The 288,358-nt window shown below is 38.6% G+C and overlaps 1 protein-coding gene across 5 annotated transcripts; it reads right to left on the minus strand.

The window, feature by feature from the left end:
- Positions 1-70,084: 70,084 nt before the first annotated feature.
- AKAP7 (A-kinase anchoring protein 7) lies at positions 70,085-221,222 on the minus strand. 5 transcript variants are annotated; one of them, XM_039467894.2, is made up of 9 exons: positions 220,920-221,000; positions 211,037-211,168; positions 196,367-196,506; positions 187,723-187,859; positions 183,708-183,868; positions 151,967-152,079; positions 132,889-133,036; positions 76,863-76,900; positions 75,927-76,047 (listed from the first exon to the last, which is right to left on the minus strand). In XM_039467894.2, exons 1-9 carry the CDS (start codon positions 220,936-220,938, stop codon positions 76,018-76,020), a joined length of 918 nt encoding a protein of 305 aa, XP_039323828.2. In that variant the 5' UTR covers positions 220,939-221,000; the 3' UTR covers positions 75,927-76,017. The 5 variants fall into 5 exon arrangements, with proteins under 5 accessions (XP_039323826.2, XP_039323828.2, XP_039323827.2 ...); XM_039467892.2 differs by lacking the exon at positions 76,863-76,900 and having other exon boundaries at positions 70,085-76,047; positions 220,920-221,222; XM_039467893.2 differs by having other exon boundaries at positions 75,954-76,900.
- Between the last annotated feature and the right edge of the window lie 67,136 nt (positions 221,223-288,358).

Here is a 288,358-nt window from a genome sequence, read left to right on the forward strand (position 1 = left end):
ATTTTTTTTAGTAGAGACCGGGTTTTGCCATGTTGGCCAGGCTGGTCTCGAACTACTGACTTCAGGTGATCCACCAGTCTTGGCCTCCCAAAGTGCTGAGATTACAGGCATGAGCAACAGCACCCAGCCAGGAGCCTACATTTTAAACATTTATTGCACCTAGCTCTCTGAGAGCTAAGGAAGTCCTCCTGAATAGCTCTCTCAGTGATTCCCAAAACTTTTTCTTGCCATGACACACATTAAAAATGATAGACTTTGCTGGCATACTGGAATAAACAGATGAGATCGTTTCTAAGGGTTAACTGAAGTTTTTGAAGAAGGCCTTGATTATCAAGGTAGTTATACTGATCATTAACTGAATTCTACAGAGAATGAAGCAAACATGGACTTTGCCAGAGGCCAGGAATTTACCCCCTTCTCTACCTACTCCCTCACAGGCTTCTACACCCACAATCACCCACTAGCCAAGCACCCTTGAACTGCTCGCTGAACCTGGACTAGGGCTAAGGCTGGGCCAAGAAAGGGATGGGACTAGGCCCCCTAGAGGAAGACAGTGGACCAACTTATTTTTTTTGATGAAATGGGATCTGGTTCTCTCACCCAGGCTGGAGTGCAATGGCACAATCATGGCTCACTACAGCCTCAACCTCCTGGGCCCAAGTGACCCTGCCAGCTCAGCTTTCTGAGTATCTGGGATGACAGGCATACACCACTACACCCAACTCAGTTTTTCATTTTGATTTTTGTAGACATGGGGTCTTGTTTTGTTGCCCAGGCTAGTCTCAAACTCTTTGGCCCAAGCAATCCGAGACCTCCCACCTCAACCTCCCGAAGTGCTTGCGCCACCGAGCCAGGCCTCAACTTTTATTTTCAAGGCAGACTTTTGATCACCAAGTTGTCGTACAGTTACAGAGTAGTTAGCAATTTCCGAAAGGGAAATTTTATTATTGCTTAAAATAAATCACTCTTACATAAATAATACCTGGTACTTAACTGGGATATATTGTATGTAGACCAAGAGCAGGCAGATGTCAGTACACACCACTGATACTCAACTGGGAGTGATTCTGCCCTCCCGCTGCCCCACAATGGGGGGACATCTGGCACTGTCTGGAACCATTTCATTGGTTGCTACTGGCATCCAGTGAGTAAAGTTCCAGGATGCTACAAACATCCTGCCGTGCAGACGAGCTCCCCACTGCAAAGAATTATCTAGCCCAAAATGGTCACGGCGCTGAGGTTAAGAAACTCTGCCCTACGTGAACATGTGAGAGGAGAGATTGTGTCCCAAAGGAGAGTTTTTCATTTCTGTGAATGACACTGTCTGGCTGAAGAGATCACATTTTGTTAAGGTGAAGTCTGGAAAGAAATGCAGGTTTAAATATTATCTGTAAGTCAATGTTTACATCGTGTTTCAAGTTCAGTGCTGCTGGTCATTGTTTGGACCTCTGAATTAGTGACTGTGTCAGCCTAACTGCAGATCATTCCCGTGGGGACCTGGGTATAATGGCTCTTAGAACAAAATGCAGAGCCACGTGAGCAAGTGGTAGTACTGCCACTACTTTATTTTTATTTTTATTTTTTAAGAAACAGCGGCATTTCATAGGAAATAAGCATTAAAACTGGTTGGAAAGAACCTGTTTTCTTTGCACTGTTTTATACCTTCATATTTATCCCACACTAGTTAATGCTTTGGAAAGACATGATGGAATTCTTTGCTTTTAGAGTGAGGAGATAATGGCTGCAAATAAATTTGCCACAGAAACTCCTAGCTGCTACATTTATTAACAAAATCAGCAATGCGTATTCATGGAGAAAGTCAAAAGCCCTCAATCACTTACAATTTCCAAATCGAAACCTTGGACTCTGACCCCTGCACTTCTTCCAGGTCCTTCTGTCCACCTGGAGCACAGTTACTGAAACACTAGCATATTCCCAGACAGGTCTCACCCTGCCATGGGCAACCCAGGGGTCTCAGGAAGATAAACTGAGTCCTTCTCTCTGCCTGATCGCACTGTGCACCAAGGTTTTTTGATGTGGCTATTCAGCACAGGGCTGGACCAGCCTGCAGGAGAGATTTCCTTCAGAGCTTGAGCATAAATAGAAGCAGAAGGCCTTCTGTTGCTGGGCTCGCCCACATCCCTTCCTCTTGAATATATGCCAGAGCAGGTAGAAGGAGAAAACTCAACTCTGCTCCTTTTCTTTGCTACCATTTCCATTTTCCAGTTTTCACTTCTCAAGCCAGAAGGAGCAGGCTGTGCTTTCCTTTCCCTTTTCTTTTTTTTTTTTTTTTCCCCTTGGAGACTGAGTCTTGCTCTGTCCCCCATACTGAAGTGCAGTGGCACGATCTCGGCTCACTGCAACCTCCACCTCCCAGAATCAAGTGATCCTCCTGCCTCAGCCTCCCGAGTAACTGGGATTACAGGCACCTGCCACCATGCCCGGCTAATTCTTGTATTTTTAGTAGAGACAGAGTTCCTTTCCCTTTTCTATCCAGATGAACTTACTCCACTAGGCTTATGCTAGGAGGATGGGCACAGGGCCTTCCTTCTTCCTCACTTGAGCCTCAAGGCTAAACTTATGGACATACACAGTGCAGGAGCAAGAACTCAGAAGAATAGCTAAGGAGAAAGATAATTTTTAATGCTCTACTCAGATATGATCATCACCTTTTTACAGCTAGAAAACCAAAGTAAAAAAGGCTTAAATTACATAGTAGGAGGCAGGATTAAAATTCAGTTCTCTCTCACTTCTGAGCATGGTTTTGTTTTTTGGGGTTTTTTTTAGAAGTCTTGCTCTGTGGCCCAGGCTGGAGGGCAGTGACATGATCTCAACTCATTGCCACCTCCACCTCCTGGGTTCCAACGATTCTCCTGCCTCAATCTCCCAAGTAGCTGGGACTATAGGAATGTGCCACCACACATGGCTAATTTTTGTGCTTTTAGTAGGGATGAGGTTTCACCGTGTTGGCCAGGCTGGTCTCAAAACTCCTGACCTCAGATGATGCACCTGCCTTGGCCTACTAAAGTGCTGGGATTACAAGTGTGAGCCACCGTGCCCCGGCTGAGCATGTGTTCTTCTGTGGAAAAACACTAGTGGGAGAATTAGGGTTGTCCTCTCATTAAATGTGAGACCTGTCTTTGCCTCGGTGTTCTTATCTATATAATGTAGATGACTATAATGATCCTCGCTTTCTGGGAATGTTCTAAAGATCAACTGAATTAGTACATGACAGCATAAAATCATGACACAAATGTCAGGAGGAATTCTTGTTGTGTTAAATTTGGTACCCACCACATTGGTGGTAAGAGAACTGACTCTCAAATTCAGGTGCTACTGGTTTTTGTGTGTTTCTTTTTCTTCTTTGTTTTCAGAAATTATGCTGCCTAATAAAAGTCTCCATTAGCTATGTATGAATGACTAGCCTCTGTAGTCATTATCTAAAGAGATATTGCTATAACAACTTTGACTTTTAGACTCCACACTAAGTCTTTGTTCAAAAAAGAATTTCATTCCTAATAGCTGTGTGTTGGACTGGTCTAGTCACTGCAATTACCACTAAAAGCAAATGTCATAAAAAATTAGTCTCAGTAAGTAGGGCGCAAATTTTCTTAAAAGGAGATTGACTTTGCAATTAGGCTTTGTTTAGTCTGTTATTAACAGGATTTCATATTCACCGAGTATGTGTCATCACCCACCTTCTCTGGAAACTCTGATTGCAGTCCATTATTATTCCTTTCTTTTTTTTTACATTTATCATCTATATTGCACAGTTAATACTGATGTCACTGGCACGACCTCATATAGTGGACACCTAATAAGACCCCCTTTCTTCTTCAACACTTCTTCTGTTAATAAGACACTTACTTATCAAGGGGAATCATTTTCATGTGTTTAAGAAGGAAGTGAGTCTCCAAAGAGCCAGATCCCCTTCCAACAGTGACTCGTTCAGGAACAGGCATATAGCACAACCTGGGGAATAAGGATCTTCCCAGAGACTTTTCTGCAAGAGCTTTCTAGGGAAATATCTCCAGTGGATTCCTAAGTGGGACAGCATGAGCCTTTGATTTGTGGCAGCCATCTGGCCAAGTGCCTGGGGAACACCTGCCCAAAGAATGAAGCTAAGCAGAAACAAAGTGCTATGGTTTGAATGTGTCCCCCCGACCCTGCCAAGTTTATGTCCTGGAAACTTAATCCCCAGTGCCATCATCTTGAGAGGTGGGACCTTTAAGAAGTGATTAGTCTGTGAGGGCACAGAGCCCTCATGAATAGATGAATGTCACTGTTGCAAGAGTGGGCTCATTATCATAAGAGTGGATTTGTTATAAAAGTTTGGCCCTCTCTTTTCTCTTCTCCTCTCTTTTCTCTTCTCTTCTCTTCTCTTCTCTTCTCTTCTCTTCTCTTCTTGCCTCGCCTCGCCTCGCCTCACCTCGCCTCTCTTCTCTCCTCTCCTCCCCTCCCCTCCCCTTCCCTCTTCTCCTCTCCTCTCCTCTCCTCTTTTTCACACGTGTATGTGTGCGCATGCTCTCTTACTCTTCCACCTTCCACCATCAGATCACACAGCAAGAATGCCCTTGCCAGATGCAAGCCCCTTGACCTTGGACTTATCAGGCTCTGGAATTGCAAAAAATAATTTTTTTCAAATAAATCATGCAGTTTGTGATATGCTGTTACAGCAACATGAAAGAGACTAAGACATGAAGTGAGATTTAAAAATGGAATCAGATCTCTGAAAGCTATCAAAGCTCTTTGAACTCACCATTGTTAAAGCTAGCTGGCCTGCTTCTTCCCAGTTATGTGTCAATACATTTCGCACCTACTTTTGTTTATTTTGTTATGATCTGGGTTGGGTTTCCGTCACTCGCAACTGAAAGTAACCTAATTCACAGCCCAATTGAAAATTTGATTCTAATCTCTGTAAAAGTGATGTAATGTGTAAATCTTGCACCTAATGTCACAGATGTAACTGCAGTAAGTGGGATACTGTCAATGAGGATGGTCTCAGTGGTTGAGGGGCTCCACAGGCTCTTTACCTGCTGAAGAAGAGGCATGATCCCTGGGATTATTAACCAGCCCCCACATTCCTTCTTTCTCTCTTTCATGGAGGCTAGCCTTGGTTTCCTCTTAGAGTTTGTAAGCTATTCTGCATATTGACAGCCCATTGGAACTAGGAGACCTGAGTCTGTACTCCTAATTCTTTGTGTGATATTGGAAAAAGTCACTTATTCTCTCTTGGCTACATGATTTTCAACTATCAAATAAAAATAATAGACTAATCTCAGAAAATTACATGTAATCTTACAAAATCACTGATTCTTATGTTGTAATTTGTCCTTGCAGTTGTCTCATCTTCTTTCCACATAATTTATTTTTTTATTTTTTATTTTTTGAGATGGAGTCTTGCTTTGTCGCCTAGGCTGTGGTGTAGTGGAACAATTTCAGCTCACTGCAACCTCTGCCTCCGGGTTCAAGTGATTCTCCTTCTTCAGCCTCCTGAGTAGCTGGGACTACAGGCATGCACCACCATGCCCAGCTAATTTTCATATTTTTAGTAGAGACGGGGTTTCACCATGTTGGCCAGGATGGTCTTGACCTCCTGACCTCATGATTCACCTGCCCTGGCCTCCCAAAGTGCTGAGATTATAGGCTTGAGCCACTGTGCCCAGCCCCACATAAATCTTAAGCTCTTCATATGCAGAATAACACTTTAGAATTCTTTTTGTGCCCTCAGCACATTTGCTTTTATGTCACTCAGAATATTTTAGTTGACCAGATTTAAATGTTTTTGAAATAAAATTATATTTTGTTACTAAAATGATTGACAGTACAATAATAAGAAAGTAGCACAATCCTTCATTACTCCCAGAGAAAAGAGAATTGAGAAATTCAGAAATCTACAGTTATTAGAGTAAAATTTATCAAACTGGCTCTAATAGTTGGATCAGAGATCTCATAAAAAATACAAAAGCATAAACCACAGAAGAATAATCAAGGATCATAATTTCTTAGTAAATTACTTACTATATTCATTTTTAAAAATGAATTCATCTTTCCTGATCATAGAATTAGTAACATTCGCTTCTTTAGGGTTTGAGAAAGACAAAAAAAGAAAAGAAAAATCTTTTGTAATAATTTCACACAGAAAAAAATTATAATTAGATCTATTCTTTTCAGTCTTTTGAGAGATAACTGCTATTTTTCAGGGGTCTTAAAATTGGGAGCAAATAGTATGCCCCACAATTGTTTTCATTTAATATTGTGAACACTTTTTTATATCATTAAATAGTCTTTGAAATCATGATTATTGATAGCTGCAAAATATTCCACCATGTGGACAAACCATAATTTATTAATGAAGTTGGCACTGGGGTCATTTTTAATTTTTCCTTGTTATAAATAACACTCCATTGGACTTCATGGAATTATAGGCACACTACCATGCCCAGCTAGTTTTTGTATTTTTAGTAGAACAGGGTTTCACCATGTTGGCCCGGATGGTCTCAATCTTCCGACCTCATGATCCACCTCCTGGTGTATAAAATCTTTGTGTACATCCTCTCTTATTTCCTTAGTTGGAACTAATTGTAAATACATCACTCATGAAAAGAAAATAAGATATTTAATGACCAAATTTTTTGAAAAGAATTTCCTAGTGAATGCAGAAACCATATCTATACTGTTTGTTACAAGGACCCTAACTGAAAGCCAACTGTGGAACATCAATGTGCAACTTAGTTAAGGCAAGAGAGGCATCAACGATGTATTCTTTGTCATGTACCTGAAAAATCTGGCAGAAATATCTTAAGGATTAAATGTCAGACTGCAATGGATGGTCACAGGTATGCTGTCTGCTCAATGTTCATCCCTACATAAGTTTCACCATGTGATTTTATTACCAAAAGACAGTAACAAGTATTTCACCTCTATATCTTGCTGTATAATTTGCCAGGCACTTTCATATATGCTATATGATCCTACAACAAATGTTGTAGGAGGGATATTTTAGCTCATTCCTAAATGAAGTAACTGAGGATCACCATTACCTTTCAGAAAAATAAATCTGATTATGTCAAGCATCATCCCATCTTTTTGAAAGTTTTCTGAAAGTTTCTGTGATGGAATATTGCATGGCATGTATTTTCACCTTCATCGTAAAATCTTCCTTTGGAAAAGCACTCTCCAGCAAACAGCCTAGGAACCTTCCAGAACTGGCTCCAAGCCCCATCTCTTCCCTCTCTTCCCACCTTGTCAACTTCCTCCTGCCTTCTGACCCAGCCATGCTCTGCATACCAACCCATGCACGCTTCCTGGTGCCTTGAAGATTTCTCCCCACCTTGCTTGATAAACTACTACTCATGTTTGTAGATTGTTTCAAACAATAATTCTGCAAAGAACTCTTTTGAACTCATGAAGTCATGGTTTTTTTAAATTTAGAGTCTAGAGCCCTGTGTTCATATTATTCCACTATTACAGGACTAACTATATTACCGTTGTAATGTATCTGATTCCCTGTGCTGTTCTTTAACAAAACGAAGCCCCTCTGGAGCAAAAATCATCTCCTAATTGTCTGTAATCCCAGTACTTTGCATGCTACCTGGCACACAGTACATGCTTAATAAATATTTGTTGAATGAATGAGTTCAGGGACAGGCCTCCTCCTTAAGGTCAGCTGATGTACTCTACAGATACAATAGAAGCCCCAAACTATGGCAAGAATGAAAACATCTGAAAAAAAAGCACTCATACACAAATTTGAACATCTGAGTTATTCTGTTTATATTCTCCTTCCCTACTTAAAAAGTTTTATATTTTGTTTTTGTTTTCTTTTGTTTTTTTTAGATGGAGTCTTGTTCTGTCACCCAGGCTGGAGTGCTGTGGTGCAATCTCAGCTCACTGCAACCTCCTGAGTTCAAGTGATTCCCCTGCCTCAGCCTCCTGGGTAGCTGGAAGTATAGGACACGCCACCATGCCCGGCTAATTTGTTTGTATTTTTTAGTAGAGGTCGGGTTTCACCATGTTGGCCAGGCTGGTCTGGAACTCCTGGCGTCAAGTGACGCAACTGCCTCAGCTTCCCAAAGTGCTCGGATTACAGGTGTGAGCCATTGCACCTGGCCCAAAAGTTTTATAATTGAAAGCAAAATTGCATTTTTACAAAGCTAAGTCTTAAAGGAATTCTCTAAAAGGATAAAAGTAAAGAATAATTTCACCTTGGCATATGGTTGAAAAAGCCCTGGACTGGAGGCTGTGACATTTGGTTTTCATCTTGGTTCAGCCATTGGTTAGCAGTTAATTAATTAATTGTCAAGCACAGCCCCTCTCTAGGCTCAGAACAAGTAGCTCAGATTAAGTGACTCTAAAACAGCTTCCAGTTCTATTAACTGACTATGAAAACACTCTGATCTGTTCCATATAAAACTGATTAATTTATATTATTTCATGATTTGGGTTTTCTCATAATTTTTTGTCACTACAAACTTTCATTTAAATTACCTAATTCATATTTGTTATGGGTTTTTCTGTATCTAAATGGCAAAAATAAAGTATTGCTTCTTGGAGTCTCCTTCTGAATGTCTCCCTCTCTCTAAATTTCTGTCTCCAAAGCATTTCCCGCTGCTCAGGCCAGGAGTGTGGGGCTTTCAGCTTAGGTGTGTGTGAAATGGATCAAGCACAGCTTGGAAGTGCCCTAAGGGACAAAGAATTCCTCGGGAAATTGTCACCTTCTCTATGCTTTAGCCAGATTTGCCAACCTCATATATTGTCATAGAGCCAGTTCTAGACCAAGTTGGCTCCAGAGCTGCCTAGGGCACTCATCTACAAATGCTATTAAATCATAAATAGATTCATAACTTAAATTTAGTAAATGGAAATATGCATTGCCCAGCATCTCAAAGCTCCAGACATTCTTCCCTACATACCTGAAGACATCAAAATGGGCTCTACCGTAACTTAAGTGGTCAGAGCATTTATATGAGAAAAAAATAAATTGTCCAACAAGTATTTTTGCAATGAGTACACCAGGCTGCACTGCAGGCCTCCCCACCTGCGGGCCTCGCCATCACTGTAAGTCAGGCAGTAGACAGCTACCCATAGTCAGCAGAGCCATACAGTTGAACTTCTGAAGATTATTCTGAACCGTTTACAAGAATGAATCACTTATGAATGTCTCAATTTGGACAGTTGTAATATCCCAATTGTGGATAGTTGCCTAGTTTGGAAAACTTGCATATAATAAATTTATCTTGAACATTTAAAAAGCATACAACCTCGGTAAATGTAAAATAAATTTCTCTATATGTGACCGTTCATTCTATCTATCGACTTGATGAGGCTATGTTCCCCAGCTGTTCCGTCAAACCCTGATCTAGGTGTTGCCGTAAAGGCATCTTAGCATCTTTCCAATGTGATTAATATTTAAATGGATGGACTGGAAGTGAAACAGATTATTCTCCATAATACGAATGGGTGTCATCCATAAGCTGAAGGCCAAGGAGCCAAAACTGAGGCTACCCTAAGAAGAAGGACTTTGGTCTTAAGACTCCAGCATAGAAATCCTGCCTGAGTTTACATCTGTTTCCTCACTTAATTCTCACCATTGTTCCATGGGGGCAGGGGAAGCATATTATTCCCTTTTTTCAAATGAAAAATCAAAACTCAAAGAGAGTTAGTAATTTGCCCTATGACGAATATGTTGGAAGTAGCAAATCCCAGGTTCAAAACCGGGTCCCTCTGACCTGAGAATTCATGCATTTTCCAACCACTACATGGCTACCCTCCTACAAACAAAATATGCAGAAGAGCACATTCACAACTTCCTACCTGTATTTAGTGTTTCAGAAGTTTGACTAGGGTGTGTCATGGTATTGATTTCTTTGGGTTTACCCTGCTTGGAGTTTTCTCAGCTTCTGGAATCTGTAGGTTTATGTCTTTTGCCAAATCTTGGAAGTTTTCAGCCATTATTTTTTGCCTTTTTTTTCAGTTTCACCCTCTCCTCTCCTTTCATACCTCCAACGGAAAAAAACAATTGTATTTTTTATTGTAGTCTCCCAGGTTTCTGAGGCTCTGTTCAATTTCTTTCCCCATCTATTTCTGTTATTAAGACTGGGTAATTTCTATTGTCCTTACTTTAGTTCACTCATTCTTTTCTCTGTCTCCCACATTGTGCTGTTAAACCTATTTACCGAGCTTTAAATTTCAGTTATTTTATTTTTCAGTTCTAAAATTTCCATTTGGTTCTTTATTATACTTGCATTGCTCTGCTCAGACTTTTATTTCTTTGCCAAGACTTGCAATTTTTTCATTTGTTTCAAGTTTGCTCATAATTGTGTTTATAATCATTTTTATGATGGCAGCAGTATAATTTTTGTCAGATAATTCTAAAATTTTTGTCATCTGTTGTAGGCTGAATTGTGTCCCCCACTTCAAAATTTTTATATGGAATTCTCAACCTCCAGTACCTCAAAATGTCATCATACATGGAGATAGAATCTTTAAAGAACTATTAAGATTAAATGAAGTCATATGAGTGGGCCCTAATCCACATGACTGTGTATTTGGAGATAGGACCTTCAAAGAGGTAATTACATTAAAATTAGGCCAATAGGGCAGGACCCTAATCCAATATAACTGGTGTCCTTATAAGAAAAGATACATGCGGATGCACACTCACAGAGAAAGGCTATGTGATGGCACAGCTAGAGACAGCCACTTGCAAGCCAAGGAGAGAGACCTCAGTAGAAACAAAATCTGCCAACACCTTGATCTTGGACTTTCCTGCATCTAGAACACTAAGGAATGTGTTTAAGCCACTCAATCTGTTATGGTAACTCTAGCAAACTAATACGGCATCTATTTATAGTCTTTCTTCATTGGATTTGAGATCTTCCTCATTTTTGGTATAATGAGTGATTATCAATTGAAATCTGGACTTTTCTGGTTTTATGTTATGAGACTCCAGATCTCAGTTAAGTTCTGTATTTTAGCTTGCTTTCATCAACACACTTCTAGCAAGGCAAAGGAAGGCTCTTCCCCATTACTGCCAGGTAAGGGAGGAAGTTTAAGTTGCCCACTTGGCCTCTGTGATGGTTGATTATGGATGTCCATTTGACTGGATTTAGGAATACTCATATAGCTGGTAAAGCATACATTATTCTTGATGCTTCGGTAGGCATTGAACTCATCTCTTTCTGCTGAAATGGAAACCCAAATGGTGTGGTATTTCATTAGAATGACTGGGCTGCCCCAGCTGGTCTGTCAGGGTATTTCTGGAGTAGATTTGCAGTTGAGTCAGTAGATGAATGGAGATGTACCCTCATTGTGGGTGGCCACCATCCAATCAGCTGGTGGCTCAAGTGAAACAAAGGTGAATTCTGGCTCTCTTTTCCAAAGCTGAGATGCCCTATTTCTCCTGCTTTTGGATGTCAGAACTTTAGGTTCTCTGGCCTTTGAACTCTGGGACTTGCATCAGTGCCCCTCTACCCCAGGATCTTGGCCTTCGACCTCCCAGTCAGGTTACACCATCAGCTTCTCTGGTTCTGAGACCTCCAGACTTGGACTGAACCACACTATCAGCTTCCCTGGTTCTCGGGCTTGCAGTTGGCCTACTGTGGGACTTCCCAGCCCCTATAACCGACTGAGCCATTCCCTAATAAATCCCTTCTAATCTCTTTCTCTAGGATATACATCTTAGAAGACACATGATACATATAGAGAGACAGAACATATACCTATATACATCTTATCTTTATATATTTATATATAATTATCTTTATATATATTCTATATTTATATATAATATAGATATCTTTATATATATTCTATATTTATATATTCTATCTATAAATAATATATAAGCATATATACTATGTATAGGATATATACTATACATTATATAGGATATATGCTATATATTATATATAAAATATATACTGTATATATGTATGTATTAATATGCATACATTATATATTTTATATTTACACAGCATATACAGGATATATATACAGTATGTGTGCATATATATTGTATATATACCTATACATATAATATATAAGTATATATACAGTATATGTACACATATACATCCTATATATAGACATATAGATACTTAAATATGTCCTATATTTATATAAATATAAATATAGGATATACATATATGACATATAGAGAGACTGAACCTATACAAGTTCTATTGGTTCTGAATCCTCTTTCTCTCTCTCTATATATATATATATAGAGAGAAGTCCTATTGGTTCTGTCTCTCTGGAGGACCCTGACTAAAACTGCCTCCATTGACATCCAAGGGGTGTCAATGTTTTTTGTTTTTTTTTTTTTTTGCAAGGTAGGTAAGGTTACCTCCATTTAATAGATAAGGAAACAAGTTCAGAGTAGGTAAGAATTTCTCCAAGATCTTCGTTACTGCTGGCTGAGGTGGGAGATCCAGCTCCCCACTATGCCTGCACAGATCCTTCTATAACTGGTCGACTGGTGTGCCTCATTACTTCTTACCATACAGCTTCCACTGACACCACAAGGAAGTGAGTGGCCTCCTTTCTGCTGGGCAGTGAAGTCCTATCTCTCCAGCAGGCTGCCTCCGATTCCACCCCAGCAGGAGACAGGTGCAGCACCTCTTCACTGCCCGGCTGTGGGGAAGTCTAAGCTTTCCGCGTCACCTTCAGGGATACTGCAGTGTGAGGGGGTCTCAGTACCACACAGTGGGAATGAAAGCCTCGTTCCCTACTCAGCATTCTCGGACACTGCCTTGGTGAAGGGTTTAGGGTTTAAAAGCCTGACAAGAGTAGAAGTCGAGATGCCCCTTAGCCCTTTGCTGCTGTAAGTGGGGGTGTGGCCACAGTTTTTCCTGTGGTGTTTGGCTGGAGTAGAGTAGACGTTATGTAAACCTTTTCTGTTTTGCAAGGCTGCCCTTTCCTGGTTCTTTGGCTAGAGAGAGTAGGCTTTTATCAGGGCTGTTTCATGTGTCCTTGTAGGTGTTTCTAAAGTGCCAGCTTCCTCACCTGGCCTGGAATTTAGGAAGCGAAAAGAAAACCTGAGGAACTCACCACAGTATCATTTCTTGTGTGCAGAGGTCCCGATGCAGTATGCCACCTTCTCCCCACCTTTCAGAGTCATCTTATGTTTGTTTTATATATTAATAGAATGTCCAAGGCTTTTAGTTGTGCTTAACAAGAGGAAGAGGGAAAAATATGTCTACTCCATCTTCCTGGAAGCAAAAGGGTTGATCCATTTTTTGAGGACCTGAAAAGCCAATTTATCAAACAATTTTATAAATAACTTTAAGTGGAAGAATAATCACCACAAATCTTCAAAATGTTTTTCAACCCATATCTTCGAGCATTTTGAGTTAACCTAATCCCAGTCCACGACCATCTTTCTGGATTTCTCTCTTTTCCATTTCTGTTCACTGGTCTTTCTCCTTCCTGTTTAGAGAAAATTCAACAAATTATCTTTCCACGCTTTCTTGAAATCTTAGTGAAGTTTATCAAGTGTCCACCATATGCCTAGCTCGGAAGACTGTGTCCTGCTAAAATTTTCCCTCGCCCCTGAGCAGGGGAAAGCTGCTGAGAAGATATGGAAACACAGGAAGAGGAAAGCAGAAAGCACCCAGGGAGTCTCTGAGTTTGTGTGTGCGCAAGGGTGAGGTCGCTAAAGGGTCAGCAAACCCACCTCCTGCAGCTCAGATCACTTATCAATCAGAGATAAGTGTTATTAACAACTTTTTATCCTAAAAAACATGGATGTGACTTTTTTAAGCAAAAAGAGGCTCATGTGACTCTTTATTTTAAGAACGGACAATTGTTAAGGGAAAAAAACATTATTTGCTGACTGCAGTGACTCTTCCATGTGATCCTTTCCTCAATATTAAAATCCTCATTACTAATGTAAATATGATTTGCATTTTTATTATGTACTTACCTAAAAACTGTTTTTCAGGGTCAGGTACAGGGTCTCATGTCTGTAATCACAACACTTTGGGAGGCCGAGGAATACTTGAGGCCAGGAGTTTGAGACCAGCCCGGACAACATAATGAGGTCCCCTCTCTACAAACAGTTTTTAAAACTGCCAGGAGCCGTGACTCATGCCTGAATTCCAGCACTTTAGGTGGCCGAAGCAGGAGGATCACTTAGCCCAGAAGCTTAAGGCCAGCCTGGGCAACATAGCAAGACTCAATCTCAACAAAACATTGTAATAAATTAGCCTGGCATAGTGGCACATGCCCATAGTCCCAACTGCACAGAAGGCTGAGGAAGCAGGATCAGTTGAGCCCAGGAGTTCAAGGTGACAGTGAGCCATGATCGCATCACTGCACTCCAGTCTAGGTGACAGACAAAGACCCTGTCTCTAAAAATATTTTTGAAGACCCCGTTTTCCCCATCCAGTTTTCAATATTTGGAAATCCTGGCACTGAGGGTCAGGCCTTGAAAACTTCTCTGGGCCCCCCACCAGTTTTATTTACAACTCCAAGCAGTTCCCACACCGCTACAGATGGGTCCTGAGGCCTTAGACTATCACAGATTTCTTTCTGGAATGCATGAGGAGTGACCCAGATTTTTCAAATGTCTACAATCTCCTCTGAAATAGCAGCTTCTTCAAAGGGAAGACCTATTACAGAGAATACAAACAAAATATTTCAGCTGGGTTCTACTTGGAGATTTTATAATTTGCCACTTACTAGGATTTTTTTGCATTGGCAAACAGAAGGCATTCTGTCACCGTGAACCATTTCAATTGATTAGAGTTCAGCATCACATAGCTAAAAGGCAAAAATAATCTTACCATTCATCTAGCTAAGTAGATCAGCCAGAACGCTTTATAAATACAGCTCAAGAGAGCTAAGCAAGCTGTGATAGAAGATAAGACCTCTGTAACCAATTGCAAACACTGCTAATTTTTCTAAGCCCTTGGTCAAATCATTTTTTTCTAGGTACTTGCCTTAGAGAAAAAGACGTTTCTAAATTTATTCTGGAAGTGTGATTTAAAAAAAAAAATCCATCTTATTGAAAATGTCTTGCCATGGTAAGCTGTTCCTGAGACACCCCCTGACTTCTAACAGAAGAATATACCCTTAAGACAGATTAGTTTTATAAACTATGACTTTTTAATCTTTATCTACACAACTGTACTGGGAATAGTCCCTTGAATTCATTATGTTTTTCACATTAAATTTAAATAGATGAATTTCTCATGCATGCTGCACAAAACCATCTACTCCATAATACTTGTTTGTTAAATATTTGCACTGTGCTTGCTGGATATCACAAATGGCAAGGTTGTTGTTTTTGACTGGTACCAAAAGATTTTTTAAATGAAAAATTAAGATTTAAAGAGACCAGTAGGAAAAAAATAATAATTCCCATCTGGAACTCAAGTCTGCTGTTTGTACGTAAACTATATTAAAATCAAAATACAAACCATCTTTAGCATAAGCACCTTCAAATTCTGTTTAGTATTTTATATAAATGTTAATACTTCTAACAGCTTCATTAGGGGAGAAAAAACTACTTCCAATTATCTGGCAGTGGTAGGTAAAAAAAGCATGTAAAATTTGCATTTGAAGCATTATTTATTTGGGTACTTGTTAACTTTGCCTGGGCACTCAGCTTCATGAACACAGAGCCAGCATTTAACTTCTGCCTGGCAATGTCACAACCTGGTTCTCCTTCCCGGTTCCCTGCTTAACTTGGCATCACTCCATCTGCTCTGCTGGCTTGGCTTAGCCTTAGCCCAGTGGGCTCTCTGGCCCTCTTCAGGACAGGATGTTTAGGAAACCGCCCCACCCCACCTCACCTTGACCTTAACCTCAATCCCTGGATGAATTCCCTTTTTTTCCAGGGTTCCAACCTCCACTCCCCTCTCTCTGAGCCACCATCCTCACACAATGGATTGACCACTGAGAAGCAGGTACAACTCTGGAAAATGAACAAACAAGCACTTTAGATCAGAGAAACGGAAAGGATCAGCAATCCTGGTGTACATTTTTTTTTGTCTCGGATGACAGGTGCAGAGTGCTGAATTCTTCACACTCCATTCACGACACATTATCATCAAGGATCTCTACAAGGTTCCCCTTTTGTGTTGTTAAAAAATTAAATCAATTACTTGCTATTTATCTTCTTATTCCCATAGCCAACTGCCTTTCCTCCACTCCCTTATGAAAAACCATTCTGACATGTGTACGTGAATTTTTTTTGTTAAACGCATTGCTACAAAATTCTCATTGGTGTGTGTGGGGATGGGTGGGTGTGTGTGAGAGAGAGAGAGAAAGAGAGAATGTGTGTTATAGATCTCATTCTGTTTCTTTTCTCACTTGGGATTATTTTTAAGCTTCATTATGTAGCTATGTATAACTCAATCTGTTACTTTTAACTACTGCACAATACTCCACGTGCATGTTTCCACATGGATTCTACTCACTCTCCTAGTGATGGTCATCCAGCCTGCCTAGAATGCCTGCCATACAGATAATGTTGCAAACATCCTCACATCTCCCAAATGAAATGTTGTGATCATTTCTTTTGTTTTTATTTTTAGCTGGAGTCGGTCTGTCACCCAGGCTGGAGAGCAGTGGTGCAATCTCGTCTCACTGCATTCTCCGCCTCCCAGGTTCAAGCAATTTTCTAGCCTCAGCCTCCCAAGTAGTTGGAATTACAGGTATACACCACCATGCCCAGCTAATTTTTGTACTTTTAGTAGAGATGAGGTTTCACCATGTTGGCCAGGCTGGTCTCAAACTCCTGACCTTGTGATCTACCCATTTTGGCCTCCCAAAGTACTGGGATTACAGGTGTGAACCACAGCACCTGGCCAAAATGTCATGATCATTTCCTTAGGTCTATACTTGAATGGATTTCCTGGGCCATCGTGGGCGATAGACTTTATCAGTGCCTACCCACCTCTCCTCATCTTATTGTGGGCCAGGCCTCCTTAACTGCCAGTCGTGAGCACCTGCATTCTCATTCTCAGCAGCCCTGAGCCAATGCATGAGGAGCATTGTATATAAATACCCCAGCTCTTTCACCCTTTGGATGGGAAAATTGGGAGGCTCTTGTTCTACACTGGCTCCTGGAAGTCCCCAGTTAAGCTCCAGTGACTCACAGCAGAACTTGCCTGAAAACACACCCTCATGAGGGCCTTCCCTTCCTACCAGAATATCCTGGCATCATCTCCTAAATATGCCACTTCCACTTAAATCCTTATCTCAGGAGCTATTTCTGGGAGAACCCAAACCAAGACAGGGAGGGTATGTATCTTTACCTTGACTCAGTAGAATCAGGTTGCTCAACAGAATGACTGCGCAGATCACACTCCCAACTGCAGTGAGGCGGTTGCTGCCCAAGTCCCTCATCCTCTCCAACACCAGCACCGCCTAGCTTTCCCATTTGTGCCCATCTAACTGGCTTACAATGATATCTCGCCGTTATTTTCATTTCCACTTCTCCGATTGCAAATCCTTTTGAGTTTTTCTTCATTTGGTGTGCCTCTATCTTCACCTTTCTATGAAACCCTGCTGCAATGGAGACGACAGTCGGGCTAACACTTAGATTGTCCTTGCAACACTCACACCACGTTCTTTGACTCACTTAATCACGACAGCAACCCCAGGTACTATTCTTATTGTCATCTGCATTTTGAAGATAAGCCAAAGCATAGAGCTGTTAAGTGACTTGCCCAAAGCCACGTGGCTAGCAGGCAAAAGAGCCAGAGTTGAAGCCCAGACACAGGCTGAGAGTCTGTGCTTTCGGCCTTCTCACTCTGCTGCCTTTTCCTAATCAATATTTCAAAAGGTTGTGCCTCTTGCCTCCTTCAGAGTGCCCTATTCCCCTTCCTGGTAAATAAAGAATGCAGGGGCTGGGTGCGGTGACTCAAGCCTGTAATCCCAGCACTTTGGGAGGCCGAGGCGGGTGGATCACCAGGTCAAGAGATCGAGACCATCCTGGTCAACATGGTGAAACCCCGTCTCTACTAAAAATACAAAAAATTAGCTGGGCATGGTGGCGCATGCCTATAATCCCAGCTACTCAGGAGGCTGAGGCAGGAGAATTGCCTGAACTCAGGAGGCGGAGGTTGCGGTGAGCTGAGATCGTGCCATTGCACTCGAGCCTGGGTAACAAGAGCGAAACTCCGTCTCAAAAAAAAAAAAAAAAAAAAAAGAATGCAGGGAGTGAGTCCCAGAATTGGGCACAGAACCGCTAAAACAATGCAAAATATTCCTGGTCAGCACAGTCATTACAGAAAGAAATATTCTGCTTAACTATATACTCTGGCTAATGGAAGATTACATGACTATCATGCTGGAATCTAAAAAATAAGACCCTAAAGAGATACAGTCTGTATTCATTTTCTATTTCTGCTATAAAAATTACCAGAAATTTAGTGGCTTAAAACAATACAAATGGATTATCCTGCCATTCTTTAGACCACATGAGCTCAATAAATTCCTCTGCCCTGGGTCCCAGAAAGTTGACATCAAAGTATCAGCTGGCCCAGGCTCTCATCTGAAGGCTCTGAGGAAGGATTTGCCTCCAGACTGATTCAGGTTGCTGGCAGAATGATGTTCTGAATTCTCGTTTCCCCGCTGGCTGAGTTCTGGTCTCCTCACTGTCTGGGAGACACGGCCTCTCTCAGCAACGCAAGGCCACCTGCGCTACACATCATGCGGCAAGCTCTCTTCTCAAACCAGACCGATGCCTCCCGTCCATCTCACACCTCTAATCTCTGTGACCTCCCCTTCTGCTGCATCTCTCCTGACTTCAGTCACAGAACATTCTCTGAGTTTAAGAGCTGGTGTGATTCGGTTGGGTCCACCTAAAAAATCCAAGATAAACGCCCGATTTTATGGTAGGTGACCTTAATCACATCTGCCAAATCCCTTTGGCATGTCCTATAATATAACCGTAGGTTCCAAGGATTAGGACATGGGCATCTCTGGAGGACCACCTGGCCACCACAAGGTTCTAGCAGGAATCTGGGGTCACCGTTCCAAATTTCAGTGGGGGTAATAATAATACCTACTCAGAGGACAATTATGAGAATTAAATAAGTTAATACTTGTAAAGTGCTTAGAACAATGTCTGGAAACTATATAAGTGTTTGTTGAATGGGCACATGGATGGATGAATGAATGAATGAAATGCTTGAATAAATGAAGTTCTGAATGTACTTTAAAGACTAGAAGTATAGGTGGGTAAGCTGAATCTTTTGTCATCTAATGGCAAAAATGGGAGATATTAAGTAGCTTACAGAATTTATTAACTTTAAGGCCCAGTTAGTCGATAGATCTCTGCTCTGGCATGGGCTTTGGGGTAGACAATCTCACATGTCATATCATACACTGTGGGTTGTTCTAGAGCGTTTACAGCCCTTGCCTTAGTCTCCCTAGAAAAACAGATTTCCTCAAAGTTGAGAAGTAGATACAGGCTTTTGTCTACATTTGATGGCAACTCTTTATTTCCATATTCCCATAACTTCTCACAGTCTCTTTGCTGTACTGAGGACAGAGATAATGAACAGAGAGACCATAAACACCAGGCTATTTTCTAGTTTCAGACTGCTTTCACCTCCTGAAGAGGCAGCATGATCAAGTGTATTTGAATCCTGCCCTTGCTATTTACTGGCTATTTGCTTTTAGGAAACTTCCACATCCTAGAAGCAAAATGGAGTTAGTCATAACTGCCTTCAGCTGCTGTTAGAACTATAAGCAAGGTTACCTAGCTACCTGGTGGGGCCTGGCACGTGAAACAGGCACTCAGAAAATGGCTACTATTATCATACATTATTTCTAGGGATGCCAGATAAAATACAGGACATCGGTTAAATTTGAATTCCAAAGAAACAGTAAATACTCTTTTGTATGTCCCAAATATTGGGTGGAACATAATTTACACTGCTTTTATTTGCTAAATCTTGCAGCTCTAATTATTTCATTTGACCCATATGACACCATGCAAATACATATTGTTCCCGCTAGACAAGAGAGGAAACTGGAGCTCAGCAAAAGTGTGTGACAAAGTGACCGCAAATATATTAAGTGATAAAACCTGTTTTGTTTTTGTTTTTGTTTTTTTTGTTGTTTTGTTTTGTTTGTTTGTTTGTTTGTTTGTTTTCAGATGGAGTTTCGCTCTTGTTGCCCAGGCTGGAGTGCAATGGCACGATCTCGGCTCATTGCAACCTCCGCCTCCTGGGTTCAGGCAATTCTCCTGCCTCAGCCTCCTGAGTAGCTGGGATTACAGGCACACGCCACCATGCCCAGCTAATTTTTTAGTATTTTTAGTAGAGACGGGGTTTCACCATGTTGACCAGGATGGTCTCGATCTCTTGACCTCATGATCCACCTGCCTAGGCCTCCCAAAGTGCTGGGATTACAGGCTTGAGCCACCACGCCCGGCCCCTTGTTTTTGCTTTTAACCAAGATCTTGCCCTCCCCTCTAAGTTTCTCTTCAAAGAATCAATATGTCAGTATGTTCAACTCTTATTCTCTTTAAAGAATCAGTATGTCAGTATGTTGAACTCTCTTATTATTTAATTCTCTATTTTAAAGTTTAACTTCCTTGTAATTCCAGTAAACAACCTTCACAGGTTCTAATCAGTAGTTCACATCTGTTCCCGCGGCCCTCGGCTTCATCCTGACTCATCCCGGTCACCTGCTCCAGTCACCTTCTTTGACCTGGGTCGCCCCTGGCTACCTGCTCTGACCCACCTGTAACTGTCCTTCCTGCCAAAACACTCACCCTGCCACTCCAGCTCAGATCCCCCCTCTCTTTAAAATAGCCAATCGGGATTAGTCTAGCTTGTGTGGTCTAACTCTAGCCAATAGGGGAACAACACAGCAGTAGGGATGACCCCCCATCAGGCATAAGTACCCTTTCCCGCCTTGTCCAAGCGTGTGGCCGCCATTGCTCCATCCATCGGCAGCACCCTTCTATAGAAGTAAACTGCCTTGCTGAGAAGATTTATCTTCGAGTGCTATTTCTTTTGCAGCATTGAAATTTTACTTATAACAAAAGGAGACTCTGTTGCTTTTCTCTCTTTATCTTCATCCCACCTACAAGGTGCTTAACACAGCCACCTAAACATAGGTGCTCCATACACAGACTATTGACATGAACAGACCAAGAAGGAGTAGCATGGAATTGCTGTGCTGCCACAGCACCTCCCTCACTCCAAACAGGGGTGCTGCAGCCTCTCCAAGCAGGAGAACTGACTTTCAACAAATAGACTGAGATGAGGTGAATGTAAAAGAAAGATGAACGCTCATTCTACTCTTAGTTTATACTGATAGAGTGTCATCTTTGAGGCAATATTAAGAGTCTACCCAGAAATGAGCTTGTTCCCTGTAGGTGTGAAGTGGGTAGACAAGGAGATATCTCGGGTAGATCATTAAGATCCTCAACGTCAGGAGCCAGGACATCTTCTCATGCTTTGCATTATGGCCACATATCCCCAGATCCCACCTGCATTATTTTAACTGTATCTTGTTCCTTGTGGCTTATCAGCATCCTCATCAAAGAGTGCATAGAAGAGCTAAAGCTTTAACTAAGTATTGACTGCTAACAAGTCGTTCCAGTTGAGATTTAGGTTGTCTGTAAGATTTCACTAAGCCAGGTCGGAGTTATAATAGCCATCAAAGATTTGGCCTTATGAATAATGATATCAAGAAGGAGGTGGAAGAACTTTAAACTCAGCTTTGAATTACTCTCTTTTGGAGACAAGACAATTTAAAAGAATTCATCATAAACCTAGAGTTCAGGGATCCATCTCTGAGATCCTGTGGTAGGAAAACTCCAGGAGAAGTGTGATTTCCACAAAGTATCCTGACTCAGGTCCTTTTTCAGTCTCTTTGAAAGAACTCAGATTTCTCATTTCTGCAATCACACAAAAAAACTGTTTTCTACTGTTAAGTACATACTCAGAAAGAGGAACTCTCGTGGCTATGACAAGAATCCTTCTGTAAAGAGAAAGGAGGCCTTCAGATTAGCACTGCACCCAGAAGCCTGTCCCTTCTTTTTCTACCGTGCATTTTGCTGACTTTTTCACAACTATTTCCACAGCCTCTTTTTTTTCCCAACCATTGCAGCGGTGCCCCTTTCTGCCTATTTTAGCTTTATGTTCATCGATTGACTTGGTTTTGTGGAGAGGCTGAATTTGGAGGATTATTTTTAATCCTTATGAAAGAAAGTCCCCATTCCCCCTTTCTATATTTGTAACGGTCTGATCTGGCATCTCCTGGAGAAGGAAATCTCTGCACGGTGTGAAAGTGCTTACAGCAGCCCAAAGAGAGCCAGGCCAACTGGGCCAAAGAAACTCTGCTTATTGACAACACTTGTATCTCAGCTCATTTCTGCACACATAGGCTGGAAATGTCTACCATGAAATTTCAATTGTACTCTTTTTTTTTTTTTTTTTTTTTTTTTGAGACAGAGTCTGGCTCTATCACCAAAGCTAGAGTGAAGTGGGCATAATCATAGCTCACCATAGCCTCAAACTGCCGAGCTCAAGCAATTCTCCTGCCTCAGCATCCCAAGTAACTGGGACTGCAGGCATGCACCACCATGTGCAACCTCAATTGTTTACTGTTAGTAAGTCAGCAAATCATTTAGCTCAGGAACCAGTTCTTCTTTAAAGCAGTTTCTCAAAGTGTGAGCCATGGACTACCTACATCAGATTTACCTGGGTTCTTAACATAAAAGACAGGCTTCTGGACTTCACTCCAGACCTACTACCAAGTTAGACTTTTAAATTATAAACAATGAGTTTTTAAAACCTCGCCTTAGAGAAGGTAATCCAAATGTGATTCTAATTGAAATTTATGACTTATTTCCTTAATTGTCCAGCTAGTATTATCTAGGTAATAACCACCTCCGACAACATCACTTAATTACATTCTTTGGGCCCATGTACCTAGATCAAGAATAGATCTGTGGTCAAATCTGAGAGGACCCCTGGGTAGTGTCACAGACCCACCCAGACTGGGTGGGGTCCGGCGTCTGTAGTAGCACCAAACCACATGATCTTGTGATTTCTCTATAATGCTTTCAGTACCTACCTACAGAACTCTCTAGACTGAGACAGCCTTCGTTCAATCTACTTTTGATGAGGGATGATAAGAACGTGCAATGCCACACAAAGGAAATACGAATTATAGAAAGCAACTTACGTAATTTTAGCAAGAATGTATATGCTAATATATTGAAACTACAAACTGAATCTCCTGTGGTTTTTCTATTAACTTTCAATCCCCGACTCACCAGAGATTAGTGAAATCATTAGCCAGATATAGTTAAAGGAATTATCTTTGTTCCTGGTCTGGTCTGGATTTTCTTTCTTTGTCTAGCATCTGCATTGTGTCCTGCTTCTCTTCTATTTAGACTGGTCTTTGTCGGGATGGCCATTTCCTCGTTATTCGACAATACCAGCATTCAAACACTTCCCAGGCTCCCTCGAACGTTCGAAGTCTAGATCATACATGCTGAGATGGCATGAATTAGATTTCTGCGCTTTGTCTCACTCTCTAATCAAAGTACTTCCCCCAGAGTTCCAATCTCTCTGGAAAAAATGTTTTTTCCTGGAGAAAACTGTGCAGTTCTGAGTTTGTCCTTCGGCTCCATACCTCCTAGAGGTTGCCTGTCACTGTCCCAAGAAGACTGCAAATCTCGTCATTTTACTAGGTGAGTAAACCTTCTAGGTTAAGACCCCTCCACTCTGAAAAAATTCCCAGCTACACAATAACCCTTGCATTTTATCATATTACCTGTTTTCAAATAGTCTGAAAGTCACCTGAGGTCTTTCTCCCTCTGTCAGGTAGGTTATACACCCGTGACCTGCATGCCCCTCCCAACCTGTCTGCAGCTAGGAGAATGAACTCTCCCTTCCCAAGGGTCACAGTACACAGATACCAGTCTATGACATTCCTGCTTTTAGGAAAAGCAGAAGTTGGTGGGAAGCTTCTTTGTCTAGTGGATGTTCTGCTGTCACAGAGCAGCCCCCGAGGTGAGGCACAGGTTCACCCATGTGGTTCATGTTACATGCAAAGATGTTCATAGGTTATGTGCAGAGATGACACTGCTCCTGTTTGCTGTGTATGATATCACAAACTCGCAATCCAGGAATGTTCATAACAGGAGCTTTGGATGCGTGAGAGAGAGGCAGGAAAGTTGAAGGAGGCTCTTCCAGTCTCCTCCCTTGAGAATAAGTTTAGTTAGTGCCCATCTGGTTCAAATAAAGATAATAATCATGTAAGTACTAATATTTTTATTAAAATTTGAGCTATTGTTGAAATCAGATGGTAATAATAATAGGTAGAAAGAGAATTTTACTTCATGCTTTATAGGCATTGATGGACTTAAAATGAAGTCCTCTAAAGTAGAAGTTGAATTTTAAACTGTCCTTGGATTTTGTTCAAATTCAATTTTCAAAAGAATGAGGTGCCACAATTTTTCAAATCACCCCAGATGAGTCTTTCTCAAAAATTGACTGTTCCTTAAGGGAAACATTCTATAATGAAAGGCAATAAAGAGCTATAATTACGTGAAATGAGAATTTTCTAGTCAATTGGGCAGGGAACTGAATCAAGTTGAAAAACTTAGGCTGCAAATTTTTGATCCTCTGACTAAATAAAGCACCAATAGAGCCATTTATATTTGCTGTTGTTTTTTAACCATAATTATTTTGACAATAGAAATTACATAGGGCTGAATTATCAAAATAGAAACTTGATGTACTGGAACAACCTTCCTTGGGAAAGAACAGAAAGTATTATTCTTGATTTTTAAAATGGAATTAGCTGTAGAAATATCAGTCTCCCCCTATGCAGGAAACAGAGACACATGTAAGTGTGACAGTGGATCCAAGACACTCATTTATTCATTCAACAGATAATTCATTTGTTCCAAGAACTGACCCAGCCAACACATGTAATGGTCATTTCTTTTCTTTAATCTTTTGGATCAAATAATAATAATAAATGCTAGCAGAAACATTTCAAAAGACAAAGATGTTTATAAAGTAAAACTGTTCAGTTGGGCACAGTGGCTCATGCCTATAATCCCAGCACTTTGGGAGACTGAGGCAGGTGGATCACCTGAGGTCAGGAGTTCGAGCCCAGCCTGACCAACATGGCAAAACCCCATCTCTACTAAAAATACAAAAATTAGCCGGGCATTGTGGTGGGCACCAGTAATCCCAACTACTCAGGAGGCCGAGGCCTGAGAATCACTTCAACCCGGAGGGAGGAGGTTGCAGTGAGCTGAGCTCGTGCCACTCCATTCCAGCCTGGAGGATAGAGTGAGACGTCATCTCAAAAAACAAAAATTGTTTCCCCTCACATTTCACCCCAAATGGATGTTAACAAAGCTCTGTTAATCCCACTGAAAATTTCAAATGAATTCATCAGTGCTTCTTCCTTTACTTAAATAATCATATGAACAAATATTTTTCATTTCCCATATATTACATACGTTGCAAACACAGGCATGTACATATATATAATTCTATAACTTATTCCACTTTATTATATGTTGATATATGTAAGAATAAGACAACATGTAAGGATATACCTCATTATTTTACTTAACTACATGGCGTTCTAAAGTCTAAATCTCTATAATTTAAAAAATGAAATTATTACCTTATTGACAGATCTTCTATTTTTTCTTGTTATAAAAAATTGCCACAATAAACATTCTTTAATATATAAATTTATATGCAAATAATTTTTCTGCCAATATATGCTCAAATATATACATAGTACATCCATTTTTAATTTTCATAAAAATGTCAAATTACCTTCACATGTAATATTTATATATTATATTATATTTTATGTTATATAATATATAGATATAATGTATTATATCTATATATTATAATTATTATATATTATATGTAATATAATATATTATAATTATATATTATAATAATATATTGGCAAGCCAAGATCATGCCACTGCACTCTAGCCTGTGCAACAGAGTAAGATTTCATCTTTAAAAAAAAGTACAATACTATTATTTATATTATATATGTATATATAATCAATATTTTAATTTTTGAATCTAATAGTTAAAAATGGTAGCTTGTTTTTATTTTAATTTGCATTTTCCAGATGACCAGTAAGGTTCATCTAATTATTGAACCTGTCGGGGCTCAGAACACCATACCCCAGAGTATGGTGCATTGGCATGCCGAGTATTTTGACTGAAGAAGATTGGAGGCTGCAGAAGCATGTAGGTCCCTCACCTTCTCCTGCCCTCCTTTCTCCCACCAACCTTGCTCCCCTACAGCAGGTCATGGAAACTAAAATTCTTACCCAACAAAGTAAGCTGCAGAACTTACAAAGGTCACTCTGACTTTCTCCCTTCACCCCTGAAGATCCTCATGTGACAAGTGTCCTGCCCCAAAGGGATGGAGGATATCATAGAGACACAGGAAAAAATGTGAATAAACAGACCTAGCTAAGTTCTCCACTCCACTCCCTCCCCAATTTATTACTATTTAAATCAGACCTCTTTTTGTCCAATCATGTTTCTCCACATCTCCACAACTATCTATTTCTTTCATCAGACTAAGCACAGACATGCACAGTTTTTCCTGGGTCCTTGGGTCTTTATTTCTAAGGCTCCAGTGTCACATAAAACTTTGGTTAAATAAAGGTGTTATCTCTTGTTAATCTGTCTTGCATTATAGGGATGTCAACTGTGAACCTTGCAAAAGGCAAAAAAGATATTAGTTTTTCTCCCCTACAGACATTTTCTCTTTTCTGTGGACTGCCTGCTGATTTCCTTAGCTCATTTTTCTACTAAATTGGTTATAATTTGCTTGCACATTTGCTAGAAGCTCTTTGCAATATAATCCTTTGCTTTGTGCATTGCGAATGTTTTCTCTCAATCTATTTGATTGTCTTCTGACTTTTTGTGTTGTCTTTTGCTGTGCTCAAGCTTTCAATTTCCATGTAAAAAAATCTGTCAATTTCTATTATTGATGGCTTTTTTTCTGTTTTGGTTAAGAAGTTTATCCCCGCCACACAATCTCTATCCCAAGGAAATATAAAAATGCTCTGTGCTTTGTAGCCATTACAACTGTAGGTTCCAGTATCTTTCAGAGCCAGCCTTTGCCTGCGTTTTGTTTTTCTAGAACCCTTTTTTGTATTCTTCTGTATAATCTCTTCCTATGCTCCATCCTCTAAACTGCCCTGGATTTAGTAAAAGAGGTTTGTTTGTTTTTATTTGTTTTATGGTTTTTGTTTTGTTTTGTGTCTTGTTTTCACAGACTTGATCGGTTCTGTCAAAGAATAAAATTTACCAAGGGCAGCTTCATTTTCAAAAAGCCTAGAGAGAAGAAAAGACATGATATGAGTGCATCATTCGACACTGCCACATATCTCTATGCCCACAAAGTAGCCTATTACAGCACCCCCATGCAACATGGCATGGCTTCAAATTCTTCTCGATAAAACACCCTTATCAGACTGTTTTTCTCGAAGATGTCCACAACTGTATTTCCTACCTCAAAGCTTTCTAGAACCTTGCTATTCTCTCCTTGAGAAATGGAGTCGAATTCCTCTCCTCTTGAGTCTGGGCAGATTTGAGGCTCACCTGTAACCATCTGGGGGTTGCAGAAGCAACTCTGCGGACCTCACAAGATTAGGTTATGAAAAATAATGCAGCTTTTTCCTTATTACCCGAAATGCTCCCTCATGAGAGTAAAATACACGCCTTTGAAGTCTTTAGCTGCCAAGTAAACAGTTCAGTTACCCTGAGGCCACTATGCTGTAAGGAAGGCTAGCCCTACAAAAATAATACACGTGTGTGTGTATAGATAGGTCTTTATACCTATAAATACATAGAGAGATGTCAGGTCCCCAGCTGCTCCAGACCCCACTACACCAAACCACTGTCTGACTGAACTATGTAAAAGACCTTGATCCAGAATTGCCCAATTAAGCCCTTTCTGAAATCGTGACCTACAGAAACCAAGATTGACAATGAAATCTCTACATTATTTTAAGCCATGAAGTTTTGAGATGTTTTGTTAGACAGCAATAAACAATTAGAATGCTGTACTAGATAGAAACAATCAATAGAATGAAGTTTGGAGTTGCCCATGAGTTCAAACCTATTTACATTACTGGTCTAACTATAAATGAAACTTCAGGCATCTATAAGCAAGATATTTTTCAACAGAGGGCTTTCATAGGTTCTCAAATATCTCAATGATTTTTTTTTCCTACTCTTGGGTATAATTCTGGTTTTGCTACCTTTCAAGAAAATTATTCCCTACACTCTGCTAAAAAAAAAAAAAAAAGAAGAAGACGACAACTGTAGAGAACTGAGGACTAGGGCAGTATCGAACAGCTGTCTACCACCTTCTGGTTCATTTCTGCCCCTCACTTGACATGCCTAGGTAAAACTTCTTTCAGCAAGTCCCAAGGGATGGTCTGTGCTAAGATGCTCAAAACTCTGAAGAGAAGTTAATTTCTTAATATAACTTTTGATAATCTTACAACCATTCATAAATGTGATCAAATCGATGTTTCATCTTATTGTTTCCTGATTCCCACTTGCCCTCTCCCACCTCAATTCCCCACATACACACTATCTCCAAGGCAACCCATGTCAGCAATTATATCATCCTTCCATATAATCCTAAACAGCCAGATGTGCATGTATATGATTGCACAAAAAAGCTAAGCCTTTAAGCTTGTCAGTAACACAGACTGTGTTCACTGCTATGTGGCTGATAGCAAACCATGCCTCCCCTGCCTTTTTCTTGGCCTCCCACTTACACCGTTATGAAGTTTCTACTCCCTAATCTTCCTTCTCAAAGGGATTACTTTAATTTAGATCATCTGAAGCCCTAACATTGCTGCTTATGCTTTCATCTCTCCATCCCTCTTTCTCTCCTACCATGATGTTCTTTTTAGCCATGTTTATTGCTGTTCTTCTGACCTCTTATCAGGGAATTCAGGCACTAAAACAGATGAAAGGCTGGACATGGACATTATTCTCGAGAAGGATGGTTGACAAAGGCCCTAGTCCTTCTTGATTTGGAGAACAGACAATGCCCCGCCAGATGGGTTCACTGACCTCTCCCTTTACTGATCGCTTTGCTGTTGCTTCCACATCAGTTACACGTTCCAGGAAGCAAGTTAGAAAAGCACTATTAGCTTTTCCAGCTATCACTCTCCTATTGTCACCATAGCGACAGATGTTATATGAAATCAACTGCTTTATTGTGAAAACAATGTCAGTTGAAAACTGGCCTAGAGGAAGTTGTGAAGATGAGGTTCAATTTTTATATACTCCCCTTGGGTTTTCTTTTCTATATTACTTTTTAAAAAATATACTTTATTACAGTGTAATAATATAAAGTAAAGTGAAAAGGCAAAGGGTCATCTTTTGAATTTCTTCAATGGTTCCTTGATTTAATAGTATGAGGAAAGGTCTTGGTGGAGGACTTGAAAACAAAATCAAATATGTACAAATTCACAGAACATCAGTGCAGCAAAAGAAATCGCAATGGTGAATGTGTTGTGTATTGAACACTGGCTGAAGCTATTTTATTCTTCTGAATGTAAACATGAAATTCTATGTCTGGACCAAAATCAGGATTAAAACCCATACATTTCGAATCGGATACCTTCCCATTAACTAATTGGAACCTGATTCACTGAAAATGAGACCATTCAGAATCCAGATGTTTGCAGACAAGTCAAATTAAATAATGGCACAACTAATGATTTAATCATACATAAGATATATAGAAATCCAGGATGGAATAATAAAATGAAGTGAAAAGAAAGGAGTAAGAAGTTCGTATTATCATCACCAGTTTGCACTGACAATAAATTCAGGAAACATGTTACCTGAGGAGTATGTTTCTACAAATGGTTGGGGAGCATCATTCATTGACTAAGCCATCAAGATTCAAGAGTTTTTGAACTAGATTTGATTTCAAAGACATATTTTAAAAATGCCTGACCCTTGGCATAAAATTACCCAGGAAGAAGTCAGGCATATGGCAAAGAAAGTGATTCCATCTGCAAGTATCAGAAATTAGAATAAGATAATTAGATGGTGGATAGACACAAGTGTAGTTTCAGTGTCTAATCATGTCTTCGTAAATTAGAATTTAGGTATATTGCAAAGACAAATTTATGAGCTTCTTTAAAACACTGCAGATATACAGTACCATGTATTAACCTATTTCCTTGAGGCTAAACATCATACTATATGGTAATTCGTATAGACAGAATTTTCAATTAGGAAATCTGCAAGTTTTTAAAACCTAAAAATAAAACAAAGTGGGTCTCAAGGAAAGGTATGTCTATGTTTGTGTGTTTACTATGCTAAATCCGGCTAATAAGAATTCTGGGAATATAAGGCATTGGTATCAGAAACCTGGGTCCAAACCTTGGATCTAACTCTTTTTAGCTATGTGATTTCGATGAATTCCTTTACCTCTAAACCTCAGTCTTCTTATTTGTAGCAGCCACCTGGCAATGTGTTGTAAGGATTCAGTGAGTAAATGCAAAAAGCTTATTTCAACTCTTAGGATATAGAACTATTATTATTGTTATTATTGTTGCAATCCACCAATTTTAACACCTATTTTTCAAACATTAGGTGTTTGAGTTAATAATATACATTTTTAAAGCTAATTTTATTAGTGTCCTTATTGAACTGGTAAAAAAATATATATATCGATTGCTCTTCATATTCACTTGATTGATGCCAAACAAGGCATCAAATCTACATATTTCATCATCTGATATTTCTGACCAGGATTAGAAATTATCATAGGACATACTTACATCTGCAAAGAGTTTCTTTGGAGAGTAGGCAATAATCTGAGAGCTGTCCAAATAAAATAGCCCAAGAAGTAACGAGAAGAAAGGAAACTGGAAATAAAATACTTAAAATAAATTACTTAAAATAAAATACTTAAATAAAAAATACTTAAAATACTTAAAATAAAATAAAATACTTAAAATAAATACTTAAAATACTTAAAGAAATAAAATAAATAAATAAAAAATAAACTTAAATAAAAAATACTTAAATAAAAAATACTTAAAATAAAATAAAATACTTAAAATAAATACTTAAAATACTTAAAATACTTAATAAATAAAATACTTAAAATACTTAAAATAAAATAAAATGTGCTTAAAATAGTTACTCCCGTGATAAATATTAGCCTTACATTTGCAGTATCACATTAAAAGATTATAAATGTCCATTTATCTGTAAACTAAGTTGCCTAGGATTTAGATCAACAAATTAATGTCATGAGTAAATGGGCTCCTTTGGCAATCTGAGGCATAAGAAGAAAACTAATTGGGAAACAGGGAAGGATTATACAATTATATTACATTTGTTATATCTAGTGAATTTGACAGATAACCATTTGCCTCTGAAATTGGCTTCTGAGAAATGAGAAGAACACAGGGAACATGTAGAAAAATCAAATTAGGTTTGGATATGAGCTTCTGAAAAAGCAGTGTACTTCTATTCAGAAAGCTACACCTATCTTGTGCCTTGTTATTTCAGAACCGCAAGTTGCAATATCTGAAGTAACATGATTTGCAAGCAATGGGTCTCAGATATTTTTAATATTACAGTTTTTTAAAGAGCTCCCTAAATGTCCTCTGCATCAAATCTCCTAACCAAAAGAAACCATTTTGGAGCTTCCAACATAGCTTGCGCCTTTAATTCCAGCACTTCAGGAGGCCGAGGCAAGAGAATGATTTGAGGCCAGGAGTTCAAGATCAGCCTAGGCAACATAGATAGACTCCCCCATCTTTACAAAAATAAAATAAAATAAAACTTAGTCAGGTGTTGCAGCACATGCCTGTAGTCTCAGATACTCATGAGACTGAGGCAAGAGAATTGCTCAAGCCCAGGAGATTGAGGCTGCAGTGAAACATATTCTCACACCTGCACTCCAGCCGGGTGACAGAGTGAGACTCTGACTCAAAAAACATATATATGTGATTTTTCTTTAAAAAAAAAAAGAAGAAGAAGAAATCATCTTTGGCATTTTCTTCAGTTGTCATATCAGGTCTTAAAAGCAAGAAGAGAAGACTTTCGGGGAAGGAGCTGGAGACCATGGTGTGTCTCCAGCTCACGGTGATTACCCAAGATCCCTTACGGCCTCCGCACATGGTGCCCTGGGGCCACTCCTTTCCCTGGCTAGCACTGACCAGAGACACTTTTCTGGATTCTTGACCTCAACCTCTAGCCATAGTTCTCTTCTCCACTACTCCCATCTGAAAGATACCATTTAGCTTCCGGTTTCCTTCTGTCACAGTTGTTTCCTATGCCTGGGAAGGCAGTATAGTGTAAGGCAACCATGAAATTAAGTAATCGACCAACTGTCTAGAATTAAAGTTAAATCTAATGACTGGCCTAGCTGCACACAAACTGAGAAACACGTTGTGAGTAAGACATGTGATCTCAACTTTTGTCATCTCTCTCCTGGCCTAACTAACCCTAGGACAAATAACTATACTGCAAAACCCCCAGGGAACAGACTTGTATTTACAGTCAACCTCCGTATCCATGGGTTCCATATCCGTGGATTTAACTAACCACAGACCAAAATTATTTGGGTAGGGAGAGGTTGCATCAGTACTGAATAGGTACAGATTTTTTTTTTTTTCTCATCATTATTCTCTAAACAATACAGTGCAACAACTATTTACATAGGAAATCAAAAAATTTTGAAAACTAAAGAATGAGATTTAGTTGATCTCAAGGAATGGTATGACTATATTTATATGTTTATTATGCTAAATCTGGCTAAGGAGACTTTCTGGGAACCTTGTACTGTGACGATGTAGGCAAGGTGTGAAGCCAGTAGAAGGTATGACTTCCAAAAGCCCAATGCATGTTCGCTCACTGACCTAATCTGTTCATTCATCATTTTAAAGCTATACTCATATGTCCTAAAACTCTGTTTTACACTAGGGAAAAAGCTCATTCCCTAAACTCTCTTTGCCATTGACGCCTTGTTCTAAACTCAATTTTAATTTCTGACTAGACTTGTCTCTTTGTCTCAAAATGCTTCAATTAGAAATAAATCTTTAATATCTTAGACCTGAGGTCTGATGCTTCTGCCAAAGAGGGTATTTCAAGTTAATTTCCAAGATGGCATCTTTAAGGATATCCACAACCTATGCTGAAGCAGTCTGGCTCATTAAAGTAAACGTCTGGAAAAATCCCACATCAGGATATTTGAGTACCGAGGTTAATGATTTTGGTAACTCTTTTGCTGTTGTTCACCTTAATGGCTATGAAAACCTAGATCATGTTTAAGGAACAGAAAAAAACTAAGTGCTTTTGTGTTAGGTATTCTAAGTAATCTGGAGCTGATTTAAAGTCTAAAGAAAAAAGAAGGAATGTGTATAGGTCATAGGCAAATACCACATCATTTTTTAAACCAAGCACTTGAGCATAGGTGTTGGTATCTATGAGGAATCCTCATAGGATCCTTAAGCAGCTTTTGGTATCTATGAGGAATCCTCCCAATCAGAGACAGCCTCCAGGAGCCTGAGTTGGCCCAGTGTCTCCCCAGTCTCTCTTCTTCTGACTGACCTACAGTGGTGCTTCAGGCAGCCCTTGAGTTGCAACACCCAGCAGACCCCAAACTGTAAGTTCCAGAATTTCTCTGGGTTTCCCAGGCCTGCCTCGCCCACCTGAGACTACATATCCCAGAGGTGGGCTGGAACACGGGGCTAGGCTGTAGGAGTGGAGAACCAAAGCACATTTAGCAGATTCCTGTGAACAATTAACTTTAAAAAAAGGGGATTTCCTGAAGGAAATCAGATGGAGAGGCTTGGGGCATTATGCTGTGCCCCCTTTCTTCAGTTAACACGTTTTTCTTAGGAATTTAGGTATGCAGGGTATTTGGCAATTAGAGCTGCTGTGGAAGGATGACTTCTTCTTCCTCTTCCTCTTCCTCTTCCTCTTCCTCTTCCTCTTCCTCTTCCTCTTCTTCTTCTTCTTCTTCCTCTTCTTCCTCTTCTTCCTCTTCTTCTTCTTCTTTCAAGTCAAAGCAAGTTTATTGGGAAAGTAAAGAAAGAAAGAATGGCTACTCCATAGGCAGAGCAGCAGCGTGGGCTGCCAGACTAATTACACTTATAGTTATTTCTATTTCTACAAGGGGTAGATTATTCATGAGTTTTCTGGGAAATGGGTGGGTAATTCCCAGAATAGAGGGTTCCTCCTGTTCTTAGACCATATAGGGTAACTTCCTGATGGGGTGTCCCAAAGATGCTCACTGTTCCCCAGTTGAATGTGTTTTCCTGGGTCCTTGGGCCTCACTCACCCAAGAATGGGGAGACAGCCCTGGTGACACAGTGAACTCATTCAAGTAAATATTGGACCCAAAGAGCTTTGCAGAAAAGCAATTTATTAGTCAGAGAGAGAGAGAGAGAGAGTTCCCATGTTGTCATGGGAGGGGATCCAGAGATGGAGTCTGCAGAGGGAGGGAGGGAGAGAGAGAGAGAGAGAGAGAGAGAGAGAGAGAGAAAGAGAGAGAGAAAGATTCCCATGCTGCTGTGGGAGGGGATCCCAGAGAGGGAAATCCATATAGGTAAGGGAGTAGGCGGAATTTAACCCCATGTTACTCCTGCCCAATTTAAGTTCTCATCCAGTAAGAGGAGCTTTCCCAAGCTTCCTCTGGAGTGATTGATCTTTGACTCTGATATAGGATTGGTTGCCTGGCCCACAATCAAAGCCTCCTCCCTTGGTGCTTGTGGTTGGCTTTCTAAACAAAGGAAGCTCACCTGGGCCCCAGTGGGAAAGTTAGACGAAGAACTCTAGACTCCTGGATGGGGAGGTGGATGGAGGCATGGCGCTGGAAAGTTCTTGCCTTTGAAACTATGCCCCTTGTGGACCTGGGAAGAGAAGTTAACATAGTCCCTCATGATCAACTGTTGGCACCAAACTGACATGGGATTGCTAGATGATTCCAGTATATGCCCAGAATTAGAATATTGATCCACATTTTTATATTACCCATCCCTCTTGTTTCTTCTGGGCAGCAGCCAGAGATCACTGGTTGATTCACAAGAATAAGCAGACTAGTCTAAATTGTAGAAAAAAACCTCAAAAACAACTGGTAAGTCTAGAATTAATAATAGAAGTCCCACAGTTCTCGAAATATAATTTTTCTGTATCCAGTCTCCCATTTTTATTAAAGACAAATCATAATAGGACAAATTTGTTTGCAAAAATAAGCCTTAGTCTCATACTTGGCCTGATTATTTGTATAAAGTGCAGCAAGAATAACTATTTTTCACAAAGGCTTTTTAAATTGGCTTTGATGGATCTTTGTTCCAAAAAGGAATCCCAGATAAGACTTTTTTAAAGCCAAGCCCAGCCATGGTTTGATGACATCCAATACTTATAAGTTGGGTAAATTACTTTCCTCTTGAGATCTCAAGATAACCTGGGGCTCCTGGGCCTGTGAGAAAGTGACATTCTTTACTTATAGTAGGTCAGAAACCCTGTACTGTGACTTTGTAGGCAAGGTGTGAACCCAGTAGAAGGTATGACTTCCAAAAGCCCAGTGCATGTTCACCCACTGACCTAATCTGTTCATTAATCACTTTATACGTATCCTAAAACTCTGTTTTACACTAGGAAGAAATCCCATCCCCTAAACTCTCTTTGCCATTTAAGCCTTGTTCTAAACTCAATTTTAGTTTCTGACTAGACTTAAAATGCTTCAATTAGAAATAAATCTTTATATCTCAGACCTGAGGCCTGGCACTTTTGCCAAAGAGGGTATTTAAAGCTAATTTCCAAGAAGGCCTTTTTAAGGACCTCTACAACGTATGCTGAAACAATCTGGCTCATTAAAGTAAATGTCTGCTAAATACCCCACATCAGGAAATTTGAGTACTAAGGTTAACGATTTTGGTAACCCTTTTGTTATTGTTCACCTTAATGGTTATGAAAACCTGGAACATGTTTAAGGAATAGAAAAAAACTAAGTGCTTTTAGCGGAAATTAAGTAAACACAAGATAATAACTCGTAATTCCTGGAATAGCATGACGAGGGTGCTTTTTTTGGTTGTTGTTGTTTTTTTTTTCTCCAAACACAGATCTGATATCAGGCTTCAGATGTGGTGAGATGGGAGCATGCTCCCTGGAATCTTCAGTGACCTCCGGCCTACCCTGTTCCTCCTCTCTGCCTGCTTCTTACCTTCTTTGGGAATCCCAGACACTGGGGCCAATGCTGCCTAATTTACCATCAAAATCTTATTTTTCATTTCTCTGAGTGGGTTTGCTTATATTCAAGCTTAAGTATATTAATGAGTTTACACCAGCTAATATATATATTTTTTTCCTCCCAACTTGAGACCACTCTGAAACTAAATGGAGAGCTGAGAGGTGTTCAAGACAAGTATTCAGTATTTTCACTTTCTTCCATAGCAAGGAAAAAAACACATTTAACTTGTTTCTGGAAGTGGAGGAACCTCCTCCCTGCATCTGCCTCTCACCCTCCCTGACCTACCCCTCCTCTTAGTTCTTTGAGCCTTAAATAGATTTCGAGTAACCCACGCTTGTCTAGACTTACTGACATCCCTCATTAAATATTAAAACAAATATATATAAAGTACTTAAAGTTTGTAAAACTAGTAGATATCAGGAATGTTATGGGCATTGTTTTCAGTTAACTTTAAGAAATCACAAGTTTAAGGAATTTACATTTTAATGCCTTGAAAATAGAATTAAGTTGTATACGGATAAAATAAAGGAAATTACCATGTTGTATGTTTTTCAAAACATGTATTTGCTAAAATCTTTTTCAATTCACTCAGCGTTTTTTTTCCTTTGTAACTTTAGAAAATAGTTTTAACTTTTATTAGAAAAATTTATTTATATCAAGAAAGTTATATTAGTTAAAGTTAGATGTTCTCCGGGTTATTTGTGCAAGACAATAGTTAGGTGAATATTTTCCACACTGAAATTAATGTTGTCATTCTTTATGACATAAAAATTTGCAGCTTTAATTACTCAAAACAAAAATTCTCCAAAACATAATTTGGAATTCCCCAAAACAAATTACTCCTTCTGGGAAAGAAGGAATTAAGGTAGGGAGAAAGGAAATGTTGACCTCTCTGAAATAATCCATTGCCCCATCTTTACACAAAGCAGAATTAAACAGTTGTCCAAGCACATTAGTTAGATTTCCTAACAGATTAAATATTGTCAGCCCTACTCAGTTAATTCTCAAATCATATAATCTCCCCTTCATGTGTAATGCAACAAATCATCTCCAAGTGTAAGTTATCTTTTCTCAAAATTTTAGTTATACTTTTTCATCAATTCCTCCTTTTTTGTTACCTGTGAGTCACTCCTAATGGGAATAATCAGGAAATAAAAGAAATCTGATGAATTAAAGTGGACATCCTCATATTCAGCTGAAGTATAAACTGGTACAAACTTTCTGGAATATATCTGAGCAAGGTCAACCTAAAATTTTTTAAATATGAATTGTTTTTACCCAGAAATTCCACTTGTAGTGTTATAATTAAATACAAATGTTTAGCCACAAAACATTGAATATATCATATTTTCTTAAAAACAGAAATGTTGGAAGCAAACTCAATATCTCATAATGGAGAACTAACTTAATTGTTTGTAGTTCATAAAGTAGAATAATATTCAACCATTAAAAGGTTATCATGTAATATACCTAGTGTTAGAATATGCTTTTTTAAAGGTTAAAAAACAGAAAATGTGTCAAAGGTTTTAATTCATTAATTAAAGAAAGAACAATAGGTTCAAAGGGCATTTGGGAAGGTAGGCATTTATAGGCAATTTAATAAATAAATGTTAGGATAAGATTACTGGGATCAAAGCAAAATTGGTTAATGTCAAGTCAGCAATGAACTACAACCTTTAAGATTATCACCACACGATTCACACACACACACACACGCACATAAACCTACCTGTCCCACTGACCCAGTAGAAATCATCTACCTCTTGACACAAATCTATGTTAACCTCTGCATCTATGCAGTAGTAAAATAGTCCAGGCAATAGAAATTCAAAGTTGCAACCTCAGCAATGTCCTGAAAAGAAGTCCAGTTTTGTTTTGTTTTTTTACTATTTCTATATTTCAGATAATTTGTTCACACCACCTAGCATTGTATGAGAATTGCATGTGTCAGCACATGCAAAGCACATACAAAGGTGCCTGGCACAGGGTGATTATTACCCATCATCACCAACATATAGCTGTACTTTAGGATTTTTGTTTGTTTATTAAAAATCATTTACTTATAGAAGGAAAAGAGACAACGTGGGTGACAGAGTAGAAGCTGAAGTTTTCTAGTGAAACTATGCATAATATACTGGTAGTTGAGAAGAAAAACTATCATAGGCCTGAGTCTTTTCTAAGAGACAGTATTGAAACATTCTTAAGAAGTGCCATTTCACTCTATTTGTTTCTAGAACATTGTGGGCTTGGGAAGTTGAAACTGACAACTTCCAGTGTCAAAATTTAAAAGGTCTTGACCATTTGAACCAAGAATGAGACAAGCTAGGCAGTGGAAGGCAGGAAGTGGGAGAGCTTTTTAGAATGCAAAATATCGGCAGCAAAGAAAAATGAATTTGAAAGGAGCTCAGTGGGAGATGATGAATATGTTTCTCTGGAGTTAGAAATAATAAATGGAAAATAATGCTATAAGGTCCTTAATTTATAAGATAGATTTATAAGATGTCACTTTCACTTGCTTTATTTAATGTGTTGTCCTGGTTATAAGGTTTTATAAGTTAACGACTTGTAATAGCCTTCACAGCTTCACTTCAGTTTCACTTGCTTTATTTAATGTGTTGTCCCGGTTATTGTTTTATAAGTTAACGACTTGTAATAGCCTTCACAGCTTCACTTGCATCCTCAATTCTGCATCCTCCCAACTCTGCTTTCCCATAAGGTCTTATGTTCTCAATCATTAGTTTTTTTTCTGCAATGATTTCAAGAATGGTTTGACATTTTTATTTCAGGGTCTTTGCAAGAAATTACAGCTTTAAAATCTCTATTTCCCAATTTCTGTTATAAACATTTGTTGCAAGAAATGGTCCTCATGGAATGTTGGCTAACGGTTAGGCAGCCTATTTACTCTATTTACTTCAATTATTCATTCTAGCAAAATAGACTGCTAAGAATCTGATTCGTGTTTTGGAACTCCTCCCTCAAAAAAATTGTACATGTGCTCAGGCATAAAACATTTTGCATATAATTTCAGGAGGGTTATTGGGCCACTGAAACCCCTCTGTGGGTTGTTGAGCCTGTATTAAGATCTGCTGTTTTGGTCTTGTTTGTTTGTTTAATCTTTTACTACAGAAAATTTCGAACACACACAGGAGTAGACAAAATAATACAATAAAGCCTCATGTGCACATCACCAAAACCCCACAGCCACTGATCCCATGCCAATTCTGTGCTCCTTCCATTTTTAATCTGTCCATAAATCAAGCTGGACCATTAGTCCCCTAGACAGCTCTCACCAAATTATATTTAAGCATGATTATAAGTTTGAAATGCTTTGATAAATTCTTGAAGTGATCCCTAGAAAAAATTGCCTTTGTACTTCTTATATATTCATGTTGAGGGCTGGACGCGGTGGCTCACATCTGAAATTCCAGCACTTTGGGAGGCTGAGGCAGGTAGATCACCTGAGGTCAGGAGTTTGAGATCAGCCTGGCCAACCTGGTGAAACCTCATCTCTACTAAAAAGTAGAAAAATTATCTGGGCATGGTGGTGCATATCTGTAATCACAGCTACTCGAGAGGGTGAAGCAGGAGAATCACCTGAACCCAGGAGGCGGAGGTTGCAATGAGCTGAGATCTCACCACTGCACTCCAGCCTAGGCAACAGAGTGAGACTCTGTCTCAAAAAAGAAAAAATCATGTTAAGGATGTTATTCACTTTGTACCATCCCATCCCTCCTAGGGCTCATTGCTGGAACAATCTGCATTTCTCCTAAACTACTTCTTTGGGGGTATCTTATGAATACTCTGAATCTCATGATTGATCATTTATTACTTAAGATTTTTGGTGGACAACTTAAATATTAATAATTATTGCAATTGTGAGTGCTATTTGTTTCTTTTACATTTAAACTCAATCCTGGCAAATCATTTCATTTTTTTGGTGTGATTATCATGTACTCTGCCATTTCATTGACCTTTAAAATTAATTCCTAGAATTTTTCTGTGGAGTCTTCTGAGTTATCTATGATAATGTATCATAAGTGTGTGATAATGTCATCTAAAAATAATAATGTTGAGACTTCTTTTCTAATATGTATTTCTATTGATTCAATTTCATGTCTTATAGCATTGATCAGAAATTCTGGAGTGTCATTAAATAATAATACTGGTAAAGGATATGTCTAATATATTTCTGATTTTAAGGGAAATATTTTTAGTTTCACCATTCAATAGGCTCTATGTTGTTGATTTCAAATAGGCATGCTTTGTCACATTAAGGGCTATCTCTTCCATTTTTACTTTACAAAGACATATATTTATCTTATTTTAAACAAAAAATGAGGAGACTCTCTCAGATACTCATATGACCTACTTTGAAATAAACATAGACCATTCCTAATTTACTTAGTTTTTTTTTTTTTGGTGAATTTCAAAATATTAGATTTAACGTCATCATATTCCCAGAATAATTCCCATTGCACAGGGCAGGTCATTATTTTACATGCTACTAAATTCTATTCCATCTTTTGTTTATAATTTTTCATATACACATATAAGTGAGACTGTTCCATGGCATCTTGTCTGTGTCTATTTGATATTGGAGTTATATTTATTTCATAAAATAAAGTCAGCAGCATATAATCTTTTTCTCTATCCCAGACTCCTTTCTATAAAATTGAATTAACTGATTCTTGAAAGAAGAATGTGATATGAGTTTAATATCTTTGGAGAAATATTGATAGCTTTCTCAATTTGTTCCATATTTGTGTTTGTGCAATTAAAAATACATTTTTAGGCCGGGCGCGGTGGCTCACGCCTGTAATCCCAGCACTTTGGGAGGCCGAGGCGGGTGGATCACGAGGTCAAGAGATCGAGACCATCATGGTCAACATGGTGAAACCCCGTCTCTACTAAAAATACAAAAAATTAGCTGGGCATGGTGGCGCGTGCCTGTAATCCTAGCTACTCAGGAGGCTGAGGCAGGAGAATTGCCTGAACCCAGGAGGCGGAGGTTGCGGTGAGCCGAGATCACACCATTGCACTCCAGCCTGGGTAACAAGAGCAAAACTCTGTTCCCCCCCCAAAAAAAAAAAATTAAAAAAAAACTTCAAATTTTATTTTCTTTATTTATGTATTTATTCATTCATTCATTCATTTTGAGATAGGGTCTCATTCTGTCACCCAGGCTGGAGTAGAGTGGTGTAATATCGGCTCACTGCAACTTCCACCTCCGGGGTTCAAGTGATTTTCCCACCTCAGCCTCCCAAGTAGCTGGGACTAAAGGTGCATGCCACCATACCCAGCTGATTTTTGTTTGTTTGTTTGCTTGCTTGTTTGTTTTTGCTAAAGACAGGATTTCACCATGTTGGCCAAGCTGATCATGAACTCCTGACTTCAAGTGCTCCATCCATCTCAGCCTCCCGAAGTGTTAGGATTAGGAGTGTGAGCCACCATGCTCGGCCAACTTTTATTTTAGATTCAGGAGTATATGTGCAGGTCTGTTACATGGGCATATTGTGCAATGCTGAGAGTTGGGTATGAATGATCTCATCACCCAGGTAGTGGTCATAGCACCCAATGATTAGTTTTCAATCCTTGCACCTCTCTCTCCTCCCTTCTAGTAGTCCCGATTGTCTAATGTTGCCATCTTTGTGTCCACGTGTATCCAATGGTTAGCTCCCACTTACAAGTGAGAACATATAGTATTTGGTTTTCTGTTCCTGCATTAATTTGATTAGGATAATGGCCTCCAGCTGCATCTATGTTGCTGCAAAGGACTGGTATCATTTCTTTTTTTTAAATCCAGTCCACTGTTGACAGACACCTAGGTCGATTCCATGTCTTTGCTGTTGTGAATAGTGCTACAGTGAACATATGAATGCATGTGTCTTAATGCACTTAACGCAAAAAAAAATCTTGGCCAGGCATGGTGGCTTACGCATCTAATCCCAGCACTTTAGGAGGCCGAGGTGGGTGGATCACCCGAGTTCAGGAGTTCGAGACCAGCCTGACCAACATGGAGAAACTCCGTCTCTACTAAAAATACAAAATTAGCCTGGCATGGTGACACATGCCTATAATCCTCGCCACTCTGGAGGCTGAGACAGGAGAATCACTTGAACCCAGGAGGCAGAGGTTGTGGTGAGCCAAGATCATGCCATTGTACTCCAGCCTGGGCAACCAGAGTGAAACTCCATCTCAAAAAAAAAATTAATAAGTGTTTTTACCTTCTAACATTTTTATTTTTTGTTAAAATATACAGACAAACTATTCCCTTAAAATTGGTTAATTTTAGAATATATAAATCGTACCTGAATTTTGAAAGTAAATTTGGACTTAGGGAGAAGGCATGGAAGGAAACATCAGAATTCACTTGGATTTCCTAATTCTTAAAAATATTTTAAACCTTTACATTTAAATGTAGTTTGTTGGTGCTTACGGATAGTTCATTTATCTTCTATGACTACAAGAAAAATAACTGGGAACACTGTTGTTGAAAGTCGTTATAATAATGTTTCTATGAAAAGCCACTGTTGTCCTGTGCTATGGTAATGAAAGCAGCATGATGACTGGGATATAGAGGCGCCAGACTTTCACTGTCACTCTATAATTACTGGAGCATGGAAGAAATTTTAAATTTGGTGCCACGTCCTAGTACTAATCCTTTGGGTTCTATGCTAAGGTATATGTTAAAATATATGATACATGGTATGTATTCAGTGATTGTGAATTCTTTTCATTTAGTCACATAATTTTGGTGTCCTGTTGAGGAAGTTGTTGTCACAATACTGAGAAGGTTGTCAACAGAAATGGAAAACATACTATGAATCACTCAGAGAGAAAGGACATCTGAATTGTACTTTCCGTCATTAATGCCAGATCATGAAAGAGAGAATTGATAACCAGACCATACAGAGAGCAGAATTCTAGATAAAAGAAATTATATTAACTGTGTGCCTGGTGCAAAATTTCATTTGAGTCCCTGCTCACTCTAATAGAATCCAAGCCTCAACCATGATTTAGGGAGCCAGAGAGCAGCATTAAGAAAACATTTCAAAGATCTTTGAAGGCTTCTGGGGACTGGTCGGAGATGAACTTCAGCATCACACAGCCAGAGGAACTCTTACTGCCAACGTAGTCAGGGTAACAGAATCATTATGGAATACATACTCCATAACAGATGTAGATGTTTCCTAATCTTTGTGACATCTTTTGAAAGGCTCTCTATTAATTTTAAAAAATTCTACTTTGGTAACATTTTATAACTATGGCAACAGCCAACAAGAGTACTCAATTTGCTGAAGGGTCTCTTACACCTTAGCACAAACTTGGCTGCATATGATATTAAGATCAATTGAAACCACACTTATTTGCTCAAGGATATGGGCAAACAGGGCCCACCAGAGACTCATATCCAAATGTAGCAGGAAAGAACACCTCTGGGAAAAGGAAAATGAGGGTGGTTGGTTAAAAAGATAGCATTGGGTAGAACTGGGGAAAATGGTAGAGGGATGATCTTTGAAACTCAGATCTTCGATGCCTTCTTCAAATCATCACAGGACACTGACCTACAATCACTGGCATCAACGCTCCTGTTACAAATTACCTGAGTTTTCACAGTCATGTTGGTTTCAGCCTAATCAATAACTACGTTTTTACCATAGTTACTCCAAGCTCTCTGCCCACAGTGTATTAGTCTCCAGACCAATGGAGACTAATAATGAATAAAACATAATATGTTCTGTAGAAGACAAACTATGTTGACAAATATTCAGGCTCCTCAGAGCATCTCACGGATATTTGCCAACTTTCCTTGCAGTACTGCAGACTCAGAGGGTGTCTGGCATCATCTCACAGTTCTTGGTTGGTTTGTGACTCACACAGGATGTTCATACAGTCCATCCCTTTGACATCTAGGAACTCGTTTCTTCAGAGGATCATTAGGAAAACCTCAGAATACCACTAACTTCTCTGTCCCTGCATAATACAGCCAGGGTTTACAGTAGAAGAATGTGCCCCTTCACCTAAGGCCAATTTACCTACTTATGCTCCATATCCCATGTGTCAACTATCAAGAATTCTATCCCATCTCTCTCCTATATCTTGAACCTCTCTATTTTATCTTTTCCCATTAGAAAAGGAAAAAGAAAATCAAACAATTTCATTTCTGTCTTAGCTCTGGCTGCTATAACAAAATAGCATAAATTTATGGCTGAAACAACAAACATTGATTTCTCAGTTTTGGAAATTGAAAGATAAGGATGCCAGCAAGGTCAAGTTCATAGTGAGGACCCTCTTCTTGGTTTATTAACAGCAGTCTGATTGCTATGTCTGCTTGTGGAAAGGAGAATGAGAGAGCTCACTGGGATCCTTTTATAAGGGCACTAATCCCACTCATGAGGGCCCCACCCTCATGACCTAATCACCTCCCAAAGGCTCCACCTCCTAATACCATCACATTGGGGAGTAGGATATCAGCAACTAAATTTTGGAGGGACTCAAACACTCAATCCTAAACACTCCCCATCCATTTTCTCCTCTCTTTTCTTCTTTTCATAACCAAATTTCTCAAGATTGTGCTCATTCAACCTAGAAACCATCATTCTCAGCAAACTGACACCAGAGCAGAAAATCAAACACCGCATGTTCTCACTCATAGGCGGGTGTTGAATAATGAGAACACATGGACACAGGGAGGGGAGCACTACACACTGGGGTCAGTTGGGGGGAAATGGGGGAGGGACGGTGGGTTGGGGAGGTGGGAAGAGATAGCATGGGGAGAAATGACAGATACAGGTGAGGGGAAGGAAGGCAGCAAACCACACTGCCATGTGTGTACCTATGCAACAGTCTTGCATATTCTTCACAGGTACCCCAAAACCTAAAATGCAATTGAAAAAAAAAAAGATTGTCCTCATTCTCACCACATCTGTGGCTTATCTTCTGGACAATTCTCTACCCACTCTGCTGTGCCTGTCACTGCCACTGCTTCTTGAAAGGGACCTCACTTGAGCTCAAGAATGTTGCTAAATCCAAAGGACACTTTGAGACTGCATGTTACTTGTCCTCTCAGCTGTGACCAGGCCCCCGAGCCAAATCCTACACAATCCAGCTTCTCAGTCTCTGCACTCTAGTCACACTGACTTCTTTGTTTCGCCAGTTTTAGATTTTATACTTGCTGTCCTTCCTTGAAATACGCCTTCTACTAAGAGTGCTTATCATTAACTTACGATAATTTTCCAAACACAACTGTTTTGTTCAGCTTGTACCCCCAGGGCTTAGCATACGCAAAGCATTCAATATATGTTGCTTGAACGAATATTTTCAGTTTGAGCACTTTTAGCAACAGTCATTATTCTAGCAGTAATTTCTTTGAGCACTCCCTTTGCTCATAACTCTTCAATCTCTGCAAACCCACCATCATAATTTTACATGAAATCTGAGAAAAATGGCCTTTGTGCAGTTGAGAAGAGAAGGGTGATTATGCATGGTAGAATGACATAAAAAAACCCTGAAGCTAAGAAATCCCAAGAAGCCATCTAATCAACTCACATCCCATACAAACATTATTGGTCACCGATGGAGAATACTGAAGTCTGCAAATGTTACCTGAATTATGCACAGTCTAATCGACATTGTGTGGCTGAACTGAAGCTAGAGCCCAGCTGCCCACCCAGGTTCCAGCATGCACATAACTAACAATGACATGTGGGTGATGGACCACTGGGACTGGACCCTGGCACAGACATTATATTGGCAGTCACTGCTTGTTTCCTCTTGGCTGCTTTGATTCAAAACTTGATCCAACTTCAATTCTGTATGAAAATGGGATTTCAAGTATGAAATAAGCCAGGTGTCATCCACAACACAAGAGCCAGACAAGAAGTCTAAATTTGGCTTTTCAGTACCATTTGTTGAAAATTCTTATCTCAAGATGTTGCTGGTAAGCTGAGTAGCATTGATTTGTCTCCAGGTCTGCAGCCAAGAGCCTTAATTCTAATTTTGCTTCACTCTGCTCTCTATGTGTGATTTTAGACCTATTACCACAGTTTCATTCACCCACTCCCTCTTCAATCATTTGTTCACTTAGTCCTCTTTTGAACACTGTATTTGCAGGACATTGTGTTGGGTGCTATGGAGGACACAATGTGTGGGGTGTTGTTTAGTTTTCAATAAACTTGTGAAACGATCGAGAGAAAAAAACAATTTGGATACTTCAGGATGTAAATGAAGATGTGATCCAGAGATCTGCAGGAAAAGAGTGAGGCACAGAAGAGAGGAAATCCTAAGAAAGAAGGAAAAACTACTCGCTGAAATTTATTCATTCGGGATGAGTAGTTATTCCAAAGAAGTGGGTCATGTTGGTGATGTGACGTGAGAGTAGTCCTTTAACTGTGTTGAAATAGAAAAAGCATGAGGAAACTAATATTGAGTATCAGGGTTTCTGCACACTAATATTGTATCCTTTAGGCCAATCCCCTAACTTCTTTCAGCCTCAGCTTCTTCTGTAAAACATGGTTAATAATAAACTATTTTACAAAACTGCTGTAATATATGTGAAGCAATCTTAAAATTCAAATAAGCACATACATGTATTATTTCACACCATACTCTACTTTCCCATAGGATATTGTTAGGGCAAACTTCCAAAAAGTCTGTTAACTGGCCAGGCGCAGTGGCTCAAGCCTGTAATCCCAGCACTTTGGGAGGCCGAGGCGGGTGGATCACGAGGTCAAGAGATCGAGACCATCCTGATCAACATGGTGAAACCCCGTCTCTACTAAAAATACAAAAATTAGCTGGGCATGGTGGCGCATGCCTGTAATCCCAGCTACTCAGGAGGCTGAGGCAGAATTGCCCGAACCTAGGAGGCGGAGGTTGCGGTGAGCCAAGATCGCGACATTGCACTCCAGCCTGGGTAACAAGAGTGAAACTCCATCTCAAATTAAAAAAAAAAAAAAAAGTCTGTTAACTACATTCTATGATTGCTCTAACAATATGACATATACAGGCTGAGTTTTAGGAAGAGTGTGCACTGGTGTTTTATTATTCAGGAGGCCTTGAATAAGGCACTACTCTATGAGCCTCTGTTTCTTCATCTGTAAGGTAAGAGCGAGAATATTTACACTCTCAATATTATTGGGTTGACATGAGAATCAAGAAAACATATTACAAATTTGGAATTCTTTAAGAGTATATAACTGCTCTTTATTAAGGAATAGAAAGAGATTTATAGATTGGGCATGGTGGCTCATGCCTGTAATCCCCGCACTTTGGGAGGTGGATGCAAGTGGATTACTTGAGCTCAGGAGTTCAAGACCAGCCAAGCCAACATGACAAAAACCCATCTCTACCAAAAATACAAAAATTTGCTGGGCATTGTGGTGCATGCCTGTAGTACCAGCTCCTCAGGAGGTTGAGGCATGAGGATTGCTTGAACCTATGGGGGCAGAGGTTTTAGCGAGCTCAGATGGCACCACTGCACTCCAGCCTAGGTGACAGACCAAGAATCCTTCTCAAAAAAAAAAAAAAAAGAGAGAGAGAGAGATTTATAAATCTGTCTACTTCTAAATGAGAAATAGTTTGCTTCCAGCTCTGCTCATTTTCCCCCTAGAATCCCAACACCATGATTTAGCGCCATTTACATTTCGATGGCCATACTTTCATGAGTCTCATTATGCTATAAAGCCCTTCACACATTTCCTCCACACACACATTTATTATTCCACATTAACAGATATTAACAATATGTGAGATTTCTTAAACCATGGTCACCTTCTCTTCAGAAGTGATCCTTCCCCAAGTAATCTTTCAATAGTCAAATGGCCCATACTACCCAAAGCAACCTACAGTTTTAATGATATTCCTATTGACCAACATCATTTTTCACAAAACTAGAAAAAACTATTCTAAAAATCATATGGAACCAAAAAGGAACCCAAATAGTCAAAGCAACCATAAGCAAAAAGAACAAGGCCAGAGGCATCACATCAACCAATTTGAAATTATACTGTAAAGCTACAGTAACCAAAACAGTGTGGTTCTGGTACAAAAACAGATATATAGACCAATGGAACAGAATAGAGAACTCAGAAATGAAGCTGCAAACCAGCAATCTGATCTTCAACAAAGTCAGCAAAAATACACGATAGGAAAAGGACTTCTTCCTTTTTTTTTTTTTTTTTTGAGATGGAGTCTGGCTCTGTTGCCCAGCTGCAGTAGCACAGTCTCGGCTCACTGCAACCTCTGCCTCCCAAGTTTAAGTGATTCTGTTGCATCAACCTCCTGGTAACTGGGATTATAGGCATGTGCCACCATGCCCGGCTAATTTTTGTATTTTTAGTCGACATGGGCTTTCACCATGTTGGTCAGGCTGGTCTCAAATCCCTGACCTCATGATCCGCCCACTGCAGTCTCCCAAAGTGCTGGGATTACAGGCATGAGTCACCACACCTGGCCAGAAAGGACTTCTTAGTCAATAAATTGTGCAGAAGAATGAAACTGGACCCTTACCTCTCACCATATACAAAAATTAACTCAAGATAGATTAAAGATTTAAATGTAAGACCTCAAAATATAAGCATCCAAGAAGAAAACTGAAGAAACACTATTCTGGACATCAGCCTTGAGAAATAATTTATGACTAAGTCCTCTAAAGCAATTGCAACATATCTAAATATTGACAAGTGGAACTTAATTAAACTAAAGAGTTTCTGCACAGCAAAAATAACTATCAACAAGTAGTTTGTGAATTTTTTCTTCCATTCTGTAGGCTGGCTGTAAGCACTTTCTCCCACTCTGTAGTTGTCTGTTTACAGAATGGGAGAAATAATTCACAAACTACTACTGTCCCTCAACAAAAGTTGAACATCCAGAATCCACAAGGAACCTAAACAATTGAAAGAGATCCAAGATGGCTGATCACTAGCAGCTCAGGATTGTAGCTCCCAGTGAAAGCGCAGAGAACGAGAGGATGCCACACTTTCAGACTAATTTTTGTTACTCACGGACCAGGATATTCCCAGTGGAAGAGCCCCACAGGTCACCAGCATGACTCTTGTGGCCAGGGCAGCAGTTCTTGGTGCAGAGTAAAGGGACTGGGTCCCCTTTTGGCCGACGTTTGGAGCTCCAGGAAGGCAGAGTTGTCTATTCAGCTGATCAAAGGACGGACTCAAGAAGGAAGCCAGTCCAGAGATTCCCAGGCAGAAAAGCACCATCAATCTTAACGCCACTGTTTTAGCCGGCATGGTGGGTTGCTCTCCGGCGCTGGGAATCAACAAGTTGGACATCCACTCAGAAACCTAATTAGAAAGTCAGTAATCACAAAGAGGACAGATGGATAAATTTATAACGAAGAGAAGAAACCAGACTAAAAAGGCTGAGAATACCTAAAATCAGAACGCCTCTTCCTCTACAGGGGATCGCAGTTCCTCATCAGCAACGGAACAAGGCCTAATGGAGAACGAGTGTGTTCCATTAACAAAAGTAGGCTTCAGACAGCGGATGATAAGAAACTCCTGTGAGTTAAAAAAACTTGTTCTAACCCAATGCAAAGAAACTAAGAACTTTGAAAAAAGGTTTGATGAAATGCTTATGAGAATAGACAATTTAGAGAGGAATATAAGTGAATTAATGGAGCTGAAAAACACAACACGAAAACTTCGTGAAGTATGCACAAGTTTTAACAGCCAAATTGATCAAGCAGAAGAAAGGATATCAGAGGTCGAATACCAACTTAATGAAATAAAACAAGAAGACAAGAATAGAGAAAAAAAGGATAAAAAGAAATGAGCAAAGTCTCCAAGAAATACGGGACTATGTGAAAAGACCTAATCTACATTTGATAGGTGTACTTGAGTGTGACAAAGAGAATGAATTCAAGCTGGAAAATACTCTTCAGGATATTATTCAGGAAAACTTTCCCAATCTAGCAAGGCAGGACAATATTCAACTCCAGGTAATACAGAGAACACCACAAAGATATTCCTCAAAAAGACCAACCCCAAGGCACATAATAGTCAGATTCACCAGGGTTGAAATGAAGGAGAAAATACTAAGGGCAGCCAGAGAGAAAGGTCAGGTTACTCACAATGCGAAGCCTATCAGACGTACAGCAGATCTCTCAGCAGAAACCCTACAAGCCAGAAGAGAGTGGGGGTCAATATTCAACATCCTTAAAGAAAAGAATTTTCAACCCAGAATTTCATATCCAGCCAAATTAAGCTTCACAAGGGAAGGAAAAATAAAATCTTTTGTGAACAAGCAAGTACTCAGAGATTTCATCACCACCAGGCCTGCTTTACAAGAGCTTCTGAAAGAACCACGACACATAGAAAGGAACAACCAGCATCAGCCTTTCCAAAAATATACCAAAAAGTAGAGAGCATCAACATAATGAATTTACATCAACTAATGGGCAAAACAGCCAGCTAGCATCAAATGGCAGTATTAAACTCACATATATTATTATTAGTCTTAAATTTAGATCGACTAAATCCCCCAATCAAAAGACACAGCCAAAACCCATCCATATGCTGCATCCAGACCCATCTCACATGCAAGGATACACAAAGACTCAAAACAAAGGGACGGAGAAAAATTTACCAACCAAATGGAGAGCAAAAATAAATAAATAAATAAATAGCAGGAGTTGCAACTCTCACCTCTGATAAAATAGACTTTAAAGCAACAAAGATCAAAAGAGGCAAAGAAGGACATTACATAATGGTAAAAGGATCAATGCAACAAGAAGAGCTAACGATCTTAAATATATATGCACCCAATACAGGAGCACGCAGATACATAAGATTTATAAAGAGACCTAGACTCCCACACAATAATAGTGGGACACTTTAACATCAATATTAGACAGATCGATGAGACAGAAAATGAACAAGGATATCCAGGACTTGAACTCAGATCCAGAACAACTAAACTTAATAAACATTTATAGAACTCTCCACTTCAAACAGACAAAATATACACTCTTATCAGTACCACATCACACCTTCTCTAAAAGTGAAGTAAATTATTCCTCAATAATTGCATAGCATTTCACAGGTTTAAATGAAATATTGGTTGGCTGCTTGTTTATTTTCTTTCTTCATTTTTTCCTGTCTCCATTATTAAGCATAATTACTGGCATAAAAGCGGTTTTCAATACCCATTTTTAGACTGCATTCTAGCCTGGGCAATAAAGCAATACTCCTGTTCTCGCTCCCTCTTCCTCTTCCTCCTTATTCCTCTCATTCATTCCTTTTCTTTCTTTTTCTTTCTTTTTTTTTTTTTTTAAAAAAAAAAGAAGTGCCGCCTTCTTCACCCATTGTCCCCAGATATTTTGACTTGACTTTGCCTCTCTATTCTCTGGGAAAGGCACATTTTAGGAGGATAATCCAGGATGAAATAGCTCTGCTGCCTGTATCTGAGGCTTACTAGATAGGATATGTGACTTTGTGGATACAGGATGTAGCCTCTGACTAAGGGGTTAGAATAAAAGTGAAAAAAGAGTATGAAAGGGGGCTTTTGTGGAACTTTGAGAGAGGCTAATCTTGCAGTAATAATTTGAAGATGGAGCAAAACCCTGAGAGGGAGGGAGGAAGTTCCCAAGATGCTGGGAAAACCTGTGTGTTCATGAGGCAGGAGTGGAGTGGAGATTGGAGGGGATCATTGCAAATTGAGCTGTTGATTCTCATGCCTCATTGAAAATCTCAAATACAGGGTTACTGCTGAGTGGGGAGGGACAGGTGCCTCCCCCAGCCATTAGGACTGGTTAAATGGCTGGAGAATTTCTCCCCCACTGAAGCTTTTGGTATGTGCCTAGCCTTCCTGCTCCCTATATCCGTCGGTTTTGATGCTAGTGGACAGAGTAGAAACAGGAGTAGTAACTTGGTAGTTTCTTTTTATTACATTCCTCATTGGGTACTTTTGGTGACAAACTGAGAACTCAAAGTTCAATTAATAATGGATGTAATAACGGAAGAGAAAAATTAATGAACAAAAAGGTAGATCTGAAAACATTGCCCAGAAAGTAGCAGAGAGAAACAAATGGAAAATGAGAGAGAAATTAAAGGATATTAAGGATAAAATAAGGTTATACACACACACATTTAAAAATTGTTTAAAAAGAAGAATTGGGAGGGGAAAAGAGAATGAGAGGAAATAGTGTTTAGAGAGATAATAACTGAGAGTTTTCCTGACTTGAAGACAAATACTTGAATATATAAAAAAAAAACAATTGAACACGCAAAAAACAAATGATCTTATCAAAAAAATGGGCAAAAGGCACGAACAGACAAGAAGACATACAAGTGACCAACAAACGTATAAAACAATGCTCCACATCACTAATCACCGGAAAAATGAAAATCAAAACCACAATGAGATAACATTTCACACCAGTCAGAATGGCTATTATTAAACAGTAAAAAATAACAGCTGCTGGCGAGGATATGGAGAAAAGGGAATGCTTATACACTGTTGGTGGGAATGTAAATTAGTTCAGCCACTATGGAAAGCAGTCTGGAGATTTCTCAAAGAACTTTGAACTATCATTAGACCCAGCAGTCCCATTACTAGGTTATATATCCAAAAGAAAACAAATCATTCTACCAAAAAGACACATGCATTCACATGTTAATTGTAGCACTATTCACAATAGCAAAGACATGGAATCAACCCAGATGTCTATCAATGGTAGACTGGATAAAGAAAATGTGATACATACACACTATGGAATACTATGTAGCCATAAAAAGGAACAAAAGCTAAGCAAATTAATGCAGTAATAGAAAACTAAATACTATATATTCTCACAAAAGTAGGAGCTAAACATCAAGTACTCAGGGACATAAAAACTACTAGAAGGGGGAGGGAGGAAAGGGCACACAGGCTGAAAAACTAATTATTGGGTACTGTGCTCAGTACTTGGGTGATGAAATGGATCATTTATATCCTAAATCTTAGCATCACACAATATACCCATGTAACAAACCTGCACATGTACCTGATAAATCTAAAATAAAAGTTGAGAAAAAAAGGTATCTATACATAGTAAAATCAAAATGTAAGGCTTGTGAAACATCAGTAATATGTTAATTGAGACTAATTCTTTATGATTATTTTTCTTGTCAGAGGAAAAAGTGAATAAAACTTTTGGTGATTTTTACATGATAAGTTTAAGCAGAAAAGTTGTCCCAGTGAGATTATAATACTATTGGTGACATCTCTGTCAATTCACTCTTGCTCCAGAAAAAAAAAAAATCTGCCAGTGTGGATTGGCTGCGAGTGGTTTTAAAGAAGAATAAATGTGCTGCCCTTCTAAAATTTTAATATACATAGGAATCACCAGTGAATCAGGTTTAAATACAGATGCTAATTGAATTGATGAGGAGGATGGAGATGAAGGTTCTGTATTTCTAACAGGTGTCCCGGGTTTGTCTATTTTTCTAACCTATTTTCTACCCTTTGAGAAATAAGGTAACAAAGAATAAGAAAAGATACCGTAATTGCTGTCAACTTTATTTCCAATGGCAATATCTCAAGTGCCAGATCACCATGAACTCAATTCGACCACTGCCCATTGACACTCCAGTTATTGGACCTGCTTTGTGAAAAGGAATAACAAAGGTGTATTTTGGCAATTAGTGTAACAGCAACCCCAGATGAACTTGAAATTGCTGTGCTCAAATACTTATTACTAGTTCACACACCCGTTTCATTTCTGGAGTGGTTTCTACGGAAAACTAATTTGAAACCAGAAAATCTTACAAAAGTTAATTTTGAAATATCATCACCTTTGCTACCAAAGAAAACATTCCATCCAAACAAGCATGTTTCCAGGATATATTTGATGGAAGAACAAGTACAAAAAATATCATCTTCTTCATGCTGTATAAACTCCAGGAAAATTGACATTCCAACTCAGCAGAATATAGGGATAAACCATCTCAAAGGGAACTCTCCCCCTGCCTAAACTGAGAGCAAACTTTACCCAAAAGGATGCATCGAACCCATAGATAAATTTGGGGACAACTGACATCTGAACAATATTGAATCTTCTAATTCATACACACAAATCTCTCCATTTATTCAGGACTTCTTTAATTTCTCAGTGATGTTTTCATAGTGTTCACTCTTCCAATCTTACACATTTTTTCCTGTTTTTCCTGGTTTTAGACACTATTGTAAATGATTTAAAATTTTAATGTTCAATCGTCATTGCAAATACATTAAAGATATAATTAAATTTGGTATGCTGACCTGGTATCCTATGACCTTGCTAAGCATTTATTATTAATTTCTTTCTCTTTTCTCAGCTTCTTCTTACAGTAGAAGCTTAGATTGTTGATTTGAAACCTTTCCTTTTTCTACCATAGCATTTAAAGCCATAAGTTTCCCTCCATTCAGTACTTGATCTGTGTCCCAAATTTCAATATACTCCATTTTTATTTTCACTCATTTCCAAATAATTTATAATTGTCCTTGTTGATATATGAATTACTTGCAAATTTGTCTTTAGTTTCCAAACATTTAGGCATTTTCCCGATAACTCTTATTTATTTCTAACTTCTTTTCTCTATGGTTAGAAAAAAAACTCTAATATTTCAATCCTTTTAAATTTATTGACTTAGAGATTATGGTCTTATAAAAAATAAGATACGATTTGTTTTGGGAATGCTTCATATGCATTTGAAGAGAATGTTTATTGTGTTGTTCTTGGGTGAAATGTTCTATAAATATTAATTAGGTCAAGTTGGTTGACAGTGTTATTCAGTTCTGTCAGTTTTTGTTTCACGTGTTTTGAAGCTATGTTATTGGGTTTCTGCATAGCGAATCAGGTTAAATATACTAGGTGTATTTAATCGGTGAATTTCTCCCCTTAACATTATGAAATTATCCATCCTATGCATGACAACCTTCCTTCTGGAGTCTACCTTGTGTCACAAGGCAGCCACGCTAGCTTTCTTAAATGTAGTGTCCCTATGGTATGTATTTCCCATCCTTTTACTTTGTATGTATGTATTTATAATTAAAGTAGGCTCCTCATAGATAGCACATAATTGAACCTTACTTTTTAAATCCAATTTAATAATATTTACCTTTTAACTGGAAAAAAAAATAACTTGTATGTTGACCCAGGCATTGGCCATCTTACGTGTTCTTTACTCCCTTGTGTCGGTCGGAGTTTGTATCATTTTCCTTTCACCTGAAGAATTCTATTTAAAATTTCTTTAATGCAGGTCAGCAGGCAGCTAATTTTCTCTGTTTTGCTTCCGACAAGGGTTTTTTGGTTTTGCCTTAATTTCTGAGGAATATTTTTGTTGGTTATAGAATTTTGTATTGATCTATTTTTCTCAGCATTTTAAAGATGCTTGTATAACTTGACCAGAAGCCTGCTGTCACTCTTACTTTATAAATGGTTTTCAGACATCTGGGTATGCCTTGGTGTGGGCCTGGTTGTGTGAAGGTTTATGTAGATGTTTAATCTTGTTGAAATTTGTTGAGCTTCTTAGATTTCTAAGATGTAACATTTTTATCGAGTTTGGAAAATCTTCAGGAACTGTTTCTCCAATTATATTTTCTGTCCCTCACCCAGCCACAGTATCTTTCTTGGACTCCAATTATAAGTATGTCAGACTCTTTGACACAGTCTCGTAAGTCATTAGGGCTCTGTTCATTTTGTCTGCAAGTGTTTTTCTTTCTGTTTCATTTTGGATAGATTCTACTTCTATGTTTTCAATTTCACTAATCCTTTCTTCTGTGGTGACTAATCTGCTGTAAATCCTATACAGTGAAAATTTCATTTCAGATATTAGATTTTTCATTTTTAGAAATTCTGCTTCATCTTCCTGTCTTTTCTCATTATTTTTCTTTTCTTTTAAATACTTTACATACTTATAATTCCTGCTCTAACCATTTTATCTACTAATATCATCATATCTGACACTTTGGGTCCATCTCTCTCGGCAATTTTTCTCCTGGTCATGGGACACATTTCCTATTTTTTTTAAGCTTAATAATTTTTTTCTTAAATGATGAACTTTGTCATTGTTGGGGTGTCGAGTATCTGGAGTTTGTTACCTTTTTTTTTTTTTAAGAGCATCAGTCTTTATTTTGAAAGACAGTAGGTCAGTTTGATGCCTTTGAGTTCTGTTTTTAAGCTTTGCTAGAATGATTCTAGCACAGCCTTTATTCAAGAGATAGTTCAGGCACAGTGGCTCATGCTTGTCATCCCAGCATCTTGTGGGGCTGAGGTGGGTAGATCACTTGAAGCCAGAAGTTCAAGATCAGCCTGGCCAACATGGTGAAACCCCATTTCCACTAAACATAAAAAAAAAAAAAATATCCAGGCATTCAGGAGGCTGACACATGGGAATCTGGGAGGCAGGAGGTTGCAGTGAGCCGAGATCATGGCACGGCACTTCTCCAGCCTAAGCAACAGAGCGAGACTCTGTTCCCAAAAATAAGACGGTTAGTTTATATCTATTATTAAGGCAACATCACTCTGAAATCTCTGCTGGATACCTAAGAGATCTCTCAGGAACCTTCATGTTGCCTGGACATAATTCAGACATCATCCTGTCCTGTATAAGCTCCAGGAATTGTTCTGCTTATGACACCCCAGGCTTTGTTTGTGTTGTGGAGTTTCACTCTGCACATGTGTGCCCTAGAACTTAACAAAGACTCAATACAGCTGTTCTACATATTTCTGGAACTCTTTTTATCCTTAGCATCCCCTTTTCCAGAACCGTATCCCACAGCTTCTAGTCATCTCAACCCCCCTGAATTTTGATCTCCATCTTCAACTCAGTGATACCCTGAGAGATTTGGGAGCTCCCCTACCAGTCTGGAATTTGCCTTTGGGCTGAAAGCTGAGACACTTAGGGCTTTTTCTCTTCTCCCAAGGATCACATCCTTATGCTGCCTGCTGCCCAATGCCTGAAAACATTTATTTGTGTCATTTATTTTGTCAAGTTGTTTTTGTTGTGTCATTTATTTTGTCAAGTTGTTTATGGAACAGAGTTGAGGCAATGATACCTGTTCATTGCTTTTCTTATCATGGCCAAAAGTGGAAGTTTGTAGTAGTTTTTAATGAATGGCATTCCAAGATGAAGCAATGTGTTCAGAGGTCCAGATGATAAAATATGCCACAATACTGAGGTGAGGGGAATGCTTTCCATGTCTGTGAGGAACAATCATGGCCCTACCTAGTGAGAACTGAAGGGATGGCAGTACCATTCTGTCACCTCGATGGTTTTCTATTTTGGGGAGGGAGCAAGTAATACTACCTGGCTCAGGGCAGCATTCTTCCAAAGGGGGCATGCGTGGCAGAGCAAAGAGAGTGAGTATTTGACTCTCAGAAGCTGATATCTGGGCAGCTAGGCCATGAGATGCTGGATGAGGTCTCAGAAATTCTTGCCTGTGGAACAGGGAAGAATGATCTAGAAATGACTGGCTTATTTTTACAGAATACCAGGTCTCCAAACCTTCACTTCCAGTGCTATAATATATTATCTTTTAGGTCTAGCAAAACTGTGATTCTCAATTCATAAACATTTTTTCAAAAACATTGATTGAGGCCGGGCACAGTGGCTCACACTTTGTAATCCCAACACTTTCAGTGAAAAAGTCCATGTCGTTGACGTCTTCCAAGACACTGAGGGAAGGGCCGCTGCATTAAATTAATGATGTTGACTATGGTGAAGGTGTAATGAGAGCACACCCAAAGAAGCAGCATTCACTGCTGTTTGGATGGCAGCCAGACAGATACAATTCAAAACAGATCTTTCATTGTACCTTCCCTGACTGCAAAAGAGGGTTCCCCAGCCAAGAGAAATATAGTAAATTTCATTTGTCCAATGAGGTATAGACAATTAATGGTCTACTATTTTTTAGTCTTTAGTACAGTATTTTAGTCTCTCTCCAGTATGAAACACTAACTACTGGAGAGTTTCCCTTTTTTTTTAGATGGAGTCTTGCTGTGTTGCCCAGGCTGGAGTTCAGTGGCACAGTCTTGGCTCACTACAACCTCCAACCTCCACCTCCAGGGTCCAAGAAAGTCTTCTGCCTTAGCTTCCCAAGTAGCTGGGATTACAAGCACATGCCACCATACTTGGCTAATTTTTGTATTTTTAGTAGAGATGGGGTTTTACCATGTTGACCAGGCTGGTCCCGAACTCCTGACTTCAAATTATTCACCAGCCTCAGCTTCCCAAAGTGCTGGGCTTACAGGTGTTAGCCTCCACACCTGGCCTCAGTACAAGAGTTTTCTGGTATGCTCAGCGTAACAATGATGATGTAAATATGTTTCAATGCTTTGCTTAGTTATTGGACTAGTCCGCTTTAATAATAAACATTTCATCATTTCAAACATGAAGTTTTTAATAAGCAAATAAAGAACATAGTCCACCTCAAAGGAAATGCAATAGAAAATGAAAACTGAAAACAAATCCATTTGGAATTGTAACACATTAGAAAGAAAACCCTAGGAAGTACAGAATTGAGCCCAATGGCAAACTGGATCAATTCAAATAGCTTGATATTAACCACTTAAACAGATCAAGCAAGTTCTCACTAAGGTATTATCTAGGTCCAGTGGTACATTTTATACATCCCACAACACATTTGCATACCATTAAAAACGCAACAGCAAACCAATTTGCAGACGGCTATCCTATCTAAAATTGAAAGCCACTTCTCCCCAGCCCCCACACAACACATATGAGTGTGAATGTGTATGTGTGTGTGTGTAGGAGAGCCAGAAAGGGGAGTCGCTGCTTTTATTTACTCAACAAGTATTAAACTCTCTATCTGCTAAATGCATTCACTTCAGTTAAAATTCCAAAGCATAATATTAATTCCCTCCCTAAATAATGGTTTCCAGCACGTGAAATAGCAGCACTCTGCAGAAAAGATAATATATTACTTATAATGGAAGTGGATGCACATTGTTGGAAGCTGGAAGTGTCCCTCCGACAGTAGAATACAAGCTAGGCCTCTTCTCACCTCTTATAGATCCAACTCAATTTTGTGGGATATACAGGTATGCTGTGCAGAAAAACCTGTGCTGAATAAACCTGTGACTGTTTGGAAGGTCAGCAGTTTTCCAGCAAACCAGGAAATGTGCTGCTAAGGATTATCTCACTAGCAAGAGAAAAAGCTCAGTGCCAACTAACAAAAAAATTTAATTAAATATGAAGAATTGCATTTCTACAGGCAAAGACTCAGGAAAGTCTGTAGGGAGGTGAGTTTTCCTCCATCATGCCTCTGGAGGACATATATTTGAACATGCTCAAAATAGAAAAGGCAAATCAGAATACATATGCTTTAAATAGATGAAGCTCTTGTTACATGAACAAAAACAGTGTTTCAGCCATGCCTCATATATTTCTCCATTTCTTTTAGAATGTCAAGATGGTATCTGTGTAAGTTCTGCAGTCACTGAGTCTTTCCTGCCCTCTTCCCTTATTTTGTATTCAGCACAGGTAAGTATTACTTTAAAAATTAAAACAGTATATATTATGCTAAGCAAAATAACCCAGCCTAGAATATGCACATACTGTATGAATGTACTCATGTGACATTTTGGAAAAGGCAAATATATAGGAACAGATGACACATTAAGAGGTAGCCAGAGGTTGGGGTTGGGGGGAAAGGGTCTGAATACACCAGGGCAGGTTGAAAGTATTCTTCAGGATGCTAAAATTGTTCTTTATCTTGTATCTTTATCTTATGGTGGTGGTTACAAGAATCTATTTATGGATAAAAACTCATAGAATTGTACACTCCCCAAAATTGCATGCTAATTGTACAGAAAATGTAAAAATTGATTTGATTTAAAACTTAACTAGAATGCCTATTTTGTAGCAATCAAACAATAGAATTTTCCTTGCTAGAGTGATGCTGATTTTCAGCATGTCACCTGCAGTGCTAATCCTCATCATTACAGCATTATTACTCAGCATCGCTGGAGCATTCTTACTGCACTACTTTTCCAGCATTATTACAACGTTGTTACTTTAGTGTCACCTAGGCTTCCTAAGCTTCTTAACCAAGTAATACAACTCAAACTACAGTAATTAATGTGTAGCGTGAAGCCTCCACCTTTCCAATTTTCTTGACTTCTTTCATTTCTCTAGTTTTTGGGCCACTATTTTAAAATACACAATTAGCAAGGCATGTAAATAACAAGATATATTTGTTCTCCTATCCCAAAAGGCTGTGCTTCACACCACAAATTCCCTTAATTTTTCCTTGATTCTTTCTTCTTTAAAAGAATAACCAGAAGCTGTAAGAAAATTTTACCATTTGCTCATTCTGGAGAAGTGGTTTGTCTTGTAACTGGGTATCAATGATGATAGAGTTTAAAGACTTTCATACACTATTCCTTCCCCCATTCTCTTTGGCTTCCTTCCCTTTGGCTGTTTTCAAGTTCTTAATGCAACCTACAATGGTATTTTATTTTTGAACACACACTATTGCCATGTAGAATTTTGTCTTCAAACTCAGAGGCTACATTAGAGAGTAAAGACTTCCCGTTTTAGCTTATTGTAGATCCAGATGATCAGAACATTCTAATGCCTCCAGCTGAAAACCCTTACGGGAGTGAACATTTTCTATTCTGCTGCATTTCTGGAAATGGAAGTATACAACACCATGTCGTCCTTAAGTCCTATAAATTCCGTACTAATAGCAAATGCCTAACACAAACCTTACAGGGATGTAGCAGTCCATTCTTGCATAGTTCTTGCTATAAAGAACTACCTGAATGCTGGGTAATTTGTAAAGAAAAGAGGTTTAATTGACTCACAGTTCTGCAGGTTGTACAGGAAGCATGGCTGGGGAGGCCTCAGGAAATGCAAAATCATGGTGGAAGGCAATGGGGAAGCAGGCAGGTCCTACATGGCTGGAACAGGGGAAAGAAACTGAAAGAGGAGGGGCTACATACTTTTAAACAACAAGATCTCATGAGAACTCACTCAGTATCCTGAGAACAGTAAAGGGGAAATCCACCCTCAGGACGCAATCACCTCCCATCGGGCCCCTCCTCCAACACTGGGGATTGCAATTCCACATGAGATTTGGGCATGGACAGAAATCCAAATCCTATCAGGGGAGAAACCGTCTTCTCATTGCGTGCCTTGGGATCTCTTATTAAGGATCTCTAAACATTTGTCACAGCTGGCTCTCAGTGCTTCATACTGCATGTCTATCATTGAGAACAGGGTATTCCTACCTCTTCCTACTTGTCCTTCCTCCCTTGTCCTTGTCCATCATGGTGACTCTGTTTGTCCTCTACGTCAGAGACTGAACTTTTCTTGAAGGCTTCCCTGTTCTGACCTCTGTTTTCCAGTTCCCTTGGCCCGGACATTGGCTGAGTCCCATGATCTGAGACTCCTCCCTGGAGACTTTGCTTACATTTCCCAGCATGTGCTAATGAAAAGTGAATTGATTTTTCTTCCAGATTCTGTTATGTCCTCCAAAGAAAGCATCAATGATTTCTTGGGTACCCTTCCAAAACTTTCCCTGTGTATACATACTCTATACACTATACCTATGTGAAACACCCATATGAATAGAAGCACTTCATTCCTATGGTCTTGTGCTTTGCATTTTGCTTTATATGCTTCTTGATCTTTGTATTTCAAAATAGCTATATCCACTTCATTCTTTTTAACAGCAGCATAATTGGTATGTACCATAATTTGTTAATCAAACCTTTATTGGTTGAGTATAAGTTATTTTCTTCTTTCATTGTTGTTGCCATCATAAACTATGGAGCAATGAAAATCCTTGCATTATGTTTCTGCAAACACATGCAAATATAACCGTTGAAAATTTTTTTGAAATATAATTAATTGCTGGTCAACACCTTTGTTATAGACTTCACCAAATTCTTTCCCCAAAATATGGTATAAATTTCTATCTCTACCTGTATTAGTCACGGTTCTCTAGAGAGACAGAACTAATAGGATATATAAACGTATAGAGGGGAGTTTAGGCCCTGCACAGTGGCTCACACCTGTAATCCTAGCACTCTGGGAGGCCAAGGTGGGCAGATCACCTGAAGTCAGGAGTTTGAGACCAGCCTGGCCAAAGTGGTGAAACCCCATCTCTACTAAAAATATAAAAAATCAGCTGGGCATAGCAGCATGCCCCTGTAATCCCAGCTACTTGGGAGGTTGCAGCAGGAGAATCACTTCAACCCAGGAGGTGGAGGTTGCAGTGAGCCAAGATCGCGCCATTGTACTCCAGCCTGAGCAACAGTGAGACTCGTCTAAAGAAAAAAACTGGGGTGGGGGGAGCTTATTAAGTATTAAATTACACGATTAAGTTCCCACAATAGGCTGTCTGCAAACTTGAGCAAGGAGAGCCAATTCGATTCTCAAAACTGAAGAACTTGGAATCTGGTATTTGAGGGCAGGAAGCATCCAGGACGAGAGAAAGATGTAGGCTGGGAGGCTGGGCCACTCTCTCCTTTTCTTATTTTTCTGCCTGCTTTATATTCGCTGGCAGCTGACTAAGTTGTGCTGACCGAATTAAGGGTGGGTCTGACTTCCCCAGCCCACTGACTCAAGTGTTAATCTCCTGTGTCAACACTGTCAGGAACAATTCTTTGCATCCTTAAGTCCAATCAAGTTGACACTCACTCAGTATTAACCATCACACTACCAAAATGATGTGACGGCTCCTGCTTCCCACACCTGCACTGAGTTCATGTATTATCAAACTTTTAAATCTTTTCTTCTCTAATAGGTTTTTGAAAAGCTACCTCATTATTGCTTTAACTTGCTTTATTTATTAGTGAAGTCTGTATATCTTTTTGTTTTGTTTTGAGACAGAGTTTTGCTTGGTCATCCAGGCTGGGGTGCCATGGCATGATCTCAGCTCATTGCAACCTCTACCTCCCGGGTTCAAGCGATTCTCCTGTCTTGGCCTCCCGAGTAGCTGGGATTACAGGCGGCAGCCACTAACACCTGGCCAATTTTTGTATTTTTGGTAGTGACAGGGTTTCACCATGTTAATCAGGCTGGTCTTGAACTCTTAACCTCAGGTCATCTGTCTGCCATGGCCTCCCAAAGTGCTGGGATTACAGGCGTGAGCCACGGAGCCTGGCCTGAGGTCTATATCTTTATATGTGGTTTGGGTCCATTTTTTTTCTCTTTCTGGTAACTATGTTTTTGCCTATTCTGTGATTGATAAGATCATCTCTCATGGCACTCTGGGTCCTCAGAAATCTCAGCAGGCAGTAGGGCACCGATGTCTTCAGCCTTCTCAAGCCCCAAGAAGCCCTACCACCCTTCCTGCTCTTACAGCCGACCTCCAGGATAGCAGCAAGGGTGACTTCTATCCCAGGCTGGCCAGCTCTCTGGCACTTCTATTGTAGGACTCTTTCCTTAGTTCAGCTGAAGATGGGGGTCCTTATCACACAACCACAAAAAATTAGGCTCGCAGACAATGTAAAGGGTGAGAACGGCAGGGTTTACTGGGTGAAAAGGAAATGAGGGAAACAGGGACTCTCCGCAAGGCCAAAGTCCTGCTAGTGCACTTCCCACCTCGCAGATGGAATTCCAGGTACCACATCCCAGAACACGAGAGATTGGCCAGGCTCTTCCCCACTGCAAAGGTGTGAACTTCCCAGGGCTGAACACCAGAGCGCATTCCTCACGGTGCACAGGCCATCAGAGGTTCTGCCAGGGAGCCCCTCACATGTGGCAGTCTCACTTCCACCAGAAACAAGGCAAAAGAGCTATCCATTCTTTTCCCAAACTTAAAGGACGGTGGAGAGTCCTACTTCCGCTTCCAGCCAACTCCCCAGAGCAAGTCAGAGGAGGCTTGGGAGACGTAGCCCTTCCCCCAAGCCTAACTCACCTCGCCACGCTCCACCTCCTCCACGCCCTCCTAGGTCTGAGGTTCTTATCCAGCCTGGGCAGAGGCCCTGGGAGTCTAATTCAGTCAGTCATCTTGCTGTGACCAGTTTGTTGAACAAACGGGACTCGTGACATCATCCAAATACAGCTTTGTTTTTGTCTCCCCATGTCTTTAAACTTTCTCCTGTGAGGATAATCTTCACCAGGACAAGAATTCCTGCAGTTCCTTGGATTTCTGGCTTTCTTGGTTGTGTATATATATATATATATATAGAGAGAGAGAGAGAGAGAGAGAGAGAGAGTCACAAACGCCATCTGATTTTGGTCATCAGAATGTCCAGTCCTGGTGAGGGTCAAACCCCAGTGAGGAATCCCTTCACTGTAAGGCAGGGAGGAGATGTGAGGGGTCCCTGGCTGGGTAGCTTCAGGCGCTCAGGCATGACACTTCTTGAGAAAACAAGCAGTTCAAGTGTCCTTTCTTTGCGGATGCTCCCACAGGTCCGCTGAGCCTTGTGGGCTTGCCCTTGTAAACCAAAAAGTATCTGAGATAGCTCTGAATCCATTTAGAAGTTTCTTTTGCCTAGCTTAAGGCCATGACCTGAGGTCAGGTCTGTGCATTTCTCCAATGACGATTTTGAGGGCTTCAATATTTAAAGGAGAGAAGCAGGATGGGAGAAAGAGGGGAGGTATGGTCATGTGACTGAATCCACGTGCTGCAAAGGAAAAGAGTCAATTATGTATTTATCAGCCCGGTGTGGTGGTTCAGCCTGTGATCCCAGCACTTTGGGAGGCCGAGGCAGGCAAATCACCTGAGGTCAGGAGTTCCAGATCTGCCTGGGCAAAATGGCAAAACCAATCTCTACTAAAAATACAAAAATTAGCTGGGTATGGTGGTATGCGCCTATAATCCCAGCTACTTGGGAGGCTGAGACAGGAGAGTTGCTTGAACCCAGAGGCAGAGGTTGCAGTGAGCCAAGATCGCACCACTGCACTCCAGCCTGGGTGACAGAGCAAGGCTCTGTTTTAAAAAGAAAAAAAAAAAATATGCATTGGTCTCATGCTCAGTAAATCAGCACTTTACATAAGATAAGGTGAACCTAGAGTAGCTACCTATGGAGCTGGTTAACCTTTTATCTGTAGCTGTCAGCTTAGAAACAAAAAGAAAGGCAGCTGCTTGCATGACTCAGCTTTCAGCTTAACTTTTTTTCCTTTTGACAGAGTGAATTGGGATCCCAAGGTTTTATTTTTCTTTCACACCCTCAACACCAGAGGATACATCTCTGCTACTAGGGGCCAGCATCGTACCTCCTTAGGCCTCCCATCTCTTCTGGGTGAGGCCTTCTCAGGCCTCTGCCACGCCCCTGCAAGCCAGCCTCCCCTGTCCCCCACAAGGCAGAGTTGTCCACTCTGGGCTGTGGGCAGGGCCCCATGCAGTAGCACCCATGCAGGCCCGAGACCACGTTTTCACTCCCTCTTGACTCCCAGGTGGGAGCATGGCCACTACCATTCCCCTTGGCTGCGTCCAGGTCTCAGGCATCAGCCCTCTGCATCCTCTACCACAGGAAATACAGTCCAGGTTCTCCACGTGGTCCTTAAAGCCTCCATCGATGAAGCTTGAGGCGAGGAGGAAGTGTCAGAGATAAACAAGGCTTGGCATTGGAGAAAGTGGGAAAAACGGGTGATGGGCTATGTAGTGCTTTGACATTTGAGAAAACGGCAGTCAAGGGGACTTTTTGACCTTCTCTCATGCTTCTCCCCTAAAGGAGGCATAAAAGAATTCTTCTCAACTTCCTCTGAAGTCGGTCATAAGACCCTTGTTGGAGACATATCCTCCCTAACCTAGAAGAAAAAGTCCTTGTCTCTGAAGACACAGGGACACAAGGAAACAAGCAGACCTTGCTAACTTTCCCCCAGCTCATCGCCATTCCCGCGTGTCTTTTTTGCCCAATCGTATTTCTCCTCAGTGTTCCACTTCTCTATCAAATCTAACACAAAAATACACAGGTTTCCCTGTTTCTTTTTTTTTTTTTTTTTTTTTTGAGACGGAGTTTCGCTCTTGTTACCCAGGCTGGAGTGCAATGGCGCGATCTCGGCTCACCGCAACCTCCGCCTCCTGGGTTCAGGCAATTCTCCTGTCTCAGCCTCCTGAGTAGCTGGGATTACAGGCACGCGCCACCATGCCCAGCTAATTTTTTGTATTTTTAGTAGAGACGGGGTTTCACCATGTTGACCAGGATGGTCTCGATCTCTCGACCTCGTGATCCACCCGCCTCGGCCTCCCAAAGTGCTGGGATTACAGGCTTGAGCCACCGCGCCCGGCCCAGGTTTCCCTGTTTCTTTGGGTCTTCATTTCTGAAGGCTCTCCTGTCATGTGAAACTGACATTAAATACATTTGTATGCTTTTCTCTTGTTAGTCCGTCTTTTGTTACAGCTACCTAAGTCTTGAGTCTAGTGATGGGAAGAAAAGATGTTTCTTTTCCCCTCCACAGGCTTTATTCAAGAAAGAGCTGAGCTCTGCTTCATTTTGCACAGAAGTGCCTGGGCATTTTAAATAGAGAATGAGGAATTAGGGAAGGGAACAGGCAGGGGCTCCAGTGGAGTTAGGACAGTGAAAAATACAAAAAGCCAGGAAGAGAGTTAATTCAAAATCAATGTGTTATTTTGAATTAAGGTCATTTGTGTCTGCTAACTGGCATTTATGGAAGTGGGGCTTCTGACCTCCCAAAAAGACAGGAAAACATAAATCCTATCCTTTCTGATGACTACATTTCAAAGGAATGACTTTCAGGTCCTTGACAAAGGCACTCCTCTGTTGTAGCAGATTGATATACTTCTCAAAGGGACGGAGGAAGGCTTTATAGTTCTAAGCTCTTTAAAAGTAAGTGTGCTCCGAAAGGCAGGTTGAGGGTCCATGGTCCGGTGTTGGCCAGAACAAATGGTAACTTCTTTTGACAGCTTTGACCTTTTCCATATGGAAACTCAAGGTAGGGGAGGGAAGGAGTTATCTTAGGGACAGCCTTAGGCTGCCAGAAGTTATGGCAGAGTTTGAACAAGTCCCCTAGAGCAGATCTGGGTGGATTCCTTCCTGCTGAGAATTCCACAGTTCTCAGCTTGACTCCCCACCACGGAGAAGGGAAGGTAGAGCTTGCTCCAAACACAGCCTCCTCACAAAATTCTCTTTGCCCCTTTCTAGTGTTCTTGATACCTCACTGAGGCATCTGGGTGTCACTCCCTGTTTTGTATAATCATGGCAAAAGATCCATCTCACACACACATCAGTATTCTGTGTCTAGCTTGTGGATGCTTCAGTGGAAACAGAGCCCCGTCTCAACATCTTGTTACATTGCAAACTGATGATGGTACGTTGATTGGGAGCTCAAGAGCCAAAATATATGAAAATCAGTCTCTTTGGTTTCTCTAGTTTGGTTAGTCTCTCGTAAAAGCAAGGTCTTATTTGAAATTAGAGAAGTGATGAGTCAAAACAGATTACAGAGAAAATAATAAATACATCTATATCAATATGCCATGTATCATTCTGACAGATGGGTTTTTTGCATACTAAGCACCCAGCCCAGTATCGGACCCATGGAAAATAATAAATGCCTGCATGTATGAATGAGTGGACTCTGTTTTTGAGCAATTCGGTCTTTGTGCAGTGTTTATGTATGGCTTAAATGCAATGAATTGTCTATATCTGACTATATTCATTTTATTTTAAAATGGCATTTGCAATATGATTTATAACAAGATTATGTGACATTTTGAAACTCCTAAAGTGCAAAAATTAGGAAGCAAACTCACCTGTAATCCTACCGCTCAGAAATCATCACTGTTAACATCTTATATGCTTATAAGCATATATGTTACTTAAAAACAAAAATACTAAGCTAAATTATATAAGACTAAATTTATATGACCAAAAAATGATATGTACTCCATGGATGCCATGGCCTTTTTAGAAAAAATATAACTTTGCTCACATTTGCTGTCATGTTTCAGTTTAACTTCTAGGTCCTGCCCTTCTGAGTTTTGCCACAATAATGCTACATAACAACCAACCATCATTTCCCTCTCACACACGTCTTCAGGGGCAGGTCTGCTAGTGACAAGGCATGTGGCAGGGCCTGGCTCCTGGCTGCAGGTCTGATTCAGATCTGTTTCACATGTCTCCATATTTCAGGTCTTTACTTGCTTAATGTCTACTAATATCCCATTAGCCAAAGCCAGTCACATGGCCAAGCCCAACATCAACAGGGCAAAGAAATATACAGTTATCCCTCAGTCTACACGGGATTCGTTCCTGGACCATCTGAGCATACCCAAATCTGTGCATACTCAAGTCCCACCATTGGCCTCAATGAACCCAGACATAGGACAAGTCAGCCCTAGCATACTCAAATTTCACATCCCAAGAAGTGAAATCTGCATTTGGTCGAAAAAATTTGTGTATAAGTGAACATGCTTAGTTAAAGCCTGTGTTGTTCAAGTGTTAACTGTGTTTTGCCTTTGGTGAGATTAACTGTAAATTACGTGGAAAAGGCAGTCACATGGAAAAGGATACACAGAGAGAAAAAGAACTGGGAACAATAATCCAATCTACCTCAGGCATAAACACCCCTGTTTACCATTGGTCCTCGGAATTCAAGGGTTCCACTTGAATGAATTCAACCAGCCAACGATCAAATATTTGGGGGAAATAAACAACAAAAAAAAGCTAATACAAATACAAGACCAATACAATAACCATGTATAGCCTTTACATTGTATTAGGTATTACAAGTAAGCTAGAGATTATTTAAAATCTATTAGGAGGATGAACATAGGTTTTATGCTAATACTACACCATTTTATGTCAAGGATATGAACATCCACAGATTTTGGTATCCTGGAGGGGTCCTGAAACTAATCCCCCCAAAATATTAAGCAAAAACTGTACATTGTTTTATTACAGTTAGGTCTAGAGGATTCACTGATTTTCATTATGCTTGATGACAAACTGTAAGATTTATTTAGGATGGGCATAAAAGATTATGAATGCAGTAAAGTCTGGTGATTTCTGTGCAAAAATAAAGTTTGAATCCTCTAAATCTGTACTTAATATGATGTGCTCTCTTTCATCTGCTTATTTCATTCCTTTGATTTGAATGTTCCCTTGAACTTCTCTGTGTATTTCCAGGTGTGTCAATCAGAAGCCACTTTCTCCAGGTGTTAGTAGAGTCTGAAATGAATAGTTCTTTCCCATTTCTATCTAAAACATTTCTACCATGATTCTCAGGGAAAATTAATACTTTTCTTATATTAAAATACTCATATTTCTAACATATAACTAATATTCCTTATGTTAAAACATAGCAGTCCCCCCTTACCTGTGGTTTCAGTTACCTGATGTCAACCTGTCGTTGAGCAAATGGGGCTCTCTGCTTGATGTGCTGGAAGTCAATACTATGACATCAAGTTTTTGGAAAACAAAAGATTTATATTGAAAATCAACTCTCCAGAAGATGGGAGTCAAGTTCAAATCTGTCTCCTGGTGCTGGCCTTAAGGTCATAATTACATTAGAGGAGGTTTAAGGGGTGGATACTGGGTTTAACAGGTGGTTGGTGGAAGGAAAGGGGCGGTCTGGATCGTCCTTAGGCATGCGCAGTTCATACTACTTCATGGGTCCCGTGTGTAAATTCAGGCGATGTTAGTATGAAACCTGCAGTGGGAATTCAGGCTGCGACTTCAGCACACTCATTCTGCATAAACTCCGGTGGGCCATCTTAGTTCAAACCAACCTCAGCAGTTCTTTTATCTCATTAGCAGAGCATGTTTCAGCATTTCAGCAAGTTGTTTCTTCTCTGCCATGGTGAAAACTCAAGAATTTCTGAGTCATTGATTTTTTTTTTTTTTTTTTTTTTTTTTTTTTTTTTTTTTTTTTTTTTTGAGATGGGAGTTTCACACTGTAACCCAGGCTGGAGTGCAGTGGCACGATCTTGGCTCACTGCAGCCTCTGCCTCCTGGGTTCCAGCGGTTCTCCTGCCTCAGCCTCCCAAGTAGCTGGGATTACAGGTGAGTGCCACTACAGTTGGCTAATTTTTGAATTTTTAGTGTATTTAGTGTACATTTAGTGTATTTAATAGTGTACTCCTCAACTGGGGATTGTGTGACCCCATTCTGAAGGGAATCGGGAAATATGTGGGGCACATTTAGTTGTCACAATAACAAGAATCTGCTACTGGAATTTGGTGTCTGGGACTCTGGAATGGTAACTTACTATGCACAGAACCGTCCCACACTACAAAGAAGTCTTCAATCCAAAATGCCAGTTGTGCCCTGTATTGAAATACTGATTTAGTGAGTAGAGCCTTTATTAGTCAAGATTTTTAGCTGCAAATAACAGAACAAACTTTGGCTAGTGTAAGTAGAAAGGGAACTAATAAAGGATATTCAGTAGTTCACAGAATCTTTAGAAGGTCCACAAAATTAGGCTGAGTGGCTAAGCAGTAGGAACAATGCCTTGTTACACTGCGGCTGCTCTGGGAGAATCCAGCTGCTGCTTTTTACCAGCTTGTACTTCCTACACAGAATAGGGATATGTGGGATATGGGACAACCCAGCCAGCCAGAGCCTTTCTGCTGCTGCTTCTGATGCGTATCTCTCCACCATCCCTGCCAGAATGAACTGATTCCATGCAGGGTTCCCCTGCTGCTTGGTGGAGTCCAGGTCACATATCTGAACCCCAGTGAAATGGAAGGCTGAGAGAGTGAGTTCTTGGCCTCCACCTTAGGGCCTGTGTCCTGGAGAAGCAAGGCTCACAAGGTAAAAAGCTACAGGAACATAGGAAAGGGTTCAAATGACACTGAGCAGTCACCAAGTGTGACAAATGTCCACCCAATCATCAAAAGCCCTTGTTATAGACCTCTCCCTAAAGACACTTCTTGAGCACAGACCTGGTAAAAACAGCTTCTAAATTTGTCTTCCAGAATCTTGAAAAGATATGCTTAGTCTCTCCCCACTGTTGCATATTCATTCTATTTTCTCTGCTTCAATTAGCATATCAGATATTCTTTGGATTCATGCATAAGTATCATTTTTGTTTCTTTCCTCAACACTGTAATTCCTGTCCAGCTGTAAGACTTATTTCTTTGTCCTCTCACCTCCTACAACTTCATATATCCCACAGTAGTGGTTTCAAAAAAAAAGATTTTTTGAAATTGTGGGTAAGATAACATATGTAGCTAAAAACAAATCAGTGAAGTCAATGTCTTTTGTTCAAAGACATTATTATGGCAATATTGTGCCAAGTGGTTTTGGGCAGGAAATATCGGGAATAATTTAAAGCATTGTACCAGGCCGGGTACGGGTGGCTCATGCCTGTAATCTCAGCACTTTGGGAGGCCAAGGTAGGACGATCACTTGAGGCCAGGAGTTCAAGGCAAAGTTGGGCAACAGTGAGACCCTGTCTCTACAAAAAAATTTACAATTCACTGGGCATGGTAGTGTGCCTCTAGTTCCAGCTACTCAAGAGGCTGAAGCAGGAGGATCCCTTGAGCTCAGGATTTGGAGGCTGTAGTGAGCTATAATCTGGTTGCACTGTTGCAATCCAGCCTTGGTGACAGAGCAAGACCCTGTCTCAATAAATAAATAAATAAATAAATAAATAAATAAATAAATAAATAAAGTGTTCTACCAATTTGCTGTGTTTACCTAGGAACAAGAGCTACATATATCATAAGTTGGTGGGACTGTGTCACTTTTCCCAGATCAAAGAATGTAACATATAAATACATAAGGCAGTGTCATTTAATAGTAGCTTTCCAGAAATAATGTGAACCGTTACAGGGAAAACAACATAGCTTTACTGAAAACAATGAATTAATTTCTTAGTTTAACTGTTTCGTTGATGCTATAATAGAATTTCTTGGTCTTCCAATAAATCATCAAAGGATGGGATATGTAGAAGAAGAAATACTGCATGCAGTTTACATTTTAAAATCATCCCAAATCATCTAATTTTATCAGTTACACTTAATGGATTCAAATAAGTAGTTTTGAGCATATTACCTTGGAGATGATAATAGCACCTTCCTCTTTAGAAGCTCTCAAATTACCTTATAAATAAGGCTTTATACCCAAAACTGTGATGCAGAAATGAAGTACTATAGTTAACATCACAATTTTAAATTCACGGACTCCAAGTGAACTGCTTTAATATTCATTTTTAGTGTGAATGAAATAATCTAGGGACTTGTCTCATTAGCATGTGTGCTGCTATCAAATTCATACAGATCTCTAGAAACTGTTTTTTAAAGTACATCAAGTTTATTTATTTTTACATGAAGTCTATCTACCTGGGAAAACAGGAATTCAGGATTGTAGCTACAGTTCGTTCACAGATAAAGTGATTGTAGGTGAGATTTGAAAAGGCTGAAAACAAGGGTTGATGACAGGTTATCCATTCATCAATTTATTTGTGGAGATACATAGGTTTTTATAGTATAAAATCTATAGTTTGATTATATAATGAAATAAATCATTATTTTGATTGTATAATGAAATAAATTCCTAATTTGTTACACGATGTGATAGTTTCTGCATCTGTGATTGAGTGCAGAGAAGCAAACACATCTGTGTGGTCATATGCCTGAAATGATGTATAGAACATGAAGTCAAACTGCTTTAATTACCTCCTTATGGGAATATCTTCCTGCTGGGATGACCGGAAGGTTAGCATATTTGGGGTTTGAAATGAATAATTTGAATCTTAAAATTAAGATTTTTGTCTCTAAATTTTAATTAAAATTAATCTTAAAAATTAAAATTCACTGAACATAAATCTAGTATATCTTAAAGGCCTATAAAAATAAATACTTCTATACTTAGAAGTAGATTAATACAATAATAATAATCTAAGATTTTGTAAATGGGACCAAGTTCAAAGCTGACAGAATTTTGTCTTGCTGTTGAAAATATTACTTTTTGACATTTGTAATTCATAAAGGACATATTATTTTTCCAGTGACTGATCCCCAAAAATGTTGGAATCTGGGGCTTCCCTACCCGAAGCTGACAACCAACACAAGTCAAACAGAGTGGAAAGTCTTCTAGAACTCTAAGCTCTTCCTGCCAACAGATGAAGTCGGGAGGCTGCATCAAGGCCTCACACAGCAGTAGCTGAGACGGTGGCATCACCATGAGTAGCATCATGCTGTGGTCACAAAGAGCACTGTTCTAGGATCCTTGAAAATCACATGGCCAAACTCTTTCCAATTCCAGATTGGGTGGTGAGGCTCAGAAAAGTGAACTGGTTTGGTCAAGATCACGTGTCAGTGGTGGACCCAAGTCTGGAAGACACAGTCTAGGAGGCCCAAGCCAACACTCTGTTGCGAACCATGCAGCCTCCCTGTCACAAGACAAGGCTATGTAACATACAGTACCAACTCAGGACAACTTACTCTGTCTCTGTGGCCCAAAGAGCAGTTATTCTGTGACGAATGGGAATAAAGTCACTTGGAACATTTCAGACTTAGAGTTGTGCAAATTAAAGTCTTATTAGCTTTTAAAAATGGAAAATGAAGATAATTTGTTTTATTTTATACCTTCCGTTTATAAACCTTCTTCAATGGAGATTTCATTGATGAGGTTTAGACTCCTTAATCCCTACATTAAGCATCTATCTAGCTGATTTGCTTTTCAGTTCCATCACATCAGCTTATCGCTCTCATATATGTTCAGAGAAATTCAGGGCTGCAAGGAAGCTAGTTTAGTCAAAAGAAGGTGACTTTCCTTTTCTTAAACTTCTTTAATTTGTCAAATATATCATACTTCACGGAGAGAAGAAGCGCTGCATTGTGGGAAAAGTGTTGGCTTTGACTGAGAACAGATCCGAGTTTAAATTTGACCTTACCTTTATGAGCTTTATAAACTTGGGCTATTTAACCACACAGGGCCCCTGTTTCCTAATCTGTAAAAGTACTAATTACTTCCTAATAGGGTCACTGAAGGCAAGAAATTTAATCATGAGCCTAATCACATGGCACACAACCTGGGACTTTGTATTTAACAAAAATCATGATTTTAAACTAAAGTAACAATAAGACATGTAACCTCAGATTGCAAAAAGGATACTATTTTTGCCTTTCAAATTATCTAGCTGGATTAAGAATTGCTCCCAGAGGATAACTTGTAGATACATGCTGAAAAGTGTTCTCTCTGCAGAAATATCATTAACTTAGATTATAGGGTGGTGAGGATAACACCAGGGCATTGACAGAGTCCTGGGTGACAGTTCAGGTCCAGTTCTCCAGCAGCAGTGAGGCCTTGGACAAGGTATGCCACCTCTTGGAGTCTGTTCCCTTATTTGAAACACAAGGCAAGGCCAAAACTATCTTTGCTTTCTACCTTAAGGATTTACTTAAAGAACCCATCGACAAACAGTCAAGCCCTCTACCACTGAAAGGGGTTTCACAGCAAACAGCTCCAGGATGCTGCACTGGAATCGATCTCCACTTTTCATCTTTGCTAGGATGTCACATCACTGGCACATTCTTAGCTGTTTATAAGATGCTATTTAGATTTTCTTTGAATTTAAGGTTCTGCTGTTAATTCTCGGTGAAGCTGACTGATTTGATACGATTTTAAAGTGTGAAGTTGAAGGTGCTTTGACCACTGTGCTACCTTAGCATGAAGGACAGGAACATAGAGGTGAAGTAACACTGAAGCTATCTGAGCTCCTGTTGATAACTTCATTACGCCAACATAGATCCAACTACTCCCAACAGTGAAGAAATGAGGAAAGGCAAGGGAAAACAATATGTTTATTAAGAGCCATGAAAATGCATAAACTCATTTGTAAATAAATGTAGTATAATTTACTCAGTGAAAAAATAGCTAAAATCCATGAGTAAACTGGATTTTATATTTGAAATGATTTTACATATTTGATCTCCAGTGATTTCCCCTCCATCATGATCTATTGGTAGCAGCCATTTTGCAATGACTATAGAAAAAGCTGTTACCAACAATCATCATACCAGGGAAAGTTTTTCCAGAATGCTCTTTAAAACCGAACCAGTGCAAACACATTCAGATTACAAGGGATATGATAAGACCTGGAGCTTACCTTCAGAAATGTAAAAAATAAAAATCTCAAACATGAATTCCTTAAGAAATGAAAAAACAAACTACATTTTGATCAGTGAAAAATATTATAAGGATATATAAAACATTCTCAACCAGTGATCGCAATAATTACATTGATAAATGTTCGTTCAAGTACTATTGTTCAATAAACATTCAAATTCTCATTAAAAGTAACACTAGATATAGACACACCTGGACAATGTCTCTTTTGATTTAGCAACAATCATGTCAACAGGAGGCAAGTGACCCTTCAAATACTGTCGTTGGCTCTGTTTTGTTCTATTTGTCTGTGAATGATTTCTTCACAGTCTGTATTTTTTTCTGCAAGGACCCAAGAAATATATCTCACAACAGCTAATTAAGAAATCATTTTTATAAAACAACTCTCAATATCACAGAAACAGACATTCTAAAACACAAGTTTAGCTCAAAAAATAACAGGGCAGAATCAGTTTTCTTTGGCAAGAAATTGCTAATTCCTCACCAAATGTTGGTTTGCTGTTGTGCAGACACTATCAGAAACTTCTTTGGTGTTTACCAAAGAGCTACTTAGTAAGCTGGAAAGATTTCAGAGGCTATGTTGCCACAATTGCAATGTAGAGCTTATGTCAAAGTTGTGCCGAAAATAACATCATTTGCTGGATTACTGTTATTAATAAGTCTTCCTTCAAAAAGCTCCCTCCTAATTTTGGCCTGAGTCTCAGGCTTTAATAAAAGTTCCTTTATCTGTTTCACTTTGGACTTCAGGCCCATCATTTCTCGATGCAAAGCTTCATTAATTAATTCTTGAATTCCAATAGGTTTCTTGCCTAAGAAAAAAAAATTATATAATACATTTCATTAAATATGGCATACTGACTTATCAAAATAGGATTTTAAAAAAACTTTAAAATGTCCACATTTTATAGAAAAGGTTGCATTTCACCAAAAATATATCATTTACATGAAACATAATTTACTATAAATAAAGATCACTGCATAGCAACAGCACACTTAGGACAGACATGAAACATTATGGACTAATTGTACAGATGACAATTTCAACAGTGATTATTTTAAACTTAGCACTTGATAGCTGTGTGTGAGAGTTCTGGCCTCAGATAAAGTAGTCAAATGCCCTGCTAAGCAATATAAATGGCAGTATTCCATTGATGGCAAGGCCTCTTTCGCGGCCTGTAATTATTGTCCAGGAGGCAAAACCCAAAGTTCTCTCTCCCTTGTGCATGGCTGAGGGCGAGTGACACTTGGGCCATTCTTCTTTCATAAATTAATTTCCTTTGCCAGTCCCAGCACTCCGTTTTTCTTGTTGTGTTTCAGAAACGCCAACACATTGATCATGAAAGTATTAGGCAATCTCCATAGACTGAACCAGAGAAACTTAAACAGCACGCTGCAAGTCAGGCCCTAGACTCAGCAGAGGGGAGCAGGGATGCTTTGCACAGACTTGAGGGCCTGTGTTCCGGCCTCATTTCCTGTTGTTCTCATTGTCATTGCCATTCCGATCAGCTGCTTCAGTTTTCACAGAGCTGCCCTCCCCCGGCTTGTTTTTATTCTGTGTCTCCTCCAGATACTGCTGGACAGCCTTGAGCACCGCGTTCTCCACCAGCCTCTTACTGAGACTTACCAGTTCAGCGTCATCAGGCTCCCCTCCGTTCTTTTCACCTACATTCCACAATAGAGAAGAGAGGTCACTGAGATCACATTGCCACAGAAACTTGGCGTGCAGGGGCCGGCTAGTTCCATTAGTTAAAAAGAGCAAGTGTAAATTGGATCTATAAATTCAAGAACAGTGGGTTGGCTTTTCATTTGGTATTTGTGGAAGCAGGAGCCTGTCTATTCCTGACGCCTTCAGTTTGAAAAGTAGTTCATTAGCCCCAATCTAGACAAGCTCTACCTAGCAGCACCGGCTGTTTCCCACTTATATATGAATTTCTGTTCTTCTCTCATCCAAGGCTAATTACTACTACTAATGTCCATGTCCCCACCACGTTGAGTCTCAGACATGTGAATTCACTAAGTAGATCTATGACGTCTGCTTCCCATTCTCCAATGTCAAATATCAGATCATCAAGATTTCCCTACTATCTCATTACTTAAGATAACTAATCTAAAAATGCTTGGCCTATAGGTTGGTGGTTAATAAATGCTCAGCACTGCCATGAAGAGAAAGACAGTTACTACCACTAGGAACTGGTTTAAAATAAGCTTTTAAGACTAGCATTTTTTTAATCTCAGTGCTATCACTGCTATTTAAGAAATAGGAAATTCTTCAAAGAAAAATTAGGATTATGATGGTAAATTACTAGATGTAAATGTTTTATGGTCATTTTACTTTGCTGATCGTGATGATCCAAGTCTAATTATTCTTTCATTTTACTCTAAAAGAGCTGGTACCCAACTATTCTCATGCTATACATTTCCAAGTCACTCTCTTCCTTGCCCCCCTTAACTGGGGAAAGGAACTAAGGGGCTCCTTCCCCATGTCCATTCAGTGTTCAACCTCCTCCCATCGAGCTGGGGACCCAGGAAAGAACAAGGCTGGAGGCAAAGAAGTCATAGGACTTTCACACATTAAGATCAGCTCAGTTTTGGAAGATCACCTATAAATTCCGTAAGGCAAAGCCAGTGTTGCACTTGCATCTCTGGATCTGGGACAGGCAAATACAAATGGTGTGAGCTGGAAGATCGACACTGTTTGCTGTACTCAGGTATAATAGGGATTGAAGAACAGAAGCAGGTATGCCAAGGGTGAGAACTGGCTCCCAACCTTGTTTCAGAGCACTCAACGTACATGTAACACCCGTCAAGACCAATTCTGCTTACAAGCATTCCCATCGTTCCCAGCAACATCCTGAGCAGGAGAGAGTGGGGTAAGACCCATCTAGAAACACTAACAGTGGGAACCCTGGCAACTGCCTTCTCCTCAGAGGTGGCAATATGGCACCCCAGACCCATGATCAGAAGTCCAAGACAGAACATTTGCAGCGCAACATATGTTTAGAATTAAATAAATGGCAATTCAGTAATAACTAAATTGAACTTACTAAATAAAAAGCTGTCAGGATACTATGAAAGAAATTCACTGGTAATGTCACCTTGGGTGGCAAGTTAAGATTTTTTGTTTATCAGTAAGAGTGAATGAATATATTGCCTAATATTTCGTGATTTTTATCTCAATCTTACACACAGTGTTTATACTCTGTAGACAACATCTCCAAATGCATTACCTGGAAGTGTTTGTGTAATGATTCTTCCCATTTAAAAGGGAAAAATCCAACTGCAAATGAAGGAACACTTTCTAAGTACCCTTCAAAACATTGTAAATGACTGTCTACATCTGCCATCCTGCTTATGCTCTGTATCAAGGCCAGACAATGCGTGTTGGGGGCTGTTCCTGAATCTAGTCAGCTTTCTCATCAGCAAGATGACAGGGCTGTATTTGAGTCTAATGAATGGCTCAACCTTCAAATCCCTTTCAGGTCCAATGTTTCATGCTTCTGCGATTTCTACTAGTCCACAGTGAAGTGTCCCTATTAATCTTAAACATTAAGAGATTTAATGTTTAAATCTCTACAAAAATCTAATTTTCCCTTCTGATGTCCTATTTTTGTTTATGCTTTTACTACTATTCAAGTCAGTCAAGCTCAAAACAAGATTGTAGCCATCTTTGATGGCTTCCTTTCCCTCATTAAGCCCCTTAAAGTACAAGTGTTGTCAATTGTGCTTCATGATCTCTCCCGTTCTCAATGTGCCTGGTATAAAACCTCTAGATTATTATTTCTAAAACATCTCTTTCACTCCTCCCTCTACAGGGAAACATGCCTGTCTGCCAAGGCTTTCCAGCATCTGCCTTTCCAGCCTGACAGCCCACCACTGCACACCTCCACTGTCAGCTTCCAACATCTCCTCAGAGGCTTCCATGCCATTCCCAATTTTTAGACGGCCCTCCCTCTCTTTCAGCAATTAGAATCCCATCTACTCCATGAAGCCTTTCCTGATTAGCTAATATGGTTTGGATTTCGGTCCCCACCCAAATCTCCTGCAGAATTGTAATCCCCAATGTTGGAGGAAGAACCTGGTGGGAGGTAATTGGATCATGGGGGTGTGTTTCCCCCTTGCTGTTCTCAAGACAGTGAGTGAGTTCTCATGAGATCTGGTTGTTTGAAAGTATATAGCACCTCCCCGCTTTTCTCCCTTCCTCCTGCTATAGCCATATAGGACATGCCTGCTTCCCCTTCACCTTCTGCCATGATTGTGCTTCCTGAGGCCTCCCCAGCCATGCTTCCTATACAGCCTGTGGAACCATGAGATAAGTAAACTACTTATATTTATAAATTACCCAATTTCAGGTATTTCTTTATAGCAATGCAAGAACGAACTAATACACTATCCTAGCTGGAACTGAAGAGCCTCCACTGGATTCTAATAACTCTCACTGCATGTATAGCACATGGCCATCTGGTCATTCATTCAACGATTGTGTACTGAGAATATATTAGATATGCCTGGAACTCTAACAGCCTACAAGGATACAATGAAGTGAGCACAACAACATCCCACTGGGCTTTTTTCTTAATTTCTTTACAAATTATGAGAATTATTTATTAATATATTTATTCAACATTACTGATTATCTGCTCTGCTAAAGACACAGTCTTGAGTATAGAAATTATAGCCTCAGCTTCTCAGTTATCTATCCCTCTGCTAATATAGGACACCAATTATTCATCACAATAAGAGCTCAATACACATTTGTTAGTCAAGTGAATTGATGACTGAAGTACTTGAAGGCAAAAGCAACATTTAAAAATGTTTCTACCTTCCTATAAGGACAGCACACCATGACCAGAAATGTAAATTTAATACTAAATTTAAAACAAGAGCAGATAATTCTGGAATCATTTAAATATCCATGTGAAAAATTTACCTCTACTTTGCTTGATGAACCTGGTCAGTAAAACCAAATATCTAATCTATGGGACAAATATTAGTTACCTATAATAATTAATTAACTAACCAACCAATCAAAACAATAAATTTACAAGACAATCTTCCAGATCTGTCCTGGACTCCGGCCTCCCTTTATGATTTCCACAAAGTACCCTCAGACTATGACCATTAGCCCAGGGATGAGTCTACAGGAAAGCTTATCACAGAGCCCTGCAATAATGCAGCAATTCAAAAAATAGACATTTTCATCCTGAGATCTCGTTTGTGTTCCCACTCCTAGCAGACTGAATTCAACTTAATTAAAAAGAGGGATCTTAAGATGAGAGTATCCAAACCATATTAGATACCTCTCAGGTAGTCAGCAGAGGAAAAATGCAGCATTTGTCTGACTGCTTAAATGGCTACACTCGTTTTAACTGCAGCTCCTTCGACAAAGGCAGTTCAACATGCTGCTGCAACATATACAAACTATCTTTTGGTATTCCAACAGAAGTATAAATAAAAAGTATTGCCAACATAAGCAACACACTCTTGATAGGAATATTCTTTTTTGGGCTACAGGGCTACTTAACATCCTACCAAATAAAATAGCAGATTAACCTTTGTCTTTGACATTGTTATTTTACAAATCCCCCAGAATATCTTTGATCAATTTCTTAGGAGAATAGCAAAAATATAAAAGAAAGGTCATGAAAACATTTTTAAGCACACCAAACACAGCACTGGCCCTAAAGATACAGACTTAAGAAACTTTTCAATCAACTTCAAGTAAGCAATTCTACTCTCCATAGGAGTTATGGCATCATTCATCCAGGGTTCCTACCTATGATTCCGTTTTTGTTTATATTAACCTGAGATCTCTGATACCAAATCAGTACAAGGGTAAAATTTATATTTGTGGTCACTGAAAAGAAAATAAACAACTCCTTTGTGGTAGCAAAAATATTTTACACCTACTGGGAAAACTGAAGGTCAACATTAATGTGCTTCAGCTGGTCTTACGTGTGAGTTGACCCAAGAACAGCTTAACTGATGTCACATGAAGGGCTCCAGAAACCATTACAACAACACCCTACCCACTGCCAATGTTCAGGTGCCTCTTTGTCCTGAAAAGAACAAATCAGGCTAAGTTTTTGGAAAAGGGAACAAAGAAAGTCTTCATTACAATTTAAGATAGAGTACAACCATGATAAAATAATAACATTCAAACAGTAAACATGAAAACATTAAAAGTTCTCACTTGCTCACATCCTAACTATCAAAAACCTCATTCGATATCTGAACGTAAGCTTCCTAAGCATCCTCCCTTCACTGGAACTTCCTGTTCCCGATTCATAAGGGTGTCCTCCTTCGAAGTGGAATTTTTTTTTCTAACTGAGCTTACCTTTTCTTTTATCCATCTAACTAAAAAAGAAGCACTAAATATAGATCTGTAGGCTATTCAGAAAGTTATGGCACACATAGCTGCCTTGCACACTACCTGCAACTGATCTGAAAGGAAGGACAGGTCAGGAATCATCCTCAAGTGCACATTTAAACTGGCACTGCCCTGGGACCCTTATCTGTCAAAAGTATTAGCTGCAGTACCCCAGGAAACAGTTCCTGCAAATACAGCTCCCCTCCTCTTGCCAAAAACCAAAACTCATCCCCAACACACACACACCAGAAAGTTTTATAATTAAAACACTAAAACCATATTTTAAAACATTTTGTAGAGTGTAAATTTCAAAAGGGAAGGAACCATGCCTTTGTAAGGTTTATTCTGGATTCAGCAGCACAGAATAAACAGAAAAATGATATTGCTATATGTACAAAAGGAAATCCCCAGAGGGGTTTTGGAGACTACTACCAATATGTCCCTCTACCCAACCTCACCCTCATCATTTTTACACTGGAGATGGTAGGGGTGGAATGCAGCTAAACTGAAAATCAAGAGTAGCCTTGAGAGAAGTAACAAAGGGGAGCTTAAAGTCTCAGCAGGCATTTGGCCTACAGTCTGAGTGGGCAGGGGTGGTGATTCCAGCCTCAGCCAAAGTGTCAATAATGACAAAGCATTATGAACCCTTCAGGCCTTTTGTAAACACAGCAAGTGCTGGCACATACAGAGTCTTCATTCTTCATTTCTTTCCACTATTCCCCAAGATGCTGTCTGAAGCCAGCCCCCTGATCCACGCATCCTTGTAGGAATCCTCAAACCACATGGTTCAGGATGATCCCTATGGCCTGGGCCCCCCACATGGCTCCTCACAATGGTCACATCAAAGATGGCGGCAGGCATGCATTGAATGTTTGTAGACCACGCAGCCTACCTATGAACCCTCCTGCTTCCCCTTTCCTGATATCCCAGAACAGCCCCTTAGAGACTTTCCTCTGTCAGTCTGTGACATCAATTCTCCGAGTCTATGATTCTCATTGCTACCTATAAATTTCTGTAGATAGCTGTCATTTCCTATTGGAAGTCTGAGAATATACTGATGGTGATATGACAGAACTCTTAATGTGTGTACAAGGAGAGAAAAACATAATATACATTCAAGTTTGAAATCAAATTTTGGCATTTTCCATCTGCACAACTTTGTCTGCGACCTCTCTAAACCAAAGTTGGGGTATCATGGGGATGACAATATATACCTTGAATTGATGGTATAAGGATTAAAGATAATGTATGGGAAGTGCCTAAAATGGTGCCTGAAACATAGCAGGCTAGGCTCTCAAATGTAGGTTATGATTTAATCTGAATTCAACGTATTTTAAGAAGAATATGCCCAATACCTGCTAAATGCCAATTATTTGTTTACTCAATGAACACTTTAGTAAGTACCTACTATGTACCAGTACTAAGCATGTAAAAATGATAAGATATAGTCTCTGACCACACACAAGTCAGCCTAGGAGGATGACCTAGATAATTGCAATGATGATGGCAAAACAGTAGGTTAAGTGCTGTAACAGAATACACTCAAGGTCTGGTGAACTTGGGATGGGATTACAAGGTAAGTTTTTAAATGAAAGGTATTCCAGCTCAATGAATAGGAGTTTCCAGGCATGGAGGCAGGAATGATGGAGGGGCAAGGAGGTTTCCAGACATAAGAAAGACATGAGCATGTGCACAGAAGCAAGAGAAAGCATGATGCATTGGAGTACTGGAAGTATTCCATATTGCCAGTATGGGTGGGGTGGGGATGGCTTAGGAGAAAGAAAGTTGGAAAATAGGTGGGGATAAGGGGACCTATGTACCATGCAATGGACTGAAGAGGGGCAAATATAGAGGCAGAGAGCTGGGTGCAGTGGCATGCACCTGTAGTCCCAGCGACTCAGGAGGCTGAGGCAGGAGGATTGCTTGAGACCAAGAGTACAAGTCCAGTCTAAGCAACATAGTAACACCACATCTCTAAAAACAATAAAGGCAGGTTTTGCAACAGACAAAAAGAGAAACAATGAGGATCTGAATCATGGTAGATGCAGTAGCAAAGTGAGGTACACATTACAACAAGAAATAAATAGAAATACTAAACCAGGGTACCAAGTTAATTAGGTACGAAAGTTAAGGAAAGAGAGGGGAGCACAGAAAAGGAATGCAGAAATAATGGCCAAAAATGTTTGAAATTCCACAAAAACTACATACTCTCAAATCAAGAAGCTCAAAGAATCCCAGGAAATGTGATTCCTGGGAAGAAATGTGAAGTACAAGAAACGTGAAGAAAATCACACGAAGGAACATCATGATCAAATTTCTGAAAACCAGTATTTAAAGAGAATCTTAAAACAGCGAAAGAAAAAAGATGCATTATATACAGAGAAAACAAAGACAAGAATGACAGCAGACTTACTCATCAGAAACAGTGCAGAAGAAAAGACAACAGTGCATCATTTTAAAGTACTAAAAGACAAAGAAAAGGCAACATAGAATTTTTTACCCCAAGATACTATCTTTCAAAAATGAGGGAGAAGGATGCCTTTTTCAGGCATACAAATGCTAAGCGACTTCATCATCAGCAGACCAACACTGGAAGAAATGTCAGAGAAAAAACTTGAGGCCAAAGGAAAATACTACTAGATAGAAATTTAGATATACTCAGAGACAAAAAGAGAACCAAAAACCGTACCTACGTAAGTAAAAATAAAAGACCTTTTCTTATTCTCAATTTCTTTAAAAGAGAAAAAGCTGTTCTCAGTGGGCATTATAAAATATGTAGAAATAAAATTTATGGCAACAATAGCACACAAAGATTGGGAGGAGGAAAATGCAAATAGCTATAAGGTTCTTATATCAAACATAAAGTGGCATAATATTATTTGAAAGCAGATGTATATTTTAAAACACTACAGTAACCACTAAAGTAAAAACAAAAGAGGCACGGCAAATAAGCCAATGATGGAAATATAAATGTAACAAAACTCATTAATACAAAATAAGGCAGTAAAAGAGGAGAAAAAAGCAGCAAAGAACAGATGACACAAGTAGAAACAACTAGCAAGGTGGGAGATTCAAACGCACCCATATCGGTAATTGTATAAAACATAAAATGGTCTAAACACTCCAAAGAACAGTCAAAGATTGTTGATTTGTATTAAAAAATCAGAATCAACTATGATGTCTACCAAAAAAAATCCACTTCAAATTTGAAGAGACAGGAAGGTTAAAGGTAATAATACAGAAAAAGATTACCACACTAATGCTAAGGGAAAGAAAGCTAAAGAATCAATATCAGGCAAAGCAGATTTCATAAAAAGTATTACCTGGAAGAGATATTATATAATCATGAGGGAATCAATTCTTCAAGGATGTAAAAACCCTAAATGCACATGTGCCTCATAAACAGAGTGTCAAAGTACCTGAAGCAAAATCTGATAGAACTAAAGAGTTAACAGATGCTCTACAATTACAATTTCAGATTTCAAGACCATTCTTAAGAGTTGATAAACCAGAAATCCTGTAAAAATACAGAAGACATGAACTACAGTACTAACCAAATCTACCTAACTGAAAATTAGAGAACACTCCACCCAACAACAGCAGAATACACTTTCTTTTTAGTGTATAGGAAACCTTTACCAAGAAAGACCACATTTTGAGCCATAAAACAAGTCTCAATAGTTAAAAGTACTGAATTTATCCAATGCATGTTTTTGAACCACAATGGATTCCAATAAGAAATCAGTAACAGATATCCTGAGAATCCTTTATTTATTTATATTTAAACATGTTTCTAAATAATCCATGAATCAAGGATGAAATCAAAAGAGGAATTAGAAAACATATTTAACTGAATGCAAATTAAAACAAAACATAGCAAATGTGTGGAACGCAGCCAAGGCTGTATTTTATACCATTAAGTGCTTATATTAGAAAATAAGAAAAGGTCTCAAATCAGTTATCAAGCCTACCACACTGAGAACACAGGAAGAGAGGATCAAATTAACACCAAAGTAAGCAGAAAGAAGGAAAGAATAAAAAATAGTAGCTGAATGAAATAGAAAACAGATAATACAGAACATCAATGAAACCAAAGGCTAATCCTCTAAAAAAAAAATCTATACAATTGATAAAGCTGTATCCAGAAGAAAAAAATGCAAGATGCATATTGCCAATATCAGGAGGGGGGAAGGAAACATCACTATTGATTATACAAATAGAAACAACTTTATGTGAAGAGATGTAACACACTAGATGAAATGGGCAAATTCCTTAAAAGACACAAATTATCCAATTGCATTCAAGAACAAATAGGTAACTTGAATAACTCCAAGCGTATTTTAAAAATTGAAGTTACAGTTAAAAATCTTTTAACAAAGTAGCCCAGATGGCTTCATTATTGATAAATTCTATCAAACATTTTGGAAGAAATTTTACCAATTCATACTCTTCCAGAAAATAGAAGAGGAAACACTTCCCAATTACCTAAACCAGACAGTGAAAACAGGAAATTACAGACCAATAGTCTTCACAGAGGCACACAAATCCTTAAGAAAGTCTTACCAAATCAATATAGCAATATATAAAAAGGATAAGATATAAACTAAGAGGGGTTTATTCTAGAAATGCAAGAATGAATTAACATTTGAAAATAAGTCCATGTAATGTCTATACCAACAACTAAATGAGCAAATATAATCAATTAAATACATTTAGAAAAGGAATTTAACAAAATTCAAAGAAATTTAACAAAATTCTTATTCATTCATGATAAACACTCTTAGCAAACTAGAAACACAAAGAAATATCCTTAGGCCAAAATGGCCCCTATAAAAACCTACAGCTAACTGCATACTTAATGGTCAGCTAACTCCAAACTTACTGGTAAAACTCTGAATGATTTTCCCCTAAAACCAGGAACAAGATAAAAATGTCTGCTGTCACCACTACCATTGAGCATTATACTCAAAGTCCTAGCCAATAAATTAGCCAAGGAGAAGAATAAAACCCTCTTGATCAAAAAAAATGTAGTGAAATTGTCAAGCAGATTACAACTTCATCTGTCTGGAAATCTAAGGATTCTACAAAAACGTGTTTAGCAAGGCCACAGGATACAACCACTGTACTTAAAAAACCGTATTTCTCTATACTGGCCACAAATAACTGAAAATTAAAATTTTAAAAATGATTTTAATAGCATAAAAGATTAAATACTTAGAATAATTCGATAAAATGTATGCAAGACCTATACATTGACAACTATAAAACTTCCTGAGAGAAATTAAGACCTAAATAGAGAAATAAACTATAGTCATGGATCAACTGATATCAGGTTAAGATATCAGTTCTCCCCCAGTTGCTCTATAGATCCAAATCAGTATCTATTAAACCCAACAAGGCTTTTTTAAAAATAAATTTGATAAGATGACTTTAAACTTACATGAGGCTGGGTGCAGTGGCTCACAATGGTAATCCCAGCACTTTGGAAGGCCAAGGTGGGAAAATCACTTGAGGCCAAGAGTTCCAGATCAGCCTGGGAAACATAGCAAGACCCCATCTCTACAAAAAATTTAAAAATCTGCCAGGCATGGTGGCAGGTACCTGTAGTCCCTGTTACTTGGAAGGCTGAGGCAGGAGGATCGCTTGAGCCAAAATATTTCTGAACTTAGCCAAAATATTTCTGAGCTAAAAGATGGGGAATTGTTGAATAAATTCTTTGTGTGGATTCTGAATGTCAGTGATGAAGCTATAGTGTTTGTTCTGAGGGAACCTGTGGCAGAATGAATGGGATTTTTGATACCACATTCCAAAGTCACTGAACAAAGCCTTATGGAAGGTAGGGAAGGTAACCAGTCCTTGGGCTTTGCTCTTACAGTGATAGGCAACCAAGTGTCTCACAGATTCCTGCCTAAAAGCAATGGTTGCACTGTGGACCACTGGAACTCTATATAATTTAACTTAGGACACATCTAGACACACTACCAGTGCTTATCTACTTTTTGGTAGAGGTATATTTCAAAGTAATTAGCATTTTTTTTACAGAGCAATATACCTATTCATGGCCTTGTCTAACTTTAAAAAAGAACTTTTTTATTCTAAGCCAACTCCCTACAAATGGTTACCCTGTCATTTAACTCATGTGTCTCTACTTTTCCCATTTGTAATTTGTAAAATGTTCTCTTATGATCACCATGTATCTTATACATAATGAATAGTATTTACTTAAAAAAAAATCAAGGCTGCAGTAAACTACGATGGTGCCACTGCTCTTCCAGCCTGGGCAACAGAGCAAGGCTCCGTCTCTTCAAAAAAATTAAATTTTATGAAATTATAAAGGAACTTGAAAAGCCAAAACGATTTTTAACAAGAAGAACACTTTCTGATTTCAAGACATACATCGAAGCTATAGAAACAGACTGTGGTATTGGCATAAATATAGATATATAGATCAATAAAACAAAAAATCTAAATCTACACTCACACTTTTATGGCCAATTAATTTTCAACAAAGGAGCCAAGGCAATTAAAAGAGAATCATCTTTTCAAGGAATGGTACTATAATAATTATATATCCATATGCAAAATAAAGAACCTCAACCCTTATCTCACACTAATATAAAAATTAAATGACTTACAGACCTAATACCAGAGCTTCATAAGTATAAACTGTCTAGAAGAAAACACAGAAGAACTTCTTAGTGACCATGAATTTGGCAAAGATTTATTAAACAGGACAACAAAAGCACAAACTTTAAAAAAAAAAAAAAAAGGTGAACTGAACTTCATCAAAATATAAAACATTTGCTCTTTTCAAGAAAACAAAAGATAACCTGTTAAGAAAACAAAAGACAACCCATAGAATGAAAGAACGTATTTGCAAAATATATCTATTAAATAACTTGTAGCCAAAAAACAAAAAGAATTCTTACTACTTAATAGGAAGACAAGCAACCGAATACAAAAATGGCCAAAATAACTGAAAAGTTATTTCACAAAATAAGATATACAGATGGTGGATAAACATGTAAAAAGAGACTCAACATTATTAGTCATCAGGGAAATACAAATTAAAATCACAATAATTTACTACTACTCAACCAATAGAATGACTATCAAATAAAAGGATGCATAATACTAAGGGTTGGTGAGGATGTGAAGCAACTGGAAGTCCTATGCTGATGGGAATGCAAAAATGGTAATAGCCACTTGGTAAAAAGAGTTTAGAAATTTCTTATACAAAACTGACCATATTCTTACAGTGCAACCCACCAATCTACTTCTAGCTAGATTTGAAATCAAATCAAATAAAAGCATATATTCACATAAACACCTATACATGAATGTTTGTAGTGGCTTTATTCATAATTATCCCAGACTAGAAACAACCCAAAAACTCTTCAACTGGGGAATGAATCAATAAACTGTGGTAAATCCATGCAATAGATTAGTGTTCAGTACAAAGTAATGAAATACTGATACATGCAACAATACAGATGAATCTAAAATACCTTGTGCGAAATAAACCAGATTCAAAGGGTTACATATTATATGATTTCATTTATATGACATTCTGGAAAAGGCAAAACTAGACTGCAGACAAACCAGCGCTTTCTAGGGATAGATGTAACAGGAAGGGATGACTATAAAAGGGCATGAGAGAATTCTGGAGTGATGGAACTGTTCCCAGTCTTGATTGTGATGCTCTGACTCTATGCTGATTACAACTCACAGACTTATATGCAGTGAATTTTAATGAATGTAAATTATAACTCGATGGAATAAAACAGTATTGGGAACAATTTCTTCCCTATGATGAGGGACAAGTTCAGCCTCTATTGGGGTCACCCTGTGAACGTGATGAATGGACTAGTGCTCTGTCACTCTGCAATTAGCATGTGGCTGGTAATGATGATGGCTTTCTCAGCCCTTCTCTGCTTCAGACACATCTCAACTATAATATCTGCAGTCTCTCACAGCTGCAGGCCTCAGATTCTCTGTTGCTTTCCTTCTGAACCATATTTTTCTGTGTGCTTCATACCAAAATAGGAAAAATAATTTCCTCTGAAATAGACTGGAGTGGTTTCTGAGCATAAATATGACTCAAATAAATTGTTTTAATCCTCCCCTTTAGTGTTTCAGATATGTAGCATCCGCTCCAATTTGCTCAGAGAGTACAAACTAAGTTGGTACTCAAAATTCTGATTGACATGTGATCACCCTCACTCTGTTGTTTAAATCTATTTCAGAGGGGCACTGTGCTCATGGCAGTTTGTTCTGCTGACTGGTTTTGCCTCATCTTGTTTGTAGGTTCCCATTTGCTGTTCCATATCATAAATTGTTCTCTACTATATAGTAACCATGGTGGTTTCCTCCCTGAATTTTGGTTCCTATATTTGCTCAGGTTGGAACGTGGAGATGCCTCAAGATCCCTGACTGGTTGCTCAAGACTACGTGAAGTCATTTTGTGTAAAACTGATTCAGAGGTGCAATTCTGAGTAATGATAAAAGAAGTATGCATTCCAGGCCAGGCACAGTGACTCATGCCTCTAATCTCAGTGTTTGGGGAGGCCGAGGTGGGCAGATCACCTGAGGTCAGGAGTTGGAGACCAGCCTGGCCAACATGGTGAAACCCTGACTCCACTGGAAATAAAAAAATTAGCTAGGCATGGTGGCACATGCCTACAATCCCAGCTACTAGGGAGGCTGATGCAGGAAAATCGCTTGAACCTGGGAGGCGAAGGTTGCAGTGAGCCAAGATCAGGCCACTGCACACCAGCCTGGGCGAAAGAGTGAATAAGACTCTGTTTCAAAAAAAAAAAAAAATGTAATATGTATTCCAAACACAATTCCTGGTCCACAGGAAACAGAAGTATGGTTATCATTGAAAAATTATTTTTATGACAAAGAAGAAATATAGTTTCAAACATGTCACAAGCAAATATTTTCAAATAATCATGGTTTCATCTGGTAGAAAAACAAGGAAATCAGAAAATGAAGGACTCCTTAGAATCTAAACATTATCACATTCATGTAATTTCTTATCATCTATTTTAAGAGAACATTACATAAAACTTAAAAGCATGACTGGAATTAATTTTCACCTATTTGGCTAAAATACCTGCTCACGATAATATAGACTTTTCTTTCTAGGCTGATATCCTAGGCTAGGAATTGATTTAAGCAGAAATAATGCTACTTTCCTGTTCTGAAGGCAGTATTCACCAACGTATGTCAGCAGAATAAATGTTGCCATTAATGTAATCTAGTAAAATAAATCATAAGGTGCAGGTATTACTTTACCTCTTATAAGCAGTAAGGACACACCAAAATCAGAAAGTTTCGCAGGCTGAGAAAATTTCCATAATGCCAACTTACTAACAGTAGGAACAAGAACACTTTTTTCTACTTGTTCAGGTAACACTTCATACTTTCCAAAGTGTTTTCAGAAACATGATTTCATATGCTTATCACAGAAACCTTATGAGGTAGATTAAGTGTCATTCTTCCCATGTCACAGGTAGGGACAATGAGGCTTGTATAAATTGCCTACAATCACATAGCAGTAGTAATGGAAAGTGAATTTCCTCACTAGGAATTAGGAAGTTTAGTCCATCCAAGACACCCACCCCCAGGCAGGTAGGTATACTTCACAGTACTCTCATTCTGGGAAAATGAAGGTATACATGACAGAAATATTATATGAGAAATAGCACATAATTTAATGATTAGTCAATTAGAAAACAGAAAATTTAGAAGATTTGATTCTCACCTTGAAATGACCAATACTAAATAATGGTACTGATTAATGCAATGCACTTACAATTACTTCCTTCCTCCCTCCCTTCCTCCTTCTCTCCCTTCCTTTTAAGGCAATACAAGCCCTCCTTCCCTTTCTCCCTTCTTCCCTTCCTTCCTTTCCATGCTTTCATCTTTCTTTCCACCTGTATTCATTGAGCATCCTCTTTTGTGATAAGCTTCATGCTATAAATACAGAAATGAATCCAATATGGGCCCTGCCTTCAGGAAATCTGCAATTCAGTAGAGGTAGAAACACATTAAATAAATAAGAGATCATGAATGCTCTCAAGGAAAGATGTAGATATAGAAGGGTGCACGAAGTAGACAGTGGTGAATTCTGTCTGGGGGAAACATTTCAAAAAGTGTCATGCAGGAGGTGATGTTTGAGCTAAATTGCATAGAGTGAATACATATTTCTCAGGTGGTGCAGGGAAGAAATGTCATGAGAGAGAGTTAAGACCAGCGTGGCTTGTTTTATAGCAGCAGAACCTACTCTGGTAATAGGTAATAACTGATGAGGTGGGCAGGAGAGGAGCGATGAGGCTGAAAGCATATGCAAGGGAGAGATTTTGAAGGCTACAGGAGGATACACTGAGGAGTTTGCATATCAACTATTTCTCAAGCACCTACTATGATCAAATTGCACTTCCAGATTCTGAGACATACACAGATTATTAAGGCTTGCCTTAAGGGTTGCTTATTTCAATCTGTGAAGTATAGTATTAAAGAAAATTCAACTTTCAGAAAACAGTTAATGTTACAAAATATAAGCTTCAGTCTCAGAACATTCTGATTATTTTATAGGAAAACATAAGATATGCCACTGACCAGTGTTTCTGCTTCATTTTAACTTTGATGCCAATATCCAGTCATTATGCTCGGTGAGAGGGCCTACAATGTCAGCAAAACTACAGAGTGACCAAGAGCATTAAAACACTTTAGATATCACAGGGTGAAACATTATATTAAAATACTTCAAATATCACAGGGTAAAACATTATATTGAAATGTTTTTTCATCATATTTTCAAAAATTATTCAAAACTAGCTCTGCAATCTTTTAACTCGGCTGACTAATCCTAAACCAAACGCTTTCTGGATGAGTGTGTAGCATATGGTTTACTCTGTGAATTTTTCTAATTATTTAGCTAGCAAATATATAAAATAGGTTTAACTGCCACTGTTTTTCTTTGAAGTCTGAACATGAAAATCCAGGTACACAGAAATATTTGGTCAGTACATCTTGCTTGTGAATACTAATCAATCTGTCAACCAAGTTTGCCCAGAATTATAAAAGTCATGATAACGGATCGGATACAGAGAGTGTGATACAAAAGAGAACGTGAAGATAAATCGATTAATCCTTAAAACAAACTCAAGAGAATGGGTCACCTTTGGCCAACCTTTCTAGGAATATCATAAAAATGAATAGAGACCCAGCATACTGTTAAAAAAAACAACCTGAAGCTTGGTGACCTCATAAATTTATTGCTTTAGCTTCACAAAGAATGACTGAAGAAAGTAATTTAGGATATTTCTTTCCTCAGTGGCCTAAGATTAGCAAATCATGAGAGGCTCCAAAAAGTATTCAGACAAAAACTAAATTGTTTTAAAGTTCTCTTTGGTGATGTCTACTGTTCATTAAAGTTCTTCGACTATGTAAATTCTTATCGCAGGAAATTAAACTAGCATTTAAACTCATTGAGTAATAATATACTGATGACACGTAAATATAAATTAATTTGGCCCATCAGTTGACATTTGCTTCTCAAGCTCTTGATCTCCATGTGTACAAGAACTGCTCTCAGGCAAAGGTATTTTAGCTCTCTGTAGGGAAGAAGTGCGTGTGTACCAGGGTAGACTAAGAACAGTCACTAGCATGCTGGGCTTCCTCTACAGGCACCCTAAAGGCAAGATTAATTGCTATGGAGAAAGCAGGGAACCAACGAGATGATTAAAAGAAGGAAGTCAATGTCCCAGTCTTGTCCTCAACAGCGTCCCACTGTTCCTCCCTGAAGAGTAAGCCAGAGTTGGTCCCACTGTGGCTGCTGAGGGTTTCTTCCCAGGATCTCTGGAGGTGAGGGGTCATGTTCTTTCACCATCAGCTGCTTCCAAGACCCAGTGTCCTGCTTGCTGAGCCTCAAAACTCTGCACATTTATATTTTCCAACACATATTACTTCTTTACTTAGTTGTAACAATGATATATATGGATCCTTTTAGTAATAATGAACCTACATCATACTAAGCACCTATTATGTGCCTGGATTTTTTCCTCACACATTGAAGTCAAAAAGCTTTCTCTTATCACTCCTTTACAAACAAGAGTCAGAAAAGCCATGAGACTTGCCTAAGTCTACACAACTAAAAACTGACAAAGTGAAATGTAGACCCACGTGGCTCTAAAACATCACACTTTTGCCATTATACCATAATGCTGTTCCACATCTGACAAATGGAACTGTATTTCTATGATAGCTTCGGTAACATGTTTTTTGCTCTAAAATGAGACTGCTAACCAGAAACTATTTATAGTGCTTTCTCTTTAGTTACAGGGTCAGAATTACCTGGGCTGGAATCCTAGCTCCCCAACTCCCTACTTGGTATCCCTGTGAAAGCTGCTCAGCCCCTCTATGGCCAACTTTATTTGTAAGCCAGGGAAAACAGTAAGAAAATAATATAAAGCCGCCTGCAATCCCAGCACTTTGGGGAGCAGAGGCAGGCAGATCACTTGAGGCCAGAAGTTTGAGACCAGCCAGGGCAACATGGCAAAACACCATCTCTACTAAAAATACAAAAACTAGCTGGGTATGGTGGTGTGCGCCTGTAATCCCAACTACTCAGGAGGTTGAGGCATGAGAATCACTTGAACCTGGGAGGCGGAGGTTGCAGTGAGCCAAAATTGCCCCACTGTACTCCAACCTGGGCAACAGAGCAAGACTCTGTCTCAAAAAAAAAAAGGGGGGGGGGAGGGAGGAGAAAATAATACAAAGCACTTAGCATCATGCTTGGCCTATAGTAAACAACCACTAAAATCAGCTATTAATATGGTTTAGATGTTTCTCCCCTCCAAATCTCATGTTGGAATATAATCCCCAGTGTTGAAGGTGGGGCCTGGTGGGAGGTGTTTGGGTCACAGGGCAGATCCCTCATAAATGGCCTGGTGCCGTCCTCATGATAATGAGTGAGTTCTCACCTGAAGTTCATGTGAGATCTGTTTAAGAATGTGGCGCTTCTCCCCAGTCTCTCTCTTGCTCCTGCTCTTGCCATACGACGTGCCCGCTCCCATTTCAGCTTCTGCCATGCGTAAAAGCTTCCTGAGGCCCTCACCAGAAGCAGACGCTAGCACCATGCTTCCTGTCCAGCATGCAGAACTGTGAGCCAATGAAACATCTTTTCTTTATAAATTACCCAGTCTCAGGTATTCCACAAAAATAGCCTAACACAGCTACCATTATCACCATTTTGATTTAAATGAGACACTGTGACCCTCTTTCAAGTTAGAAGGATTCAAGGCTATCTTCCTGATAAACATCTCTGTAAGCAAACATAACATGGGAAACCTACCCACTTTATACAATATATTTCTTGAAACAATGTTGAAATAACTGTGAACAATTTTATGCACTATTCTATATAGCTAACATTTACATTCTTTTGCAACCAAATGATATTCCATGATAGGTAAAGAAAAGGAACTATTGCTAGTTATGCTTGCAAAAGGCTTCCAGCAGACATATAAGCAGACCACAGCAGAAACAGTGTGATACAGATGGTTTTAAGTTTCTAGATGCACCAAACTGAATCAAGTTCAGTTTCCACACAACTTTCCAAGTACATCTACCTGAGAACGTGTGTTAAGCATATGTGGTAAATGTCACAATCATCCAAGGTCTCAGCTTCGCTCTCACCTTCCTGGTACAATCAATACATGTTTTCAGTCACAGGGGCTGCTTTCCATCCAGTCATTCCTCTTGAGTTAAATCCCCAAAACACTGGATAGAATTGATGGCATGAAAAATACAGCCAAAGATACACTATAAGTAAAAATCAAGACCCAAAGGAAACATAAATTATAATAGCAATTAAAGAACAGGGGTAAATACAGATTATGGAGGTGCAAATTGCCATAGCCAAGTTTTGGGTTCCGAGATTCCCAAAATTCAGAGTGAAAAGGGATGCACGCTAGTTCTCGTTGCCAAAAGCCCAAAGCCCACACCACGGTACCTTAGGATCAGAGTGACTATTTGATGGCCGCCCCACCCCAGGGCTCCAGGCCACATCCACTTTGCAGTGGTCTGCCCCAAATCCCTTCCTCACCTACCCTCCACCCTTCTCTAGTTTGAGTATCCAATGCACCTGTCCCCTTGGAACTGCTCCTCTCACGTTCTCTCTGGCTCCAATAGGGCTGATGATCCAGAGCTACCGCAAGTCCATATGATGCTCTGCGTTGGTCTTTTAAGAAGTGACACTTCCTTAAGATACTTCATTTCCATCTTATGGGAAATCTGCATACCATGCTGCTTTCCTTCATACAGAAAAGCAATTTACACCATAACACATAAATTACAATGTCTTCGATGTGTATTCTGCCTCAAGGTTGTGCAGTTTACAACCTGTACCTTTCCTCGGATTCCATATATGGGAACAAGACGAGGGAAACTCATTCCCTTTGAATGTCAAGCAGTAAGAGTGTTCTCCAGAAATGCTGGAAGTCATATCCCCATCACTGAGTGAAGCTAGAGACAGTGAGGACACAGACGCTTCTGGAAGCCAGAGCCCTACCAGCAAGGGAACCTGAGAAAGAAGCTGAAAGAAGAGATGGAGAGGTGGTGTAGTAAGCTGGTCTCAAGGCTGATCTCTACCCCTTCTCTGTTGTTTGCATAGGTGAGCCATTAAATTTTCCCTTCTAATAAAAACTCGAGCAGATTTGCCTTGATGTATGCCACTTCCTGGCATCTATCCTCTCATTGTCTTGACTCTACTGCCCTTTTCTGCTTCTGCTGACTAGTTCCCAGATCCTTCTAAGAATTCCTCAGACTTTACAACATTCCAGCCGCTGCTTTGGCATCCTGACGTCTGAGACTTTGGCCCTTTTTAAGGCTGAAGCCATCAGAAAGATTAGTTTTTAAATGATTTGTTCTTTTTAAGTTTGTTAAATTGATCTAGGTGAGAGTTTTCCTTGGAAACATCTTATTAACAACTAATGAATTATTGCAATGTAGCTATTTCTTTAAAAAAAAACCCTATTTCTTTTGAAGTGGTCTTATCTTTACACGCTTTGTAAAAAATTATGAAACTTTATTGTGAAAGATACATCATTTTAAAATACAGTTACTGTTTTTAGCCCAAAAGAAATAAGAACACTGGCATAAACAAAATGCTTACTTTGGAACAATAGGGAAAATACATTGCTAAAATGTAGCCAACGATGATGTGCTGATTATTAAACCACTGCCTCTCCAATCCCACCCTTTACTCAGGTTGATGATAAAGGAGTGGGACTCAGCACACTTAGATTCTGCCAAGAGGGGGAGCCAGAGAGAAACTGGGCAGCTTTGCAAAGGGAACAAGATCTTACCCTTTGCCATTTGTTCATTATTCCCATCAGTGTTCCAATTGGTTCCAATAGCAGTTGGCTCGAGTTTTCATCTTTTCTCTCACTTACGGTATTGGCCTCACTGCATTTCCTCAGAGACAATAGCAAAGTTGGCCAGTGTCCCCTCCTCAAAAGCCAGAAGCCCAGCTTTGAGGGTCCCTATTCTGTACTCCTGGGGCATCTCCTTAGAGACCTCTCCTCAATGGTCTGAGTCTCGGCTACAAGGGGATCCTTCCCACAAGTTAGCCCAGCCTAAAAGTTACTATCTTTCCCCTCAGTGTTGCTTTCCACCCTTTATTCCTCTAAAAGTTACTTAACTCCCTGCCTTAAATTCTCTCTATTAAAACAACTGGTGTATTTTCTACTTTTTTGGCTGGATTCTAAATGATACATACTATTTCTGTACTTGCCCTCACAATACTGTATTTACAGCAGACCAAGACATCAACAACGGAAGCAAAGAGTACAAAGGAACAGCTATGAGCTTTATGTTTTTAGAAAAACTGTATTTCATGAACTTGATTCTCCATAAAACAATATATGTCTTTTAATTTAATATTCAAATTTAGTTGTACTATATATTTTTAGGCTCTATAAAATCTGAAAATCTCATTTTACATTGAAGGCTGAGTAGGTTAAATACAGACAGTATTGGGTATATAATAACATCTCAATGCATTTTTATGTTAAATTTGCCAAACTCATTTTAGAGAAAATTAACTTAAAATAAATCTAAATTTGGACTAGTTTCATAAAAATTATATTTATAAAGACAATAATACAATATTTATATAATTTTTAATACATAAAAATTTATTTTTGTACATATAATTTTTATATATAATACAATATTTATTTAAAATTATATTTATAAAGACAATAATATACCTTAGCTTATTACTCTCTAGGACTCATTGGTACCAACTGCCAGCTGTTACCACCATTAGTTCAATAGTTGGTATTTTATGTGGTACCTCAGTGTGACAACAATGTATTTGACCCCAAACTTGTAAGTTATATTTCTATCTCAAAGCATATTTGTTGGTCTTAAAGGCATTAATTTAACATATTCATTTAATAGTGACTATAAATTAAGGAAAATAAAAAGGTAGACATTTTTTTCATTAAAATTTTGGTGTTCCAAGCAAAAAACAAGTGGGATCTAATTAAACTAAAAACCTTCTGCGCAGCAAAAGAAACTATCATCATAGTGAACAGACAACCTAAAGAATGGGAGAAAATTTTTTGCAATCTATCCATCTGACAAAGGTCTAATATCCAGAATCTACAAAGAACTTGAGCAAATTTACAAGAAAAAAACAACCCCATTAAAAAGTGGGCAAAAGACACAAACAGCCACTTCTCAGAGAAGACATTTGTGCAGCCAACAAACCTATGAAAAAAAGCTCAACATCATTGATCATTAGAAAAATGCAAATCAAAACCACAATGAGATACCGTCTCACACCAGTCAGAATGCCAATTATCAAAAAGTCAAGAAACAGCAGACACTGGTGAGATCATGGAGAAATAGGAACATCTTTACACTGTTGGTGGGAATGTAAATTTGTTCAACCATTGTGGAAGACAGTAGAACCAGACCAGAACCAGAACCAGAAATACCATTGGACTCAGCAATCCCATTACTGGGTATATACCCAAAGAAATATATATCATTCTATTATAAAGATACATGCACATGGATATTCACTGCAGCAATATTCACAATAGCAATGACATGGAATCAATCCAAATGCCCATCATTGATAGACTGAATAAAGAAAATATGGTACATATACACCATGGAATACTGTGCAGCCATAAAAAGGAATGAGATCATGTCCTTTGCAGGGACATGGATGAATCTGGAAGTCACTATCCTCAACAAAGTAACACAGGAACAGAAAACACCAAACACTGCATGTTCTCACTTATAAGTGGGAGCTGAACAAGAAAAGCACAAGGACACAGGGAGGAGAACAGCACACACCAGGACCTGCTGTGGGGATGACCGGCAAGAGAGCATCTGAATAAATAGCTAATGTATGCAGGGCTTAATACCTGAGTGACAGGCTGATAGGTGGAGCAAACCACCATGGCACACGTTTACCTATGTAACGAACCTGAACACCCTGCACACGTATCCCGGAACTCAAAATAAAATTTAAGAAAAATTTGGTCTTCTATTTAAATTGTTTGGTGACTTAAAATAGTTTGAAAATTCTGCCTTAAAAATTTTCTCTCAGGCAACTTATTATGAATTATTAATGCAAAATTTGACTATGATAACATCTCTATTTTATTATCCCATTTTAGTATTTTCATTCTTTAAAACAAGATTTATTGCAAACCTAATTAGAATACTACTGAGTTTCATGTATCTTTACCACTGGCTTCTAAGACCACCAAAAGAAAATGTGTTAAACTAACACCCACTGTCTTAATTCTGTTCCCCTAGAGCCACACAAAACAACTTCTTCTTTTGCTTCCACATTAAAGAGCCCTCTAAAGGTTTTAAGATGACAAATTCTCTGCCTTCTCTCCTCCCAGCTAAGCAGGCTGAGTCCTTCAGTCTTCCTCTTGTGACGTGGTTTCCAGGCCCCGCACCATCCTGGCCTCCCTCAGGACACACGCTCCAGCTGGCCAGTACTCTAAACAAGGTCTGACTACAACAGCCCTAGATAGCAAGTCTGAGATTAACAAGTCATCTGCTTGCCAGTTTATCAGCTATCAATCAAACCCTGAAAAGGCTGCATTTTACAGCTAACTTTAGCTGAACATTTAAAATGCTTAGAAAGTGTGAATTTTATTTTTGCTTAAACAGTCAGATATGAGACATCAAACTGAAACCTCATATAATTCACATGACAAATGCCAACAACAACTATCTGACCGCAGAGTCAGAAAAGAGGCGGGGAGGGGCTCTGAGCCAGGGCATTAAGAGTGAATCACCCTTTTCACGGGATTCCTTCTTCCCTCTCCCATCAGCATTACAAACTAGGTAACTGGGTGAGCTCTGTCTCTCTTGGGAATGCGAAATCCTCTGAATCCAAAGCCAAGAATATTGTTTGTACACCATTTCTCTCTGGCACTATATATATATATATATATATATATATATATATATATATATATGTAACAGGTTCATTAATGTTCTTGACTAAATCCGTAAGTTTTGGGAAAAAGTGTCTAAATGCAGAAAATTATAAGCCTCAAGTATCTGTGACTTGGCCTTTAATAAAATTAACAGCATTTATGTTCTAGTTAGCATATAATTTAAATTAAAGATATACTTATTCTTTATACTTTCATCATACAGTTCCACTTTTGTCTGTGACTATTTGCTAAGGTCAAAGAACTTGACTATGCAACTGACAGATTTAACGGTTTCAAGGTCTGTTAACTTGTAACTCTGACATTATAAATGTTAGTCACGGAAGATTTTATTTGCTAAGATGTTTGCTATAGGAACTGTTTGCTCGTGTCAAGTTGTAAATCCTGCCTGTGATAGGAGCTTAAGGTAATTTTCAATTTTGGTAGCAATTAACTCTCACTTTCAGTGACTTAGCTATGGAACTTCCAGGCGTGTAAGAGGCGTGGCTTTGCTTGTTAGACTGAAAGCATCAATCAAGATCCTTTATCTTGGCTTTTTATGTTCAAGGCATAATCAACTTTTGAGATCTCACATATTTCTTTTTACAAGGCCATGTAACTCTTTAAAGAAAGAAGCCAATAGTAGGAACCATGTGTTACTCATCATTATACCCACCAGAACACCTGGCTCAGAGGGTGCTGAATGATGGGCTCAACAATTTTAATTGAAGTGAACCTTAAGTAACAGCAGCTATGACTTAAGGCTAATTTCACTGCAACTAAAATGGAACATGAAGATAAGTCAGAGAGCTCTCACTTCTTCACTAGGTTTGGTAATATTTGTTTCAAAATATACACTGGGACTGGGCATCTAATAAACTCAGTAAATGTAATTTCCCTGCAACAAAAACGTATATTAATTGTGTAACCACAGTCACCTTAGAAATCAGTTTGGCATAACTATGGTTTTATTTCTACCTATATACACACTGAGTGTCCCCTAAATCAAGCAAGTATAAGCAAAGGAGAGGATTCACTGCTTCATGTAGTGGAGGTCTTAGGCATGGCTGAACTCAGAGGCTCAAACACTCATCAGGACTGTCTCTCCTTCCCTAGGCTTACTTTCCTCTGTGCTGGCTCCATTCTCAAAAAGGCTCTTCCTCATTGCACTTGCTCTATAGTACCAAGTACTGTAATCTTAGGATGGTAGCCTTTCTGCTCACAACCCAAAAAGAAGACAGACTATCAAATCTCAAGGCAGATCACAGTTGACTTTGCTGGGACCACATGTCTCTCCTGGGGCAGGAAGTAAGGCCTCATGATGGACAGGACCCCAAGAAGACGGGGAGTTTCCCATAGAAAATGAGACTGTGCAGATCAATGCTGCAAGTCGACTCAACAATTCAAGGTCTGACATTCTGAGTGCCTTTTTACCCCCTACTGCATAAGGTAGAAATAAAAGCATAGTTCTGCCAAGCTTTTTTTGAGACAAGGTCTCAGTCTGTCACCCAGGCTAGAGTGCAGTGGTACAATCATGCCTCACTGCAGCCTTGAACTCCTGGGCTCAAGCAATCCTCCCATCTCAGCCTCCCAAATAGTTAGGACTACAGGTGCATATCATCACACCCAGCTAATTTTTTGTAGAGACAGTGTTTCTCCATGTTGTTCAAGTTCAAGCTGACTTCCAAGCTGACTGAGGCTATGCAATTAACATACTATTTGCTGCAGAGAAATTTATATGCCAAGCACAGTGTCAGAAATTTTATAGGCATTAGCTTATTTAATTTTCACAATAGGTAGATACTATTTAAGACAAAGATACAGAAAAAAGCTTAGAGAAGTTAAATGGTAAATGTCAGAACCAAAAGCACAAACAACCATTTAGTCTCCAAAGCCTCCATTTTTCTACCATATAGACACTGAGAATTTTGAAGCTCTTTTGAGTTTCTTTACTATCGGTATCAGAAGTTTGTGGATCAAAGTACAAGGACCTACATGTTAAGTGTGGCCAAAATTAAACAAAAGACAATTATCTACAGAAAGTGATTTATCAGATGTCCTGAAAGAGTTTTACTAGCCTTAACTTAATGCCTGAAACTCTGCCACTAGAGATTATTTTGGACTAAGTCATCACCACTGCTTATCTTTTATGTTTTATTTTATTATAAATATTTCCCAAGAGCCCTTGAGATAATTTGGTCTTATTACAATGCAAATCCATGGCTGGGTGCAGTGGCTCACACCTATAATCCCAATACTTAGGGAGGCTGAGGCAAGAGGATTGCTTGAGGCCAGGAGTTTGAGACCTGCCTGGCCATCTCTTAAAAAAAAAAAAATACTTCAGGAAGGAGTAACACATAGGAAGCTTTCTGTATATCGGAGTCCCACTTCTTCTTTCATGGCCTTCCCTGAATATGACACAGGACAGACCACGTCACACTGCTGAAGGACAGGGCTTCTGGATACAGCTCATGGTAGTCAATGGCTCTACTGAGGGCTGGGGACAATTCTACAACCTTGCTATTCCTCATGAAAATTATTCAGCACTTGATGCTAGAATCCTACAAACTCTAAAAATGTCAGAATACCAACAAGAAGGCATACAGTTACCACATAGCCTATGAATTAACAGAAGGAATCAGGAAGGTAAGATTAGTAACGACTAGCATTTGCTCTAATGTTCCTTTACTTGATTTTAGAAACATAAGCCTCCTCAGTATACATTATTTAATAAAGGGAAAATCTAATATTTTGTGACTATGGTTAACTGCTTGTTTTACCTTGTATACCATTTCTGCTGCCACCACAGTATTACCCACAGAAATCTTATGCAAGATGTAGTCTCAAGTTACACACAACACCTCTGACTTCACTGCTTCAGAAAGTGGGCAGCAGATACCGAGCTGCCTGGGATCCCAGGCTTCTACCAGCTCTCGGCCCCATGGCACCCCGGAGGGCTATAACTGAATACCCAACACTTCTGGCTTTCAGCAACTTACCCTCTGAAATGAGACAGAGGAGCATCTATTTTCTTCTAATAGTTGCATTTAATAAACAGTCTTGAACATAATCCTAACACAGTACTTGGCACACAATAAGCACTAAATTAAGAAGAGGAGAAAGAGAAAGAAGGGAAGAAAAAGAGGAAGATTTGGAGGAGAAGGAAGAAAAAGAATTATATCACATCTGTATCATTCATTCTTTTAACTCCTTAGACTCTTAGCTCTAAGGGGCAATTGGGAAAAAAATAAATAAACTTTCAAAACAAGAGTAGTTCAATCCCCCACTTCTTAAATCTGAGGAACCGAAGCGCTGAGATATTAGCATCTTGCTCAGAGTCCAACAGGATGTAATAGCAGAGCTGGGTTTCTCACCCAGTTCTCTCTCCTCCCAGGCCTGTGCTCTGTCCACAGTAAGAACTGCATGCCACACAATGGGCCATATGTTTTCAATAGGCAGTAGCAGAACTGGAATTATGCTGTGTTCCCTGTGACCAAACACATTTTTACTGGCAAAGAAGAAAGAGTGTCACTGTCCCCTGATGGGGGGTTCCCTATCCACATTCCCTAGGGCCCAGGACGTAAAAACTAAGTGTGAGCCTGTTAAAATGTTTCTCTGATATGTTCAGTAACCAAAGCTCTTCCGGGTTCCAACATTAATCAGAGTTATTCCATATTCTATCTTTTGATAGGCTGATTGACACTGGAGCTCTCTCACATTCGCAATAAGAAATATGTATCATTCCCTTCATTGACAAGCATTTAGAACGTTCCTCCTCTGGGTAAGATACTGGTGCTACTAAGAGAGATATATGACACATATGCTGAATATGGAGTGTTTGAAATCCATGTGATAAGATAGAGCAGACATATGAAATGTAACCATGAAGTCAGCATACCTTAGGCACAAATGAGAAGAGCAAACTATAAGGCTATAGAATTTCTAGGAAGCCTTCTAGACAATTGGAAAATCTAAATATAGATTTCCTTGAGTAAAATTTGATCACCTTTATGGTAATTACAGTTATATGTATTCACCAGATATTATTCACTGACAACCTCAACTTATGAATTAATACAATACCATCAGAAATTTATCTCAACATCTGACTCATATTTATAAAACAACTACTATAAATGGTCCCAGTAATTCCTCCCACACAAAAAGACTATAATGACACATATTTCATGTATAAAATTAAAATGTGTCTTGTTAAAACACAAACTTATTCTAATATTTTATTTTTAGCCATCACAGAATATCAGGGCTAGAAAGAAACTGAGTTGCCAATGTATTCATTCATTATCAAGTCCATTCTCCCTTTACAACACCCCTATAAGGTGATGTCCTTATGACATCCCCATCCTATCCTTGAATACTTCCAGTGACAACAAACTGACAAACTGATGAGGTAGGTCAATTCATCTTTAGCCATTCATCTACTTAATTCTATATAAAAGCAATGTACTTCAAAATGGGAAAATCTGCAACAGGAAAAGAGAAAATAGAACATTTTCTAATTAGTTACAGAAGTTAATGTAGTTATTAAGTTTTCTTTTGAGTTTTGCTTAATGAGATGGTAAGCCAATATGCAGAGGCATATTAACCACTGTGGGTTACCTGCAATGACATTTCTGTTCATGGTGGACATTCCTTTCAGGCAGCTCAATATGAGAAATTAGGTAATTCAAAGAAATCAAGTTGTATATAAGTAGTCAGCAAAAATTACACTGGAAATTATCTATAGTATTTGTTAATCTTATTAATATATATAGTAATTTTTAATGTTAAGAATATTCCTATATAGCAACAGAAAGAGCCTAATCTTCCAAGAAACACGAATTTATTGACAGTGTATTCTACTTACTGTGGTGACAAAAAAGTGTACAGTTTGGAAAAATATTTAACTTCCAAGATTTAAACAAAAAGCTGTTTTGTGCTGCACTAATTAATAAATAAACCATGACAAGCTCTGCTGTTTTTGACTATTCAGCCTATTGGCAAAATTTCTAGCAATCCCACTACTGAGTAGCTATCCATAAAAAAGGAAATCAGTGTATTGAAGGGATACCTGCACCCTGACATTCACTGCAGCATTATTCACAAGGCCCGATATGGAATCAACCTAAGTGTCCATCAACAGATGAATGGATAATGAAAATGTGGTATATTATGGAATACAATTCAGCCATAAAAGAGAATAAAATCTGTCATTTTCAGCAACATGGATGGAAATGTAGGTCATTAGAGGAAGTAAAATAAGACAGGCAGAGAAAGACAAATATTGTATGTTCTTACTATGTTGGAGCTTAAAAAAATGTGGATCTCATGGAGATAGAGTATGGTTACCAGAGGCTGGAAAGTTGTCAGGGAGGGAGATGATGATAAGTTAATATGCACAAACATAGATAGAAGCACTAACGTTTGACAGCACAGCAAGGTGACTATAGTTAAAAACAATTTATTGTACATTCCAAAATAGCTAGAAGAGTAGAAATATTCCCGCCATGGGGAAATGATAAATGTTTGAGGTGATGGATATCTTGATTACCCTGATTTGATCCTTACACATTGTAGGAATGTATCAAAATATCATGTGCCCCAAAAATATGTACATTTGCTATATATCAATCAAAATTGCATTAAAAATATTTCTGGCTATGCATATAGTCAACTTTCTATGTTGATTTTTAAAAAAATCATTGTTTACTATCAATAGACTAAAATAATAGCACTAATAAATCAATTAAATTAGAATTATTTCTATCTACCACCAGCACCAAAGGGCAAAAGCAGGATAAAACAGCAGCAGGAGAGGGAAGGGGTCACTTGACTCTTACCACTTGGCCAACTGGGTATATCCTTGCTGTATCTCTGTAGGACTGCAGAGGACGAGCTTTCCAACTCACCTGTGTTGTGAGAATAACACCCACACATTTAAACCTTCACCAAAAACTCATCAAATTCTGCATAATCTGGGCTACCTTCAAGGAGGAACATTCTAGAGCCACTGCCTGTTACAGAATTAGAAGGAGTGGGCATTCACATTTCTGTGCTCTGGTTTTAGTAGATGCATTTATTTCAAAGCATTCCCAGATGCTCTGCTTTTAGTAGTATTTAGCAGATAGTACATCCCTCAGTGTAGGCTAACAAGGCGGTTAGGTGATGACACAAAAAATATATAAGACCCAGGAGGTAAGTGTACAATCCAGCAGCAAAATCAGAAAAATACTGGACCCTCCCAAATGTCTATTATGGATTATTTCACATTATCAGTACAACTTACAGACTGGATACCCACAGTCTGTGCTAATGTAAATATTCTTTGAGGCATGCTGAGCAATAAATTCTCTGCCACTTTTTAAATGTCCCCTTTATAAGTACTGTTAGGCATATATTACCAGAAGGACAGCAGTGCCTGGCACAGAAGTCTCTCTTTAGACCATCCTATAGCAGAGAAATTAAACACTGCATCAGGAAACAGCTCTACAATGTGCATATGTGTGTGCATGGGGTGTGTAAATAGAGTATGAAGAAGATTAGGAGGAGAAAAAACAGTGAAGTAACCACAAAATCAGACAGAAGAAAGAATAATGGTGAGAAAATGGAGAAGACCAGAGGGCCATCAGGAGTGAATGGGGGCGGGGGTGCAAATGCATTTCTTTTAACCAGAATTTGCATGTCCAGACTCAGGCTTCACTTCAGATATGGTGTTCTACCTTCATTTTTTTCTTAAAGTTTGGAATTTGAGACAATAAATCCAAAAAGCAGTACATATTACTTCCTGTCCATCAACATTAGGAAGCACTGATGTAAAACAGAAGACTGTTCTCCAAGTCTCTGATAAGAATGACAGAAAAGAACAAATTCCTTCTGGAGCTGAAATTTGAGTTCTTCAGATGGAGCCAAAAGATGCTTACAGACAGGGGAAGAAGAGAAATAAAACAGGAGAGCAGGCAGTCCAAGGGAAAACCCTGAGCAGTGAAATAGAAAGTGAAGAGGGTGGGGAAAGAATTCACTGTCCCTGCATCTTGCCGAGGATTTCCAGAGAGAAGCATTCCCCAAGAAAAAGATCAACCAACCAACATCTTCAGGAACTACAAATAAATCATTCTGACAAATAACCTGAAAAGTCTTGGGCTGTCAAATGAATGCCAGTGCTCTTTGTTAGAAAGTGAATGATTTTGTTGTAAGGTCATCTCAAGTTGTAAGAGCGGGATTGTCACATACTGGATGGTATCATTTCACAAGTAAAATTTAGAGCACAGTTTATTAGCTCCTTGTTAACAATCAAATGTTCTACACTTTCCCATGTTAAGAGACTTCAGCATTTATTCCAAAGCATTCCCAAAAGAGTTACTATAAAAACTGTCTTATTTCCCAAGTGAACAGGTATAGCATATGTATTATTTTTTTAAACAGTCCCTGTCTAGTTTCTGAAGAACAAGCAACAGGAAATAGAAACCAGATGTGGATCTCTGAGTATCTGAACCAGATATTATGAAATTCCATGGACCTATTTAAATTAGAATCAAGCACTGATGTGACAGCAATGTGGCTGCAAATTTAGCAAGTATGACTGGAAACATTATATTGAAAAGGAAGTAAAAATTCCCTATTTCGGGGCAACTAGGGTAAGGCAAACTCTATTCAGCATACTGATTAAAATGCCAGTAATCCATTTAACGAAGCTAAAATGTAAGTGAATACACATAAGCCAGTGACTAACAAAATTCAATGCAAATGGCACCACTTTAAGTTCTCTTTTCTGGGAATAAGCAGCTGTGGAATTCAACATTCATTTAGGCAGATTCCATGAGGTTTCTGCTAGAAGCAAAGCGGCATCACTTGTTTAGAGTGGTCTCATAGGCACACTTGAATTCCTTCCAGGAAGAACAAAGCAAGGGACATATGAAAATATCTGTAAGTGTCTAATATGTGTCTTTTTAGAATCAGCTTTACCTCTCTATCTGTTACTGTTGAGCATTGCTGGGAAAATATGCCAGTTTCAGATCAGAAAAATGAAGTCTGGCTTGTACACTGTATCAAATTGAATGCAGTGATTTAAAGAAACTCAAACCTAAACTGACTCTAATGTAGTGTGATAAAAATGAGCTGGGAGAGTACCAACAGAGGAGAATCACAAGTGACATTTCAATATTTAGTATTTTTAATACAGCTCACCTACTGAGTGACTGTACTTTTATAGTTAATTTGTAACTACACTCCTACCAGTGCCTTTAATAATTGCATATTAAAAATCACAGCTGATTAGTCTGCTATCTTTCGTACTAAAAAAAGCAAAACTACCCCTAGAAGACAACCACACAAAATAGTCAAGCACTTAGGATTCTGCACAGTACAAATCCCACTTACTGATTTTTCCTTCATCTCGTGAGAAAGGAAAGCAGCAAAGCTGGCCCATGGCACTGGTCCTGTCTGTCTTTCCTGGTGTTCTTCTCTGTGAGCACCCCAAATAGAAACTGCAGTTTGTAGCACAGTCTGCGAGCACACCCTGCCTTTTTCACTCCACAGAGCAGCACAGGAAGCTTGAAGAGCCAATGCACGCGCCGCCGGGAGAGAGAAAAGAGAAGGGAACTTGCTGCCGTGAGCAAAAAAGGCTCCACCTCCAGTCCTCCAGCCTAATGCAACTGCTCTGGGACTGGCATTCAGTGACGGAAGAGGCAATACGCTCCCTAAGTCTCACAAAACTGAGTCCCCCGCAGTAGGTCAGTGCCATGTGCGCTGTCTGGCTATCTGCATATGTCTTTAAGAAAGGTAACTGAGAAAAACCACAATGAGTCCTTTCTCCTACAGACAACTGCAGTAATTACACATGAAAATTCAAACCCGGAAAAAAAAAAAACAAAAAAAAAAAACCTGTATTTTCTGCCTGCTACTTAAAGAGGAAAAGCCTTCTTTTATCCTCCCAGAGATTGTTGTTTATGAATAGAAAACTCAAAAGAGCAGAACTGGAACCACAACTTGTATGAAGTACCGTTAACTACCTAGCAAACTACACGAACAACAGAAATGACAGGCTAAGGGTGGGGAAAGAGGCTATCGACTGCTATCTGTAGGGTACAGCATACCTTTAAATTCCTGCTTTCTGATACTGTCTTATCTCTCAATGAAAGCAGTGATCAATACTATGAATTTTGAAATTATAGCATCAAATATGTCAACAGCCTAGAAAATCACCCAAATATAGATGCATCACTGACAAAAAGATAAAAGATTAGAGCATCTTTCTAAATGAAGCCACAAAGTGATTGAGCAAATTCAGGGGCAGCAAAACAACTAATTTTCAGACAGGCTGTATTTTCAACTTCATTACATGAAATAACAGGTTTCACGTAATTTTTCAAAATCTTGTTATCTTACAGAGGGAATAGCCTTAGTTTATGACACCCTAGGAATGAAAAATTGTTCATAGTGCCAGAAATTCCACTCCACTTCTTTCTTACTCCTCTTTTACTAGCTAGGCACACCTATTTCCCATGGATTAGAAGGAGAGGAACACCCCGAGTAGTTCCGAACATAGTCCGCCTTCTTTCATACTCATCCAAACAAAAAAAGCACACAGCAGGAAGGAACGAAAATCGTCAACTTTACAAATTCTATTTGTCGCATTAAAAAAAAAAAAAAAAAAAAAGCCCAGTGAAGATGCCGACAAACTCTAGTAGCTGTTTTCAATGCCTTTTTTCAGAAAGAAAGAATTTTGATAATTTTGATGCAAATATCAAAGAGTATTTGGGAGTGTACTGAGAAACACAGTTGTTTCTATATGTCACAGGCACATTAATATGCACTTTGATTTCCAAATTAGAAATAACGTGAAGATCTATGGAATAAAAAGCAAAGATCTGACTGATTAAATTAAACTGGAAGGTCTATCCACAGAATTAAAATTAATGTTTAGAGAATTACAGGTCCTTAAATTGCTTTCACTTTTTTCAGAACATTTAAAATGTAAATATGCTTACTTTACCCTGACTTAAAGAGGACACTCCATTCTATCACATAATGAACATTACAATTTTCAGTAAAATTTCACTTTCATAACCAGTTGTGTTTCTTCACAGCTTAACGACTTGTGAATAAACAGCGACTTTAAACTCTTCCATTATTCTCCCCAATTCACCAACACCAGTGAATAAAGGTGTATGTTTTAAAATATAAAATGATTTTGTATATAAATGTAAAACAGTCCAAAAAGCTATAATAATAATATAAACCTTATTAAGACTAGAAAGGAAATAAATGGCCTGGAACCCTAAAAGTGATAACATCAGAATGCAGAGCAGATTTTGAACATTGCAGACATGATACCGAATGAGGTTCTTCCCAACCTTAATACTGCCACGAGCCAACTAGGAAACACCAGACAAGCCCTTGGTTCTCCCTGGGCCTCAGCTGCTTCATCCAAAAATAAGGCAGTAGGAATATAAGGATCCTTTACAGTGCTAGCATTATATGATTTTGTGATCAAAATAAAGGAAATAGCCCAACAACCAGTGAACAATTATCCTGAACATTACTTTCTGTGTCCAAGGATGATATATTTGCAGGGAGTGTTCCTCATTAAGAAAACCTAGTAACTCCTGGCATTTCCCAAGCACCAGCATCAGTATAGTGATAAAACCTTTGGGGTCAGGAAACCATGGGTTTGAATCCCAGATGTCAGGTATTAACAGTTATGAAACTTGTACCTCCTTGTCAGAGTTTTGATATCTTTATCTGTAAATCAGGTAAGTTCATTATAAAGCTTTTAATTTGTGTTGCCAAATATTGAGGGGAGGAGAAGAAGAGAACAGACTGTTTGATGGCTGTATTATATCTGCCTCAGTCTTTCTAGCACCAGGTGGCAATCTTGCCTCCTCTTCTTTCAACTTTGTGCCCTACCAGCTGCCATCTTGAGTTAATGCTTATATATCTGGCCTCCAAACAAAAAGGCCCTCCACTCAAACTCAGAGCCCAGAAGGATAATGTTTGTGCAATAAATCCTACCAATTTACCTTCATTATTAATGATTCCCTGTTAGCACTGCTTCTGAAAATGTGCAGTTGAGAACAGGGACAGGTGCCATGGCTCACGCCTATAATGCCAGCACTTTGGAGGCCAAGGTGAGAGGATCACTTGAGGCCAGGAGCGTGAGAGCAGCCTGGGTAACACAGTGAGATCCCATCTCTACAGAAAATTTTTAAAGATTAGCCAGTCATAATGGCACATACCTTAGTCCTAGCTACTCAGGAGGCTGAGGCAAGAGGACTGCTTGAGCCCAGGAGCTTAAGGTTAGAGTGAGCTATGATCACACATACCACTGTACTCCAGCCTGAGTACAGGAGTGACCGAGCGAGACCTTGTCTTTATAAAAGAAATAAAATATATAACATATCGTTAACGAACAGTATTTATCAAGATATTCTGCATGAATGAAGGGGAGCTAGAGAATGTTACCAGCTTTTTCATAAGCATTAAGTGAATTAACCATAATAAAAGATAGAAAACAATGGAGAAATTCAACACGAGAATTTTAAAACCTAACATTTACTGGACACATAACACCAGGCACTTGCTAAGTGTTTTTACAGGTTACTCTTTCATTTAATCCCTAAGACAGTTCTATGAGGATAGTGGTATTACTATCCCCATTTTACAGGTGAAAAACATAAGCTCAGAAAAGTAACTTGGGTGAAATCTTTTGAAGACTATATGGCAATAAGGGGATTTGAACTCAATCTGTCTGGCTCAACAAACCCTAAGCATCTGATTCAGACTTCTGTATTATTATTATTTTAGTTTATTTTTTCTGAGATGGAGTCTTGCTCTGTCACCCAGGATAGAGTGCAATGGCTGGAGTGCAGTGGTGTGATCTTGGCTCACTGTAACCTCTGTCTCCCAGGTTCAAGCAATTCTCCTGTCTCAGCCTCCCAAGTAGCTGGGATTACAGGTGCTGGCCACCACGCCCAGCTAATATTGTGTTTTTAGTAGAGATGGAGTTTCACTATATTGGCCAGGCTGGTCTTGAACTCCTGACCTTGTGATCCGCCTGCCTTGGCATCTCAAAGTTCTGGGATTACAGGCATGAGCCACCACTCCTGGCCCAGAGTTTTGTATTATTAAACAAAATTTGTGTGTAGACTCAGCTATATACGTTACGAAACAGCATACCACAATTTCAAAATATTGTGCAGAAAAATATTATTTAACCATGCTCTATGGTAACATGTTCAAAATCTTGCCTTGGTTACTCATGTTTTGCCAGCAAATCCCTTTATTAATGGTGCTAGAGTAATATAATCCTATTTTAAAACAAAGGACCTAAAGACAAACCCTTTGCAGGGCTGGAGCCTGCCATATTTTGGAAAAATGACTCAACTGAGAGCACAGAAATAGTAGAATGGTCCCTGAACACATTCATCTTCCAGGAAAAACAGCAACTTGGACCATGCACACATATAATCCCTGACAATATTCATGACTTTTTATTAGGGAGTTAACACACACTTCTCAGTAGTATGTGGAGGTCTACTATAAAATTTAAAAAAGATTAACCTTGAAGAGGAAAAATATCTGATATGGTATTATATTCATAAACTTAAAACCTTTTCACGCTTTCTTTTCTCCCAGGCCTGGCTACCGACAAATCAGAGTTAGGACAGATGCCTATATCTGCTATCATATTTTAGGTTTTTTTATTATATTTGTTTAAAATGGCAGGAATGAAACTAAAAAGTACGAGGTGAGTGGCAGCTGCCTCTTGTCCATGTACTTTGAACTGTCAGCTCTGATTACTGCCTCTAATGGAAAAAGGTAATTCTTAATTATGACCAAAAGCTATTCTCTGTTGGTTAGTATCTTTTTCTACCTATAACTGAACATATACATATATATTGAATTTCTGAGAAACCTCATGGAAAAGTCTGAGTCAAAATAAAAAGCAATCCTCACTGTAAGAGTCTGACTCTACAAAACTGTACAAATTACCAATTCTTCTGAGGCTTCCAACTCATTAATTAAAGGAAATTGGAGTCTGACAATTTGTAAAGACACATGAAAAAGAAAAAAAAAAAACAGTGAATGTCTTTTATTCAAAAGAGAAGAGAGAAAAGAGGACATTAAAACATGAAGTGTAAAGAAAGAGAAAAACCACTTTATCCTTCCAAATTTTGGAACCAAGCGTTAGGAGACAAGACATACCTTTATGTACAAAAGAGACAATTCAGGAAGATTTCATTATACAGCAAGTAGACCACTTACGGAAACTGTTATGCCAAGAAATGTCACAGTGACCATGAAAATGCATATAAGTTCAAGTGCATGACAATTTGTAGAAACATAACTCACAGAAATTGGAATGTTTTGGAATATATTCCAATTTTTATGTTGCCACGGGTACCAAAAAGACAAACAATTATTCTGAGCCTGAAGGAGACTGGATGGACACACTCAATATTATATTTTGTTTCTCTGTGTTCTTGTAGTGAAACCCTGTCTCTGCTAGAAATACAAAAAAATTAGCCGGGTGTGATGGCAGGCAGCTGTAATTCCAGCCACTCAGGAGGCTGAGGCAGGAGAACTGCTTGAATCTGGAAGGCAGAGGCTCCAGTGAGCTGAGATCACACCACTGGACTCCAGCCCTAGCAACAGTGCAAGACTCCATCTCAAAAAAAAAAAAAAAAAAAAAGAAGAATGCAACTCTCAATAATCAATCCACAATAGGCATACATCTATCGCCCAGACCCAAAAGATGCTCCTTTATCATTTAGCCACTGCTGTATCTTTGTAGTTACTTTGTAACCAAACAGAAAGATTCTGAAACAACATCATTGAACCACAACTGAAAAAAACTTTAGATATTATCTATAAATCTCACTGGTTAAGTCCTGTTCTTAATTACCTGCAAAAAGAATTCGTCTAACTGTGAAATTTGGAAGCCAAGAATCTTTTTTTAAAACCATAATTCCTACTTTGGTCATATTTTCAACAGACTTTTTACTTCTCTTTGCGGTGCTTTTGTTTTTCTCTAAAACTGAAAGTTATAGGTATTTGTATTTGAAACTGCCATATGTTATACAATTTTATATGTATAGCAATTAGAAAGAGAATTTTTTCTATAAAACAAAAGAGAGAAAAGCATAACGTACCATATACAGCATATGTGCATTTAGAAAACAGAAAGAAACAAGTAGATACCTAGAGCTACAAAAGAAGTCCTTATTCTTTACCAATCTACAAGTCATTCCAAAATCTCTGCTGATGCATTTCTGCTCAGTGCCAATTTTCAAATGCCTACTCCATGGTTACTATTCAGTCAGTTATTTTCTATGTGTGTGGCCCAACATTTAACGGCATGTATAGTCAAAGCCTTTTCCTTAATTGAAAAGTAAGTTAGTGAGGAAACTTTATCTCCCTGCTTGGAGGACAGACAGCAGTACAACACTAGAGACAGGAGGCTGAAAGAAAGGCTGACAAGTCCCAGCACCTATCTGGACACCTCACATTTACGGCATACTCTGTTAACAGTTTGATTCCAGCCACTGTTTATTGAACTCATGCTATGAGCTAACATGACCATCACATACGCTCTTGTGGTAAAGTTAACTCTGTGTCAAGGAGTGCAGCCAGAGTAGGTGAGACAACCAGAGCCCAAGGAGGGTATGAGCCCCCCATTTGAAGTCATGGCCCTAGGGGAGCTGGAAGGAGCCCAGCATTCCCATTGTGGCAAATCACACTGGACCGTTTTATTAACCCAAAGCAATAACAAGAGAACAAAGGCCAGTAACAGTCATTTATTCTAAACACTGTTCAGCTCTGCTCTTTACAGTCTGACCTTGTTTCAAGCATTAATGAAATCCCAAAAACTGATATGAGTTACTTCCTCAAAAATAAGTTAAATGTTTGGATGTTAAAACCTTATTTGAAAAAATCAAAAGGAAAAGCAAAGAATAGAATGCACTGACCAGTATTTGTATTATCAGACATGGCTGCTTTCTTATTCAGGTGCTTCTGATCTTTTAATGCCCTAGACCTTTCAGAGGAGAAACCAACATCCTTGACAAGAAGAAAAGAAACATATTTCAGAAACACCAACAGGACCCAATGAGAAGATTTTACTTGTCATTTAACAATGTAAACAACAGAAAATTTGGCTCTACAATTTCTAAGTCATTGGAGGTTTTTCAGAGGTCCTAATTATTCTTTATGTGGAAAGCTCTCAATCTATATATAGCTCTGAAAGTGGTCCACTGTTTAACCTTGGGCAAGACAACAGTCAGTCACATTTCCTGGTAAGTCAAGCTTCAAATAAAAGGTACTTTAATAACTCAACATATTATTATTAAAGCTTTTTTTCCTCTAATAATACTTAAAAAGAGAAGGAGAAATGAAAGTGAATCCTGAAAATTAAAAAAAATTATCTATACCAGATAAAATGCCATTAAATCAAAGCTGCTCTTGGCAGGTCTCAAAATCTGTCATGGTCCACCACGGCCCTGGCTGACATGCCTCCGATACACTATGTCGGTATTCATTCTGATTAGTCTGTTTATGGATGCTTCTAAAAACATGTGGTAACTGTCAGAAATGTCGTTTAAATATCCCACTGAATCTATTTTCTGTTCATATATTTCTTAATCCACAACTGAAATTTGTATCTGTTAGGATGCACTCAGCTGCAAACACCAAAAATTCTTGATTCATTTGGTTTAAAAATAAAGAAAAGTCATTATTTTCTATAATCCTATAAGCTATGGTAGTATCACTCTAGGGGTGGTTAACTCAGTGGCTTGACAAGATCATCACGACTCACCTTCCTAGTGTCCCACGCTCAGCATGTGTACTTACAGCCGCCCAGTGTCCCCCATGGCTAAGATGGCAGCAAAGGCCACCACATGTACACCCAACAATTGCCAACTAAAAAATGGTATTCTCTTTCCTCTAAATTTCTTTTTATCAACTCAGTGGTCCTACTGGTATTTCTGAAAAATGTTTCTTTTCTTCTTGTGAAGGATGTTGGTTTCTCCTCTGAAAGGTCTAGAGCATTAACAGATTAAAGGCACCTGGCATTAGCAGCCATCTCCCATAATACAAATACTAGTCAGTAGATTAAGTACAAGAAAACTGCTGATGTTCCAGCAGACTTCTCGCATATGTTGAAATTAGGTCACATGCCACTTTCTACACTAATCACGAGGAAGAAGAATGGAGCCAACCACCTTTGGGGCAAAAGTCAGGACCACTTGACCTGAAACCCATGGTATCCCAGTGAAGGCCAAGAAAATGGACTCAGAACAGGCAAGCCACTAATGTCTGCTCGTGTTCCATGTTTACCTTTTAATAAAAATGTGTATCTGCTTTTTGGTTAATTAATATTAAGAACATGATTAAAAGGGTATTACTTATGTAATTTTATATAGAGAAAAAGGGAGGGAAAGCCTTAAAAAGCAAATCACTGAAAAAGAGTGTCATGCTAATTAAAAAACTATCACATATGGATTAATGTATGCCACACTAATAAACAAAATTGTAATTGCTAAAATACACAGCTGGAGAACAAGAAGCAAAACTGTGAGCTGTCATTCTCAAAACTTTATTATACTAAGACTGACTGCTTAAGTAAAAGCTTCCACTTATCATAATCCAAGTTGTTGGCAATGAACATATATTTGCCAGCTATGGTTCTTTGGTACCAAATATACAACTGTGATGGTCAAGTACGGCTTCCTTTACTCATAGCCAGAATCAAGACAAAATATTTGCCTGAATCATTAGTCAATAGAAGATCATATAGAACCACAATTCATGAATTCACAAACTGATGTTTTCTTGGTTGCTCACACTTACTTAAGCATTATATATAAAACATATTCAAGTCAGATACAATATCAAAGAATCTATTTACTTAAGCATTATATATAAAACATATTCAAGTCAGATACAATATCAAAGAATCTATGTGGGTTAATGGGGAAAAAAAAACATAATTTAAACTTCATAAAGGGAAACAAAATATACTCCGTGTTTCTTTAGCTTTCATTATCCTCATTTCTACCAAAACAAGTTTCTCTGTAGAAAATGCAATCTTGAATCATAGAGAGACATTTTTAGGCTACTGCTGTTCCACAGACCAACAAGAAACAAGTAACAAATTTGTCATACTTATGGAAATAATTTCCACAACCTTTTATCTCTGTCATAGCCTCTTGTTTAAGGTCTCCGTCCTTTCTGTACAATACATATCTCGGTACCTAGCTGCAAAGCAAATCTGAAGTTCTAGGTTTCCCAGGTACTCTTCTACTCTCATTCATACCCATTGCTTGAACTACTAACCCAGGCGTCCCCAAACTACAGCCCGCGGGCCGCATGCAGCCCCCTGAGGCCATTTATCCGGCCCCCGCCACACTTCAGGAAGGGGCACCTCTTTCATTGGTGGTCAGTGAGAGGAGGACAGTATGTGGCGGCCCTCCAACGGTCTGAGGGACGGTGAACTGGCCCCCTGTGTAAAAAGTATGGGGACGCCTGTACTAACCTAATGCCACTGAATCCTTTGTCTCTCGCGAGTGTGTGTGTGTGTACACACAATCTATGTCCTGGACCTCTCTCCTCAACAAGCCCCTTGATTGAAAGCCCCTTGGTTGGGCCACAGCTGGTTTCATGTGCCCAAAACTGAACTCATCATCTTGTCACCAAAATCTGTTTTATTTTTTATCCTGTACATTGGTGTAGGGCACTACTGTCTACCTAGTTGTCTAAACCCCAAATCTGGGAGCCAACCTAGGGTTCTCTTCTTTTTTTCAAAATCTACCCAAAACCTTAAAATACTGATTCTCCTGCCTACCGAGATCTGCAATGCACCCCACCTTCTCCATCACCATCCACTGCAAATACCAAGTGCAGGCAATTATCATGACCGCTCTAGACTGCCACTCCTGTCTACTCACTGGTCTTGCTGATTCGGCCATTGCATCATGCTTATACCGTGCCAGTAGTGTCTTTTCTTAAGCACAAATCTGATCATGTCATTTCCAGCTCCAAAAATGTTGATGGCTCCCATTCCCTACAAAATGAGATCTGAACTGCTTAAAGATAAGTTATTCGTGTGCAGAGTGAATTACTTACACGTCCCTGCACAGACACTTATGCATCTTCCTTGGCTTGGAAAATCTCTCTCTCATTTGCCTCCCTCCACACTGAACATTCTCATTTTCAGCTCAAAACTTTCCTCTTCTGTGCAACCTGTCCTGACAATCCCTGGCAGCATTAAAAGCACACTCACTTTGTTCCCACTAGCTTCATTACAGTCATTACCACTTTAAATTGTAGTTGTTTGTTTGCATGACTTCCCACTAGAAAGTAAACTCTGAGACCACGGCTGTGTTTGTCCATCTTTGATCTTTAATACACGGCATAATGCTTGGCACTTGGTAGCCTCAATAAATAGCTGTTCAGTGAATTGCACAAATAAATTATAGTAACCAAAATTGGACTGAGGAAGTTTTAAAGTAAAGGGGAGCCTTTATGTGCACAGTAGTTAATAAACGCTTCACGTACCAAGAGAGAGCTCTGAATGAACTGGTAACTCAGGCAATACCAACAAATCCTAAATTCAGTCCGCCAGTGTGACGACCAAGACCCATTTACTCACTCATCATACTTCACCACCCCCATTCATATTTTAAGAGTAACTATATAACAAAAAAAGGATAAAACTGAATTGGATTTTAAAACATAGCTGGAGATTGAGAATTGTATTACCTCCCTTCCAATTAATGTAAGATGCAATAGTAAGCAAGGTCTTGCTGGGACAAAAACTAAAATAAAATTTAATGCAAAATAGGGGTTTCATGAATTCTAATAACAAAAGAAATTTCATGAGGTGATTTAGGCCTCCAGATTAGGTAACTTCATAAATGATACTCTCTTTCATCTTAAAAGATAGTCAAGATATTTTACAAATCCCTTAGCACCTTGTTCCAGTGTCTTAACAATCCTTTAGAGTTTAAGGTTTTTCCTAATGCCTAGAATATTGTATTAAGATTAAGAAGAAATAGACATTTTATTTATTTTAGACTAATCCTACCATAAGTCACTCTTGAGCCTTGTTTGTCCTGGGTTTAAGAATTCTGTATACAATTTGTAGCGATTCTACAATAATAATAATAGGCACCAGTTAGTGAACACTGAGGATGTGCCAGGCATGATGCTAAGAGATTTTCATGCATTATCTCATTCAGTCCTCATGAAGTAACAACTATGATTATCTCTATTTTATAGATGTGGTAACTGGGTTTCAAGTCATTAAAAATGTGCAAACAGTTGGGCAGCTGGAAAGTGGGAAGTGGCAGTGACCATTAGAACAAGTTCTGTCTGGAACTTCTGGTCACTATGTTTTCCTCTGTAGTTTGAGCTCTTTCTCTCTCTGTCTCTTTCTACTATCTACATTCTCTCCAACTCCTCCATGTTTCACTGAAATGGAGAAGAATTTAATGAGTTGTGTAAGTCTGCCTATTATAATTTCACCACATTAGCAAGTTTTTTAAAAATAACACTATGTTATATAGATTTGCCAACTTTGTTTTTCTAGTCAAAAAATTAAACCAAATTTTTAATATTCACCTATGTATTTATATTTATATATAAATTATACGTACACAATATAAAATATCATATAAATATATAAATTATATATACACACACATATAAGCATCTTTACTTTTGACATGCAGTGGTGTTGATCCCATGCCAATTTAAGGAAAGCATTAGGAACAATGCAAATCTTTAATAACTAGAAAACTGATGTTCTGATGTTAAGAAAGAATACCACTGCAATAAGTATTCTATATTACTGGCACTGCTATTGATATGAATAAGTAACATTTTCTTTTTTCGAAACAGAGTCTCGTGTTGTCCCCCAAACTGAAGTGTAGCGGGGAGATCTCGGCTCATGCAACCTTTGCCTCCCATGTTCAAGCAATTTTCCTGCCTCAGCCATCCAAGGAGGTGTGACTACCTGGCTGATATTTTTTCACATTTTTAGTAAAGACAGGGTTTCGCCATGTTGGCCAGGCTGGGTTTTAACTCCTGACCTCGGCCTCCCAAGGTTCTGGGATTGCAGGCGTGAGCCACTGCCCAGTAACGTTTTCATAACACTGTATGTCAAGCACTGTGCTAGACACTTTTAAAACAATAATAAACATTGATTAATGTGGTGAAAAATGTGTTCAGAGGCAATGAGGCAATGTCATGGACTAGTTATACATAACTTTTGGCTACTAATAATTCGTAATTATGTTAATGGCTTTGTCTGATCAGACTCTGCCCTCTAAGAATTTCATTCACATGGTTTTATTTTTCCGGTTTATTTGGAATTCAGCATTTACCTTCAAATTTTTAAGAATAAACTTCAAACTGAAGGCTCCACAAATAACTCACGAAATAACTTACTACTGCATCATTTTAGTAGTGATGCCTAATTTTTCAGAGGGTTAAATTTACCACTTAGCACTGCCCCTTCAATATGCAGGGTTCTTAAGATGTCTAACATAAATCATAAGGTTTGAAACCAGGCCAACAGATGGTTAGATTTTCAAAATAGCCTGAGCCACAGCTGCCACTTTGTGTTAGCATCCAAATTAATAGCTGATATACCAGTTAAAATACAGTGAGCCATCACTAAGATTAATTTTCTCAGTTACTTATCCCAAAGCTTCGTCTAACTTAGGCAGATGTAAATAAATAAGCTAAGAGTTTCAATTATTTGTTGCTTTTCATTTTTATTAGGGGCATATAACAAATTTTAAACATTTTCTTTTTAGAAGGCATGTTCCATCAAAGAAACATATAAAGAGGACATTTAGGATACAAAAAGAAACCAGACTGGCAATTAAAATACAGGATTTAGCATGTCAAAGGTTCCACTTTTTCAAACACGTTATACTTTTTTAGGTTGGGTGACCTAAGTCCCAGTTAAGCCAGGATAGTCTTGATTTTCTTCTTTTATACCAGCCAAGTAACTAACAGATCCGCTTTTACACTTACAAGTGTATCATTTAGATGGTAAGTCATATGGTCACCCAATTTGTACGTCATAAAATAAATAAGGAAATATCTGTAGTCAGCACTTGTTAAATAAATTACTCCATAATTCTTACAGAGAAAACTTCTAACTGCTAAGTTATCAAATGAAAAAAAAAGGTATACAGTTCTCTCAGATAATAAACTATTTTTTCAAATGTTTCCTCTTAAAAATGCTTGAAATAAATTCATCTTAATCGGTCTAAGTAGAGATGAAATTTTCTTAATCATACCCCTCTCAGCCTGTGAAAAAAATAAAAAAAGAAAAAAAAGAAAAATCTTTTGGTCCTGCCTATCATAAAAGAGACATTCCTATATTACATAATATCTATTTCACATAATAATGATTTTTAAATGAGTCATTTCACATAGATACACTCCTGTCTGTCTGGGGTATTTTTATACTTGTTACATTTTTACCCCATAATGCTCAAATGGAAATTAAAGAAGGAGGGAGAAAAAAATTAGAGAGTTATCAAACCAGTTCATATTTGACATCAAGATAGCTTTATAGCCATCAAAATTAATTTGTTGAAAATACTGATCAAAATTAAATTAACTGTCTGCATATTACATTTTTTCATAGTTTCCTTGGACCCATGACCTAAAGCAGAGGGTTTTTTTCCAAATATTTTTAACCTCAGGATCCTTTTATACTCTTCAAAATGACTGGCTACACCCCTACCGACCCACCTAGAACTTTAGTTTATGTGGGTTATATTCATAAACATTTAATAAATTAAAATAATTGTGGCTATTCTTTGATACTATACCAAAACTCGACAATTTACAGTTTCTTCCATTTTAGTTGCAATGTAGAATCTTAAAACATACCAAAGAAAAAAAAATTTTTTTTTTGAGACCGAGTCTCACTCTTGTCAGGCTGCAGTGCAGTGGCTCAATCTCGGCTCACTGTAACCTCCGCCTCCCAGGTTCAAGCGATTCTCCTGCCTCAGCTTCCTGAGTAGCTGGGACTACAGGCATGCACCACCATGCCCAGCTAATTTTTGTATTTTTAGTAGAGACAGGGTTTCACCATGTTGGCCAGGATGGTCTCTCAATCCCTTGACCTCATGATCCACCCACCTCAGCCTCCCAAAGTGCTAGGATTAGGGGTATGAGCCACAGCACCTGGCCGGAACCTTTTATACTCTACATTCAGATCTTTTGATCTATCTTGAACTTTTAATGGATCTTTCCTCCATGCATGACTTTGTAATAACGTGTATACTGTAAAAATCCTAGAAGAAAACCTAGGAAATATCATTTTCAACATGACCTTGACAAAGAATTTTCGCTAAGTCCCCAAATGCAACTGTAACAAAAACAAAATTGACAAGTGGGACCTTAAAGAGCTTCGGCATAGCAAAAGAGACTATCAACAGAGTAAACAGGCAACCTACAAAATGAGAGGAAATATTTGCAAACTATGCATCCAACAAAGGTCTGATTTCCAGAATCTGTAAGAAACTTAAATCAACATGTTAAAAAAAAAAAAAAACCACTAAAAATGGGTAAAGGACAGGAACAGATAGTTCTCAAAAGCAGACACACAATTGACCAACAAACATATGAAAAATGCTCCACATCAGTAATCATCAGAGAAATGCAAATCAAAACTGCAATGAGATATCATCTCACACCAGTCAGAATACCTTTTAATAAAAAGTCAAAAAATAAGAGATGCTGCTAAGGCTGCAGAGAAAAGGGAACACTTACATACTTTTAGTGAGAATGTAATTAGTTTTGCCACTGTGAAAAACAGTTTGGAGATTTCTCAAAGAATTTAAAACAGAGTTACCATTCAACCTAGAAATCCCGTTACTGGGTATATACCCAAAGGAAAATAAATTGTTCTACCTAAAAGACACATGCACTCAGACATGGAATCAACTTAGGTACACATCAATAGTGAACTGGATTAAGAAAATGGGGTACATATATACCACGGAATACTACACAGTCATAAAAAAGAAATCATGTCCTTTGCAGCAACATTAAAAACGCATTAATTAATATCACCCCATCTCCTTAAAAACATCTTTAAGCATTGATTGGCAAGGGACATAAGGAAACTTTGGGGGTAATGGAAAGTTCAGCATCTTGAAGGCAATAATGCTTTCAAAGCCATATAGATATAGGTAAAAACTCATCTGGTTGTATACTTTAAAGTATGTGCAGGTTTTGCATACAAGTTACACCTCACAGAGAAGGAACGTAATAGATAAAAACAAACTGGGAGGCTAGGCCCCGTGGCTCACGCCTCTAATCCCAGCACTTTCGGAAGCCAAGGCAGGTGGATGACTTGAAGTCAGGAATTTAAGAACAGCCTAGCCAATATGGTGAAATCCTGTCTCTACTAAAAATACAAAACTTAGCTGGGTGTTGTGGTGGGCACCTATAATCCCAGCTACTCTGGAGACTGAGGCAGCAGAACCCAGAAGGCAGAGGTTGCAGTGAGCCAAGATTGTGCCACTACACTCCAGCCTGGGCAAAGGAACAAGACTCCATCTAAAAAAAAAAAAAACGAACCCTGGGAAAATGAAGTTCATTATCCTACTGTGTGCTCTGTCAAGCAACTGCTAATATATGTGAGTTTTCCAAATGTTCTATTTTTGCTTGAAAGCTTGAATTTTATGATTAGTAGTAAATAATGTCAGTTGCATTCTATGTGGCAAGTTTACTTGTTTATATGCAAGAAAATGTTTGTCCACACCCAAGTATGAAAATGACAGTTTGTCTTTCAATCATTCTTCAAGAAAAAATGGTGTTCCATGGAAGAAAGTGACTACTTTAGCTCACAGCTTAAACAGTCATGCAAATGCTTTTCTTTGGTTGACTTACTTTAATAGGCAGCAAAAGTGTCTCATGCATACCTCCCATTTTTGTTACACAGAATATTAAAAAGATATATACTCAGAAGTTGAGATTAAATACAATTAATAATTTTTACTATTCAGCATGAACATTCTTATGTGGAACTGCCTTAAAAATTTTTTTTTTAGTTGTAACTGCCTTGATTTATACTGGCCATACAGTGTCACTCACCATCGCTTTTGCATGTAAATGTTAACCCAGTGGAAAAGGCAAATAATGTCTTATTATTATTATAAAAATAGTTTTGTCCTCGCTGACCCCCTAAAAGTATCTTAAGGACCACCAGGAATCCACGGACCAAATTCTAAGAACTGGTGAATCTAAAGTATATTTTAAAAGAATTTAAAACCCAGGCTGAGTATAGTGGCTCACATCTGTAATCCCAGCACTTTGGGAGGCTGAGGCAAGAGGATCAGTAGAGTTCAGGAGTTTAAGACCAGCCTGGACATAAGGAAATCCTATCTCTACAAAAAATAAAAATAAAAGACAAAGTAAAACCCAACAAAAGTATAGTTTTGTAAATGACTAGAATACTAAATGATATATAGAATAAGCACAATGAGACACATTTTCCTTCTGCAAAAAGTAAATTTTAAAAAAAGGAAGACATTCATGCCCGTATCTATCACCAATACTCCTCTCCACTAAGTGAGCATGTAGCATTTAAGCAATACACATATTTTCAAATTAAACATCTTCAAATTTTATTACTTATCAGACAAAGGTCCAGGTTTAAGGATTCTAGAAAGCTCAAAAACTTTCTTTCCCAGCTATGCCTTTCACTCAATGAAAAAATTAATTTCCTTCTCCTCCTATGCCTTCCTGCAGCATCCAACAGTGGTTACCATCCTCCATAAAGGAGATCCCCATGCCTACATACTAAAACTGGGCAACATCCAAACATACTCATCTCTGCCTTGGCCCCTAAGGGTAAAGGAGCACTGAAGATAAAGACATCAGAGTCAGAGATGAGGGTCTACTCAGTCAAAAGAGACTCCAACCTCAGAAGCAATGCATAAAGTCTTTTCTTTTTGACTGAACTACCACCCTCATGTGACTACTAGAAATCCTTGGGTGAACCATGGCAAGCCTTTTAAGACTAGCAAGCCTTTTAAAACTGATGGAGGCTGTCTGAGTGTCTTAAGGGTGATTCTCAAAAAGCAAGGACATCTGAATGGAATAAATTCATTGACTACTCACTCAGAATTAACCGTAGTGTTTCAGCCCATAAAGTCTGAGCATAGTATCTTGTTGTTCTGGTCTATTTAGCATTGGATACAATCTGAGTAAACTATAGCTATATGGCACTAACTTATCTAGAACTCTTTCTTGGTCGATCACCATGTCTGTGGAGATCTCGTGCCTCTTCTATTTAGTTTATACTTGGCCCAGCCCTATTCTCCTCCTGGCCTCTTGTGCTACAGTCTGAAATTAATGAAAGGTCGTATCTAGGATTCAGTCCTGTGTTGTTATGTTGTGTATTAAACATCATCCTTTTTTCAGTATATGTACTACTGAAGTGAGCATAATAACATCTTTTTCTTTTTATCTCACATATATCTACTCTGTCTCTTTATTACACCGCCTCAGCGTATGTAACGATGTCCATCCCCTCACCAACTCCTCATACCCAAACTTAGCAACCTCTCACTCTGCAGCTTCCTCAGCTAACTCAACTGTAGGTTCCATTGAAGCATTGTCTATCACTATGAATGCCTCCACCCTGCCTCCCAACGCGTTGCTTCTCTTTCATTGTATCGGGTTGGTACAATGTGGTCTTTACCATAAAGCAATGAAGTCAATTGCTCCAAAAAGTCTCTTTTTCTCTACTAACCGTGTCTCTGCTCTTTAATCTTATCCCATTCAGCTGAATTCTGCCACTCCCCTATCCCCCTACTCCCCTAAAAGGTAAAATTATAAGCTTCCACTGTGTCCTATCAAATCCCATTATTGTTATAGACAGCCCCTATTCATCTATTACATTTCTCAGACATGGTCTTTGCTGTCCAGTGATTCTGTATCACTCTTAAGGACTATGTCTTACACTTCTCTGTATCACATGATACCCAAGAAACAAGTAGGCATATCACACATGTTCAATAACATTCATTAATGTTGAATAGTAATTATTAAACAAAGAAACAGAGCTCCTAGAAAATAATTCTGTTTCTACCTCTGCTTGCAGAAGCTATAAAGAAATACACTGGCCTGCAAACAAGCAAACAAAAAAAAAAAAACTTCTAGACTTTTCCAAATTCCCTAATGCCTCCTGTGAGATAATGTATGACAGCTGAAAGTAAACTAGCCCTAGCACTAAATTGCTTATCAATCTTACAAAAGGTGTCATTTAGTCAATTAGATTCCCAAGGGAAATATAAATGGAACATAGCTGCCTGAGAAAAATTAATTCACCCAACTCGAGTAAGTAGCTCACAGAGAACAGCTTTCATAATCCTAAAATATCTGAACCATATTTCATTCCTGGTTTTCACCAAAAAGAAGTAGGGTTTTCACTTTTTCTTATTTATTTGAATTTTAGCTGGTTAGTACAGTGTGGTTTGCACAGTTACAGCCCAATGACAAGCAGGCATAATGTTACCCAAAGCTTTGAGCGTAGAACAACTAAAATGTAGCTTTTCTTATATCTGCAAATATGAATGTTGCCACCATACCCTCCTACCAAATTCTCCTAATACTCCACATAAAGGTATACAATGGCAGGAAATTAAGAGGAAAATGTTCACCACAGAAATATAAAGCAGGCAACAGCTGGAGGAGGTACAAACTCAGATGCCCTGAGGAGCCAAGCAGGCAGGGTAAAGGTAAACAGATTGGTACAAGAACACAGGGTAAGTGGGATGATAAAAGATAGCTACACTCAAGGTCAAAACGCCTACTACTCCATCCAGGAAATTGCAGGGCCATGTAAGAATGTGAGACCAATGTGGCAACGTGGGCACCTCTTCTGATTGTCCAGAAGAAGGCAGAAATCCAGATTTTATAATAAAATCATTCTAATATTGTCAAGTAATTCAAATTATTAAAAAAAAAAAAAAACCCTGTTCCAATCCAGTACATGTAGGGCTGCTAATTTGTTATCTCTGATACACAAAGTAAAAGATAGATAGGGTATAAAAAAAAAAATCCTAGAAAAAAATTCCTAAAACTAAATCCCTAGTTCATGTGCACTAAAAGTGAATAAATTAATGGTTGAAATTTAAAATGCATAAAAATAGAACTGGATTTCTGGGTTTCTTCTGTGTGTATGACAACTAAGATTAATGATTATATCAGGTAAATTAAAAGCCTAAATGCAAAAACAAACAAACAAAAAAACTAGAAGAAAATATGAATGAATATACATCAAATCTTTGGTTTGGAGATAATGCTAATCATAATGGTTATGAAAAAATCACAGGAGAAAGTTTTTTCTATAATTTGATAAAACTTAACACTTAATATAAAAAATTTATTGTCCAAAATTAAAAGCAACATAATACTTGGAAAATATTTGAAGCCAATATGGCAAACAAAAGGCTAATGTCTTTTACCAACTCACAAATTGGTAACAGAATCCAGAAGAAGGAATCCCAACTTTTTACGGATAAGGATGATTTGTGGTTGCCAGTTACTAACTCAGTTCAAAGCAACGTACCCTGTGGGACCAGGGTTGTGACAACCATAAAACCCACATGGGCTTCTAAGGGGGAAACACACACACAATAAGACGAGTGCCAAAAAAAAAAACTTAAAAAGCACTAGAGGAAATTGAGAGCCACATAAAACCAAATACAAGAATTCAATCCGAAGAAATCACAGGGTTGGTTTTTTTTTTTTAAATATAAAAAGAACTTTAAAAAAGAACTATATTGAAATCCTCAAAGACATGAAAGAAGAAATAATATCCATGAAGCAAAGAACAGAACAGGAAAATAGGAAAGTGTATCAACTAACTGGAGGCCAGGCACAGTGGTTCATGCCTGTAATCCCAGCACTTTGGGAAGCCGAGGTGGGTGGATCACCTAGGACAGCAGTCGACCAGCCTAGCCAACATGCTGAAACTCTGTCTCTACTAAAAATATAAAAAAAATTAGCTGGGGGTGGTGGTGCACACCCAGCTACTCAGGAGGCTGAGGCAGGAGAATCACTTGAACCTGAGAGGCAAAGGTTGCAGTAAGCCAAAATTGAGCCACTGCACTCCAACCTGGGTGACAGAGCGATACTCTGTCTCAAAAAAACAAAAAGAAAAGAAAAGAAAAAAAAAAAAGAAAGTGAATCAACTGGAAACCTTGCAAATATAGCATATGTAGTCATTGGTTGTTTTTTTTTTAAGATGTCTTAAGTGGTATAACAGAGATGGTTGAAGAGAAAATCAGTGACTTGTAGTCTAGCACTCTCCAAGAATGCATCATTAACAAACAAAGGTAGGAAATATGCAAATCTAATGAAATCTAAATTATCTCTCCAGAAAAATTCACACATGTACCTATACACAGTTTTATACATCCCTGAGGCCCAGCTTCTACCCCAGAACTCTGAATACAAAACATCTTAAGATCTGAAATCTGTCTCACTGTATTAATACATACAATAAAATGTTGGCTCAAGGCTCAAGAAACTGACATTAAATTTGATTTAGGATCAAATCAAAGAGAAGCCAAACCAAGGTAAGCCAATTAAATCTGAATAAGAAATAAAACAAAGTGTCCCAAATCCTAATAAATATTCTGTTATAAAATATAGGTGAGATTCTGAAAATTAATAATTATCTATAAGCAAATAAAAGAACTCTTGTGTACATTAAACTTCATTAATTATACCAATAAATTATCACTTTAGATGCAGATATGATTTTAAAGTTCATATTACCATCACCAAATGTGACCCACAAAAGCATTTGTAACAGGCACAAATAATTTTTCAAAAGAATGTGAAATGACTGGCATGGGGATTCAAGATTGGCAGCGTTTGAAAAAGGCAAAATTGTTCTGAATTAGAACAGCAATAAAGAAGCTTGATGGAAAGATCTGGAGAAACTACCTCAAATAAGGGGAAATTTAAAGACTGTAAGTTAAAAGACCAATGAAAGCAAAATCTCAGTAGCTTGAACATAGTGATGGGGGTGGTAGGCTGAACAGAACTGTCCAGTGGCAATTTAGGTAATCTATGAATATAAGCTTTATAACGCCAGCCCTGCAATATTTTCACTAATATCAACGTATTCCTAATTTTTTAAAATAGGAGTGAGAGAGGTAATGAGGCATGGCATCTCTTACAAGTTGGCCATAAACTGCAGAGAAGATAGGGGAAGCTGGCCAAAATCTGTCCTACACAAGAAGTATCTATATTATTCATTTACAATGAACCTAAACAGAAATGTTTGGTCCTCATCAAAATTTGGATGGAAGACAGCTCTCTTACAGATTCTGAAAACACAAAAATTCTCCTTAAAATAGACTTGAGATGTTTCAGAATATAAAATTCATACGACATACTGAATATCTTCTGTTTAAAATAGCTGAAGCATTTGAAAGGTAAAATGAGGACCTCTGAAAATCTCTAATGAAAATTTGGAAGTAAAATTGTGTCTCTTGAACATTTTTAAATGCTTTAATAAATGTCAGTATTAAAATTCTTTCAGGATGTATACATTCATAGGTGTTCTTCAAGCCGATGTGGAGATAAAGTACCTTGGTTAAAGACCTTGCAATATTTAGCTACATATACAGCCATACCTCAGAGCTGTTACAGGTTAGTTCCAGACGACTGCAATAAAGCAAACACTGCAATAATGCAAGTCACATGAATCATGTAGTTTCCTAGTACCTATAAAATTATGTTTCATTATACTGTAGTCTATTAAGTGTGCAATATTATATCTAAAAAATGTACACATTTTAATTTAAATACACCTTATTGCCAAAAATGCTAACAATCATCTGAGAATTAAGCAAGTCATAATCTTCTTGCTGGTGGAGGGTCTTGTCTGCTGATGTTGATGGCTGCTGACTGATCAGGGTAGTACTTGCTGGAGGTTGAATGGCTATGACCATTTCTTAAAATAAGACAATAATGAAGTTTGCTGCATCAATCGACTGTTCTTTTCATGAAAGATTTCTCTGTAGCATGGGATGCTCTTTGGTAACATTTTACCCACAGTAAAACTTCTTCAAAATTGGAGTTGATTCTCTCAAACCCTTTAAAGCCACTGTTTTAGCAACTAAGTTAATGTAATATTCTAAATTCTTTGTTGTCCTTTCAACAGTGTTCAAGGACCTTTACCAAGAGTAGATTCCATCTCAAGAAACCATTTGTTTTGTTCATTTATAAGAAGCAACTCATCATCCACTAAAATTTTATCATGAGATTACAACAATTCAATTACATCTTCAGGCCTCAGTCCTTATTCTAGCTCTCTTGCTGTTTCTATCACATCTGCAGTTACTTCCTCCAATGAAGTCTTGAACCTCCCAAAGTCATCCATGAGGGCTGGAATCAACTTCTTCCAAACTCCTGTTAATGTTGCTACTTTAACTTCCTCCTAGGAACTGTAAGTGTTCTAAATGACATTTAGAATGGTGAAACCTTTCCAGAAGTTTTTTAATTTGCTTTGCTCAGATCTATCAGAAGAATCACTATTCATGGCAGCTATAGCCTTACAAAAATATTTCTTAAATAATAAGGCTTGAAAGTCTAAATTACTCCTTGATCCATGGGCTGCAGAATGGTCGTTGTGTTAGCAGGCATGAAATTAACACTAAGCTCCTTGTATATTTCCATCAGAATTCTTGGGGAGACCAGGTGCACTGTCATTGAGCAGTAATCATTTGAAAGGAATCTTTTTTTTTTTCTGAGCAGTAGTTAAAATATTCAGTAAACCATGCTATAAACAGATGTGCTGTCATCCAGGCTTTGCCGTTCCATTTATAAAGCACAGGCAGAGTGAATTTAGCATAATTCTAAAGGTGCCTAGGATTTTTTAAATGGACAGTGAGCACTGGCTTCAACTTAAAAGTCACTAGCTGCATTAGCCCCTCACAAGAGAGTCAGCCTGTTCTTTGATACTTTGAAATCAGGCACTGACTTCTCTTCTGTAGCTATGAAAGTCCTAGAAGGCATCTTCCAATAAAGGGTGTTTTGTCTACATTGAAAATTTGTTGTTTTGAGGAGCCACCTTCAAAAATGATATTAGCTAGATCTTCCGGATAACTGGCTGCAATTTCTACAACAGCACTTGCTCCATCACCATGCACTTTTATGTTATGGAGACAGTTTATTACCTTAAATCTCATGAACCAGCCTCTGCTGGTTTCCAGCTTTTCTTCTACACCTTGCTTATCTTTCTCACCTTTCACAGAATTAAAGAGAATTCGGGCCCTGCACTGGATTAGGCTCTGGCTTAAGGGAATGTTGTGGTTGGTTTGATCTTCTAACTAGACCACTAAAACTTTTCCCCTATCAGCAATAAGGTTATTGCACTTTCTTAAGACTTGTGTGTTCTCTGGAGTAGCATTTTTAATTTCCGTTAAGAGCTTTTCCTTGGCATTCATGATGTGGCTAACTGGTACAAGAAGTCTAGCTTTCGAACTATCTTAGCTTTCGAAATGCCTTCCTCACTAAACTTAATCATTTCTAGCTTTTTTTTTTTTTTCTTCCATGCCCTTCCAATGTATCATATCTACCTTTGATTTAAGGTAAGAGATGTACGACTCTTCACAGGGGAATGGCTGTTCGGTGGAGCAGTCGGAACACACACATTTATCTATTTGGTTTGATATCTTATATGAATACAATTCATATGGCGGTCCCCCAAAACAATAACAATGATAATATCAAAGATCACTGATCGCTGTAACAGATAAAATAATAAGGAAGTCTAAAATGTTATGAGAATTACCAAAATGTAATTGACACAAAAAGAGAATATCCTGTTGGAAAAACAACCCGGAAAGACAATTGATACATGGTTGCTATAAACCTTCAATCTGTTAAAAATAAATAAATAAACTGTGTTTTTTAAGGCAATCACCTGTGAAGCGCAATAAAGCAAAACACAATAAAACAAGGTATGCCTGTATTTGTCTTCGAGTATTTTCATGTTATTTTAAAAGTATACAAATCAGGTTGTTTTGAAGATTCACAATTTTAAAAGAATAGTGTCTGGTTTGAAATAATAAATCTGAATCACAACAGATCTGGGCTCCTTTGAAACTCAGTCGCATTGCAAAAAGTAGTGAATGGTTCTATTCCGGATGAAAGATCTCCGTCAGTGTACACACTTTCCACCTGGAAACAGGTTTATATGAGGCCGTCTCACCTCATGCCATCGGACAGATGCATTTATGTATGAATCTTTGCTTCCCCTCAAAACATCTTTATTAGGGAAGAAACTGAAGTCTTCCATTTCTGCAGACCACTTACATTTTCTCTTCTCAAGGTGAAACTTTCTGGCCAAGGCCCTTTTTTCCTGATTACAAGCAGCAAATACAAAAATGTCTGGTGTGGAAGGTCATGGAGACCTTCCCGGGAGAAAATGTTCCTTCATGTTCATGAAATAAAATTAAATTGAAATGATTTCTAAATCAACATTTCCAGGCTTCATTATAATTATATTTAAAGCCAGAGTATAAAAGTAATAGGTAGTAAAATCTTAACTGATCAATATAAATACTACAAAGGCTCTAGAAAATTTCCAATGTATCACTGTCAATACATAGTATTTAGGAAAGTATACTGTTGAGAAAAACATATACAACTAAGTTTAAGTATTTGCCAAGATAAAAGTGATGCCAAGGAAATTAAAATTAAATATAATAAATAATTTTCTAAATGACACTCACCAATCACAATGGAAGATTCACAGTGATAATAACCATTGCTTTGTTTTTTCTTCTCCATGGAGCAAAGATCTATGCGATATAATATTTCTTCTCCAAATCTGTGACTGATAAACTTTTCATATAAATCAGGATCTATTTTTTTCACTCCCTTGAAATGAAAAAACAAATCAATCAATCAGTCATTTCACCCAGGCAGCCAATTCATAGTTACATCATTTTCTTAGAACCTGATTATTACATTTTGGTATAAAGTACACCACTGCCTACAGGCGCTTGAAAATGAATATACAACAACAAAATTGTTGTAAAGTTGTTTTTCAAGTCTCCCTGCCTTTAGAATGAGTTGTATTTTAAAACCATCAATAAAAAAATGTTAGGTTTAAATTTGGCAGTTTTTCTGAACTTAATACATTTTAAGCTTCGAAAAAAATAAGTATACTGAGTTAAAACTTGAGATACCAAGGAAAGACTAACCATCCCCAACAATAAGGGAGAAATGGATGAATTTTTTCAAAGTAAGGTAGAAAAAAATAAAATAAATCTTTAAAAAGTAAGATAGATCTTAACATTCTATAGTCAGAAAATGTTCTAATAAGACAGATGCAATTTTTAAATTCCTTATGTTAGAATTATCTGAAAGACAATTAAAGATTACTTGAATTGGAGTAGGGAGGTGAGTGGGTCTTCCAAGTTCTTTCTATCTACTCCTCTTTATTTTCAGTGTATCTTCTTAGCAGAAACGCTGGTTGTTGAAAAATTACAGTGGGGTGTCCTTGGTACCTCTGTAGTTTCCCAAATACGGGAAAGAATATCTCTGCCTCTCCTATACTATACAATGGCCCTGCAACTTGGCCTCAGAGTCTCAAACTACAGTCCATAAGATGAAGGTAACTTTTTTCTCTTTTCATTGACAAAAACTTATTTAGAAAATTAGATAATGGAAAAAACTGATAAAAACAAAAAAATTAAATCACTACAAACTGCTATAGCCATAGTTTTATGTGTTTAGTTTTTCCTATGCAAAAACAAAGCATATTTTTTTCTCTTCTATAGAACGTGGTTGCTCCCTGAGTACTATTTGATAACCAGCTTTGTATTTTCAGTAAATATGCTGTGTCAGTAAATAATATACAGATGTGCCAATTATTTCTCTCCATAGAACTTCATTGCATGGAAGTCTCATAATTTATTCATTCAATTATTTCCTATTGGACATTTAGGTTGCTCTTAATTTTTAATACTATATTAAACAAGTTTTTGTTCATATGTTTTTGTTCAATGTCTAAAACTGGGCTCCTAATCTCTCCCACTTACCTCCAAGTGTTATGTGACTAAGTTAATTTATAAAAGTACTTAAAACAATGAAATATAATAAATTATATATATATATAAACACACATCCATATAGTCATTATTATCATTAGTGAACTTCATGTAATAACTTCAGTCAAGATAAGACTTCAAATATAAAAACATTCTGAGTAAATGGAAAATAACCAACCATTCTTGTCTTTTAAATGCTTGTATGTGTGTGTGTAGGTGTGTGGGGGTTGAAGATAGTCATTCCTTTAGACTAGAGATAAGACTGGTGATAACATAGCAGATAAATAAGAACCTTCAATTTTCAAGAAACCAGTGCCAGCACTGACTAGCCACTATCACTATAATCTTCACATCAGTTTTGCAAAATGTCATTTTTTTTTTTAAAAGATGGGGTTTCACCATGATGGCCAGGCTGGTCTTGAACTCCTGACCTCAATGTCATTTTTTTAAAGTAAGAAATAAAACATGAGATTGATTCTAATCTTCTAGGTTTACTAATTTAATTTCCACAAAAGGTAAACACCGATTGTTTTGCAAGAATATTTCACAGATGACTTCCAACATGAGTCTTCAGGAGTCAACTTCTACTAGCAAGTGAAACAGAATTAATTCCTTAACTCGTATTTTCTAGAGAGAGCTATGGTTCAAAAAGGCATGATGGTTCAAAAAGGCCTGGGTGATGGCATTATTTTCAGGTTGTGGACATCCCCAAATTATTTGCTGCTTCCCTTTATCATAGGCCAGACCCTTCATCATAGCCAGACCCTTCATCATAGCCAGACCCAAGGCACCATCACTTAGACATCAATGGAGGTATACAATGTTAGGAGGGTTCAAAGGCTAGCATGAAAATTGTTAAATTTGACCTATAAAGGCTAAGAGTTGTGATTATTTCAATGCAGAAGAATAATATGTAAGGTATCTTTAACAAATCACGCTACTGGTGTTGCAACCCTGGAATTCTGAATATGATTGGTGATGGTCTAGTACTTTGAAGGTTATTTTTGCCTTGAACGTAAGAGGGACAAGGTATATTTTTAATTTATAATTGTACCCAATATAAGCGACAATGGCAATTGTGTAACATAATATTAGAAGAGAAAACAGGAGGTTAAGTATGGAATATCAGACTTTGAAACAATAAATCAGTGGTAAGAAACGTCAAACAGAAAAAAGTTTTCAAGGCTATCTTAATCAATCATTAGAAATGACTGAAGTTTTAACTTATCTTTAGCCTAGTTTCAATCACAGTTTAGAAAAAATTATCAGTGATGTTCAAAAACACTTGATAAGCTTTGATACAATGTACTGTGAACCAGGAATTTCACTCTCAGTTGTAACTTGGCATTCGAACAGTACAATGCAGAGAAAATGCCACTGAAAGCATGATGAGTATTTTTAGAATCATTTGATGGCTCAATCTGATATGTAGTGGAAATTATTTACTCAGGAAGCACTCACCATATCATTTACATTTAGCTAAATGATGTGCATAATTTAATATGTGCCAAAAAAGGCTCACTCAGACTTATATTACTATGCTTCTGACCCTATTTTTAATACAGGAAGTAGATGGACAGTTACAAAATATGTAAGTTCAAATTCTCAAAGTGAAAATCATTTAATCTGAGGTGGGTGGATCATGAGGTCAGCAGATCGAGACCATCCTGGCCAACATGGTAAAACCCCGTCTCTATTATAAAAAAGATAAATTTATTCATCTTTAATTTTTATGACAAACTTTTTGTCTAAATAATAGAAATTAATATTAAGAGGTTTGAAACTTTTTTGTAATAGAAGATAACTTATTATTATTACTTGTTATAACAATCACAACTTCCATGAGGAAAATATGAATGGATTTCATACAAGATTTATTTGAACAGGCTTCATGTAAGAAATTATTTGTCCTATTGATAGTAAGCTTGGCATTCCTGGATCTCTGCTATGTTTTCCAATAGTTTACTGCTGACATACAAGTAGGTATAAAAGAAATACATATTTCCTGGCCAGACGTGGTGGCTCACACCTGTAATCCCAGCACTTCGGGAGGCCAAGGTGGGCAGATCACAAGCTCAGGAGTTCGAGACCAGCCTGATCAATATGGTGAAACGCTGTGCCTACTAAAAATACAAAAATTAGCTGGGGGTGGGGGCGGTTCCTGTAGTCCCAGCTACTCAGCAGGCTGGGGCAGGAGAATTGCTTGAACTAGGAGGTGGAGGTTTCAGTGAGCCGAGGTCGCACCACTGCACTCCAACTTGGGTGACAGAGCAAGATTCTATCTCAAAAAAAAAAAGAAAAGAAAGAAAAAAAGAAATATATATTTCCTATGATACTGACTTGACACCGAAATTAAGAATGGGATTTAGGACCCAAACTTGCTTTTCATTTGGGGCATCAGCTGGTTAAAGAATAGTAATCTTTTACACTTATTTTTTAAGTGTCAAAAGGTTACATTTGTTTAATGTTACATTGGTCAAGAAATTGAAATCACTTTTAGTAACCATTGCCCCAATGAAAATGTACATATTGGCAATTCAAAGTTATGAAAACATTATATATTGGCATGGGGCTTATCCACAGCAAATCTTAAAGTTCTTCATGACTCCTTCACCTCTTTGCCTAACTCCATTTTTGCTGTTATTTATAAGTTATTTCCACCATCCTCCTGATACAGAACACTTGGTTACCTCCTCACCAGCTGCGGCCTTCCCTCAACTCCTCTGAGTCAGGAAGAGACTCAGTTCCACCCCAGCCTGTTCTTGACAGGGAGGGAAAGAGATGAGGAGCTTTACCACACCAGCCAACTGGCTCCGGAAGAGCACAGTGATTTTAGATCATGTCCAGCACCAGGGTCTTCTCTGGCTGTTCTGGGTCAGTCTAGGTGGCTGGGCTCTGCTTTGGTCCCCTGGTCAAATACACCTGTTTCCTGCCTTGTTGAGGCCCTCGCACCCTGCCTACTGCTTGTCAGTTAGTTTAGAGAAGGAAAAGTAAGAAGTGATGAAAAATAGAAAAGTAAACAGTGCTTTATTATTGTGGCCCAATGTGAAAAAAAATGATGCCTTCTATCATCTATACTACAGTAATATAAAATAAAAAGCATTTACTATGTAAGCCACTGTTCTAAGAACTTTTCTGAACTCATTTAATAATCACAATAACACGATTATCTGCAGATAAGAAAACTAAATCACAGAGAAAGTAGGTCACTTACCAAAAGACACAGCTAGTAAGAGGTAGAGCTTGGATACAGATTCAGAATAAGCAGAGAACACAATATATTGAAAAGAAGAGCACAATAATAATTTTCAACCCTCCATTATTTACTTTAAAATACTAAAATTCTAAGAATATTAATCATTCTTAAGATATAATCATATATATGATCATATTTCCAAAACCAATGTCAAAATTACTTTGGGAACCTCTAGCATTCTAAAATATCTGCTCTTAATATATTGTATGAATATTAATAAATCAAGTGATATGTCATAGTAAATTAATTTCAGAGAGGGACATAAGAAAAAATTCATAGATGCTACTTATACATAGAAAAAAATTATCCAAATAATCCAGCCTATAAAAAGAATGCTAATATTCCAAATAATTGGGTAAAATACTAGTATGGATGGTCTAAGTTTTCTAGACCAGCTATTTATTTCCATAAATAATATTTCCCAATTCTTAATTTTATTTTGTGCTAAAGCATCACCATGCTTATCATGACATTGTTTTAGGCAAGCCATCTCCCTAACTCCTGTATTATAAATTTGCTTTTAGCATTCCAGCCTGGTTTAATGCTCAGGCTTTATGGAAAGAAAAAAACAAAAACTCTACCCTAGTATTTTAACTAACATTTACAAAATTACACCTTTCAGCAAGTAGTAAGTAGAAACACAGTTGCTAGAGCTGTAGGTCTTAAATCTACTGTTGACACCTCCTTTTACCTAACCTAACACTTTAAGAGGTGCTGGACACTCCTTGCTGGCATCAAGTGGCTAGGAAAGCAGTCACAGAGGGAGGATTACATGACTCCTAATAACACAAGCCACGTCATAAAAGCCACCAAGAGAAAATGCTGTGTTGCTTCCTGGTCCTAACGTGTCATTCCAGGAGGTGCTGGCATCAAACAAACCAGAGGAAGAAACATGGCTTTGGTCCACAAACATTTGGTTCATTTACACTGACTAAGGTCATGTTAACCAGAGAGAGAATAACAGGTCACTGGCACCCAAGAAGTTCTCAAGGTTGCAGGCTCAATACAGTAAACACAGTGCTGGAACACTGCGATGCCTTTATTTACAACACAGTCCGTTCCCATGTAAGCTCATTCTTTGTCTACTTAGCCAACCTCTTTCTTCTCAAGTCCTCCTCCTCATTTCCAGCAGGAGAGACCATATGCTGTTTGGCCACATAACTGTTTGTTATACTTGCATGTGGCTTTTCTCAGTATAATGAAACAAAGAAGGGGCTCAAAAAATAAGGCATCCAAGAACGATTCCTATATGCTTAGTCTCAGCTGAGCAGTCAACTCCCTTTCATCAAACTCCAGCTGTGTTCTTGGCTCAGAACAGTCTTGTGGTCACTCGAATGTAAGCAAGCTACAGCCTCCTCCTCCTTCCTATCATCTGTTTTCCTAATGTTTTGCTCTTTGGTACATGTTCTCCTGAATTTACCAACTTCCGTTTATTTCACACATCACACCAAAAATAAAACAAAATCTCCCACATACACTTAATTTAATATGTTTCCCTCTTGCAACGCAATAGCTTTTTCCTTCTAATCAATACTTTCTAACATTAAGTAATTAATGCCAGTGAGCCACTGGTATAAAAAATTCTCAGGATCCAGGCAGGGTGCAGTGGCTTATGCCCATAATTCTAGCACTTTGAGAGGCTGAGGCGGGCAGATCACGAGGTCAAGAGATCGAGACCATCCGGGCCAACACGGTAAAACCCCATCTCTACTAAAAATACAAAAATGAGCTGGGCATGGTGGCCTGTACCTATAGTCCCAGCTACCCGGGAGGCTGAGGCAGGAGAATCGCTTCAACCCAGGAGGTGGAGGTTGCAGTAAGCCAAGAACATGCCACTGCACTCCAGCCTGGCAAGAGTGAGACTCTGTCTCCAAAAAAAAAAAAAAAAAAAAAATTCTCAGGGCCTTAACAATAAATCAGTAGAGTGGGTGCATAGAAAATCATTCAGAAAAAAGTTCTTAGAAAAATGCTAACTTTATTTCGCCCCATCACACTGGCCTATGTATTTCAACATACTTATATCATGGTAGAATGTGTTGTGCTTTTATACAAAAATATGGAACCATTCACCTCAGTTAATTATTTATAGACAGAATTTCAGACATACATTCAAATAAGAGTTAAATACGGTCCCTAGACAGTGTAGAAGAGACTGTACACTCTCAAAATATTTTAAATGCGTCCACAGCCTTGTAACTTTAAAGAAGAAAGACCTAAAACATTTTCCCAGCTCCTCCTGCTCCTATGTGCCTGTACTTTCTACTTCTTTCACTTTCTTATGAACTAATCGATTTCCCTGGCTCTTTTCCCATCAACATTCTTCCTTCTCCCTTTTCTCCCCTCATTCTAACCCCCAATGTCATTCTCAATAGGACACCTTACTTAACCTAACTCAGCCTCTTACTCTGCCTAACTACCCAGGAGTATTCCCTGCACCCTACATTTGAAAGATGCTGCTGTCTAACAGAGGAAGGGCTCCATCAACTAGATGTTACAAGAACTGGGTGAAGAAATTGGAAAGAAATACTGGCATTGTGATTACACTGACATTCCTATAGATTAGGAAATGGAATAAGGAAGAAAGAAATGGGAAATAGTGGCACTGAGATTTACACTGACACTCCTATATGAAATGGAACAAGGAAGAAAGGTGCTCAATGACAAAAGCCTTTTACCTTATTTGGTTTGGAACTGTTCCCTCGACATCATAACAGATATAAGGGAGTTTGATAGGAAAAAACAATAGCTGAATATGGAACAGTCATTAAACATGGGATCCCCAAAAATCACGTGTAGCTCTAAACCAATTTTAAAATGTATGTTTCTCTCTGGATAGAGCAAGAAATGTAAACAAAGACTTTCTAAATATGACACATGTGGCTATGTAAAATCATTTTATATATAACATGCAATTGGAACCCTGTCCACTTTTTAAGCTTAAACATTTAATTGTGAAATTTCCCCTTGTTTCCTTTAAAATACAGATCAACCCTGACTTAGGATGATTCCACATACGATATTTCAGCTTTACAAAGTGTGAAAGCAACATGCATTCAGTATCAACTGTACTTCGAATACTAATACAACCATTGTTTTTTCACTTTCAGTGCAATATTCAATAAATCAATGAGATATGCAACATTTTACCATAAAATGGGCTTGTGTTAGATGATTTTGCCCAACTGTAGGTTAATATAAGTGATCTAAGAACATTTAAGTAGGCTAGGCTAGGCTATTTTAACTTACGATATTTTCAACTTATGATGAGTTTATCAGGATGTAACCCTATTATAAACTGAGGAACATCTGTATAGAACTACAGGGATTGCATAGTTTTTCTAATGCACTCAGACTCAGCCAGTATCTATAAATATTAGATTCATTTTTTAAAAGTACAGTTAAAAAAAGGCATCAGACCAGTCAGTAATTTCCACACAACCTTTTCTTTTAGAGATTTCAAAAATTAACAAAGAATCTTTTCCAAATTTTGAGAAGCACTTGAAGACTAATAAAATAAGCAGTGAGTGTGGTAGGAAAAGAAAAAATTGACAGAAGACAAGGAATTGCTATCTTAAGATAACAAAATGCAAAAATTACATACACTGGCATATTCCCCTTTCACTATACCCACTGGGTGCTATCATTGTGCACACAGACCCCAGAAAGCTAGGCAAGCCAAAGAACACCATCCTTTCCATGTTCATCACACACTCACTTTGTACATCTTAGGTACCTGCCAATAGGGATATATGTGTGATGGAAAAGTTACCACCTGTTGAGAAGTACGTTTGATGTGATTTCCCTATCTATTCAGCTTATTCCCCAGTGACCACACCCTGCTGAATTAAATTCTAAAGATATTTGGGCTGGAAGTCCAAGAGCACAAAATTTAACATTTTCTGATTGTCAGGGTAGGTCAGGGAGGGTGAAGAGCAAGGTGGGATCCAAGGGGACCAAGTCATGAGACATGGAATGGGTAAGACCAGGGAGGCGCTGTTGCTAAAGGTGCAAGATCACTACAGGGAGTCCCACGGAACAGTCTCCCAGGTAATGAACGGCTGATGAGGATCCCACAGCAGTGCTGGAGACCAAACTGGAAATTACGAGTGAAAGAAATGTTCTGCTCTAAACAAAGTTATGCAACAAATTATTATAACCAAATCCAGCTGTGGAGAAGGCAACAGCCAAGAAAGGAAGAGCAATCGTTCCAGACTCTGGTCTTCAGCTTAGGGACAGTATAAAGATACAGTTGTACTAAAAGGCCTTAAAGATAAATCTCCAAAATGGTGTCACAAACCTGGCCAACAGTTAAATATATTGCTATCAGTAGAGTACAAAGACAGAACACCTCGTGTAGGAACCACACTGGAATTTCTGTAGCCAAGGATCGCTAGTCCCTAAGATGATATAAGTTTTGTTAGGTGTTCAACTACAGATAACACGAGGCTTGGCCCTGGCAAAGAGGCCAACAACCTTTTTGTGTTTCAATTTGCTAGAGTAACTAATTGAAAGATAACTGAGCTAGTTTAGTAATTTGAAGAACTAGTATTCTTCTTTTTTTGTGTGTGACGGAGTCTCACTCTGTTGCCCAGGCTGGAGTGCAGTGGTGTGATCTTGGCTCACTGCAACCTCTGCTTACCAGGTTCAAGCGATTCTCCTGCCTCAGACTCCCAAGTAGCTGGGATTACAGGTGCCCATCACTATATCCAGCTAATTTTTCGTATTTTTAGTAGAGCCGGGGTTTCGCCATGGTGGCCAGGCTGGTCTTAAACTCTCGACCTGGTGATTCGCCTGCCTCAGGCTCCCAAAGTGCTGGGATAAGGTATCTTTCCTTGAGAGAGTAAGATTCTGATGGTCAAAATAAACCAGCTCATATGTAGAAATTGAAATATTATTCCGATATAAACTAGTTATGTTTTTGGATTGCAATCTTAGTTCTCTCTCATATCTGAGTATCTCCAGAAAAATACACCTTTACCTTCTTTCACTATGCAGTTAATTATTTTAGTAAGAGCTCGTTGGCCAGTCTTTCCAGTGACAGAGAAAATCTTCCTGCCTTCCAAATAATTCCAGCTTGTTTGCTTTTATGTGACCATTTGAGTGGGTCAAAAATTCACTACTGTCACTTACTAAACAAGTTAAATAGTTCTGCCTCAACACAATTTTGGAATAAAATCTTAGGTTTCTTGACCATATATTCATTTTGTCTTTACCCATAATCAATCCACCATGGAGCCTGCCAGTTTCCTATATTATCACAATGTTCCATTCTGTCCTTGACTAAGAAAATGAAATTAATTACCAGCTGATAGAAATTTCAAAATGTCTAAAAATGACTCTCTGAGAAAAACATTTTTCCCAAAACTAATGGTAATTGTTGAGATAGAATTTTTACATTTAATATTATTAAGGCAAACACATGCAATTTTAATTAGCTTGAATACCTCAATATTGCATCTTTTAATATGTCCTAAAACTCTGATTCTTCAATTTCACTTAAATCAGAAGTTTGTCTATAGATGCAACTGCCAGAGAATAAATAAAAATGTCCACAGAATCTAGATCTTTAACAAAAAAAAAAAAAAATCATTTAAGCTGGAATTATCAAATCAGTATTTCCTAAACCATGTTCTACCAAATGCTAGAGCTACAAAACAGTCAGTGATACAAGGAATTGCTGGTCAAACGCATTTGGTTGGGAAACAATGCTGAGTACACTGTTCAAAATATTTACTGCCCCTCCTGTGGTGTCCCTTCCTGCAAGCAAATTATATATCCTACTCTGTTACACTCAGAAGGGAGGGACCATGTGACTTGCTTTGGCCAATAAAATACGATCAGAAATGATGTGTGTCACTTCTTTTTTTTTTTTTTTTTTTAAATGTGTGTCACTTCTTAGCAAAAGCTGTAAGAATCAGCATGGTCACCAAACTCTCTTTTCTTTCTGCCAGAAGAGCAGAGAAGTCCTAGATGGAGGCCGCCCAGCCACAGTCCCAAGTAAAGACAATGTGGAGCAGAGCCAGAGTACCCATGAACATGGGCAAAAAAAAAAAAAAAAAAAAAAAAGAATCTCTGTTGTTGTAAACTCTTTTGAGATTCACAATAAGCATCTGCATTTCAGAGATCCTAAGAAGTTCTGACACAAAGAATTAGATGAACTTTACTTAACCCACCATTGCATCACAGACCCCTGCCTCATATAAAACCCTGAGAGATGTTCAGAAGGAAAAATCTCAGAGAATTCTATTGAAGATACTTTCTTCACATCTCCATTCCACTTTGAAGATTTAACATTAGGTTCACCAGTCATTTCTTTCAAGGTTTGCAAAGTTGTCAAAATCTCTAACAGAATCAAGACCAACCAGGAATCATTTGTAATCCTAACTTTAGTCAATTTCTAGAATTTCCCATAAAATAATCTGGCATTCTGTTTATTGTGTCTCAATTTTTAAAGACATATAAAGTACTGAAAGATTCCAAATGAAAGTTAAGCAGGTTTACCTTTGTAAATATTATTGCCAATTGTTAAACAATTGTAAATTTGTTTTTTAATATACAGAAATAGACAATACAACAGCATAAATCTGAAAAATACATTAGAAACATAAGTGAAGGCACCTGTTATAAATAGTGCTCTTTAACACACAGTAGACGACAGTGTTGAGTAATGCAATCTAGAGTATCTCAGAAGAAATTACAATTCTATCGCACATGAGAATTCACTGAATTTTTAGTGTTAAAAAGCCATTAAAACAAAGAGATTTGCTGTTTAATGTACTTGGAAATAAGAAAAGTGACTCTAAAACAACTAAAAACTGTGAGTAATTAAGCCATTTGATACCGGGAGATTCAAAAATAGGTTACAGAAACAATCTGTTTTATCTTGCACCAAAGATATTTTTAATGTTTTGTCTGGAATAATCAAGGTTCACTGAATACCAAGGGCATCTACAAATGCCCTCTTTGAGGAATGAAGGAAGGAAGTGGCAGGGTAGGGCTTCTCTGCTCTTCTCCTTTGTTAGAATGAAGCTGTATTCTTTAAAATCTAGAGCCCTGTGAAAGCTTGCCTATTCTGCCTCCCAGGTCAGGAGGGGCTCTACGACCAGCCCTTCCACATAATTTGGTATTGACAGGATTTCTCTACCTCCCAGTTTCACTAAAGATGTAGCATGTGGCTGGGTGCAATGGTTTATATTTGTAATCCCAACACTTTGGGAGGCCACAGTGTAAGGATCATTTGAGGGCAGCAGTTCAAGATCAGCCTGGACAACGTAGCAAGGCCTTGTTTCTACAAAACAAAAAAAATTTTTTTTTTTTTTTTTTTTGAGATGGAGTTTCGCTTGTTACCCAGGCTGGAGTGCAATGGCGCGATCTCGGCTCAACGCAACCTCCGCCTCCTGGGTTCAGGCAATTCTCCTGCCTCAGCCTCCTGAGTAGCTGGGATTACAGGCATGTGCCACCACGCCCAGCTAATCAAAAAAACATTTTTTTAAGTAGCAAGGCAGGGTGTACACAGTTGTAGTCCCAGTGATTCAGGAGGCTGAGGCAGGAGAATCATTTGAGCCCAGGAGTGGGAGGCTGCGATGAGCTATGTTCATGCCATGTACTCTAGGCCTGGGCAACCAAGTGAGATCCTAGTACTTAAAAGATATGCATAGAATATTTTTCCCATTGTCCTTGTTGCTCCGTGTGGCTTCTAGGAGGACAGGTGGAAAGACTCATACCTAAATTGCCACTATCTTCCTATCAGTTCTTGAAGACCTTTCTTCCTTCTGTCATGTTCCTTCCACGCAGACTATGAAGTTAAAAAAAATCTCTGCGTTAATCCAAATTAAGCAATTTGGTCAAGTATTTATCTTGTAGACATTTCAGAATAGCATAGGAGTTAAGATTTCTCCTTTCACAATAAGTCAACAGAGATCAAGAGAGGTGATGTGATTTGTTCAGGACTAAACAACAAGGCTAAAACAGGAAAGCTCATGCTCCTTTAAATTGACCACAGGGATTCCTTTAAGAAGGAATAGGCTTGGTGCTCCTGAGTTTTAAACTGGTTTATAAATGTTCACTGTCATGCAGACCCCCAAAAGTGAGTAGCAGTCAAATATGTAGATAGATAGATAGACAGACAGGCAGACAGGCAGGCAGGCAGGCAGATACATACATACATACATACATACGAGTAAATAATGGTAGTGAATGAGGAAAAGGGCTGGCAGTTAAGGAAGGATGCAGAGTAAGGCTGAATTCAACCAACCTAGTAGAAAAACTGTTCATTACCATTTTGGTTCATATACTCAATCACCAAACAATTCATGAACTGGAATTTCCTCTTAATGGTAGCATCAGAACAAAGTCTTCCTCCATATACTGTCCTTCTCCATTCCTACCAATGACTGTCCTGTATCCTCTTCTCCATTCCCCTCCACGTCGTCATCATACGGTCCAATGATCACCCTTCAGCCCTTGCTTTCTGCATATTGAATTCTGCACTCAAACCAGTCTAAGCGAAAGTAGCTAACAGTTTTCAAGGATCATTTTTTTTTCATTCTAAAGTACTCTCATTTTCTAACTCTGTAAAACAGTGCCATGTTGACAAAACATCTTTGTGAATTTAAGTGCTACAGTAGTAATTTTAGAGTCATAAATCAGGGAAGATATCTAAGAAGCCCAGAAAATAATTTATGCTTAAAAACAACTGATCTATACAGTAGGAGATCACATTTATTTTTTGAGGATGCTAGATCTGCATTAAGATGTTTGACTTGAAACTTGTCCTCTTCTGCCACCAAGTGTTAGCACGTATTTCTAACCAACTAAGGTTTGCAACATTTAAATCACTGAAACCCAAGGTCATTCAATAAGAAAACCAAGTCCAAAAAGATAGACTAAAAAAAGCATGGAGCTGAACAAGTTCGCAGACTAGCTATGTCAACTAAATTCTGAAAAACTACAAATAACCTGAACTTTAGTTACAATTTCAGAGACAGTAATTTAGTACAATTTTCTGAAGCTTCATTCATTTGATGAAAAAATTACGAAGTACAATGATAATGACTCCTTTTGATATTTTATTACACAATATACCCACTAGAATTTCATGAAACTAAGAATACGCAAAGCTGACACACTGACTAAATGTCTCCTAGTGTTAGAAAGATATATAATCGCCAAGAAAAGCCTTATGTTTTGCAGAATCTGTCCTTAGCCTCAACTTGGCTCTCTAACTTGGGAACCAGAATACCATGCTGTCACAGAAGAAGTTTTACATCAGGACATTCGAGAGAAGTTTCTGTATTTTCAAAATTTTGAATACAATATATAGAATGTTTAGTTCCCCACTGGGCTTTTGCTTACTGCTACTACATGCAATTACCTGCTAACAGGTGCCCATAAGAGAACAGGACCCTGGAAGCCCAGGAATTTCTGCACCAAACATTGAACGCCACTGGGAAATCCTCACATTAGATCTGTACAACCCCCCAAGGAGTGAACACTCATCCCCTGCACCAGCCACCTGTCCACATCTTTAATGTCAATGAGATGTTTTACCTTCATAAACAGACTGATTATAGCTCTGACTTTGAATCTAATTTTTTAAGGTGACATGGATAACAGCTTTTCAGGTTATTTTTTAAAATGACAATGACTAGATGATGAAAAAAATCTCAATTGGGTTATCACTACAGAATATCTCATTACAACTCCTATTGACAATAATGAATGAACCAGCTATCTTACTATCACAGAATTTATTTTATTTTATTTTATTTTTATTTGATTTATTTTATTTTATTTTATTTTATTTTATTTTATTTTATTTTATTTTAGACACAGCTCTGTCATCAGGCTGAAGTGCAGTGGTGCAATCTCGGTTCACCGCAACTTCCACCTCCCAGGTTCAAGTAATTCCCCTACCTCAGCCTCCTGAGTAGCTGGGACTACGGGTGTGTGCCACCACGCCTGGCTAATTTTTTGTATTTCAGTAGAGACTGGGTTTCACCACGTTGGCCAGGATGGTCTCAAACTCCTCGTGATCTGCCCACCTTGGCTTTCCAAAGTGCTAGGATTACAAGTGTGAGCCACTACACTCAGCCAGAAATTTTATAATAATCTAGAGCATTCCTCTACACAGCACACCACTTTTTACCAAAAATCATCATGTCTACCCTGACAACAGTAGCACCAGTACTTTAGGAGTGCATCCATATCATACACAAAGTCATTTCCAGACTATCTTCTAGCGGTCAAATCAAAATATAAGGAGGATACCACTTGGCATCAGTCTTTAAAACACAGCATTTTTTTTTTTATTTGAGACAGAATCTGACACTGTTGCCCAGGCTGGAGTACAAGGGCATGACCTCGGCTCACTGCAACTTCCACCACCCATGTTCAAGCAATTCTCTTGCCTCAGCCTCCTGAGTAGCTGTGATTACAGGTGCCTGCCACCACACCTGACTAATTTTTGTATTTTTAGTAGAAACGGGGTTTCACCATATTGGCCAGGCTGGTCTCAAACTCTCGATCTTGTGATCTGCTTATCTTGGCCTCCCAAAGTGCTGGGATTACAGGTGTAAGCTCCTGCACCTGGCATCTTAACAGGAGGTATCATTTAGCTCTCTTCCAGACAGTCTCACTTTACACCACCCCTCCATACCTGAAACTGAAGGAACAATCCCATGACAATGGAAAGCCTTCAGGTTTTCTGAATCCCATGGCTTCCCCTCACTCCTGCATTTCCATGGGGACCTAACTAGCTCCTCACCACTTCTTATTACATTCCACTCACCAAAGTCCTACCATTTGGGATTTACTATATGCTGAGTGACATTAAGGTCAGCTCTATTCACTGATCTACCAAAAAACCATGGGCTAAGAGAACAACTGTGGGAAGCCACTTTTTACCTCTAAAATGTATTGAAATCATTAAGGTATGGGCAAGGCAAACCCAAGGAAACCATTTTTATACAATTTTAATTATAGTATAGATTTTATATACTATATATTGTAGAGTGTTTTATTTACCTTTTATGCTGTTATAGAATCCTTATACCTACTTTACTAGCTGCTTACAACATTTATATAATTTACCAAATTGACTTAAATATTTCCTTTTTGTTGTGGGAGTTATTTCTATTATTTCCCTATTATTAATAACACCAGTAAACATCTTTATGCATAAAGAACTTCTTTTTAAATTAGTAAACATCTTTATGCATAAAGAACTTCTCTTTTTAAATTCTTTAGAATAATATCAGCAGCTAGGACATCGTAAAGAAAATGAGATTTTTTTTTTTTTTTACATTTTTTAATGTCAGTTGCATAATTCATGCTCAAAGGGCCATATCTATTTTATATGACCTCTGATAGTCTTTCTACTGCAAGTTTATCCTAACAAATGTTCTTCTCATATACCATGGTCAGGAGTGTAAGTTGGCACTATTGCTTGACAAGGCAATTTGAGATGTTTCTGAAAGTTTATAATGTCCAATACCCTTTGCCCTTAGAATTCCAATTCAAAAATTGCTTCTTTGAAATACTGGCAAACCCACCCAAAGAAAAGCGAACAAGGAAGTTCATAACAGCATTATTTGTGGTAGCAAAGAAACAGAAATCAATCTAATTATTCATCAAGAAAAGAATGTTTCAATTATGATAAATCAAAATAATATCAAGAGTTTTATTTCTGTTTTAAAGAAACTATATGTGTGTATGTGTATGTGTGTCCATATATATTTGCTGTGCATAGGAAAAGGTCTGGAAGAATCTACTGGCAGTGTTTACCTAGAGAGAGAGACATTATACTGGGAAAAAGAAGGTTGCAGGATGGTAATGAGGGAGAAACTGTAACTTTCACTCTGTAGATCTGTATGTATTTGAATTGTTTACAGTAAGCATATATTCAGATAATACTTCTATAATTAAAATAACTTTTTAAATAAAAAATAAAATATGTGAAATGAGTCCAATCTCCTAACACGTAAGTGGAGAAAAAAAAAAAAAAACTACCTCGCCACCCACTTCTTTTATTTCACTATCAATCTAACATGGAAGGCCAGCAATACATTCCATGACCATCTGTATTTAATAATCACCTGCTTGTGACCATTAGATCAATGGATGGATTTAAAACAAAAATCTAGAAGAAAATTAGCATCAAGAGAGAGGAAAATAGATAGCTGAAAATGTAAAAACATTAAGAATGAGACTAAGGAACCATGTATTTTTAAACAATCTACATGCCAAATCATGAATTATAATAAAGTAAATAAATTAAATCCTCTTGTATGTATGGCACCTTTTCATAGGTTTTAACCTTTACAGTAGATTTGCTGTACAAGAAACTGTTGGGTATTTATTTAAGCCTACAGGTCTCAAGTATACTCCTCTGCAGATCATCTGGATCAGAATCATAGATGGCATTTACTGAACATCAAAAGCTTAGGTCCTTGGTCCAGCTTTAATCTAAGGGTAGAGGGTGGAAATCTGAAGTTTCAACAGGTACCCCAGCTGACTTGTGAATCCCCAAATCTAAGATCTACTTCCTCAAACTTTCAGGCAAACTGACCATCATAGTAGTGACGGGAATAGACTCATTCCATAAATTAAAAGAAAAAATTCTTATTTGGCTTTCTGAAAAATAAGATCATAATTTATTATCTAAATATCAAGCATTCTAATCTAATGCGATCTGATTTAGATCTTGTGTACCATTCAAGCAGTGACTATGTTCATCACCACTCTGTGCCCAGCACCCAGTGTCTGGCACACAGTAGTCATTCAATACATATTTACTTAATTAAGATCATTTGGAACAGGAGCTCCTTACATATAGAAATGACTCTGGGCGAACAAGAGCTGGCCAGTGGGAGGGAAGAATGTGAGAGAGAATGAGATAGGATGGGTTCTCCAGTACAGAGACAGAGCTCTGTAACTAATAAAACTGTGATCTTAGTGACATCACAACCATTCCAAGTCTCATGTCACTTTTCTATAGGGTAAGATTGTTTCTGTGAAATTAACTGGCAATAAATAATTTAAATGCAGCTTGAAATGTTGACACATGTAGTTTAAGCAGTTTTTAAATAAAATTCCTTGGGTGCTCTCATTTCAAAGTTAATACTGTAAAGACAAAGAAACATTTTGGAATGGAGATATTACCTTCACCACTGACTGTCATTCTGTGATTAAGTTTGAAACCACTTGGAAGAGGACAATCCATTTGAAAGCACAACAAGAAAGATAACCAGTAAGAATTCAAACTGTCAGTCTACAGGTTTTATAAATTTTTATCATGCCAGATTCCAAAATCTATCATTTATGCCAATTACTTTACCTAACATATTCTGGAATGATACCTTATATGATACTACTAAATTTGTGGCATTGTAATCCAAAAAATCATGCAAGATATCTTTTTGAGATTTTCAGCAGTAGTTTATAGAAAACTCAACTACAAGATGGTGAGTCACCCAAACCCATGATTCAAAAGACCCAAAAGACTTTTCTGAGGACAGAGACATTAAATACAAAATGTGCCAAATTTAGACAAAAAAATCTACTTACTACTATACATGGCCTTCATTTCTAGAGCTGCAAATCAGTCTTAACTGCAGCAAAGGGTCATGGAGAGCAGAGAGCGGCTATTAATCTGCATGCCCATCTCTAAAACTCTGGTATATCAGAGCAGGCCATCAGATGTCTGAATCTGCATGAGGAAACCCCTAGGCTGAAATAGGAAACACAATGAAGGGTGGCCTTAGGATTTTAGGAGAAATGCTCATGAACCTAAAAGAAAGTCAAAAGTTGCTCTGACCTCTGAGGGAAGAAGGGGTGGCCTACAAAGGCAGGAAATCACCCTGAGACAGGGGAAGTCAAAAGACCTGTCGCTTGGATTGTGCCACTGCTGACCACCCTTAGGGATAAGTATTTTTAAATACCTCCAGGAAAGGGGGTCCCTTAGTTACCCTCATGCCCAGTCCCTGGTACACCTGGTTCCAACGCCTCAATGGCGGCAACTACTGAAAGATGGTCTTTTGGAAACCTTAAAGAGTGACAGGAAGAGGGGTAAAAAAGCTTTGCCCACCTTGAAGAACCCAGTTGGCAGTGAGCAGCACCAGCGTACACAGGCCAGCGGAGAAAGCTTTGAGAGAAACAGGATGCAATAACGACAAGCAAGGATAGCAGCAAAACTGAACTCTGGCACCACCTCGAGGCTCTTCAGGGGATGAAGCCAATGCAGCAACAGTGGTAGAAATAAATGATGGCCAGAGTGTGCGAGAACAGCCACAGTGGCAAAGGAAGGCAAAGCTCAAATAGCCTCCATGGAAGGCCAGGAGTATCCTCAGCGTCCCTGGAAATTGGAACCAACCTGACTTGAAATCCCAGAAGGAAGAGTGGTGTCAGAGACCACAGCAATGTCACTCACTCATGCTACTGACCATGCTCATGGCTGGCGTGGCCTGGTAAAACAGGGTTGCAATAAGAACATGCACTCACATTCTTGCGGAGCCACGGTGCTTTTGACAACTTCATGAAGGTCAAATGAGGCTTAAAACTTCTGCTCTCTCCTGCCCGGATGCCTTTTTCTTGAAATGTCCTATTTGCAGTCTCTGAAGAAAATAATGAGAAACAAAGAAGTGCTACTACAATATTTTCATAGTTCTTTAATTGCAAAAAAAAAAAAAAAAACCAGCTCAAACAATAACTAATTATTTTACAGTGAAAATTATTTTATAGACCTGTTTAAGATACTTTCTTTAAAAGAGAGAAAAAGTCCATAATGTGTATAACAAATGCTATATGACAGTTAAATGTCCGGTGATTTCACACCTACGGTAAAGCTCACAAAAACAATAATTTGAAAGGCTATCTAATAAACAGAATCACTGTTGGGCTGACATGATGCTGATTTTCACTGAACATCCCAGTGGTTTCCATAAGTATAAAAAAGGACTAGCTCATCTGAAACCCTTCATATCTAAAACTTCTGCTTCCAAGATAAAGTAGCAGAAACCTTCCCTGAACAAGGATAAACAAACAAGGTAAGCCCTTTGACTGTTCCAGCTTCTATCCTTGAGTATCCAAGGCTTTGTGTAAGGAGGTGAAACAGATAAGAGACCAGCCATTCCCTGGGTTGAGGGAAAAGAGTTGAAAGGGACAGAGTACTTGAGACATGAGACCTGAACCAAGAAAATTTCAGAGCTCTTCAAAGGGTTTCCCCAGAATACTCTACTGAGTCCTCCTTATCAGCGCATGTGTGCAAGGAAACTATCTGGGGCTGGGGAAAAACACATTCAAAAGGATTAGCAGGAAGAGTGTCCAGTACTCTCTGATTGTCCCAGCTTATACCTTTGAGTGTCCAAGGCCTTGTGTAAGGAGGAGAAACCCAGATGGAGGCCAGGAATACTGTCTGTCCCATTAGCCAGACTGGAAAACTTCAAGATTCATGAGACATCAGGTAAAAAGAATAGTCTTGCCTCAGTAGTAAAGAATAATTAAGTCTAGACTGGTACTCTTCTAGTACCACCCAAAAAGTCTTAGAAGCAAGACCCAAAACAAACAAACAAACAAAAAACTATTTCCAAGTAACTTAATTGTGTACCAGAACAATGCCCAAGGATATTTATAAAAATACAAAACAATCCAGCACCCAACAAGGTAAACTTTACAATGCCTGGCATCTAATCAAAAACTACTAGGCATGCAAACTAGCTGGTCAATATGGCCCTCATTTTTGAAAAGATAAATCGATTAATCAAAAGTGACTCAGAACTGACATAGAGATTAAAATTAGTAGATAGGGCATCAAAATAGTTATTGCAACTGTATGTCCTAGGTTCAAAATGTCAAGTAGAGACATGGAAACTATTAAAATCCAAATTCAAATCAAATTTATAGAGAGATGGAAACAGCAATTTCTGAGAAAAATTAACTGGATGGAAGTAACAGGTAAGACACAGCAGAGCAAAATATTGATAAATTTGAAAACAATGCAATAGAACCTAAAATAAAACACACCTAAAAAAAAGAAAATGTAAAGAAAAAAGAATAGAGAACAGAATTATCAGTGAGCCGTGGGACAACGTCAAGTTGTCTAATGTGTCTGTAACTGAAGTCCCTGAACAAGGGCAAAGGAGACCGAGTTAGAGAAAATACATGAAGAAATGATGGTGTTGCAGAATGAGAACTGCCACAACCACGATGGAAAGTAATCTGGGTAGGAACTATTAAAATTTAAGCTACACAAGCATTTTGAGCTAGCAATTCCAATTTTAGGAAAATACAAAAGAAATAAAAACATCGGTATACAAAATTCTATGAAAAGCTATTTATAAAAGCATTATCTGAATTCACATAAACTGGAGATAACTTTCATCAATAAAGAAATGGTTGATAAATTACCATATGGCCATCATGAAGAAAATAAAAGGAATTAATTAGAACTACACACACAGACACGAGAAGATGGCCATGATCCATTAAGCAAAAAGAGAGAACTTACATGGTTATTACATCTATAACATGGTTCTCTGGAATATAAGAGAGAGAAATAAAGAAAACAGCCTGTCTATGTTTTTACTAGCATGGAAAAATAGTATAGAATACCTTGGGATGTGGGTTGAGACTGAATAGAGGTAGAAGAGACCAGAGTCATACATACATACATACATAAATACATACACACATACATACATACATACATGGTTTGAATTGTTATAATGAACATACATTACTTTTGAATTAAAAAATTAAAAAATTAAATAGGCATAATAACAAATGCACTATATGTTAACAATATGTGCTATAATTTCACAAGCATCGAACTAGAATGCACAAAGAGGAGGACAGAATCATTTCGCATATACATAAAAAAAATCATGCTTTGCAAAGATCAAGGGTAAATAAATTTTCACGTGGGCTTTTTATCCAAAGGTAGCGCTAATACTATTAAGTCAATTCTAAAGACAAGAAAACTGGCACATAGGAATTATTCAGAATTTTATCATATAAATTTAATGAAGATATTGAAATAAAAAGAATCAAGCAGAAATTCTGCAGTTGAAAAATGCAACTGACATGCTGAAGAATGTATTAGAATCTCTTAATAGCAGGGCTGAACAGACAGAAGAAAGAATTAGTGAGCTTGAAGACAGGCTATTTGAAAATAGTCAGAGAAGACAAAAGAAAAAAGAACATAAAACAATGAAGCCCACCTACAAGACCTAGAAAATTGTCTCAAAAGGACAAATCTAAGAGTTATTGGCCTTAAGAAGAGATAGAGAAAGAGAAAGGGGTAGAAAGTTTATTCAAAAGGATAATACTAGAGAACTTCCCAAATCTGAAGAAAGACATCAATATTCAAGTATAAGAAGGTTATAGAACACCATGCAGATTTAATTCAAAGAAGACTACCTAAAGGCATTTAATAAGCAAACACTCAAAGGTCAAGAATAAAGAAAGGATCCTAAAAGCAGCAAGAAAAATCAAGCAAATAACATACAGTGTGGAGCTCCAACATGTCTGGCAGCAGACTTTTCAGTGGAAACTTCACAGGCCAGGAGAGAATATGATGACATAGTTAAGATGCTAAAAGGAAAAATCTTTTACTCTAGTATAGCATATCTGACAAAAATATCATTCAAACATGAAGGAGAAATAAAGGCTTTCCCAGAGAAACAAAAGCAGAGGGATTTCACCAACACCAGACCTGTTTTATAAGACATGCTAAAGATAGTTCTTCAATCTGAAAGAAAATGACATTAATGAGCAATAATAAATCATCTGAAGGTACAAAACTCACTAGAAATAATAAGCACAAAGAAAAACATGGACTATTATAACACTGTAATGGGGGTAATATAGATTAGTTCTGTCTTAGAAGAAATATTAAACAATGAACCAATCAAAATAATAAATACAACAACTCTTCAAGACATATCTCTACAAGACATAAGAGAAACAACAAAAAGTTAAGTGGGAGAACAAAGTTAAGGTGTAAAGTTTTTATTAGTTTTCTTTTTGCTTGTTTATTCAATCAGGGTTAAGCTGACATCACTTTAAAATAATGAGTTATAAGATAATATTTGCAAGCCTCAGGGTAACCTCAAAGCAAAACATATACAACTGATACACAAAAGAATAAAAAGCAGGAAGTTAAGTCATACCACAAGAGAATATCACCCTAACTAAAAACAGGCAAGAAGAAAAGAGGAAGAGAAGACCACAAAAGCAAAAACAAATGACAAATGGCAATAGTAAGTCCTTACTTAATGCTAATAACATTGAATGTAAATAGCCTAAACTCTCCAATAAAAAGACACAGAGTGGCTGAATGGATTTTAAAAAACAAGATTCAATAATCTGTTGCCTGCAAGAAACACACTTCACCTACAAAGATACACACAGACTGGGGAAAAAAGGAAAGAAAAAGAAATCCCATGCCTTCACTGCTGAATTCCACCAAACATTTAAAGAAGAGTTAATACCAATCCTACTCAATGGGAACCAAAAAGGAGCAGGAGTGTATATGCTTCTATCAGAAAAAATACATTTCAAGACAAAAACTGTAAGAAGAGACAATGAAGGTCATTATATAATGATTAAGGGGTTAATTCAGCAAGAGATATAACAATTGTAAACATATTTGCACCCAACACTGGATCACCCAGATATGCAAAAGAAACATTACTAGAGCTAAAAAGAGAGACTCCAATACAATAATAGCTGGATACTTCAGCACCCTACTTTCAGCACTGGACATATCTTCCAGACAGAAAATCAAAAAAGAAACTTCACACTTAATCTGCACTATACAGACCAAATGGACCTAATAGACATTTATGGAATGTTTCATCCAATGGCTGCAGAATACACATTCTTTTACTCAGTAAATGAATCATTCTCAAGGACAGACCATATGTTAGGTCACAAAACAAGTCTTAAAACATTCAAAAAACTGAAATGATATCAAGCAACTTCTCTGGCCACAATGGAAGAAAACTACAAGTCAATAATAAGAGAAATTTGGGGAAATATACAAAGACATGGTAATTAAACAATATACTCCTGAATGACCAATGGGCCATGAAGAAATTAAGAAGAAAACTGAAAAAAATTCTTGAAACAAATGATAAGGAAAATACAACATACCAACAAAACCTATGGGATACAGCAAAAGCTGTACTAAGAGAGAATTCTGTAGTCATAAGTGCCTATATCAAAAAGAAGCAAAACTTTAAACAGATAACCTAATAATTCATCCTAAAGAACTAGAAAAGCAAGAGCAAACCCAATCCAAAATTAGTGGGAGATATTAAATATCAAAGCAGAAATAAATGAAACAAAAAAAATACAAAAAAATAAGAAAATGAAAAGTTGTTTTTTTGAAAAGATAAGCAAAATTGACAAAATTTAGCCAGACTAAGAACAAAGATAGAATACCCAAATATATAAAATAAGAGCTGATAAAATAAGACAGTACAACTGAAACCACAGAAATTCAAAGGATCATTAGTGGCTGCTATGAGCAACTATACGCCAATAAATTGTAAAATCTAGAGGACACAAATAAATTTCTAGACATATGCAATCTATGAAGATTCAACCATGAAGAAATCCAAAACCTGGACGGGTCAATAACAAATGAGATAAATGCCACAGTAAAACACCTCCCAGCAATGAAAACCTTGCGACCTGATGCCTTCACTGCTCAATTCCACCAAACATTTAAAGAAGAGCTAATACCAATCCTACTCAAACTATTCCAAAAAAAAGAGGAGGAGGGAATACTCTTCCAAACTGATTCTACAAGGCCAGTATTACCCTGACATCAAAACCAAAAAAAGGCATATCAAATAAAGAAAACTACACACCAATATCTCTGATAAACATTGATGCAAAAATCTTCAATCTAAAATATTTGCAAACTGAATTCAATACACTAAAAAGATCATTCATTATGACCAAATGAATTTATTCCAGGGATGCAAGGATGGTTCAATCCAAATAGATCAATGTGATAAATCATATCAACAGAATGAAGGATAAAAACCATATGATCATTTCAATTGATTCTGATAAAGTATCTGATAAAATTAAATATCCCTTCATGACTTAAAAAAACTCAAATAACTGTGTATAGAAGGAACATACTTCAACATAATAAAAGCTATATACAGTAGATCCACATCTAGTATCGTACTGAATGAGGAAAAACCAGCAGTCTTTCCTCTAACCTCTGGAACACAAGGATGCCCACTTTCACCACTGTTATTAAACATAATATATGAAGTCCTAGCTACAGCAATCAGACAACAGAAAGAAATAAAGGGCATCCAAATTGGAAAAGAAGTCAAATTTTACTTGTTTGCAGATGATATGATCTTACATTTTTTAAAAAAACCAAGACTCCACAAAAAACTGTTAGAACTGATAAAAAAAATTCAGTAAAGGTGCAGGATACAAAATCAATATACAAAAATCAGTAGCATTACTATATGACAATAGTTAACAATCTGAAAAAGAAATCCAAAACGTAATCCCATTTACAATAGTCACAAATAAAATTAAACACCTAGGAATTAACCAAAGCAGCAAAAAATTTCTACATGAAAACTATAAAACACTAATTAAATAAATTAAAGATAGCACCCAAAAAAATGGAAAGATAGTCCATGTTCATGAATTGGAAACATCAATGTTGTTAAAATATCCATACTACCCAAAGCAATCTAAGATTCCATGCAATCTCTATCAAAATTGCAATGACATTATTCACAGAAATAGAAAAAAAAATCCTAAAATTCACATGGAACCACAAAAGAGCTAGAACAGTCAAAATTATCTTGAGAAAAGAGAACAAATCTGAAGGAATCATATTACTTAACTTCAAGTTATACTATGAAGCTATAAGAACAAAAACAGCATGGTACTAGCATAAAAACCGACATATAGCTCAATGGATCAGAATAGAGAACCTAGAAACAAACTCATACATCTACAGTGAATTCATTTTCAACAAAGATGCCAAGAGCATATAATGGGGAAAAGACAGTTTCTTCATTAAATGGTGCTGGGAAAACTGGATATCCATATGGAGAAAAATGAAACTAGACCCCTGTCTCTCACCATATATAAAAATCAAATCAAATGGATTAAAGACTTAAATCTAGACCTCAAACTATGAAACTACTACAAGAAAACAATGAAAAAACTCTCCAGAACATTGCTCTGGGCAAACATTTCTTGAGTAATACCTCACAAGCACAGGCAACCAAAGCAAAAATAAATAAATGAGACTACATCAATCATAAAAGCTCTGGCTGGGCATTGTGGCTCACATCTGTAATCCCAGAGCTTTGGGAGGCCAAGGTGTGTGAACTTCTGGAGTTCAGAAGTTAAAACCAGCCTGCGCAACATGGCTAGACCTCATCTCTACAAAAAGATATGAAAATTAGCCAGGTGTGGTGGTGCACACCTGCAGTCCCAGCTACTTGGGAGGCTAAGGTGGGAGGATCACTTAAGCCTGGAAGGCGGAGGTTGTAGTGAGCTGAAATTGCACCACTGCACTCCAGCCTGGGCAACAGAGTGAGACCGTTTCAAAAAAAAAAAACAAAGAAAAAAAGAAAGACAAAAAGCTTCCTTCTGCATAGCAAAAAAAACAATCAACAGAGAAATAACCTACAGAAGAGAAAATATGTGCAAATTAACCATCTGACAAGGGATTAATAACCAGAATTATGACGAGCTCAAACAACTCTATAGGAAAAATTTTAATAATTCAATTTTAAAATTAGCAAAGATCTGAATGTCATTTCTCAAAAGAAGACACACAAATGGCAAACAGGTTTATAAAAAGGTGTTCAACATCACTGATCATAAGAGAAATACAAATCAAAACTACAATGAAATATCATCTCACCTCAGTTAAAATGGCTTTTAACCAAAAGACAGGCAATAACAAATGCCAGCAAGGAAGTGGAGAAAAAGGAACCCTCATATACTGTTGGTGGAAATGTAAATTAGTACATCCACTATGGAGAGCAGTTTGAATTTTCCCCAAAACACTAAAAATACAGCTACTATACAACCCAGCAATCCCACTGCTGAGTATATACTCAAAAGAAAGGAAATCAGTATATTGAAGAGATACCTGCACTCCCATGTTTGTTGCAGCACTATTCACAATAGCCAAGATTTAGAAGCAACCTAAGTGTCTGTCCATCAACAGATGAATGGAGAAAGAAAATGTGGTACATAAGTATATTGGAGTGCTATTCAGCCATAAAAAAGAATGAGACCCTGTCATTTGCAACAACACAGGTGATACTGGACGTCATTCTATTCAAGTCAAATAAGCCAGGCAAGGAAAGACAAGCTTCACATGTTCTAACTTTATTTGTGGAAGCTAAAAATTAAGACAATTTATCTCATGGAGATAGAGCACAGGAAGATGGTTACCAGAATCTGAGAAAGGTAGCAGGGGATAGGAAAGAAGTAGGGATGTTAATGGGCATAAAAAAAAAATAGAGAGAGATTGAAGACCTATTTGATAGCATAATAAAGTGACTATAGACAGTAAGAATTTAATTGTACATTTTTAAATAACTGTAAGAGTGTAATGGGACTGGTTTTATTTAATTTTTATTTCACTAGTTTTGGGGGAACAGGTGGTGCTGGTTGCATGGAAAAGTTCTTTAGTGGTGATTTCCTGGAATCTGGTACACCCACCACCTGAGCAATGTACACTGTACTTAATAGGTAGTCTTTTACCCCGACCCCCTAGCAAACTTCCCCCAAGTCCATTATATCATTCTTATGTCTTTGCGTTCTCATAGCTTAGCTCCCACTTATAAGTGAGAACATAAAATGTTTGGTTTTCCATTCCTGAGTTACTTCAATTAAAATAATGGTCTCAACTCCATCCAGGTTGTTGTGAACGCCATTATTTTGTCCCTTTTTATGGCTGAGTAGTATTTCACGGTAGCTGTAAACCATATTTTCTTTATCCATTCACTGGTTGATGGGCATTTAGCCTGGTTCTATATTTTTGCAATTGTAAATTGTGCTGCTATAAACAGGCATGTGCAAGTATCTTTTTCATATGACTATTTTCCTTTGGGTCCATACCCAGCAGTGGAATTGCTGAATCAAACGGTAGTTCTATTTTTAGTTATTTAAGGAATATCCATACTGTTTTCCATAGTGGATATATTGGTTTACATTATGGGATTATTTTTAACACAAAAGATAAATGCTTGAGGGAATAGATACTCCATTTACCATGATGTGATTATTATGCACTGTGTACCTGGATCAAAGTATTTCACGTACCCCATAAACATATATATCTACTATGTACCCACAGAAATTGAAAAAAAAAAAGAAGCTAAAATCTTCTTTCTTCCTTCTAAGAAACGTTTTCAAACAAATGCTAAAAGTAGCTAGGTCACTTTAAGAACTGTACAGCATACATGAAATCCAGTCAACAAACTCAAGTTTGATCGTTCATTCATTCAGCAAATGTTTATTGTGTGCCTAATATATACCAGGTACCGTTTTAGGTGCTGAATACACAGCAGTGAGCAAGACAAATTTCCTGCCCTGTGCACCTTCCATATTTGTTGGGTGCCACAAACTAATACACAAATGAAGGTCAGTTAAGTGAAATAAAGAAAACTAAAGCAGGTAAGACGATATAGAGTGATGTGGAAGAAACAAGGTTCCTATTTCAGATAAGGTGGTCTGGGAATCCAGCTCTGAATATGTGACATTTGAGCAGACACCTGAGTGAAGTGGAGAAAAGAATAATGTGCGTATCTAGGGAAAGAGTACTTGCAGCAGAAGGAACAACTTCTAAGGTGAAAGAATATTGAGTAGGTCTGAAACACAACACACAGGTCAGGGTACTAGGGTAGAGTGGGGATTTGGGGAAGAGGCAGGAAATACATTTAGAGAGGCAGGGGCCTGCTAAAATCTTTGGATTTTATTCTAAGTATGATTGGCAATTTTACTTAGGTAATGAAACTTTCCTGTGAAAGTAACTTTAGTCATCTATAGTTAGTTAGTTAGTTTGTTTGTTTGTTTGTTAAGACGGGGTCTCACAATGTTGCCCATTCTGGTCTCGAACTCCTGGGCTCAAGTGATCCTCTGCCTCAACCTCCAAGTGGCTGGGAGTACATGCATACATCACCACACCTGGCTACTCATCTGTATTTCAACTAGAATATCTATTTCTTCCTGGTGGGAAAAATTAGACATTTTGAAAATTCTTAATGTTGTCTGGGACTGTATCTTTGTTGAAGAAGGTAGCTAATGGAGTATCACAGTGTTTTTGATTGGAGGAGAGAGGTGGGCCACATTTGGATCACTATTTGGCATCTCCTAAGACATGTACCAGGCTTGATTTCGGCAGCTGGATTCTCCCTCATTCCCATATATATGGATTCTCTGAAACTCTGGTGCCCTCCCAGATACACAAGATTTCATCCTATAGCTTACCATACCACACCAGAGCAAGTGGGAACTCAGTGGGGCTCGTGAGGCTCTTTACTGCCTTCCTGCTCCTCTTAAGCACACAGAAACAGCCAAGTGTCAGAGATCAAGGTGGAGAGGGCTCAAACAGGTCTGAAGACCATGAGGCCACCTGGCACATGAAACCGTCTTCTCTTCTGTCACCTTCAGTGGACCTGGCACATGAAACCATCCTCTCTTCTGTCACCTTCAGTGGCACTCTGGGAGCACAGGGAATTCTGGCTTTGCTGAATCTGTGCAGACTTCTCAGGGATGGAGCACAGGTCACTCCTGCTCTGAGACTGATCTGGATTTCTGTTGTTTCACTCACGGGATGGCAGAGGGGCAAGAACACACACTCTTGCTTGGCCTCTAACTCTTCTTCACGCAACCTAGAGTATCTTTTCTAGTATCGGGGACAGGTAAAAACATACCATTATGCTAAGTTGCTGAAACCCTAAAGCCTCTTCTCTACTTTTGCTGCTGTATTCCTCCTCTTCTGAAACATGAGTGTCACTCACTGCCCAGAAGGGGGCAGACAAAGAACAAGGGATATAAGAAATATAAGGAGAGAAACTCAGTGAATAACTCAAAGCAGTTTCTCACCACATCTTTGAAATCTTACTGTTATTTTATTTTTACTGTGTTATTTTAATTATTATTCTACTTTATACTAAACACTAATTCATGTGCTAACTGTGACATTTCAATCATGGTGTCTAAATTTGGGGCATATTCTAAAAGCTCTGTGCTGGTAGTCACTGCTCCCAAATAGCTTTGTCTCTCTTCTATGGAAATAAAGAAGGTTAAGCAATAGGCTGTTAAAACGCCAAGAAAACAGTGGTTCTCAGTTGCAAACAACAAATGGCAACTTCGGCTGAGTTGAGGAGGAAAAGAATTCACACAGGAACACTGGGAGGGCCAGGTGTGATGGCTCAATCCTATAAACCCAGCACTTTGGGAAGCCAAGGTGGGTAAACTGCCTGAGCTCAGGAGTTCAAGACGGGCCTGGACAACACAGTGAAACCCTGTCTCTACCAAAAATACAAAAAAAAATAGCCAGGCATGGTGGAGTGTGACAGTAGTCCCAGCTATTTTGGAGGTTGAGCTGGGTGACGGAGTGAGACCCAGTCTCAAAAAAAAAAAAAAAATGGCTGGGAGCAGTGGCTCACGCCTGTAATCCCAGCACTTTGGGAGGCCAAGGCGGGTGGATCACAAGGTCAAGAGATCGAGACTATCCTGGTCAACATGGTGAAACCCCGTCTCTACTAAAAATACAAAAAATTAGCTGGGCATGGTGGCACGTGCCTGTAATCCCAGCTACTCAGGAGGCTGAGGCAGGAGAATTGCCTGAACCCAGGAGGCGGAGGTTGCAGAGAGCCAAGACGGCGCCATTGCACTCCAGCCTGGGTAACAAGAGCGAAACTCCGTCTCAAACAAAAAATAAAATAAATAAAAATTACATAAAGAAAGAAAGAACACCACAAAGACTGGAGGACCAGGCTGAAAGGCCATGAGGCCAAGGAGACAGGAGATATCCAAAGTTCTCACGGAGCCCAGGGCCAGTACCAACACCCTCTTTTCCACTGAGCATCAGGTGTCAAAGCACAAACAGCAGACAAAGGGCCAAAACCGCTCCCACTGGCCTTGGACTGGTGGTAGCTGTCAATGATGACACACCTATCCCAAGGATGAATTCTGCATGATCCTTTTCTTCTTTAAGTTGCTAGCTTCTGCTTCAAAGTCGGCATCAGACCAAGATCATATTTTTCTTCACTAGCAGTAAAGAGAGTCTGTGAAAGAATGTATCTGACACAATAGAGTGGTGTAAAAAGATTAGATGCTGGGTAGCCAAAGAAGAAAGACAAATCCAGCATAAGCATGGTAAGAAAGAGTGAGAGTGTATTTCTAACAATTATTACTGTAACTTACCAACTTACAGTTCATATAAATTACAAAAACATATCTTTTCTCAACTACCCTGTCGTAACCCAACTTTGATCCTCTCTATCTTGGCATGTCCTTAACTGTTTTAAAAGAACCTCATGTTGAAATATCAGGCTGAATCATACAAAACTGTCACCTTTATGGGTCAAAAACCAGTCAAATATTAACAATGTCTTACAGTTTTACATATGTCATGATGGACTAACTTACCACGTTCCTAAGATTTGACTGATTAGAGCGTAATTTCTAAGACTTCACATATTTGAAGAATTATCCCATATAAGAGCTTCCGACAGCAATTTAGCAACATGTTTCTATCACCCCTGAAAACAAATAGTATAAAGGTGTAGAAGCACAGATTCATTTATTCAGTTACTGCGCACTCCCTATATGTGCCAAGCACAGTATCTGCTGAAGGCTGCACGCATGAGACTATTAAGTTATTTTTGTCTCCTGGGAGGTTACAGTCTCACAGGACAGATTTCAGTACAATAAAAAGGACTTCCCAATCAACATCGAAAAATCAAATTTGAATTTCTGAGTTCATCAAAAAATTCGATAAATATAAGAAACGGACTTTTGTTAACAGAAAATTAAAATAGTGAGCATTTGTACTGTTCTTTACTACCTACATTAATGTTTATTTATTATCTTATTTGATATAACAATCAAATCAATTGAGTCTCAAGAAAACATTATTTTTTTTGAGACAGAATCTCACTCCATCACCCAAGCTGTATTGTAGCAGTGATACAATCTCAGCTCACCACAACCTCTGCCTCCTCCCTGATTCAAGCGATTCTCGTGTCTCAGATAGCTGAGTAGCTGGGATTACAGGCACGAGCTATCACACATGGCTAATTTTTGTATTTTTAGTAGAGATGAGGTTTTGACATGTTGGCCAATTTGAGCTCAAACTCCGGGCCTCAAGCAATCTGCCTGCCTCAGCTTCCCAACCAAAGTTCTGGGATTACAGTCATGAGCCACTGTGCCCGGCCAACATTTTTCAGTTTACTGATTTCAGTTATATCAGATTTTGACACAACAGCTCTCATTATTCACTGGGTCTGAAGTCTTTTATGATATTTATTACTGTTTTAAATAACATTTGTCACAAAGAACTTTTAACTTTTACGAATGTGCTTTTGCAATATAGTCTATAGGTACATAGAAGTGGGGGAAAAGAAAATGCCTTCTTTTTGAAAAGTACTTCTTAATATTGATTTTATATTCCTAACAGTAATATAATCTACTGCTTAGAGCATTAGGTAATGGTTAGAGCAATATCGTATTTGGGATGAGAAAAGCTTTTACTATATGTCATTTTTCATCTGTGTTAACAACTTACACAGAAGTTGGAAGTCCTGAAAGAGCTTATGAATAATTGAGATTGTTTAATTCCTCCTAGTACCACAGACATTCCTTCAAGTACTAACAGAAAATCACACAACACATATATCAGATATCCTTCAAAAAGTCAGGTAAGGGTACTTCCTAAATAATATAACTTATCTCATAACTGAAGATGAAAATTGTCTGAAGAACAATGGCTTAAAAATATATTTATATACTAGGATACTTTATTATATAAAAGAACACTGAAATAAATAATTTAATGGAGAAACAATACATTTGTAACCTTAACAAATACAGCTTTATCTATTTTTTTGGCTTCACATATTTTTTATATAGGAGATTTTCTTTAGGTGAACTCTTTTAAATATATAGCAGCAATAATTTTACATAATAATCTTAAAATGCAAAGAAGTTGTTAAAAATTGTCTCAAAGTACAATGTAACAAATCAACTTTTAACAAAATCATATGTTTCTAATAATATCCACTTTTTGCAAGATAAGTATTTGCCTCGTCTTTCCTAGCTTTTGCTGTTTTCTCTCTTTTTCTAATATTGTTAGGGATGTTTATATGATTACATGATCTCTAATTTGAGAATAATCACAAAGAGATTTATTAATAAAAAGTCTAGAATGCTAAAAGGAATGAAGTTCAATATATTACTGAACTCATACAGATAATCCCCAAACTACAGTGGTTCAACCTACGATACTTTGATTTTGCAATAGTGTGAAAGCAACATGTGTTCAGTAGAAACTGTACTTGGAAATTCTGAATTTTAGTCTTTTTCCAGGATAGCAATATGCAGTTTGAAATTCTCTTTCACTGACGGAAAGCAGCAGCGAGCTGCAGCTCCCATTCAGTCAACTCAATCACAGGGGTAACAACCAACACTCTACAGTGTGTTGTGTTGCCAGATGATTTGCCCAGCTATAGGTTAATGTAAGTGTTGTGGGCACATTTAAGGTAGGGTAGGCTAAGCTATATTTTCAGGTAGGTTAAATGTATTCAATGCATTTTCAAGTTATAATAGGTTTATTAGGATGTAATTGCACTGTAAGTCAAAGAGTATCTCTATATTATTTCACTATGTGGATGTAACAAAAATGGTATGCTCAAGTTTTGATTTGTAGCCAGGCAAGGTGGCTCATACCTATAATTCCAGTACTGCGGGAGGCCAAGGAGGGAAAACTACCTGACCCCAGGAATTTGAGACCAGCCAGGGTAACATGGTGAAATTCCATCTCTTAAAAAAAAAAAAGAAAAAAAAAGAGCCAGGTGTGACGGCACATGCCTCTAGTCCCAGCTACTCAGGAGGCTGAGGTAGGAGAATCAGCTAAGCCCAGGGACATCAAGGCTGCAGTGAGCTCTGATGGCACCACAGCACTCCAGCCTTGGTGACAGAATAAGACACTGTCTTAAAAAACAAATGGGGACGGGCGCGGTGGCTTAAGCCTGTAATCCCAGCACTTTGGGAGGCCGAGGCGGGTGGATCACGAGGTCAAGAGATCGAGACCATCCTGGTCAACATGGTGAAACCCCGTCTCTACTAAAAATACAAAAAATTAACTGGGCATGGTGGCACGTGCCTGTAATCCCAGCTACTCAGGAGGCTGAGGCAGGAGAATTGCCTGAACCCAGGAGGCGGAGGTTGCGGTGAGCCGAGATCGCGCCATTGCACTCCAGCCTGGGTAACAAGAGTGAAACTCCGCCTCAAAAAAAAAAAAAAAAAATGTAAGTTATGCTAAAATTGTGTCACATATAATATGAAAAATCTCAATAAAATTTTAGAATCACTTTCCGTCACCTAAAACTTTAAAGAAATAAAAGCCATAAAGCTGTTTTTATTGTTCCTATGGTATTACTATTAACATTTTTAAAAGCGTTCCTGTATCTACATGCTACTTAAACAGTTTCATTTTAGACGGTCTTAACAAGTCATTTGCACTATATGTTTCAATATAAAGGCTGACATAATGTTGACACCAACTTCAATTTAACAATGTTATAGCCCTCATCTTAAATAGGTATTTCCAGTTGATTACTGTGTAAAACTGTCAAGTAGAATTTTTAAGTGTCATTTTTAAAAGCATGTCTTTAAATACATCTTGATGCCAGAGGAGTTTTATTCATTCTACTGCAGTTGAGAAAGAGAACCAGAATGAACCTTCTAACTCCGACCCAGTTCTTTCGTTATTTAGCTTGAGTTCCCCGACACATCACTTAACCCTGACAGTAAAAGTGATGAGGCCACAATAAACTGTCTCTCAGGTCCCTTCTTATCCTAACAACTCGCAAGTCCAAATGAACTGCCAGAGAAAGTTCTGGTACATCATCCTTAGGGGATTCTAGAACACCAGGACTGGGTTTAATTCTCATGCAAAGATTTAGTCATGAATGTAAATGAGGGAAGGGAGACTACCTAAGGTTAAATGTTCTTTCAATTAGACTTTTATGTTTACATCACACTTTTTTGCCACTGCTTCATCCATTAAAATATATTTATTGAATCTCTACTATGTGGCAGGATTTGAGGATACAAAGATGAAAGGTTCCCTCAAAGAGCTTTCAATTCTGGTTGGGAAAGATAGATTTCTAAACAATTAAATACACTAAGTTGTTTTAGTTTCTATAGTAGATATCGAGGGGATAAGAGGATTAGAGGATAAAATGATCATTTCCACTTTGGAGAATCAGAAAAGGCCTTTATCTTAAAAGTGACATTAGAAATAAGTCTCTATGAAACATCAGTTATACAATATGAAAAGGAAATTAAGAAAGCAACTGCATTAACATTATAAATAAAATTATAAACTACTTAGAAATACAAAAATTATAAAATACTTAGGAACAAACTTAACCAAGGAGGTAAAAGATGCATATTCTGAAAACTACAAAACATTGCTAAAAGAAATTAAAGAAAATGCAGATAAATGGAAAGACATCCTGCCTGCTTTAAATAACTGAAGAACTACATATTGTTAAAATGCCAACACTGTTCAAAGCAATCTAATGATTTAATGTAGCCCTATCAAAATCTCAATTGTATTTTCTGCAGAAATTTTAAAAATCCATCCTAAAATTTATATTGAACCTCAAGGATCTCTGAATGGCAAAACAATCTTGATAAAGATCAAAGCTGGAAATTTTACACTTCTGATCTCAAAAGTTATTACAAATCTACAGTAATCAAGACAGTGTGATACATGCATAAAGACAAACACAGAGACTAATGAAATAGAATAAAATGCTCAAAAATAAACCCTCATATGTACAGTTGCTATGGTCTGAATGTTTGTATCCCTCCAAAATTCTTATGTTAAGACCTAATCCCCAAGGTAATGGTATTAAGAGGTGGGGCCTTTGGGAGCTGATAAGGTCACAAGAGGTCTGCTTTCATGAACTAGGTTACTGCCCTTAAAAGAGATTTAGGGTTCCTAAATCCCTTTTGTCTTTTGTCTTTGTCTCTTTTGCCTTTTGACCCTCTACCATGTGAAGATACAGCATTCTCCCCTTCCACTAGGTGAGGACGCAGCAACAAGGTGTCATCTGTGAAGCAGAGAGCCCTCTCCGGACACTTAAATCTGCTGGTGCCCTGATCTTGAACTTCCAGCTTCTAGAACTGTGATGAATAAATTTCTGTTGTTTATGAATTACCCAGTCCAGGCATTTTGCTTTAAGGGCAGGAAAGGGCTGCAACAATGGTCAAGGGTGCCAAGACCATTCAATGGGAAAGGACAGTTGTATTAAGCCAAATTTGCATTGCTATAAATAAATACCTGAGACTGGGTAATTTATAAGAAAAGAGACTTAATTGGCTCACAGTTCTGCAGGCTGTACAGAAAGTGTAATGCTAGCATCTCCTTCTGGGGAGGCCTCAGGAAACTTACAATCATGGCAGAAGGCAAAGGGGGAGCAGGCATCTCATACTGTGGGATCAAGAATAACAGAGAGGGGAAGGTGCCACATATTTTTAAATGACCAGATCTCTCAAGAACTCACTCACTAGCATGAGGACAGTACCAAGAGGAAAATGATCCAATCACCTCCCACCAGCCCCACCTCCAACATTGAAGATTACATTTCAACATGAAATTTGGGAAGGGATAACATTCGAACTACATCAGCAGTCTTTCAACAAATGGTGCTAGGAAAACTGGTTATCCACATGCGAAAGAATGAAGTTAGTCCCATACCTTACACCATTTCAAAAACTTGAAATGGATCAAAGATCTAAACATAAGAGCTAAAACTATAAAATTCTTAAAAGTAAACAGAGGGAAAGGTTCAAGACATCAGATTTAGCAATGATTTCTTGAGTATTACACCAAAGCACAGGCAACAAAGTAAAAATAGATAAATTGGACTAGATAGTAATTTAAAACATTTGTGCATCACAGGATATAACAGAATGAAAAGGGCATATATGGAATGAGAGAAGTATTTGCCAATCATATATGTGATAAGAGGTTAATACTCAGAATATAAAGAACTCCTACAAATCAACAACAAAAAGACAAACAACTTGGTTTAAAAATGGGCAAAAGACTTGAATAGGGTTTCTCCACAGAAGAAACACAAATGACAAAAAGCACAAAAAAGCTGTTCAGCATCACTAATCATTCAAGAATTGCAAATCAAAACCACAGTGAAATACCACCGCACACCCATTAGAATGGCCATTATCAAAAACGTAGAAAATAACAAGTGCTGGAGCCCTTGTACACTGCTGCTGGGAATGTAAAATAGCACCACTGCTATAGAAAACATTATGGCAGTCCCTCAAAAAATTAAAAATAAAACAACCATATGATATAGCAATTCTACTACTGGTTACATACCCAAAAGATCTGAATTCAAGGTCTTGAAGAGATATTTATACACCCATGTTCATAGCTGCATTATTCACAATAGCCAAGAGTCCATCAACAAACCCACGAGTCCAAGAGTTTTTTTTTTTAAGGAAGAAAATTTTTATTTACTATATAAAATATTTTATTTACAAGTATGATTAAGTGTTCTTGTTTACTCTGGTAGGTTAAAATATCAAGTATTAGTTCCCACGGAAGAACTGTTAACATCTAATCCTCTTCGAAAGGGAAAAGGGGGAAAAACTCATTAAATGCTGAACACTGCCACTTCAAGTACCATTTTCATCTTCGGGTGAATGTTCCTAAGACTAAACCATGACCCAACAATAGCTTCCATTTGGTTTCACTAGTACCACTCAAAGAACTTAACACAGACATGTGTGTCAAGTTAATTAGATAATTAGATAAGGAACAAAATGTGGTGTGTACATATACCACGGAATATGTGTCAAGTTAATTAGATAATTAGATAAGGAACAAAATGTGGTGTGTACATATACCACGGAATATTTTAAAGTATTAAAAAGGAAGAAAGTTCTGACACATGATAGAACATGGATGAACCTTAAGGACATCATGTTCAGTGAAATCAGCCAGTCACAAAAAAGATAAATACTACATGATTTCACTTCTGTGAGGCAGCTACAGTAGTCAAATTCATAGAGACAGAAAGTAGAATGGTGGTTGCCAGGAGCCAGGGGAAGGAGGGAGCAAGGATTTGTTTTTCATGGGTATGGAATTTCCATTTTGCAAGATTAAAAAGTTTCTGTAGATTAGCTGCACAATAATGTGAATATACTTAACAGTACTGAACTACATGTTTTTTAAAAGTTCAGATGGTAAATTTCATATTATGTGTATTTTACTATAGTTAAAAATAATTTTTTTTTCTTTAGATGGAGTCTTGCTCCATCACCCAGGCTGGAGTGCAGTGGTGCAATCTCAGCTCACTGCAACCGCCGCCTCTTGGGTTCAAGTGATTCCTCTGCCTCAGCCTCCTCAGTAAGTAAGATTACAGACACTCACCACCATGCCTGTCTAATTTTTTTTGTATTTTTTAATAAAGACAAGGTTTCACCATGTTGGTCAGGCTGGTTTTGAACTCCTGACCTCAAATGATTCACCCAACTCAGGCTCCCAAAGTACTAGGATTACGGTTGTGAGCCATCATGTCCGGCCAAAAATATTAAAAAAAAAAAAAAAAAGATCAGTGGTTGTTGTCTGATCATGTGAAGAATGTGAAGGCATTCCATTGGATGACAGCAACATCGGCTAAGGCATGAAAACAGGACATGGCCCAGTGCCTCAGGGGATCTGTAAGGAGTTCAGCATGTCTTAAACAATGGGTGCAGTGTGGACAACACAAGAAATAAAGCTAAAGACACAGGCAAGAATCAAGGAGCTGAGAATCTTAAATGACACAGCAAGAAGAATGAATTTTATCCTATAACCAACAGTAAGTCAGTAAATGCTTTTAAGCAGGGAGCATAAAAATAATTAGCTGTGTGCTTTATAAAAAGAGCCTGAAAGCAAACGGCCAGACTGTAGACCAGGAGACTTACTGCAGTAGCAATAAGATGAACAGAGCAGGAACTGAGGCACAGCAATAGGAACAGAAAGTAGGGAACAAATGGAAGTGATATTTAAGAGAGAAAATTTATAGCATTTCATGATATGAATATCTAAAATGACTGATACTGGGATCTAGGATGACACCTGGATTTCTTGATATTCCTGGTAGAACAGGGAGATTGACCACGATGGTAAACACAAAAAGAGAAACATGCACAGTGGTTCACACCTGTGATCCCAGCACTTTGGGAGGCCGAGGCGGGCGGACTGCCTGAGGTCAGGAGTTCGAGACCAGCTTGGTCAAAATGATGAAACCCCATCTCTACTAAAAATATAAAAATTAGCCAGACATGGTAGCAGCCAACTGTAATTCCAGCTACTTGGGAGGCTAAGGCAGGAGAATTATGTGAACCAGGAGGTGGAGGTTGTAGTGAGCTAAGATAATGCCATTGCACTCCAGCCTAGGTGACAGAGTGAGACTCTATCTCAAAAAAAAAAAAAAGAGAAACATGACTAAGCAGAGTCAAGTTTAGAAATCTAAAAATACAAACACTACAGGAAAAAAAGAGATAAGCTAATAAAGAAAATTGAGAAGACACACTGAGAGAAGTATTAAAAATATACACAAAACAAAACAAAAAGAAAAAACAAGCAACTGGTGTCTCAGAAGCCAAAAGGAGAATTTAAAGATGGGAGTTCTTGGTTGTGTGACTAAATCTAGAGCATCCGTTAGATTCAGCAATTACAAAGCTATCAGGGGCCCATGATGTGGCATGTAGTGAAGGAGGCCATAGCCTACTGACTGCAGGAGGTTCGAGAAAGGACAGTAATGAACTAGAGATGGAGAATACAGGCAACTCTTTTAAAGATTCTGGGTAGGAAAGGAAGGAAAGGTACAATGCAGAAGCTAGCAAGAGATTCAAGATCAAGAGAGTATTCTGATTTTTCTGTAGTTAATTCTAAGGGTTTTTAACTTTTTCATTTGTTTGTTTAGTGATAGGAAAGGTGTTATTGAGCTAGCAAAGTTGGGGAGAGGAGGTGATAAAGAGAAAGGGTTGAAAATGCAGAGACACAGTGAGGGAGGAAGTAACTGGTACAGCAAGATCCTGATTGAGACCAGCAGACCAAGAAGACAGCTGAAGAAGTTAGTCTTAACTAGATAAAGGACACCTCTTTTCCTAAAACTGTATGAGAATTTAAAAGCCAAATACAGTAGCAGATAGGTTTACTAAGCACAGGGACTTGAAGTGAGCAGACCCCAGCCTCAGTGCTGTCTGCTGAGAGAGGGGTAGGAGGTTGTAGTTGCTCCAGACAGGAGGCTACAGCAGCAACAGCAGACAGGAGAAAAAACGAGCAGGAGCAGTGGACCTGCTGAGCCAAGGCTCTGAGTGTGGAAGACACACATTTGCAGGAGAACCAACCTACATCACTGTGTGATTTCTTCATGTTCTCATTCTTTTGATACATATTGATTAACAGCTTTCTCTTTTTTTTGAGACAAGGTCTTTCTCTGTCACCCAGGCTGGAGTATAGTGGCGTATTCACAACTCACTGCAGCCTCAACCTCCCAGACTCAAGCAATCCTTCCACCTGAGTCACCTGAGCAGCTGGAATTGAGGCACGCACCACCATGCCCAGGTAATTTTTTCTATCTCTTATAGAGACAAGGTCTCACTACATTGCCTAGGCTGCTCTTGAACTGCTCGGCTCAAGCAATTCTCCTCCTCAGCCTCCCAAAGTGCTGAGATTATGTGAGGCTTAACACTTTTTAAATGTCACACAGTATAGAAGGTACTGGGTATACAATCGTGATCAAAACAGTCATGGTTCTGGCCCTCGTGGAGCCTAATCTAGCCGCAAAGACAGTCAATTAAATAGACAATGACAGACCAGGCGCAGTGGCTCATGCCTGTAATCCCAGCACTTCGGGAGGCCAAGGCAGCCAGATCACTTGATGTCAGAAGTTTGAGACCAGCCTGGCCAACAAGGCGAAACTCTGTCTCTAACAAAAATATAAAACTTAGCTGGGTATAGTGGCAGGCGCCTGTAATCTCAGCTACTCGAGAGGCTGAGGCAGGCGAATCACCTGAACCTGGGAGGCAGAGGTTGCGGTGAGCCAAGCTCATGCCATTGCACTCCAGCCTGGGCGATAAGAGCAAGACTCCATCTCAAAACAAATAAACCAACAAGAAACTGAATAGACAAAAACGTAATCACAACCTGTGATGAGACCTATGAGGGCATCCCACTGGGTACAGTGATAGAGAACTTACTTGTAAAAATACTCTACTCACAGTGGACAGGGACTCTCTGAAGTGGTGACATTTGAGATCCTAAGAATGAAAAGGTCTAAGCAGAAGGAATGCTTAGGAGTTTTCGGAAGATCCACGGCAGAAAAGACTTTGTTGAGTCCAGTACCTGTAAGAAGCATGTGTAACTAGAGCACAGTGGGCAAGGAGAGAGAGCCGTGATAAGGCAGGAGATGGAGGCAGCAGCCCAGAACATGGAGGATACTGTGGGCCACAGCAAGGAAGGTGGATTTTATTTTGCCCAGGTGTTAGGGCAAAAAAACAAATGACTGAATTGGATCTGCCATTGGCGTTTCCCAGCCAGCCAGGTCAAACAGAAGGAGACAGGACAACTGAAAGAGCCACCAAGACAGTGGCATACCCTGAGGCCTTGTCTAGTTTAAGAATGAATATATCCACGCTGTCCTGGAAGAGGCCAGGCCTGGGTGAGGTTCCAGAGCATTAGTAGTAGTGGAAAGGAGGTAACTAGAATGGGAAATTGTAGCAATAGCTATATCTAAGTTTAAGGTCTCAGAAATAAGCTTATGCACGACAGAGTGTTGTATGGGTGTAGCCTGCTAATGTCAAAGAAGTCAAGGGATTTTAAGAAAAGCAACAGCTGTGATGGTAGTAGTGGGAATGGATTATTTATCATTAATAACGATAATAGCTACCATCTATTTCACATTGTCTATGTGCCCAATACTGTGCTAAGCACTTCGTATAGATTATCTCACTTTATTTTCAGAACAGGTATTATTAAGCCCATTGTACAAATAAAGAAACTGAAAGATTTGGGAAGTGAAAGAAATTGCTTTCTTTCACTCAGGTGATAACAGGCTGCACAAGAATACAAATAGTTCTGACCGACTCCAAAACTCACTTTGTGCCAGGATGGCTGGACAGGTTGTGCTCATGCTACTGAAGGAAGCAATCATTGCAATGTGAGCTATGAAGCAAAATCCTCAAAATAGGAGAGGAAATATTCAGATGACAGCAAAAAAAGAGGCAGAAGGTAACAAAACCAGATAATATGAACTACAATAAGGAAAGACCTTTGTCATTTTGGGAGGCTGAGGCAGGAGGATCACCTGATGTCAGGTGTTCGAAACCAGCCTGGTCAACAAGGTGAAACCCCATCTCTACTAAAAATACAAAAATTAGCTAGGTATGGTGGTGGATACCTATAACCTCAGCTCCTTGGGAGGCTGAGACAGGAGAATCGCTTGAATCCGGGAGACAGAGGTTGCAGTGAGCCGAGACAGTGCCATTGCACTCCAGCCTGGACAACAAAAGTAAAACTCCATTTCAAAAAAAAAAAAAGCAAAGTCCTTTGTGTGAGGATAGAACAGAGACAAAGCAACAAAGAATTAAGAGAATGTGGATGACAGCTCTGGGTCCTGTAGAATGCGGGACTGAGTGAAATGAGCAGCCCTCACCTAGAGGAAGCTGTGATCTCAGATAAGAGCCAAATTTCAGCTAAAGCAAGAATAGGCATCCCTGGAAAATGTTTAGGGAGTCCAGTTGCTAATTCACAATATAACAGACTAGTATAGTGATTCAGAGCACAGAATCTGGAATCAGATTGCTTGGGTTTGAGTCCTGGTTCCACCATGTATGAACAAATTACTTATTTGTGCCTCAGTTTTCTTGCTAAACGGGAGTGATGACAACGGTCCTCCTATGGTTTGGATGTGGTTTGTCCCCATCAAAACTCATGCTGAAAATGATGCCTAATGTGGTAGTGCTGGAGATGGGAGCCTTGTGGGAGGTGTTTGGCTCACAACGGTGGATCCCTCATAAATATATGAATGCCTTACATCAGAAGCATGTTCTCACTTTAATGGGACTGGATTAGTTACTGAAGAGTTCACTCTTATAAACGTGTATTAGGCTTCCTGAATTCTCTCTTGCTTCCTCTATCGCCACGTGATCTCTTTGCACTCACTTTTCCACTTCCCAGCATGTGGTTCTCACCAGAAGCCAGCAAGTGCCACGCTATGCTCTTGAACTTCCCAGACTGCAAATTGTGAGCTCAGTAAACGTCTTTCCTTCATAAATTAGCCAGCCTCAGCTATTCTGTTATAGCGACACAAAATGAACTAAGGCAGCCCCTACCTCACAGGTTTTTTTAGGACTAAATTAATATTTAGTAAGATAATTAGAATAATGCCTGGTACAAAAATCAGTCCATTTAGAATGTGTTTGATTGAAAATCAAGCAAATAAAAGAGGTGAAAATAAAAAGGATTAACAGAAAGGTGAGAAAGGAAAGGAAGGATGGAAGAAATGCTTGGAGGCATATGCAAACAGAGGCAGGGTAGGAAACTGTGCCTCTAATGGTCTCAATGGTGCAGGACTGTGAATGTAGCCATCTTAGTTGAGAGGATAAGCTGCTCTTTGATAAGTTCTAAGTGAAGTGTGGCTAAGTTATTTTGATGTTTCTGAAGGGAACCTAGCCCAAGCCATTATGGAAAAGGTCAGCAGGTTGCTGGGACACCCAACAGCTTGTGGTGGTTAGAAATCCAAGACTTCATGTAGTAACAGAGTACCCCAGAAGGGCCTAAAGATACCAGAAACTGAACAGATTCTTCACAAGGAGCAAAAAACACAGTGTATTCTCTCCACCTTTTGGGGAAAATGACAGTCAAAATAAAAGAAAGCATAATGTTCAAATGAACATTCTAAACATTTATTTTTTTCTTGTATGAGATAAATGTATTTAGAATCTCTTATGCTAACTAAGGGCACTTTTCTATTAAAAAAAAGATTTGCAAGAACTACTATAATTCTAGTGGGCTAAATTTTTAGCAATCTCTCAATCTAACAATCTTCTTAACAAAATTACATATGGCCGGAAAAAAAATGAATGAAATCACATATCCATTTCTATGCAAAAAGCTTTTCAGTGCAATTTCATTATTCATTATAAAATGTGGGAACATGCCATATAAGTGCCAAATGTTCAATATCTTCTTACTTCTATGAGCCACTGGGTAATTCCAGGAAAGGAGAAGGTGCTGTTTTACTGTGAAAAAAACAAGATCACTCAAGGTCAAGGTAGGAAGCTGAGACACAGCCTCTGATGCCAAACACCTTACCTACTTCCCTCAAGGGGCTACCACCATAAGCCCAGATGTACATGGATACGAAGAACGGCTTCGTCTCTTTAGCCCACCAGCAGGTATCAAAAATAACTGTTAGTAACAGCATAATTTTGATGGTGTAGGAAAAAACAAATATATTTTTCTCACCCATCCTATATTCATGGCTGATAACTATAAGACAGATTAACAAGAGACAAGCATACAAATTTATTTAATAGAAGCTTTATGTGACATGGGATCTTTCATAAGAAAATAATGACCCAAATAAACATGTACACCTGTGTATTTTAATGCTATGTTTGATGAAGAAGTGGATAGCTGTGAAGTACAACTGAATTATAAAGTATGATCTAATGGAAATAAACTGGGGGGAACCTAGCAAGGCTTGTAGACTTGACCCAGTGTCTTCAGAAAGGAGGATGTTCCATTGCTTCAGGCACAGAAACAGCATATCTCAAATGTGGGTCTTATGACCTGCTCCAGGGAAGGGCAAGAGGGCAGAGTGTGACTTTCCTGCTTCTGCTATTTTCTCAAATTCCTTTAGCTTAAAATATTACAGAGTATCGTGTCCTTTTACCTCATTAATGGTAAAAGCTCATCAATTTAGACTCTACTAGTTCAAAATGTACAATAATTTTCTTCAATTTTACACATTAAAAATTCTAAGTGACTCTTTATCTTGCCGATTTTCAATAATGAGTACAAAGAGTAGTGTCTGAGATTCATTCCTTTTTTCATAAGAACTATGTAACACTTTAAGAATTTATTTTTTTTTTAACTTGTAAATCTAAAAACTCTCCCAATGAAAATTAGGTAAATCAGACTACAGCTGAACCTTTGACCAACACAGGTTTGAACTAAGCAGGTCCACTTATAGTGGATCTTTTTCAATAGAAGTTACACTGAGTGTGCCTGCCTCTCCTGCCTCCCCACTTCCACTTCCACCTCTGTGCCTCTGCCACCCAAGCATGACTCACTCCTCCTTCTCCTCAGTCCACTCAATGTGAAAATGATGAGGGTGAAAACCTTTATGATAATCCACTTCTACTTAATGAACAGCAAACATATATTCTCTTTCTTATGATTTTCTTAATAGCATTTTCTTTTCTCTAAAGTATTTATCATAAGAATAGAGCATATATTAATAATTCATGTAACATATAAAATATGTGTTAATCAGTTGTTTATGTTATCAATAAGGATTCCAGTCAAAAGTAGACTACTAGCAGTAAACTTCTGGGGGAGTCGAAAGTTATACGGGGAATTTTGACTACCCAGCGTTCTGGGCACCAATCCCCATGTTGTTCAAAGGTCAACTGTAATTACTTTCTTTACAAATTTTCCTGTTTTACAGTTAAGTCAGACTAGCTCTGTCTCCATTATTTTGAATGAACAAAATTTTAATATTCCTGTATAGGCATATACCTATAATTTATTATAAAGTTTTACAAAATTTGGTCAATGGAATATATTCTTCTGAAAGTTGGAATATATCATTTGCAAAATAGCTTATAATATGATACAAAAACAAATATTATATTATTTTAGTGATACTGTTGGACTAAAGTGGTACTAATTCTAAGGCATTCTTTTTTTTGAGATGAGGTTTCACTCTGTTGCCCAGGCTAGAGTGTAATGGCAAAATCATAGCTCATTATAATCTCCAGACCCTGAGCTCGTGAGATCCTTCTACCTTAGACTGCTGAGTGGCTGGGATTACAAGTGCAAGCCACTAGCCAGGCACAGTGGCTCGCGCCTGTAATCCCAACACTTTGGGAGACCGAGGTGCGTGGATTACAAGGTCAGGAGTTCAAGAAGAGCCTGGCCAGGATGGTGAAACACCGTCTCTACTAAAAATACAGAAATTAGCCGGCTATGGTGGTGAATGCCTGTAATCCCGGCTACTTGGGAGGCTGAGGCAGGAGAATCACTTGAACCCAGGTGGCAGAGATTGCAGTGAGCCAAGATTGTGCCACTGCACTCCGGCCTGGGCAACAGAGTGAGACTGTCTCAAAAGAAAAAGTGCAAGCCACTGTGCCCAGTTTGAGGCATTCTTTTAAAAATATATCTAGAGAAGTAAGATATTGACAAAAATTCCATGTATTGAACATTCTGAATATCTGAATACTATGTAAACAGAGGCTCATCTGAACTTTAATGCCTGATACAGTAAGTCCCCAGTAATTAATAAATACATGTTGCTTCAGTAAGTGAATAAAATTTTCCAAGTATATTCAAATATTTAGGTTTCTTATAAAGGTGCATAAAAATTATAATCAAAAACAATAGTTCAATATACACATAAAAGATGAAAAGCAAGTATAACAGTAATTATATGAGGGGGAAAGAATGTTGCTCTCCCCCCAGTTTCTATTTATTATAATATTTTGTTGAAACTTTTGAAAAAACATAAATTTTTTTAATCTACAGTACCTAATACCTCTGGAATCAAGAAAGGAATTACAGGAGCAGTAATAAAAAACCAACATCCTTGGGCTTATATTCATATTAAAGCTGGTGAGACTTCACATTCCTCAGCACACAATGGATCTTTCATCAATACTGGAAAATGCCTTTGTGAGAATATTTGCAAAGAATGGATGGAATTCTCAATGTTGCAAGTACCCAATGAATTATTTAAAAGAACAATGAATGAATGACTAATTAGAAATGTTTCTTGAGTGCAGAGATATTTATATTACCAAAGAAAAGCTCTAAGTCTAGCATTTTTTACAGAGCAGTCAGGAAGAAAAGACTAACTGTGGGCATCAGTCCCAAATGATTTGCCCAGGAAGAAAAGATTAACTATGGGCCTTGGTCCCAAATGATTTGCCCTCAAAATGATTAGAGCTGCCTTCTCTTTAGCCAACTAATGATTTTAAGTACTCCTTGACTTGTAAATATTGCTCATTTGTCTGCATGCCTGTTTATACTTTATGCTTCACCCTATCCCTAAAAATAGGATTTAAGGTAACTCCAAAGAAATGCACACTATAATAAGTAAATTTAATATAAAGAAAATGAGAAAACGGGAAACTAAAACTGGAAAGATGACATGAAGCCAGGTATACGGTAAGTGCACAAAAAGAACAACATTATGTCCTATATTCTAAATTGAAGTATGCCATAAACTAGGTTCTAAGTTTTCAAGAAATCAGTTTTAACCCAAAGACACAAGTTAAATGTTCAACATTCATTAAGTAAAAAACAATGTGTTCAAGAAAAATAGTCCTAATATTGAAATTAGAAAGAATTTTTTCAAATCAACTCATGTTTTTTAACAAGATATAATCAACATTTGCAATACTTAAACAGATAATTTCCATAAGCCTGTTTCTTATAAAATCATCAAATAATGCCACAAGAATTATAGTAAAAGCAATTCTGTAATATCAGTTCTACAAAGTTTTACATGATTTTTGTCTAAGTACCTATGCAATTTTTTTGATATCTGGCTTAGTCTAGAAATGCATTTCTCAGTGACAGGAATAGATGCTCTTGCAACAAACAGAAAAAGAAAGGAGGGGCTGGCTGCTGTAGCTCATGCCTGTGATCTCAGCACTTTATGAGGCTGAGATGGGACAACCGCTTGAGGCCGAGAGTTCAAGACCAGTTTGGGAAATATAGTGAAACCACCAACTCTAAAAAAAAAAAAAATTTCAAAAAAATTAGCTGGTCATGGTGGCGCACACCTGTAGTCTCAACTACCCAGGAAGCTGAGGCAGGAGGATTGCTTGAGCCTCAAGGCTACAGTGAGTCACAATTGTACCACCACACTCCAGCCTGGGTGACAGAGCAAGACTCTGTCTTAAAAAGAGGAAAGGAGAAAAGTGTTATGATAAACATACCTAGTAAAGATGTAACAGCCAAAATATTCCCTCAGAAGGAAGGAAATGAAGTCTTGCATATCCTTCAGTTGATTTATTCCTACATGTTTCTACTGTTCTTGTTATTAAAAATTGTATCTCTTAAAAATACTTTAATTATTTAGTTTCTTGTATACTGATCATGTACCTAGGGACCTCACTGAAATCTCTAAGTTTCTCCTATAAAACCTAATAATTTGTCTTTCTCGTGTTTTCAAAACTTCTACCTACCAATTTTTTCTTTGTGACATCAATGAGACAAGAGTCTTCATACTCTCTATTAACCAGAAATCTCCTCCATTCATAAAATCCAATATACTGGTCTCTCATCACAACCTTCTAATCCTCCTTTCTCACTCTCAAACTTCTATTAACTCTAATCTTCAGTCCTATTACTCTATTCTCCTTCCAACTATTAGTCCCATCCAGACTTTACTGCCTTCTCTAATCTACATCCAATAATGATCACATCAAACATTCTACCACTCTCTTGCCAGAATTGTTCCTTTGTCTTTTTACCACATCTACCATATAAGGGCTCAAGTATGGATTAATTCAGTTTCCCCTCTCTATTCCCACATCTAGATCCTGGAAGAGTACTTGAGAAAAATCACAAATTAGTACCATTACACATTTTTGCAGTCTCATCCCAAATGAATCTTTTGCACTGCTCTGCAACCCCCATTCCATGCTGCTTATTAAACTTTCCCCTTTGGTTTCCCTTGGTCATTCTAAACATTCACCACTTTCCTCAGGCTCTTATTTTACCTTCACTGCTCCCTTTAGCATATGAATCTCATTTGGATGATACCTCTAGATGTGCAATTTGTACTGCAGTAACACTAATCTACTTGTAGGTCAATAAATATGATTTGATTTATTTTCATATGCTGTTCCCTCTACCCAGAATACACTCCTCCAATTTGTCCAACCGGAAAACATGTATTTACTTTTCAAATGTTAACTCAAATGCTATTATCTCCTTTGAAATCTTCCTCAATCCAGATCCCTTCTTCTGTGTGTGCCCACTATACTGTGCCTCTGCCTCTATTTACAGAAATTATTGTATTATTATATTGCACTGCAATTGCTTGCCTGTTTGCTTCTGCACAAGGTTATAAGCTCCTTAGAGGAAAAGGATCTTTTTTTTTTTGAGTTTTCTATCCCAAGCACCTAGTTGGCACCAGCTAACTGCACGCTGAAGGAATGAATTCTTCCTACTAAAGTGTAATTCCTTGAGCTCAACATTATGTAGAAGAAATGAAATTTAGAGGTAATAAATTTATAAAAACCTTAGCTAAAATGAATGTGACATGTCACTAATAACAGCAATCATGAATTATACGTTTGCAACCCAACTGAAAATGCTGTTATGTAAAATGTACTTCAAGAACAATAACAGAAATCTACTAAAACGATAACTAAACAGCTCTACTTATGAAACATCTGAATGGATAATGAATTCAGCGAACTTAAACCTTGTACCAGACAGCACAACTGACACTATGCTAAATGTCGTTCTAACAATTAATGTGAATGATAATCCAGCCCTATATAAACACTGACATTCACAAAATAATTTATCACAAATATCTTAAGAACACAAAAGAAAAATCAACAATGAAACCTAATCCTCACTCCCTGCCAAACATACGCTTTTAAATGGACAATTATTAAACTGCAAAGAGGCAATGTAATATTAACCAAAAAGGATGTCCCAATAGATCACATACAACATGATGCCCTTTTTATTACGTTAAAACCAACTAAAATGAAAATGCATATTCTTTGAGAAAATAAAAGGAAGTAAACACTGATGTCAGAATGATAGTTAACTTAACTGGAGGAAGGCCAAAGAATGCATTACTGAAGAGGAAAACATGGTTAGATTACTACCGAAGCCCTAGCTTCTGTTTTGGGTGGTAGATTCCCAGGTTATTATCACATTATTTTTTAAGATGGAAAGAGAAAGGTAGATACACACAGAGAAGGAGGGAATGGAGGCAAGAAGAGAGGGAAGAGGGGGCAGAGAAAGAAGAGAGAAGAATGAATAAAAGCAGATTCAAAGAAAAAAAAAACAAACAGATAAAAGCGGATCAAGCATGGACCAATGATGCAAGTATGGTATGAACCAAGGATTACTGAACCTGCAACAAGATAACATGAAATGACATGAAATGAAGTGAAAATAAAAACTTCTCACAGCATGTAGGCTAATACCCAAGCTATTATCTCTGGATCAAACTCAAGTCACTCATCCAGGTTATGACTTTTTTGCTTCCAATTCCCTGACACTTTTAATTGCACTGCACAAAGCAACATGTTCTCCAGTAAATGTGAGGTCTTCTACTAACAACAATGGGCCTTCCCCTCAGAGATTACTCCCTCCAGGGGAGTGGGCGGAGGGGAGCAGCATAAATGGAAATCTTGCTGATTCACCAACTGGCTCTCTGAAATAGAGATGATAACTCCCACAAGCCTGTGAATAGGCAACCAATGACTCTTATTCATTGATTCAGTACTTACCAAGTGCCAACTATATGTCACATGTTATGATTAAGCCCTGAAATCGTTCAGACTTATGACTGGGACAGTCCTAAAAAATACTTGAGTCTAGTCCATCATCTTTTAAAAATTAAAAAATGTCAAGTCTCTATTACAAAACTGAAATTGCTTCTCCGACAGACAAGATTTCTTATGAGTGGGTTGCTATCTGTTTTACCTGCTATCTCCGAAAGTGAGTTTACATGATCGCCTTCCGCCAGCTTCACAAATCCAACCTGATTTCCAAAAGTGCCAATTCCTTGAAAGGGCAAAGTCAAATGTTTTCCTTGGAGGAGTTCTTCTATGAATGGTTTCAATTCCAAAAGAGCATCAATACCACTGGTAAGAAATAATATATTTTTCAGTTACACATTAAGTAATAAAATACACAAATCTAAATAAAGAACAAAGTACCAGTTTTAGAAAGACAAATTAATTTTGATATTTGTACTAATTATTTTAAGGCTCAAAATGTCCTCTAAATCTAAACTATATAATTGAAACTGATAGACAGTTTTAAACAAAAACTATGGAAGAAGTGAAAAAATCTTTACCTAATTAAAATTGCCATTAAAGACATAAAAGTAGATACTATTGTAGTTTACCAAAAAAAATTATAACCGTATGAAATATTATATAGACAACACAAAAAATTACTGAAAATATATCCAAAAAAACTGAATACCTACAAGTGCTTACGTTAGATTATGTGTAAAATTCTAGATTCTTAATGAAAGTACTAATACTTTTACAGTACTTACTATTTGTAAGACACTCTAATAAAACTTCTCTTAAAATATATTTCTATAATTCGATAATTTGCTATACTTAGACTCAAATAAAATACAAGTTTGATTATATTCCCCAATTGTAACTATGTAAGTTTGCTATATGTACATTAGCTATTTAGCCTATGCAATTACACAGCTGCTCTGTGTTGGAAGTGCTATATTTTTCTTTCTTTCTTTCAAGTGCCCCTCTTCTCTCTCTCTCTCTCTCTCTCTCTCTCTCTCTCTCTCTCTCTCTCTCTCTCTCTGTCACCCAGGCTGGAGTGCACTGGTGTGATCACAGCTAATTGAAGCCTTAACCTCCTGGGCTCAGGTGATCCTCCTGTCTCAGCCTCCTGAGTAGCTGGACTACACAGGTGCATGCCACCATGCCTAATTTTCTTTAAAATTATTTATAGAGAAGTCCCCCTATGCTGCAAAGGCTGGTCTGAAACTCCTGGGTTCAAGTAATGCTCCCACCTCAGCCTCCAAATTGCTGGGATTAAGGTGTGAGCCACTGCATCCAGCCACATTTTTCTTAATAAAAACAAATGTTTACTATATTATTGAATTAGATATTATGAGATTTTTGATATTGGAAAATTAGAATTACCTCTAAAGAAAATTTTGGTATAGGTACTTCATTTTGAGAAAAAAATGAATTCTCACTAGAGGGCAGCAATTACTTAAAAAAGAACTAAATACATTCATACAGAACTTTAAAACATCCTTCTAGTGGAGTGCCTTCATTTAAATTATTTGATCAGTGATTTGTTCAGTCAAGCGTTTGAAAAAATTAGTTTTCTTGATCTTTCATATTTCTAAATTAGTCTTCAAAGTTTTTAACTGATTTTTATCTATGGCTTCTATACCAATCTCATTTCTCTGAGAAATTACCTAGCTATACTAAAGTATTATACATCTGTTATTTCCAAAATTGTAAAGAACTGTACATCTGTCATTTCATTTTGAAAATGACAAATGTACTTTAGTATAGCTACATAAATGTCAACATTTCTCATTGTACCTCCAAATCCAGTTTAAATTCACTATTACCTAACTGTAGTTATGTTCGTCCAAACATACACAGTGTACATACTTTTAAGTCAGTACTTTCCTCCACTGTATGCTATGAATTAAAGCATGTGATAAGAGAACAGCTACTCCTGTCTCATTTATAAGTTGGGGGAATTCAAGGTATTTGTTTTAAGTGAAACTATATGCTAAACCAGACCATGAGAAAGGTTAAGACTTCAGAGACAGTGAATTCTATGTCATTATTCTTTAAAGAAATACAGATGATCTAAATTCAGTTCATTTTTCCAGTTCTCCAGTAGTATAAATTAATAAATTTGTCCTAATATGATGCCACTGATTCACAGAGTGCGAAAGAATATCAACTAACTTTCTACTGGGAATATCATTAACTTTCAAATTATTTTAACATATTCAAATAGAGTTTGTTTTCAAGAAGAGTTTATGAAAAGGCTTCTTTAAGGTAAAGTAAGTAAAAAGCACATGCATATAAGAAACTGAATTCTCAAACTGGAGTTCAGACCCAAAGGCTGTATTTCGAACGAAGACAGGACATCTATCTTTTCAAATCAGCATCTGGGCTTGGCCTAATATTCCATTCCTTTCTTCTACACTGTGAGGACACAAAGGACTTTAGGTGACATCTGCATCAAGAAATTAATGATTTTTTAAAAGTCTCTGCACATTCCATATCCAATCCATTGATCAGTACATTAATCAACACCTAAAACTTGATACTAGACTTTGAAAAATAAGAATCAATATAGGACAAGACATGAGGATAATCTAGATGTCTAACATACAGTTTAGGATAAAAAATTAAATATTAGAGACTTCTAATAAATCGTTCACATAAACAATGTCTTCCCAGAAACCCCATCAATTCCATTCTAGCTGCCCCAAAGTGAGGTCACACATTGAACCTCATCACCACTTAAAAGTTGACACCTCTGCCTCTCCAGAATAGGGGTGGACCCAATCCAATCAGCTAAAGGCCTTAATAGAAAAGACTGGAGTCCCCTGAGAAAGAAGGAATTCTGTCCCCAGACTGATTGAGGACTTGAGAGTACAACATCAACTCTTCTCTTCCAGGCTGCCCTGCAGATCCTTCAATCACAGGAGAGAATTCTTTAAAATAAATCTATCTACATAAAGATATACATGTCTACACAGACAGATATAGATAGATACCTACATAGATACGCTGCTACTGGTGCTGTTTTTCTGGAGAATCCTGACCATTGTAACACACACAAAGCACTACTCCCTTCTCTCAACTTTCATCTTGCATAGCATCTTCTTTGGATTCTCTTCTTTCAAGAATGTCAGAGCACTGCTTTTTTCTTCTGATTGGCCAAGTGATCAAAGTTAGTCAAATTAAATCTCCCCTCCTTTCTGTCCTTGCAGGATGCTTAAGCCTGCTTTGGGTGCATTGGCTTGGGACAGATTATAATAAGACTGACCTCTAAAGACATGAGGTTCTACTGTTTAAAAGACATAACTATAACAATCATAATGGGGTTGAATACTTTGAGTTATTAATTTATTTCATCTTACCCCTTTTATTTTACCTTTTCCTCACCCCCTTCCTAATTCAAGCCTACTATCATTCCCTTAGGAGATATAGCTATCAAAGAAGAAAATAAAAGCAACCTGCAATTCATCCTGGCTTTGGTTTTCCAAAAATCTTAGGCTTGAGCTTAATACAGTGAGCTATATATGACATAACAGAGGAAGAGAAAATCTAAGTACAGATAGAGTGTCCCGGAGAACTGGGGGAAGAACAAGGTTTCTTCCAGATTGGAAAATAGTAATCAATGACTTATCTTCAACCTTTATGGCATAACCCTGGCATGGCAGCACTGGGGGTGGGTAGAGTACAGTAACTCTAAGAATGACTTAGGTGAAACTCAGATTGTCCAGTGGCCTAATAAAATGCCAGCTCTAATAGCTAATAATAGAGTGCCTACTATGTGCTAGGCCCTAGACAAAGAGCTCTTGCACATATTGATACTATTATTTTCTCCATTTACTTAGAAAGTACATGATTTGCCCAAAGTGAGGCAGATAGTAAGAGGTGGTTGTGCCATGATTACAAAACACGTATCTAGAATTTTAAGCTAAACGGTCAGGTCCAGAGTGCTTATATTATGAGCATGGGCAAAACAATTACATAACCAAGGGCTACCACTTGATAATCATAACAGAGTTTAAAAGTCTAGATTTAAAATAATATTATGCAATACATGCCATATATTAACTATTTATTGGAATAAATTATATGGAGACTAGTTCTTTAAATTTAGAATGTCTCTTTGGGTTCTGCTGTGCTTATACATTTTAAAGTAATACAATTTGGAAAATTATATTTAAGAAAGATACATTACTCACATGTTTACTTCATCTTCATTTAATAATTGCATCACCAGCAGGGTAATATGAAAGGAACCATCTCTGACCATTGTTTGGGCCAGTCGCTTATCTTGTTGTATTACTGCATTTTGCAAGCTCTTAATTCCTTTTATAATCTAATAACACATATACACATACAGTGATTAGGTATGCAAAATTTCTTTATAGCAAAACATAAATCAAAAAGAATATAAACAACAACCAAAATTAGAACAATGTTAAGATTCTTCAACCAAACAAATGCTTAATTGTCTACTTGTTCTCAAACAGACAGTTGACTTGACAGTTTAAAAGGATGTGTAAGTTTTAAAGCATGATGATTGTCTATCTTAAGAGCACTGAACCCAACACCCTTATTTTGCAGATCAGATTGCTATCAGACTAGAAAAACCTCTCAATGGCCCTGCATATTTTCAGAAATGTGTCCTTGGAATACCCAATATGACTCAATAATTATGATCTTTCCTAAGAATAAGGCTTTATTCTTGCCACAGAAAGGTCAAGCCAGCAGACAACATTCCATTTCTGTTAGAAGCAATAATTATTTGTCTCCAAGTGAATGTGTCTGTGAACCCATTCCTCATGGCCTTAAGGATTTTTAGGACAGCAATAATTTCAATAGAAATGACTACTGTCATTTTTCCAGACCTATGAAGAAGGGCATTCCCATGAAGAGTTGCAAAGAAGTCCAAATGCACACATTAGAAAAACCGAATCTGCATCCGGGAGAAATCCCCACAGACGTGGTCCATCAACTCCCTTCCCCTCTCAGCAGCTGCTCCTCTGAAACAGGGGGAATGATGCATCTTCCCTCCTCCACTTTCAGTTAGATGCAATTCTAGTCAACTTCTAAATGTGAGTACACTGGAAAGTAGTTTGAATGCAAAATAGCAAACCCAGAAAAGAAAACAACAGCAACAGAGAAAAGAGAGCACAGACAAGCCCTAAGGGAACAGAAGCTAGAAGCCCTGAGGCAGCAGAATTAGTGAGAGAAAAAAGGGAAAGAGTGGGGCTGACAGTCAATGTAGAATCCATAAAAAACCAGAGATAAGAAAAAACTGACTCATGAGCATAGCGAACTGTTCTGATACCAAGAGTAGCTGTTGTATCCTGAACAAAGTTCCCATTATCTGCTAATGTGATTGTACAAATCATGAGATGCTGTCCTTGCATCTGACTTCCCATTGACAGAGACTCTCTTCTTTGACCAAAACTTTAGTCAGGCCCCTCTGAGTCTTCTGCTTGACTAGCCCTAACCATGGACTTCTCTCTCTGCCCTTGTAGAATCTAGTTTCAGCAAGAATACTGCCAAGTCAGTTTAAAGAAATCCCCCACCCTTGGTGTCTAACCACCCTCCATATCTGAGCTATCTTATCACCATAGCCCCCCTTCAGCAACAATGCTATCCAGTCTGTTTAGCCAGAAACCCCTCACCCTTCTTCTCAGTAATTTTCCATTCACTGACCTCCACTCTGCTCCTTCGTTATAAATCTCCATTTGTCCTTGTTGGAGTTGAGTCCAATTTCTCTCCCCAGCTGATAGACCCCATTGCAGTGATCCCTGTACCTGTCATCATGGCCCCTCTGGAATACAGTCTGCCATACCATCTTTAACAAGTGTCATGAATAATTTTTTCCTTAGTATCATGTATCCTTACACTAAATCGACATCACCCAAAATAACCTCAGCATTTCTCTGTCCTTATAATCTGCAAGATACCAACAGAGAAAATGGTGTTTTGTTTGTATGATGTTACACAGTAACACCTAACATTTCCCAATGCAAGATGTTGCTTCTGTAACACTCAATAAAAGAACATTCGTGGCCTAATAAATAAAATGCTCCAAACATAATGGTATACAAAAAATCTTAGGGAGTCATAGTTTATATGCACAAAATGAAATTATAAACTGCTTGAGGGCAATCTCTATCTCTTTTATACCACTGTCTTACTACAGTGCAGTTGTGACATGGTAAAAGCCCCATAAAACTGCATACCTCAACCATACCTCCACTTTCTGTTGAAACTGCTCTCTGTAACCCTGATGTTGACAGGCAAGCAGTCCAAACCCACACCATCTTGGCCCCTGCGACTTATAATAAGTAACTAAGGTCTGTAATTTCTACCCTACCCAGACAATGTGTAAACTAACGCTTATCTTGACTTCTGTGAACCACTTAGGTAACAATCAGAATGTCCGAAGCCCCTCACCCTCCGCCCCACCCAGGAGGTGGTTTACAAAATGTCTAAAGTCCACTGGCCCTTGGAATGTCCAAAGCCCCTCGCCCCCACCCCTGCCCAGGAGGTGGTTTACGGGCTTAAAAGGTCTTAACACCCTCCTTTCGGGGCCATGGGTTAAGAAGACGTGGGTCCTCTGTGGCCGCCAGCGATAACCCTCTGAATTGGCTTACTTTTGCCTCAGTGGTAATTTCGCGATGACTTGCTTACAACACAGTGATAATAATAAAAAACAATATTTAAACAGTAGCAGCAACAACTATCCTTTACAGTGTTCTCATTAGGTTTCAGGAATCACAGTGAATATTTTACATATCTACATTAGATCAGTGCAGCCTCCCAACAGTCCCATGAGATAGAGATTGGTATTATCTCTGTTAAAATAAACTGAAACACAGACTTTAAAAAATCTCAAGGCCATATACCTGCCCCAAAACAAAAAAAAAAAAAACAAAAAAAAAAAAAAGGAAAGCCTTGGAAAAGAATAAACTGCATATGAAGAAGACAGAGGCGCATGGAGGAAGAGATCCAGTAGGAGTGAGGAGAAAAAGTAGATAGAAAGCAATGGAATACGGAAAAAGACCAAGAGCGGCACAAGGAGTTTGTCTGTTTATGAGAAATAGAAAGGGGAGGAGCAGACATGAGGTGGCGGACTTAAGAACTGAACCACCAGGGAAGACATTTAAGGGGTTTTTCAGAAAGTCTAATCAGTGCTAAGGTTTGAATGTGTGCTCCAGAGTTCATGTGCTGGAAACTAGACCAACAACGCAGTGTCGGGGGGTGGGGCCTAACAAGAGGTGTTCAGGTCATGGGGGTACTGCTCTCATGAATGGGTTAATGCTGTTACTGCGGAAGTGAACTTCCTAAGGATGAGTTAGTCCCCTCTTGAGATTGTTCACTCTTTCACTCACTCTCTCCCTGGCCCTCTTGTCTTTCACCATGGGACAACAGCAGCAAGAAGGCTCTCACCGGATGCTGGCTGGTTACTCAATCTTGGATTTCCCAGCTGCCAGAATTGTGAGAAATAAACTGCTCTTTATAAATTATCCAGTCTCAGGTAGCACAAAAAGGACTAAGACACTATGTAACACAACACACTGGCCTTCAAAAAAAAAAAAAAAAAGCCTTTAGTATAAGTCCACGTTACTTCACAATTATTTTAAAGTTGGATTTTTGCATAGCCAAACTTAGAGTTGCATTAAAGATCATATTAGAAAAGCTACATGAAAGTACTTAGTAAGCTCTTCATCATTTGCCAAACAGAAGGTACACAACAGCACCAACACTATTCAAATCATGTTCTTCTACCAGTGCAGTTTTGCCTCCCAGAGGACATTTGGCAATATCTAGATATATTTTTGGTTGTCATAATTGGACAGGGGATTGTTACTTGCACCTAATACATAGAATATTTGTATTTTCACATTAACTTAGGCTTCATTCTACCTTCAAATATTAATTATATGTAAATTCAGGACAATGTTCAAAATTCTATCTATTTGTATATTCCATATTCTGGTGAAATGTCCCACATGGTAAAACAGTTTTAGTCCAATTAGTATCTTTGAATTATCGAGTAGCATATAAAACTGTAAGTAAAAACTGTAAAAGACTTTAAAGACTCTTATTTCTCTCACGTCACACAGTACTTATGCAGGATTAACCCCAAACTTATGAAAATGTTAAGGTTAATCTAATCAAACAATATCTTTCTAACAATGCTTTGATTCTCCAGATTAATTTATGTATTTCTTGATATAATGGTAATATTTTTCATGCTTTTTAATCTTAATTACATTCTTAAAAAGTAAAAGAAAAGAAAAACACCTTAGAGTCTTCTTTATATGTCATATTTTAAAAATGCCAATGACATCAAAGGCCAAAGGAAACTAATTTTTACAGCCATTATTTAAAATTCCATAAAGTCATTAAAGCTTATCTGTCACCACAATCCCCAGCCACTGGCAGTGCTGCAGAAAGCACATTTTTGAAACCTAACACTATAAAGTCAAATTCAAATAAAACAGTGAAAGAAACTTGTAAAAATAAAAACTTTACCTAAATCTTAAATATTTCATTCACTGAGTAATTTAAGAGAATAAAAGCTAATATTCATTCATCTGCTAAATATCACCACTCCCATATTACACGTCTAAAAATAATGCAATTAGAAAATTTGTTTTCTTATCTTTTAAACTTTCTAATTGACTCAAATCATATATGAGTTTGAAGGAAATGCCTTAAAGTTAGCATGCCTCTACATGAGAGAGAAGAGTTACATTCTAGGGAAAATGTCTTTGACCTCACCTTTTGATGTTGTTCTTGGAATTTTCCTAAGCTGTTATTAATACATATACTGTTCCCAAATTTGTTGTCTCATTAAGATTTATTAGAAATATCACACTAATTTGCTACCTAATTTTTCTTTTTTTTTTTTTTGCTTGTCTACAACTATCAAAGAACTTGAAAAGCTGATAATATAGCAGTAATTGGAGTAAAAGTTTAAAAATCATCCTCAAATAAAGAATGTTCTATATCTACCAGGTGCCTAACATACACCTGATGACATCAAATACTTTTACTATTATTTTCCAGAAAAGAACTGAATGTCTTTTTCATGGAACTGAAGTCCATATTTTCCTAAGACCAGTAATTTTCACATTGCAAAATTTTGAAATACACAATTAAATGTAACAAATGACTTTTAAAACCGCTGAAGAGGCTAGGCATGGGTGGCTCACACCTGTAATCCCAACATTTTGGGAAGCTGAGAAGGAAGGATTGCCTGAGCCCAGGAGATTGAGACTAGCCTGGGCAACATAGTGAGACCTTGTCTCAAAAAAAAGTAAAGAAGAAGAAGAAGAAGAAGAAGAAGAAGAAGAAGAAGAAGAAGAAGAAAGAGAGAGAGAGAGAGAGAGAGAGAGAGAGAACCCCTGAAGAAAATCTAAAAAATTTAAAAAATACTATTAGTATATTTTTAAAAGATACCAACAAAAAATTAATAATATACTCCTAATTTCAATCAGCTTCTGTTTCTTGATTTTTTCAGTGTTGATTCTTGTATCATTATCTCTCAAAAGAAGGCATATAAAACCAATATATGGTTAAATCCAGTTAGAATTAATTTAAAAATTCTAGCCATTTAAGAAACATTTAGAATTTAGTATATCCCCATCAAAATGTTTTCTTCTTTTCTTTTTAAACTAACATGCAATTGCAAGTTAATGGAAACACATACTTCCATATACTTCCAATTAGGATTTTTTAATGCAGCCATCCTAATCCATTTTCTGTTGCTTAAAATATGAAATCAAGATTTTCCACTAATAAAGAATTCCAAACTTCTAAGAATGTGTTTAAAATCAAAGACCAGTGGAATTCTGAATACTTTTTTCTTTAAAACTAGATGCCAACATGTAGAGGCTAAAAGTAGAGCAACTCATTGTGAATGTGCTAGCTTCCAAAAGCTTGTTTGCAGGTCACTTAATTGGAACTTGGAATACAGTCTTCCATTGAAACAATGTTATAAATGCTACTCTTTTCCCAAGCCTTCCCACAAAAGCTCATAAGTAGTTTAAGAAAATTAACATGAGACACTTTAAAACAAACAAAAATGTGCTCATGCAGAAGATACAAAATATAACTCCTAATCTTGCCTGATCCCTACATCTCTTCCCCATATTTGTATGTAAGCTTTAAGTGGTTAACTACAAATAAGTCTCCTGAAAGGGAAACATTAAATTATTTGGTTTCATGATCACTTGAAACCTGCATTTTCCCCTATTATAAGTTACCCTACCTTCTCAGAAACAAATAACTGCTGTTGAACTTGTATTATGAAACTACCATTACATTGTATTTATTATTTTTAAATGTTCTGGTTGTAACTTGGAATGACAGAAACACACCTTCACTGTGAAACAACAGGAGAGAGAGAGAGCACGAGAGCGAGAGGGCGTGTGTGCGCGGGCACCGACTCTTGAACAGGCACCAGCCTAGGTATGGGCATGCACTAACAACCTTGTGAGGAAGACAGGTGTCAAGTTGCAAGGATGACAAAAAACAAACAGAAAGCCGTGAAAGCCTTTAGCTGACAGGAATGGGCACACAAAGTGGGCAGTTGACCTAGACTAGACGGGGTGGCCATGGGTAGAGAGGTTTGACCTGAGATTCCAGCATTAACAAAACCAAGAGGAGCAAGGAGAAAACTCCAGCCAGGGAAGGCTTCTCTGGGACCGAGGGAACCTGGCATGCCCAAGGGCAGCTAGAAGAGCTCGGGCAGAAAAAGCAAGGGCTGAAAGGGAGAGGACAGAGCAGGCAAAACCTCAGAGAACAGAAAAAAGAGGTTGTCTTTCTCCTACCCACAGGAAAATCCTGAAGTACATAAGCAGGTTGGTGACACGGCTAGGAGGGGAGGGGACAGACACGGGAGTGACGCAGAGATGCTGCTCAGTCTCCCCTGGGAGCAAGGAATACAGGTGACGGGAAAAGCATAAAATGAGCGGCCTAGTGAAAGCAACAACCTGAGGTGTTCATCGAACATCTACATTGAAAGACTCTGTCAAATCAAAACAGAGAACCTGGATTTTCTTCCAATCACCAATCTCGCATCCGCAGGGAAGTCACTTCAACTGTCTGACTTTCAGTGTCCTTAGACCTGGCTTCTGTCCGGCTGCCCATGAAAGCAGCAGCACCTCTCACTCCCTGAGCTCTTCTAATCCCCATATCCCCATATGTATACATGCTCCTAAATTTCAAACCAAACAACTTGCAAGTATTTTAATAAAATATATAATTACTGATTATACTAACTTTGCATCACCTAAGCACTTTTAAGAACTATTTCACTAGGACTTTTCATTGTTGTTTGTTTGTGGGTTTCTTTTGAGATATGGTCTGGCTCTGTCACCCAGGCTGGAGTGCATGGTGCAATCTCGGCTCACTGTAACCTCTGTCTCCTGGACTCAAGCAATCCTCCCACCTCAGCCTCCCGAGTAGCTGGGACCACAGGTGCAAGCCACCATGCCCGGCTAATTGTTGTACTTTTAGTAAAGACAGGGTTTTGTCACGTTGCCCAGGCTGATCTCAAACTGCTGGGCCTGAGGGATCCACCCACCTCAGCTTCCCAAAGTGCTGGGATTACAGGCTTGAGCCACCATATCCGGCCCTTATTAGGACTTTTAAGAACTATTCCTCTCCCTGGTCATCTAGTGATTAGGATTCGGGGAAAAAAAAACAAGAAGAACTATTCCTCAACCAAAGGAATCAAATATGTATCAGTATAATCAGAATATGATTCTTCATTACATCAAATCTAAAATTTTACATGGCTAGGTAATTTTTCTCTTCTTACGTATATTTTCTCCCCAACTAAACTGTGTGTCACAGACTAGATATTTCCTAGAATGACCCAATATAATTTTTCTTTTGATATTTATTTCTTTCATTTTAATCTTGATTTGATTTTTAACAATTTGTTAGCATTCCCTAGAGACATTCTAGTTAAACAAGGGGAAAAGCAACATGAAAATGTGCCCGGTCAAAGAGATTATAACCCGCAATCAAACAGAAATTCAGATCTGACTCTTAAATTGGGCCAAGGAGTAAAAACAGTCATTCTTCCAAATGAGGTGTTCTTTCCTAAGGCGTTTTAATTCCTACCTCACTGCTTCAGTAGTAGTAATGAGATGCAAGACTTTTCTCTCTCAGGCCTTTCTCAGCATGAGCTAGTTGGATGGTTCCATTTTCTATTATTTATGCTACATTAATTTTTCAGATTTTTAATAGATTTCTACCAAGTTTATGGTGCAATATTAAGTTGTTACAACACCAAGCAATTTTTTAAAGAAACTATGTTGAAATAATCACTACTATAAACAAGATTAAGCGGCAAGAAACCCCAACAGGATCTCAGAATTTTCTTTTCTCAACTGGTCACTGCTCTCTGCTTCCAAAGGTTCCCTCAGATAAAATGAACAAACACTTGCAAATGACCTTGACGTGCCATCTGGCAACACTTTTTCAAGCAGTTTTTGCAAAATTATTGTTTAAATATGATTGCCTAAACAGTTTTGGAGGCTGAGATGGGAAGACTGCTTGAGCCCAGAAGTTCAAGGCTGCAGTGAGCTATGACTGTGCCACTCCACTCCAGCCTGGGTGACGGAGCAAGACCCTGTCTCAAAAAAGTAAAAATAAATAAATATTTTCCAAACATGTTGTTTAAATACATTTCTATTACTTAAATAGAAATATTCCCTGTATATCCTGCTAACATGCCACCACCAAAGACTTGGAAGCTGAGAGCAAGTGGGCTCATAAGCATTTAGTGTGCTTTAAATGTAGAATAAAATTTCACAGTAAAAACGGTTTTTAAAAAAATACCACCTCTTTGTTGGTGATTGGAATGGACAGGAAATAGTTGGGTTGATAATCTTTTCGCTTTGGTTTCCTCTTCTTTACTCGATCAATCTTGATCCTTTCTTTTTCTTTACTTCTCTCCAAATTTATCTGAGGTTCATCAGTGACTAGAGGAAAAAAGTCAAACGATACGTCTAATACATTTAGACAAAGATAATATAGTCAGGGAAAAAAGGAAACAAGCAATATATAAGTAGCAACCATTCATAACTGTCATTTTTAAATCTAAAGAAGGAGTTTGCAAACATTTCTGTAAAGGACCTCATAGTAAATATTTTAGGCATTGCAGATCACATAGTCTCTGCTGCAACTACTCAACTCCGCTGTAGACAAAACATAAGTTAGTGGGTACAGTTGTGTTCCTGCTTTATTTTCAAAGCAGGGTGGTGAACCAGATTTGGCCTGAGGGCCATAGTGAGCTGACTCCTGATCTGAGGCACAGCTCCCAGCACAGCAGTGTTCATAACACAAGAAAAGAACATTTCTTCATCCATCCTGTATAGGTATATTTGTGACTTCTAAGGTATAACCCCACTGCCATACAAAGTTTTGGTCTGTGGCCATTGTCACACCATAAACTATTTATTGCAAAAATTAAGAGAATGCTTTGGAAAGTTCCATAGCAATGGGGCAGAATAACTTTGTCTGCTGAATTTTGATTCCTACTTTGTAGGTGTTTTATTTCATTTTTCTAATAATTCATTTTTATTGTATTTTACAAAAGTATCCATTGGCAAAAAAAAGGAAATTAAAAAAAAAAAACAAAAAAAACTGACCCTTAACAAAAAGGTACTTTGAGAAGCACTTACAACATCACTTTTTAAAGTAATCCTCATAATATTCATTTACGACATCTAACAATTCTAATTATGAAGCTATGCTCCCAGAAATAATGACAAAATCTGTATGAAATGCCATCATCTCCTTTTTTTCTGTTTTTAGCAGATTCTATCAGGGCTTCCATATGCATGTAAAACTACAATCCATTAATTGAGCTTCCCCCATGTCTTCTCAAATAGTACTTTACTGTTCAAAATAGAGTTCTCGTCAGGGCATGGTGGCTTATGCCTGCAATCCCAGCACTTTGGGACGCCGAGGCAGGCAGATCACTTGTGCTCAGGAGTGCAAGACCAGCCTGGCCAATAAGGTAAAACACCATCTCCTCTAAAAATAAAAAAATTAGCTGCACATGGTAATGTGTGCCTGTAGTCCCAGCTACTTGGGAGGGTGAAGCAAAAGAATCACTTGAACCCAGGAGGAAGAGGTTGCAGTGACCCAAGACCACATCACTACACTCCAGCCTGGACAAGAGAGTGAAACTCCGTCTCAGAAAAAAAAAAAAAAAAATAGAGTAACTCACAGAGACTTCATGAAAATTCAAATATATTTTCTGAGGTATTATTTTGAAAAAGGAAGAGAAGAACCATTTTACCATACACTCAATCCTACTAGGTTGGTTGTACCTTTGGAATCAACTCTACTAGACCACAGTAACTGCATACCATGCCTTAAAAGGATTGTGAAAAGAAGTCTGGGCTCAACCCAGGACCCAATGCCTGTGTGCATATGCAACCCTGATTTAACTAAATCCCTTATTTTACACGTGCTAAACAGAAAAGCAGAAAAACTGTGCTACTGTATCAAACTGTTTCTCCATTGAAGTTCTGCATTACTAGTTAATATTACTCACAAAACCACAAAGAAAAAATAATTGTTCTTATTCTCTTTGAGATATTAATATTAAACCATTTTAATGTCTCAAATAGCATTTTAATGCTAACATCTAAGAAAAATAGTATAGCGTGTTTAAAATTAAAAAGCTAAGAGTGTATAGGATAGACGTCTTTTCTTTCCAGAACATCTATTTTTAAGGCCTACAAAATGGGGTAAATTAAGAGCAAGGTGGCCTGGGCAATATATCATTATGAATTAAGACAAAATTATTTAGTGTGTTTGTGCATCTATTTCATCACTATATCTCTCAACAATATGTCTAATGATGAATGTGGCTAATGACAGCTCTTCATAGATAGAGGATACACATTTAAAGTATAAATTATTATTAGCTTCTTTTACACGTGTAAGCTTATCAGAACTTTATAGATTCTATCACTAAGAAATTGTTTGTAGCATTTTTATCTATGTTATAAGCATTATGTGAATTATCTCATTCATGATGCCATTGGGTTTTACTTCTTGCATGAGAGTTTCAATACAGCAAAGGAAATCAATATCTCATTGGGTTGCCTGCAATTTTAGATATCTACGAAAAGGTCCTATATCTAACTGTAGTTAACATGAATTAAATGTACTAATATTAAACAGAAGCTACAAAATATGCTAATGAAAAACACATATATTTTAAATCCACTTCGAAATACATTTCTAGCCCACCACAACATACTGCTAATAAATTTGTACTCTGAAAATGGAAGCCAATTTTACTATAGTTGGAACCAGAGCACCTGGGTTAGAATCCTGGTTCTCCCACATACTAGCTGTGTGACTGTGTGCTTTTAGATGAGCACATAAACTCTCTTTACTCAGTTTCCCTCTGTAATTTTAGAATAATAATAATAGCTATTTCATAGGATCGTTTCAAGGACTGAGTGAGTTAATACAAAAAAATATTTAAACCACTTCCTGGTACAAAGTAAACACTATCATTAGCTATTATAATTATTAGATAATACCCAGAACTAAACATAATTAGGAAAATAAATCTGTATATGCTAAAGAACATTTAGGAAACTCCAAAAAGAAACAGATGATTTATAAACTCTCCATTGTTTTTACTTATCCAGACCACTTGTACCTCCCATGAGTATGGAAAATGAGGAACTGTCCTGAATAGTTCTTTTTTGTTGTTGTTTTGGTTTTGTTTTGAGACAGAATCTCACTCTGTCACCCAGGTTGGAGTACAGTGATGCAATCATAGCTCACTGTAATCTTGAACTCCTGGGCTCAAGTGATCCTTCCACCTCAGCCTCTCTAAGCAGCTGGGACTAGAGGCGTGAGATCACACCTCATTAATTTTTCATTTTTTATAGAGATGGGGGTCTCACTATGTTGCCCAGGCTGGCCTTGTACTCCTGGGCTCAAGCAATCCTTCCACCTTGGTCATCCAACATGCTGGGATTACCGGCATGAGCTACCACACCCATCCCTAAACAGTTTCTTTAATTGAATATAATGTTGAAAAATAAATTTCAAAAGCAAGACCTCCCCTTTTTAAAGGTAAAATTACAAATCAATTCTAAATAAGTTTCTAGCATCCATCCCCTTATATTTTATTGTCTAAATCATGACACAAGGCTAACCCCAAGCAACAAGAATGCTGGCATGGTGAATCTGGCAGCTGTCAACATGTGCTGAGAAAAAAGGTGCAACAGCAGTCGAGACGGTGACTAGTACTGTGTGTTTCAATCTGTAGAGGCAGCACTGGGTAGTGAAAAGGCCGATGACCTGAAGACTAGATTCCCAACAAGCATCTTTTAATTAAGTTCCTTAATGGGTTTATCTGAGTACTGAAAAGTCTTACCAATCCTTGGAGAAAGAGCTAATTGCAAGTCTGGAGCATACAATGTAGGAGAGTTCTGGAAATTCGGAGTCTCCTGAGATCGTATCAGAAGATCTCTAGTCAATTTAAATGTCTTCCCATTGGTTGAAGATGGGACAATTTGGTCACCAAACAGAAAAATCTTCAGTGGTATTAAATATATCAAACATGCTTAAATCCATCTGTTCTGAATGATACTTAAAAAAAAAATTAAAACCAAAAGCTCACAGGTCACTTTTGGAGGAGTCTAAAGAACGATTATTCTAAATATCTGATGATACAGGGGAAAAGTCAAGCATTTATCCCACCTTTCCTTATAACCAAATAGTCATACAGGAAATTAAATAGCTAGCTAAAGTGAAGTTCTTTATAGAAATTTCAAGCTTATGAATGCAAAAGGATAGAGTTAGAATATCACCATTTCAAAATACTTAACAAATAGATCAACCCAATGACCATTAATGGATGATCCATCACATGGAAGGCTGATGAGGAACTTTAATAAGATACATTAGAGTAATAAGGCCTGAAGCCACTGATCAATCTTAACATCACAAAAAGGCAAGACAAGCAAACATTATTTGCCTACTTATGTCACACTATAGGAAATTCAAAATACTATCTTTGTCCAGGCATAGTGGCGCATGCCTATAATCTTAACACTTTGTGAGGCCTAGGTGGGAGGACCACTAAAGTCAAGGAATTTGAAACCAGCCTGGGAAACACAGCAAGACCCCATCACTACAAAAAATTTACAAGCACAATGATGTGTACCTGTAGTCCCAGCTACTTGAGGCGGGAGAATAACTTAAACCCAGGAGTTCGAGGTTACTATGAGCTATGATCATGCCACTGTACTCCAGTGTGGATGGCAGGGTGAGGTCCTGTCTCCAAAAAGAAAAAAAATACTATCTTTGGAGTATTCTTTCAAATGTTCAGAAATTTAATTAAGCCTCTTGATCTAATTACCAGTTTACCAGAAGCATAAGAGACAGAGAAAAATGTTAAATGACCAGAATATCAAAACTGCTACACAACCTGATGTCTTCAACAAGACATACACACATACACATACCCAAAAGGGAAAAAGGAGATGTATACGTGAAAAGAGACTGAAGAGATGTATCAATCAAATATAGTGCATAGATTTTCGTAACCAATTCAATCATCCAGATTTCTTTAAATTATGACACAGTCAGAGATTGTCTTGACATGTGATGACATTAGGAATTACCATTATTTTCTGGTATAGTAAAGACATTTTGAATTTTTTTAAAAAAGATTCTTTACCTTTTAAAGAAACATACTAAAGTATTTACACATAAAGTGATATGTCTGGGATCTACTTCAAAATAATCCAGTAAGGAAGAGGTAATGAATACATGAAGCCTGTTGACCTATTTTCTCTACTTTAATATACACTTAAAAGTTTCTACAATGCAACATTAAAAAAAAAAAAAATAGGGGCAGGGAGGTTTAGACCATCTCTCCCTAGGGATTCTCTTCCAGTTCTAGCTTTCTGTGATTTGTTAACAGTACTAACTGTTAACACCTGTACTAATTAGGATAACTCATGGTAATACTAAGTAATGGTTTCAAGATTTGAGAATCCTAAACCTACTGTCAAGGTTATTTTTTTCCCCAAACTGTAAGCAACAACCCACTAGTGAGTTATGTTATCAACTTAGAAGATAATTAAGAGCACATATACATATATATATATACATTTTTTTTTTTTTTGATACAGAGTTTTGCTCTGCAGCCAGGCGCCAGGCTGGAGTGCAGTGATCTAGGCTCACTGCAACCTCTGCCTCCCGGGTTCAAGCAATTCTCCTGCCTCAGTCTCCCGAGTAGCTGGGACTACAGGCGCGTGCCACCACGCCCAGCTAATTTTTGTATTTTTTAGTAGAGATGCGGTTTCACCATGTTGGCCAGGATGGTTTCAATCTCTTGACCTTATGATCAGCCCACCTCAGCCTCCCAAAGTGCTGTGATTACAGGCATGAGAGCACTTAAATTTTTTGAGGTGGAGTTTTGCTCTTGTTCCCCAGGCTGGAGTACAATGGAGAATCTCACCTCACTGCCACCTCCACCTCCCGGGTTCAAGTGATTCTCCCGCCTCAGCTTCCCAGGTAGCTGGGATTACAGGTGCCCACCATCACACCAAGCTAATTTTTTCTATTTTTAGTAGAAATGGAGTTTCACCTTATTGGCCAGGCTGGTCTCAAACTCCTGACCTCAGGTGATCTACCCACCTCGGCCTCCTAAAGTACTGAGATTACAGGTGTAAGCCATCACACCTGGCCAATGAAGAGCACTTTTTTAAAAATGGAATAAAATGGAATGGGACAGTAGTCATGTAAATAGTATATTGCTCACAGTAAGTATAAGTACTGTTTTATGAAATTTTTATTTCCATTTTTTGCATACACTGTTTACTGGGTAGCCATTTGTAATATATTCCTTACTGTGAAGATAAAACATATAATCATTTTTTCTGTATTCTATTCACACTCCAATATGAACAATACTGAAGAGGACAGAATTAACATAATATTTAAGACCACTGACACTTTCAGCATTTTATGTTATTTTCTACCTTATCTATTTTACACTCAACTGTCTTCCTGTCTGCAGCAATTTATTTTTGCCATTTCAAACATCCTATAAATCCATTTTGCAGAAAAGGAAAATTATAATCTCTCAAGGCAATGGTTATAGCATATAACAACTCTAACCATTCTGGTATCATGAGAATGACACAGTATAAAACCCCAACTCAGAATACTTTTAGGTAAAAATAAAATAGGACATGGTTTGTCTAAATTTATTTAGTTTTCTATAATTTTGCCAATAACTATTTAACTTTACTTTGAACAGGATAATCTAAAATTTTATTTTGTTATGCATCACAGACAGTGCAGTTTTAAAATACCTAATGACAGATAGGGGGAGGAAAAAGAATCCTGTAAATATTTATTGCTATAGGTAATTTTACTAACCCTTGTAATATGCTTTTTTTCAATTCAATGAGCCCTGCTGATTTATCATCTACTTGATACACACTGAGCCCAATCTATCTCTCTCTCTCTCTCTCTCTCTCTCTCTCTCTCTCACACACACACACACACAGACACACAGACACACACACACACACACACACACACACACACACTTTTAAGACAGAGTCTTGCTCTGTTGCTCAGGCTGCAGGGCAGTGGCACAGTATCAACTAACTGCAACCTCTGCCTCCTGGGTTCAAGCAATTCTCATGCCTCACGTCTCCCGAACAGCTGGGACTACAAGCTTGTGCTACCATGTCCAGCTAATTTTTGTATTTTTAGTAGAGACGGGGTTTCACATGTTGGCCAGGCTGGTCTCAAACTCCTGACCTCAAGTGATCTGCCCTCATTGGCCCCCCCAAAGTGCTGGGATTACAGGCATGAATCACCAGGCCCAGCCCTAATATCTCTTCTCTCTTGTTTGCATACCATGGCTGATTTTATTTGTAAAGTTTATTTATATGGCCATAGTATAAAACCCATCTGCTTTTCATTATTGAACTCCATTTTATTTCTTACTTTGAAATCATAATGTAGGTTCTAAAATATTCTTTATGGTTTCATATTAAAATATAAGGAGCAAAATATTTATGTAATCATCTAGTTTACCAATTAGAATTTCAAAAATCAATGGCCATAGAACAAAAGGTAGAAAAATTTGGCCACACGCCCAGGACCTTTCAACTGGATTATTTAGAGTAACTTCATTGGTTAGCAAAAAAGTCATCAGTTGGAGTACAGCTCATAAACCCATCTTATAAATTTAATTTAATCCGCTTGTTAATTTTCATAATGATTTCAGTAGCCATTTTAATGTGTTGTAATGAACCTGGACTTGTTGACAAAGGCTGTCACTCTCTAATTCATGTATCTGTTTTTTTAACTGAAGCACCAAATGTCATTTTACGTAGATTATCTTTTTCTCAAGTTCTACTTATTCCCTCAAAAACTACAAAGGAATGAATTATGAGAAAAATTATTTTAATTAGATCATCCATCTGTTATTGTGGGTTCATTGTTTTCACACTTACTTATTCTTAGCTAAAAGGCTAAGAATGAATTCTATTTGTTTTGGTATTTTCTTTTTTCTTGTCATTTAGGCAGCTAAAATCTTTGCAGTAACCATTCCTCAAACTCCTTAGCTACATGACTGAGAATATTATATTATCTTCTATATTTCATATAATTTTTTTTTGAGATGGAGTTTTGCTCTTGCTGTCCAGGCTGGAGCGCAATGGCACAGTCTAGCTCACTGCAACCTCCGCCTCCCAGGTTCAAGGAATTCTCTTGCCTCAGCCTCCCAGGTAGCTGGGATTACAGGGGCTCGCCACCACACCTGACTAATTTTTTTGCATTTTCAGTTTAGATGGGGTTTCACCATTTTGGCCAGGCTGGTCTCTAACGCCTGATCTCAAGTGATCCACCCGCCTCAGCCTCCCAAAGTGCTGGGATTACAGATGTGAGCCACCACGCCCAGCCTTTTATTTCATAGAATTACTACCCCTTAGTATTTCAAAAATCTTTTGCAAATTATAACTTTATAAAAAATTTTTTTACCTTCTCCCTCTTTAATAAAGTTTCCATGAGGATTATGTGCTGGGCACAGTGGCTCACACCTATAATCCTCAGGAGGCTGAGGCAGGAGAAGAGCTTGAACCTAGGAGGTGGAGGTTGCAGTGAGCTGAGATCATGCCACTGTACACCAGACTGAGCAACAGAGCCAGACTCTGTCTCAGGGGAAAAAAAAAAGTTTCTATGAGGAGTATGTAAGAAAATGTAAAGCATTTAGCAATGTGCTGGAGGCACTCATTATTATTATAAAATATTGCTCTTAAAGGGGAAATGTTTATATTTAATTTAGCAAATATATGTAAGTAAAAATTTGGTGAAACTAAATTAATGAAAATATACTGAGGCTAGTTATGTTTTAAAGACTTAACAAGTATTGAGGAATTGAATCTTTCCAACATTCCTGTGAGACAGCTACCATTATTATGCCAATGTCATCAATAATGAAGGAACTTGAGCTTGGAAAAAGTACACACTAGCTGAACTAACTACATCCTCAGCTCAGCACCAGTACACCTGGTACATAACATAATAAATATGTGTTGAATTAATTTAGTTATTGGGCTTGTTCCAATTTTTATTCATTTTCTTATTGTTTTAACAAAAGAAAAAATACCGAGCCAGGCATGGTGGCTCATGCCTGTAACCCCAGCACTATGGGAGGTCAAGGTGGGCAGATCACAAGGTCAAGACATCGAGACCATCCTGGCCAACATGCTGAGACCCTGTCTCTACTAAAAATACAAAAATCAACTGGGCATAGTGGTGCACGCCTGTAGTCCCAGCTACTCAGGAAGCTGAGGCAAGAGAATTGCTTCAACCCAGGAGGTGGAGTTTGCAATGAGCCCAGATAGCGCTACTGTACTCCAGCCTGGCAACAGAGCAAGACTCCATCTCGCAAAAAAAGACAAACAACAACAACAAAAAACGATATCAATCATTTGTATTATTTGGGACAGCTATTTGCCTTAAGCTCTCTCACAATAAAATTCGGAATATGTAGTATATGCTTCCTCAATTATAAAGGACACAGAAAACTATTTGTCTTTTTTTTTTAATTGACTCAGAGTAAGCACTTATTATATCAGGTACAAAGATTCAATCTTTATTTGATATACCATTTTCTTTTAAAAATTTTTTTTAAAGTTTCAATTTATATTTTAAGATATTTAAAATCTATTTTTTAAATATTACAACTTGTTAGGATTAATAAATAGCAAAATGACAATTTCCTATATCGCCAAAATCTCCAGTTATTACACAGTAGAATTCTGTATGAGGTAAAATAAGTATTATAAGCATTTTAATATAAGGAGAACTGAATTCCACATTTAGGGAAGACATAAGAACAAAAAAAAAGAAAATCAAAAGACTTGATTTAAAGGTGGCTTGAGACCAGGCACGGTGGTGCACACCTGTTATTTTTGCTACTCAAGAGACTGAGGTGGGAGGATAGCTGGAGTCCAGGAGTTTGAGACTAACCCATTCCTCAATAAATTCAATAAATGTGGCTGGATAATTAAAAACTGTAATTTCCTTAAGAAACTAGAATCAATTAAACTAAAGCTCTCCACAAGGTCACACTGTGGGAAGCATACTAAGCTATTCCCAACAGCAGAATGACTCTCCATTCTACTTTCAGAGGCAGGACAGAAGCAACCCAAATATTTTCCTGGATGGTTTACTGGGTTTCCAATCAACTGACCCACATTTCCCTTGTAAACAGCGAAGACCTCATCCAAGTCAACCACACACTAAGGTGGATTTTCTCCTAAAACGTGACCACACTATGGAGTCAAAAGTGTGGCACAGGTTGTATTGTCTCCTCATCATTTCTTGTTTTGTTTTGTTACTGGAGACAGAGTCTGACTGTGCTGCCCAGGCTGAATGGAGTGCAGTGGCACACTGATCACAGCTCATTGCAACCTCTGCCTCCCGGATTTAAGCAATTCTCCTGCCTCAGTCTCCCAAGTAGCTGGGATTATAGGCATGTGCCACCACGCCCAGCTAATTTTTATCTTTTTAGTAGAGACGGGGTTTCACCATGTTGGCCAGGCCAGTTTCAAACTCCTGACCTCAAGTGATCTGCCCACCTCAGCCTCCCAAAGTGCTAGGATTTCAGGTGTTAGCCATGGCACCCAGCCTCCGCGTCATTTCTAAAAGGTTTTCATTGTACATGCATTTGGATATTTTACTTCTAATATACTTTTATATTCTCATATTTAGTTCTAATACATGTTATCATCTAATTTTTTGACATTCTAATCTATAACTCTAATAAAAGTCTCTTCTTAAAAGCAAAACTGAAACATGTAAAGACCCATCTCATCCAACCAGACCACCTGCTGCCTAATCATGATACTGCACTCACCCTGAAGGCAACACACCCAATCAGACCACATGCTGCCTAATCAAGATACCACACTCACACTGAAGGCAACAGAGCTGATAATTAAGAGACACTAGCCATTTTAGGGGGAGTTTTCCCACTGCTAAGAATTCCCCTTCCCATGATGTTTTTGTTAGCACTACTTTCCTCAGTGCTCTGCCAGGGTGTCTATTAACAAGAATTTCTTGGCAGTTAACTTGCAATTCCCACATGCCAAAGAAAACTGAAGGAACCACAGGCAATGTCCAGCAGCCTGAGAATGTTGAGGTTGCCATCTACTATGGAGCAAATGAGTAACTGATTAGTAAATGTACGAGAAAGCCAAATTCAGTCCACTCGAGCCACAAAGAAATTATATTGTGTTTTGGGCACAAACGCTATTATTATACCTATGGTTTAAGGGGTGGCAATAAAACTCCCAGTTTTTGTATGTTTCTATAAAAATCTCACTTCAGAAAAACTAGTTAGTAGTTTCTGGTTTGCAAAGAATTTCACTATTTGTTCCTTAGTGTTTTAGTAAATGCTGTTATAAAAATAGAGTAAGTTGTCCCCAAATTACTGAGGGGTATGTTTCAAAGGTTTTATAAATAACATTTATATATTATTTTACATTTTTTACTTCTTGCATAAATTATCTCTTTTTAGCCATAAAGCAACACTATGAGATAAACAGGAGGGAATTTTTATCCACACTTAAATTGTCGAAGTTCCAAGTAGATAATGAAGCAACCAAAACTTAAAACACAAGTTTTCTGTGAAAGGAAAAAACTTTGTACCACACTGCCCATGTATAAGTTGGAGCTTGGAATTTTAAATGTATCTTCCCACAAAAATAATATAATACATGGTGGTTTGGAGTCTAGACAAACCCACAAAGACTTCTAACTCATAAAGCCTGAATTATCAAAAAGCATATATATTAGTTAAAAGTAGACTTTTGTGGACGGGCCTGAGCCCCTGATATACATAGATAACATCATTTATTTGGTAAGAAATATACCATATTCTAGAGAGAAAAGATCCTGTTCATATGAAGAACTGGCCATCCTTCCAGTGCACATACTCTGAGGAAACAGCTGTTGCTTTCAGAGCAGGAATGAAATGCATGCCACAAACACATCCAGCCCCTTCATTCTTTCTGAACCCAATGGCCATTAGTCTCCTTACCAGTAGAGATATAAGAATATGGTATATACAGAAATACCATTTGCTCTCTGGGATTCTGGAAGTATCATGCTCTCTATCACTAGTAGAAGCTATATGTTCATATACATCAGATATATGTGAGATATGTATAAATCAGAAGTGCCTGTAGCTGGAAGAATAAACAGACTCATCTCCTGTTCCAATTTAACTTATGCACTCCAAGAAGAGTGATTCAGAGACTGGAACAAGGCTCAGAAGGAAAAATGTGGGTGAGTGAGGTCCATAGTGGGTACATAAGGGATGGTTATTCATAAGAAGCCTTTCTTATTTATATCCAAATTAGAGAAAGTAATGAAATCAGAAATAAGTGATTGAATTTTTAAAATATATTCATTTCATGTACTCAACAAATAGGGAATTAAAGAGGAAAACAATTAAATCCTTGCTATTCTCACTTTTTCTATTTAACAGGTATGAAAATTCTTTAGTAAAGGTTTCCCCAACAGCTGTGAAACTCACAAAGATGGCTCTTCTCTACAGGCCAATTGTAAAGGAAAAGATAAGAAATACCTCTTCCTGATTCCTTTCCCCCCTGGATTATGGAATAGAAAAGACTGCTTAATAAAATACCAGAGACTTAATACATTTTAGGTATCACATCTCCCTAAAATACAATTCAGGTTCACTGCCTCCAGAAGACAGTGATAAGGAGTAGTGTGATTTCTGAGACTGGCTAAGCACCAGAATCACCTGAGATGTTTAAGAAAAAATTTAAACAAAAGATTCCCCGGCAGGATGCAAAGGTTGAAAAAGAAGAATCTGTGCTTTTACATCCCTCTGCAGAAAATTCTGATGGTCAGACAATTTCAAGAGCCCTGGATAGTTCATACCCATCCTCCAAGACTCTTCTCTTACCAAACACCTAGGAAGCCTTCCTGGACACTGACTCCTCCCACACCCAGGTTAGATGCCTACCTGCATACAACCTCACCACATGCACTTCCAGAGCAGCCTGTATGGCATTCACCTTATGAGATTAAAGCTGTTAACATACTGGCTCCCCAGTGAAGCTGTGAGCTTCTCAAGGTTCCAGACTATCATGTGTTTTAATACTCCCAATGTCTAGCACAATGCCTGGCTATCAATGTTCATCAAAGAAATGACTAACAAATCAGAAACCAGATTCTATAACTAGTTACTTCCCACTGTGTGAATTTAATTCACTTAACTTCTCTAAGTCAGTTTTCTTTTCTCAAAATGAAAAGACTAAAGCAGATTATTTCTTATTCCACAGAGCCCTAGTCACGAAAAAAGCATGTTAAACCATAGCAAGGCTTTATGTAAGGTTTCAAAACAGTAGAATGGCATACAGTATGCAGTCAATAAATATTTGACTATATTGATGCTTTTCCTTATTTTTCCTCCCCACAGGTAACCTGGACAATAAGCAAATCTTTAACATTTTCAGTGGAGGTAAACCCAAATATCATGGACAGTATTGTTTTTACAATGATATAAAAGAGATTTTTTTAAACTTATTCATTCTATTAAAATAGAGATGGGGGTCTCGCTATGTTGACCAGGCTGGTCTCAAACTCCTGGCCTGAAGCGATCCTCCCATTTCAGCCTCCCAAAGTGTTAAGATTATAGGCATGAGCCATTGCATCTGGCCAAAACACAGATTTAGATATTTATGTAATTTCAGCAGCAATTCAATCAAGTAAGTATTGTTGCTCTAAAGTTTGTGAATGAAGCTCTCAAGGACTGAATTAATCCAATGCATGAATATTTAATTAAAAGTTTACCAGTCTTCAGTACTAGCCTGTGGGCTCCATCGGGGCAGTGATAATACCCATCTTGTTCATTGATGGACCCTCCCAATGCTTAGTAAAGTGCTTAGAGGATACCAAACAGCTAGTAAACATGTGTTAGATAAATGGGTACTGCTGAAATTAGCAGTGGCTCCACAATAATGCAGGGGATTATCTGGCCCAATTATTTTCAGAAGTACTTTATAAACTAAAAAATAAGCTGGCTCAACATTTTGTGAGGCATGTCAATATTATCTGTGATTATTTTAACAATACCAATAGATATAGACAATTAGTAAATAAAAAACGAAACTTCGCCAAGTATAATCACTCACATCTGTAATTCCAGCACTTGAAGGCCAAGGAGGAAGGATGGCTTGAGCCCAGGAGTTCAAGACTAACCTGGGCAACATGGCAAGACCCCATCTCTACAAAAAAAATTAAAACTTAGCCAGGCATAGTGGCACATGTGCCTGTGGTCCCAACTACCTCCCATCAAGAGGCTGAAGTTGGAGGATTGCTTAAGACTGGGAGGTCAAGGTTGCAGTGAACTGTGATCACACTACTGCAATCCAGTGTGAATGAGGGAGCAAGACCGTGTCTCAAAAACCTAGAATAAAAAAATAAAAAATGAAATCAAAATCAAAACTCAAAAACGTTAAGTACTAAAAGTGAAATAAATTACAAAGAAAATATATATAATTAGGCCAGGTGCAGTGGCTCAGGCCTGTAATCCCAGCACTTTGGGAGGCTGAGGCGGGTGGATCACGAGGTCAAGAGATCGAGACCATCCTGGTCAACATGGTGAAACCCCGTGTCTACTAAAAATACAAAAAATTAGCTGGGCATGGTGGCATAGGCCTGTAATCCCAGCTACTCAGGAGGCTGAGGCAGAAGAATTGCCTTAACCCAGGAGGCAGAGGTTGCGGTGAGCTGAGATCACGCCATTGCACTCCAGCTGGGTAACAAGAGCGAAACTCCGTCTCAAAAAAATATATATATATAAATATATATATAATATATAATATATATTAATAATATATATATAATTAAATTTACTATTCATTGCTTCTAAATACGTGTTTACTTAATAGTACTTACTTCCACAGTCATCCTGAATATCTACAGTAGCAAATGGCATGTCTACCAGGAAATCCATAGTACTGGCTTCAAATTCCTCTGGTATTTTCTTTTCTCTTGATATATTTTCACACTCATTGGAATTAATTCCTCCTTTAATATATCACAAACAGAAAAAAGGATTATTTAACTTATTAAACTTATATCCTAAATGAAAATAATCAGCTAACTGAATTCAATATAAATTAACACCTGTTAAAAAATGTATCACTTGTGTTCAAGTATATTGTAAAGCTATTTATATAAATATTATTTATGCCACATTCTATATTTTTGTGCACACTTACAAAGTTTTAATCATTTCCTAAAATACAGTATTCAACCTATGATTAGATGAAAACTGAGTCAATCAATAATCCTCAAGATCTGTTATAGCTACATTTTAATTGTAAAACATTTTTTTCACATACCTTTTAAAAACAACCAACAAGGTTTGTCAGTCATTCTCATTCTTACTTTTAGCAATATCACTTAAGTGTTCTTATTTGTATAACTTCTGGCCTATAATTTTTTCTTCAGTTGACTTTCAAGTTGTTTCTCGCCATCATTACATTTAACACTGGAAATTTAGTTAAAAATACACGGTTCTGGCTGGGTGTGGTGGCTCACACCTATAATCCCAGCACTTTGGGAGTCCAAGGCAGGTGGATCATGAGGTCAGGAGATCGAGACCATCCTGGCCAGCATGGTGAAATCCTGACTATACTAAAAACACAAAAATTAGCCAGGCATGGTGGTGGGTGCCTATAATCCCAGCTACTCAGGAGGCTCAGGCAGGAGAATTGCCTTAACCTGGGAGGCAGAGGTTGCAGTGAGCTGAGATCGTGCACTGTACTCTAGCCTGGATGACAGAGCAAGACTCCATCTCCAAAAAGAAAAAAAAATACATGGTTTTAAATATGCTTTTCTGAAAATTCAATGATTAAGAAGCAAATGAGCTTACAGTTTCCCTAACTGCTGTCCCATGGTCATTTACTAACATTAAAGCCATATTTCCTATTTGGTCTTTTTTTGTTTTCTTGCTGTGGGTAGAACAATCATATACCTTGGGTAGAGGTAAGAGAAGAAAGATGTATGTTTAAATTGACAAAATGAATTGCTAAATTTATCAGATGGTGGTTTCCCCAGTGCCATTATAATCCATGCCTTTATTGACAGACACAAATACTGTCTGAACTAGTAAGTTTGATCAGAATCGTGGAATACTAATATAATTTTTACTCTATATATTTACTAAAGACTAATTTACCACTCAAGATATTAAACAAGTCCTTTAATTCATTCTGTTGTCATACTCTATTTTCAGATACAATACCTATAAAACATATTCCATCAATAACATGGCTTACAACATAGCTATCATGATAGGCCATAGTTAACAAATATATGCCAACAAACCTATATTTTTATTGTAATTTGATTCATCTCTACTATTGTACACACACACACACACACACCCTGTTGTATTAGTCCATTTGCATTGCTATAAAGGAATACCTGAAGCTGGGTAATTTCTAAACAAAAGAGGTTTATTTGGCTCCCAGTTCTGCAGGCTGTACACAAAGCATAGTGCCAGCATCTGCTTTGGTGAGGGCCTCAAGAAGCTTAAAATCATGATGCAAGGCAAGGGGAGGCCAATATGTCACATGTCGGGAGAAAAAGACAGAGAGGCAGAGAAGCCAGCCCCTTTTTAAGCAGCCAGATGTCACACAGGAACTCATTACTGCAGGGAGTGCACCAAGGCATTCATGAGAGATCTGCCCCCATGACCCAAACACCTCCCACCAAGCCCCACCTCCAACGTTGGGGATTACATCTCAGCATGAGATTTGGAGGAGACAAACATAAAAACTATCATTCTGCCCCTGGCTACCTAAATCTCACTGCTAAATATAATCATCCCTTCCCAAATAATCCCCCAAGGTCAACTTATTCCAGCATTAACTCCAAAATCCAAAGTCTCATTTGAGACTTAAGGTAAGTTTCTTCCACCTATGAGCCTGTAAAATCAAAAAGAAGTTATTCGCCCCCAAGATACAAAGGTGGTACAGGCACTGTATAAACACTCCCATTCCAAAAGAGAGAAATCCAAAACCAAGGGGCAACAGGTTCCACATAAGTTGAAAACCTAGCAGGAGAGACAATAAACCTTAAAGCTCCAAAGCTCTCCTTCAATTCCATGTCCCACATCCAGCGCACACTGGAGCAAGGCATGGGTTCCCAAGGCCTTAGGCAGTTCTGTCCCTATGTCTTTGCAATATGAAGCCCCTGTGGCTGCTCTCACAGGTTGGCATTGAATGCCTGCTGATTTTCTAAGCTCAGGGTGTAAGCTACCAGTGGCTGTATCATTCTTGGGTCTGTGGGACCTAAGCTCCCTTCCCACAGCTCCACTAGGAAGTGTCCTTGTGGGGACTCTGTGTGGGGGCTCCAACCCCATATTTTCCTCCAGCATCGTCCTAGGACAGTTTCTCTGTGAGGGCTCCACTGCTGCAGCAGGCTTCCACCTGGGCACCCAGGCTTTCTGGTACATCATCTGAAATCTAGGGGGAAGCTGCCACACCTCCTTCATTCTTGCATTCTGTGCACCTGCAGGCTTAACACCACATGAAAGCCCCCAAGGCTTACAGTGGCTTGTGCATTCCAAAGGGACCAGAGCTGTAGTTGGGCCTTTTGAGCCACAGCTGGCAGTGGAGAAACTGGGATGTGGAGAGCAGTGTCCCAAGGCTGCACAGAGTAGCAGGGCAGTGCACTTGGACCCTAAAATCATTCCAGGCCTCCAGGTCTGTGATGGGTGAGGCTGCCCTGGGGATTTCTGAAATGCCTTTGAGGCCTTTTTCCCATTGTCTTGGGTATTAGGAATTGCCTCCCTTTTAGTCATCCTAATCTCTCTAGCAAGTGGTTGCTTCATAGCCCACTAAAATTTCTCGCCTGAAAATGCTTTTTCCTTCTTTACCACAAGCCTAAGCAGCAAATTTTCCAAATTTTTAGGCTTTGCTTCCCTTTTAATTATAAGGAAAGCAACTTTAAGTAATTCCTTTGCTGCCATATCTGATTGCAGGTCATTAGAAGCTGCCATGCCACTTCATGAATGATTCGCTGTTCAAAAATTTCTTCCCACTGCACTTCAGCCTGAGTGACACAGACACTGTTGCAAAAAAAAAAAAAAAAGAAGGAAGGAAAGAAAAGAAAAAGAGAAAGAAATTTCTTCTATTAGATACTCTGAGTCATCATTTTTTTTTTTTTTTGAGATGGAGTCTCGCACTGCTGCCAGGCTGTAGTGCACTGGCACAATCTCAGCTCACTGCAATGTCTGCATCCCCGGTTCAAACGATTCTCCTGCCTCAGCCTCCCAAGCAGCTGAGACTACAGGCATGTTCCATCACGACCAGCTAATTTTTTGTATTTTTAGTAGAGACGGGGTTTCACCATGTTGGCCAGGATGGTTTCAAACTCTTAACCTTATGATCTGCCCACCCTGACCTCCCAAAGTGCTGGGATTACAGGCGTGAGCCACCGCGGCCGGCCCGGTCATCACTTTTAAGTTCAAACTTCCACAGATCCCTTAGGACATGGACACAATGCAGCCACATTCTTTGCTAGGTATAACACAGAGATGTTAACTGCAGTTCCCAATAACTTCCTCATATCCATCTCAGACCTTGTCAGGCTGGCCTTCACTGTCCATATTTCTATCAGCATTTTGGTCACAACCACTTAACCAGTCTCTATGAAGTTCCAAACTTTCCCTCATCTTCCTGTCTTCTTCTGAGCCCTCCAAACTCTTCTGACCTCTGCCCATTACCCAGTTCCAAAGCCACTTCCACATTTTCAGGTACCTTTATAGCAACATCCTACTCTTTAGTACCAATTTTCTGTCTCAGTCCATTTGCATTGCTGTAAGAGAATACCTGAGGCTGGGTAATTAACAAAAAAAGAAGTTTATTTGGCCTACAGTTCTGCAGGCTTTACACAAAGCGCAGTGCTAGCCTCTGCTTCTGGTAAGGGCATCAGGAACCTCACAATCATTGTAGAAGGCAAAGGGAAGCCAATGTGTCACATGGTGAGAAAAAAAAAAAAAAAAAGACAGGTAGAGGTGGCAGCCTCTCTTAATCAACTAGATTTCTTTGGAACTCATCACAAGGAAGGCACCAAGCCATTCAAGAGGGATCCACCCCCATGACCCAAACACCTCCCACCAAGCCTCACCTCCAACACTGGGGATAACATCTCAACATGAGATTTAGAGGGAACAAATATCCAAACTATATTACTATGTTCTGGATAAAAGCAAAAAACAACAAAGCCTTTTTTTTTTTTTTTCTGAGATGGAGTCTTGCTCTGTTGCCTGGGCTGGAGTGCAGTGGCACGATCTCGGCTCACTGGAACCTCCACCTCCCAGGTTCAAGCAATTCTTCTGCCTGAGTATCTTGAGTAGCTGGAACTACAGGCATGTGCCACCACGCTCGGCTAATTTTTGTGTTTTTAGTAGAGACAGGGTTTCACCATACGGCCAGGCTGGTCTCGAATTCCTGACCTCGTGATCCACCCACCTCAGCCTCCCATAGTGCTGGGATTACAGGTGTGAGCCACCACACCTGGCCACAAAGCCTTTTTTAAATTAATTAAGTTCAATGCCAAAAAAAATTCTAACAGTACATTTTTAATAATGTTACTATTTACAGTTCAAACTTTAGGAATTATGAATGTCTGGTACTCAAGTGTTCAACAAATGTTAGTTCATTAGGAGTCTATTCACAAACTTGCCAATATTTGAAAAATGTGAGAACAAGTTAAATGCCTCTTTTCTATTTTTATGCTTGTGTTTTAAAAACACAAATGCAGTTTAGGCTTAAATAAAAGTTTTCATAGATCAATACACATCCTGTACCTTTGGGCACATGCAGCTACACATAAAGGATCACCACTGACCATGCATGTTACACTTGAAAAGCTAGTAATAAAACAGTATTCATGCAACTAAATACAAACAAGGCTGAATGAAAATCAGAACAAAATGAAATAAACCCAATTGCTGTTTTTCCTCTCTTTTATTCTCAATCTAAGAACTTAACTGATGTAAAATTGACCTATTTAATACTATCGTCTCACTACTAGCTTCCAGGTTCTTGTGCTACTTGGAAATATACAGATTCCTAGCAATGAGTGAAGTAGAGTAAACTTAATTTTGGGCTTCAACACATTTTGAAGGCAAGAGGAAGAATACAACTAGTGATCTCGCATAAATTTAGTTTCTCTTGAGCTCAATTAATCATCAACTATTAGAGAGCAAGTGTTATGGAGGTCATTCTGGCTATACCAAAGAAAGAATCACACAGTAACAATGGTAATAATACTAACTGCACATTAGAATCACCTGCAGAGCTTTTAAACATAATCACCAGAACATCTGCGTGCCACTCCAGCCGATTAAATCAAAACCTCTGGAGATCAGGCCAACCTCTGGTATTTTTTTCAATCTCCTCAGAGTAATTCCAACGTGCATGAGTAGTTTTCCAATTGAAAACCACTGCTTCAGAAGATCCCCTTTCGCTTCTTCTGTACCTTGACCCCACATCAGACTAAGAGATTGTGTGAACAGGTGAGAACAATCAATTTCAAAGTAAAACCTTAGATCAGACATCCACCATCAGGGAAAATTTTGCAGAGCCCCAGCTCAGGGCTGACAGGTAATCCAATCTTCTAGGCACCTAGTGCTTCCTCCAATCACTGCATGTATACGTTATGTTATACATGTCCACTTGTCTGTCTTCTCCATTCGATTCTAAGGTAAAGTGACCACACAATTCACCAAACCAGGACACTTCTGAAAGTGAAAGGGGCAACTTTCTATACCTGCACTCCATCACGTACAGTTACCATAGTCGAAGTTCCTTAAAACCTCATTCTCCTTTGATTCCTCCCTGCCTAGCACTGAGTTCAGCTCACAGTAGGTGCTCAATAAATTTTTACCAAATGAATAAATGTGATAAAGGTAAGTCCATATTTGAGAGTGGTTAGTAAGTCACTCAGACTACAATGCAATACAGCTATCTCACCACCCACAAAAAATAATTCCTGGTATTTAGTGGCAGCCTCAGCATATCACAGATTCTCTCATTTTCACCAGATGAATGAAGGAAAAGTACTAGTATTCCATATGACATGAAAATAAAAATTAATGCAAATTATGACTTGTTCAACATCATTCTCTACTTTGTTAAAGCATATTAAACTAAAATGCAATGTTATGTCAAAATCCACAGGAGTCTAGAACTTGAAATACAAACAGCTATTTTCTCTTAAGCTATAGAATAATAGAAATTATTAACTCAACAATTTTTGAGATAGGAATTATTAACTCAAAAAAAAAAAAGGAATGCCACTTTCAAGTAAGTCTTGAAAGAACTGCTGGTCATTCTATAGAACAATGTTTCTCAAATCAAATATTTAGAATACTTCCTCCAGTTCTCTAAGCTCTAGTGTTTGGGCAAAGGTTGATAGATGTGAATTAAATACAACAGTCATAACTACACTTTCTCTTACAGAAGGTATAAATATTTTGCTTTCGGCAAACTGCCTTAAAATAACCAACTCTTAAATAAAGCATTTAAACTCTTTAGGTTCATAAGGTTGAGTACTTAAGTCTCCTACAATTTGTTCTAACCATAGTTAAAATTCTATCTTTTGTGAATAAATCCAAATAAAAGTTATGCTACCAAGTGCATTAATAACATAAAGATGAGGTGAAGCTGGTAAACTATTGTCTGTTACTACTACTAACAGCAGCTAACACTTAAGTGCGTGCTTGAGGCCAGGCACAGCTGGAAGCACTGGGAGTAACTCATTTCATCCACACAATCACACTCTGGAGAGGTACTATTGCAATGCTCATTTTACAGACAAGCTGATTAAGTACTTGCTCAAGGGTAAAACTAGTAGGTCTTGGGACTGGAACTAGAATCCAGTCACTCTGTGACCAGTATGCCCTTTCTGGCACCGTGCACTGCCACCTTATTATACACTGACTATGGCAACGTAAGCTAAGGCAATCCTTTCAGAAAGCAATCTGGCAATTGATCAGAGGCCACAAAAACATTCTTCTGATGTTCTTCACTGCTTTCTGGTTATCTATCAACCATGCTCAAAGATTCACCACAGCTTTGTTTAAACAAAAAAGAACAAATGGAACAAAAGTGCCTAATAATAGGGAAATGGTATAATAGCCAAGATTTGGAAGCAACTTAAGTGCTGGATAACTTAGGTCATCCAATGTAAAAACAAAATGTGGTACATATATACAATGGAGTACTATTCAGCCATACAAAAGAATAAGATCCTGTCATTTGCAACATGGATGAAACTAGAGATCCTTATGTTAAATCAGTCAGGCGTAGAAAGACAAACCTCATATGTTCTCACTTATTTGTGGGCTCTAAAATTAAAACATTTGAACTCAGCCAGGCGCAGTGGCTCACACCTATAACCCAAGCACTTTGGGAGGCCAAGGTGGGCAGATCACAAGGTCAGGAGTTCGAGACCAGTCTGGCCAACGTGATGAAACCCCATCTCTACTAAAAATACAAAAAAATTAGCTGGGCATGGTGGCATATTCCTGTAATCCAGCTACTCTGGAGACAGAGGCAGGAGAATCGCTTGAACCCAGGAAGCGGAGGTTGTGGTGAGCGGAGATCACAGTACTGCACTCCAGCCTGGGCAACAGGGCAAGACTCCGTCTCAAAAAAAAAAAAAAAAAAAAATTGAACTCATGGAGATAGAGACTAGAATAATGGTTACCAGAGGCTGGGGAGAGTGGTAGAATGGGTGAGGGGACGTATGGCTGATTATTGGGTACAATAAAATAGTTAGAAAATATTTTTAAAAATAGGGAAATGGTTAAACGAAGCATGCTTGTTCAATGACAACTAAGAACAATGACTATGAAGAATACCATGACAGAAAAAGAAGCCGACAACAAATAGTGACATTTTAGAAAGCAGATATAAACTGCTTTTGCTATAATTTACAATTACGTAGGCAAAGGCTAAATAGTATAAACTGCTTGTAAATGCTGACAGCTACGCTGCATATATTCATATGTTTCTCATTTCTGCTATTCAAATGTTTCAAAATTGATTATTACCTTCATAAGAAAAACAATACATTTTAAGTGTATTATAAAACGACACCTTTAAATATATGCTAATATTCAAACATAGGTGAAGCACATGACTTCATCAAAAATAGGCCAACAGACAGACAAAAGGGTATGGGCAGTTCGCCCACTGTCACACAAAATGCAAGTTTCCTAGCTCAACAATGAATGACTACTCAATTTTCTTAAGTTTCTCATCACTCTACTAGGTAAATAGTAAATTTATCCCAGCTGAGCAAGTTGGCTCACACCTGTAATCCCAGCACTCTTAGAGGCCGAGATAGGATTGCTTGGGCCCAGGAGGAGGTCAAGACCAGCCTGGGTGACATGGCAAGACCCCATCTCTACAAAAAAATACAAAAAAACCTGTAAGGCATGTTGGCACAGACCTGTAGTCCCAGGTACTTGGGGAGACTGAAACAGGAGGTCGGCATGATCTCAGCAGGTCGAGGCTGCAGTGAGCCATGATCGCACCACTGCACTTCAACCTGGGCAACATAGCAAGACCCTGTTTCAAAATAAATAAATAAATAAGTTTATTCCTAAGAACCACGAGAAAGGGCCAAGGGCATCCATTCTAATCCTGGCTTAGCTACCAAAAATAGTAAGCATCTTACACGTGAGTAAATGTTGACAGCTGCGTACAAATCAACAAGTCACTTGACCTCCAGGCTTTCCTTTCCTCCTCATAAAAAGAGAACAAAAGTACAATCCAAATTATTAGGGAGAAATTTAGACAAAATAAGTTAATAATGTATGAGAAAGAATGAAAGGAGGAAGTAACCTCCACAAACACCTTAAACTTTGTAAATATGAGTAAGGAAAATACGAAGATATGCGAACAGGATCCTAAATTGCAAGGTCATGGCAATTAAACAAGGAACTGGGATATGACTGTCTTCTCCTTTAACAATTTCCATTCCCACGCATTTCCTAAATGCATCTCAAAACCTCTGTCATCACTCCATTCACTTAACAACTGTAAACATATTTACACGAGTTAACGGCTACATATATAGCAAACTTTAACGTTTTTATGCTTGTTACACTCTTGTATGAATTTATCCTATGCAAATCTTGAAGAGGAGCACCTTTTCTCTAACTGGTTTGCGGTTCTTTTCACCGAAAGTCTAACCCCTAACTCGCTCTACTCACAAAGTTCAATTCACAACAAATGCTGACCCAAACTGGAAATTCACTCCCGGCACTAGGACAGACTTGGCGCCAGTTTTAAAAGTGGTCATGGCCAAACCTACCAGAAAAATCCTAAAGGAGACAGTATGGTGGTTCAGGTGCTTATTATTCGTGATATAAGATGAAATCGAGATTTGACTAGGTTTTGTTTACAATCCATTTACCCACATCAACACCGTCGGAAGGAAGGTGTGTTGGCGTGAACTTCGCCCAAAGGATAAGAGAGAGAGAAAGAAAAGTGACTCGGGGATGGGCTCACAACCCCGCCTCCTGTCGGACCCACAATATGTGCATTAAAACGCTTCGCTGCAGGCAGCACTGATGTCCATCCTGGTTGCACCGGGCTTCTCTGTGCTACCCTGAGTCCTTTTTGGAGGGAGGGGGACTCGGTGCAGGGGCGGCGCGGGTCAGGCACTCCCAGAGGTCGAGCTCAAGCGGGCCCAAGTCCCCGCGTCTCCCGTCGCCCCCGCCCCGGCCCGCCGGGCAGCCCGGTCTCACCCGCTCCGGGGCGCTCCATGGTCGCGGCGCAAGCGGGCGGCGCGTCTGAAACAGCCGCGGCAGCGGCGGTGGTAGCGGTGGCGGGCCGCAGCCCGGGACTGGAGGCGAGGCCGAGGCGGAGGCCGGGGCGGGGCTCGGGGCCCGAGGGCGGCGCTCGGGGCCGGGGCGGGGTCCAGAGACGGGCGGCGGGGGCCCGGGCCGCGGAGGCCAGGCCTGCGGAAGCGCGGAGCTTCCCGAGCCGCAGCCCCCGCGGCAGCAGCAGGCGCAGCGCCGTCATGCCAGGCCGGACGCCGGAACCAGCCGGAAGGGGCCGACCGAGCCGCCGGTGGTATCCGGATTCCGGCGAGCTGCGCGGCCGCGCTCGGGCCGGGCGGGAGAAACCGAGGCCGACAACCGCGGCGCCGCGGCAGCCCGAGTCCTCTCGACTCTGCAATGCAGCGCTGGGTCCTCGCCTGCCTCCCGAGCCCCGCGGCCTCCGACGGCCCTTGGCAGCCCTCATTTATTTCCTGTGGCGCGGCCTTTCCCGTCCCGGGCTTTCAGGGGCGAGATTGAGACTAGGACGAAGGAATTCTCTGACCCAGTGTCCCCTGAGAACGCATGTGCTTAATTGTGCAATCCGGGTTCTAATGGCAGGATAGATGGGGAAAGCGAAATGTACAAGAACGAGACCTTGTGAGATACTTTATTCACCTTACCTTTTAAAAATGCAAATCGTGACAAAGTTTCTAATTTTGAGCAACGATGTTATGCCTAGACATTAGCTTATGTAGTATATGGTACTGCTGTGAGTAAATTGGAAGTAAATTGAGTCAAATGGAAGAAAAAGCAATTTACTTAGTTTAAAAAGATAAAAAACCTTTTCACTTGAAACAGTATGCTATTGGGATTGGTTTGTTTTAGGGCAAAGAAACCAGGGGACAAGAACATTAGGTGCATTCATCCGCAAATTAGCACCTTTTGTGAATAATAACACTTCACTTATGTTGAATGCATCCTAGGATGGGATTGAAGAAAAGAAGACCCTTACACAGCCACAATAGCTGGTGTAAAGACTGCACACTAGAAGTCAGCAAACTAGTTACTCTGATTTTCAAATAATTCTAACAAGTTGAGTATCTGATGCCCATACCCATAGCATTTATGGGCTGGTAGAAAAGTACGACCGGTTCCCGTAATATTTATTTAATGCCTGAGCTCTGCTGAGGATGTGCAGGTAAGACAGGTCTTTTACTTAAGACCTTTTACTAAAGACTGATCATATAATAGCAGAAAGTCCTCTGCCCTCACACACGCATCACCTGCCCACTAATTTACCTGGCTGCAGTGCATTCTCTCAGTCTTCATGGCGACATATCTTGCAAATGAAAAGAACTCAGTAAGTAACAATAAAAGCTGCAAAAATGTGGTCCACATTCATAGTGAAGAGGATGAGGATATGCCACCCAAATATGCCATTTCAGCATAAGGATTATTTCTGAGCTGAAAATAGTTGAGAAACTAAAGACTCAGGAACAACTCTGTCCTCCACCTTTCAGCCTAAAAGCAGGACATAAATTTCCCTTCTTAAAGGTGACATAAATCTTTATTTTTAAAGCTTTACTGGGCCAGGCGTGGTGGCTCACGCCTGTAATGCCCACATTTTCCAAGGCCGAGGCAGGTGGATCAGCTGAGTCCAGGAGTTTGAGACCAGCCTGGGCAACATAGCAAAACCCTGTCTCTACCAAAAATACAAAAATTAACCAGGTATGGTGGCCCACGCCTGTAATACCAGCTACTCTGGAGGCTGAGGTGAGAGGATCATTTGAGCCTAGGAGGTGGAGGTTGCAGTGAGCCGGGATGATTCCACTGCACTGCAGCCTGGACAATAGAGCTAGATCCTGTCTGAAACAAACCAACCAACCAACAAACAAAAAAGCTTTACCACTGACCCATACCAGAGAGAGGACAATGAATCTTACCTGCATAACAAACCCATACATTTTCTAGTAACCTTCCCATACCGCAAAAAGGCTAAGCCCCCTTTTCCTTTGTCTAGTCTCTTCACACTTCATTTAAATGGTATAGAAACTCCCGGTTCTAAAAATCTCTTTGGGCTTTCAGTTCTTGCCTGCGAAGCATGTACGTACTTGTGTAATAAACCTTTTCTCCTTTTAATCTGTCTTTTGTCAATTTAATTCACACAATGCGACCTACTGAACTAAACGGGCAGGAGGAAAGAGTTGTCTTCCCCTACAGTATGTACCAACAGATACATGAAAGTTTCATTATCTTACCTAAGAAGAGGTATTAGCCCAAATGCCACATATTTTTCACCACCAGTATTATGAATGTAGAGTCATCCAGCACCTCCCATGTGGAGGAACATTTGAATTACCCAAGTCTGGAAAGAAAATTTCCACAGAGCTTCTTTCAGAAATGACAGGGAGAAAGGGAAGTACAAGGTGAACCTTGAACCTGTTCTTGTACCAAAAAGCAAAGACAAGTGGGGACTATCAAAAACACAAGAACTAGCTTGAAACAGCTTTCTTTGAGCAAATGGGAGACAATCTGACATCATAAAACAATAACAACTGTAATTATTATAACATACTGAATACAAAATCTGTAAGTCCATAATGATACTCAAAATAGGAGAAAGAGGGCTGGACATGATGGCTCATGCCTGTAATCCCAACACTTTGGGAGGCCGAAGCTGGTGGATCACCTGAGGTCAGGAGTTCAAAACCAGCCTGGTCAATGTGGTGAAACCTTGTCTCTATTAAAAATACAAAAATTAGCTGGCCATGGTGGCGGGTGCCTGTAATCCCAGCTATTCTGGAGGCTGAGGCAGGAGAATAACTTGAACCTGGGAGATGGCGGTTGCAGGGAGCAGAGATCGAGCCACTGCACTCTAGCCTAGGCAACAGAGTGAGACTCCGTCTCAAAAAAAAAAAAAAAGAGGAAGAAAAACTAGTAGGCCACCATTAGAAGTGACAAGTACACAACTCCTTAGTCTCCTTACTCTAAAAATTAAAGGGAAAGAAGCATTTACCATGACTTTTTAGAAGTAGTAGTATGGGAAAGCTGCTTTGCACAGAAGAATATCCAAAAATAAATATAGGAGACAAGAAATAATTGGAAAATTACCATTTTGCCACCACAACTAATAACTGATTGATGCAAAGGTCATCAAAATATTCTAAAGCCATTACATGAAAGGTTAATATGGACCAAGATATTTATAAGTTGCCAAAATACTACCCCCCACAAAATACTTGCTAATTGCTGAGGAGAGAACATATTTTTACCCTACGTAAGCAAACCTGGTTGTTACCACGTTTATCGTGATTAAACTCAGCGTCATAATGGTGGACAATCTGTGTCTTCTCTGAAAGCTATAGCATCACTGCAAGGTAATCTGGCCACAAATGTTTCACCTGAACTGCTAAGGCTTTAAATATAAGTTTCAGATTTACAGAAATACAGAAGCTAAAGGAACAGGTAAAATCACGTGATGAGGAGGCCGGGCGAGGTGGCTCAAACCTGTAATCCCAGCACTTTGGGAGGCCGAGGCGGCTGGATCACGAGGTCAAGAGATCGAGACCATCCTGGTCAACATGGTGAAACCCCGTCTCTACTAAAAATACAAAAAAATTAGCTGGGCATGGTGGCGCGTGCCTGTAATCCCAGCTACTCAGGAGGCTGAGGCAGGAGAATTGCCTGAACCCAGGAGGCGGAGGTTGCGGTGAGCCGAGATCGCGCCATTGCACTCCAGCCTGGGATAACAAGAGCGAAACTCCGCCTCAAAAAAAAAAAAAAAAAATCACGTGATGAGGAAAGAATTAGGACAATCCAGAATGTGTGATATTCTAGAAAATTATTGGCTCAAGCTTTTCAAAATCTCAGTGGGGAGTTGTGGTACAGGAACAGTGTGGTGGCTTAAAACTAAACCCTTCCAATCCAGTGTTTTGGCAGTGTGCCAGTATATATTGTCCCCTGGGGAGAAAAGGGCTGTGTACTAATAGGGAGGAAGGGGCAGAACATAAGGAGGGAGAGGGAAATGTGGACCAGACCATCAATGCCCTCATGAGTCATGCTCCTGAAGAGGCTGAACCTTAGCTAAAGCATTGGGCAACCTGGTTCTTTTTTGCTTCCATAAAACAAATTAATACCTATGAATTTATCTATTTAATTGATTTTTAACATTTGCTGGTTCTGTCAAGAACTAAAAATCCTAAAGGGATGTTTATGATTTTTTAGCCTCTATAACAGTTTGCAGATTATCTCTAACTGCAACTCATTCTCAGCACCATTTAGCAGTCATTAAATAGGATTTGTTCCTCACATCAGCAAACTGAACTGTTTCACTGCTGTCACAGGAGGCCATAGCTATGGTAAAGATCAGCGGGGAACTGTCATGACCTCCTTTGGAGAACAGTCCCTGACCTCACCCTTCTACTTGGGTTAGGTACCTCACTTGAGGGCTTTAATACTCCTTGTGCCAGTTCTGACCATTCTTTTTACCACATTTTTCTGTTTCCTGCATTGGACTTTAAGCCACTGGAAGGCAAAGACTATATTTTACAGTCTTTGTATTCCCAAATGCATAGAGATTGCTCAATGAATAGCCATTTAATGAATGAATAAAACTTTTATAAACATCACATCTGTCTATTAAGTATTCAGATTTGTCAAAAAATAAAGTAGCACTCCCAGATAAATTTCAAAAAAATAGAAAGAAAGAGAGAAAGAATATCATGGGTAATCTTAATGTCCTAATGTTTTGTAGGCAACCAGCCTGTTGCATGGCAAGAGGGGCGCCATCTTGAAGCAAAACCTCCATGGTGATCAGTAATATCTGGCTCCTCCATACAAAGGTGTTCTGCAGCAAGGTTTTTGAACAGTGCATGTAGCATAGACAACCCCTCATAAAGATGCTTATCTAACTTCTCCAGTGGTCATAAGTTTGAGATGGGACTTGCTGTCCAAGTCTTTACCCTAAAAAGCTTGCTAAATAAAGAATACTTTCTGGAGGGTGGATGCAAGGATGTATCATCTCACAGCCTCTGGAGAGTCACTTTGGTTTATAAGTCCCTGTTAAACAATTTTTTCTGAGAAACTGAATTTGTCAGTCACTTTCTTCAGGCTTGCAGCTCCCACAGCCTTTCAAGACAGGTTTTCATATACCTGCTCACACCCAAACAAACTTCTTCAGCCTGAGCCAAAAAATTAGCTAACATTAACATATAAAATCTTTTTCTTTTTTCAAAAATTTTTAAATTTCTATTTTTTTCCCTTCAAAACCAACCACTAGTATAACATTAACATCTAAATCTTAGTAGCTAAATGAACCTACCATTCATGCCAACACAACAGTCCTTTCTGAAATTCCTCCAAAACACTTTTTGGTTTCCAAGTGGTGTCTGGCAATACTAATCTAATGAATCATTCTAAGCAACCACCTGTTCCCCGCTCTTGCTTCGCTGAGTTCCATCGGTCCAATATTGACTGCAGAAAGTCCTCTGCCCTCACACACATCACCTGCCTGCTAATTTGCCTGGCCACAGTGGATTCTCTCAGTCTTCATGGTGACATATCTTGCAAATGAAAAAAAAAAACAACTTCAGCTGGGTGCAATGGCTGACACCTGTAATCCCAGCACTTTGGAAGACTGAGGCTGATGGATCACCTGAGGTTAGGAGTTCAAGACCAGCCTGACCAACATGGTGAAGCCCTGTCTCAACTAAAAATACAAAATTAGCCAGGCGTGGTGGCGCATGCCTGTAATCCCAGCTACTCAGGAGGCTGGGGCAAGAGAATTGCTTGAACTCAGAAGGCAAAAGCTGCAGTGAGCTGAGATCATGCCACTGCACTCCAGCCTGGGCAACAAGAGCGAAACTCAGTCTCAGAGAAAAAGAAAAGAACAACTCCCTATGCATTACACTCTAGTAAGAGTAGAGCAGGTCGGGTGGTATCACAGAAGAGTTTTGAAACCTGTAAATATAGAATTCCTTGAGATATACCACGTTCCTTTACAGACACCACCCCCATTTCCCCCAGAGGACAAGGTACAATGATAGACAAAATAACTGGATGGTTAGGGTTCAGGTTCAGGTTACCACACTGTTCCTGAACCATGACCCATTTCTGACTTTCAGGGACTACTGCTATATTGTCTCATTCATCCTAGCATACTCCTTTCTGCATGGTGAGTTTTCTCTTCAGGTCCCTCATTCTCTTTCGTGATATGGTCCTGACCTAGCGAATTTCTACCAAAACAATTGACTCTGTTTTCATTTTTGCCCTAGGATGCTCCTTGGTCCCCATAGAAACTACAGTTGCAAATGGTTACAAAAAAGAATGCAGTCAGTTCTGCAAGACAAATATCAGTACAAAGCTAACTGGGACCCTTGGTGACGCAGGGCGACTTGGGATGAAATTTCATTTTGCTAGAAGAAGAATATGTGTTTAATGTATAAGCTTTTCAGTTAATGTTTGAGTATACTATTTTTAAGAAAGCACTACACCGATTTAATAAGAGACTTATTTCAGCCAGACATAGTTGAAGGGCCTGATAATATTTAATATCAGAATGCAATATTATACATTATTTTAAATATTTCTAACTACAAATGTAACATTTTATGTAACATGTTGTTTTACAACATTTTTAAATTCAGAAAAACTCATTTAATAAAATGTAAAACGATCTATAATTATATCTCTTTAGACATAGATATACATAGACATATAAACACATACTCCTACAGCATGTATTTTATAAAAATGAAATCATGTTGCATTATGTCATCATAAACTACTTTTATCCTTCACAAGATATTGTGACTAATTTCTCATGTTATTAAGCATTCTTCTATATTCTACATTATTTCAATTGTGCCTAATTTATTTTATTTTTATTTTTTGAGGCAGGGTCTTGCTCTGTTGCCCAGGCTAGGGTACAGCGGCGTGATCTTGGCTCACTGCAACCCCCGCCTCCCGGGTTTAAGCGATTCTTCCTGTCTTAGCCTCCTTAGTAGTTGTGACTACAGGCACCTGACACCACGCCTGGCTAATTTTTGTATTTTTAGTAGAAACAGGGTTTCACCATGTTAGCCAGGCTGGTCTTTAACTCCTGACCTCAAGTGATCAGCCCACCTCAGCCTCCCAAAGTGCTGGGATTATAGGCATGAGACACCTCGCCCAGCTCAATCATGCATATTATGTCTTTATATAAATATATCATAATATATCACAATGTGTTTGACCAATTACCAATATCATTGTTCAGTCTCATTTAAATTCATCTCAGTTTCTTTGTATTAAAAATAGCTCTATGAGAAGTACTTTTTTCTATAATTCATTTAAATTTTTAATTTTTTTTTGAGACAGAGTTTCACTCTTTTTGCCCAGGCTGGAGTGCAATGGCACAATTTCAGCTCACTGCAACCTCCATCTCTCAGGTTCAAGTTAGTCTCCTGTCTCAGCCTCCTGAGTAGCTGGAATTACAGGCATGTGCCACCACTCCAGGCTAATTTTGTATATTTAGTAGAGATGGGGTTTCACGATGCTTGCCAGGCTGTTCTTGAACTCTGGACCTCACGTGATCTGCCTGCCTTGGCTTCCCAAAGTGCTGGGATTGCAGGCATGAGCCAACACACCTGGCCTTAACTTATTTATTTAAACTAAATTCCCAGAAGGAGGTGTGATAGGTAATAGATTATAAATCATTATATGGCTTTTGAAATATGTTGCCAAATTATCTACCAAAAAATTCATGCAAATCTACATGCTTATAAGCAATTCATGAAAGTTTATTTTTATCCCAATATCCCTCATTTTCTATTTACATGGTGCAAACTGATGTTATTTTATCTTTTATTTCTTTTATTATTAATGAATCTACATATTATGTCATGTATTTAATAACGACTTGCACACCTCTCTTTATAAAGAGCGTTTGCTTTTTTTTTTTTTCTAAATTGTTGATCTTTTTCTACTACTTTATAAAATCTATTTTTTTTTAACTTTTATTTTAGGTTCGGGGGTACATGTGCAGGTTTATTATATTGGTAAACTCATGCCATGGGAGTTTGGTGTACCGATAATTCTGTCACCTTGGTACTAGGCTAGTTACTTTTCTGCTCCTCTCCCTCTGTCCACCCTCCACCCTCAAATAGGCCCCAGTGTCTGTTGTTCCCTTCCTGTGTCCACTTGTTCTCATTATTTAGCTCCCACTTATAAGTAAGAATATGCAGTATTTGGTTTTCTGTCCCTTTGTTAGTTTGCTAAAGATAATGCCCTCCAGCTCCATCCATATTCCTACAAAGGACATGGTTTCATTCTTTATTATGGTTGCATAGTATTCCATGGTGTAAAGGTACTATATTTTCTTTATGCAGTCTACTGTTAATGGGCATTTAGGTTGATTCTATGTCTTTGCTATTGTGAATAGTGCTGCAATGACTATATATGTGTAAGTGTCTTTCTGGTAAAATGAAAACCTATTACTTTAAATATTTTGTCATATATACTGAAAAAAATTCCCTAATTTGTCACTTGCTTTAATTTGTATATAGTTTTTTGCTTGCAGAATTTGAAAATTTGTATGTAGTCTTACGTATTAATTTTCCTTAGTGGTTTTATTTCTTTGCTCTAATGATTTAAATATTTTCCATTCCTTCCCTTTCATTTAAATGTTTATAGATTGTTTATAGAGGCTTCTACTTCTTTATTTCTTTAATATTTAATTGCTTAATGAATCTGGAACTTACTTGGGTATATTTTATGAGATAGGGTCTTCATTTTTTCTGCAAAGAAACCAAGTGTCCAAATGCCATCATGACATACAATCAAGAACTTCCAGGTCTCGGGCCAGATGCAGTGGCTCACGCCTGTAATTCCAGTACTTTGGGAGGCCAAGGTGCGCAGATCACCTGAGGTCAGGAGTTACAGACCAGCCTGGCCAACATCTCTGCTAAAAATGCAAAAATTTAACCGGGTGTGGTGGCACATGCCTGTAATCCCAGCTACTCAGGAGGCTAAGGCAGGAACATTGCTTGAACCCAGGAGGCAGAGGTTATAATGAGCAGCTGTTTTGCCTGCTCATAAATCTAGTAGTACCTGCGGACATTTATTCTAGCATCATAAAGATGTTACTTTTGTGGATGTTGACTCAGTATTCACATCGCTAATTCATTCCTCAAGCATTACCCGTGAAGTGCAGGAATATTGCAATTAGCAATTCTTGGTACCCTGCCTATTCCAACAAAAAGAAAAAGAAAAAAGTAAGCAAGAAAGAAAAGACGACCAGCATATTTAATTACAATATTGTCACATGTAAATAATCTGAGCAACCAAAAATAAGCCATAAATGTGTTGACTAAGATAAATTATTATAAATAATCTCAGGTTTCAACTTTGTTCAAAAATATAACATTTATTAAAGTGACTACTTATTTAATAACATAATGCCAATTGGAGAGAGGACACCTTCATGGCGGCCAGAATATTTTTCTAAAATCACGTCATATAGGAAATTACCCTAATGCCACATAGCCTCCAAGTCCACTGCCAGACAAGCTATCACACAGATCATGGAAATGAAAGACTCCAAGACCAAGTTAACCTGTTCGCATCAGCAGTTTATTAAATTAACTTAAAACATATGTACACCATGGAATACTATGCAGCTATAAAAAAAGGATGAGTTCATGTCCTTTGCAGGGACATGGATGAAGCTGGAAACCATCATTTTCAGCAAACTAACACAGGAACAAAAAACCAAACACAGCATGTTCTCACTCATAAGTGGGAGTTGAACAATAAGAACACATGGACACAGGGAGGGGAACATCACACACCAGGGCCTGTCGAGAGGTGGGGGACTAGGGGAGGGAGAGCATTAGGAGAAACACCTACTGTAGATGAGGGGTTGATGGATGCAGCAAACCACCACGGCACGTGTATACCTGTGTAACAAACCTACAGGTTCTGCATATGTATCCCAGAACTTAAAGTATAATAAAAATAAAAATAAATAAAGATTGTTCAAGTGAATTTTTAAAAAAACCACATAGTGGGAAGCAAGGGAAAAAAGTAGCAAGTAGGGTACATTATTATACTTAGGATTGGATGGTCGCAGTGTGAATGGGCCGCACTACCTGAATCCTGAGGAACTCCATGTTCACGCATCTTGTCTCCCTCTATTGCTCCATTAGCCTTTCCTGCTCGTGATGTGGTTACAGGGACCATAACTGAGGTTTGAACAAAGGGTTCCATATATTTCAGGTTGCCTAAGCCACTTGCTCTATTGGAAAGATGTAAGGACAGGTACATCTGGCCACAGGGGCCTCAAATATACATAGTACCTCATGATTATTAGGCATTTCTTGGTCATTCTGTCCCTTTTAACATGCATCTACATTTAACACATACATACATACTTTACTTACTAATCATTTATCTATGTGTAACACATCTTAGTTCATTCATTTGTTTTTTTCTGTAACAGATCTTAATGTTCTCAAACAATATAACATGTATGTGTTACAAATCTCTAACACAATTCCCTGATTGCTTGATCTGCTGCTGTTGTACAAAACCTTTATAATCTTGAATTTCAATTTGGCATAAAAATCCTCCAAAAAGTTTGGCTTTAATTTTTGGTGTTAATTTATTTTTCCTAATAGTGACCAGCTCTGATTCTGCTTATTTCCAAAGTAACAGTTAAAGGAAAATGTTGTTTACCTGTCTAGATTTTCCTCTCACTCCTAAGGTCTATACATTTCCCATCCACTTAGATCCTTATTAAAAATTCCTTTACTTGGAAGGCAACTTTTTATTCTTCCTTGCTCTTCTTAATTAGAAGGAAGGAAGGAAGAAAGGGAGGAAGGAAGGAAGCAAGAGAGGAAGGAGAAGAGGAGAAGGGGAATAGAGAGGGGGTGAGAGCTGACTGAGCAAGATGGGGAAGAGTGTGTGCTGGGAAGGGAAAGAAGAAGGGAAAAGCATATTTGAAGGCCTCAGCCCGGGCCTATCATTAGGTGGAACAAGTGTTCTCATTCACCTTCCTTTTCCTTCGCTGGAGTTTTTGTAGCTGATTCTACCACAAAATTTTTGAATGTCCACAATAGGCATCTACAAGAAAGCACTGTCACACTTTTCTCTCCAAGGTCTCTTGCCACATAGATCACAGGCAGAGTAACCAACTGTCCTGTTTGCCCAGGGCTGTTCAGTTTTAGCAATGAAAGTTCCATATCCCAGGACACCTCTCAGTTAGAGAGCCAAGAAGGGCTTGGAAGGGGAGGTCATATTTAAGACCAGGTTGGAAAATGAGTGGATTAAGGGCACAGCACATTCTAGGACTGTGAAGACAGGACTGTGCAAGCAGATCCTAGAGTGTGGGTCTACCAGTTGGACTGGTTCAAATGGCAGAGGACTGGCAGATAAGGCTGGAAAATTCGGTTGGGACCAGATTATAGAAAGTCTTACATGCCGGGCTAAGCAATTGGAACTTTGTTACACCAGAAGTGGGATTTGTTAAAGAACTCTGACCTTGGAACTGACAAGATGACGTATAACTCTGAAAAGACACATCTTTCAGGTCTGTGCAGGATTTATTGGAGGGACAAAGAATCAAAGCCCCAAGCCCAGTTAGTTCACAGCAATACGACAATAATCCAAGCATAAGGGACAGAAATCTAAACCAAGGTGTTTGCCTAGAAATAAAATAAAAGTGATAGAGTTAAGAATTTGAAACACAATAGTTAGAGAAACTGAACAGTTGATACCGGTGGAGAAAGAGAAAGAGTTGGCTGACGCCAGAACATTAGAAGCAGAGTGAATTGGGTATTCCCAGAGAAGCCCAGAACAAAGATGATGAAAGTGGGAGAAGGGGAAGAGGGCTGAGAGCTGAGTGAGCAAATGGCAGAAAGTGTGTGCGGGGCAGTGGGATTCTTCCCCAGATCTCAGACACCTTCAATATAGTCAATAATTAAGTTCACCACTCTTAGTTGTGAATGATTTTGTTCTGGAAACCAAGGAGATGGCTAAGGAACAGAGAGCACACAGGGACTCCCATACCTGGAGGCTGAAAGAGTCCTGTAATTAAAAACCCCGAAGAATTTGCAGAAATCTTAGAGAGGGGCTGGACTATCACATGACATCAGAATTTGAGACACTTTAACTAGATCTTCAGGGGTGGGAGTGACATTGAGCTAAATTCTATTTAAATGCCCAAAAGGAAACAGTAAAGAGAGAGACAATAAAGGAAAAAAACTGGCCGGGCACAGTGGCTCACGCCTGTAATCCCAACACTTTGGGAGGCCAAGGCACGTGGCTTACTTGAGGCCAGGAGTTCAAAACCAGCCTGACCAACATAGTGAAACCCCATCTTTACTAAAAACCCCACCAGGCATGGAGACACATGCCTGTAGTCCTGGCTGCTTGGGAGACTGAGACAGGAGAATTGCTTGAATCCAGGAAATGGAGGTTGCAGTGAGCCGAGATGGCACCGCTATACTCCAGCTTTGGTGACAAAGTGAGACTCTGTCTCAAAAAGAAAACAAAAAACTAAATAATGTGGGTGAGAGGTATAGAGTCAGTCCAAATGAAGGCATTGATCTCACACAGGATGGGAGCAAGTTAAGGAAAGACAAGTCCTGGTAAGTATTTGGATGGGTAACGGTTGAGGGAACTGCTTTCTAAAGATGTCAGTTTGCTTGATGGAAATAAGTGAAGTCATTTGCCAAGAAGAAAGGAAGATACTGAGGAAGAACTCTTGGCAGCTTGAAAGGTGTAGGTGTACAAGTGATCATTGAAACGAAGAATGTGGACAAGGTCACCGAGAGAGGGTACATAAAGTTAGAAAATTAGAAGGCTGCAGGTGGAACACTTTCACCATCTTTGTGATAAGAGTCTGAAATATTTTGTACATTTCATTAGCTGCCTGAGTTATTACATACTTAATACATTTCTTCTTTTTGGCCAAGAATAAGAAATAAACACTATGAGGACATTTACATCAAGAACAGTGATTCTTTTTCTTCAGTCAAAATAAAAGGGATCATTTACTTATTATGAGGCATTCACTAGTTTGTATTATTTACTCAGGAGATAATGATGTCTTATATTGTGCATTTTGAGATAATCTCTATTTTTATGCACTGAAGTAGTTAGTGCTCCTGACCACATTTTGAGCAAATGCCAGATTAGCAGATTAGGCTTAACAGCTCTAATTAGGCTTCCCGAATTTGATTAGTGCTAGGGATTAGTTTCTCCTTTGATAGTTTATTTTGCAAGATTTCTTAGCTTGAAAGTATGTTTTGCTATTTTTGGTATCATATACATCATCAAAACCATCGTTATACATTCCAATAGACATTCTCCAGTCTTGATTTGTTGTCTTTGTTCCCTAGTAAGATGTTCTGAACACTAAAAGGAAAATGTTAAAAGCTATATCAAATTCCACTTTCTGGGTCATCAGGGCTGTATATTACTATTTGTTGGTTTTATTAGCCTCCTAACATGCCAGAAAGTATCCATGCAGTTTATGTTCAAACTTCTCATTGTCTATTTTAAATGTGTGTTATAATTGTTCTTTTCAGGAAAATATTAACATAGATTCTAGTAATAGGATATTAATATCTGGTCTAGCAGATTTTACATCTTATTCAATTTTGTCATCTCATTTGCTTATTTGGCATAAGTATTCCTCATTTTTTAGTTGTACAATTGATATTTAAAACAGACATCACACAAGCCTTAATTGGCAAGGCTAATCTTATTTGCATTCCAATTAGAGTATAATTGACAATTACACTATGAGGTTTTCTTTGAGTATTGTAAGAATTAGAAGATATAAGAAGTGGAAAAATAGAAAAAGTTTAAGAGTACTAGAGAGAAATAGAATCAGAGTGGGAGGAAATTTGAGTCTATTCTCCCTTACGCAGTAAAAGATTTCCTTACAGATGATCCTCTATTTGAATACACGGTCCACCTAAAAGCTCTTTTTCTAAATATTGTGTGGTTTCAAACAGCAAGTATCTTCATTGTCTATTGATCTAGTAATATAGTGAAAGACAAAATAATTACTGTCAACCAAACTGCAAAAATCCCTTCACTATAAAGTATTAGCTACCAGGCAGGCATGGTGGCTCATGTCTGTAATCCTAGCACTTTGGGGGGCCAAGGCAAGTGGATCCCTTGAGCCCAGTGCAAAAATTAGCTAGGTGTGGTGGTGTGCACCTGTAGTCCCAGCTACTAAGGAGGCTGAGGTGGGAGAATCACCTGAGCCCAGGGAGATGGAGGCTACAGTGAGCTGTGATTGAACCATTGCACTCTAGCCTGGGTGACAGAGTGAGACTCCATCTCAAAAAAAAAAAAAAAAAAAGTAAGAAAGTAAGTATTAATTACTCAAGGTCCTCTGACTTTTTTCATTTATCACTTCAGAGTAACAGTAAATTTTACAGACATAATTTCTATATACAAACAATATATAATAATACCATGTTACTTTTTAATTAATATCTTTCAAATAGCTATCTCAAACAGGTATTTTATATATAGCATAATTCGTGTTATATTATAGTGCTCTGTTGTATTTTTATGTGATCATTTGTTTAACCAGTCCCCAAATCTCAATAATTTCCAATAGAATCCACTTACAAATATCCTTGAATTTTTTTCCTTTTCATTTGTATGATTTTCTTGATACATATACCAAAAGTTAATTTATCAAATTAAAAGGAATGTTTCATTTTAGGGGGAGTTGGGGGTTTTTTGTTTGTTTTTTGTTGTTGTTTACGTAAAATATGGTAGTCATATGACGACAATGTAAACAGCAGTTACAGAAGATGGATTGATCTACATTAACTAACACACACAGATCTCAAAAACATCATTAAGCAAAGAAAACAAATTGCTAAACAATTCAATATGCCATTTGCATTAAACACACAGTATTTCCAATCAGTTCAGATATGTACATAAAAGTATTAAAACAAAGTCTAAATGGTAGTACAACAAACATAACAGCCATTAAAAGGGGAAGGGTCTGGAAGGGGCGTGGGTGGTAGCTGAATGAGACTGTCTTTATAACAATCTAATTTCTCAAAAGGAGAAAGAATTTATGCCTTACTTGGATAATTGGAATGAATTTAACTTTTACAAAGCAAAAAAAGCCATACACAGATTGGAATAAATGTGTGATGGTATATGTGAACAGGTGAAGGCTGAGCTCATCACACCAGGCTTTGTTGCCTCTGCATGATCCTTATAACTAATGAGATTAGTTCCTAAAAGGAACCTCACATGCGTTAGGCTGGGATGTGGCCCAGCATACCTCTTCCCTATTTCCTGACAACGCAGAGGTGGTCAGGCACCCGGTTACTATGCATAATTGAAGCTACAGACTTCCTCAGGCCCTCCACTTCCCAGGTAGACCCCATAATCAGTGCCCTGAAACTTTTATGTGTTTTTTTTTTAAATAATAGATAGCATTAAAAAGCATCTGCTTTCCAAAAGCCCTTACTACACTGGGTTTATTATTTACTTGGTACTTCCTAGATCATCAGCACTGCTGAAATATTTCCATTGGTCAAATATTTATCGAGTGCCTAATAAATTTCCAAAACCTCACTGTGTCTTGGAAATAGACATCATTTGTTCAAGGAACAGCATGGTGAAGTGGTTAGGGGTATGACTTTGAAAGGCAGATTGCTATCTGTGAAAAGCTTTAAAGGCAGCCCTCCCATACTATTACAATTTCCCATAAAATTAAGTATGAGCTCTTTAGCTGTGGATCTGAGGCCTGCCACAGTTCATTTCTACACGCTTATTTTTTCTGGTTGTTAACTATTCGCTAATATCTTTCAAATGGATCAAACAAATTAATAATTTATTGTTCCCTAACTAGCTTGGAAAACAATGTTTAATAACTATATTCTAATGTATGATGCACACTTCACCTAAAACGCCTTCTCTATGACCTGTAAGAAAAGTTTCAGTCCTTCCTTTTATGACCATCTCATATGTCCCCTTCATCTGATCTTTCCAACCAAATAAGGATACTTTCTCCTCTGAAACCTTCCTGTGCTTTAGTTTTACCTCTTTTGGGGTAGTTAAAATATTTTACCTTTCATTATACACAATTATCTTACTAGACAGCACTTTAAGGGAGTCTAACACTTTGCTCAGCATATAGGAGAGATTTGACTTTTTTCTGAAATACATGATGAATTGACTTATCCATGCTCACACACCAAGGCCTCATTTAATCTATGCCTAAAAAAAAGTGAAGTGGCAAACCTAGGAAATTTCCAGATAATTAAAAAAAAATTTTAAATTAATTTTCTAGCCATTTCCTAATCAAAACCTTTTAGAAACTATACTTTTTTTGTGTGTGTGTGACAGAGTCTCGCTCTGTTGCTCAGGCTGGAGTGCAGTGGTGCAATCTCGGCTCACCGCAAACTCCGCCTCCTGGGTTCAAGTGATTCTCGTGCCTTGGCCTCCAAGGGTAGCTGGGACTACAGGAGCATGCCACCACACCTGGCTAATTTTTTATATTTTTAGTAGAGACAGAGTTTTACCATGTTGGCCAGGCTGGTCTCGAACTCCTGACCTCAGGTGATCCGCCTATCTCAGTCTCTCAAAGTGCTGGGATTACACGCGTGTGCCATCATGCCCAGCCTACTCTTTTTTTCTTAATCAAACTTTGCCTCATTTTCTTTGTGGAGATGAGACTTTCATAGATCCCAGGGTTGAATCTCAAAGTATTTGTCCCTAAGACCTTGATGAAATCTGACAAAAGGAAGAAATGTATCATCCATTTCATTCCACTGTCTGGAGAGCTTAGCGATTTATAGCCCTCAGTCCTGGTCTCTGGTATACTCTCCACAATTACTAGGCTCTTGTTTGTTGACCCCCTCCAACTTACTTGACTTATTTTGGATTGATTAAGTCCTCCCTGCAACTCTTCCATTCCATTTTTTCTCCTTTTCTAATTTGAAAGTGATATTCTCTATGTTGATTGTTTTAAAGGAGTTATCATAAATAATTAACAGACATACTTAAGATAATCTACAGTTAATATCTTTACCTTCTTCCCAAATGATACAAGGGCCTTCAAAAATTTTAACTTTGATTACCATTCTGAACTATATGCCACTATAATCTCTCTTCTCTGACAATTCTTCAGAATCATCTGTTTACCTTTGGAGTGCCATAGTTTTACTTTTAGAGATCTAAGCATGAATTTATTTTACTTATCCTGCTTGAAAACATTGGACTTCTTGATTCTGAAAGTTGGTATCTCCCAAAAATTTAGAAAAAGCACTCATTTTCAATTTTATTATTGTCCATTTCCCCATAATCTTTCTATTTCCTTCTTCTAGAACCCTAATTATTTTAATTTGTCCTCAATTCCCTTTAGATTCTCTGTACAGTAGTTCCCACTGCTTCATGGTTTTACTTCCCATGTTCAGTTGCTCACAGAACAGTACAAAATAGCTTACTATTTTGAAAGAGACCATGTGTGGTGGCTCACACCTGTAATCCCAGGACTTTGGGAGGTTGAGGCAGGTGCATCACTTGAGGTCAGGAGTTCGAGACCAGCCTGGCTAACATAGTGAAACCTTGTCTCTACGAAAAGTATAAAAATTAGCTGGGTGGCCGGGTGCGGTGGCTCGAGCCTGTAATCCCAGCACTTTGGGAGGCCAAGGCGGGTGGATCACGAGGTCAAGAGATCGAGACCATCCTGGTCAACATGGTGAAACCCCGTCTCTACTAAAAATACAAAAAATTAGCTGGGCATGGTGGCGCGTGCCTGTAATCCCAGCTACTCAGGAGGCTGAGGCAGAAGAATTGCCTGAGCCCAGGAGGCGGAGGTTGCGGTGAGCCGAGATCGCGCCATTGCACTCCAGCCTGGGTAACAAGAGCAAAACTCTGTCTCAAAAAACAACAACAAAAAAAATTAGCTGGGTGTGGTGGCACATGCCTATAATCCCAGCTACTGGGGAGACTGAGGCACAAGAATCACTTAAATCTAAGAGTCAGAGGTTGCAGTGAGCCAAGATTGTGCCACTGCACTCCAGCCTGGGCAAGAGAGTGAAATTCTGTCTCAAAAAATAAATTAATTAAATATATTAATTTAATTTTAAATATAAAATTAAATTAATATATTTACACACACACACACACATAGATAAATTTTGAAAGAGAGGGAAAGACCACATTCATATAATTTTTATTACAGTATATTGTTATAATTGTTCCATTTTATTTTTACTTACTGGTGTTAATCTCTTACTGTGCCCAATTTATAAATTAAACTTTATCATAGATATGTATGTATAGGAAAAAACAGAGTCCTATACCTGTAAGATTTAGTACTAGTTACAGTTTTAGCCTTCCTTTTGAGGGTCTTAGAATATATTCCCTTCAGATAAAGGGCGACTACTCTATTTTCCATCTCTTGTTTCTCTGGGCATAATTTTGAACAAGTCCATCAAATGTTTCCTCCAGTTCACTAATCCTTTCTTCAGCTTTATCTAATATGCTATTTCTCCAGCTTTTGACTTGAACTTCAGATATTATATTTTTCATTCCTAGGCCATCTATTTGGTTCTTTTTCAAATCTACTTAAATTTTTTCTAGTCTATCGTTCATGTTTTCAAGTCTCTTACTTCTTTAAACATGCTAACCACATTATTTTCTATTCCATATCAGATCATTCAAATATCTCAGGTGTTTGCATATTTTATTATACTTTCTGGCTTGCTTTCTGGTTCATGCTTACCTACCCTTATTTCTTATAAGTTTTGTGATTTTTGTTTGTTTGTTTGTTTGTTTAATTGTAAGCTTGTATTGGACCTTTGAAATTCTTTGAAGCTTGGTTTGAAGTTGCATTCCTCTGAAAAGAATATGGTTTTATTTGTGTCACCAGGGGGCACTATTAACCTGGAACAACTTAAATTCTTTACTTGGTGTTTCATACCGCATTGACAGGATTGCCGAATAGAATACAGGGCACCCAGTTATGTTTACATTTCAAATAAAAAAGAAGTAATTTTAGTGCAGTATTTGGGACATACTTATACTAAAATTTATTCATTGTTTAGCTGAAATTCAAGTTTACCTAGGAATTCTCTATTTTTATTTGCTAAATTTTGCAATGCTACGCATCAGTAGCTTGAATCTGACTTTAGACCCACATAAGGGCTTGGTAGAGTTTATGAACTCTCAGAGTATTTCTCTTTTCCTTTTCTCCCAGGGCAAAGTTTGAGCGAGGCAAGTTTTCAATGTCTTTTTTAGATAGACTTCTTTCTTGCTCACTTGTATACTGAGAGTGCTGCCATTAGAAACTCAGCTCTGTGCAGGGATCACCTATTAGATTCCTCACCACAGGTCAACCTGCTATCCTCTGCATACCATTTTTCAAAATTTAAATTCAACGTCCCTTAGATTAACACTTAGGGTGAAAACAAGCTTTAGAAATCATTTACCTTTCAGGAGTCTTTCTTTTCTTTTTTTCTTTGTTGTTGTTTCCATAGATTTCTTACAGTTTTGCCAGCTATATAAAACATTTAAAATATTATTTATATGGCATATTCAGTTTTTCGAGGTTCTCTTCAGGGGGAAAATAAGAGAGAAGGTATTGGGAAATTGGGAATGCGGCATTCAGAGTATCTCAAATGCTATTCCATCAGAACTAGGTATCCTTCAATCCTTCATTCCTGCTAACTCTGCCATTTGGTATTCTTGGTGTCTTCTTGAAGTTTCAGTGTTCCTCATTGGTACGTGGGTGTAGTCCAGAGTAGTTAGTACTATGTGGCTTTGCTTTCATACTCTGCAAAAACTGGTGATCTCTCCAGTGACAGAGTCCAAGACCTTGCTCTAAGCTCAATCTAATGGCTTCGGCACACTACCACCTTAATTTTCTACCAGTGCTCTTTCTCAGAGGCTAGAATCTAGTTCCCTGCAAACTAAATTCTTGGGGAGGTCTGTAGCATATAGGTTAACCTAATGCTGCTACCACCACTACCTCAATAATGTGTCTTCTGAGTCAGTCCTCAGGAATCCCATTCAAATTGGTGTGTCTTGACTACAGTTTCTGGAAATACACCTACGATTCCACATGGGATTAGCCTTAGATTAGTTTTTTAGCTGCCTTTAGGAAGACCAGTTTTCAGATCGGGATTAGACTCCTCTGGGCAACTCTACCTTCAAGGGTGACTGACTAGCAGCTTCTTTCTCATCCTTATCAGTCCCAATATCAGAGTTTTAGCTTGTGTTTCTTCTAGGCCCACTCAGCACCATACACCTTTAGTACCAGTGTGTGTGCTAGAGCTGGCTTATACTAGGTTGCAAGAGTCAACTTTTAAACTTCCAGGAATATTGAGTGCTGGTTATTAAGCCCAGATATTATTAAAAATTAAATTATGGAAACATAATTAAACAAATTATATTTAAAACAATGGTAACTATAAAGCTCTTAGAAGAAAGCATAAGAGTCCATCTTCCTGCTTTGGATTAGGCAATGATTTCTTAAATATGACATGGCATCAAAAGTACAAACCACAAAAGAAAAAATAAATAGGCCAGGCATGGTGGCTTACACCTGTAATACAATACTGTGGAGGCCGAGGTGGGTGGATCACACGAGGTCGGGAGTTTGAGACCAACCTGATCAACATGGATAAGCACCATCCCTACTAAAAATCCAAAAAATTAGCTGAGCTTGGTGGTGCATGCCTGTAATCCCAGCTACTCAGGAGGCAGAAGAATTGCTTGAACCTGGAGGCAGAAGTTGCGTTAAGCCAAGATCTCACCATTGCACTCCAGCCTGGGCAACAAGAGCAAAACTCTGTCTCAAAAAATAAATAAAATAAATAACTCAAAATTACAAAGTTTCATGTTTCAAAGGACACTATGAAAAAAGTGAAAATATAGCCCACATAATAGGAGAAAATATTTGCAAATCATACAAGGGCCTTGAAAAAGTTTATGGAAAATGCATATTATGAAAAAATTATGCATGGATTCCAAGTTGTTTTTTGCACCAAAATAAACTCATACTAACTTGTTATAAAATGTCTGAAGAGGATCTACTTTAGAACACTAAGAAAGCTAAGACATCAGTTTGAAAAGAGCTTCTATCAAAGCAATATGACTTCTGCTAAAATTGAAGCAAGAATAAACAACCACTTTATGGTGAAACTTGGGTGGGAAAATGGTGAAATCATTAATGATTTAGAGAAAGTTAATGATAACAGCTTCCCAAAGAAATCAGCAGTTTATAAATGGATAACTGGGTTTAAGAAGGGATCAGACAATATTAAATACAAAGCCTGCAGTGGGAAACCATCACATCAATTTTCAAGGGAAAAAATTAATTAATCTTGCTCTTACCCTAAGTGAAGAGGATTGACAATTAACAGCAGAAAAAGTATCAATACCATAGACCTCTCCATTGGTTCAGTTTACACACTCCTAATTGAAAAATTAAAGTTGAGGGCATGATGGCTAATGCCTATAATCCCAGTGCTTTGGAAGCCCAAGTGGAAGCTTTGTTTGAGGTCAGGAGCTTGAGACCAACTTGAGCAACATGGCAAGAACCCATCTCTACAAAAAAACAATTTTTTTTTTTTTTTGGAAACCGCGTCTTCCTCTGCCACCCAGGCTGGAGTGAAATGGTGCGATCTCGGCTCACTGCAACCTCCGCCTCTCCAGTTCAAGCGATTCTCCTGCCTCAGCCCGGCCAGTAGTTGGAGTAGCTGGGATTACGGGCACCCGCCACCATGCCTGGCTAATTTTTTTTTTTTTTTGTATTATTAGTAGAGACGGGGTTTCACCATATTAACCAGGCTGGTCTCTAACTCCTGACCTCAGGTAATCCGCCCACCTCAGCCTCTCAAAGTGCTGGGATTACAGGCATGAGTCACTGCACCCGGCCAATCTCCTACTGGCTTTTATTAGTTATATGTCTTTATGTTGTTGTTACCCAGTCTAAATTTTGCAAATACAACTGTTGGCTGGGCACAGTGGCTCATACTGGTAATCCCAGCACTTTGGAGGCCAAGACAAGCAGATCACTTGAGGTCAGGAGTTCGAGACCAGCCTGGCCAACATAGTGAAATGCTGTCTCTACTAAAAATACAAAAATAATAATAATAATAATAAATTAGCCTGGCATGGTGTTGGGCACCTGTAATTACAGCTACTTGGGAGGCTGAGGCAGGGGAATCTCTTGAACCCAGGAAGCAGAGATTGCAGTGAGCCTAGATCATGCCACTGCACTCCAGCCTGGGCAACACAGTGAGACTCCGTCTCCAAAAATTAAATTATTTTTCAATTATCTAGGGATTGTGGCACACACCTATAGTCCCAGCTACTCTGGAGGCTGAGGTAAGAGGATTGCTTGAGCCCAGGAAGTTGAGGTTACAGCGAGCTAAGACTGCACCACTGCACTCCAGCCTGGGTAGCAGAGTGAGACCCTGTGTCTATGACAGAAAGCTGAGTGAGGAGAATCACTTGAGAATCACTTGAACCCAAGTGGCAGAGATTGCAGTGAGCCAAGATCATACACTGCACTCTAGCGTGGGTGACAGAGCGAGACTACGTCTCAAAACAAGCAAACAAACAAACAAAAAAAAACAGATAAAGGATTTGAATAGACATTCACCAAAGAAGATATACAAATGGCCAATAAGCACTTGAAAAGATGCTCAGGATCGTTAGTTTTTGGGGAACTGTAGATCCAAGCCATAATGAAATACCACTTCCACAGGCACTGGGTTGGCTACAATTTTAAAAGACAGACAATAAAAAATGCTGGCAAGGATGTGGAAAAATTAGAAATGTCCAGTATAGCAAATCCACAGGGACAGAAAGTAGATAGGTGGTTGTCTAGGGCTGGGATAGGGGTGTGACTGCTAAGGGTTATAGGCTTTTATCTTTGGAATGGTGAAAATGTTCTAAAATTAGATTGTGGTGATGGCTACACAACTCTATAAATATTCTAAAAATGGTTGAATCGTATACTTTAAATGAATGGTTTGTATGATATGTGAATTGTATCTCAATAAGCTAATTTTTAAAAATGTAATTAAATATTCAAAACATATCACTTTCTAATTGTTTTACATTTTACTGTTGTCTAAACTCCTGAGTTTATTTACTGAAAGATGATACCCAAGCGGCCCCAGGACATAGAATCAAATTGTGCATGATATTAAAACAACAAAAAGTGTTTATCTCAATTAATATCTTGTTTATTTCTTTGTAACAGAGAGCCAGATGGTAGTGAGTGCTAATACTCTGTACTAATCCTTTAGGAGGACTAGTTCGCTTGAGGTTTAGACACAAGCAGGAATGATCTGTGCCATTATAAGAAATATAATGATGCCATGAAGGGCTTTATTAAAAATAAAATGATTAGAATATGGTATAAAAAAGATTTAGTCATTTATCCTGTTGTATTTCATCAATAAATATTAAATATTATAGAAAATGCAAAAATGAATTTTCCCGTTCTCACAAGCAGTCAAGTCTCAGCCAGAAAAATGAAAGTCAATTTATTTAAAGATAAAGGTCTTTAATTTACAGAGAATTAGATATAGGTACTGTACTTATACATTTTGCAAGAGCATAAGGCATGAAAGTCAGGGGAGCTGCCACCAGTTTTCATATTCACTAAAGTTCAAAGAATCTGAAAATCTTGCTTTCTTGCAGAAGTCAGGAAGATATAAGAGACTGAAATCAATAATCATCATTGCCCTGCAGTCCTGGGGTGAACGACACAGGGGAATATAAAAGTTGCTGCAAAAAGTCCCAATTTCAGGCAGTGTGCAGTGGCTCACAACTATAATCCCAGCAATTTGGGAGGCTTGAGGTGGTAGGATCACTTGAGGCTAGGAGGTGGAGGCCACAGTGAGCTATGGTCGTCCCACTGCAGCACTCCAGTCTGGGTGGGACTGGAGTTGCATCTTCTTAAGTTTACCCGTCCACCAGCACAGCGGAAGAAAGAGGAATTGTTTCTATCGCTCTTCTATCTTCTAATTCAAGCACAAGTATACCTCATGGGCAGAATCTAAACTGTATTTGGAAACCCTCTGGCAAGGGAATATGAAAATGCCTTTCTCATTCATCAGCTTCTGACACGAAAGGGAGAGTATCAAAGGAAATAGAAATAATGCTGAGTACCAACAAGTCATATATGACTTATTACCCTCAAGGGCAGTCATGTAATTTTTTGAGACTGTATATAGTATGAGTTTGGAGTTGTTCTTAATGATAGGGGATTCAAGGGGCAGAAATTTCGTTTTTCCCTGAGCTAACATCTTGACAAATCTTGAACCATGAGATTCCTAGACACTTTACCAAGTTGGCAGGCCCTGAAGTTTGTTGGGAGATTATTGTCTGCCTTCTATCACACATCTTAAGAAATATAAAGAGTGTGAATTTCCCTCATGTGGTCCAGTCATCATTATATCACTAATGTAGTGAGCCAGTGTGAAGCCCTACAGGATGACAAGACTATCAAATTTCCTAAGGGCTAGATTAAGACTGAGAGCTAGAGACTTGGCATAGCTCTGAGCCAGGACTCTTGTGTACTGCTTATACTTCTGTGTAAATGTAAGGGGCTCCTGTGATCTTTACTTATTGGTATAGAATGGGAGTCAGAAGACTAGAGTCTGCAGACTGGACATTTGTTTTGTAAGTAAAGGTTTTTTTGGAACACAGCCATGCCCATTCATTTACATATTGTTCGTGGCTGCTTTCACCCTACCATAGCATATTGAGTAGTTGGGACAAAAACCTTTACAACCCAGCCAAAAGATTGCCGTCAAACTAAAGATAAATAGAAATAAAACAAAGTGTTAAATTTACATCTAAAACATGACCATGGCTCTTTTATGAAAAACATGTGCTAAAATGTATTAATAATGGTTAAAACCAAGTGCTTTTTTTTCCAGATATTTGCAGTAATTAATACCTATGTAAGTGGGCTTCCCCACTAGGTCTTTACATTCTACGATAAAACACCCAAAGCTGGGCTGTTCTCTTAACCTCAGATCAAATAAGCCTGTTTAGAAAAATCCAAGTGTTTTGCTTACATCACTGGGAAAAGTAATTTGTAATATATGATTGACATAATAAATCATTACTTGTAACGAAGCACAGTTTCAGAAAAACAAAATCTTTGTGCACCTGTTTTCAAAAGCTCCAGTGCACTTTCCAGCTCAGTCAGAATCCTCATTTGGAATTCACAAGGAGTTCCTGCTGAAGTGACGTATTGACCTGAATGAAAGAGGCTGGCCTCCAGCATAGACCCCAAGCTGTGTGTATCAAGTCAAGAGTAAGGCCCCTCTCTCTCATAAATCTAGTGGTGGGCAAGGAGAGGACATGGGCCAAAGTTAATTGATCTTTTAATGATTGGATTGCCATTTGCAGACACTTTTCTTATATTTTTACTTATTTGGCCACAACAATATGAAATTATATAATGCTTCATAGGTTAGTAAGCATTTTTGGAAACATATCACTTGATATCCATATCAACTCAGAAAGTCTTTTCTTCACATGTGTCATAGATGAAGAAGCTGAAGCTCAGTGACAGTCAGTAAATCATCCAGCTTCACAGAGAACAAGACCAAAAGTTACTAATACTCACCAAGCATCTATTAGATGGCAGGCACCATCTCAAGCCAGAGCTAAAATCTTGATTTTTAGACTCTGTATTAGTCTATTCTCACACTGCTGTAAAGATGATACCTGAGACTGGGTAATTCGTGAAGGATAGAAGTTTCATTGACTCACAGTTCCACATGGCTGGGGAAGCCTCAGGAAATTTACAATCAAGGAAGAAGGGGAAGCAGGCACCTTCTTCACAAGGAAGCAGGAGAGTGAGTGCAGGAAAAATACAAAATTATTATTAAAAATACAAAAATTAGCCAGGCATGGTGGGCCATGCCTGAAGTCCCAGCTACTTGGCAGACCGAGGCAGGAGAATAGCTTGAACCCAGGAGGTGGAGTTGCAGTGAGCCAAGATCATGCCACTGCACTCCAGCTTGGGTAACAGAGTGAGACTCCGTCTCAAAAATAAATAAATAAATAAAAGGCCTAATAATTATCCAGAGACACATTTCAACTTCCTGTGCTTAGATATTTCAGAATATCACAACTAAACCCTTAAAAAGTTCTTAAGGCTGAGTGCCATGGCACTTTTTTTTTTTTTTTTGACAATTGTCACCTTTAAAACCATCAGATCTCATGATAACTCCTTAAATCTCATGAGAACAGAATGGGGGAAACTGCCCCCATGATCCAAACACCCCTCACCAGGTACACCTCCCTCCACATGTAGGGATTACAATTCGAGATGAGAGTTGAGTCGGGGCACAAAGCCAAGACATATCAGATTCCAAGTCTAACATGGTCTGAATGTTTGTGTCTCCCAAAAATTCATATGTTGAAACTTGATGTCCAATGTGATAGTATGAAGAGTTGGCGTCTTTGAGGGGTGATTGGGTGTCATCTATGAGAAAGTCCTGCCAGACACCTGCCAGGACCTTGATCTTGAACTTCCCCTCTAGACGGTGAGAAAAAAAAATTCTGTTATTTATAGTACCCAGTTACAACCCAGTTATAAATTCGGTCAGTTTACTGTATTTTTTATAGCAGCCTAAATGGATTAAACAAAGTCCGATATTCTTATGATCACAATTCATTAATTCCCATCATAGTGAGTACTTCGGATAGTAGTTATGGTGGTAACTTTTGAACATACAAAAACATGTAAAACACTTTCCCTCAAACTGAGAATAAGATGACTAGGAGAAAGGGGACATAACTATCAAACTTTAAGGCAAATGCTGTGTATAAAGTTATTGAATGAACAGCATTAAAAATATGCATATACTACTGGATGAAGAATTAAGCTGAAGAGCAAGAAGAACTTTTTTCTTTCTTTCTTTCTTTTGAGATGAGGTCTTGCTCTGATATGGTTTGGCTGTGTCCCCACCAAAATCTAAATTTGAATTGTATCTCCCACAATTCCCACGTGTTGTAGGAGGGAACCCAGAGGGAGGTAATTGAACCATGGGGGCCGATTTTTCCTGTGCTATTCTCGTGATAGTGAATAAGTCTCACGAGATCTGACGAGTTTATCAGGGGTTTTGGCTTTTACTTCTTCCTCATTTTTCTCTTGTTGCCAGTGCAGGAAGTGCCTTTTACCTCCCACCATGATTCTGAGGCCTCCCAAACCATGTGGAACTGTAAGTCCAATTAAACCTCTTTCTGTTCCCAGTTTCAGGTATGGCTTTATCAGCAGCATGAAAGCAAACGAATTCACCCTCTGTCACCCAGGCTGGATTGCAATGGTGCAAACATGACTCACTGCAGCCTCTACCTCCTGGACTCTAGTGATTCTCCTGCGTCAGCCTCCCAAGTAGCTGGCATGCATTACCAAGCCCAGCAAATGTTTGTATTTTTTCTAGAGATGAGGTTTTGCCATGTTGCCCAGGCTGGTTTGAACTCCTGAGTTCAGGCAATCTACCTGCCTCAGCCTCCCAAAGTGCTGAGATTACAGGTATGAGCCACGACACCCAGGCTTAAGAACTTTTTGAGAGTTCAGTTGTGATATTCTGAAATATTAAGCATAGGAAGTTGTAATGTGTCTCTGGATAATTATTAGGTTTTGTTTTGTTTTGTTTTGAGATGGAGTCTCACTCCGTCTCCCAGGCTGTACTGCAGTGGCACGATCTTGGCTCACTGCAACCTTCACCTCCCGGGTTCAAGCTATTCTCCTGCCTCAGTCTTCCAAGTAGCTGGGACTACAGGCATGGGCCACCAAGCCCAGCTAATGTTTGTATTTTTAGTAGAGATGGGGTGATGGGGTTTCACCACGTTGGCCAGGCTGCTCTTGAACTCCTGACCTCAGGTGATTCTCCCGCCTCAACCTCCCAAAGTGCTGGGATTACAGCGTCAACCACCACGCCTGGACTAATGATTAGTATTAAAGCGCAAACTTATCTTTTGGGAATGATTCCAGTGTAGTCTGCTTAAAGTCAGCAGCTGCATGAAATGTTTCCCTTCTGGTTCTGTTATTCTAGGATACTGCCCCTACAAAGACCATGTTTTCTTCTCCACTTTAACTCCTACACAGTCATTGTGAAAGACTGTGTAATTTCAGATAAGAATATGCTTCTTGAAGTATGTGTCATCAAGCTCCGTGCAAATGTGAGGCAGAAACAAGTATGCTTTTCCTGGACTTCTTGCTGAGGTCACACACTACCAGATTTGCCAGAGTTATCCACTCATTAATTTGTCCGTTAAACATTTATTTTATATACACTATGCACTTGATTTATAGGTTATAAAACAACTTTAGTAAAACCATTTCCTATCTAACAGATTTCAAGTGGCCTTATCAAAACCAGTGCTAGTTACACATACGAATTATTATCTTCACTAGAAAGCAGTTTCAAGTGCCTGGAAGGCTAAGACTAGCTAATACATGAAGAAAGCTAAACAAGGATCCTTTTGTCATCTAGGGCAGGGGTCAGCAAACTTTTGCTGCGAAGGGCCAGATTGTGAATATTTTAGGATTTTAGGGCCACATAGTCTTTGCTGCAACGACTTAACTCTCCCTTGCAGTGCAAAAGCAACGATAGAAAATATGTGAATGAATGAACATAGCCATATTCCCATGAAACTTTATTAATGGACATAAATTTAAATTTCATATAGTTTCACATCACACAAAATACTATTTTTTTGACATTCTAGAAACCACCTAAAAATGTAAAAACTGGCCGGGTGCAATGGCTCTTGCCTGTATCCCAGCACTTTAGGAGGCCAAGGCAGGCAATCACCTGAGGTCAGGAGTTTGAGACCAGCCCAACCAACATGGAGAAACCCCATCTCTAATGAAATACAAAATTAGTCAAGCATGGTGGCACATGCCTGTATTCCCACCTACTTGGGAGGCTGAGGCAGGAGAATCATTTGAACTCAGGAGGCGGAGGTTGCAGTGAGCGAGATCACTCCATTGCACTCTAGTCTGGGCAACAAGCACAAAACCCCATCTCAAAAAAAAAAAAAATTTAAAAACCATCCTCATCTTGCATAGCATATAAAAACAAGGCAACGGACCATCATTTCCTAATCCCTGATCTAAAAAAGAAAGAAAACATAGTTGTAGATGAACAGAAAGGACATGCAGGCAATATAATAAAATGTCCAAATAAATATAAAACTAAAAGGTAAATATTTAAAATATGTTAATGTCAAGCGTCTGAAAGATGATAAAGTGTTATGTGGTTTTCATTTCCAGATGGAGCATATTTGGCTCTCCTTAGATGAATAATTTCAGCCACTGGTAGAGAAGGACTCCAAATGACTACATTCTAAAAGATAAAAAGTCAAGGCTTCAAATGTGTCACAGCACTCAGTCTTCTGTTGTCTGGAAGTTGAATTGCTTCCCACACAACTGTCTGTACTTGGCTACTATTTTTGTTTTTTAAATAACTGACCTAAATTTTCAAAACTATGTGTCACTTGGAGATAGTATAATATACAAGGGATAAACAGAATATTACAAGAAACCTCTTGATAAGCTCTCTTAAATGCTCTGTCCCGCAGAGCAACAGACAGGAACCCGGGCAAGCCTATCGTGGATGAGAAAAGAAGGGACAAGAGGCGCGAAGAATGGCAGCAAGACAAAAGTTCTGATCAAGCTGCAAAGTTTATTTCAAAATGGGTTCCTTATATAGGGAGGGGAGAGGGTGGAGAGGGGGAAAGGGGAAGTAGTTCTGATAGGCTAGGAGACGAGTGTTTAGCTTATGATCAGCTACCCCATTGGTGCAGCCATGCATGTTCTGTACGTGATCAGGTCCTTTATTGGTGGCCCGCCACCACGCCCGGGGCATGCTTTTGGCGGGGAGGGCTGATGCAACTTGCTTTTGGCGGGGAGGGCTGATGCAACTTCTTGTTCCAATTGCATCAGCTTAGCCTGGGTTCCCAACATCTCCTCCCTTTTTCTTTAAAAAAAAGGAGGCGGACCTTAACCAGCTAGGGGAGGTAGAGGCTGTGCTCCTCCTGAGCCTTAATTTTTAGGCTTGCAGGTACCTTTTTGGGAGGAGAGGATTTTTCGAGTACCAACCTCTATGCAAGCCAGCTTACCTCTCAGGAGACTCGACAGTAGCCTTAGTAAGGCCTCTCCTTGCAGTGCCTTGCCTTGCACCTAGCGGTGTCCATTACCTTCGTAAAGCATAGTGTCGAGCGGTATGCTGCTCCCGTAGGAGGGGAACCGGCTACAGTCTGCCCTATTCTAGATCACGCGTTGCTAGTTGGTGATAGTGGATTTGTATGGGCTTTCCCAGTAAGGAATTAAGCTGATCCCTGATTAACGCTGTTACTCGTCTTAGGATCCAGGGGGCAAAAGAGAAGAACAGGATGATAGCGAATAAGGGTCCAAGGAAGGGGAGGAGGTAAGGGAGAAGTCCATTGAGGCCGGTGAGGAAGGGATTATCTGCAAGTGCCTTGCGTCTTCGTTCGAGGTCTTCTTGTAGATTTTTTATTTTATCTCGGACAATTCCTGACTTGTTGGCATAAAAGCAGCAACGTTCCTGTAGAGCTAAACAGATACCTCCCTGTTCTGCAGTGAGTAGGTCTAAGCCTCTTCTGTTTTGTAGGACTACTTCGGCTAGGGAATCTAGTTGGTCTTGTAAGTCATTGATGGTGCTAGACAAGGCTTGGATGTCGTTAATAAGTTGATGGGAAAGTTTTGTGTAAGATTGAACAGCTACCCCGAGTCCTGCTGTACCGGTGGTGACTGCTGCAGAGACACCCAATCCTACTAGCAGGGGGATCAATGTAACGGCTCGTTTTTGCCGCCCTGCAATATAGTCAAAGGTAGGGATAGGGACAGGGTCATCACCAGAAATAATGTCTATATCTGGCAGGAGGGCGGCTAACACACATGACCCTGTCCAGTTTGCAGGCAGAGCAGTAAAGGCGAGGTTGTTGCCGCAAACAAAAGCTTGGCCTGGGCCAGGGCAAAGGGCCTCACTGTGGTTGGAACCACTGGAGCAGTTTACAAAGTTGGCAACGCCAACCGGAATATCAAAGCTGTTGTTTTGTGCACCTTTAAAGAAGCAAGGGTATACTTGGGAAGGCGTGGGCTGGACTCTAAAGGGTAGGCTGGGGGTGCAATTATTTTGTGAGGCATTAAAACTAGATATATTGACAGGGAAGGCTAGGGGCATGGAGGTACCTTGATTTAAGCATAACCAGCAATTCTGGGCTAGGCTGGGGTTGGAGATATTGAGGGCCTGGTGGGTGGCTGACAAAATATCAAGCATTTGCGCATCAATGTCAGGTCCTCTTGGTTTTGAGCGAGCTAGGGGGTGGTAGGATAACTTAGGGAATTGGCTTTGAATAATAAGTTCTATTTGTTTTTGTACATAAAGCTCTCTCACAGCATCTTGGGGTCCGCCACCGTCGGAGACATGAATAGGGGCTTGTTGATTCCAACAAACAGATTTTCCAATCGTGCCATCGCATCCGGCCTGGAGGACCCCATGAGGTTGTAGGCCGCTGGTGACAGGATTGGTTTCTGAGGTGCTCTTTGTTCTTTGTAGAATGGCAGTAAAATAAGTATTATTGCCTTGAGTACACTGTGAGAAACTAGAATAGCAGGAGGAGTGCATCTGGGATTTAATGTTGTTTGTGCACTCGCTTGGGCACGGGCCTGGGCGGCCATTAATGACCGGTATACTAGGGGGCTTGCGCACACAAAGCCACTTAGGTGAAGATACTCCATTCCAATTGGTGTCATGGGTAAGATAGGCATTTTTGTCCCCACAATCTGTTACCTGAGTGTAAGTTGGGGTGGCGTAATTATTGGCCTGAGTCCCCCCTTTACAGTCACATGGCGCTCCAAAGAGGGCAGTGTAAATGTCTCCGGATGGCTTTCCAAGTCCTCCCTTTGTGACTGGGCAGAGGCGTGGGTGCAGTAGGAGGATGAGGATGCAGAGCATTTTTCTGAGTAATGCCGCCGTCGAAACGAGGGACGAACTCCAGGAGTCGGCTCGCGGTCGGGCGGTCCGCGGTGCTCCGTGCGGGGAACCGGTTAATGGGGACGGCGGTCCACGGAGGCCGGCATCGAGCCCCACGTCTGGGCGCCACTTGCTCTGTCCCGCAGAGCAACAGACAGGAACCCGGGCAAGCCTATCGTGGATGAGAAAAGAAGGGACAAGAGGCGCGAAGAATGGCAGCAAGACAAAAGTTCTGATCAAGCTGCAAAGTTTATTTCAAAATGGGTTCCTTATATAGGGAGGGGAGAGGGTGGAGAGGGGGAAAGGGGAAGTAGTTCTGATAGGCTAGGAGACGAGTGTTTAGCTTATGATCAGCTACCCCATTGGTGCAGCCATGCATGTTCTGTACGTGATCAGGTCCTTTATTGGTGGCCCGCCACCACGCCCGGGGCATGCTTTTGGCGGGGAGGGCTGATGCAACTTGCTTTTGGCGGGGAGGGCTGATGCAACTTCTTGTTCCAATTGCATCAGCTTAGCCTGGGTTCCCAACACTTAAATCAAACTGTAGCCATCACGATTTAGAATGGAGGTGGGGCGTTCAAGTGAAGGCTGTGACTAGAGCTGGGACTGGGGACTGGAAGTCACAGACCTGATTGGAGTCTCTAGAAGCTCCCCACAGTGACCATCTCCTGTGCCTGGCCTCACACCCTTTTGTCTATCTTTAGTCTAGTCACACCTTTCGCAAACAGCTTCATGTCTTATCACCCATGGGCAACTTGCCTCAGCTGTACTGTTTGTTTTTTTTTTTTTTTTTTTTTTTTTTTTTTTTTTTCTGAAACAGGGTCTCACTCTGTTGCCCAGGCTGGAGGGCAATGGTGCCACCATGGCTCACTGCAGCCTCAGCCTCCTGAACTCAAACAATCCTCCCACCTCAGCCTCCAAGTAGCTAAGACTGCAAGTATGCACTACCACCACATCCAGTTAGGGGTTTTTTTTGTGTATAGGGGGTGGTAGGTGTTGTTTGTTTTTTGGGTTTTTTTTTTTGTAAAGACAGGGTCTTGCTATGTTGCACAGGTTGGTCTTGAACTCCTGGCCTCACTTGATCCTCCCACCTCAACCTCCAAAAGGGTTGGGATTACAGGCATGAGCCATCGAGTTTGGTCCAGTTGTACTGTTTAATGCTCATGTTTTATCCTGGGACTATCCTATCCCAGGATAGCATAGGGTGGGATATCTGCAGAGATCTACCTGGCAGTCAAGCGAGTGCATGCCGGAAGTGTGAGGGAATCAATGCCCCATGGAGTAGCCCTTGGCTGGTTGGGACAGGAGATAGTCAATCAAATGCTCTCCTTTTCCTTCCCTTAACAGACAATTCTGAGGCTCCTTGGAACGTCCTGGCAAGATAGCATGCTTTTATTGGCTTTCTTTTTTTTTGCCTTTGAAGGTCAGTTTAATATTCCAAGCTGTTTTTACATATAACACTTTCGGCATCAAATGTGTGTGTTGTTTCCATACCAACAACCAGTTCTTCAACCCTCCAAATACCAACTGGATATCCTACAATTAAATTCAATTCCTACACTAATTAACTGAAATCTGTCAGCTTCCACAGGCACAGTCCCACAAGACTGCCTTCATTTCAGATGCCACTTGGAAGTATCTGGTTTCCATCAGTACTTCTGACCAACTGACTATTAATCAGGGGTTCCTATGACCCCTTCCTCAGGTTTGATGATTTGCTAGAATGTTTCATAGAACTTGGGAAAAGACCTTATTTATTATAACTGCTAATTACTAAAGGAGAGAAAAGAACAGCCAGATGAAGAGGTATATAGGGAGAGATCTTGAAGAGTCCTGAGCACAGAAGCTTCTGTCCCTGTGAAATTGGGGTATGCCTCCCTCTCAGCACATAGATGTGTTCTGCAACCGTGAAACTGTCTGAAACATATAGTTTAGGGGTTTTATGGAGGTTTTAATCAATCATTATGTAGGCATGATTGATTAAATTATTGGCCATTGGGAATTTAACTCAATCTCCAGCCCCTCTCCCCTCTCCAGAAATCTCGGAATGGGGCTGAAATTTCCAACCCTTTAATCACATGGTTAGTTCCTCTAGCAACCAGCTCCCATCCTAAAGCTATCTAAGGCCCCAACAAGAGCTAGATGCAATAGCTCACATCCGTAACCTTAGCATTTTTGTAGGCCAAGGTGGGAGGATTGCTTGAGCCCACAGATGCAAGCCAATCTGGACAGCAAAGCAAGAACTTCACTCCACAGAAAAATTTAGAAATTAGCTGGGCATGGTGGCACATGCCTGTGGTCCCAGCTACTCAGGAGGCTGAGGCAGAAGGGTCATTTGAGCCCAGGAGGTAGAGGCTTCAGTGAGCCATGATCGTGTCACTGCACTCCAGCCTGGGCTATGGAGTGAGACCCTGTCACATGCACACACACAAAATTCTGTGTCAGGAACTGGGGCCAAAACTAAGTAAGTACTTCTTCTTATATCACAGGTATCCAGAGTGTCTTAGTCTGCTCAGACTGCCATAACAAAGGATCACAAGTAGCTTAAACAACAGAAATTTAAATTCTTGTAGTTCTGGAGGCAGGAGTTACATGTAGATCAAGGTCCAATAGGGCTGGCTCCTAGTAAAGGCCTTCTTTCTGGCTTGTAGACAGCTGCATTGTTGCTATGCCTTCACATGGCCTTTCCTCAAAGACGCTGGGAAGGGAGGAAGTCCTCTGACGTCTCTTCTTGTAAGAACACTCATCTCGTTGGACCAGGCCCCACTCCCGTAACCTCATCCAACTCTAATTACGTCCCTAAGCCCCATCTCCAAGTGCTATTACATTGAAGTTTAAGCTTCACCATACTGGAGGATGCAAACATTCAGCCCATAACCTAGTGCACAACACTCACGTTTACCATGGGGAATTACTCCCTTTTTTTTCTGGCTCAAATATCCAGCCACAGGAGCCACTGTGCATCCTTAGTGCTCTGATCCAATCTTGGTGTTGGTAGTCATAATCAGTGAAAGGAATTTCTTTAGTTATATCCTTGGACAATCTGGGTGATATTACCTGTGGCCAATTAAAGATTAGCCATGCTAATATTATAGGTACGATACAAGCTGTAAAATAAGATTCCCTCTTAGTTCTCTGAGGGCCTCAGTGGTTTCACTTGCATATCTGATCATTGATACCAGATTTCCCCATGCCAAAGGTTCTAGATCCTGGCTGCACAACAGAATCAGCAGGAGAGGTTTTGAAAAAATAACAACGTCTGATCTCACATCAAAATCTGAGATAGTTGTTTGGTGCAGGGATTGAAGACTCAGAAGTTCTTAATTCTAACATGCAGGCTTAGAATGCAGGTCACTGCCCTACATGGGCCTATACAAACTGCACACTGCTCACTGTGAGTTTTCCTACTTGACAAACAGTGGCTTTTGAAAATGACTTACTAAATACTCTTAATTAATTTGAGGCTGGATTTATCAAGAGGGCTGGCAACATTTAATTGTAAAAGTTCTTCCAATCACTCAGAAGAAAATAAATGTGATAATATTTAAAAACAAAACATTGTACACCAATGTTCACTGAAGCATTCTGTATAGTAATCAGAGGTGGGAGCAATCCAAATGTCCACTGATGAATGAAAGGATAACCAAAATGTAGCATACACATGCAATAGAATATTAGCCTTAAACCAGAAGGAAATTCTGATACATCTACAGCATTCATCAACCTTGAAAACATTGTGCTGAGTGAAATAAGCCGGGCACAAAAGGACAAATATATAATTCCACTCCGCTTACATGAGGTACCTGGGATAGGCAAATTCATAGAAACAGAAAGTAGATTAGCAGTTACCAGGAGCTGGTGGGTAATAGAGAATGGCTGGGATAATGGACAGTTGGTGTTTAGTGAGCACAGAGTTTCTCTTAGGGATGATAGAAAATTAGTGGAAATGGATTAGCAGTATGGTTGTACAATATCATGAATGTATTAGGTTGGTGTAAACCTAATTGCCATTTTTGGCATTACTTTCAATAGCAAAATCGGCAATTACATTTGCACCAACCTAATACTTAATGCCACTGAATTGTACAGTTAGAATGGTAAATTTTCTGTTATGTATATTTTACCACAATAAAATAAAACCTCCTCTTTTCAGGCATGGCATTTCTGAATGAAGATTGAAGCTAGTCTGCTGGGGGTTATCATACCATTGAGAGTAAAAGAGAAGTTGGCAAAATGAAAGAGAAACCTCATTTAACAAATGTTTTTGGTAGGCATTATCAGTCTGCAGTCACTGTAAAATGATGTATTTTCAGGACGTTTTTCAGTGCTTTAAATATTTGAATATCAGTAAGTATGTTTAAGCCCTTGAAAAGAAAAAAAATAACACTTTCTGTTTGGAATTTGCTTTTCTAAATTTTTGATATTGAAATTAATGTTTGAAAATAAAAGTAATGATGCTCTGATCAACTTAATCTGGTATCGTGACTCCAGAGTTGTAGACACAACAGTAGAGAATGTGCAGCCCTCAACTTTAAAGATTACCAACTGATGATTAGCATAACGTTGGGACAGGTGCCGTACAGGATGGAGGTGATCATGCTTTTGGAATTTCTGACTCATACGGTAGTCTACCATAAAGAACAGTATAAAAAGGATTTGTTCAGACTGAAGAAAATCACATAATTTGTTCTTTTAGTCGCAGTAAGAAGTGCACGTTTTAAGATAAATCTAGGTCAAAAGACCTTCCTGTAGATTAACTGTTACCAGCTCCCTTTCTTCTGCATGTCAACATGCAAACTTTACTCCTTTCAAATTTAGATAATCCCTCTCTTTCTTTGCTTGCTATTAACCCGATTAATCTCTTTATTGTACCTCCATTGCTCTCTCTCTGCCTCTCTCTCACATGAAGTCTTTTTCTATGGTAACATATTCTCAGAAATTATAATGAATATAATGAGAAAAAGAGTAACTCATCATTTCAATGTTTTCTTTGCAAACAGCTTTTCAGTTACAACTCAACAGTATTACACGGTGGTGAGTATGTAAACAGTTCTTACCCATCTGACTCCCAGAGACATGGGGAAGCTCTTGTCCAAGATGTTTATCAGACTTGCCTGCAGATGAGATTTTATGTTACAAACAATTTCAGAGTTGAATGAATGAATAAAGAGAAGAGACCGAAGTTGTCTAAAACAATGAAGTTTATAAAGACATTTACAGAATGTCCTGGGGTCCTTCAGCTTTCCTGTGATTAAATTCCCTTCCATGTCTCTCTCTCTCACATAAAGGCAGCTTGCCTCAGAGTGAAGAGTCTTTTGTGATTGATACTCTGCCTTCATTCAGAAAGGAATGTCCTAATCCCCAAGTGCTTGGTTGATCCACATCAGGGATCTCCTCTTACCAAATTTTTGTTCCTTGCCTACCAATAGCAACCTCTGTGTGTGTGTGTGTGTGTGTGTGTGTGTGTGTGTGTGTGTGGTCAGAAACTGGCACCTTGCTTTTTCCTCCCTTCTAACTTGACTGAGGACTTCTTTCCTTCCCTGCTTTGTTAGGGAATCTTCACTCCAATAGTTAAGGTACTACATTTTGAGAAGGTGTTTCCTGTGGGCTATAGTTGAACATCAGAATCAATTTCACCAAGAAGCAATGTTGCACAAGAAAATGTGTCCTATAGCACAAACAGATGGAAAAACATTCCATCCTCATGAATGAGAAGAATCAATATTGTGAAAATGGTCATACTGCCCAAAGTAATTCATAGATTCAATGCTATTCCCATCAAACTATTTTATATTCTTCACAGAATTAGAAAAAACTACCTTAAATTTCATAGAGGAAATGGAATCAAAGAGGACCCCATATAGCCAAGACAATCCTAAGCAAACAGAACAAAGCTGGAGGTATCACACTACCTGACTTCAAACTATGCTACAAAGCTACAGTAAGCAAAACAGCATGGTACTGGTACCAAAGCAGACATATAGACCAATGGAACAGAACAGAGACCTCAGAAATAATACCACACATCTACAACTATCTGATCTTTGACAAACCTGACAAAGACAAGCAATGGGGAAAGGATCTCCTATTCAATATATAGTGCTGGGAACACTGGCTAGCCATATACAGAAAACTGAAACTGGACTACTTCCTTACATACTATACAAAAATTAACCAAAGATAAATTAAAGACTTAAATGTAAAACCCAAAACCATGAAAACCCTAGAAGAAAATCTAGCCAATACCATTCAGGACATAGGCATGGGCAAAGGCCTCATGACAAAAATGCCGAAAGTAATTGCAACAAAAGCAAAAATTGACAAATGGGATCTAGTTAAACTAAAGAGCTTCTGCACAGCAAAATAAACTATCATCAGAGTGAACAGGCAACCTACAGAATAGGAGAAAAATTTTGCAATCTACCCATCTGACAAAGGTCTAATATCCAGAACTTACGAAGAACTTAAACAAATTTACAAGAAAAAAAAAACCACACACACACATCAAAAAGTGGACAAAAGGTACGAACAAACACTTCTTGAAAGAAGACATTTAAACATATAAAAAATATTTTAAAAAGCTTGACATCACTGATCATGCAAATGCAAATCAAAACCACAAAGAGATACCATCTCACACCAGTTAGAATGGCAATTATTAAAAAGTAAAGAAACAGTAGATGCTGGCAAGGCTGTGGAGAAATAAGAATGCTTTTACACTGATGGAAGTATAAATTAGTTCAACCACTGTGGAAGACAATATGGCAATTCCTCAAGAATCTAGAACCGGAAATACCATGTGACCCAGTAATCCCATTACTGGTTATACACCCAAAGGTGTATAAATCTTTCTACTATAAAGACACATGCACACATATATTTATTACAGCAGTATTTACAATAGCAAAGTCATGGAACCAACCCAAATGCCCATCAATGATACATATACAGCATGAAATACTACACAGCCATAAAAAGGAATGAGATTATGTCCTTTGCAGGCACTTGGATGAAGCTAGAAGCCATCATCCTCAGCAAACTAACACAGGAATGGAAAACCAAACACATCACATGTTCTCACTAATAAGTAGGGGTTGAACAATGAGAACACATGGACACAGGGAAGGGAATAACACACATCAGGGCCTGTTGCGGGTTGGGGGTGAGGAGAGGTGCAGCAAACCACCCTGGCACATGTATACTTATGTAACAGACCTGCGCATTCTGCACGTGTATCCCAGAATGTAAAGTAAAATTTAAAAAATAAATACAGATGGAAATGTTAAAAAGAAAAGGTGTCCCATAGTCAATGGATAAATACACAGTTAAGCTACATTGCGGCTTCCCAATCATTCATTTGTTGGTTTAACATGTATTTATTTGTTTATCAAATGACTGCTATATGCTATACACTATTTTACAGGCTAGGGATAAAAAGCATGAAAATCACTACTCTTGTGGGACTCATATTCTAGTGGGAATAGTTAAAAAAAGTAAACAACTAAACGTAAACAACTAAACTCGCTTCATAGTTCCAAGGAAGATCCAAGAAAAAATAACAAAGCAGAGAAGGTGGAGTAAGGAAGAACGGTTGTGCGATATTAGATAGGGTGGCAAAAGAAGGCTTCTTTGAGAAGGTAACATTTCAGTAAAGACACAAAGGAGGCTAGGCATGGTGGTTCATGCCTGTAATATCAGCAATTTGGGAAGATCACTTGAGGTTAGGAGTTTGAGATGAGCCTGGCCAACATGGTGAAACCCTGTCTCTTCTAAAAATACAAAAGTTAGCTAGGCATGGTGGTGGGTGCCTGTAATCTCAGCTACTTGGAAGGCTGAGGCAGGAGAATTGCTTGAACCCGGGAGGTGGAGGTTGCAGTGTGTTGAGATTGTGCCACTGCACTCCAGCCTGGATGACAAAGCAAGACTCTGCCTCCCCGCCCCTCCAAAAAAAGACCTGAAGGAGAAGAAAGTCTTGCATATAATTGAGGGAAGAACATCTCAGGCAGAGGATTTGGCAAGTGCAAAGGATCTACCTGAGGTAGTTGTGAATGTGTGTTCCAGGAAGAGCAAATACCAGTGAGGATAAAGTATAGCAAAAGAGTGGGAGTGCATTAGGGAATGAGAATAAAGAAGTGCAGGTAGAGGAAACCCTGTGAAAACATTGCAAGGACTTCCGCTCTGCTCCAAGCAACATGGAAAGCCAAGAGGGATTTGAGCAGATAATTGACATGATCTGACTTTTATTTTAAAGCTCCTGCTGGATACAGGATACAGTGTTAAGAAAAGTCTGAAGGGTTTATGGGCGAGAGTAGAAACATTGAAACCAGTTAGGAGGTTATTGCAATAATAGGTGAGAAAAGAGAGTTGTTTAGAGCAAGATAAGAGCAGTGGAGGTGATGAAAGGGAATACACCTGGAAATATTGTGAAGGTCAAGTTAATAGGCCAATGTCTGTGCATACAATAAGGGATGAGCAAAAAAATCATGTTGAGATGACTGGGTCTGACTGAAGTGTTGTAGTGTCCATCTCCAATTGAAATCTATACGGTCAATAATGCTTGTGATTACAGATGAGCAAACAAGAAATTTAAAAATAATTCACCTACAGTCACACAGGGTGCAGGAGGAGGAACCAAGGCTTAAACCCAGATCTATTTGATCAGAATCCATACTCTTAAACAGTACTACTTAAGAACATACTTATTAAAAAACTTTTTAAGTTCAGGGTTACATGTGCAGGTTTGTTATATAGGTAAAGTTGTGTCATGGGGTGTTGTTGTATAGATTATATCATCACCTAGGTATTAAGCCTAGTACCCATTAGTTATTTTCCTGATCCTCTCCATTCTCCCACACTCCACCCTCCAATAGGCCTCATGATGGGCTCCAGCATAAGCTTTAAAATAAAAGTCAGATCATGTGTGTTGTGTCTCTCTACGTGTCCATGTGTTCTCATCATTTAGCTCCCACTTATAAGTGAGAACATACAGTATTTGGTTTTCTCTTTTGTGTTAGTTTGCTAAGGATAATGGGCTCCAGCTCCCTGCATGTTTTTGCAAAGAATATGATATCATTCTTTTTATGACCGCATAGTATTCCGTGGTGTATATGTACCAAAACTTCTTTATCCAGCCTACTATTGATGGGTATTTCAGTTGATTCTATGTCTTTGCTATTGTGAATAGTGCTGCAGTGAACATACACATGCATGTATGTTTATAATATAATGATTTATATTACTTTGGGTATATACTCAGTAATGGGATTGCTGGGTCAAATGATATTTCTGTTTTTAGGTCTTTAAGAAATCGCCACACTGTCTTCCACAATGGTAGAACTAATTTACACTCCTACTAACAATGTATAAGCGTTTCTTTATCTCCACAACTTCACCAGTATCTGTTATTTTTTTATGTTTTAATAGTAGCCATTCTGAATGGTGGAAGATGATATCTCATTGTGGTTTTGATTTGCCATTTCGCCAACGATCAGTGATGTTGAGCTTTTTTTCTTTCTTTTTGCTTGTTTTTGTTTTTGTTGTTGTTGTTGAGCTTTTTTTCATATGACTATTGGCCTCATGTATGTCTTCCTTTGGAAAGTGTCTGTTCATGCCCTTTACCCACTTTTTAATGGAGTTATCTTTTTTCTTATAAATTTAAGTTCTTTATGGATGCCAGATATTAGACCTATGTCAGGTGTGTAGTTTGCAAAAATTTTCTCCCATTCTGTAGATTGTCTGTTCGCTCTGCTGATAGTGTCTTTTGCTGTGCTTAAGTTCTTTAGCTTAATTAGTTCCCATTTGTCAATTTTTGCTTTTGTTGCAATTGGTTTTGGCATCTTCACCTTCAAATATTTGCCTGTTCTTATGTCCACAATGGTATTGCCCAGATTGTCTTCCAGGGCTTTTAGTTTGGAGTTTTACTCTAAATCTTTAATCCCTCTTGTGTTAACTTTTGTGTATGGTGTAAGGAAGGGGTCCAGTTTCAATCTTCTGTATATGGCTGGCCAATTATCACAGTACCATTTATTGAATAGGAAATACTTTCATCATTGCTTGTTTTTGTCAGGTTTGTCAAAGATCAGATAGCTGTAGGTGTGCAGCCTTAGTCCTGAGCTCTGTATTCTATTCCATTGATCTATGTTTTTGTACCAGCACCAAGCTATTTTGATTACTGTAGACCTGTAGTATAATTTGAAGCTGGGTAGCGTGGTGCCTCCAGCTTTGCTCTTTTTACTTAGGATTACCTTGGCTATTTGGGCTCTTTTTGCGTTCCATATGAATTTTAAATATTTTTATTCTAGTTCTGTGGAAAATGTCATTGGTAGTTTAATAAGAATAGCATTGAATTTATAAATTGCTTTGGGCAGTATGGCCATTTTAATGATATTGATCCTTCCTATCCATGAGCATGGAATGTTTTTTCATTTGTTTGTGTCATCTCTGATTTCTTTGAGCAGTGTTTTGCAGTTCTTGTTGTAGACATCTCTCACCTCCCTGCTTAGCTGTATTCCTAGGCATTTTATTTGGAGTGTGTGGCAATTGTGAATGGTATTTCATTCCTGATTTGGCTCTCAGGTTGACTATTGTTGGTGTATAGGAGGGCTAGTAATTTTTGCACATTGATTTTGTATGCTGAGATTTTGTTGAAGTTGTTTATCAACTTAAGGAGCTTTTGGACCAATACTATGGGGTTTTCTGAATACGGGATCATGTGTGAAGACAGGAATAGTTTGACTTCCTCTCTTCCTATTTGGATGCTATTTATTTCTTTCTCTTGCCTGATTGTCTTGTGTTGGTTTTCAAGGGAAATGCTTCTAGCTTTTCCCCATTCAGTATGATGTTGGCTGTGGGTTTGTCATAGATGGTTCTTACTTTTTTCAGGTATGTTCTTTCAATACCTAGTTTATGAAGTAATGTTAAATTTTATAAAAAGCATTTTCTGCATCTATTGAAATAATCATGTGGGTTTTGTCTTTAGTTCTGTTAATATAATAAATCATATTTATTGATTTGTGTATGTTGACCCAACCTTGCATCCCATAAATAAAGATTACTTTGTCATGGTGAAAAAAATTTTTGATGTGCTGCTGAATTAGGATTCCCAGTATTTTGTTGAGGATTTTTGCATCAATGTTCATCAAGGACATTGGCTTGAAGTTTTCTTTTTTGTTTATCTCTCCCAGGTTGGTATCAGGATAATACTGGCCTCACAGAATGAATTTGGAAGAAATCCCTCCTTCTCGATTTTTTTGACTAGTTTAAGCAGGAATGGTATTAGCACTCGTTAGTACATCCGGGAAAATTCAGCTGTGAATCTGTCTGGTGCTGGTCTTTTTTTGGATGGTAGGTTATTTATTACTGACTCAATTTCAGAGCTCATTATCAGTCTATTTGCAGATTCAGTTTCTTCCTGGTTCAGTCTTGGGAGGGTTTATGTGTCTAGAAATCTATGTGCTTAGAGGTGTTCATAATAGTCTCTGATGGTTATTTGTACATTTGTGGGGTCAGTGGTAATATCCTCCTTGACATTTCTGGTTGTGTTTCTGTGAATCTTCTCTCTTTTCTTCTTTATTAGTTTGTCTAGTAGTCTGTTTTATTAATTTTTTCAAAAAACCAGTTCCTGGATTCATTGCTTTTTTGAATATTTTTGTGTGTCTCCATCTTCTTCAATTCAGCTGTCATTTTGATTCTTTATTCTCTTTTGCTAGCTTTGGGATTGGCTTGCTCTTGGTTCTCTAGTTCTTTTAGTTGTGATAATAGATTGCTAAATTGAGATATTTCTAACCTTTTGTTGTTGTTGTTTTTAGACAGGGTCTCACTCTGTTACCCAGGCTGGAGTACAGTGGTGCAACCTTGTCTCACTGTAACCTCTACTTCCCAGGTTCAAGTAATCCTCGTGCCTCAGACTCCTGAGTAACTGAGACTACAGGTGTACCCACCACACCCAGCTAATTTTTATATTTTTAATAAAGGCGGGGTTTCACCTTGTTGGCCAGGCTGGTCTCAAACTCCTGACCTCAGGTCATCCAACCACCTTGGTCCCCCAAAGTGCTGGTATTACAGGTGTGAGCCGCTATGCCTGGCCCTTTCTAACTTTTTGATTGCTCATTTAGTGCCATACGTTTTCCTCTTAACACTGCCTTAGCTGTGTCCCAGAGATTCTGATATGTCGTTTCCTTGTCCTCTTTAGTTTCAAAGAACTTCTTCATTTATGCTGTAATTTTATTATTTACCCAAAAGTCATTCAGCAGCAGGTTATTCAATTTCCAGGTAATTGTATGGTTCTGAGTGAATTTCTTGGTCTTGGTTTCTAATTTGTTTGTGCTACGGTCCAAGAGATTGTTATGATTTCAGTTTTTTTGCATTTGCTAAGGAGGGTTTTACATCTGATTATGTGATTGATTTTAGAATAAGTGGCATGTGGCAGTGAGAAGAACATATATTCTGTTGTTTTTGGGTGGAGAGTTCTGTAGCTGTCTATCAGATCCATTTGATCCAGTGCTGAGTTCAGGTCCTGAATATCTTTGTTAATTTTCTGTCTTGATGATCTGTCTAATATTGACAGTAGGGTGTTAAAGTCTCCATTAGTATTGTGTGGGAGTCTACATCTCTTTGAAGGTCTCTAAGAACTTGCTGTATGAATCTGGGTGCTCTTGTGTTGGGCATATATATATATATATATATATATATATATATAATAGTTAGATTTTCTTGTTGAATTGAACCCTTCACCATTATGTAATGACCTTCTTTGTCTTTTTTGAACTATGTTGGTTTAAAGTCTGTTTTGCCTGAATGTAGGATTTGTCTTTTTTGATCTTTGTTGTTTTAAAGTCTGTTTTGTGTGAAAGTGGGATTGTAACCTCTGCTTTTTTCTCTGTTTCATTTGCTTCATAGATATTTATCTGTCTCTTTTTTTTTGAGCATATATGTGCCACTGCATGTGAGATATGCAAGCTGGATAAAGAACCAAGAGCAATTGGTATGCTGTCTGCAAGAGATTGGATTAAAGAAGACAGCATACCAATGGGTCTTGGTTCTTTATCCAGCATGCCACTCTATGTCTTTTAATTGGGCCATTTACATTCAAGGTTAGTATTGATACATGTGGATTTGTTCTGTTCATCGTGATGTTAGCTGGTTATTTTGCAGACTTGCTTAAGTGGCTGCTTTACGATGTCACTAATCTGTGTACCTCAGTGTGTTTTTGAAGAAGCTGGTACAGTCTTTCCTTTCCATGTTTAGTGCTTTCTTCAGGAGCTCTTGTAAGGCAGGTCTGGTGGCAACAAATTCCTTCAGCATTTGCTTTTCTGGAAAGGATTTTATTTCTCCCTCACTTATGAAATTCTGGGTTGGAATTTCTTTCCTTTAAGAATGTTGAATACTGGCCTCCAGTCTTTTCTGGCTTGTAGGGTTTCAGTTGAGAGGCTTGCTATTAAGTCTGATTGGCTTCCCTTTGTAGCTGCCTTTAACATTTTTTCTTTCATTTTGACCTTGGAGAATCTGATGATTACATGTCTTGGGCATGATCTTCTCGTGAAGTATTTCACTGGGGTTTCTCTGCATTTCCAGAATTTTAATGTTGGCCTTTCTAGCTAAGTTGGAGAAGTTCTCCTGGATTATATCCTGAAATATATCTTCCAAGGTGGTTCCATTTTCTCCCATCTCTTTCAGGGATATCAATGAGTCATAGATGTGGTCTTTTTACATAATCCCTATTTCTGAGAGGTTTTGTTCATTCCTTTTCATTCTTCTTTCTCTACTTTTGTCTTAACTGTTTTATTTCAGAAAGGCCATCTTTGAGCTCTGCGATTCTTTCCTCTTCTCGGTCTATTCTGCTATTAATACTTGCGATTGCATTATGAAATTCTTACAGTGTGTTTTTCAGCTCTATCAGGTTGGTTATGTTCTTTTCTATACTGGGTATTTTGTCTGTAAGCGTCTGCATTGTTTAATTATGATTCTTAGCTTCCTTGGATTGTGTTTCCACATACTCCTGTAGCTCAGTGATCTTCATTCCTGTCCATATTCTGAATTCTATTTTTGTCATTTCAGCCATCTTAGCTTGGTTCAGAATCCTTGCTGGAGAGGTGATGTGGTCATTTGGAGGAAAGGAGTCACTCTGGCTTTTTGAGTTGTAAGGGTTCTTGCATAGGTTCTTTCTCATCTTTGTGGGCTTACGTTCCTTTAATCTTTCAAGTTGCTGACCTTTGGATCATATTTTAAATTATATTTGTTGTCCTTGAGGGTTTGGTTGTGGCATAAGGTGGATTCAACCTACTGGCTTTGTGTCTGGAAGATTTTAGGTGGCCACTGCTCAGCTCCTAACTCACGGATGACACGCTCTAATTCTGGGGGTTTTGTGTTGGGTCCCCACTTTGTTCTCTGACTCCTTGAGGTTAGGAATCCATTGTACTTGAGGGCTGAGGTGCTTCTGAACCACTGGTTCCTACACTAATGGGTGTCAGCCGAAGTGTTTCAGTGTGGTGACAGCAGGATCCATTCTTATTTGCATGTGCCAGCAGCAGCCTAGCAGCAGCTGTAGTAGGATGCTAGCAGGTTCTGGGATGCTTGCCTCCCTGTGGGCATTCACCACAAAGGCAGAAGCAATGCAGCTGGGGGAGTGCAGGGGGTGGGGCCCTGCTGGTGACTGTGTGCCCAGTTACACTGACGGTGGTGAAATAACACACTTTTTAGATAAATGTAAGAATGTTTTAGTTTAACTTTGTTACCTACCTTAGAGATGTTTTTTTAAATTAGCAGGAGTCAGCTGGACATGGTGGCATGTGCCTATACTATCAGCTACTCAGGAGGCTGAGGCAGGAGGATTGCTGAAGACTAGGAGTTTGAGGCTAGCCTGCACAACATAGCAAGACCCTGCCTCAACAGCAACAATAACAACAACAACAAAGTATCAGGAGTCATTGTAAAGGTACACCTGAGCAAGCAAGAAAGCTACATATACTGAATTATAAAATCTGTTCTGTTTCCTATCATCACTTCTAAAACTCATGTATACTAAAGTGTGAATAATGATAGGCATGGGTTATAAGAGCAGAAACAGCTCCTTAAGGAGAATGAACTGATTGTAGGTGGAAGGGTACCTTCCTTTTAGCCCAATTTCTCCAGCCTGATTGATGAGCTTTAAAAGCTGTCCCCAAAGGTTGGGCACAGTGGCTCACACTTGTAATCCCAGCACTTCGGGAGGCCAAGGTGGGTAGATCATGAAGTCAGGAGTTCGAGATCAACCAGACCAATATGGTGAAACCCATCTCTACTAAAAAAAAAAAGTACAAAAATTAGCTGGGCATGGTGGCGTGTGCCTGTAATCTCAGCTACTCAGGAGACTGAGGCAGGAGAATCACTTGAATGTGGGAGGCGGAGACTGTAGTGAACCGAGATCGTGCCACTGCATTCCAGCCTGGGCGACAGAGTGAGACTTGGTCTAAAAAAAAAAAAAAAGCTGTCCCCAATCTGGGGACAATATGCTCAATAAATATTTCTTTCTTTTTTTTCTTTCTCTTCCATTTTGCTTCCTTCTGTCTTTCACCATTGGTTTCAATACGGCTCCACTGTATCTATTAGTCACCTGGCTTCATTCACCCCACACCCTGTTCTTTGATATATTTTCAATCCCTTTCAATGCACTCCCCAGTTACAGCTCAGCTGAAACTGATCCAGTTTGCTCTGTATTTTTGTACGTCCTGGCCTAAGGCCGTGCTCTGATTCTCAGCTATTGTTTTCCTCTCTTTTCCACAGTTCAGGAAATCAGTGAACAGTTTCTCAGGCAACACGGCTCTTGATCTATTTATATGCCTTCGGTCCTCCCTTTTCAGCTGTTGGTTTTAAATAGCCCCCCACCCAGATCCGTCCTGGCCTCCTGCATTTATTTGTAAGTCAGTGGTTTAAAACTCAGTATGCACTTTCCCACTAACACTGCACAAAATTGTTTGTAGCTCAGGCACATCTGTAAAAGCAAATGAGAACATTTTTTAGCAAAAGAAACACGAGCTTCTGAGTAGTATGGCAGATCTGAGTATTATGAAGATAAAAATGAGCAAATATTGTGCATCTAATGTATGACTCAAACTAGGGATCAGTAGATAAGAGTTTTTTCCTTCATCATGACCTACTGCCAAACAAAATATATTTCATAGTTTTTCCTTTATACTTCAATCCCTGAAATAAGCACATAATCCTCTTGAGGATGTCTAGTGTTTTAAACTGTTAATAACAATGGGAAAATATGAAGTAATATGAGTTTTTAAAACCTTTTATGGACCTCCCCTTAGATCGTTAAGTGAAAAGCCAATGTAACATATTGATACCAACACTGAATGCGAGAAGCAAAATGGAAGAGATGGTAAAGAAGGAAGAAAATATGTATTGAGCACATACTCACTGGTTATGACCTCACTTAATCATCTTGTGTTATCTCTGTTTTATACAGAGGAGAACATCGCACCTCCAAGTTGATGAATCTCACCTAAGTTCTGGCAACTGGTAAGTGGTGGAGCTGAAATTTAAAGCTGTTTTTGTCTGACTTCTAAGGTTGTAATATTTAATATGTTTAAGAGACATCAAAATGTGTATAAATAATATCTTAACATTTTTATTAAAATAAACATTTTTCTGAATCTCATAAACTTAATTATCTACCTCCTTTACCCAGGTAAGCACTATGCCATTGTTCTCCCAGAGTAATTTTATATTGCAATCATAATATGCCAGCCAGGTGTGGTGGCTCACACATGTGATCCCAGGACTTTGGGAGGCCAAGGCGGGTGGATCACTTGAGGCCAGGAGTTTGAGATCAGCCTGGTCAGCATGGCAAAACCCCATCTCTACTAAAAATACAAAAATTAGACAGACATGGTGGCGGGCACCTGTAGTCCCAGCTACTCAGGAGGCTGAGGTACGAGAATCATTTGAATCCGGGAGGGAGAGGTCTCAGTGAGCCGAGATGGTACCACTGTACTCCAGCCTGGCCAACAGAGTGAGACTCTGTCTCAAAAAATAAAATAAACTAATAACATGCCTAATTAATATGAGGAATTTGAGTAAAATGGTAATTTAGTTTTGTTTTTCACAGACTTACTTTATAAGAAATTTATAATAAAAATTCCTTTCTAAATGTAACTGTGGTATAGCTTTCTCAGTTATTTAATAGCTTCCAGATGTTTAGATAATTTTGTTTAGAAACTTCTAAAATTATCAAAGCTCTTTGCTGTTTAAATAGTGCTTATAATAAAGTAAGTCTGCTCTCCCTTGTTAGGCTTTGTGATGTTGAAACTTTCTGAAGTCATAACATCAAAGTAGTTTACATGGTTATAGTCTCATAATAAATACAGGATTATAGACTTTTCTGTGAGATTATAAAGGAAATGAAAAAGAAATAATGACAAAATAACTTCCCATGTTCATGTTCTTCCTTTAAATGTTTACCAATTGGCTGGTAAACTTTATACACTGAAAAATCTTATTGACATTAAAGGATATTTTCTCTAGGACAGAGGGTCAAGTGCAGTACCTTAATTGCCAACTCACACATCACTGGCAATATAGTTAAACAATTTACTTGGACTTGAGATAAAGTGAATGGCAATTTGTGCCGTGGGAACTAAAAAAACCTCTAGTTTTGTAGGTTGGAGGCATGAATAGTAAAGTTTCCTTTGTTAATAGTCAAAAGAGTTACTATTTTTTGTTTTTTATTTTTTTGAGATGAAATTTTGCTCCTGTTGCCCAGGCTGGAGTGCAATGGTGCAATCTCAGCTCACTGCAACCTCTGCCTCCAAGGTTCAAGCAATTCTTCTGTCTCAGCCTCCTGAGTAGCTGGGATTACAGGCACCCACCACCACACCCAGCTAATTTTCTGCATCTGTAGTAGAGATGGGGTTTCACCATGTTGGCCTGGCTGTTCTCAAACTCCTGACCTCAGGTCATCCACCCACCTCAGCCTCTCAAAGTGGTGGGGTTACAGGCATGAGCCACCATGCCTGTCCCATAGGAGTTACGAAAAGGTGAGGAGAAATATGGAACCAATTGAAAAAAGGGTGGAGGAATACAAATGAGACCTTCAAAGACAATGTTGATGCTTTAGCTCCCCAGAGTCTGAAGCTTAGAGAAGGGGATCTGATTTGAACAACAAAAAACAAAAATGGCTTGTGACTGAGGATGACAGAAAAACTTTTTAAGATTTGCTTTCTGGCCGGGTGCGATGGCTCAAGCCTGTAATCCTAGCACTTTGGGAGGCCGAGGCGGGTGGATCACGAGGTCAACAGATCGAGACCATCCTGGTCAACATGGTGAAACCCCATCTCTACTGAAAATACAAAAAATTAGCTGGGCATGGTGGCGCGTGCCTGTAGTCCCGGCTACTCAGGAGGCTGAGGCAGGAGAATTGCCTGAACCCAGGAGGTGGAGGTTGCAGTGAGCCGAGATCACGCCATTGCACTCCAGCCTGGGTAACAAGAGCAAAACTCTGTCTCAAAAAAAAAAAAAAAAAAAAAAAATTTGCTTTCCCTGTTTTAAAAAGAGATAATAGCTTAAGGCTGCAGAAAATAACAGTAACTCCGTGATTACCACACTTCTGGATGGAGCTCTGTTACACAGGTGTGTTCTTTTTATTAGTCATCACTTACCTTCCACCTGAATTCGTGTGAGTACAAAAACACACACTTCTTTTATATGACTTACACGTTAGTGCTAAGCCAATAAGAACTGTTAAGAACTAAGACCTTAACCCTCTTGTAGTAAACCTGTTTTTCAAGTATAGCTTTAAAAAAATTAAAAGGAGGCATACATTGTAAATATTATTGCAGTAGAAGATTCCACCTGCTTAGAGTTAATCCCATTATATTCCAAACAATTGGTTAGAAACTTATTTAGAAGTGGTTTTCAGTTGCTTTCATTACATTGTTTCCTGGGTCTTTTTCATTCTTTCCTCTGGGAATTCTCTTTACTAAAATTGTTCCATGATCCAATAAAATGACCATGTCATCAAGCTGGAAAAAATAACTTGTTTACTTTTCTCAGCCTATTACTTTTTGCCTTTATTTATCTTCTATCTCCTTTTTCCTTTTTTTCTTTTCTTTTTTTTTTTTATTAATTTTTTGAGACAGGATTTCACTCTGTCACCAGACTGGAGATCAGTAGTATAATCTTATCTCACCGCAGCCTTGAACTCCTGGGCTTGAGGGATCCTCTTGCCTCAGCCTGCCGAGGAGCTAGGACTACAGGTGCATGCTATCACACCCAGCTAATTTTTATTAGTATTATTTTGTATGTGCAGGAATGGTATCTTGCTTTATTGCCCAGGCTAGTCTTGAACTCTGGGCCTCAAGTGATCCTCTTACCTTGGCCTCCCAAAGTACTAGGATTACAGACATGAGCCACCATGTCCAGCCCCTTTGTTTCTTGATGGATAAAAAGGAGGATATAATAAGTCAGGCCTTCCTTTGCCTACATATATTCTCCCATGAGCTACACAACCCATATTCTGTGAATGAGTTCTCAAAAAATACTTTTTACTTTAGAACCTATATTTGTTGAGAAATATATTGCGTCACATGTACATATGTACAGAAACATAATCACGCTATTGCCGTAATACCTTGACTACTCACAAGAACAATCATTTCCCACTCACATGGTTACGCTGAAAATTAAAGAATGCATACATTGGAGATAGAGATCATATAGATAGGTGTACATTTCCACCACATATTTATTTTAAAGTCCATCATTGATCTTCGTGAATACAAAGCGAAACTGCTGTTGAAAAACATTAAACAAGCCAGGCGTGGTGGTTCATGCCTGTAATCCCAGCACTTTGAGAGGCTGAGGCAGGCAGATCGGTTGAGCTAAGGAGTTTGAGACCAGCCTGGGTAATATGGTGAAATCCCGTCTCTACAAAAAAAAAAGAAAAAAAAATTAGCCAGGCACGTGGGACATGCCTGTTGTCCCAGATGTGCAGGAGGTTGAGGTGAGAGGACTGTTTGAGCCTGGAAGCCGAAGGTTGCAGTGAGCTCTGATCTTGCGACTACACTCCAGTCTGGGTGACAGTGAGACCCCATTGCAAAAAAAAAAAAAAAAAGCAAGCTTGGTTTCCAGCATTTAATTTTGAAAACCAAGCTTGTTTCTTTTTAAAACATTTTTCAGAAATTAAAATAAACGTTGGTAATTACTTAGGTAACAGTAATTAACAGATTGGAGTTAAGGAGGCCAATCCTAACAAACCTAATGTTAAGGTTAGTATCTATATTATTTTTAAATGAATTTAATATTTTAATACAATTTGAAATATACACACAGAGTGAGGAATTTAATTCTTTCTGCTAGGAAGGCCTACAATAAAAGCAGAGAAATGCTGCTACTCAGAGACCATATAGATGCATATTTGTTCCTTAGCATTTTTAAAAATTCAGCTTTTTAATTGAAGTATAACATTCATACAGAAAAGTGCACAAATTATAAGCCTACCACGCAATGAATTGTTACAAAGTTAACACGCTTGTGTAACCAGCACCCGTATCAGAAAATACATCATTGACATCACCCCAAAATCCCCTTTCAGTCATTCCTTCACCAGCAAAGTTAACCATCATCCTTGATTGATATCACCAGATTATTATTACCTGCTTTTATGCTTTATATATATATGTATGTGTGTATATATATATATATATATATGCATATATATGTATACTCAAACTGTGTATATTCTTCTATCTGGTTTTTTTTAACTCACCATTACATTTTTGAGGTACATCCATGTTTGACTGTAGCAACAATTTATTCATTTTCATTGCTGTATTATAACTGATTATATGAGTATATCATAATTTTGTTATTTGATCATATTTTGTTATTTGGGTTATTTCAAAAATGCTGTTAGGTACATTTGCATATGTGTCTTTTGGTGCATTCATGTACACATTTCTTTCCTTCTTTTTCTTTTTTTTTATAAAGGAAGGAAGGAAAGAAAGAAAAAGAAAGGAAGAAAAAAAGAAAGAAAGAGAAAGAAAAGAAAGAGAGAGAAGGAAGAGAAAGAGGGAGAGAGATCAGGAGTCTTGCTGCATTGCCCAAACAGGAGTGCAGTCTAAAAATGGGTATTAAAAACCTCTTTTATGCCAATAATTGTGCTTGACAATGGAGACAGGAAGGAATAGGGAGGAATATAACAAACAAGCAGCCAACCAATATTTCACTTAAGCGTGTGAAATGCTATGGATTTGCTGAGGAGTGATTTACTTCTAATCATGTGGTCACTCATAGAGTAGGTGTGATGTGGTGCTGAGAAGAATGTATATTCTGTGGATTTGGGGTGAAGAGTTCTGTAAATGTCTATTAGGTTTGCTTGTTCCAGGTCTGAGTTCAAGTCCTGGATATCCTTGTTAATTTTCTGTCTTGTTGATCTGTCTAATATTGACAATGGGGTGTTAAAGTCTCCCACTATTATTGTGTGGGAGTCTAAGTCTCTTTGTAAGTCATTAAGAACTTGCCTTATGTATCTGGGTGTTCCTGTATTGGGTGCGTACATGCGTACATATTTAGGATCGTTAGCTCTTCTTGTTGCATTAATCCTTTTACCATTATGTAGTCTAATGTCCTTCTTAGTCTCTTTTGATCTTTGTTGCTTTAAAGTCTATTTTATCAGAGATGAGAATTACAACTCCTGCTTTTTTTTTTTTTTTCTCTCCATTTGGTTGGTAAATCTTCCTCCATCCCTTTATTTTGAGTCTTTGTGTATCCTTGCATGAGATGGGTTTCCTGGATACAGCACATTGATGGGTTTTGGCTTTTTATCCAATTTGCCAGTCTGTGTCTTTTGATTGGGGCATTTAGTCCATTTACATTTAGGGTTAATGTTGATATGTGTGAATTTGATACTGCCCTTTAATGCTAGCTGGCTGTTTTGTTCATTAGTTGATGCAGATTCTTCATTATGTTGATGCTTTTTACCTTTTGGTATGTTTTTGGAGTGGCTGGTACTGGTTGTTCCTTTCCATGTGTAGTGCTTCTTTCAGGAGCTTTTGTAAAGCAGGCCTCATGGTGATGAAATCTCTGAGTACTTGCTTGTTCACAAAGGATTTTATTTTTCCTTCACTTATGAAACTTAGTTTGGCTGGATATGAAATTCTGGGTTGAAAATTATTTTCTTTAAGGATGTTGAATACTGGCCCCCACTCTCCTCTGGCTTGTAGGGTTTCTGCTGAGAGATCTGCTGTGAGTCTAATGGGCTTCCCTTTGTGGGTAACCTGACCTTTTTCTCTGGATGCCCTTAGTATATTCTCCTTTATTTCAGTCCTGGTGAATCTGACAATTATGCACCTTTATGTACACATTTCTTTAGAACATATTCCTTGCAGTAGAATTTTTGGGCCATAATATATGTATATGTTCAGCTTTAGTATATTCAGCCAGTTTTCCAAATTAGTTTTACCAGTTTGTACTCTCATCATTCGTAACATTTGGTATTCATTCTTTTTACTTTTAGCCATTTTGGTGGATATATAGTGGTAATACAGCATGATTTTAATTTGCATTCCTCTGGTGACTAATGATGTTGAGTAACTTTTTAAAATTTTATTTCTATAGGGTTTTGGGGAACAGGTAGTGGTTGGTTACAAGAGTATCATCTTCAAGGGTGATTTGTGAAACTTTGGTGCACCCATTAGCTGAGTAGAATGCTCTGTACCCAACTTGTAGTAGTTTATCCTCTTCCCCACTTTCACCCTTTTCCCCAAGTCCCCAAGTTCATTGTATCATTCTCATGACTTTGCATCCTCATAGCTTAGCTCCCATTTATGACTGGGAACATACGATGTTTGGTTTTCCATTCCAGAGTTAAGATGTTGAGAAACTTTTCATATGTTTGTTAATCCTTTGAGTATCCTGTTTTTATTAAGTTGCTATGTCTTTGGCCCATTTATCACTGGGGGTTTCAGCTTATTTTTATAGATTCGTAGATGTTCTTTATATATTCTACATTAAGGATACCTTGTCAGATATGTGCATTCAAAATATTTACTTCCACCCCACAACTTGCCTGTTCACTCTCTTAATGATATCTTCTCCTGAACAAAAGTTCTTAATATTAATGAATGCAGCAGATCAGTCTGTTTCTTTATGGGGTGTGTTCATGTGTGTGCATGCACCTATATGTTAATTCTAAGAAATTGCTGCCTATTCCAAGAGTATTCTTTCATATTACCTTTTATAGATACATATTTCCATTTACATTAGGTCTGCTATACAATCTAGCCACAACTGGTTTTTGTATGGACAGGGAAGAACAGGATTCATTTATTTTCCATATGGCTATCCAATAGACTCAATATCATTTATTTGATGAGAACATTCTTTCTCTGTTGCCCTGCAAGCAGCACCTTTCTCATAAATTGAGTGACTATATACATGTGGGTCTGGTTTCCAACACACTGTCGTGTTCCAGTGGTCTGTTTATCTATCCTTCTAGCAATATCATATATGTTGTAGCTTTACAATAACTCTTGATATCAAATACTGCAAAATACACCCAGATTTTGAACTAAAAGAATATTTTAACTGAATAAAAGTGAAAATATAATATCAAAATGCATGAAATGTAAGAAAGAATTGTATAGCCGTAAGTGCATATATAAGGAAAAAAGAAATACTGAAACATCAGTAATCTAAGTAGCTTTTTTGAAGATTTTAGAGCAAATGAAAGAAATAATAAGAATAAGGGCAGATACTAGTTGGATTAAAAAAACACTTGGTGGGCTGAGCATGGTGGCTCATGCCAGTAATTGCAGAGCTTTGAGAAGTTGAGGTGAGAGGATTGATTGAAGCCAGGAGTTTGATACCAGCCTGGGCAACAGAGCAAGACCCTGTCACTATAAAAAATATTAATAAATTAGCCAGGCATGGTGGCAAGCACCTGTAGTTCTAGCTACTCAGGAGACTGGAGTGGGAGGATCAATTGAACCCAGGAGTTTGAGGTTTCAGTGAGCTATAACCGTACTACTGTACTCAAACCTGGACAACAGAGTGACACCATGTCTTTTTTTTTTCACTCTCTAAAAAAAAAAAAAAAAGGCACTTGGGAAAAAAATTAACAAAGCCAAAATGTCTTCTTTAAAATGACTAATAGGCTGGGCATGTTGTCTCAGGCCTGTAACCCCAGCACTTTGGGAGGCCGAGATGGGTGGGTGAGGTGGCATGGGCCTGTAATCCCAGCTACTTGGGAGGCTGAGGCACAAGAATCACCTGAACCCAGTAGGTGGAGGTTGCAATGAGTCAAAATTGAGCCACTGCACTCCAGCAGCCTGGCGACAGAGTGAGACTGCACTGCGTCTCAAAAAAAAAAAAAAAAAAAAAAAAAAAGAAGAAGAAAACTCTTCACAATTTAGGAATAGAAAGAAACATTCTTAATTTGATAAAAGGTATTTACTTGAAAAGCTAAACATTGGCATTGTACTTAATAATGAATGAATGAAATATTCTCCTTGAAACTAGGAATGAGATACAGAGCCACATGTCATTAGTTCTATTCAACATTGCCCCAACTAGTGTAGTAAGTCAAGAATGAGGAATAAAGAAGAAAATGAGAAGAATTAAAGAAAACTATTATTTGAAAATAGAATGTGGGTAGTACATATTTTAATTTATCTATTGCTATATAACAAATTACCCCAAAGTTTATCAGCTTAAAGCAGCAAATATTTATTATCTCACAGGTTCTGTGGGTCAGGAATTCAAGAGTGGCTTAGCTGATTGATTTTGGTTTAAGGTCTTTCATGACAGCAATTAGGGTTGCAGTTATCCAGAGCTTGCCTGAGGCTAGAGGATCCACTTCTAAGATTGCTCACTCACATGGTTGTTGGCACACGGGCCTCTGCATTGGGCTGCTTGAAGGTCTTCATCATACAGCCCCTGGCTTCCCAGAACCAATGGTCTAAGACAGAACAAGATAGAAACTGCAACGTCTTTTACAATCTTGCCTTGGAAATCATACTCTGTAATTTTCTGCCATATTCCTTTTGTTAAAAGCAGGTTACCAAGTATGGCTCACACTCAATGGAAGGAAATTAGTCTCTGCCAGACAAAGGTGTGTTAAAAAATTTGTGGGCAGATTTTTTTTTTTTTTTTTTTTTGTAGAAAGGGATCCGACACAGGGAGGGAAACATCACCGAACCTGTTGGAGAGTGGGGGGCAAGGAGAGGGAGAGCATTAGGATAAATACCTAATGCATATGGGGCTTAAAACCTAGATGATGGGTTGGTAAGTGCAGCAAACCACCATGGCACATGTGTACCTATGTAATAAACCTGCATGTTCAGCACATGTATTCCAGAACTTTAAAATGAAAGAAAGAAAAGAAAGAAAGAAAGAAAAAGAAAGAAAGAAGAAAGAAAAAAAAGGAAGGAAGGAAGAAAGGAATGAAGGAAGGAAAGAAGGGAAGGAAAGGAGAGAAGGAAAGAAAGGAGGGAGGGTGGGTGGGAGGAGAGAGGGAGAAAAAGAGAAGAAAGAGAGAGAGAGAGAGAAAGAAATGGGGTCCAACCAATTGTGTTGCCCAGGATGGTCTCAATTCCTGGGCTCAAGCAATCCTCTCACCTCAGCTTCCCAAAGTGCTGGGATTATAGGTGGGAGCCACTGTGCTTGGCCTGTGGGCAGATCTGTAAAACTATCATAGTGTACACTGAAAATTCAAAAGAGTTGCATTAGTCTGTTCTCACTCTGCTATAAAGAAATATCTGACACTGGGTAATTTATAAATGAAAGAGGTTTAATTGACTCACAGTTCCACTTGGCTGGGGAGACCTGAGGAAACACAATCATGGCAGAAGGGGAAGCAAGCATGTCTTACATGGTGGCAGGGAGAGAGCATGAGGGTGTGTAGGAGCAAATGTCAAACACGTATAAAACTATCAGATCTCTTGAGAACGCACTCATTATCACAAGAACAGCATGGGGGAACCACCCCCATGATCCAATCGCCTCTCACCAGGTCCCCCACTTGACATGTGGGGATTACCAAGATTACAATTTAAGATGAGATTTGGGTGGGAACACAAAGCCAAAACCGTATCAAGAGCCTATGGAATAACTTAGAATTTAAAAGTAGATTTATTAAGATCACAGGATACAAGCACACGTACCAAAATCAATTGTATTTCTTTTAATAATTTCAATAACTTAGAAAATAAATGTATAAAATGATACTATTTATAATATCATGAAAAGAATCAGGTACTAGCAATAAATAAAATTCAAACTAAGTAGGATGTCTACATGGAAAACTACAAAATATTTAGAGAAATTGTAGATATCGAATTGAATTTATAAAATTAAATAGCTATATTTTCTTCTATATACTGTCCAATTAAAGATCATTGGCTGCAAAATAAATTGCAGCTTTTGCTAAAAGTTTAAGAAACTTGTGTGTGAAAGCAAAACAAAAATCTCTATCATCCTCAATTTTCTTTCTTTGGTCTAAAAGTTTTGTTTATTGTACAGATGTGCCAACTAGTCAGTCTCATATGGCTTTCTGGATCTCCTGATGTTCTACTAATGCTGTCTCTGTTATATCTGGAAGCAACTGGCTTTGCAGTTCCTTTGCCTGTTACTTAGGTTTTATCAAAATCTTTCCTTTTTTCCTTCACTGTGGTTCTGGCAGATGTTTAAAATAGATAGCAATAAAAATAAATCTAAACTAAAATCAAAACCCAATTCAAAAAATTCCAAAGCATAGAAACAAGCAAGTTTAGAAAATTCAAATTTCCACATATAATAAAGTCAAAATCGACTAAACACACAGGTGTCTACTCTTTTTCTGACCCTACCTAAGAGATCTCCATCATGAAGTAGCTTTGTATTGACACCGTAATTACGCCTGGAGTAAATTTAGTCATTCAAAGAAACTGTTTCCTTGTTCTCTCTTTGTATGTTCTAGGGTATTGAAGACCCAGATCTTCTCCTGGGTCTAATAATATTGAACTGTTCAAACACAGTAGTATTTACAGTCTCTTCAGAGCAAATAGGCCCCAGGATATCCCTTGAACAGGAATATTCATGTTAAATTTGCCAAATTTGCCACCCTCACCTCTCATCCCCTATATATGCATAGCCATACGGCATCCCCAAATATCTGAACCACAGCCATCCAGACAATCCACAGTCCAGCCAGTGACCTATGCGGTTTTTGCCATGAAAATTTATCTTCAAATATGGCAACACATATGAAAAATTTAAATGCAAGCATTCTTCCACCCAATAGTTATACTTCCGGAAATTTATCCTACATATATACTTGTACATTTCACTTATAGACCTATAGACAAGAATATTAATTTTATTATATGCATTACTATAGGAGCAAAATAATTTAACCACATATACTTCAGTAAGAGACAAATTAAATGCATTGTAACTTTACAATACAGCTGTTAATAAAAAAGACACAGATCAATACGTTGCGTTTACTCAGTCCTGTATACGTGCATGGTATAAATGCCTCTTTTCCATGGGGAAGTTTGAGTTCTTCACTGTGGGTTTTGTCTCCCCCAATCCCAATCTCAGCTAACTTCTGGATTAATTAATTAACACATTTATGCCTAGTGTCCCATTATTGGAATGCTAAGCTTGTGGGGGTTATTTATATCCTACTGCTCAAGGTCATTGCCAAGTTTTGATTTTTCAAAAAAGAAATTTGCAACCTCTGGCATAAGTGGGTTAAACTTTTTAATTTTCTTTGTAGTATAAGAGGTTAGATATAACCTCTATCTTTGAGAGCCTACCCTTGTCTGTTAGCCTCTTCCAAAACAGACACAAAATATTTTAAAATATTTACACTATAAATGAAACCAGCTGGGAAAGCTATTTGTTGAGGTCAGAGGTTTTGGAGATCTAAACAAGTACTGGTGAGGAAACAAGGCAAAGTGTTTCACAAGGCAGATCAAATCAATTCAGGCTGGTGGTGAATTTGCTTGATAGATCTCACAACCAGACTATTTTCACATCTTAAACTTTTCTTGTTAGAAAACCTTATGCATCTGGAATTCTCCCACTGTGTTCCTAGCCTACAGGTGTAGAATGTCTAGTGTTATTAACTTGGCAAGACAGCTATGATTGACACCACTGAGCTCAAATGAAGACTCAGACCCTACTTATCCCAAATGCTCACCTCCACCCACTTTTGGAGGATCCTACTTAGTTCACTCTTTTTTTGGTGTGTGGGGGGAGATATTTTGGAATATTAAATATTTGACATAAACAACATATCGGGATGAGTATTATTCTTTCACAAGGGATACATGAAGCTCTTAGAGAAAAAATGAAATTTTTTAAATGCAAAAATTTCACCAAACCTCTATTTATTTAGGCATCATTGAGCAATGGTTTAAAAAGTTATAAGCCAAGAACTAAATTTTTTGAGGGATCAAGCGTGGGACCAGCTTGCAAGTCTACTTAGCTCATGGCACATTGCAATAAAAATATTTGCTCAATTTACTGAAATTTATACTTTAATAAATTGAGTTATTATGCTTTGAAGTTTTGCTTAAGTAAGACTTTATAGGAAAGCTATATTTAAAATCACAAATGAGTAAAAATTTTAATAAAAGACAATTCTGGAAATCTGTAGTGATTCCTCATTGCATATAGGCAATAAGGAACAAGCTCAAGCTCCTCTTCGAAGTCTCAACACCTTTGCTCATGAAGTTCCTCTCAAAAGCCACCAGCTCTGTCAAATTTCCGTGATACTCTTCATCAGAATTTATCATTTCTTTCTTTATTATGCTAATACCTTTAATTTGGATTTTAGCTATTTTCCCTGTTGTGTAAATTTTCCTGTTACTGAGATCGATCTGAAGATTTTCCTCATTGCAGTGTTCTTGTGTTTTGGGTTATAAAATGACATGGAGTGTGCTTCCTCTTTTCCTATTTTCCGGGTGAGCTGATTTGGCATTGCTATATTTTCAGGGTGCGCTAACTGCTGTTAAAAATAACAACAACGAAAAAAACCCTCAAAATCTTTGTGGCTCAACAATATAATGGTTTATTTCTCCCTCATTTCTTACTCACACTTTAGTATTGTGTATGGGTGGGCATGGGGGAGTACTCTGCTCCATATAGTCATGAACGGATTCAGGCTTCTTACATTTTAGAGGATTTATTATTCCCCTAGGGCTTCAGAGTCCTCCTCTGGGTCCTCTGCATTTAACAAACAAAAGAAGATACACAGAGTGATAAATCGTACAAGAGATTTTTTATAGGGACTAGGCTTACAGACCCAAAGGCTCATCTCTAACTCACATCCAATTAGTGTATATCATCTGTTACCTACATCCCGTTGGTGAGAACCCACTCACATGGCCACACATAAATGCAAAGGATGCTAGGAGATATAGATAGTTTTGTGCTCCAGTGGAAAAGAAAACATGATTTCGTGATCACATAGCCTTGTCTCCAGTGATCTCTTCTTCTGGTAGGGAAACATCTGCTTCCCCTTCTTTCCACACAAAGAACATACTCACCTTTTCCACAAGGAAAATAACCCAAAGTCCCACAATGTCGCATAATCTAGCTCAAAATATATGATGTCTAGGTGATGTGCAGTTTCTCCTTCAGTTTTAGATACGTCTTCTTATGATCTAGCAAGCTATCACTTAAAGAGCCAAGTGATCTGTAGACACTCAGTTCTGTAGCAGTAGAGAAAGGACAATTTGCTATCTCTTGTTCCTTGGATGTTTGGTAGATCTCATCAATAAACTACCTAACTCTGGTGCTTTCTTTTTGAGAAGCTTTATATTTCTGATTTAATTTCAATAATGTTCATAGAAAAGATTAGCTTTTCTATTTCTTCTGTAGTTGAATTTAGCAATTTATAATTTTTCTATGATTTTTTTCCCTTTCCCTAAGCTTTTACATTTTTCTTAAAGTTAATAGTATTTTTGGATTATCCTTTAAATCTCTGCTTCATCTTTTTCCCTTTTAGTATTCCTACCATTGCTTATTTGTGTCATCTCACTTTTCTAGATTGGTCTTGCCAGAGATTATTAATTTTATAGGTGTTTTCATAGAACCAAATTTTGACTGTGATGATTCTCTCTTCCCAACGTTTTCTAGATCATGAATTTCCTCTTATATTTATTATTTTCTTTGGAATATTCTTTTTAAACTAATTTTGTAAGTTAGATGATTATCTTATTAATTTTCAGCCTTCCTTCTTTTCGCTACATACATCTAAGACTACGACTTTTTTCTAAGCACTGTCTTAGCTGAATTCCACAGTCATCCTAATCATGTCATTATGTTGTTCTGAGCATTTTATTGATTTTTATCATGTTTTCTTCTCTGCTTATGAAATATTAGGAAGTTCCCCCCTCCTGCAAATAAATGGAGTTTTAAAGTTATTTAGTTGCCATTCATTCATTACCTAATTGCAATAAAGTCAGTGCGTGGTATGCTATTCTATATCAGTTGTATGAAATTTGAGACTTGGGTTTAAACTTGAAATTTCAAAGTTGTAAACTGGCTAAGCACAGTTGCTTATGCTTGTAATTCCGGCACTTGGAGAGACCAGGTGGTAGGATCACTTGAGGCCAGTAGTTTAAGACCAGCCTGGGCAACCAAGCAAGACCCAGTCTCTACAAAAAATTTAAAAAAGAAAAAATTGGCCTTGTGTGGTGGCACATACCTGTAGTCCCAGCTCCTTGGGAGGCCAAAGTGGGAGAATCACTTTAGCCCAGAAGAGTTGAGGGAGTGTTGAATGATGCACTTTGGCTGGGGCGATAGAGTGAGACCCTGCCTCAAATTTTAAAAAAGAAAAAAAAAGGAAGAAAGGTAGTTAGCTGAAGCTTATTTTATAGCCTACTACGTAATTTTCATAAAGAGTCCTTGTATGCTTGAGAAGAATGCATATTCTGCAGTTACTGAGTGAAATTTTCTACATATGCTCATTATTTCAAGATTGCTAATTATTTTTAAAATCTTGTGTATTCCTATTGACTTCTGTCTCCTGTCTCAGCGTCCTGAGTAGCTGAGACTATAGGCTAATTCCATCACACCCAGCTAATTTTTGTATTTTTAGTAGGGACAAGCTTTCACCATGTTGGCCAGGCTGGTCTTGAACTCCTGATCTCAAGTGATCCGCCCACCTTGGCCTCCCAGAGTTTTATAGGCATGAGCCATCATGCCCTACTGGATAAATATAAAAAAGACATTCCTTCCTCAAGGCTTAGTCAAGCCCTGAGAAGCTAAGTGTGGGTTAAACATCGCTTCACTGTTCACCTTGATTGGGTGCTGTTGTGCAGGGCACACCTTTATCAGTGTGTGCAGAGCTTGTGCCTGCTTTAGCATTTGCTTATCTTTTGGGATTTGCTCTTTCTCACAGATTCTAGCCTCTTACAATTACTTTACCTTTTCTACCAGACTAAGCCATGTATTTTCTAAATGCTTTAAAAAATTACATTCATCATTTTTAGATGTTATGCCCCGGGAATTTTCCTCTGAATACCGAATCTATCAAATTGTAGGAAATTGAAGTTACCTCACCCATTTTCAATTAGGGTCACTCTTTTATTATTTCAACAAATATTTACTGAAGAAGCCCTATATGAGTTGCTGTGTCTGGAACTAAAATACAACAGCACTGAAAACAAAGTCCCTGCCTTTTCAAAACCTATAGTTGAGTGGTTCTTTTTCATTTTCTGGGTGTATTTTTCTTCTCAGCGATTGCACCCTCCTGGAATATTTTCCTCTGAAGAGGGTGGGATCATAAGCAGTAATGGCATACACATAACCTTAAAAGCCCTATCCTTCTAAGTGTTTTCTAGTAAGTAGAACACATTTGCGTGCCTTGGGAAACCACACAAAACCAAACTGAAGAATGGTACTTTGCTAATACCAACCTTCCGCCACACATCTGTTTTGAATAAAGGAAGGACCACTCTCTCAGATGGTCCATTTTCCAAGGGGAGGAATTTGTTTGCTTAGAAACTGCAACATTCCAGCTCCAATCCCACTGTCGCCACTATTTCCGGGGGCTATTTTACAAGCTAGCCAATCAAGTCTGGGCTATGTAAATACTCCAGGGGATTACTCTTCTAATTTTCCCCCCGGTACTTTTATTCAACAGCTTCTGCTGCTGCTCGGATTGTTGCTGTTGATGGGTTTTTACCACCATTTGCTGAGACCACTAACAAATTATGCTCCATCAGAAAGGTTCCTTAGCATGGGCCCACGGAATTTGGCTCGCCTTATCACACCACATCAGAAGTTGTCTATGGTACTGTGAGGGTAATTCTGTCTGTCCAGCAAAGTCCAATGACACTGCTTAAAGGTCGTTTTGCCTTCCCTATCCCCAAATCTAATTAAGGGGGCAGTCTGCTGACTGCAGGCCTGTAGCAGGGTAGGGAGATTGCATGGCACAGTCCATTTTTATTAAAGTTTGGTGTTCTGTCTCAATCATTTTCCCTAGCAGGACATCTGTGTATTCCCTGCAAACAGGAATCTCAGCCCTTTAGGCTCTTTTCAGAATCTCCTCTTTACTTTGACTATGTCTATGAATGAGCTTGGAGCCTTCTCTTTTGACCTCTCTGTCTTTTTTTTTTTTTTTGCGAGGGAATCGGGCTCCAACCCTCAGACTGGGGTGCAGTGACGCCATCTCGGCTCACTGCAACCTCTGCCACTTGGGTTGAAGCAGTTCTCCTGCCTTAGCCTCTCAAGTAGCTGGAATTACAGGCACTCACCACCACGCCCAGCTAATTTTTGTATTTTTATAGGGATTGGGGTTTCACCATGTTGGCCAGGCTGGTCTCAAACTCCTGACCTCTGAGAGATCCGCGTGTCTCAGCTTCCCAAAGTGCTGGGATTACAGGTGTGAGCCACTGTGCCGGCCTCTTTTGACCTCTTTAAGCCCTTTCCCAATGAAGATCAGGCATACATTAAAGTCCTCTAACCTTTCTATTTCTATCACTGGGAACCAAAGTAAAATATAAACTTTTCCTAAACTTGTCTTTGTTATTGCCTTAATTTAATTGACATAAAATGGGACTCAATGATGTTTGTATATTGATATAAAAAACATTGTTTTAGTCTCATATTTAGTCTCATGTATACTCTAAAATGACAGAGACTAAATTAGTCTCTGTTAGGTAGTAAGGACAACTCGAGGGAAGAGATAGTAACAAGAATTCCTAACTCTGTTTGCCAAATTTATTATCCTCTAGATGAACTCTAGGATGGCAGAGACAATTCATTTTTGTGTGTCCAGAGCATGGCACAGGCCTGGTACATATGACACTCAGATTTTTCAGCTGAAATAATACACCTTTCTTATATGCTCTCCAAATGTAGCTTTTCTGGGACTTTTATTGGGCCTATACTATTTCTGTTTTCAGTTCTAGGGAGCAATTGATCATAAGATGTCATGGGGAGCAACTGTGAAGACTGTTCCAGCTTAAAGGAATCAGCCAGTCCATGGCTCTTTCTCTGTTGTTGAGCCAAATGAAGCAGGGGTGTGTGTGTGTGTGTGTATGTGTGTGTGTGTGTGTGGCAAAACTCCAACTACAATTGAGAGAATACCTCAGTTTGGCAGGCTTGAGATGCCTGTATCTGTATTAGCTATAGTTGGGAATGGCTTTTCCAAAGATGACATCACTTGGTGTGACTTAGATGGAAAGGGGGCCTTGTGATGCTTTTGATAAAAAAAAAAAAAAATCTATGTAGAGTTGCTTGAGGATCAACTTGAATACCAGACTAGAAAAACACGGTGTCTGTAGTGAATCGCTTACAAGGTGTCTGCCAACAATTTCCCCTCTCACTGTACACACATTCCACTCTTCCTACCACAGGCAAAGTCTCTGATCCTTCTCCTTGAATTGGGGCTGGCCCTCTGATTTGCTTTGACTGACAGAATGGAGCCTAAGTGATGCTGTATGACTTCTGGACCAAGCCTTTGCAGGCCTTGCAGCACTTGATTTTTTTCTCATGGAAGCCAGGTATCACGTAAAGAAGTCTGGGTTATCCTACTAGATAGGTCACATAGAGGGTGAAGGGAAGGGGTGCGTGCAGAAGACAAAGGGAGAGAAAGAGGGAGAAAGACAGAGAGAGAGAGAGAGACTCTGGCAGATGAGAGTCCACGTGGAGGAGAAATTAGGTGCCCCAGTTGACAGGCAGCACCAACTGCCAGACATGCCAGTGAAGCCATCTTAGTTCCTTTATCCACAGTTGAGCCTCCCAGCTGAGCATTGTTTGAATTCCTGCCCCAAAGAATCATAAGCAATAAAACGGTTGTTTTAAGTCACTAAAGCAGGGTCTTGTAGCCCGATTAAAACTGAGCCAAAGTTGGCGAGGTGACAGAGTGACTCCTGGGGTCATTTGTGTGATATGTTTCTTGCTGTGGCAGTGGAACTGGGATAGCATGGGTTCACGGTGAAGCTTGAGAATGCCTTAGAAATAGGAGAGGGCACTGTCAGGTCTTGCTGCCTGCAGACCATGTAAAGAAGGGGGAGGTCCTCAACCCAGAGCCACTCCAACTTGGTTTGGGCTTGGCACATAGAAGGCACGAAGATAAAAGGATGATTCATGGATATAGTGAGATCAGGCTTTTCTAGGAGCCATGCCTGTAGGGGTGAGTTGGTAAGTAAAGGCACTAAGGAAGTCGTGGGTAAATCTCTAGTCCACACTTCTAGACTAACTTTGCTTGCAGATAGTGCCTGGGATTGAGGCTAGGATGCTACATTTGGATGTGATAGCTCTCAGGACTAGTACCTAGATTCCTGTCTTATTCTCTATGTCAGTCCTTTGCCTGTTACTATAGTGTGTCTAGCGGGAAGATTCAATCTTATTCTTGCCAGTGTGTTTTCCTGGGGATTATCATTTTGCCCTTGAACTGCAGCCTGGTTGTCCTGACAGTGCTTCCGCCTGCCTGCGTCTTTGGATATCACCTATTCCAGGACTTTGTCCTTCTTTCTGTTCAAACCCCTCTTCTCTTCTTCTTAGACTTCCCTGCTTGTCTGGACCACCACCTGTTGTTTGCTAACATCTCTACGGTGCCATGTTCCCTCATTTTCTTCACTTCCTTGTAGCTCCTGGGAGTTGATTTTTCTACCCTTAGTTCCTGCGAGGTCCTCACTGAATCTGTTCCATTCCATTAAAATGCTAGGGCTATGTAAGGCTGTGTCCAAAAACAGAATCCAATTCTTCTACTACACAGTAGCCTTTAGACATTTGACAATCTTTTTATCACCTTTAATTACCTTTTTAGGCTAGGTCTTGCTGGTTCCCACACTTTTAAGGTCAGCCATTTATGGATATAATTTAGGTTGTCAATATTTTCTTTCTGAGGGAAAAATTTCTTCTTAAAGGGTGGCATATAGCAGTGATTGACGTAGTTCAACAGAGAGTATAGTAGGC

Source organism: Saimiri boliviensis, chromosome 4 (assembly GCF_048565385.1).
Source record: "Saimiri boliviensis isolate mSaiBol1 chromosome 4, mSaiBol1.pri, whole genome shotgun sequence".
NCBI classification, from domain to species: domain Eukaryota; kingdom Metazoa; phylum Chordata; class Mammalia; order Primates; family Cebidae; genus Saimiri; species Saimiri boliviensis.

Coding starts and splice junctions, on each gene's coding strand:
- AKAP7 (XM_039467892.2), bottom strand. CDS start 221,196: ATGACGGCGCTGCGCCTGCTGCTGCCGCGGGGGCTGCGGCTCGGGAAG. Junction 196,507..211,036: donor TATTCAGGATGACTGTGGAA/GTAAGTACTATT, acceptor TTTTTCCTCTAG/TCACTGATGAACCTCAGATA. Junction 183,869..187,722: donor AATGAAGATGAAGTAAACAT/GTGAGTAATGTA, acceptor ATTTCTTACCAG/TGGTATTGATGCTCTTTTGG.